The following is a 243337-nucleotide window of genomic DNA, read 5'->3' on the forward strand; positions in this document are numbered from 1 at the left end:
GATGAAAAGCAAATACAATTGGTATTGAACCTGTAACCCGACCCAGTTGATAACAACATGCTGCTGCCCTCCTTACACACACACACACACACACACACACACACACACTCACTCTAATAATTGCGTGATCATGTCCAAGCTCTTTAACGCTCCTCTTCCTGTCAAGTTGCAGCTGTGAGACGGTTTGTTTTGAGGGTTTAAGAGATTCTTCTTTTGCTTGTCGACACTGGCTTCCCACGCGGCGGCGCAGTTCGCTCTCACCTTGTTGTACAAACGGGGAAGCGTCCGGAAGCCCCGACGAGAGATGTTCAGCCTGAGTGTTGTGTGTGTCTGTCTCATTGTTCTGCGTCATGATGGCGTTTCAGAATGCCCTTCTGGGTGAAACTATCAATCATCTCGTATTGTGGGTGGTGAGCAAATTCCATCCCCCTTTTGATCGTTTTCTGATGGTTTTAACATGTGCTCATGGTGTCTTTGCAGTCTGTGCGTTTCCTTACATCCTGGCCTTCACAACGGACTCCATTGAGATCCGGCTGGTCGTTAATGGTAACCTTGTGTACACTGCAGTGGTCCCAGAGCTACAGTTGGCTGCCTCACGGGTCAGTATGATTGAGAGCTAACTCAATATCATGTCCCCGTCCTGCTGTTGTGCACTGCCACTTTGTAAATGATATATTTCATTCATACTTCATTCTTTTATGTATGAAAGTAGAACTACACGTGTACCTACAACACACTGGGTTTCACTTTAGCAGGAGTCCTTCTGAGATTATGAGTGCTAGAAGGCCTCACTCTGTGTTATAGAAGTAGCTGTCTCAGCTTTCTCGTTTCAAACCATCTTTATTACCCTGGTGGGAAATATGACTAGCAATCTGCATGGTTACAAATCAATAATACACATTATTCATACACATAGATCATTTAAAAAAGACCACAGTGCACACATAGTTATTCCTTCTTTTTCCCCATGTTTCACCGTTATCCTTTCTGTCCCATTTTCCTCCTTTAGTGTCTCCCGACATGTTCGTCATGTCTCTGAATTGACCTCTTTTGCTCTCTGTCACCGACAGTCGGACATATATTTTGTTTCCTCGGCCCCGGTGAGCTCAGCCTCCAACTGCAGTTCGAGAGACACCAGTTCCCAGAGTTCCCCGCAGACGCCCACCGGCTATGAGATGCCTGTGTTCCCATCACCGCTCGGCGATGGTAAGCCCCCCCCCCCCCCTCCGCTCAGCGAAAGCACCAGAGGATGTTGATAGTAGTAACTTCAGTTTTTAATTTCAGCTTTGCCTGCAGCTCTGTTTGCCTTTGGATGCTGCCATGTTAGCCTAGAGACCCATTTACATAAACCTGTCTCAGCAGAATGGTGAATTGAAGCTGCAGCCTTTCTCCTCCAGAGTTGTTTCTTTCTCACAGTCGAATCATGTGTAGTTTTCTAGGCCAAGACATTCAGTTGCATTCATCTTTCCCCTCATTACTACGTCATCCTTTCTCAAGGTGCAATACCGACATAGTTTCATAACGAACATGAAAATGTCTTTCCATAGCTTCTTTTTTAACTAACATATACAACCCTGCTGATAGTTTTAAATACGTTAGCACATTACTTACAAATCTTGTTAACTTCACATTATAGCTGACTATTTTCCACATATTTCAAATGAAATCATTTGCCTTCATTTATTTCAGTACAATATGAAATTCAACTTGCATCTATACTTTACAGCAGCTGAAAACATGGCTTATAACTATATTATATAAGTATTTCTCAATGAAGTTAAGCATCCAGTAAGAAAACTTTGGCAGAAAAGTTTGTGTTCGTAAGTTTGAGCAAGAAGCTGAATGAGAAAATGTTTAATTTGTTGTTGCGAGTCTGGATCTTTTTTTTGAAAACGTAACTCAACCCAGTGGCGTGTTCAAGGACCTTCTAACATTCAAGAGTGTAATGCTGATGAGTAGGATAATGTGAAATTAGTTTTGTGCATTTAAAGAATAGGGCTGGTTTCATTCTGTATTTTTTTTAAATGTCAGAAATCACTTCAAAAGACCAAAACCAATAATGTAATAATCTGTCTCTCAATATTTACAGCGTCTATAATAAGTTATATCAGGCTTTGGTCTTACTGGCAATTTTTGGTCTCTTCATGAGATTTGTTGATAATAAGAAATATATAGAATATCTTTACGTTATTCTTTGAAGTAATGCCAACTCTCAGAGTTTGGAGCTTCCATGAACACACCAATTTTCAAAACAGTGATCCATATCACATAACTTTAATGCAATGATTACACAACGTTGACACACATCAAGGCAACACAGTGTACTGTGATCGGTTCTCTTGCAAACTGACTTTAACAAAATAGTTAAATAAAAGGAGATCCGTGGTTGCAACATACGTAAGTAATTCCATCTATACATTCCATCTATGGCACCTATGTAGATGTAATGAGTTAAAAATATATCCTTTCAATTCCTATAAGACGTGACGAACGGACTAATCATCCACATACCTCCCACCATTCAAGGCACACAATAAGTGTCCTCCGAGGCGGAGAATGCTTTCAAGGATGATTGAGGATCAATACGAGCCCCTACCTTGCACCCTGCATCCCACTATTCTCTCCCACTATATTGTGTTTGACCATTCGGAGTCTTCCCGACCCTCACAGTGGACCTGCGGGATGCACAGCTGTGGTTAACGACACACAGGTTTGTCGTTCAGCACAACAGACTGATGGACCGTGGCAATGACTTTCTAGCTGTTAACAGGGACACAAAGTCGTCCTGCAATTCTGACGGCTGCGGGGAAGGACGAGGCCTGGGGAGAACAATTATTGAAATGTTCTGCTTGTGTGCACCATCAAAGTGGGGAGCGGGTATTTACAGGTCCCATTAAGGCTAACGGGGAGGAGGGTTTGACTGTCGCTGCTGCAATTAGCCGAGGACAGGCGTTATGCTTTTAGGCCGGTTCGAGTAATCGTTTCTCTCAAATGGATTCTCATTTGCTTTCCTGTTTTAGCTGGTTATTCGTATGATTCTGCATCACTGGGAGTCGTACACCTAACGGAGAACCGTGTGTGTATCTGTGTGTTTGGTTTGTGTAACCCTCTTCTTCATCCCTGGTTCAGATTCTATACGGATCCCCTATGGTACCAAGCTTTCCCTGTACATGTCTAAGGATGCCGAAGGTACTGCAGGATTCTCCCACAACTCGTCCTCAGTTGATGAAAATGATGCTCATAATGCTGCCCCACTACCATGCACATGCTCTCAGAGCGTACCACCCTGTCTGCTCCAAGGCGGCATGTTGACTTGAATGCTAAGTGAACATTATGTCTTCCCCATCCCCCCTTCTGTCTTAACTGATAAAAAAGCATTAGTGCGAGGGCAGAGTGAGCGAGAGGGGGGAAAGGTGATAGAGTGCAAAGTAAAAAAGTGAAGCAGAGGAGATAATGTTGATCAAAGGGGGAGGGGGGTTCAAATGACAGGGGGAGGAGAGGAGGTGCAGAAAAGGTATGAATGAGTGCAAGAGAGAAGGGAGGGGTTGGTGTATCAGCATGAGGTTGGGAGAGAAGGGGGGAGAAAAGGGAACGAGGGAAGGAGAAGACGCGTCTGCCGCAGCATGATTTACAGATTGCACTGTCGCCATGGAGACTTTTGTCAGCCCTCTCTTCGATCCAAAGTGCTCGTCCAAATAGCAGTGCCACAATCGGGGGGCGGGGGTGATTCAGATGGGGAAGAGAGGTTAGAAGGTGTGCTGACAAAAATCCCATCCTCTAACTGCCTGTGCGCCTGCCGTATCTGCTCCTTGGGGAGGGTTTCATCTGATGCAATCGCACCAGTAATGTGAACAAGATGCTGTTACTGATGCGGCTGCTAGCCGCCACCTCCCTCCACTGGCTTAAAGATGCGCCAACGACCTGCAGCAAAACATCTCTCTGCTGTGGAGAATTTGACTTCAATTAGTGCTGAAAACACCCCCTATATTTATATGTAATTATTCGCCAGTGTGATGCGGTGCGACACTTCCCCTGGTCCAGAAACGCATGTGGAATATATTGATCTCTGTGATTATATATTCTAAAATAACTGCATGCTTTCCCTCCACATTTTGGTTGATTGCCATTCTTTGCTGCTACAAGAGAAAACCGATCTGTAACAACAGTAACACAGTGTACCTGTCAGACGTCGGCAGTGGCCCTATATTTTTCTCCGCGGCGCTTTGCTCACCTCTCACCCGTTGACATTTCAGATGAGAGCTCTTTGTGCGGCGTAGCCTCCACATTGATTCACTCGCATCCATGTTACTTACTGTCAGCCTGCCTCATGGAGAAGAGCTGCTGAACTGCAATACTGCTCCCCGATGGCACGATTGGTCACTGCAGGATGACACACTGCAGATTGTGCCATTTGAAAAACTCCCAAACATCCAGCTGATGCGTCCCAAGCAGACTTTAAGCGTTTATAGTCTCTGCTGAATAATATATGGTCTGCTATAAATGATTACAACTATCACATTAGCTCTCTGTAGTAAGGATGATTCATTTTAAGATCACGTGCTGTTTCAGGAAATAGGACTATTAATCACTTTAGACCCGAAGTCACAAAAAGGTCATTTTGCATATTTTTAGATTGATTTCTTATATTCTAGGCAGCCGTTGTTTACCTTTCATGTGCTATGAAAATAGACTCTCAGAGGCTTGATACTTGCTTGAGGTTCATTATCTATTGCAATAAACACTTATTTTTATTTGATGCTGTTGCAATCAGTGTCTGTTTCGAAAACCCTCTCTAATGATGCATTCAATTACTCTTTAACTACATAAAATCACCAGTTCACATCATACTTTCAACTGCATCTACAGTATGTTTGCTTGCTATTTCTGTTGTGAGCTTAATTTTCCATCGATGCAGCACATGAGAGCAATGGCGACTGTTAAGAGGGTCCTTGAATGCACCACCAAAGAGGGCTTCAAAGGAATAGGATTACATGATGGTTGATGCCACTCTCATGTCCGTCCGGTAAACATGAAGATACTTCATATGCCTCTCATGTATGAGCATTAGCTACATTAGAGTCACGGATGTAAGCAACTGTTTCTGTGAAAAATAAATACTCATTGCATGGACAGAAGTCGGACCATGACATGAGAGTGGTATCCATCTTCTCCTCTAATGTTGTGCAAGAAACCAAATAAACGTATTTTCCCAAAACTTTTTCAAATAGTCACATCTTCCAAGTGCATTGTCGTGCAACAGCAATGTAATTTTGGCAAAAAAATGAAATACATTAACAATGTTCAGTGGCTGCGTAGAAAGTCGAAAAAGGACATGGTATGCTTCAGAAAGAACTACATTTCCGTAGCTAATGAGGTAATGCATGCAGAAACCGTGCTTCAGGCCAGGAGTTTCATGCATTTCTCATTAACTGCCACGTGTTTCTCACGCTTTATATGCGTCTCTTTTTATCTCATGTCACGTGGCTCCTTCCTTCTTTCTGACTTTATCTACTGCGCTTTCCTTTTTCCATCCTTCTCGTCCTCTGGGTTTCTTCCTCCCAGGTGAATTGGCGTGTAAGCACATGTTCAAGATCCCTCTGTGTAACTTGGTGGGCCGCAGCATCGAAAGGCCCCTCAACTCCCCTCTGGTCAACAAGGTGCTGACGACGCCGGCCCCCCCCATGGTGCCCCCAACTACCCTCATCTCCGCCACGCACTCGCTGTCCCTGTCCCGCATGGAAATCAAAGAGATCGCCAGCCGCACACGCAAGGAGCTGCTTGGTAAGAACTAAATAAACACCAAATAACAAATGTATTTTAGGTTGGCAACGGCATACTGCAAGGGGATAATTCTTGTTTACAGATTAAACAACTAAGAAATACTGTTAATTATTAAGGTTTAGAGATGTTAGTGGGCAAGCTGTTTTCTCCAGACTTTATGCTAAGCTAAGCTGCTAGCTGTAGACGTATACTGGAGAGACATGAGTGGTATCGATCTTCTGATGTAACTGTTGTCAAGAAAGCAAATAAGCATATTTCCCAAACATAGAACTATCCCTTTAACTCCTTTTTACATTTTATTTTCACACAAACAAAGGCTTGACAGAGGAACCAAGTGGAAAGTCTGACAGTGGAACAGTGAAACAGAGGAAGATGAGCAAGAAGAACACGGAGGAAGCACTGACGTCCACAAACAGCGACAGGTATCAGATTCATCAGCAGCAACGTCGCACATTTAACACTTGCATAATGTGACGCGAGCTGGAGTCATACGGTTCTAATCACAGGTTAGCCTCGGAGTCTGCCGAGACGGACCTGGACGTCCAGCTGCATCGTTCGCCCAGTTCGGAGGCCGAGCCAGAGAAGGCGGTGCGGCGAGAGGAGAGCCCGCCTCTCGCCAGCGCGTTTGCCCTGTCCACATCCTTCGAAGACGATGTCCTGGACCTAAAGTGAAGACAATCCCACCGTGCACGTCTCTGCCCACCCACTCCTGTACTGTCACCATTATTTTATTGTTTTAGTTGGTTTGTTTTTAAATTTGTTTGTTGAATTATTTTTTCTGAACTTTTTTTTTGTTGTTGTTGTTGTTGTTATCCCTGTATCTTGGGTCTCCCCCATTCATCGGACGAGATGAGTGCAGCGGGAGTTGGATGCGTCTGTGTGCGTTTGTTTTTCGCGAGCCTACCCTCAGCCACTGTGTGTTGGGTGTCTGTGTTGCCCCGCGGAAAATAACCCAAAGAGGCGGTGAGGTTATGTAAGATGCCGTGGTTTATTCAGAGCTCTGCAACAGCCTTGAGATAATGTTACCAAACCACCAACTGAATGTAAATCTGCGCACCGAGGCACGACAACAATCTCCGCGTTCACAATGCCCTCTGAAGTTGCTCGCGCTTAATGTGTTGTATATTATGTGATTATTTCCGATCCACTTTCAAATGTTGTATGATATGCATATGTGTACATCTGTTTATACATGAAAATGCATACACAGTGACAGGCATGTATGCCTGTCATGCCTGTGATGCATATTTATAGATATATTATAAAAATCCATTTTATTCCCATATTTAGTGAAAGTATGATGTTTTATGCTCTCTGCATATCTTACGCCTTATTATTCTCCCTATTCACAGTACAGACAGGGCTGGAGGCAAAGTCTCCCACAAGTGCCATTTCCCAGCATCCTCCACTGAACTACATCTCTAACAGCCACCATATTCTGGTGTCTGAGAGTAGCAGCCATGATTGTAGTCCTCATTCGATTACTATATGGTGTTCCACAACTCCATTCAGTTTGGATGAATTCACTTATCGGAGGCCCTCTCTCATGAGGATGAGACATACTTAAAACTGCATGACCTGACTTTGCGACATGTATTGTGACTTCTGCTCCAAAAGAAATTGCTTCTGTGGAAACCATAACATCTGCGACATCATACCAAACATAGCCTCATAAAGCAAACCACAAGCTGAGACGACAGAAGTGTGGATGTTTTACGAGACTAGGTACGAGGTACGATGGCACAGCGAAGAGCAAAACTACAAGTAATACGTGAAAACTAAAGTTAAAACGCAGCATATTGCCTAACTACACTGAAATAGTATGAATTGTTTTAAGTGTCTTTTTTTTTTGTATGTCTAAGGTGCAGAGAAGTAATGAATTTGGAAGTGATCCCAATATTGAAACAATGTAGAAATAAATTCAAAATATATTGATTATATTACACAGAAACCCATTTCAACTGCACGCAGAAAGCATAGATCGTTTAGATAGTTGTATTCATCGTATTCTTCCTCATTTTTTTGGCACGACTACTTCAATACAGTTAAACTTCCTTCAAACTTAAACATGTTTAACCCTTTGAGGACATTGTCAGAATGCTTGTAGTATTCGTATCTTTCATACATTCCAAAATACAAGTTTTTCTTGGTTTTTTTTCCCAAATTCAAATGAAGGGATGCAATGTTCAGAGGTAGAGTGGGTGACATCACAAGCAGAGTGGGGTTGAGCTGTTAAACTCTTCAACTTCCTCTTCCTCCCATAGTTTTCACTGTTCATACACCATTCTTTTTCACCAAAACGTAGAAAAATGTCATCTCTCAAACAATTGAAATATCGAAGAGAACTGGCTCACACAGTTTGCGCAATGAGCCACGGGACCTCCATCCAATTGCCCCCATTGACTCCAATATTAACCGAGACAAGAAATTTCAGGAACAAAAACAGAAAACAGCAGTCTACAGTATTTCCACATTTTCGACAATCTTTGAGTTGAAGTATTGACTCTTCTTAATTTCAATTTACTGAACTTTCTGACCCAGTTTCTGCAGTTACCAACACACAGCTGATTGAGATTGTCTGATGAGACTTGTGCTTTTCTGATCTATGTAGTGTCGCAGTAGACAAGGATGTCGTATAACATTTTAACACAACTTCTAATTCAACTCCCTTTCAACTGCAGCTATTGTATTCTGAACTGGCACACATGCACACAAAGCAAGTCATGGCCCTTCAAACAAGGAATTAATGGTACAAATTCACACACGCATGTCCACATAAACTATGGAAAAACACATGCATCCATTTTTTCGAATGTATAAAACACTCATTTCCACACCTTTCACTGCTTACACTATACCGTAAATTCCGGCATATAAGCCGCAACTTTTTTTCACACGCTTTGAGACTGCGGCTTTTACAACGATGCGGCTAATGTATGGATTTTCATAGGCTAACTAGCTTTGCGCCGACAAAGTTGGATACGGATGTGTGTTAGAAAACATGAGCCCACACCCGTGCTCGCAACTGGATTGGTCATTACCAGCCATGACGTCTCCGTCCCTGATTCGTCACACTCACTATCAGTGACCCGTACCCGGAAAAAAACAAACTAATTTCAAGCGTTGCTGCTAGCACAACAGCTAACAGCTGTTGTGCTAGCAGCAACTGACGCCACTGATGACGCCGCTGGTCACGGGTCTCGCTAATCGCTCCAATAACAGCTGATTCCTCCACAGAAATGCAGACTTTTACTGTACTGTAAAAGGCTGCAGAGGAATCAGCTGTTATTGGAGCGATTAGCGAGCGCCGTGACCAGCGGCGTCACCAGCCCTATTAAGCGGCCAAGCCAGTTAGCTGTAAATGCTATTCAGAGCTACGAGTTACAACAACAGTTATTGCCTCGTTGCTTTTAGATTCTAATGAGAAGACACGCTGCTTCGTTTTACTTCTTCCGTTTGGTAGCCTTGAGAGACCTTAGTCTGTCAGTATGTCTGCATGAAGCATGAAAAGATGTACGAAGATATATTACATTCGCTAATGCTAATCGCGGTTAGCATTTCCCCATTGGCGGTAATGTTAAAATTAGCTTAGAAGCTAGCGAGTCGGACATGTTATGATGTTCAGAGAAGAAGACAACTTTAGTACTGTTAAAAGCATCTTGCCGTTCAACGGGGACACCTGCGGCTTATAGCCCAGTGCGGCTTATCTATGTACACATTATTTTTTTCTTTTAGAATTGGCAGGTGCGGCCTATATACAGGTGCACTCTGTAGTCTGGAAAGTACTGTATTTGCAGCCGTTTCTACTATTGCAACTCTTCATACTTCATTCATATGGTCCTTCATTTAAAGTTAAACCAGCAATGCTTTTTAGCTCCCAGCCATCCGTCAAGCATTACAGTCCGGCCGCCAGCTTTTCAGGCAATGCTGTCCAGCTCCCAGCAATTTGTGAAGCAATACAGTTTAGCGTCTGCTTTTCAGCAGCCAGCACTCAATCCCACTGCAATTTCTTCCGAAATTCTCAAGTATAAATGCACTTTTCATTCAAACTGAGCGCTGAGGAACTTGCATCACACCTGTGTGTCGGTGTGAACCCTTGAATCTAACATGAAACAGGGAAAATGTCCGTGAGGCAGTCAGTAAAGCCCAAAGACAAAGCTTTGGGGATCCACTGGTACTATAGATGGGTCAACAAACTGGGAGCAGTGGTCCCAACTATGCTAATGTGGGAATATGCGACCCCCTCTGTGGTGGTTTCACAACGCGGCAGCCTTCAGATCTTGCATGAGCCTCCTTCTCTTTACCGCTCACTCCTTCCCTCTGTTCTCCGGCCTGTCTCAGTGTGAACACTATAACGCAACTCAGTAACACTAAAAAGGGAAGCAGAAGAAGAATAGGATGGGGGGAGGGGGGTATTTTTAAAAAGGTACTCTAGTGTTTATTACTCTGGGTGACTGGGGGACGCCTGTCAGTTACAGTTTGTGACACTGCTTTTCCCACGTACGATGTTCCTATTTCGCTTGTATTTCTGTCAAGTACTCTTTGTTCCTACCTCCCCTTGGCATTTTCACTGTTTTTGTTTGTTTGTTTTTGTATTTTTAATCTATATTTACTGTTTAGACTGTTGCTGAACCTCTCTGTGATATCAAAATGAAAGAAAATGAACAAAAAAAACACCAAGTGTCTTAAAATATTGTATCGCCATCGTTTTTAATGCCAAGTACTACTTGTAAATGTTTGTGTATCAAATGTGGCCTCAAATGAAACTAAACTATATTATTATTGATATTATTATGATTATTATTTGAGCAATTATTTTAAACAAGTGCTGTAGACCACTGCTGTGAAAGTAGTCGATTCTGTTCATTGATATGTAATAAATATTTATGAAATTTGAACTCAATTTCTTGTTTGTTTGTTTTGACTTTCTATTTCGCGAATCATATATCTGACCCAGTAAATGTCTGACACTGTGGGACTACCAACAGAGTTGTTTATTCATTTTGAAATAATCCGTTTCCTACTGTGCACCAGGAGCAACGACGCGCAGAGTTGAGGTGTAGGTGTGAGCGGCTCATGCAGGCTGATGTTTTGAACACATGTTTAACAGCCAAACAGTGTGTCTGAGGTGTCTGAGGAGGTGTTTGGTGCAATCAGGCACCAAATACAGCGTATGAAAGGGAGCCTGACATGGGAACGCTGACAGTTAAAAAGCATCAACTGCGTCGTTGATTGGCTGCAGTCTTAGTTTAGACGTGCACATTAAATCAGTAGTTCAGATTTGCTTTTAAAAATGTCTTTCCTGTTTGCTGCTTGTTCAAAATTCTGCTGCCAGGATTTCAAAAACAAGATTAAGAACATTTTACTTCACCACGTCAATACGTTTTAAAGCTGTGATGGGCCTTAAACCCATGCTGTGTTCTCTTTGTCATTCCAAGGTGAACAATAAACTCAAAAAGGAGGTCTACAAAGAGACAGAACAACAGAAAAAAGAGACTTTCACAACTATAAACGTTGTGTGTCTGCTTGTGTGGGAAAGGTGGTGGGGTCCTTTTGCATTGTCAGTGCCCAGGGGCCCATTATTTCATAATACGCCCGTGCATTTGTTACGTTATCATAAACATATCAATTATAGTATATTGTTCAGTAAAGACTCTGAATTCTTCATATGCTATTAGAGCTGATTGTGACCACAAGGTGGAGATAAATAATTATGTAACTGCACTTTGATGAAATCACCAAAAAAAAAAAAGGATTTGTACTTGTTGGACTCTCTCTCTCTCTCTCTCTCTCTCGCTCTCTCTCTCTCTCTCTCTCTCTCTCTCTCTTCCCCCCCCCCCCCCCCCCCAAAGGCTACACCCATGAAACGATAGACCATCCCAGCCAATAAAAACTAAACAGCCAGACACAACGAAAACAGCGCTTTAGTAAGAGCCATCTCCTGATCTGGCATGAAAAAGAAAAAGAAAACCTTAATATTTGTGTATGTAGCCATAACTTTGCATCACTCAGCAACTCTGTGTGTGTGTGTGTGTGTGTGTGTGTGTGTGTGTGTGTGTGTGTGTGTGAGTCAGGCCTCACAACTCATTCACCCAGTGAGTTCATCGGCTGAAAAGGAGAGCGGCAAAGAGAGGAAAAGTGAGGCGTGTAGGAAAGAGGCCTTATTTCCTTTTACCCTGAAGCTATCGGCAAGTTGAGACGACCCCACCGCTGACGCATACCGGATATAGCCACACCGCTTTGTCCCTGACATGTCATTGGCTTTATGTTTCACCCAGATCATATGTGTTGTTAAAGCTCATTCGCCCACTCAAAGCAAAGAATTAGGCTTTTCCACTCCTCCCACGTTCTCAGGGTTTGATATTTTTCTTTTGTTTGGAATAAAAACTCCGTAATCACGAAACATTACAGCTCTGTAATTTTAAGTTTAGTCATCACTGGATATGGGATCACTGGAAATACATTATCTTAGGGCTGGGAAATGAATGGTTGGAACAAAAGATGATGGAGCAGGTGATTCGAGCAGGTTAACATGAAGTTCACACATGCTGTAATCGCTGTGAACACTGTCAGTACGTCTGTAAGGCTACCCAGATCCCTCCTGGCCCCTCAGGATACGACAGTGAACACAGCACAGAGCCAAAGGTCTTACATAATAGGTGGAGGAATGCTGGAGCTTTGCCACAGACTTTTGGATCATCTCACTTTCCCACAAAAGCGCACACACAAAGTGGGGCCCGGTTCCCTGAAAACAAGAACACTCTACTGTCCCTCCACGGCTATATAGGCAAAGTCAACACAATAGCTCCGTTTCATGCGTCAATTGTTTTATTGCCTACAAAAATGCATCTGTATACATTAAATTGAATAATAAATTATTACAAAAGCCTCAAACTGCGTTTTCACAGATGAAAATGATTTCACCATTTTTGTTTTCTGCAGGTTGTTGAGATATTTATTTCGAGGCCGTTAGCATTCCTTTCTTCTTCCTTAAAATGTACTTAAGTAGAGAGAAGTTTACATCACAGTAAAAGCATCAAACTGTATTTCACTGAGTGGTATTGTCAGTCATGTTAGGATCCATTACGCTTCTGCTAAACACACTACGCAAACAAACATAATAAAAACAGATGGAAACAGATGAGGCCATGGAGGATACAACACCATGGCGGTCTGTGTTGTGTGTGTGAACACAAAAGGGGGGCAGGGGTGAACGTACAGTGCAGTGCTGGAAAATATTCCAATGTCGCTTAAACTAAATGTCTACAACTCTTCGTCAGTTTGTTTCCATCAGTTCATAACAACAGAACCTGGTTAAAACAGACAAAAGCGGGCAACAACCTTCATTTCCATTTCAAATAGTACAGTACAGGATGTCAACTTCAAAGAACTTTTAGGACATTCTCACATTTCAACATTGTAAATAAAACAATAAAAATACTGACAAAATCTCACGAAACCCATCTGCGGCATAATCGCACACCTTATATTGCACTCTCACTGACATTCTTGTCTTTTAAGTTTTCCCCCCACAGGAGGCCTCTCCGGTATCCTCCTTGTGCCTTTTCTATAAATGATCGTAACCGATCTTTGCAGCTAGAACAGCACCTCTAGTTCAGTCCCTCGTTTCTGGTATTTAGGCATACTGCCAGACTGCCATTAGGATCTGCAGAGCCATAGAGATGCAAGGTATCTGTGCAACGATGTAGGCCAGAGAGCGGGTTGGCGCTTGCAGGGCAAACAGGTAGGCAACGCTGTGCAGCACACGAGCTAAGAAGAAGACCAGGAAGTGAAGGCGGGCCACAGCCAGGCCAGGTCCAGTCATGGAGTAGATAGCACCCAGGAAGAGGAAGGGGAGGATGTTCTCTATGTCGTTGATGTGAGCTCTGAAGGAGAGGAAAGGCGATTTAGTCACACGTGTTTTCAATTACCTGTAATGTTGTGATTCAGCTACCTATGACGTAGTGAAGGCATTCATCATTCCTCACTGGAATATTTCAGTGACTCATTCAAGTTCTGGATTGTGTTGTAGCTTCTTTTGCAATTTTCCTGAAAAATTGGTAAACTGAAAGGTGACGAATCCTTGCTCATCTAACACTGTGGATGATTTCCCACAGTAGCACGTTTGGGACGTCTGTCAGACTACCTATGAGCCGCAAAATGTTCCTGCTTCCCCTCCAACCTCTGGGATCAACTTTTTCATTATACTGTTCTAGGAAACCTGCTTTTTAATGTGCTGTTTCTTGCAGAAACAGCACATTAAAAAGCAGACAAAGCCGAACACATCGAGTTGTAGCAACTGTCATACAATCATGAATTAATAACCAAGCCAGATTTTTGGAAATAAATCAGGATGAGCCTAGAGTCGTTTCCCCAATCACAAATTCATGGAAGGGCAGGGATAGACAGAGGGGAGAGTTTTTACAAGTATATAACATGTGCTGCTGTCACAGGTCATTTCCTGACAATCAAAAACAAAGCAATAAAAGCACATCTCCTGCAGGCTGCCAGCTCTTGTTGAAAACCAAAATGGAGGAGATCACATGATCCCATTGAAGATTGATCACAGAAACCCCAGAAGCTTCTGTAAAGCCTGTTAACGCCTCACATTTTAACATATACTAATCAGATACGCAGTGGCTGAATGCAGCATCCTCATGATACTGTGGTCGAAAGTACTGTACTCAGATACTGTACTTAAGTACACATTTGAGGTACTATGTTTTTTTCCTTTCATGCCCCTTCGTACTGAACTTCTACTCTACAAGAGGCAGATACTCCACTATATTTATTTGAAAGCTTACTTTACACATTTGGATTTTAGGTATACGAGTTTATAAAATATGTGGATAGTAATATATAATAAGCTACCAAACTGTATACAATACTTCCGATAAGTAACTGATAAAAACGGTAATTGCAATAATCAATAGGCCTAAAATATAACCCTTCCATTTTCTTATACTTTATACATGTATGTACATTTAGCTGACACACTTTTTCAAGTATCTCTTACTTGTATTGGGATATTTTTACATTGTGGTACTTTATACCCAAGTAAAGGCTCTGAATACTTCCTGGATAATCAAATAAAAAAAAACTAAAGGATTGTAGCAGCAGTATATTAACTTTGAAAGTAAATAATTAGTGTACTTCCACAAATTAAAAGCATGTCGTGACAGTGTCAAACTCTCTTACCTCCGGCATCTTTCCACATATGGATCCTCTCTGTGATACTGTAACCCTCCGTGTCTCAGCGTGTCCTCGGGGTTGGCAAAAGCCTTTCAAGGTAGAAGTAAAAAGAAAAGAAAATAAGTTATCAGTGAAAGTTTCCCGGTGCTGAACTCATGCTGCTTTCTCCGCAATGGTTCTTCTTTCTAAATCATAGTCACTCACCTTTTTGCGCAGCCTCATTTGTCCCGTAATTATTGCTATAATGTACATTTTCATCACCAAAAGCACGCCGTAGAAAACAAAACAGGAGAAAACTTGGTTTTTCATCAAGGCTGCCATGATTTCTGCATCAATTATCCGAACCATTTGTTGGAATGGAAGAAGAGCTCTGAGATTGGTGCGTGCGTGCGTAAAGCTGCTAAAAGTGAGAGTGAGCCCGAGCAGGAGTCATTTATGTACCGTCGGTGATGCCTCCACCCACTCACTCACATCACGATGGCAGATTCAACAGACGACACGGAATGTGTCATTCATAATTCCGTGAATCCCAGAATGAAACATCTTGGCACGAAAAAATTGGTTCCCCGAGGCTACAGCTGTAAAGTCACTCAGAAAGAAAGAAAAGAAAAAGAAAAATAATGTAATTGTGTCGAGTGTGTGCGAGCATGTGCATGTGAGAGTAAGCATGGGCTTGTGTTTGAGATTGCAGTTTAATTTAAAAGTTTGAAGGTGAGTTTTTTTAATAAGCTATAATTCACTGATTTCTGTGCTTTAATGTGTGTTTTTGTGGCTGCAGCTAATGTGGAGATGATGTGAGAAGTGATGTTTTTATTCTGTTGACTCCATAAGAAGTGGCAGGTTATTTCATTCATGTGGCTAAATTATGCTTGTTGCATCTTCTATTTTATCCTAACTTTATATTTATTGTTGGCACGTTCTGTGTAATTGCCTGAGTCTCTTTTCTGGTTTATTCAAGTAGTTGTGTAATTGATAATCAGTTGTGTGCACTGGCTGCAGAGTGCCATCAAAAGAGATATGTCGTTAGTTTGGACATAAGGTTTCTGTACATGTCAATGCACTTTATTTATTATGTCTATCATCATCATCATATAAGCTACACTCCTCTTTTAAAAAAACGTTTACTTAGAGTACATTTTTACATAAGTTATCTTACTTGTACTTGAGGAGAACATTCTACTCTTCCCTGTTATTATGCAAGCAGCATTTTACTGTTGTAGCTGAGTGGGATCATATTTAACTACTTTGTATTGGCTATTGCAGGATAGTTCCTGCAACTAAATCCTTAGCAATACATACTGTTAAAAACTCAAAGGTTTCATAATTTGATATAAATATAATGAAGTAAAAAGTACAATATTTGCATCTGAATTATAGTGGACTAGAAGAATATAGAAGCTAGAAGCCTAAGATTGTAATACTGAAGTAAAGTAGACTCAAAATGTTCTGTAAATCTGCTAATAACCGCGAATACAGCTGTCAAATAAGTAAGTAAAATAAAACATTTCCTGCTTAAATGTAATGGAGTTGAAGTACAAAGTAGCATAACATGGAAATACACAAGTAAAGTACATGTACCCTCAGAATGTTCTTAAGTACACCACTTAAGAACATTCCACCACTGCACCTGTATAAGAGAGGAAGGGTCATTACCTTCAGGTGAAAGCAGACCTTTGTGAGCCTGCATGTCCTCTGCGTAGTGTGGTGGTCATGCTGAGAAAATTATTCCATGTAAGACATGAATATGGGTTGAGCAGTTGGTTGCAAAACAAGGAAAATTTCCCCCGCTGCCATCATCCGGAACTTTAGTTGCGCAACATCCGAATCAGTCACAATTTCTTTGCAGTTTTATTGATGACAGCAGTGATGGAAAATAACTAAGTACATTTACTTAAGTACAATTTTCAGGTATTTGCACTAGAGTTGAGTATTGCACTTATATTAAACTGAATAACTTTGTTTTTTGGACTGACAAAACAAGACATGTTAAGACATCACCTTGGACTTGGCAACCCCGAAACTGGATGACAGGATGTCAGGGTAGTAAAATATGCAAACTCAGCTGAAAAATCAAATAGATTCATCTAATAAAGAGGGTATTGTAAAAAAATAATAAAAAAGAACATATCTCCTCTCAATTTTCTCGCAAATACAGCACACCACGCGTGTTTTTTATCATGTTTATTTACATCTATGGTCGAGTGTCAGCCGTCGGTGCCCTGTGTCTGCCAGTCCAACGTGAGAGAGCTGCCTGAGCTGCTGCCATCACAGCAGTCCTCGGCTTCAGAGAAGGAGGACACGTAGTGGAGGCCGGTCACTCGGTGGTAACCTTCCTGGAGCGTCTGTGGGTAGGCGGTGAGCTCCATGGCCCTGCGGCCAGCCCTGCTCACCCTCACAGTCCACTTGTCAACCAGCTGGGAACACATGGCACAGCCCATAGTGTGTGTGTGTGTGTGTGTGCAAACAGGTCAGGAGACAGACTATACAGGTGTAAACAGTTAATCTACACACAGGCGTCATGCATACTCATCCCTACTAATTCATCTTTAATATATTTTCCAGGAGAGAAAAACGTTTATTATATATTTGCATGTACTGATATCAATATTTTGACATTCATAATATCTGTGCATTCGTAATGTAGAATATACTAAATAATATACTTTCAAACTACTGCACTATGTGTCGATTATTGCTGTTTCATATGAGTGAACAAAAAAAAGAAAAAGACAAGCAGGGAATTTAAAGGTGCAGCAAAAGGTACCGCAAAACAAGGAGCACAACTACTGAATGAGGTCTCTCCTGTTTTCTGCAACCACAAAAAAACACAAGTCTCACATCCAGCCCTGCCTGCAGGGCCAAACGAGGTGCACCATGAGTTAAAAGGTCTGGGAGTCATATAATCTCACGGTGTTCTCCCTCTCTAAGAGCTGCCAGACACGGCATGTAAATATTTACAGCAGTTGCTTTTTGCAAAAGCCACAGAGAGAGAGAGAGTTCCCAGAGCGAGGAGCTGGAGCAGTGTGCTACAGTCTATCCAGCATGGCTTCTTTCAGGATGACTTTCTGGTGACTCGCTCCTCTGACGATACTGCGGCACTTTGATTTTTGCTTGATCTGGGTGCAGGATCACCACAGGGCCTGGAACTTTGACAAATGTATGGCCTTCTGTGTCTTGTTAGTCATCCTCTCTTCAGCCTGATGAAGCATGGCTGTGAAATAAGATGTAACATATACAAGTTACAGGTGTAGACAAGAACATCAGGCTCGTCAAAAGCCAGACTGAAGATTTGGAGCAGAATGTTTTAACGGCTCGCAACATAAAACCAAAAGCTGCCTCACTAAAAGTTTTTGCATGCACACTTTTACACAACTTAAAGCTTCGTCCCAGATCATACATTGCAAACAAGTCAAGTAAGCTGGTGCAAGACCATTAAGAGAGTCAACGACTAGCGAAATCATTAAAAAAATGTAAAGAATTTAGAATGGGTTTAATGCATCCCCCCCCCTCCCTCCCCCTCCCTTGTGAGCCTCGTGACCACTGATTCATGACTTGTAGCAAACATCCAGGAGTGCTGTGAGCACAGTAGGAGAGGGGTAACCAGTGCATGCTCGAAGGTAAAATGGGGGAACCACTCAAGTGCTTATAATCTGGAATATTAATAATGTATATATAACCCTTGCAGAATCCAGTTTCTTCTGACAGCTGTAGCAACAAGCAGTTATTTCAGCTGTGTATGCTTTATACATTTAGTCAACAAAACCGTTACAGAGAAGAGAAGCCATGCAGCTCATTGTCCCTTTCACATTGGCTCAGATATGTTAATGCATTATTGGTAATTATTCCACTTCATTATTGCAGATCTCAACATTCTCTCCTAAATCTATCACCTGACCTTTATCATGCAAAGCTGGCTGGTGCATAAAGAGACATGAGCAAGAGTGCAAATTACATTGACGATGAGGATGGAAAGCAAAGTGGGCTGCTGCTACTCGCCACACCCATCCCGTCCCAGGGACTGGACACAGCAGGGGGCCCTTAAAGCCTCCCCTGCTGTCCTGGATTCTCACTGTATTGCTATGTTATTCATCAATATACCTGGTGTGCCACCAAATGCATCCCGTACAGCCTATGAGTAAGTATCCCAGCTCCGATGAGACATGCAGCGCAGGAAACATGCCAATGTTTGAGGGAATGTGGTGTGGACGGATGATGCGGTTGCATTTGTGTCCTCTAAGCCAGTTTTTTGTTTTTGTCTCTTACCTGAACAGCAGGTCGGCTCTCCTGTCTTCCAGAAGGCTCTCGGTGTGTGCATCGTATCCTCTCGTCAGCCCGGTGTGTTTTCCTCTCGGTCTGGCTCGGTCTGGGCTGGATGCAGCTCAGCATGCGTATGGGACTTGAGATGACATCACAGCTGCTCACTTGAGAGTTGCCCCCTCTTTCTCAAATCCAAACAGGTGAACCCTCTGACTCTGCCTCTTACACTTAACGACATGCTCTCAGTAGACGACACATAAAACGTATTCACCTCATCTTTACCTCCTCATTAAAGCTTTACTCTAGATGAGGAGTGATGAAACCAAAATGGACACAATCCAAGTCAATGTGTAAAGTATACATATAATAGTACTACATTTATATATGCATATTCAGATTTACGTTTTTATACTGAAGTTTTTACAAAATGAAATATAACTTGTTAATTAGTGAGCTTCAGAGGTGCTGGTAGGCGGATTTTCTTACCTTTTGAACAGAACCAGGCGAGCTGTTTCCCCCTGTGTACAGTCTTTATGCTAAGCTAACGGCCTCCTGGCGTTGGCTTCAGCCTTCTTTTTTTTAACACACAAATATGATGATCTATCTTCTCATCCGACTCTCAGCAAGAAAGCACATTTCCCAAAATATCAAACTGTTCCTCCAACTAAACCCCATGACCCTGGGTTGCAAGCTTTACTGAGTTAACCCGGATGATATCACCATGACATCACCGGGGTTATTTTCTCAGACTTGACGAAGCTCCACCGAGTGCCCCAAAGAGATGATATACATCAGTTTTCACAGGTTGAGAAGTGAAGCATAAAATGTCCTCTTAAAAACAATTGTCTGTGTGGTTTCAAAGTATTTATCCAAAAAACAAAAGTTCCTGTTTTTCCATTTTGCCTGCTGGCTATTCTCATATTTATATCACAGCAAATAAAAACACACTTCTAATCAAAGACGAGGCAATTTTAATCATTTAACCGTCATGGGTAATTGCATCAGTTATACAGACATGAAGACATCCCATTGAACTGAGGTCAACCGCTGAAGTCCCATTTCATCAAAGCATCACCGGCTATTATAATATCCACAACAGCCACACACTGTAAAATTTGGGCAACACGTGAGTCAGTAAATCCCTGTTGTGCTGCTTCCAGGCTGTCATGATGAACTCTGTCTAACCACAGTAATGCTTATAATGTGGAGTGTGTTGTCTTGTGAAATGGAAATCTCACACGCATAGCTACAGAACGTGTTGTAACACAAGCAAACTAACTCATGGGTGGGGATGATGAAGTAATTACCACTCAACGTTTCTTAACACTGCAATATAATAAGCTGCACTGCCTCCGTCGCTACTGCCAGCTGTTCACACTGCTCCGTGTTTGATGGCTGTCCAGCATCTGTTTGATGATAGGATTGCACAAAGATTTGTCATCTTTTTCTCATTGCACTTACTCCCCAGAAACTATCTAAACACAGCACACACACACACACACACACACACACACACACACACACACACACACACACACACACACACACACACACACACACACACACACACACACACACACACACACACACACACACACACACACACACATCCCCATATTACCAGTATCCTCTCTGGTAGATACAGACCGGACGTGTGTAAAAAAAGAAAAGAAAAACATGATAAAACTGTTTTCTTAAAAGAAAACGACATTTCTGTGTTAAAACTGCTGAATTGAAATAAAACAGGGAGACATGGATTACTGTAGGCCGTAGTCTGGAATAAACGTAACGTTGATGTGTGATCTGTAAGAGCGGGAACATTTCAAGTGAAATGAATGGCGGTCAGAATGGCTGCCTTTGTATTTCGTTTTAAATGGTTTTGGTCGCAGGATATTCAGGGCGGCTATCTGAGCCTCAACCGCAGATTTAGGTTTGATGATCTCCACGTATTCATCCGAGAGGGCAGGGGCGCTGTAAGAATCACCTGAATCTATTCCAGGGTAGGATGACTCTATTGCAGATCATGTGTTACTACACTGTCATATTTTGTACATGTCAGCTTATAATTTGATTGACTATATTTCAGATCTCGTTGCCCGAATGCTGCTACAAAAATAAAAAAAGAAGAAAAAAATCAGAAGGTAAGAACTACAGAATTTCTTTCATATTTACGTAAATTCATTTGGCATTGAAAATTGTAAAAAAAAAAGGTAAATTCGGGCTTCTTTTCCATTCACAAATAGGCTTTGAGATGCTGTCGCTCTAATACGTCTTGTTGCCGTTTAGACTGGTACGTGGAGCATTTATCCAACTGGAACTCTGACTTATGGAGGTTTTTCAATGCATGTCTAATAAGTATAATTACTACTTTAATTCAATTAATTTAAATTAATTTAGACATAACTAATAATACATTCATTTAAAAGAAGAATATAAATGTAGTTTTGGCTTTCTAAATTGGTATTTCTTATTAATATAACAGAAAAGCACAGTTACACTTGACATTCTTGTTGTCTTGTGTTTCCCATGTGTTGCTCAATCTTACCACAATGCTTGAATTGCTCAAACTTGGAGGCAGATATTGTCCATGCAGAACTGTACAGTTTAAAACAAAAGGCAAGCATGTGACTTATCTTAAATGAGATGGAGGATGATGTGGTTTATTTAGCTAAGCTTAGACCGTGTCCACCATTTGTGAAAGATTTTACCCTTGCACAAATCTACACAATATATAATGTTGCTGTTGATATTTCAGATGAAAACTTAATTACAGTGAACAATTATTCGATAAAAAAAAAAGAAGCTCTGATCAACTGCATATTGGCTGCTTCAACTGGAAGCCAGAGTTTTATATTTGGAGGCGTTAGTGGTTTTGTTAAATTGCACAAGACTCTTGTTTACCACTGATAACGGATACAAAACCCCCAAAAAGACGAGTGCAGCACAAGATCTCGATCTAATTTTCAAGTGTCAACGGAAGTAAAAGTTGTTCAAAATTTACAGCAGAATATAATTTGAGTAAACGAGCTACGGTGTCTCAATTAACGAAGATTGAATATTTTTACATACAATTTTAAAATGCATCTTTAACAAAAAAGCAATTTGCAGATGCACAAATATTTGTAAGCAAATAGCTCATTGTGTGACATCACTACCACAGCTTCACCTTTCTGATGACGAAACATAACACACAATTAAGATACTATGCGGAAATAGGAAAATATACTTGATCAATGAAATAGTCATAAATGACCTGTACTTTCGTCTGGATTTGTGCATGTTGTGCTCATTATTTGTGATTTAGTCAGATTATGTCTTCTAAACGATTACATGGTGAAAATATGGCCCTCTCTTGGTTTAAACAGGTACTGCACCAGTTCCAATAGTTTGTTGCACAAGATTCCCCTTCAGGCAAATGTACCGCTGTTGCACCAGATATGTTCTTCTCTTCTTACTTAATTAAAGGGTAACTTTGGTATTTTTCAACCTTGACCTTATTTCCCCATATTTTTTGTATAAGTGACGAATAAGGACAAGTTTTGAAAAAATACTAAAGTTACCCTTTAACTCCGGCACGATTGCCAAATGTTACTTAAATGAATTTGTCTTTTTAGAAGCTTGCTGTTTCTTGACTCCGTTTACAATAATCGCCATATATCTACATTAACGCCTGCGTGCCCATTTATAGACAGTGCTGGACAGGAGCGACTCAATATTTCATTTTAAACCCAGAAAAAAGACGTTATTGTGCATTTTGAGCGCACAAACTCGACGCCTCATCCCGTCAGCGAAATGTCCATACAGGTCCAAATAACGGAGTAGCAGTCACATGCATTTTGAAGCTTCTCAAACACACCCTGAAAGTGGTCTTTTGGGACACATGCATGTTTTGTGGTTTGACACAAACCAGCTGTGGTATTTTCGTAAAAGTTCCATAATCTGATCATTTCACTGGCTCAACCAAAACAAAAGACTTCCATTCCTGAGGGCTCAGTTATACTGTGTAGTTAAGGTTGTAGGTGCAAGAGTACGACTCATGCACTATCTCTGACTCGATGTCTGAACGTGTTGCTGTGTAACATGTAAACAACAGAACGTTTGGTTGTAGCTTCCAATGCAGAAGAAAAGCTCTGAACCAAACATCACACCGGCTCTGTTCTCCTCCTCAGCCGACTGATTCCCGACGCCAGCAGCTGTCTGCCGCTGAAACACCATAGCTACCAAGAACAGCTCCAGAGATGTGACACAACGTTTTATTTATTTTTTACACCTTAACATTAAGGATCAGAGTCATTCAATAAATAAACTACGTGATATTTAAGTACCGCTTCGCCCTCTTGCGACACGGCTTCAGAATAGTGCCTTGCTACATTTACAAAGTGCTCACGACGAGGCTTCTTCACCAAGGTGCAAATTCCTCAGGTTCCTGCGAGGGCAGGAGTGGAAAAGGGGAATCAGAAGACCTGCAAATGAAAAACATGTTGAGAACAAATGGACCGCTTATGGGGCCTACAGCTCAAACTGGCTGGATTGGATTTACAGCGGTTTATGCGCTGCATGTACTGCCTCTATTATTGTTGGCCACATGTGCGGCTATCTTGCGGTCTGCTGACCAGAAGGAATTTATGAGCTCATGTGGTTGACAGAGTGGGTGGACCAGCTGCACGACCACGGCTTCCAGTAAAGAGCTACACATTACCCGAAAGTATATGCAAACATGTGATTGTATGCAGGTCTGTGCATGGGAATGTGAGATCTTATATTTTTACAGTGTTTCCCAATAATTATACATTCCAACCTCTGTTTTTTCTCAAAGTGCTCTGGTTTCTGCCTCGATCTTCCTCTCTCCATGAAGGCTGTCCGGGTCAGCCGGTGCCACGGTCTGTCTCACTGCGATCTCAGGGCCTCCGCCATAAATACCCAACAAGTACTGCCACGTCTCCTCCGAGATCTGACCATAGTCTGCCCCTGAGGGGAGGACCGCACATAAAAAAAAGATGGTTTATTGACTGCCTGTTTTTATCACTTCCACCTTTTACAGCCAGTGCTGAGGTTTACCTTGCTTGAGTTGTATGTGCCCTCCTTTCATAACACAGATTTTACTGTTGTCGATGGGACCAGGTGGCTCTGAGAACACAAATCGTGAAAAATATCTCGTAAAGACGGAAAGATGAAGACGTTTTAACGCACTACTGTGTTTGTCTTCCTGCAGGGTCGTACCATTGTCTTTGCCCTTCACAAAGCTCTCCCACTCTCTGAACCACTGCATGCTGATGCACAGGATCACCGTCGGAGCCTCTTCAGCCTGAAACTCTTTGTTCAGCTACGGACAAGAGAAACCTGCTCATTCAACATCCAACACCAAGCGTAACGACGTATTTACGCACAGGTAAAGCAGCATTCAGCCGTTTACCTTGATGAAGGTGTCTATTTCTGTTTTCCTGCGTTTAGCCAGAGCTTCAATCTCCACCTGGCAGATGGCGCACATATAGAGGTGGTTGACGGCGGGGCCGCCTCCAAAACTGAGGACAGAAACGCCAACATTTAGTATAAAAGGCACTTGAAAGATACAGTGACAGATTGACACAAATGATGACGACAGCGTCGAGCTGAGGGGAACTTCAGTGTGATCGTTCTCTGTAGGTTTGTCACTGAGAGTGACCCCGTGCACATTTGATCCATATTTCAAATGGAAATATTAGCGAGACAAACACGTTGCATATTTACCTGTTGTAAAGGTACTCCCACACGTTCTGGGGAACAATCACAACCAGGTCGTCGATGTAGTGGTATTTATTCGGTGGGATCCCTGTACGGAGATAGAAATGTACCGACGATAAAGGACGAAATCAATGACTTTTTCAGGCCCGTACTGGAGACCAGAAAGAATCCCAACAACAAAATCCCCACCGTGGACTATGATGGTCTGTACCTCACAAAAGCATTGAAGACATGTTTTTCCAAGTAAACAAGCCAACTGTCGTAAAAATAAGAAAACATCCAGTTTAACAAGAACGCAAATTATTTGTTTTAAGAGCTGAAATGTCTCGAGAGGCCAGAAAACCCCCTCAAAAATCTGTCTTCCATCATAGAACAGCTAAATAATATGGCAAAACAAAGAAATAAAAAAAGGAACACTGGATCCTATATTTCCCAATATGCAAATCAACAGAATCTCTTCATTAAAATCTCAATAATCGTAAACTGTTTTGACGCCCTTTTAAGGCAGGGTTGTTGTTTTACGTCACTCGTTAAACGTCATCAGGATTTGACCACACACCTCCGTGCTGACAGAGAAACGTGTGGTTGCTGATGGCTCCTGGTTCGGCAAAGGTGTTGAACTTGTTCAGCCATTCTCTGGAGATGTAGAACTGCAGCAGGCTGGGCTCCTTCATGTTGGCCAGAGCCACAACCTTCTGCCGCTCTCTCACAGACTCCTCACTACTTTTCCTGCACGAGTCCAGGGGAAAAAAGTACAGCCATTAACGTTTTGGGATAAATAGATTTGGGGTATTACAGGTGTCTTCAAACGCTTACCTATAGAACAACACGTAGGCCTCTGCATTCTGCACCACCGTCTCATGGACCTCCGTCACATACTGGTCATCGAACTCATACCACTGGCCATTGATCACATTCTGACAGTAAGCTATGTAGTGCCCGCCTGCAGCACCAGAAAAGTGTAAAGAAAGCAATGTGATTACCCTGCATGAAGTCGATTTCGATATATTTAAACCTTTGCTGATTCTCTGAAATGTGTTAGTCATGTTTGAAATGCACATATGATGTTATCTCATACTTCCTGCAGTGCCATGGTGACATATGACCGACAGCAGATCGTAAGTGGTGACTTGGGACGGACTGTCCTTGGCCAGGAAAGGCCGCATGTCGAGGCCCTCCAACGGGAAGGATACGTGACTGCTAATCTTGAACGAATACATGACCTCGTGCCGGAAGCGCTTCAGGTGAATGCACAGAATCTACGCAAACAAATGAAACTGTATGAAGCCAACCGCGAGCAAAACCAAACTGGTTATCTGCAGCAAGCAAAAAAAATAGTGTACCTCAGGAAGTCTAAGTACTTTGCAATATTTGACACCATTTCTCAACCTGTAGAAAACAAAATACTGTGTAAAAAAAGTCGAAATGAAAAACGTCCTTAAATTGATGTTTTAATTCTCATTCATGTCTCCATCTGGATTTACTAAACATACTCACTTTTTACATCTCTCACAGCTGTACATGTTGTCCCCTGTGAAAAGAAATAAATTGGACATTTTCAACTCTGCGCTCGACAATTTAAAACGCAAGAGCATTAAAGCAGAATAGCACAGTGTAGCATTGTTTAACCTTTGAGTTCATCTGCAGCAAAGAAGGCGGCGAGGCAGTCCTCCAGCGTCACCATGGGCCCCCAGAACCATGTGGGGATACACGAGACCACGAACCTGTTTCAGAGGCGGAACACAAAGAGACATGCCAGTTACAGCCTCTTCTAGCCTGTCCCCTCACAGAGATCATACTGACAAAAATGACCTTTGTGTGGCTCGGCAACTTTTAACAATTAAGTGACCCCAAAAGAAGTGCTGCCGAGAGCGATGTTAGCTCCTGACAGGGTCGTCGATGCCAGTAAATTGGAAGGGCAGCAGGATGAGCACGGTAGTCACTGTTAAGTTGGAAACGTCGTCACCGGCACTGTTATGATGGTGCTTTTGAAATCTGAGAGCTGCTGGAAGACGAGCAAATAGCATGCCAAGGCCCGTCTCTGCATCTCTGTCCCAATATGTGAGATGATAAACTCGGGTAACATAGTCCAGGCATGTGCAGATGCAGTGATTTCTACTTTTATGTCATCAGTACGTAGCAGTTAACAGAAAACACTGTTTTGCTGGCATGAACAACAACCACACGTTCTGCTGCACAGTCAAAAAAAAAAACACCTCTACAGTCTTTGAAAATACAACATCACTCCTGTTGACTCAGCACTCGCATCTTGTCCTGGAGCACTGGATCAGGCATTTCAGAGCCCTCCTCAGTCTACATAATCTCCTCCCACCCATCAGTCCTGGACTGACTGCCAGAAGTCCTCAAGAGACCCTCGGCCAGCATGAACCACACGCACATTTTCATCAGGTTTGAGGCGTGAAACATAAACTTTTTCCCTGAAGGAATTCCTGAATTTTGTCAGAGCAGAAGTCGAACCAGGGGCCTTCATCAGCTCATGGTGCAGGTCTTGTAACTGGAAACACCCAGCTGATTGTCACTTAAAAGACAGTTCAGCTGTGGTATCTTTCCACTTCTTGCGACTAGCAACGTGCTAGCATGCGTTGTGCTGATCCACCTCACAACGCAACTAAAGGAAGTGCAGCAAACAAAACAAGGACACAAACATTGCCTTGACAGATCTAGCAAAACCCCTCTTGATGCCTACATGCCCTCACCTGCATCATCTGTGGCCGCTGCTGTGGGGAAGTAGGGGCGTGGAAGATAATTATTTGTTGACGGCTTCTGTGGAAACCAAAACCACACAGGGCGGCATTTACTCTGAAGACACTTCACAGGAGCCCACACTTTTCTTGGCAGCCTCATGGTGCTTGATTTAGATTTTCAAAGCCATAAGTGTTAAGTACTGAGTTAACTAGTGCGCATGCGTGTGACGCGGTTGGTTCTAGAGGAACGGAAGATGTGTAACAGTTGTTCGTGGATACGTATTAAAGTAGTCTGAAACATGTACAGTTGTCGCTTGACTTATTGAATTGACAATAAGTAATTCAATTGGGATTCCACTTGCTTTCTTTCTCTGTAAGGCGCTCCCTCAATAAATCATAACCTGATGAGCAAGTCTCAAGTTGCATCCAAGCGCAAAGTAAAAACTAAAACGCACTCTCATGCTTTCAAACATGCGGACTTCTCCCTTTCCTCTGGGGGCTAAACGTGGTCCACTGACCGGCGTATGGAGTCCATGAAGAAGGAGATCCAGCCCTGCGAGCCATAAATGTCGGGATTCAAGCCCGTCTTGACTGGAAGGTTCTGGTGTATGGATGCGTGGAGCTTGGCCAAGTCCTCTTTCCCAGGAATAGGCAGGGACAAGTCTTGGAAGGTTTCCACTGTCGTAGAGACCTGTCACACATTCAGAGAGACGAGGTTCACACAGCAGGCCTCCATCAGTACGAGTAGAGCTTTGAACAATACATGTTTATAGAACAATGGATGCTTATCCAGTGTGGTGGATGAGTGATTTTAGATTCAAATAAATCATTTAACATCTACGTTTTCAAAAAAGGGCGTGAGTGAATTATACAAATAACAGACAAACCAAATAACCTCAGCTGATGAAAGTTTAAAATGTGAATTGTTCAATTAAGATTTTCACATTTTTTATTTATTTTTTCATTCTAATCACAAAAAAATACTGAAATGACTCGATTACACAGGACATGCTTTCACCTAAACTCCCCTTCCTGACTAAACACGGAGCTCCCCCTGGTGTTTGAATGAAGCACAGCTCACCCGGTCACAGGTTAAACACTGGACCAGACTGAGGATGGAGCCGTCGAAGATGTCCGAGATCACGCTGCGATAGAGACACTGTTTCTTCTTCCTGGCACTGAGCTGCAGCTGAGCTGAAGGATTGATGACGGAGGGGAGGATATTAGAGGAACAACTTAATATCGATGATGTTGTTTGACTTGACTACCACCGTCTGCTTCATTAACACCAAAAATAGACCTGACATCTTAAAAACGCAGCAACCTTATGGACTGCAGACCTGAAGAAGAGGCCTGCTGTATATGAAGAACTTTAGAAACCCTCACTGGATTCACATAAAAATCAAAAGGCACCCTGCATTTGCCGCCTTGACTTCTGAATTCATGTGGCTCTAACAAGTCTCTAATGCGAACTACTCTCACATGACTTTGTGGTGCAAATGTACATATCCGAGGCAGAGGGTTGAATAACGGGAACTCCCCAGGAGTCCGTAGGGTCCGCAGCAGTCTACTGAACTCTGGGATGTTTCCTCACCTTTTTTGAAGGCGTAGACCGGTCCGGCGGAGCGGAGGGGGCTGGAGCGAGGTGGACTGGACGCCAGTTTGGGATGCAGCTCCTGAATGGTTCGCACAGGACTGCGGGGGGTGGACTGGGGCTGGTTCATTGACGCTTCATTGTCTGGCTCTGGAAAAAAATAAGAAGCATGTTGGACGCGCAGTATACACAGTTTAGAGGCAAATGAGTCACATGATGCCGGGGATGTTAGATTGAAGAATCCACTTTCTTGACCCTGCTGGCTTACCTGAGGGGTTGCTGCTGTGGTCTTGCCCTTGCCCAGTATCAGATAACTGGTTGTTCTCTTGGCTTTGGACCTCAGGGTTTGCGGTTGGCGTTGACTCCTCTTCCTCTCCCCTCTCAGGAACCCTGTCCGCCGCTGCCGTATCTACATCGGCGTCCTCATCCATCTCTTGCGATCCTCCATGGAGGGGTGAGCCAGATACCCTCCTTTCCTTCAGCTTCTCCTTTTCTGAGATCACCCCGCCGGTGCCGATGCCCACTATCCCTCCCGCCAGTGACCTGACCCCGTCACACACATCCTGCAGGAGCAGCTCGCCGTCACCCGCTGCCCCTCCCTCCCCACGGTCACTGCTGGAGCCAGAGTCACAGGACAGGAAATCATCCTCAGACGGCGAGCGCTCGCCGTCTCTCATCTCCTCGCCGTCACTTCCCTCCCTGCTCATGCTGCACTCTGTCAGAGGCTCCTTCAGCTCTTCGTGTAACTGGTCCATCAGACAGCGCAGGAACTCCTGGGTGTCCTGTAGCGACAAAAGCACATCGCGTTCACTCAAAAGGACGCATGAGTGCGGCTACATACACACAGACAGGAGCTATGCAGAGACATTTCAAAACAGGAAGATAGAAAGACAAGTGTGTGAGTAATGACATCTTGTTTGCAACAAAAAGGCATTTTGTATATCGGTCAGAAGTGGTACAAGGAGAACCTTATCACACCCAGTACGAACAGGAAAACTCATTCATATTTCAGAGGCTTTCAGAGACTTTTCTATGGCAATCCCCAACCAACAGAATCAGACAGTTCACACAATCAAACGTGCACTGAACCGCAATCAAACATGAAGACATTTTAAACTGGATTACACCGATGATTCATCGTCTTACAAAGAATCAGATACGGTTTTGATTTGAGTTGTTTGTGTATTTAAAGAAATTATTATTTTTTTCTTTCTCCCACAGAGTCAGACAAAGGTGACATATGCTTTTTTTAAAAACATTTCTGCAAGCAGTATGACTGTATGTTGAGATATTCTATTCTGTAGTACTGGATGTCTATTGGATCACGTAGTCCCTCTAACTTAAAGGAACAGCTCGACATTTTGGAAAATACGCTTGTTTGCTTTCTTGTCGAGAGTTAGAGGAGGAGATCGATACCACTCCTGTGTCAGTGTGCAACATATAAGGCTGCAGCCAGGAGACGGTTGTCTTAGTTTAGCAGGTTGTCGCTAGCTGTGTCCCCCTGCTTCCAGTCTTCAAGCTAAGCTAAGCTAAGCTAAGCTAACTGTTTCTGTGCATGAAAGTAACAAAGCACACTTCCCAAAATGTCAACTATTCTTTTAAAAAATACACTATTACGCCTCTCTAAGAGGTTTGGCTGGACTAACTTAAGTACACATTGTAGTTTATGCAATTATAAAATCTCATTATTACAAAAAAAATGGGATTGTATCTGTACTCTCCTGCAGTTACTCTCCACTGTTTTCTACATAGAGAGTTATTAAAGCATGTATGACTTTGTCTGGTCCTGAGGATGTGAGAAAAATACAAAAATCCCCCCAAAAAACTGAAGTACAATGAAACTCAAACCAAGCTTTTGGTTATTAATGACAAATGTAATTGTTAATAGCAAAAATACAAGACATTTTTAGGGAATGTGCGAAGAATATACACAGGGGTTTACGAACAAAGAACAACACTGTGTCAAGCTGTTGAGTGATGCCAGGTGTAGTTACCTGCTGGCTGCTTGCCCCTACCTGCTGAGCGTAACCACGAAACATGGGGTTTACTAGTTTGATGCCATGAGACAGACTGGTAGGCACGACATAGCTGGGCCTGGGAGGGTAGCCGCCATGAGAGTTAGTTCAATATACTGTAAATGATCCATTAGTACAGAAAAGTCTCGTATTGCTGCATTCTGTCACTCGTCTCGTGTCATTCTACGTCACGTTTTACGTGTTTATTACCGTTTTTTATGCCAGAGTTCTGAGACGAGTTTCTGGTAGCTCTTACAGAGAGCAGGCTTTTTATCGGTGCGGACCAATCCACTGCAGTCCAGGAAGAACTGAGTGAGAGGAGGACTGGTGAGGAAAGGGAGGAAAACAATGACGTCAACACAACTGTTTAACTGAAGGAAAACGAATCAACAAACATAGAAGCTAATGGGCCAGATGCAATGAGAGGAAGTGACCTCACCAGTTGGACAGGGCTTGAAGAGCCGCATTCATGTAGCAGGAGTTTCCAATATTTTTCATTCCTGTCAAGCCTTCAAACAAGAAAAAACAAGAGCCATACTGTTATTTTAAACTGCCAGAGAATACAAAGGCGTACAAACTAAGATACTTTTTTTTATAACAGAGCAGATAGGTCACCACCAAGGGTTAATTATCAATGCTAGTCTGGATTAAAACGAAACGGGCCAAGGCAGTTAGATCTATTAAAGATGGCCGCAATGATCCAACAGCATGATTCTTAAAACCATTTTTGTCTGTTTTAATAACTTAACCACAACCCATTTGAGAAACCCATGTGTTCTGTTGTTTAGGAGAGGAAATGTTGACAGTGGACTTGTTGTACCTCTGGGTTTAAGGTCATCATCCTCTGACTCTGAACCTTCTTCTTCTGCCACAGCAATTGGCACTGCTTTTAGTGGGTGACTTACTGGCTGAGGAGCTGCTTCCTAGGAAAAAGATGAATAGATGCTCTAAATAAGAAGGTGAGTAAGGAACAAGCTGTGTTACAGACAGATTGGGAGGTGAAGTCGTACCTGCTCCGTGGCGTTACAGTGGTGGGGAGCTGCAGGCACAGGCAGCAGAGCAGGCCTGTGCTCCAAAAACACCTCCCGCTCACACACATAACACCAGATCCTGAACGTCGTCAGGTTCACAGTCAGGTTGTGCTTCTCAGCCTAAAGGGAACACACCCGCAAATCAGTCCAGGGGGATCTGTCTGACACGTTTTCTCTTATCACACCAAGGAGGTAAAGGGACATGCATGTCTTGCGCGAGAGGGTTTTTACCTGTGCATGCAGCGTGCTGTGATCGGAGAAGGACTCTCCACAACCAACATATGGGCAGTCACTCTACAGAGCAGAGACACTGTGTTAGACGGGCTTCTGAATCCTCTCTTCTGTCTTGCAAAGACATTACATCTAAGTATCTACCTTTCTATCTGTTTGAATCGGCTTAATCTCTAAATTAATGTCATGCAAGACGATAAAATGTCAGAGTATCAAATCTGCAACTGCTATATTGCGTACTTGCTTGCATTCCTGAGTTTAAGCGCGACTGCATTTATAATAATACTTATGCCCCACATCATCATTTATTATTAATCAGTCACCTGGCCGTCTTATCTGAAATGCAGAGGTAGTTGCGCTTTCAGGAGTCAACATTTAAGTGACAAGGTGCACAAGCTAAAGCAGCAATTACCCTTGTAAGGACAAAGATTCAAAACATTTTAAAATTGATTTTAAAAGACCCTACCTGCAGACAGGCCCACAGGTTTGGGCCCCCAGCTCCGCAAGACTGGCAAGTTCCCTGCAGCATGAATTGAATAGAAAGGATCAGAACAAAATGCACTAACTCATGCGGTTATTATTACAGTGGTGCAAGGCTGCTATAACAACCTTAAAATATGTGTAGGCCATGGCACACAGCCAAAGACTTGGAATGTGGATCTTTTGACATTTCCAGTAAATTAACGAAAACCCACCTTGGATTTCTGGAGGAGGTCCTCCTTGGTTACCTCTCCTATGGAATCCAGATGAGGACAAACGTCTTGTTCGGCCATAGCTACTAACTCTCATCGGGGGGGGGGGACGTGTGCTAATTTAACATGGCAGTGTAACAAAATTGTAGCGATACAGATGTCAAGCTGTTGTTGCTGAAGCTAGCTTTAACATCTCAACACAAGCACACGATGTGCACCAAGAGAACCCACATGCGCCTTGTCTCTGGCTGATAACGGACGCATGAGTTAAGATGTCTATTGTCGTGTTTAGATCATCCTTTCACAATAACCCCCACATAAACCCGTGGAACCGATCAACTGACAGGCCTTATGTTTACCAAGAAAAGCTCAGGAAAAAAATCTCCTCACTGCAGCGATGACAACAGCAGTTATGAATCCCACCTACCAACGTAAGAAGTTGTCGCTATTTTTTCATTCTTCTTGGCAACAATCGATACTAGATGCGGGCGGGTGACAGTATGCTAACAGGATGTCCAGGAGCCGAGTCGAGAGACGCGATACCCCAGCCCACCATCCCCAAACAACTCGCCTCCCACCCACCTCACATTCACAGCACGGCCCCGGCCGGCACGGCACGACGCAGGGCTGGAAGAGGATGAGGAGGCAACGCGGAGACGTCAACCTGACAAACCCAGACTACAGCAACGCGCGATTAAAAAATAAAACCCCACTTTCCTTGTTTTTATCTCGCGTATCTTTTTATCGTGTACATGCTGCGTGTAATTTATACAAGTAGAAACCAATTAAATAGCTAGATGCTAAATATCCCTGTTTACGGAAGTGACGTAATATTGTACGTCGTTTAAATTGGCCCCCGATTGTACTGTGGGAACAACAGTTGAGCGTAGCATAAAACGAATATGTCCGATAATGGGACAGTTGTATAGTCACAGTGCATTTACAATACATATATCATGACTTGTGAAGGAAATTCATTTAGAGTAGCAGTTCTTCAACGATAGATCGACATTTTGGTTTTTGAAGTTGTCAATGTTGCGCTCGAAGCAGATAGTCAAATCCAGAGCCGTTTAATGAGAGTCACGTCATCTCTGTTATTTTTGTTACAGCAATGGCGGCTCGTGGAGCCTCTCAAGTAGCTCCCGGAAGTTAGCAGCGTATACTACCAGCGACAACAAACAACAATATCTGTCTCCTTATCAATGGAAATGCCTACTGAAATATACAAATATGAGATAATGTCTTAGTTCATTTTATTTGTAGAAACAAATGTCATTATTTAAAAAAAGATATTAACAGGTGGCCAGGAAGTCCTACGTTTTGAAACGTGAAATCATACTTTTGAAAATAAAATGGTTATCTAATTTAATTAAAGTCAAAATAGTTAAACTACGAAAAGTACTCATTGAAAAGAATGACCCATTTCAGTATAATATTATTTTTAATTACTTTATATACTGCTAGGTATTTCATGCTTAAAATATATCCTTTATAAGTTGATCATATTTCATGTTTATTTAAATCTTTAAAGTAATTTAAGATGTCGTAAATTGTTGCAAAGTTGGAAATACAGTACAAGTACCCCGAAATGATACAGTACTTTTGTAAATGTACTTCCACTACTGAGTTACTACAGACCGTGTACTATACACAACCAATGTCCCATTGAGTATGACGTTCAAAGACGTTATTGTATCACTGATCCTGAGTCAGAATAGGACTTTTAAAACTACAAAGCTGTAGCATGCGAGCAGCTGTAACATCTGGCTCCAGGTCGGTGCATTAGAAGCCACGTAACCACGGTGCAAAGCCTCGCGCTATTTAGGTTACCCAGAATCCCTCGGTCTTCCTTTCAGCCTGAACCGACATGGTGGGTACATAGCCGATCCTTCTGAGGAATAAATCTTTCCGTTGTATCTGTCTGCATCGCTTGATGTATGCGTTGTGTTACTCTTTAAAATATATTTATGACTTACGTGAAGCCTGCCAGTATCTATAGTGTCGGTATTTCGCGTCGATGTTTTTGTTTTTAGGGTAAAACTTGGTGAAGTTAAGCATTGTGTTGCCGGTACGATTTGCACCGTAGCTAAAGCTAATGTCGGTGCACACGCTATATTTCGGGACCACTGTCTCGCTTTCATTCTGTATTTTTAATTTAATTTGAGTTTGTGAATAATTGAAGTAAAACGTGACTTGTAATGTACAGTGATACGAGTGTGTATCCGGGTGTTAAACCCAATAGAGTTGATAGGCCCGAGCATTGCGTCTTCCTGCTAAGATGGTAACGTGCTGTTGGCTTCCATACCTCAAACCCACGTTATTCAGGACTTTGTCAGCTTGGTGTTCGTCTAATCGGCGAATATCAACATTTTAAAAGTATAACCAGTCAGTAGTAACGTCAGCAGTCAAGCTAGTGCTATTGGTCTTGATTCTGTGTAGCATGCTAACAGTGTAGCCTGCAACATGGAGTAGTCTAGCTCCATCCAATGTATTGCTCTGGAACTTAATTGCGTGTTATTGGCTTAAACTACTGGTCTTCAAACACTGCTTGTGTTAAATGGTCTTGGGTGAGCTAATGTGTGTTGAACAAGGCCAGCTTCCATGCTGAGCAATGGATGTTAAAACTCATGCATGCTGGTTTGGGCAGTGCAAGTAGTATTAATGTTAAATTTAGATGTTAACTTAAATTGTTCTGTGGCTTACTTGGGCAACACATTTAACATTGTGTTAGTGTTTACAAGTGTTGTGCTGTATGTTGAGTCATGGCTGTCGATGCATGTTTAGGTTTCAAACTTTCTTCTGTTTTCAGTAGATTGTGTATTGTGTGTACCTTTTCATTAATGCTTCTCAACATTGCTTTGACAGCCTAAGGGAAAGAAGGCTAAGGGGAAGAAGGTGGCGCCGGCCCCTAATGTGGCCAGGAAACATGAGGCAAAGAAAGTAGTCAACCCCCTGTTCGAGAAGAGGCCAAAGAACTACGGCATCGGTGAGTATCCTCGGCGTGGATTTTTGGGAAAACTCAACATTGTAACGGTGCAGATGATGATACTAATATTTGCTATCTTAACATCATTGACGACAACTTTAATCACCAAGATCGCTGATGCACTTATGATGAGAAAATCAAAAGGTCTAAGTTTGGTACTAGATACTAATTTATTATATTTCCCCCACAGGCCAGGATATTCAGCCCAAGCGTGATTTGACACGCTTCGTGAAATGGCCTCGGTACATCCGCCTGCAGAGGCAGCGTGCCATCCTCTACAAGCGTCTGAAGGTTCCCCCTGCAATCAACCAGTTCACCCAGGCTCTGGACCGCCAGACCGGTGAGTGAGGGACGCTTTAGTACTCTAGGCTGTTAAAGTCCTTACTAGTGCCGTGATGACATTGCAGATGATGTGAAAGAATATTTGCTAACTGAACAGCTGTGCTGACACCCACCAAGATCACTGATGCCTCTTCTAGATATATATTGTCCACTTGTCGTGCTGTAGTATAATCAATGCATGTAGCCCCTGTTGGGTGGTTGACTTCATATTTGTATGGTCTCCTCAGCCACACAGCTGTTCAAGCTGGCCCACAAGTACAGGCCAGAGACCAAGCAGGAGAAGAAGCAGAGGCTGCTGGCCCGCGCTGAGCAGAAGGCCGCTGGAAAGGGAGATACTCCCACCAAGAGGCCTCCTGTGGTCCGTGCAGGTGAGGTTTACTAACGAACAAAGTAGAGTTGATGGGTAACATATCGTATAACTTGGAAAGCCCTTTAAGTCTGGCTGGGTTGAACATCCGATGTGAATCGTGTGACCCGTCTCTAACTTGGCCTTAATGCAGTGATGACTCGAATATATTCACCTGAACCCTGATGCTTTTAAGCTTTTTAACCCTGAGCATTGGCCAAAATATAAAATAAGATGTTTCCAGGGTGTTTTTTGGGTAGACGGTGATTTTTTTTTTTTTTTCCCACTTCCCTGCAGGTGTGAACACAGTCACCTCTCTGGTGGAGAGCAAGAAAGCCCAGCTGGTCATCATTGCCCACGATGTAGATCCAATTGAGGTAAGATTGTCACGCGTTATTTTAGTAGCAGTGCAATTTTCCGTATTGGCAAAGTTCAAGTATAGGAAGTGGTCTCTGGCAATGATGTATGAATTTCTTCGACTGAATCCTCCATGTGGATCAAACTTTTTAACCCTGAGCAGAGACCACAAACCAAGAATAAATCAGATTAATCCTTTTCTTTGGCTTTACTTGAAGCTAATACTTCATTAAATATTAATATTTTCTCCTGTGGTTCCCTGACTTCTCTAGCTCGTCGTCTTCCTGCCAGCTTTGTGCCGTAAGATGGGCGTCCCGTACTGCATCGTCAAGGGCAAGGCTAGACTGGGCAGACTGGTGCACAGAAAGACGTGCACTTCAGTTGCCTTCACACAGACGAACCCGTAAGTATGCCCACAAACTGAGCTGTGGTGTCTTTTTGAGTATAGAAAGTGGTCTCTAGCAATGATGTATGAATTTCTTCGACTGAATCCTCCATGTGGATCAAACTTATGAGCTTTTTAACCCTGAGCAGAGACCACAAACCAAGAATACATGTTTTACCATATTTATTGTGACAGTTAGTCTGATCAGATTCATCCTTTCAAAGAGTGCAATAGAGTGGTGCGTGTGTGCCGCTAGGGTCATAAAACCAAATTTGAGATTGACTGAAGATCTGGTATTTTTGAAACCAACATGTAAATGATTGATCGACATTATCCTGTTAAAAGTAGACCTGATCATTGAATCAATAATTCCTTGTTGCGCCGCCTCGTAATGTCTGCACTCTAATAAATGGCTTTCTTCTCTCCTAGTGAGGATAAAGGTGCACTTGCCAAGCTTGTGGAAGCCATCAAGACCAACTACAATGACAGATATGAGGAGGTGAGCTTTCATTTGAGTTGACTGCAAATATCGGCCGCATTAGTAAAATGTGAATATAATATAAAGGAAGTGCACAATTTTAATCTCTTTAAATTTGTTTTCCAGATCCGTCGTCACTGGGGAGGTGGTATCATGGGCCCAAAATCTACGGCCCGCATCACTAAGCTTGAGAAGGCAAAGGCCAAGGAACTGGCAACCAAGCTTGGTTAAAATGTTTGGAATAAAAAATGTATGTCTTAAAAGAGACTTGTTTGGTTTTATTGTATTGTATTTTGAAAGAATTCAATTTAAGATAAATCTAAAACATTAATGTCTGGGAAACAATGCATTTGGCTGTCTAATTCGATCAACACAGTATTCTTCCTGCAGTTAATGATGAAAATATGTAGCAGATCCTTAATTTTATTGGGTGAAAGTGTACCCACGGCACTCAAGGCCCCAACACATTACCGCCACTTAGATGGTTAGGCGAGTGCATGGTGTCACATTTTACATAGTGAGGCTCTGGCAGTTTAATTTTCAATTGTTTGAAAATTAACTGACTTTTCTACAGATGCATTTTGGGGCTGATCTATAAACAATTTTCTGAGACCTGGAAAACTGAGACTGTAGACTATTTTACTGTGAGGCCTCAAGTGTTTAAAGACACCAGTGTAGAAGTTGTCACTGCAGTTCATGGGGCAGTAGTTTCCTTTTAATACAAATCTGCAGAAAACTTCAATTTTAGGGAGTATCTTTCCAGTGTCCCCCGTCAGTTAATGGAGCAGTAGTTGAGATGTGTAGAAATACAGACTGGCGCTAAATGCAGTCATACATTTATTTTCTTAAACTTTTTCAGTAGAAAAATCCACAACAATATCGGCAATATTTCATATGTAATAAAAGGTCACTCATTTAATCATCTTGATGAACTTTGCGTACCACATGTAGGCGGTTGCTGCACACAAGCCGTACCTTTGGAGAAAAGAGGACTTAATAAATCAATTCAGTAAAACTAGTTACAGGACCGTTATTTACAGTGCAGCAGCACATGGGCCGAGTTCTTTGTTTCTCAGGTGTGTTTAATCTACTTACCATGTTACTACATACTGCATGTGTTCGTTCCTCAGGGTGATTCTGGTTTGTCCACCTATTGGTCCGCCAGGAGTCGTGCTCCCTGTTTAATCAAAGACACTTTAATTTACTCATGAATCCATAACTAACATCGTTAATACCAGTGGTTTAACTGTTCCTTTCTGCTCACCTGTAGAGTAATGAAAGTGTATGAGCCAGTTGTATATTTGATATTCACTATGATGTAGTTGAGTCAAAGAGCATGGTGGCCTTTGTAGTCCACGAGAACATACCAAAGTCTGCATCAATGAAGACGGGCTCAGCTCCAGTGACGCTGCCCATGGCCTCCAGGTCCCGGAAATGCCAGCGGTTTTTCTCCACATCATTGTTCGGCACAAAGGGTTTGCGGATCTCGGTCAGTCGAACGACCCCAACAATCTCCACCTCACCTTCCACCTGAAGAGAAGCGCCATTACATTTGGTCAGACAAGTCTAAATAGGCTGCGAGGAAATAAAAATGGAAAGTACGACGGGGAAGCTTTGGTGCCGCCATTTCCTTGAATATAAAATGTGATGTTAATGGTTTTGTGTGGTTGGTTATAGCTGAGGCCAAATAGAAATCCCAGAGCCACTAATACCATCAGATGAGTACTGTAAATCAGATACAATCAAGTTCATCAAATGTCTTTGTGTCCACAAAAAGGTTGTCTGGAAGGATGATATTTGACATGCGTGGAATAAAGATCTCTAGTTCTGTTGCATTGATTTTGATTCTCTCTATTCTTTTTTTGTACGTTCCATCGTGAGTTGGACAATGTTAAACCGGTAGAGTCGTCTGAATAAAGAGGCCGTGACGCGTCACATCCTCTGAAGTACCAACCTGTCCCTTCACCCTGGTCTCTGGTCTGATCTTCTTCCTTGGGACGTATCCTCTGTTCACCAGGATTGTGATGCTGCAGGTGAAGGTAGCAACCATCAGCGGGTGTTGGATGCAAGAGATGACACGTGTGCAGTAAGAATGTTTTATCTGTTGTCCTACCCGAGGTCAGTGCAGTGGAACGGAGTGATGACATTTGCGCCGGTCTCTCCGCTTGAAGCCAGCCTGCCCGCCTCCCTGGCCTCTTTCTCCGGGTCGACTGGAGAGCGTGGCAGAATGTACAGCTCCTGTGAGTGGTCGTACTGTCCGCGCACCATCACCCTCCTGTACTCCAGGCTTTTCAGCTCATTAGGACTGAGACCCGCAATTTATCAAGGAAAGATAATCAACGCTATTATATATATAGTATTATATTATTATATAGTAAATTCAAAGTCTGTTTTACACACGTAGGTGCCCTTTTTAAATTAGTAAAACATGTGAGTCATGCAAATGTTTTTTTTTTTTTTTTGTAAAGGGTATTTGTGGCAATATACAGACAAAAAAGAAAAGATTTAAAGACAAATTGTGGACCTGATATTCAGCCACGCCACTGGAGTTCTTATAAAGCAACTTGCATATTTGTATTTCTAAAATCCCAGACTTCTTAAGCAGGAGGGGGCACAGCTGCATTTAGTGTGTGAGAATACAAAGAAACGTTTCTCACAAGTACTTACTCGCGAGGAAGAGGAATGGGTTCTGCAGCAGTGAGTGTCTTCAGATCATTGATCAGCTGCATTTTCCACTTACGCCGTTTCAGCTTCACAGAAACAAAATGTATCACGAGTCCATCAAACAAGAACAAACCATCAGCATCCATTTTTTATGTGAAAACACAAAGTAAACATGCTGTACCTGCCAAGTACCGAGGCCCAAGGTGGTGACAGGGATGAGCAGCAGGAACCATTTGAAGAAAGAGTCTTCTGATTTTTCCGCTTCGGCTGCTGTGGAGCTCGACTGTCGCCCAAAGGTGACGAACTTACCTGGAAATTCACAATACACAAGACAGGAAGTGAAGACACTGGACGTGTTAAATGGGTCGACGAGGAACGTAATATGTGGCCTTTTCAGTTGTAGATCACGGAACCGGGTCACAAAGCTTTCGTGCAGGTTTTCAATCAGTGTTGCACATCTGGCTCTTTGCTTATTCAGGGCGGCACTGGTGACTTGCCCGCTGGCTTTTAGCAGAGTGGGAAAATGCGTTAAATCTCCACATGGACGTCTGATACCATTCGTTTTAGTTTGTCGTTTTCAGGAGACAAGATTTCAACAACGTCACAGGCATTTTGTAACGAACTCCCCTTCATTGTATGGCTTTTTAGCCCGTGCAATGTTCCAAGCCAGTTGATACGATGCAAGCGTTACATCGTATCAACTGGCTTGGAACATTGCACAAATATAAACTCTCCCACTCTGTTAAAAACGTCCTGTGTTCATCTTCATATTTTCGTTTTGCTGTGCATTTTTTCCCTGCCATTTTGAGAGCGAACTGGACACAAATTGTTCACTCAAATGATCTTGCCCCTACAGCAGGGGTCTTCAATTAAAATTCCAAAAGGTCCTGCTTGAGAAAATCTCCTCGGGCAAAGGACCGGAACATTACAATAATATCTAACTTGCGCTATTTAGTGCCATATATATATATATATATATATATATATATATATAAAAAATATATATAAAAGAGCCGCGGGTTGGCCAGGCCTGACATAGATGAACATTCTCTGCCTTCTTAAAGGAATTGAAAGCTTAACCAGGGGACTATAATCCCATACAAGGGCTGGGTAACTGCATTGAACAAATCAACAACTGGATGTGCCAGAATTTTCTTCAATTAAACAAAGATAAAACAGAAGTAATTGTTTTTGGTACCAATGACGAACAATTGAAAATCACCGCTCAGCTTCAGTCACTGATGTTAAAACCCACAAACCAAGCCAGAAATCTAGGTGTAGTTATGGATTCAGACCTCAACCTGAACAGCCATATCAAGACAATTACAAAATCAGCCTCCTATCACCTGAAGAATATATCAAGGATTAGAGGACTTATGTCTCAACAGGATTTGGAAAAACTTGTCCACGCATTTATCTTCAGCAGACTGGACGACTGTAACGGTGTGTTTACAGGTCTCTGTAAAAAGTCCGTCAGAAAGCTGCAGCTGATTCAGAACGCTGCAGCTCGAGTCCTCACTAAGACCAGGAGGGTGGACCACATCACCCCAGTTCGGAGGTCTTTGCACTGGCTTCCTGTCCAACAAAGAATTGACTTGAAAATCCTGCTGTTGGTTTACAAAGCACTGAATGGTTTGGGACCAAAATACATCTCCGATCTGCTGCTACCTTATGAACCATCCCGACCCCTCAGGTCGTCTGGGACCGGTCTACTTTCTGTTCCCAGAGTCAGAACTAAACATGGAGAAGCAGCGTTCAGTTTTTCTGCTCCACATATCTGGAACAAAGTCCCAGAAAGCTGCAGGTCTGCTGAGACCCTCAGCTCATTTAAATCAAGATTGAAGACCTTTCTGTTTGCTGCTGCCTTTAATTGAACCACATTCAATTAATATATGAATCAATTTCCTGCATTTCTGCATTTTACTACTGCATTTTTTTTTCTTACACTGTTTTTTAATTGTTTTTGAAATCTCCTTTTCTTTTGCCTTGTGTTTTTATGCTTTTAATGGTTTTATGTGAAGCACTTTGAATTACCTTGTTGTTGAAATGTGCTATACAAATAAACTTGCCTTGCCTTGCCTAATCTGTTTGTAACTCATAATGTTTTCTTAAATTTGTTTAAATCAACAATCCTGGATATTTGTTTATTCATAATATTATGAATTACTGTGGATTGTTTGCTTTTAATAAGTTTTCCTGCGCATTTTTTAATGGTGGAAAACAAAAGTACAGTGTCATCGTTATGTTTATTGACAGTTACCTTCTGCATGTTTGAAGAGTGGCAGTCTGGGCAGCACGAGAGTCCTCTTGATGTAAATGACATGCGACTGCAATGACAGAAAATCAGCTCAGCAATCTCAAAACCACTGAAAAGTGACATTCACATGACTCGGTGAAGACGAAAAAAAACCGAGATGTGAAACATGTTACCTTTTGTTTGAGCGTCTTTAGCACCCTGCTGGAATAAGCCAGCACTAATTTTAAAGACATGTCAGGTCAAAACATCAGAAAACACGGAGGAGACATCCGTCATAACAGATACATCAGTTATCAGGAGGGGGACTTCTTTTGGTGTTACTACTTCCGGTGTAATGACGCTCCGCCCCGGGACGTTACCCACGTGTGTTCATAGAAATGTGTTGATATGTTTCTATCGGTAAGCTCGTGTTTTGAGAGCTTGTTTTAGCTGCTTTAGAGGCTATGTTCATTTAGTCGACATGGATCTCGTCTCTAAGGATTCATACATTCAAAAGTTCGCCAGCAAAGCGTTTTCTCAACAAGACCAGGAGCCGAAGAAGAGACCGTTTGGTAATGTTAGCTCACCGGTTTAGCTAATTTTCACCCTAGAATGTGCTGTAACTGCTAAACAGCGTGTCTATGGGAGTTGTTTATGTGTTGATGGTTGTAGAAAAGTACTAAAAGTCAAAAGGTGTCATCCAACGTGGTTATTATTTCCGCTGTTGACCAAAGGAGGCGCTGTACTGTTTAAAAGCAGTTTTTTTTGTCGACTGTATTCTAGACAAATATCAGAAATAGGCAAGAGCAGCAGATCTACAAAAACTTAATTTATTAAGCAAAAATACCTCACATTCTCCATTTACAGCTTTTTAAATGTGATGATGTGCTGGTTTTATTTTAGTAAATTAGATATCGTTGGGTTTTGGTATTATTTGTGATGCAGAATTTAGGTCAATGTACTCCAGGGAGTTGTGACATTTTTCACTATTTTCTGACATTTTTACAAATAAAAAAGTTAATTGATCAATTCCGTGCTTCCCAACCTTGTTTGTAACAGTAATACAGTGGGTCTTAAGATGACTGCCTTGTGTTTAACAAAAGAAAAATCTAAATTCCAATATACGAAATTGTGTTCATTTGTGAAATATTTAAATGTTAATAATATATATGATCGTTAATACATGTGTTTTTCTGTGTGTAGCATATTTTAAGGGTAAAAATGACACTGGTCCTCCAAAGAAGAAGAAGAAAAAGTGCAAGAAGAAAAATTTCAAAGAAAAGAGCACTGATGAGAAGACACCGGCTCCTAAACCCCAACTAAAGGCTTCACCCTCCCCTGCAGCACAGAAAGGCCCGGCCACAGCTAAACTGAATGGGTCCACAGCTCAGAGCATAAATGCATCAACACCGATGCCTAAAGGTACAGTACGTGTATCCATTACTCAGGCTGTTCCTGGTTGTTATTAAAAATGGTTCCTTCAGTCACTTTTTATTCTTTTTATTTGTAGAGTCCAACTTCTCCACCGTAGATGTACTACGCAAGAGACTTCATGAGAAGATCGAAGAGTCCAGAGGGCAGGTATGCAGTTTGTAAAGATGGAGCAGACGAGGTTTTAATTATGCTCTCTGTTAGTGACAATGTATCCAACATTGTTTGAGTTGTGCTGAGACGGTAAACTCCATTTGGAGCTCAACATTTATGTTTAAGTTGAATGACCAGGATCATTTATTTCATAGTTATTTGCATCATTTTACATCATGTTGGCCCGTTATTATTAGGGATGCATCAATAGCACTCCTCAGATGAAGTACAAGTACTCACATTTGGGTACTTGCTGATACCAAGTACTGGTATGAGTATTTGAAAATACCATTACAGTTAACAGTGAATATTTAAATTTTTTTATTTTCGTCAGATGTTTTTCACTTGGTCGCCGTGTGCTTAATTTCCATTGCAGTTAAACAATAGGCTTACAGGAAACAGAGGGATGCTGTTATACAGTTAAAATATTTGATTTTCAGTAAGGGTGTAGTCAGAGATGTCCTGAACACGTATGCAGAGTCCATACCAAAGTATATGCATGTTGTGGAACTGTAAAACAGAAACATAAGTCTCATCACACACTGCGCAGTAGTTAAACTCAAAGTGAAGTGTCTGTTCGTCTAACACGCTGCACTCATCTGTTATCAGGGAGCCCCAAAGGATTCAGCATCAGAGGCCGTCCAGGCTAAGCGAGCAAAAAGAAAGGTGGAGCGGGAGCGCAAGAAGAGGAAGAGGAAAGAGTTTCGGCTGAAGAAATTGGCTGAAGAAAGTGGCAAAGAGCAGCAGCCGGCAATAAAGCAGGAGATAAAACAGGAAGAGCGCACCCCGGCCGTGAACAAGAGAAGCGAAACTGCAATTGTGTTCAATAAGGTGGAGATGGTGGAAGAGAGGTATGTAGACAAAATGCAGAAAAAGAAGAACAAGAAGCAGAGTATGAAGGGCCAGTTGACGCCGCTGACGGGGAAGAACTACAAGCAGCTGCTCGGTCGCGTCGAGGCTCGCAAAGCCAAGCTAGAAGAGCTGAGGGAGAAGGACGAGGGGAAGGCCCGCGAGATGGAGGAGAAGATGAAGTGGACCAACGTGCTCTACAAGGCGGAGGGCCTCAAGATCAAAGACAACGAGGTCATGCTGCGCTGCTCGTTGAAGCAGAAGGAGAAGAGGGGCGACCAGAGGAAGAAGCAGTGGAGCGGGCGGAGCGAGAACATCATCGAGAAGATGCAGCACCGCCAGGACAAGAGGCGGAAGAACATCCAGAAACAGAAGCACGCCAAGGCCGAGAAGAATAAGGACAGGGCGAGGAAGAGAGGCCGAGTGCTGCCAGAGGACTTGAAGAAAGCAACATTGTAGAGGAGGACTGTGTTATGTCGCGTTTTACAGCAAAAAAAAAAAATCAGACAATGTTTTAATGTTGAAAGTAAATCTGTCTCTTTTTATGGCAGCATGATTCATTTACATGATATTAAAGCGCTGCTGCACGTATTGTACCTTTTATTCCTGTCGAGGAGTAATATGATGTGTGTAATGGTCAATAAAATGTGATCCTTATGATGAACTTGAATGACTATTGTAGAATTTGTTTGTTTATTTTACCGAATACCATGTGTCGTTTAAGGGAATCGCTCGACATTATGGGAAATACGCTTATTTGCATCCCTGTTTCCCTCACTTGGGTCCTTTCCTTGCGTCTTAGTCCCTCCCACCAAGGATGCATGGAGAGAGGAAAGGAGGAAATATTTTTTTAAGAGATATGAGACGTCTTTTCCTCAGTTGCGTCATGTGAAGCGACGTCTGTTTCTGATGATGGTGGCCGCTGATGCTGATCTCAGAAAAAAAGTTAAATAATCTTTTTTATTTTGTGTACAAAAATCTTTATTATATAGTATAATATATATATATTTATATAGTCTATGTATTTAACTGTTATTATAATTGAGGATATACGATTGGGCATATGTTAGTTATTGGATGTCATATTTATTTGAACATTTATATCAATAAATGTATGTGAAGATAGCGTTATTTCTAAAGCATACAAGCGTAAATTTAAGAAATTTAAAAACCGAACCAACAGTCCAAACATCACAGCTACATAAATAGGCTACACATGGAGGAAAAGCAACGCTGCAAGTTTCCATCAGTGACAATTGTGCTCTTCTTTTAATATGTTTTGTGACGCTTCACAACCATTAATCGATGGACACATTCAGAGTGCTCTGACTGAAAAAAATGTTGACATCAAGTAGGATGCAGGCTTTCTCAATACATATCTTTATTTACAGATGCTAAATAAATAACCTGATATATTGTTATTATCAGCCACATCATTGCACGAAATGAGACTATTGGCCAACAATCTAGCTTTAAGTATTACAATTAATTACACAGAAAATTTGGATTTTCTACTGAACGTGTTTGTTGTCAAATATAAGCCAATCAGCTCTTTGATCCGATGCAGTCGGTGGAGAGCAACTGCAGCGCATGGCTCTAAAATCTGCGGCCGCCTCGCTCTCGTGAGGTTATCGTTGAACCACGAGTTCATGACGTCAGCGCAAATCGGGATCAAGTCGGACGCAAATTTAACCGGCATGCATTGTGCGATTCTGCGCACGCCTGGCTTATGTCGCACGAGGCTAACGCGAGAACTTCGGCTCGCTTGTCAGGTACTGGAGCGTGAACGGGTCCTGCTCCGTGTCTAAGCGGGGGAGTCTTACGCACCTAACGCGGTGTTACTCCGTCCGGCTGTCCCACCTGCGAGGATATCCGGTCCTCTTGGAGGTGTCGCAACAATGCCTTCGGGCTTCTGTCTCACCCCGGAGCTGAATCGTTAGGATTTTGGAATTATTGTCTTTCTGGAAGTATTTTACGGTTAATGCCCTCGGCGATGTAACCCGAACACAGTACGAATATTTATGTACATCGTCTATAATTTACTATTTCCTATCATGAACATTCTCACCATTTATGACTAACACTGCCAAGTCTCTAGAATCATGCACTGATTTGCTGAAGGGGTAAAGTCCAGCTTCTATCCTGCTGTGTTCAGTCCTCTCTCTCGCTCTCTCTCTCTCTCTCTCTCTCTGCAAGATATGTGATTGATGAAGGGAGGGAATAATCAGAAGTCTGACTGCTAATTTGAGAACTCCTCAATAAGAAACATCAGTAGAGTGAGTACAGCTGCAGTTAATTGATACATAAAGCGACACATTACGTTCTTACAAATGTGCTTTTTATTTCAGGCAATCATGTCACGACAACTTCAAGCACACAGAACTGTCGGTGTCTGTAAGAACCTGTGGTACGTAATACAGTTTGACACGAGGAAGGAATCATATATCAACATTTATACATTTGTATAAAAGATTATTTCCTCACTGATCCATTGCAGAAATCGGAGATGAATATCTCAAAACCTGGACAAGTGAAGCCAAAAATATCTGCAAGACTAGAAAGATATGTCGTGAAACTACATAATTATTTCTTGCATTAAACTTTCTAAACAAATAATTCATTCTAAAGCATTTATAATTGTAATATATGTATTTTTGTTGCTTACTTGTAAGTAATTGTTCAATAATATGACTGTCGCAGGATGGGATTTGTGGTCATATAACTGTTTTTTTCATTTAAAATTGTAATTCATGGAGCAGCACTGCAGTGTGTGATCTGTTTTGCACCAACAGGGTTGAATTCACACAACTGGCAGCAGACTACAAAGCGGTGAATCTTGGACAGGGATTTCCTGACTTCTCTCCTCCCAAATTTGTCCAAGAAGCTTTTTGTAAAGCTGTGAGTGGAGGACACCAAATGCACCAGTATACCCGAGCTTTTGTAAGTGGAGAGACAGACACTTGAGGAAACTTTTTATCGTTCAATGTGATTGATTGAAAAGTCTGCTTAAGTTGCAGAACAAACGGTGAGAGTCACCTTATGATTAAGTATTCTTTCTTTCCTCAGGGCCATCCTCCTCTTGTAAACATTCTGGCTAAGTTCTTCAGTAAGATCGTGGGACATGAGATTGATCCTTTTGAAGACGTGCTGGTCACAGTTGGAGCTTATCAGGCTCTCTTCTGTACTTTTCAAGCTCTGATTGATGAAGGGGATGAGGTATGAAAATCAACTCAAGTCAAAGTAATTTACTCAACTGTTTTATCAAACTTCAACAAATCATGTACGTATTAATACTTTATAACAGAAGGTTTATTGTTGTAACCCTCTTGTTTATTGGCAGAAGAGGGATAAAAGACTATTAACATTTGGTAACACTTTGAACTCTTCCTATTTAGCATGATTTATATGATTATAACTGTCTTTTCTTTCAGGTCATAATTGTTGAACCGTTCTTCGACTGCTACCAGCCAATGGTGAAGATGGCCGGAGGAAAGGCAGTTTATGTACCTCTGAGGCCGGTGAGTTATAAAGCATCTCTTGGCAGTCGTTTGTTTTTAAAGTATACATCAACCTTTCAGGATTATTTCTGTTGTTAAATTCAAGAAAGTTGAGGGAAGCACCGTCCCGTCAAGTGGAGACTGGGTTCTTTCTGCTGAGGAGCTGGCCAGTAAATTCACTCCACGCACAAAAGCCATCGTCATCAACACTCCCAACAACCCACTGGGCAAAGTAAGACATTTACCAGACTAGTGTCTCCTTGTAAAGCCAGCTGAATACAATGTGGTCACACATTTATGTCCATTACAGGTTTACAAGACAGAAGAGCTCCAAATGATTGCTGATCTGTGTATCAAACACGATGTGCTGTGCATCAGTGATGAGGTGTACGAGTGGCTGACATATGATGGAAACAAGCACGTGAAGATCGGTGAGATGCAGCCCGAGTTCAACAGAATGCACACAAAGTGTGAAGCTGCATGATGTTCATTATGTTCATGTGTTGACAGCCAGCCTTCCTGGCATGTGGGAACGAACCATCACCATCGGCAGCGCAGGGAAGACCTTCAGTGCTACCGGCTGGAAGGTAATGCACAAACTGTCTTGAGTATTTCAGTCATATATTCTTCTTTACTCAACATTGTTATGATCACCTTTTATTCTTTCCAGGTTGGCTGGGTCATCAGCTCTGGGCATATCATTCAACACATGAAAACAATCCATCAGAACTGTGTGTACCACTGTCCTACAGCTGCTCAGGTAAATACACAACACCTGAGCATTTTAGATTCATCTGTCGAAATAAAACATGTTTTCTTTCAAGGATAGTTTTTCTTCTGCTTGAACAAATCAATCTGCAAATGTCACAGTTGTCATTTTAACACAAGCCACGCCTCTGAAACGAATCCCATTTCCCATGTTGGTCTTTCCCTCCACTCCCGCCTTCAACAGGAGGCAGTAGCTCGTGGGTTTGAGAGAGAGTACGAGCTGTTTGGGACTCCAGAGAGCTACTTCCAGCAGCTGCCTGCGATGTTGCACCAGAAGAGAGAGAAGCTGGCCTCGTGTCTGGAGAGTGTGGGTCTGCGGCCCATCGTGCCGGAGGGAGGCTATTTCATGATCGCTGACATCTCGTCTGTCAGTGAGTGAAGAACAAAAACGCCTGAATCCGTCTTAGCTAAAAAAATAAAACTGCTTTTCAGTCATTCTTTTATTCGTGTTGTCTAATTAATGTTCATTTTTTGACAGAGGTGGACGTGAATGACCAGAGCACTGAGGATGAACCCACTGACTTCAGATTTGTTAAGTGGCTGACTAAGGAGAAGGTAAATATTCATAATTCAATGAATTCTCTGTTGGATTTTATTAAGGCCCGAGTAACAAATTCCTTTTGAAGCAGCAGCACAAGTGTTGCAGTTTGTTTTCATGGAAATACAAAGTGATTGGATCGGTGTTTTTGTGCAACATTTAATTTTGGCGTATAATTAACTTCTCTGACTTTTTACTATGTGATTTATTTTCCTTCAGGGTTTAGCAACAATCCCCGTCTCAGCATTCTACAGTCCAGAGCACAGCAAGGAGTTCGACAAATACATTCGGTTCTGTTTCATCAAGGTGAATTCAACGTAATGGACTGAAATGAATCTGTTCCCAGCCTTCTCCTGCCTCGCTCTCTGACTCACACTCACTCTCTTTGTCTAACAGGAGGACTCCACCCTGAATGCAGCAGTGGACATCTTAAGGGAGTGGAGTCAGACACAGTAAAAACAAATCACCCACCACAAGAAGCATCACCCGTCCGCCCGGAGCTCACCTGGCTTTATAAACCGGCTTCGGTTGCTTCCTCAGTTGAAATGAGCCATATTCAGTGCTCGTGTGTCCTAATGGCACAGTTGAGTACTTAAAGACAATGTTGTCCATTAGGGGTGTAACTGTACACGTTTTTTGTTTTGAACCGTTCGGTACGAGGCGTTCGGTTCGGTACGCATTACAAACCATTTGTTTGAAAAACACGACTCCTTCACGAGCCCATTTCTCCAGACCATAAGTCCTGCTTTGTAAAAGAAAACACAATCCCAAACAGAATCAAATGTCCGAAGCTCCTCTGACAACAGAAGTCCGGACGTCACAGACTAGTCAAAGCTACCTGACTGTAACGACACATTACCTCACTGCCGAATGGGAGATGAAGAGCCATCTTCTTTAGACACGCCCCCTCGAGAGTCTCACCAGCGAGGTTCTGGCATTTCTGCTTTTTTTTTTTTGCTGTATTGAAAACGTACCGAACCGTGGCACCACTGTATCGTATTGAACCGAACCGAGAATTTTGTGAACCGTTACACTCCTATTGTCCATATGTTAATACTGTCGAGAATCGTTGCGCTCACAGAGAAATCCGCCTTGGATACATGCATACACGTTCAGGGGAAGGTCAGGATATAAAAAGCATATACTCAGAAATCAATAGTTAAAGTGTAATCGAAAGATAAAGTGTATGATCGTTACATAACGAATGTTTAATACATAGAGTGATTTAACAAATGTAAACCTGATAATAATAATATGTGTATCTGAGTATAGTGCAGTCTGAGTGCAGAAAGTACGGAGAAAGAGGAAGTAAGCAGGGTGTTAGCTTCAAGGGATGGGGAAATAACGGTGGTTGAGAAGAAAAGACACAAAGCACAATCATGATGAAGGATGAGATCAATAATCATTTTATAAGCAAATGGGTACGAAGTAAAGTGATTAACAACTGTAACTGATGATAACAACTGTAACTGTGATTATGATAACTAATTTGTGTTAGAAATGTGCGAGTGTAGGAAAAGGGGAAGTACAACAGATGTTGAACACCCAGACACGCGCAGAGCTTGATTAAGTAAGCGCCCAGACAGGGAAGTTGGGGTGATTTCCTCATGCACACACACACAAAAGTTAGGTACTTTTCGAAGCACATTCACCAAATCAATGATGTCATGTTAATCATGGGCTGAGGGAGGCCGTGTTGAGGAAGAGGGAGAGACGCGAGAGGCAGCCCAAAAGTGTTATAAAAGAAGTAACTTGCAAACAGCAAGACGGGAATTCACGATGGGACGCCGACCGAGCCATCCGTGGAGAAACACTGGACCTCGTTCGACAGCCGCGTCGGAGGACTTCGTCTCTGTTCACGGAAAGAAGACCGCCGTTCGTGGACAAAAATTGAAAGACGGAGAATCACCTCTCCCCCCTGCTTGACTTTAACAACTGGACAACGGATGGACACAGCCGCCTTAAAGACTTTGAACTGAGCCTTGAGGATCGCTGAACGGACTTCGTTTGCCGTGCAGGAGGAGCCTGGGGGGTCTGGCCGAACCTTCGCTCCTAAAAACCCCAAAAGGATCTTTTATTGTATCGACAATCCAGCTCCACCGAACCGTCTCGGCATCTAAAACTAATGAGTATAATCTAAGAAGAAAATTAAAGTAACGAATCAAGTGTAGTAATATTTTATGTGAGCTGTAGCTTAACCCTTGCTAACTAACTAAATATAACCTGCAATAAATATCGAATCTGCATTTAAAGTAAAATTCTCAAGTGCATTTATTTGCTTAGGTAGTAAAAGTTCCTCGTGGCAGTAAAAAGTTAAGCTCGACAATCTTTTAATAGAGAGCTGAGTCAGTAAGTAGCCCCGTATCGGGCCAGAAGTACCCCAGGATCTAACAATACACATTGTGTAAAAACTCAGGTTTCAACAAAAAAATCCATGTGAATCTTCCTGTGCAATAATGTCAAGCAGAACATATTTTAGAAAGCCTTTTAATGAATCCACTCTGTTTTAGTGTTTATCTTCTGTTGTAGCTTCAGAGGCTCATGCCGGGTTAAAATGTATATTGCAATATTTGGTTGTCCATGTGAACAGTGTGAAACAACAACCTGATAGCAATTTAGATAAACAGTTGATATGAGTCATATATTTCAGCTAAAGTTGAGGCTTAAAATCACTGCAGCAACTGTCTTCATGTTTTAATCACAATAAATAGATTTTCATCACAACATATTGACTAAACTGTAAGTAATTTATTGTGGAGTTGTTTGACTCCTGGTGTCTCTGCTTTTCTTGAACATATTAACGATGTGAGTTGGCAGCCAACCTGAGTTCAGAGTATGTAACTCATTCATAGTGGGCAGTGTACTGACTGTGTTTCTCATGAAATTATCTACTCAGATTGTTGGATTGAAGGTTGAGATGTTAAAAGGAGTATCACCACCACATACAAATGTTTTCTGTTGCTACATTATTGTCTTTTGCACCTTGTGTGTTATTTTTAAGTCTCTCTCTCTCTCTCTCTCTCTCTCTCTCTCTCTCTCTCTCTCTCTCTCTCTCTCTCTCTCTCTCTCTCTCTCTCACTGCTTTGCACTGTTTCCATGAAGCGGTCCATTCATCACCCAGCCCAGTAGAGGTCTTACTGCATATGGTCCCTCTCCTCGGCTGTTGATCACTTCCCGCGGTTCCGTTAACTTTGAGGCGTTTGTGCCAATCAGCGTTAATACGGGGAATATGTACATCCTTCAGGTAAGTCCACTTAGACAACTCTTCTTCAGGAATGATATTGTTTGTCGACACAGGCATTTCCTTCTGAGTGAACATACTAGGAAGCTCAAAAAACTGCATGTCAGCAAATTCAGAAATTTCCAAACCTTTGACAATACAACTTTGAACAGTAGTACTGTGACCCATTGGACGTAGATCAATCTTCATCTTTCTTCCTTTGATGTTCAGCCTTTCCATTAGACTTTCAGAACAGAAAGTGTCAGTACTTCCTGGATCCAGAAATGCATAAGTTTGTACGATTTTGTTTCCCTTTGTACACTTAACATTGACAGGTAAGATTGAAAGGATGCCATTACTGCCCCCGGCCCCTGTATGACCACAAGTAGAGACAGCCGTGCCACTCACCGACAGTTCCTTTGGCTGATCTTCGCCTTTGCTTCTTTCCTTTTTCTCAATGCTCAGAATGCTGGGATGACTTTGGTTGCAAACTCTGCAAGATATGCGTTTATTGCAATCCTTGCTCATGTGTCCTATGTGCAGGCAATCAAAGCAACTCTTTTTTGCAATTGTGGACAATGCTCCAATGCGTGTCCATGCATACAATACAAACAGGAAACAAGATTTTAACTTGTAGGTGACATACTTTGTGTTTGAGTCTGAATGCTTTTCTTGTTTGCATTCACAGCTGCTTCAGTAGACATGAGGACAGTGGTTGCAAAGCTGTTTCTCTTGAACTGCGACTTTTGCTCTAACTTGGCCTTGTTGCCTCCTTTAGTTACACCCCCTTGAGTGTCTTGAATGTTGCCAAAGATTGGATCCGAAACAATCTTGACTTGGTACTCGATGAACTTGATAATGTCTTCAAAGCCAGATCTGCGACCTTCGGTTTCAGAGATGTCACACGCTGTCACTCTCCATTTCTCTCTGAGCTTGTAAGGAAGTTTCTGCATTATTGCTTTCATGTTTGCTGGCATATTGAGTAGGGGTATAACGATACGCGTATTCGTATTGAACCGTTCGGTACGAGGCTCACGGTTCGGTACGTATGACGAACCGAATACGTTTGAATCAAAAAAAAACTTTATTTAACCAGGTAGTCCAATTGAGATGAAAAATCTCTTTTGCAAGATGTAAGTAACAATACAAGATGTAAGTAACAATACTACATCACATTAAGGAGCAGTTTTTGTTTTTTATGCTTATGTGTTGCTAAGAAGACACCCCAGAAGATGGGTCACTCAGGTATAGTTCCATTATTGTTCAAAGTCAAAGAATAACTTCATGATTTTAGTTGTAATGAATAAATATATTTTAAAATAAAGTACATTTCTCTGGCATTTATCGTTTTCTACTGTACCGAAACGTACCGAACCGTGGCTCCACTGTATCGTACCGAACCCAACCGTGAATTTTGTGAACCGTTACACCCCTAATATTGAGTTAATCTAAATATTGCAATTCCTTCATAGCATTGCAACACTCTCGTAAACACAATGCATATGCCTGCAGCCCTTTAACATCTTCTGCCGCTCTCGCTCTCTCTCGCTCTCTCTCGCTCTCTCTCGCTCTCTCTCGCTCTCTCGCGCTCTCGCTCTCTCTCGCTCTCTCTCTCTCTCTCTCTCTCTCTCGCTCTCGCTCTCGCTCGCTCTCTCTCTCGCTCGCTCTCTCTCTCTCTCTCTCGCTCTCGCTCTCTCTCGCTCTCTCTCTCTCTCTCTCGCTCTCGCTCTCGCTCTCTCGCTCTCTCGCTCTCTCTCTCTCTCTCTCTCTCTCTCTCTCTCTCGCTCTCGCTCTCTCGCTCTCGCTCTCGCTCTCTCTCTCTCGCTCTCGCTCTCTCTCTCTCGCTCTCTCTCGCTCTCTCTCGCTCTCGCTCTCGCTCTCTCTCTCTCTCGCTCTCTCTCGCTCTCTCTCTGCAAGATATGTGATTGATGAAGGGAGGGAATAATCAGGAGTCTGACTGCTAATTTGAGAACTCCTCAATAAGAAACATCAATAGAGTGAGTACAGCTGCAGTTAATTGATACATAAAGCGACACATGACGTTCTTACAAATGTGCTTTTTATTTCAGGCAATCATGTCACGACAACTTCAAGCACACAGAACTGTCGGTGTCTGTAAGAACCTGTGGTACGTAATACAGTTTGACACGAGGAAGGAATCATATATCAACATTTATACATTTGTATAAAAGATTATTTCCTCACTGATCCATTGCAGAAATCGGAGATGAATATCTCAAAACCTGGACAAGTGAAGCCAAAAATATCTGCAAGACTAGAAAGATATGTCGTGAAACTACATAATTATTTCTTGCATTAAACTTTCTAAACAAATAATTCATTCTAAAGCATTTATAATTGTAATATATGTATTTTTGTTGCTTACTTGTAAGTAATTGTTCAATAATATGACTGTCGCAGGATGGGATTTGTGGTCATATAACTGTTTTTTTCATTTAAAATTGTAATTCATGGAGCAGCACTGCAGTGTGTGATCTGTTTTGCACCAACAGGGTTGAATTCACACAACTGGCAGCAGACTACAAAGCGGTGAATCTTGGACAGGGATTTCCTGACTTCTCTCCTCCCAAATTTGTCCAAGAAGCTTTTTGTAAATCTGTGAGTGGAGGACACCAAATGCACCAGTATACCCGAGCTTTTGTATCACAATAAATTGATTTTCATCACACTATATTGACTAAACTGTAAGTAATTTATTGTAGAGTTGTTTGACTCCTGGTGTCTCTGCTTTTCTTGAACATATTAACGATGTGAGTTGGCAGCCAACCTGAGTTCAGAGTATGTAACTCATTCATAGTGGGCAGTGTACTGACTGTGTTTCTAATGAAATTATCTACTCAGATTGTTGGATTGAAGGTCGAGATGTTAAAAGGAGTATCACCACCACATACAAATGTTTTCTGTTGCTACATTATTGTCTTCTGCACCTTGTGTGTTATCTTTAAGATGTCAGGACTCTGTTTTTGCTCAATAAGGAGCCATTGAAGGGAAACAACAGCGCTGTCGTATAAAGGTACAAAAGGTTGAAAGATCGGGGGAAGGCGGGGTGGAGGCGACTTAATGTTGCAGGAAGTTTCACTGAAGTTTGTCAGAGTTCAATTACAAACCATTAACAGGTGAGTTCAGCAGCAGCACTGAAGAGCATTTGTATGATTGGAAAATTTCAACTGTGCTTTGCTTTTCAGATAATCATGTCAGGACGCTTTCATGCGCACAGTACAGACCGTGCGGACAAAAATGTATGGTAAGTGATGATGACACTGGTGGACTTTTGACACCTGAGCTGTGCGAGAGTTTTATAGTCGCCAGTAAAGTTCAATCAGCCTGTCGGCAAACTGCTCCCTGTGGTGGAGAATAAACTGTTTCCATCATCCAGAAAGAGAAAAGAGTTTCTCTCCCAGAGGAACAACTTTGGTGTTTGTTAAAACTTTAGGATGTTGGTACCCCAAGTTGAGCCTGTCAGGTGTTTCATTTTGTAATTGATAGTTGGCCATGTTTATAAGAGCATGCGAGAGAAGTGACTGGCAGATGTATGAGAAATAAACATAGGCGTGCAACGGTATCGTCTTCCCCACTGAACTTAGCTTCATTTGGCTCAAAACGCGGGAAACGTTACGACTCACGTGGTTCTTGTTAAACATTTGTTTATGTTGTTACTTTTCTGATACTGTTAATCTTTACAGATATTTGTGATAATGTCATTTTAGTGCTTGACAAGCAGTTTTACACCAACAGGATACAATTTGCACAACTGGCAGCAGACTACAAAGCGGTGAATCTTGGACAGGGATGTCCTGACTTCTCTCCTCCCAAATTTGTCCAAGAGGCTTTTTGTAAAGCTGTGAGTGGAGGACACCAAATGCACCAGTATACCCGAGCTTTTGTAAGTGGAGAGACACACTTAGTCACAGTTTAATCGTTCTTTGCATGTCAGAGAAGCACTCAGAGGAACTTGCTTTTTTCCTCGGGATTGTATCCTGTGTTTCATTTAAAGTTTGATTTTTTATTTCTTTCCTCAGGGCCATCCTCCTCTTGTAAACATTCTGGCTAAGTTCTTCAGTAAGATCGTGGGACATGAGATTGATCCTTTTGAAGACGTGCTGGTCACAGTTGGAGCTTATCAGGCTCTCTTCTGTACTTTTCAAGCTCTGATTGATGAAGGGGATGAGGTATGAAAATCAACTCAAGTCAAAGTAATTTACTCAACTGTTTTATCAAACTTCAACAAATCATGTACGTATCAATACTTTATAACAGAAGGTTTATTGTTGTAACCCTCTTGTTTATTGGCAGAAGAGGGATAAAAGACTATTAACATTTGGTAACACTTTGAACTCTTCCTATTTCGCATGATTTATATGATTATAACTGTCTTTTCTTTCAGGTCATAATTGTTGAACCGTTCTTCGACTGCTACCAGCCAATGGTGAAGATGGCCGGAGGAAAGGCAGTTTATGTACCTCTGAGGCCGGTGAGTTATAAAGCATCTCTTGGCAGTCGTTTGTTTTTAAAGTATACATCAACCTTTCAGGATTATTTTTGTTGTTAAATTCAAGAAAGTTGAGGGAAGCACCGTCCCGTCAAGTGGAGACTGGGTTCTTTCTGCTGAGGAGCTGGCCAGTAAATTCACTCCACGCACAAAAGCCATCGTCATCAACACTCCCAACAACCCACTGGGCAAAGTAAGACATTTACCAGACTAGTGTCTCCTTGTAAAGCCAGCTGAATACAATGTGGTCACACATTTATGTCCATTACAGGTTTACAAGACAGAAGAGCTCCAAATGATTGCTGATCTGTGTATCAAACACGATGTGCTGTGCATCAGTGATGAGGTGTACGAGTGGCTGACCTATGATGGAAACAAGCACGTGAAGATCGGTGAGATGCAGCCCGAGTTCAACAGAATGCACACAAAGTGTGAAGCTGCATGATGTTCATTATGTTCATGTGTTGACAGCCAGCCTTCCTGGCATGTGGGAACGAACCATCACCATCGGCAGCGCAGGGAAGACCTTCAGTGCTACCGGCTGGAAGGTAATGCAATGAGTTATATTATTTGGTTCACTACAACTTGTTATGATGCTGTGTGTTCTTTTGTTTATTCAGGTTGGCTGGGCTATTAGCTCTGAGCAAATCATCAAACGTCTGAAAACAGTGCATCAGATGTCTGTTTTTGATTGTGCAACCGCTGCTCAGGTAAACACACAATTCCTTTATCAATATAAATATTGTTGCAATAAAATATTATTTCATTCGTTCTAAGATTCTTCAGCTTTTTATCTTGATTCTTGAAACCAAATGCTCTCCCTGCTGTTTTGTATCATAAATGCATTAGACATATGTTTAAAGTCTGTTCAGCTCTTCTTCTGAAAAATAAAAATGTGTCCTTCAATTCTGACATATTAATTGTTTGAACCTTCTCTTACATTGATTGGTCCATCGTTACCAACACACATATTGCACAGACAAACAGAGTTCATCATCAAATAAGAATATTGTACACAGTATGCATGTAAGCATGATGTTGTTTTTGTTCAACGTTGAAAGAAGCAGATACAGAATACTGTATCGTGATTGTATGTTGAATGGGCAGCGGTTGTTGTTGTTTTTTAACAAATGTGAATATATATCGTAATTGTCATATCTGTTTCTGCATATAATAATTCCCTGCACAGGAGGCAGTAGCTCGTGGGTTTGAGAGAGAGTACGAGCTGTTTGGGACTCCAGAGAGCTACTTCCAGCAGCTGCCTGCGATGTTGCACCAGAAGAGAGAGAAGCTGGCCTCGTGTCTGGAGAGTGTGGGTCTGCGGCCCATCGTGCCGGAGGGAGGCTATTTCATGATCGCTGACATCTCGTCTGTCAGTGAGTGTCATTCGTATGGATCTGTGTCCTGTGATATTAAATGCAAAATAGATCAAAATGTTCTCACATCTTTTCAAAATGTTGAATTTTTCAACAGGTTAATTCAAAGACTAGAAGATAAAAAAGACACTTCTGAATTGATTGCATTTGTCTTCATTCAGAAGTTCAGTTTGTTGACTAATACTGATGTTACCTTTTAAATACGTTTAAGATGACAGGCAACAGTACAATAAGAACTCCGCAAAAATAATTGAATAAAACGTTTTTTGTAGCTGAGTACACATCAGAGCCTTTTGCACCACAAATAACTTTTCGGAATATTGTGACGAAATAAATCAAACCACTTCATGTTTATTTGTGTATGTTGTGTGTCAATGACTAACTTTAACTTACTTCTTTGACAGAGGCGGACTTCAATGACTCCATGAGCGCTGAGGATGAACCCCATGACTTCAGATTTGCCAAATGGCTCATTAAAGAGAAGGTAAACAATTAAAATGTCATAAAAACTGTATTTGATTTGATTTAAAATGACTACCTAAAGCAATAACACAAGTTTTATTTGATCATATATTTCGATGTAGTTCTCAACTTCTTTCTATGTTATTTGTCTGTTATTTTTCTGCAGGGTTTAGCAACAATCCCTGTCTCTGTATTCTACAGCCCAGAGCACAGAAAGGACTTTGACAAATATATCCGATTCTGTTTCATCAAGGTTAACAAAATCTTAATTTGATTCAAGTCCTCTCTTATTTTCATCGTGTTTCTCGTTGTCAGTATCCTTCAGTCACTCAAACTCGCCTTTTTTTGTCTAAAAGGAGGACTCCACTCTGGATGCAGCTGAGGACATCTTGAGAAAATGGAGTCAAAGACAGTAAATCACACAGTTACGCATCACTTGTCCACTTACTTAACTTTTATTTTTCAAGCAAAAAACTGTACAACATATTTCTCATTACTCTATTTCTCAGTAACTGCAGAGACATTTGTCTTGTATCCAAGTATCCAAAAGGTTAAATAAAGCTTTCAATGAATCCACATCTTCTGTATTATTGTCTTCCTCTGTCCTCTAGTATTGATCACAATAAACTGGCGCATGACACCCTGATCAAAAAGCAAGCCAACTTGTAATGTGATGTTTGAAAAATTAGCAAATGTATGGGAGGTCCTTTTGGAAGTAGAGGTGTCATATATTCATTTTAGTTTTAGAAGATACCCACGCCAGGCCAAATGTAGATGTAGGGAAAATGTCTAAAGATCGAATTATTTGAAATTATTTGGAAATTGATATTTCCTTCAGTTGAAACTTATATTCTGGGGTCCTAATAGAAGTAAATGAGGAGGAAACTGTTTAAAGGACAATGCCTTTATGACGTCCCAGTTGTGTGTTAGGAAATCCCAGCCGTCGGTATTCATCAGCCAGTACGGGGTGTCAACCAGGGTAGCATCAGACTTTTATTTTGAAACGCGAATCGCGACCCGGAAGTAAATACACTTCACGTGTTGGTGTGTGTAAAAATGTCTACCGACGTTGCAGCGAAAAGACCCCAAAGTGTGCCCTCTCAGGTAGCGTAACACTATTGTTTTACATCAAAATGATATTGTACTTTTCTTTATATCACCTGTAATGTGTTTGTTGATTTTAACAGCCCGCGGAGAAGGTGGACTGGAAGAAAAGGAAAACAGAAAGTGAGTAAACAGCTAACGTTAGCTACATTTAGGTCAGTTACAGCACGCTCTTTTATTACGTTTTAACAAGCCACGGTGTTATAAAGTGTCTTTGTTCTAAAAGAAACTTGTGGGGTTTGTTTGTTTTACAAAACGTTCCAGTTAAGTTACATATGAACATTTCATATGATGTTTTAGCTCATATTTAGCCACAGCATTAATGTTTGTATTAATGTGTGATCATTTATACTTCTTGGGGTAGTTTCAGGTGATTATCACTGCGCTGCACTATACTGTGTATACTGCAAAGTTTAAATTTTCAATCTGTACAACTGACATTTGTATTTGTAGACCTCTGGTTCTCAACCTGGGTGTCATGAACCATCAATGTGGATCCTTCCATTCTGTCTCCATATATCTAATGTGCTTACCAATGCCATTGATTCTTCCTTGATGACAGTAAAAGAGGCTCGGAAGCAAACAAAAGAGGCCAAGCTGATCAAACAGTTGGACAAGCAGAAAGAGAAAACAGAGTCCGCAGAGAGAGCAAAACATGATCAGAGCCAAAACACAAAAGGTAACCCGTGTTATCATTTCACGGATTGTCATGATATCTCTGAACAGCATGCAGCGGTGTGTGATCCGTTCGTGTTTCTCTCTAGGCCGGGCTTACACGGTCAGCGTGGCTCTGCCGGGTTCTGTCCTGGATAACGCTCAGTCCACTGAGCTTCGTACATACCTGGCTGGGCAGATCGCCCGAGCCTGTGTCGTGTTCTGTGTCGATGAGATCATCGTGTTTGATGAATATGGGGAAGATGTCAAGTAAGTTAACCATTAAGATGCATGTCATGGGAGGAAAAACACACCCTAAACCACCGGAAAGCTCGTAGAAAATATGTGTTCTTTGTCCAACAGGAGCGTTGAAGGAGAATTTAAAGGTGTTGGGAAGAAAGGACATGCTTGTATTCAGCTTGCCAGAATCCTTCAGTACCTGGAATGTCCCCAGTAAGTGGGTTTGTTTTAGAATCAGATTGTCAGTGTCAGCCTGTTTTATGAGATTGTGATTGCAGCATTTCGTCTCCACCAGGTATCTGCGCAAGTGGTTTTTCCCAAAACATCAAGACTTACAGTACGCAGGTAATAATCCAATTTCCCCTTTCATGCATTCATTAACGGCGTTGTTTTTCAAAGTCTTTACACTGTGGGTCCGCCCTCAAACAAAAACTGAGACAACTGCATCCCCAAAAGGTATTTAACTGACATCATTAAACTATGGCAAATTAGCTTTTAGCAGCTAGCAAACACTCTCTCGCCTCCCACTAGTTATCGAGGCTTCTCACTGTGTTTGACAGAAGACATCACATCAGCCCAATCCTGCTTCTCTCATTGGCTTCCTGTTAGTTTAATGACGACTTTCAAAGCACATCTGGGTCTGGCCTCATGCTACATAACAGAAATGTTGACCCCGTATGAGTCAGCTGGCAGCCTTAGATGCTCAGGTGGGGGGGCCCTAAAAGTGTGTCGCTCAGATCAAGTTGTTATCCCGGAGGGTGCAATTGGTTATGAACTGAATACTTTTACCGATGTAGACCGATTGTATAAACGGGCCCCTAAAGGATGTGATTGGTCTTCTTTTCTACCAGGTTTGCTCAACCCTTTAGACAGTCCTCACCACATGAGGATCGATGATGAATCAGATTACCGGGAAGGAATCGTCCTTGACAGACCGATCAAACCAGGAAAAGGCTCATTGGTCAACTGTGGAATGAGAAAGGTGAGCATGTTTTAACAAAGGTCACTTTCGTCATCTGATGTGGACGCTATGATCGAAGGTGTTTGATGCAACTGATTATTGATCTGCCAGGTATTCTCTAGATTGATTGATTGTAAAATGTCTGAAAACAGTGAGAAATTACTTTTACAATTTCCCAGAATTAACTCTCTCCATCTGCTCCCAAAGGATGTCCGGATAGATAAACAGCTGCAGTCTGGACTTCGAGTCACAGTGAAGCTCAATAAGACACAAAATCAAGGTAACAGACCTTTTTTTTTTTTTTAAGAAACGTCCTCATTGCACATTCAATTCTGCACATCAGTTCAGTGTGTGTGTCCGTCTTCCTCAGAGAGCAAAATGTGTAAAGGTGTGGTGGTGGCTCCCCACCTGCCCAGGACTGAAGGAGGTGTTTACTGGGGTTACAGTGTCCGTCTGGCGTCGTGTCTCAGTAGGTTTCCTATCCTCGTGATACACTCAAACATATGCTCCACATTCATTTACAACATCTTGGATTTTTCATCCGCACCAACCCACTAACTTGTGCAAGAACCCAGTATGCGGCGTGGCCCTGCTGCGACTGCTTTATCCTCATTGCTGTCTGTTTGTTGATGCAGGTGCAGTCTTCACTGAGAGTCCATATGGAGAAGGATACGATCTGACTATTGGCACATCAGAGAAAGGCGGCAACATGGACCAAGCAGCACTGTCACCATTCAAGTATGTTCAGAGCCAATGAGATTAGGATCGGGTGTCTCTGAGACATTTTTTATTAGCCATGCACGCTAATGTTGGTCTGTCTGCTGGTCTGCTTTGGCCCAGACTGAAATATCTCAACATCAGATGGATTCTCATTATATTTAGTAAATACGGACTTTGGCGATCCCCCTTACTTTTCCTCTGGCGCCACCATGAGGTTAAATTGAATTTGTCCAGTATTTTGGTTTCCAATCAAATGCTTCTAAAACTAATGACATTCCCTTCAACCTCTGATGTACCAAAAGTACTTTATAACACAAGCTAAGGCATCACAAGCTCTGCCAATGATTTGTAATCCTGTGCACTTCCTGTCTCCTAAGTGGGCGTGGTCATTGCTTGTTGCTTGAAAGGGCTCAAAGTTAAATTCATCCAGAGGTTTTGGTCTGAAAAATGCAATTTTAGTGTCGGAATGCGCCGTCCGCTTTCTGTATTGTTGTCTTTTTTCCCCTTTTTAGGCATCTTTTGGTCGTCTTTGGAGGCCTTCAGGGATTGGAGGCCAGTGTAGATACAGACCAACACCTGGACGTGACTGACCCCAGTGTGTTATTTGACCTGTACCTCAACACATGCCCCGGTCAGGGCAGCAGGACCATTCGTACAGAGGTGAGGGCCTATCACATGACATCAGCAAATGCTTTACATTCTGCAAGTATTTTGGATTAAGCTTGCATGTTTCACTCACTGGTGTGATTATTTAGTTTTTCTCATTTTGTTTTCAACAGGAGGCCATCTTGGTTTCCATGGCCGGGCTTAGACAGAAGATCACCGCCGCCTTTTCAGATGTTTCCAATGGTTCATTAAAGAATTAGTGATCACAGAAAGTAAACAGAGACATGCTGGCAGATGTTTTATCATCTCGTATTCACCATGAAGTTGTTAATTTTCCTGAATTAGACCTTTGTAGCATTGCTTAGTTAAAACGGCTGTTAATACAAACATCCCAATCACTGCATTGTGTGCAGTCACACACTGTCACTAGATACCTGTCGCATCTCTCGTCATGTCTTCGTTCTGTATGTCTGTGTTTGTAAATGGCTAAACAAATTGTACATATTTAAATACAAGTACTTTCCACAAGCTTGCACCGACTCGTATTGTATTTTTTCAAAGCACAACACGCACAAACAAATGGCACTGACTATTTTCATCAATAAACACCATTTTCTTCTGAGAGTAGGTCAAACACACGCCCGCGTAAAGAGAAAGTCACCCGTCTGCGTTTAGTACTTATACAACAGTCCTGCAATAATTAATACTTCCATGAAGTTAATGTTACATTTTTGTTGAACTGTTTTAGAGAGGTGATGGCATTTTGGAGCCTGTAGTTTGTGCTTTTCTTGAATTGTATTTAGTTTTGTTCACGTTTCCAATACTTCGTCTACCGTCATTTGATTATAAAATGTGTGTTTGTGTAGTTGTTATAGATACTGACTGCATTATATATAAAACCCATGTTATTTTAGGCTTCATCACAACAATCGGTGATGACGGCCTCTCCTTGACGATAAATATTCCGACGACACGTTCACCGATAAACAACTTGCAAAAGGCAACGCAGTGAAAGACATTGAACCCTTCTCGTGTTTAGTTTTATGACAATTTCACTTTTAATTGAATCGTGCGGTCCTCAGGGTAACATACTGATACACAACACGACCATGATGCATTCTGTGGACTTTAAACACAAGCTGCATGCACTGGAATGCCACTGAGGTATATAAAAAAAAAAGGTTTTAGATCAGTAATCAGTAGTTCAGTAAGAAATGAATGTCATAACAACTCTGAGATTTCAAATCTTTATAATGTGGCAATCGGTATCTCTAGAATAAATGTGGTGCCACGTAGTTTCAGCAATCTCAATGTGTCTTAATTATTACAGGCAAGATAGCTGATGCACAAACTGCAGTGTAATAGTTTGTCACTGTTGAATCAACAGAGTATCTGTAGCACCAAGTATACTAAGCTGGCAGTCGTCTTTACATGTGAAATCAGAATTTTCCTCATTAAAATCCTGTTGGCCAAATTGAAGATGTTCTTTAGTTGTTTATGAATCAAAATGTATGTTGAAATGCTTGTATTATTTAAGCTAAGAGAACAAAAGTATGGTTTTGGCATCTGTTCAGGAACTGTTGTTCCCAGCTGTATTGCTCACACACGCTGCACCAATGTACATGTAGAATGAATTAGTGGTCTGCTGAATCAGACTGCAATTACTGTAGAGAATAGTCTCCTCTCGAGCTGACATAGTGTTTTGTAGGCCACTTAGTCTTATCCAATGAGAATGCCTGCTGATATAATTCCCTCTTCCCATGGGAAACATAATGCCTTTTTAGTACATAACAACAAAAATACTACAAACATGTACAAATTCAATTTACGAAAACACCCGTCTGCTGGCCACCACAAGTCCATGTGGAATATACACAATATAGTAATTCCTCTCCAAACTCAGATCCTGCACTCTTCTCCTCAGTCAATCGGTCCAATAATAGTTTTGTCCAAAACATGTTTCATCCTTGTGGCTGTTCCTGATAACAGCAGTATTTCATCGTGTTCTTTCTTTGAAGCCTCATTCCAGGCCTCTCTCGGCACTGATGGATCTCTGTGGTTTTCACAAAAGTCTAGAACCATTTGGGATGAGTGAAGGTGATGTTGTACTGCTTTGCCCAGCGTGCAAACACTTGTTTCTCTGTGATAAAGCGATGGTGGTTCCCTCTCCGGCTGCCCTCATTCTGCAAGTATGTCACACATTCATCAGGACCCCTGGGCTTGTAGTAGTGGTAGGGCATCTTCTTGGATCCAGCTTTGGATTTCCTAGAACAATAAGAGGTTTAATCTTCTAATTCACACCCAGCCTATCTGTGATTTGTGATAATGAGTCGACTGATGGCTTTATAGTGTTTTAATGAGTCTACATAGGCTGACGAGTGCCATCATTACTCACCCGCAGTGATTTGGTGGAACCATCCCGTATACTTTGATGCTATCACACATCTCGATGGCTATGACCATGGTGAACCACCCTGTGCTCAACCACGAGTGAGATTTTTGTCTGAGCAGAGAAAAACAAAATATATTGGAAAAAGAAAAGTGACTTTTACCCAAATAAATATGATTCGCTCGCTCCCTAAATACTCACCTGTCTCGTCCAGTCTCCCTGTGAAACAGGCTGTCAAATCTGCGCATCTTGTTGGCTGTGATACTGAAACAAGACAAGTTGTTGTAGGTCATGCCGACTCTCTGGATCAACCTGTACAGTGTTCCTTTGCCCTCCTTGCCGATCTTGCTCGGGGGTCCCCAGAAGATGATCACAGGGCTGCTGTCTGGCCTCTGTAGGAACTCATTAGGCTTCCGGATCACCCTGAACACACTGGAGTGGGCCACGACCCTCAGAGAGGTCTGGTTCCCTACATCAGTCTCGTAGCCCAACGTGGGAGCGTCGTTCATACGAATCACGCACTCCGTGCGGTCGATGTCTTCTCCTGCTCGACTGCCCAGGACGTGGCTGGAGCTCGTCACCAGCGCACATTTCTGACAGCGTAGGTTCATACTCTGAAATGAAAAACATTTAAGGTGTAAATACAGTCCATCATTAGTGTAGCTGAGGAGTTCCCCTTCCCCAATCGTGTATTTGTTTTCTAAAAACAAAATGTGGATGCGATATTGACATCGCTGAATTTGGAAGTTGAGTTAACAGCGCTGTGACGCTTCACACGCTGTCTCTGAACATATGAGACATACTGGTTTTCAACTGCCTCTCGGAAGAATGAAGATATATGAGTCTGTGTATTCTCGGTTAAAGACTCTGGTCTCTCTGGTCCACATTTCTCTTCTTAGGGAACGCTGTGTGAAATAACTTCTCTGACTCACGGACTTGTCCGACTGTTGGGTCTCTCTCTCTTGTGTGTGTGCAAATGTCATATATGATTTACAACACATGGAATTGGTCATTGTGCTTCCTGGACCTCTGACCGAGTGCTGTAAAGGCTGGAAAAGATGTGCCGGTAAAAATAGAAGCAAACGAACGAGGTGGAGGTCCATGCGTTTAGTTTCTATTGGTGTACAACTTCCTTTTGCTATCATGTGTTTTTTTACTCCTGTTAAGAGTACTGAAGTTAACAAAAACATTCAGTCAGTGCAACAGTAACTTTTCCCTTCTGCTGCATCCTTCACTGATGATAGTAGCCAATCAAATGACATGTCCACTGGTGTTCAAAGCAGTCCTTCAGTGACAGAAACACATCGTCTCAGTCACAATGACATAGAAATCTAAACATATGTGGATTTTCACGTCATAAAAACACCTTTTTTTTTGTGTTCGAGCTGTTAAATACCTTGTTCCCGTGAAATGGCACATAACCGTCTTTCCCGGACCACTTCTTCAGATCTGTGGCCTTGATGGCATAATTTGTAGCCACGTGGAAGGGAGCGTATACAGACTCGTTGACATTGTTGGAGCCGTACAGGATGAGGAGTGTCATCAGGACGAAGATGGCTGCGAAGATCACCAGCCTGTGGCTCTGTTCTCCCTGCAGTGGAAAACAACAGCGCTGAACGAAGCACAAGAATTACAATTTTGTGCCACTTTATACGGTCTGCTATACCATATATATCCACTCCACTACATTTCAGAGGGAATTCTTGTACTTTTCACTCCACAACTTTATCTAACAGCAGTAGTTACTTTACAAATTCAGATTTTACATGAAAAACCCATGAAGAGCTCATAAAATATGATGCATTTTTGCATATTTAACTACCCAATGGTATATACTTTATATAGTATAGATATATACTTTTATATATTTTAGCTTTTCATGCAGAAATGTCAACCACAGCTTTTTCAGCTTTGTCATGAATTATCCATCCATGCATTAGCTATAACCACTTAGCCACCCCTCTGAATCATTTTGGGCTTTGGACTTTTTGTCAGACAAAACAAGTAATTGATATTTTTGGGCTCTGAGTCATGGACATAGAAACCAAACAATTGAGAAGCTAATCAACCAATTAATAATGAAAATAATCATTGGTTGCAGCTCCACATAAGATATTTTAAAAACTCCAACTCAACGAAAGATGCAGTTTATACATTAAGGCATGCATACTAATAATATAATGTTATATATAATAGCAACAGATCATTTTCCTGATGATAAATACTTGTATCTAAATAATATGTTCAATGCAAGAGTGGTGTTTTTAAGTGTGATATTAGTAGTTTTACTTAGTAAAGGATCTAAATACTTCATCCACCACTTGTAAACAATAACGACAATGATATACCTGCATGGATGTAATCATACTAATAACGATAATACTGGCGATGAAGGTCAAGAGGTCTGAGCGCCACACCCTACAGTTGTTTGCTCATTTCTAGTTCGGTAAAGTTGTAAAGATATTCACAGATTCGGACTTCCGCGGATCAATAAATCGTCAGCAAAAAGTTGTTGAAAGACAAACGATGCCTCTCTGTAACCGTATCAAGTAGACGACGAGCTACAACCTCAGTTTAATCTAACCGGACTGTCCTCCGAACTGCACGAATAACATCGGTCTCAATGTGTTGTGAGACGAGTGCGCGGGGACCGTCCCCAAAGCGCAATGGCGAAAAGACATACTACCAATATATTCAATAGCTTCTTTGTTATGAAGTGTCGTCTGACCAAAGTCACTTCATACATCAGTGGGCTCCTCCTTGTTATACCACGACAGCTATTATAGACAAATGTGCTTTTGACGAATTATGGTGAATTTTTATTGGGAAAGATATTGAATAACTTATGAAGTAGTGTGACAAAGATCACTTCATACATTAATGGGCTCCTCCTTATACTACAACAGCTATTATAGAAAAATGTGCCTTTGACTTAAAAAAAACACGTTTCTAACGAGTTATTGATCCGGGAAGTCCAAGTCTGTGAATATCTTTCCAACTTTAGCGAACTGTGTTGTCTTTTCTTACCTTGCTGATCTTCAGCCCCATGCTGTCTGGTCAGGATGTGCACCAACACACTGCCGGAGGCCGTCTGTCCTCATATCTGTCCGGGACGAGACAAATAAACTGCAGATTGGAATCATGTAATGCAAATGTTATGGCTCGGTTGATATCAAATATTGTGTTCAAATAAATGATTTTTACGCATCAGCATCACACCGATGCTATAACAATAAAACGTGCACAGCTATTTCCTCACTCGGCTGCATAGGACATTATGAAATCGGCTCATAGCAGTCTCGCGATCGTTATCTTTATTTAAGCTTATATTTACCAAACGCTATATACATAAAAGGCAATAAATGTTATTACGTTCACCAAAATAAAAAAACAACATCCTACGCATCCATTGTTCCTCCGGTGTTGACGTACATCTACTGATTCTTTTTTTTAACAACAACAACAGATATGATTGAGATATTAACTAACATGACATGTTCGCACCACTGTTAATCCGGTGTTTGCCGTTTCATGGCCTTCTGCGGTCTCGATGTCTGCTCTCGTTGTCATCTTCCTGTCGTACCCCATCGTCCTGCGCCACTAGCTGACGTCATCATCACGTCTCCCACTGCAGCACGGTGATGTGCGCGTGGGTGGGGGTTTGTGCATTTCAAAGTTCCCTTTAAAATTGTACGATAATAAAAAGATACATGAGCTAGATATCCAAGAGAAGCATTACAAATCATTTATATTTACGTCTCCTTAATTCATTTGAGGTATTTGAGAAACTAATAGCAATTTGAATTGTTATTCGGGTTGAGATTTTGCTTTACATTGGCGATCTGAAATATTTGTCAGGTACACATCCATGATATTATTGTTAGTCAGAAAATGAGTTTATCCTGATTGAAGGTGGATTTTAGTGGATTATATAATGAGGTTGTTATGGGATTTTCTGGGTAAACTTACATGTGTTTAAAGTGTACAACATATCTTCATTTGTAGCTTAAAAGGGCCTTATATTTCCATCAGGTTGCAAATTCACAGGTTCACACTAAATCTGGGTTTATTTGTATATGAAGAGGTTCAAGAAATCCTTAGAATTTACAAAATAGCATGACAGGCACCGCTCAATTTGACTTTTCAGTTAAGGTGGAAACTCAGGTGTTCACTACAAATTGAAATCTGCAGTTATTTAATTGTTACCTGGGTGGATTATAATATATCAATGTGTTTTAATGGGCTTTCTGCCTGGATTAAGGGAGATTCAAGCGGCAAATGCAGGGGGCTCACTTCAAATTTTGGGTTATTTGTATATGAAGGGGTTAAATAGAATGCCCTTTCAATATACAGCAGGACAATAGCAGGTACAGGAATTTGGAAATAAAAATGAAGCGCAGTCCCTGTTAGAGCGTGTGAAACTGTTTGTACACGCCCACACTGTCCTGCCAAGAAGTCTTATCAGTGACAACACCTGTGAGGGTGGACCACGTGTGCGAAGAGCCTTTCACTGCGTTCCCATGTGTAGACACAGTTCAAACATGACAGACATTAATACCATTTTAGTCTCATTCAAAGTCGAGCTCACACACATGCAGACTGTCAGCAGATTTATTCATGTTTGCACCGCTCTGCAGTAACCAGTGGTCAAGTTTACATTCAAGTTTGTACTTTGCACAGTTCACAACATAAATCTGTGCGTACCAAAAAAGTCAATAATCACATGAATTCAAATACTTCCGGTCTGAAATGTAAATTACAGTGAAATACTTTGACAGTTTGCTCAGTAGCGCAAATAATATTACAGTCTTTGGAATTCGTCACGAAATAAGGATTACGTGACTGAAAAAGGCAGCGCTATGTTTTTCATTGTAAACCAGCAGAAGAAATCCGAAGGGAAAGTCCCATATGTTTAAAACAAAACACCAAACTGCATTTGTCCCGTCAGCCACAAAGAACTGCTCGTATTCTCCCATCATGCTCGTTGTTTTTAATACTGTGTTTGTTGGCCACTGAAGCTGTGGGCTGTATGTCAGAGGACTGTGGTCTGTCGACTTCTCTGCAGTTACATTTGAATTACATTTGAATACTTCTCTGTGGTTCGTATACGTGCCATCACGTTTACATAATGCAAACTCCATCCCCACATTCTCCACAACACACTGCATGTTCTCTCATCGAGTTAAATGGCACTCAGCTCCCAAATGGAAACATGTGGACACGGTTAACATTAAAAGAAAAATGTTTTGATGAAATCAGAAGCTAACTACTACAACTACTACTACTTCAAGCATTACAACACTGTAACTGGTTGCAGTCAGGGAAAGTAAACTGAAACGATTACTCAATTAATCAATCAGCTGATTGATTTTTCTGCAAAAATGCACACAAAAAAATATCCTGGATCCAGCTTCTCAAATGGGATGATTTGCTGGTTTTCTGAGTCTTCTAAGACTGTCAATTTAATAACTTTGGGTTTTGGACAAATGGTTGAACAAAACAAGTAATTTAAATACATCAAATTCAGTTCTGGGATACTGCAATGGGCTTTTTTTTTTTTTTACTACTCTCTGACAATTTGTAGAACAAATGATGAACTGACTCATTGAGAAAATAAATGCCAGTTAGTCGTCGTTAGTTGCAGCCTTAAACAAAGGTGCATATTGTAGCTGCACGACTGGTTGCAGCATCAAATCGCAAAATAAGACTGAAAGTCAAGGCACGGGTATAAAGAAAAGCTTTGGTATAAACTGGTTTTACGCTCTAGTTTAGTGGCTTAATGCTTTGTCAGTATACTGATGTATGGCTCTAAATAACGGTAAGTGTTCAGTGATACTGACAGTGGTACCAGCTGACTTTTACATCTGGTACATCTAAAGCATTATTTTATATCCATGGCTGCGGATTATTTTATCCACTATGCCAGCATCAAATGGAATTTTTTTTTCTATTTAAAAACGGTCAAAATCTTTAGCAAAGAAGACTATAAAAGCCAGAAAAAAACAGTAATACAACTGTACATTCAACATCTTCTGAGTTTAAACATCTCCTTCTTTAGAGGCTCCAAGAGGGGTGTTTGAACTCCATCTTGTGGCGTGTTGCCCATTTGGCATATATGGCCTTCTCAGTGATGAAGCGATGACCCCCGCGTTGTGTGTGCTCGTGGAACCTGTACATCTTGCACTCGTCGATCCGGTTCCTCTCGTAGTAATGGTAAGGAACGACGCTGTGATTGGCTCGACTGTCAGGGGCAGAAAAGTACCGGAGTTCGGTCACGGTTATTTACGAAACTTAAAAAGAAGATGGAGCTCGAGTTCGGATAAAATGTGTCATTATGTAAAATGTCTCACCTGCAGTAGTTGTCGTCGATCATTCCATAAACATGGATGCTGTCACATATATCTATAGCCAGAATCATTGCGAAGAATCCAGTACTGAGAAACGCCCCCGTCTTCATTCTGAGTGAGACAGCAGACACTTGTTCAGGCTCATTTAAAACTCTAACAGGACCAAAATAAAAGCCTGGTTCCAGTCATTAACTGCACATTACATCATCAGTTTGTATATTACTTTAGTCATACTAATTTAGTGAGATCTTTATAAAAAATCGTTTGTAAGTGTATTTTGTTCCATGGCTTTATTTTGTTATTTCCTGTACACATGGAAGCTTCTTATTTTGAAAGGAGCTGTGACAAACAGAAATTGACAGTTAAAACAGCTAATTAGCATATTGATAGAAAAATGAATTGGCAACTCACAGAGGACATTTCTCTTCATTGTGCACTTCTAATAATAAAGTACATTTAAGTATACTTTTAGCTCAGTAACATTTTCAATGCAGGACTTTTACTTGTATTTTTACAGTATGGTAAAATTACTTTTACTTAATTCTTCCTCCACAACTGGCTGTAACTTTGGTTTATTAAAATACATGGAAAACAAACAAACAGTGCTTCACTCATAGCTTTCATTTATTAGATTAGGACTCTAAACTCATACTGTACCTGTTTTTCCCAGTTTCATTCTGAAACACGCCATCACAGTACCGAATCTTCTCTGTGGTCACAGCGTAGATTCTGACTTTTGGGTACTTCTCTGCTATTTTCAGGAGAGTATTAAAGACGTGTCCTTTCCCGTCTTGCCTCATGTTCCTATCGGGACCCCAGAACACATATGTGGTGTCTTCTGATTGCTGGAAATAGTAGTGCTCATTTCTTACCAGCAAGGGAACACTGGTGTGAGAGACAACCCGAACACTGGTGCGGTTCCCTACGTCTTTCTCATACCCCTGTGTGGGTGCATTGTTCATCCGGATCACGCATCCGACTTTGTCTATCTCTTCTCCAACTCCAGCTCCGAACATCTGACCTGAGCTGGAGACCAAGGCACACTGGCTGCAGTGCATGTAAAGGAGCTGTTGAGAAAGAGGGCAGAATGATAAAGGTGTTTTAGGTCATATAGGGAATTATATCTCACAGTAATGCTGCCAGAATTACATATGTATTGATGTACATATGTTTTGTCTGACTTTGAAGCCTGATCTGTTACTTTTTGTAGATCGAAAACGTCCCCCAAATAATATGATTTAAGTAACCAAAGTTGAATTTGTGGTAATTTTGTGTCTCTTTGCAGCTGCTTTGCATCTGTTTGTAGTTTTTTCATGTCTCTTTGTAGTCGTATTATGTTTCTTTGTGGTCATTTTTAGTCTTTCCCTGGTTGGTGCGTGTATCTTTGAGTGACATGTTGTGGGTAAAGGCCAGGGAGGACCCCGACACTTTGGGGCCTTGGGCCTGTGCCAGGTAGGCTGTTTTCTCAGTGTATCTAACAACAATACAACAGTTGGATTTTATACAGGTGATGGTGTCATGTGAAAGCATTTGTCGTGTGATTCTATATGACTGTGTATTTTTTGTAACACCAATTGTCTGATGAATGTGATTTGAAGTTAGCTGATGAATGAGATTTTGAAGGGCTTTAATTTTGAAATGCTACATCACAATGTCCTGGTTCTCTCTGAGTGACACCGTGAGGTGGTCTGCTATTAACCTGCAGTGAAATTATTTTGTAACTGTGCACCATTTCTTTTAAAATTTAGAAGTTGTCTCTCTCCCTCTCACCTGGTCCATCCTGCCAGGCGTGATCCTCCCATAGCCCCTGAGCCCGTTGCTTTGCAGAACGTGAGACAGACCGTCCCGTGTGATCACGTGTCCAAACCAAAACAACAGAGGGAGGCTCAGGCTGAGCAGACAGAGCCAGCACATCTGTATTGATCGGGGGGGGGGGGGGGGAGTTGCATGTTTATCCGTTGACGTACAGTACATCCATCTATTATTTTATCGATTATTTTATACTTTAAATAACCGGCTCGTACCTGATGTTTCATATCAAGACCCATGGGAAAGCCCTGCTGCAGGAAGCCCGGCGACGCTCATTTTTCCTGCCGTTTAACTCGAAGCAGAAGCGGCGAGACTGAGACAAGCCCAGACATGGAGGAGTCATATTCATGGTGATTCATATTCACAGATATGAATGGCTGCTCTCGGTAAATTCCGATGAGTGCTCTTAAATCCAGGATCCGTTTCTTTTCCGTTTAACGTCCATCACCTTGCGGTCTGTTCCGCTATTCTAGTCGGCATGTTTGAATTAACTATCACCTGAAATCCGTCTAGTTCTTTACTGTTATCTGAGCCGTTGTGTTGATGCAGTACTTCAAGGCCCCGCCTAATAATAGACTATAATGTGTTCCTCTATATCCAGACCGTGGCTTCCGATCCGCCTTTTTCAAAATAAACGTGTCATCTGAACGATCTGAACACACAACACAAACATACGCGCATACATTTATGCAAAAACGTGGCCTTACATCTTAGCGTACAGTAAATAGAATATGACCTGAGAAGTACCGCGTAAGACATACGCGGTACTAGGTAAACCTATGTGATTTTCGCACTTTTATTCTGAAAGGCATATGCCAAAACCGGAAACAATGTCTTTATATCGCTGTGATTCAAAAGCATTTTCACCAGGGCAATTTTGCAATGCCGCCTTCAGGGACCACTCGTAAATGTACGGTCCTTTGCGAAGGCCGAGCGCGAACGTCTTTACTTGTTCTTAAAACATTACCATGACAAAGGCAAGTCCTTGCACCAGAAAAAAAAGTACTAATATTAGCAAAATACTGGGCAACATGTAATTGTATGTACCACGGGAACCTTTCTGACAGTTTTTACCTTCTATTTTTTAAAGGGCGATGTATGACGGACTTTAAACTGCGACCTGATTTTTTCCCTCTTTACGTCCATCCGATTGGTCAAGAAAAAAAGCAAACCTCTGTACTCCTCGTCCCATTGGTTGGGTGCCCGCGTCAGTATACATACGTTTTTAAAGCCCCGCCTCCGAGCAGAAAAGCAAGTGTGCGGCTTTCACTGACTGTGACACAGGAATGCCCTTCCTTGGCGCCCTGGGTGACTACGGTATGTACCGATGTGACGGATTATGTTATTAGTCGTACCGCTGGTTAGCTGTACACAGAGCCGCTGAAGCCTCTGAGGTGTTAAAATCAAAGCCCCACACAGCCAGTGTGTGGTTGACCGGATGATGCTACGCTGTCAACTGACAGATGAGGCTGAGCTAGGTTAGCTAAGTGTGCTAGCTAACGTTAGCATACTGGCCTGTGGGTGCTCATGCCTGCTTGCTAGTGCAACAACATTTATAAAAACAGAGCTTAGACTTGTTTAAAATAAAAAGTGGTCTCAGCTGCCTGGACGGGCTAACTCTGCTTAGCTTGCTATTCACCTAGAGTCAAGTCTCTTTAAGCTAGCAGTACCATTATCAGTAATGTGTAATTGTTTACACAGTTTATTGTATTAGTCAGTTTGGCGCCAAAGAAAGAGGAGAAGTCATGTAGAATCCTCACCTGCTGTTTGTCACGTACAGTATGTGTGTGAACTGGCTGCATACTAGCCAGTGTATGTAGGTAAGTAGCTGGCAGCATGTCAAGTTGCTCTGCTGCTGAACAGTGGATGTGAGCTTGATTTTTCCCAGCTTAAACCATGGACCTTTGCAAGTTGATTTTGTGTCTCGAGACATGTTGTTCTGGAGCCAACAGCACTGTCTCAGTGATCCAATAACGGTGTGATGTCTTTATCTGTTACAAGAGCTGTGCAATATAATGTTGCTTTGCAGGAGGAGGCCGCCACACTGATAACTTTCTCATGTCTTATTTATTATAGGGTAATAAATCTACAGTCAGCCATTGGACGAGCGTGGAGCACAAGCTTCGGGAGTGGATGACGATAGGCGGTTCGTCAGCAAGCCCTGAGCTGGCTGATCTCAGAGCAGAGACGACACCTTGTACAGGGGGAACGTGAAGGCGTTTACATTTCTGAGATGTCACTCAAACGAGCAGACGGGATGTCCATCGCCCAGGCTTTGGCCATGACTGTAGCAGAGATACCAGTGTTTCTGTATTCCACATTTGGGCAGGTAAACCGCTTTGCATACAGTTAAAGTTTTACAGCTCTAAACACAAGCGCTATTCACTATCGACGATGGATAAGTTCATGTTTAGTAGATCCCTTTATGTCAGCTTACATTTGGCTCTCCTTCAGTCCATATTTTCTCAGCTGAAGCTTACCCCGAACTTGAAGAAGGTGCTGTTTGCCACAGCGCTGGGCAGTGTCGCCCTGGCTCTCACCGCTCATCAGCTGAAAAGGCGGGGGAGGAAAAGGAAGCAGGTGACACAAGGGAAGGAGGGCCAGAAGACAGTGGGAATACCTGATGCGCTGATGAAGACGGGAAGACCCTCGTCATTTAAGAGAGGTGTGCGTGACTTTACGCCCGGAGGAAAAGTCCCAATGATACGTTTCCTTTGTATCATCTATTGAGAAATATGCATATAAGGAAATCTTTTTCTCTCCACAGGCCCGTTTACTGGCCGACAGATGATGAGTCCCAGCAATCGGAGCAATGACACCATGAGTGGAATTTCTTCCCTGGCCCCCAGTAAACACTCAAGTTCCTCACACAGCCTGGCATCTGTTAGTTTGACAATTTACAACTAATTCCATATCATTTTGGCTGCCGTTTTCTTTTTCCCACATTCCCTAATGTGTCAGTTTGTGTTTCTGGCATAGATACGGGTCCCAAACTCTCCAAATCAGTCAGCTAATCCATCCACCCCCTGGGAGGCGGAGCCCGTGGTGGAAGAGTCAGGGGCGATGGAGGATGCAAATGCAGAGAATCTCTATATATTGGGTAGGTATTTACTATTACTCCTGGTTTTTATAAAAAAGGTAATACAGAGGCTGTATGTCAGATATTTTGCTGTGTTGCCTTAGATATAGTGTTCTAGTTCTACTTTACCACTTAGTATTTGTTTAGTCAGTAATAACAATTTATTATGAAACAAAATCATCTGTTATTGGTGACTAATTAAAAAAACAAATGCTGCATGACTTGTATCTTGAGTATCCTGTATATGTAGAAGTTATTGTGTGTGTTTTTACCATGTTTTGGTGGCCATGCTTATAATACGGCGTTTCCCACATTGTGGGAAGTCGGCATTCATTTTCTGCTGTTGGTAATTTGGAGATAATCTAGGCTATTATCAGGTAATGTTGGACTATTGGACCCAGGGTGCTGTTGGTGAATATTTGGATTATCCTGCATGAACTATTTGAATTCTGCTTCATATTCCCCCCTTTTAGAACTGTAGAGACTCGGCCCACTTAATGCTAATGCTGCATTTAGCAATATATAGGAAACGTAAGAAATAACACCTGCAGCTGGGTGCCACTTGCAGTCACTCTTCGCTCAAAGTTCTGATTTTCCCGTTCACAACGTGACATCTTATCGCTCTCTTCCTGCTAGGCATGGAGCTCTTTGAGGAAGCTCTCCGGAAGTGGGAACAGGCCCTGAATATTCGCCATCACACCCCCTCGACCTCCAGCAGCAACAACAGCCTCGCTCTGCAGGGGGCGACGTGTGAGGACTTTCCAATGGTAACTATCAAACAATAATTACCAATACAGACGGCATGATGTTCCTGAACATGGTTGGATTACTTTCCACTTAAGCACAGTACAGATTTCACCTTCTGTACATGTGATGTTGGTGACACAGCACCAATGCAGTACAATTGTTTTCTGCTTCATTATAGGCTGAAACCCGTAATAAAGTGTTTGCTGAGAAGTTGGAGACACTACTGCACAGGGCGTACCACCTACAAGAGGACTTTGGCAGCAGTATCCCAACAGACAGCGTGCTGGCAGATTTTGGTAAGAGCTTATGTGTGACCTTAAAAGAACGAGAGGAATGATATTAATCAAAGAGAACAAAATTACAGAACAGACTCTGAGTTTGAGGTGTAACGAGCTGCCAAAGATATTTTTTTATGGTTTATTATTGATATATGATTGATACAGTGTTTGTGCGCTTCAGTAGTAATACAGTTCCTGATTTTTGAAGTTGGTTTCCCACGTTTTATTTTTCTGTTAAGTGCATGTGTTCTGGTTCTTGCCCTGTCAGTCAGAGTTTGTGGTGTTCCTTTGGCAGAGAGTGAAGGAACTCTGATCTTGCCTCAAGTTGAGAGTTTCCACAGACTGCGAGATGATGATGATGCGACCACTGTTACCTCTGACGAGTCCTTTTTCTCGGCTGCAGAGGTTAGTTCCTTTCCTCTGCTCTCTAAAGACAGAAACCTAAATATACAGTAGTCCCTAAATTCCAAGTAGCTCCCTAGTATTTGTATCAAATACACATACAAGTACTCTTCTGTCTGCTGTTTTTCTATGTAAAACAGCTTATGTGTACTGAGGTGTGTGTGTTTTGTCTGTGCAGCTGTTCGATGCCTTGTCTTTCGAAGACGTCTACCAGCCACATAAACCAGCAGCTCTCTATGGAGAAGCCTTGTCTCTGGTCCGGGAGGGCAAAGTGTGCTGTAGGTCTCTGAGGTAACTGAAGTGTACCGTCTGTACCTAAATATTAAAAGCTGTATGAATCAATATTTTAAAACTTACAGTGTATTACATTATTATTTGTAATAGCAAAGGAGTTGATCGTAGTAAGGAACCCAGGATCTCCAATTAACCTCGGCTCTATGGAGCATTTAGTGTCTGTTGTTTTTGGTTCACCCTCGCTGCTGTGTATCAACGGCACAAGACGATAACATGTCCATGTTTCACGGAGCTTTATACCTTTTCTCTCTCTTCTTCACCAGGACTGAATTACTTGAATGTTTTGGTGACCAAGACTTCCTTGCCAAGCTTCAATGTGTGAGACAAGCATTCCAGGTCTGTTCCAGCTCCTAAGACTTGCCCATGTTGTCTACGAGATCATTCTCTTTGTTTGGATGATTGCAATTATTGATAACAACTGCACAGCGGGAAGTGAAGCTGTGTTTTTAGTTTGTGTGTAGCTCTGACAGTTTATTTCATTTTGGTGCATGAGAGTGATCCCTCCCTGGTCCACCCGAGGAAGATGATTCACGTTCAGGTTAACTGTGGAGGTTAAACGTGGTTTTGAACCAAATGATTCTATAAATGACTGTTTGTGTTCCAGGTCCTGTTGTTAGATGAAACTCATCGCACGTTTTTCATGGAGACGGGGAAACAAATGATTGTAGGGTTAATGGTGAAGGCAAATAAGGTAAACACTGTTCGTTTGGATCCTCACTTATCAACTCGTCCTGTTTGGATAAGCAAGACGAGCTTCTGCTTCTGTGGACATGTTTGCGCAGCTGAAACTAATTAGTTCCTGTGTTGCGTTAACGCAGAGTCCCAAAGCCTTCCTGGAGAGCTACGAGGACATGCTGCTTTACACCAAGAGGGAAGAAACGTGGCCCGTCACAAAGATGGAGCTCGAGGGTCGAGGGGTGAGTAATCCCGTCCTTCGTCTCATGTGTAGTTTTCTTTGCCAACAATATTGTTCAACCTGCAAGCCTGCGGCCTGCTTGGTTCATTCATGGGAACAGGCTTTGAGCACAGGGTATCTCAAGTTCATGCTAACCTGCATTCAACTTTAACTGAAATACAGGCAACAGTCGGGTCGCTCTGCACTTTACTCGGTGTAACACTGTTGGCGGTTGTGTAACTGGCAAACCATCCCTCTTCATTTAAGTGCCACATTTGTTTACAGTCAGTTACTTTGCAATATGCCTCACAGAGGAAGTACAAATACTGTGCATAAGACACCATAGGTTTTCCTCAGAAGTTAAAGGTACAAACTTATGTAAAGAATGTACTCAACGGCGCTTTATAAATCCAGGGTGAGACAGCGAAACAGTCAGGATGAAAATAGCAGGGCAATTGAAACAGACTGTGTACATGTATCTACAGTATGTGTGTATTTATGTACATGACAACTGTGTATATATAGTATAAAGTTTTAGAGAACCTAATCCCTTTCGTATGTAGTACAATGAACTGTGGGGGTTCTCGTGTCTCTGCAGGTGGTGTGTATGAACTTTTTCGACATCGTTTTGGACTTCATCCTGATGGACTCCTTTGAAGACCTGGAGAACCCTCCGTCCTCTGTGGTGGCTGTGTTGAGGAACCGCTGGCTCTCTGACAGCTTTAAAGAGACGGTAGATTTTCACACACACACACACACACACACACACACACACACACACACACACACTCCTTGATTATTCCACCGACGTGTTCGCTACAAATTACTCTAATAACAGAGGTGTTTTGTCTGTTAGGCTCTAGCAACTGCTTGCTGGTCTGTCCTAAAAGCAAAAAGGCGTCTTCTTATGGTGAGTTTGAGCTCATTTAAAGATTGAGAGCTGTTTATTGCACCCTGTATGTCTTTGATTCTGACAGCTGAGTTTCTCTTGCTGCTCTCCATAGGTTCCTGATGGTTTTATCTCCCACTTCTATGCCATATCAGAACATGTGAGCCCGGTTTTAGCTTTTGGGTTTTTGGGACCCAGGCAGCACCTAAGTGAAGTGTGCACCATTTTCAAGGTGAGAGCACAACTAAGATGCTGTGATTTTAACACAATTTTGGAAAGCCAAGTACCGTTACTGGTGCAACACATACTTTACACATGACGTTCAGTTTGCTCGTCATGAGGACTACAGTTGTATAATGTCTTCTGTGCCTCTGGTAAGGAGACTTTTTTTCAACTCTCCAGCATCATAAAGAGCCGTATCGTAACCTCCATGAAGATTGGAGGCTTGAGACTTGACACAGAATAGTGAAAATGTAAACCGCAGAGGCCGATATATCCTGACTTTTAATGGGTCAAGCTCCAAAAATACTGCATCCTACATTTCCCATAATGCAACTCACTAGCATCTTTTCTAAGACTCCATGCTCCCAGTTAGTAACGGAGTCACGAGCAACCTCAACAGTCAAAGCTTCTTTTCAGGTTTTTGAAAGACTCTTCGAATGTGAAACTCAATTTCAATAAATTGGTTCATCAAAATTAGTCTTTGATCTTTCTACGAGCTTAATGCGGGTACATAATATGATTTGTTTTTTATTTGATACAGCCCTGGTGGACTCACCGTGTCACGTGTATGTCATTCATTTCTCTCCTTTCGTCTGCAGCAACAAATCCTGCAGTACCTGAAGGACATGTTTGACCATGACAAGGTCCGCTTCACCTCGGCTCAGTGCCTGGCCGAGGACATCCTGAACCTTTCCCACCGCCGGAGTGACATTTTACTGGGGTATCTGGGAATCAGCAGCCTCCTGGAGCTCAACGGGGCCCTGCCGAGAGACACAGAGGGCCCTTCAGGGCCCAACTAAGACTACTAGGGTCACTAAGGGCTTCCGACTTGTGAGGACTTGTCTCTGCCTTGTTTGGTGACGTGGACACTTTCTAAACACACCTGCATAAAGTGCTCCCAACACAGGAAGACCAGGCCTTCCACACTATTACTCCACAGGGATCGAGTCTATCTGAGAACCAGTGGTTGCATTGTAACCTTCCATTCATCTGACTTGTGGAGTATCATAGTGTTCATAATTATGTGAAATTATGCGCAAGCTTAGATGTCAAATATCCAAGAGACTGTGTGAATTGCAAAAAGTTCTCAAATGTAAAGATTGACATTTTCTGCGTCGCAGTGATCCCTTCAGATTTTCTCCGCCAATGACATGAATATTATTCATTTTAAGTGCCACAGAGGGTCAGAAATAACGGTGCACACAGTCATCTAATACTTTGTGTTATGATTGTTTGGAAACACACGTGGATATTTTCCATCTCGAGCCACGTTTTTAAAATTGACCCAACCTCCAAATGAAACTGCCATTCTAGTCGTCTTAGTAAGGATATTGTAGTTCTGTTTCATGAAGAACCGGGCATTGTACAGTCGGACTACATAAGTGCACTGATGAAGACTGAGCATAGAGATGACGAAGATGCCAAGTTAAACGAAGTCTGGTTCCTCCACCAATGTGAAAGCAGATGTGTGTCATGCAGACTGTAGGTTGTTTGTTGAAAACTGTCAAATACTAAATTATCTTAATGAAATGCGACGAGATTATTTGAGCGGCAGTGTGTGTGATTACGGTTCCCCGTGTGATTGAGAAAAGAAGACGTTTCTGTCAAATAATTTTTGGGGTCTCACTAGTTTTATCATACAAATCAGCAGCCATTTGTTTTTCATAATCATACAAGTGTGTGTTTTGTGGTTTTGATCAATTCAAAATCCTGCTCTCGTTGCAACACCTCTGAAATTCAGAAATGTTACATGTCCCAATACAATACTGCTCAGAGTCGGCACTGTGGGACTATTTCTGTTTCTGTCCAGCATTTACATCCTTCTGTAAATTAAGCTTTTACTGTTCAAGAAGACGTTTTGTTTTGCGAATGTGCAGCTTTGTGTTTTTAAGCATTTTGCACTTTATCAGAAAAGCAGAAAGATATACAGGAATGTCCAACAACCCTTGTTGTAAAAGCAGTTTGAGAGTTTATCTGTACAAATATATTGAATTATTTATTGCATCGTAGAACTGACATGCTATGGATAACAGCGCTTACGTGCTGTACAGTATGGAAACTATCGTTCCCGGAAAAATATTTTCTGACAATTATTTATTCTGGTTTTGTTTTAGTCTCCATCTTTGAAATGTTCAAATTCTCCAATTTTTACTTTTCACTGCATATCCTGTCCAATCCATTCTCCCAAGTTTCAGCCCTGTTAATAGACTATCAAGTATGAATCATGCAGGTAAATGCAACGAAGGAAAGATGCTGAAGTTTAGTCTTGTGTTCGCGTGACGGTCTGCTTTTTCTCTGTCCTGAGATGGTCAGAGATTCATCCCTCTGCATGTGAACATTCTCTGAAATGCATTAATCAGTGTATGTTTGCAACTTTTAGATCTAGGCTCCAATCGTTAGTTTTGAAAATCCAAGTTACAAAGGAGCTCACTCATAACAACTTGAATGTCAAAATTCGGGAATGAACTGTAATACTTTGCGTATATTCTATAGATTAAAGAGTTTTATGAGGATTTCAGATGGCCAAAATGTAGAAAACTATTTTTTTTCACTGCTGTACGTTACAAGTGTCCTATTCATGCCTTTTGTCTTTTCTATTGTTAAATAAAAATGCCAGCATAAACTGTAAATTGATTTTGATTCTCCATATTAACTGTTATTTTTGTTATTAAACCATACGTTTATTACGCCTTTTCCCAACTGACAACGGCTCATTGCATTTCATGTCTCGCCAGGAATCCGACTTTCCTAAAACACAAAATTATTTTGTGAGTGTGGTAGAGGGTTATGTTTTAAGAATGAATGAATGAATAAGCACTGGCTTTATATATATATATACATATATATACATATACATACAGATATATACATATATACATATGCATATACATATATATAAATACACATATATATACATACACACATATATATATAGATACATACCTACATATATACACACATACATATATAAATACATACATACATATATACATATAAATATAGATACATATAGTGTATACACATATAGGCGTGTATATATATGCGTGTATATATACGCGCGTATATATATGCGTGTATATATGTGTGTGTGTATATATATGCATGTATATATGCGTGTGTATATATATATATATATATGTGTGTATATATGTGTGTGTATATATATATGCGTGTATATATATTAGGGGTGGGGGAAAAATCGACACAGCATAGTATCGCGATATTTTACGTGGCGATATTATATCGATACATGGACGCCAAGTATCGATTTTTCATTTTATAAACTATTTAAAAAAAAAACATTCTTTTTTTTAGAAAAATCAAATCAATTACTTTTTCAGTCCACTAGATGGTGCTGAGTTATTTTCTAGTGAGGTCAGCATCTTTACCATTAGTCTCTGCTTCCTCTTTTATTTTTCTTTCCAGTTGGAGATACTCTGTTTGTTTATAGGGTCTGTTTGTTCAGGTTTTTGCTGTTTACTTTGTGTGTCCTGTTATTCGTGGCTGAATTTATGTGAGTTGGAGAAAGCCTGAGTTTGTCTGCTGTGTGTGTGGGTGAGTACGTGTTATCCATCTTCTACTGCGAGATGAGCAATGTCAACATTTAGGTCTAACCCTCTAATGCTGTGAGATATTGTGCAATTTTGACAATGGCACAATATTTGTTTTTTCCCTGAGTGAATACTAGACACCTATAGGCAGTGTAAGGTATGATTAGTGTTTGCTTTGCAGGTGAGCTACACCCAGTGTATTTGGTACACCTATACCTAAAAACGAATGAGGTTTAATACAATAGTCATGCAATACAGAGGAGAAATGTGGTTCTCTTATACCTCATGAAGGTTATAATGTTCAGCTTTGTTGAACATATTTTAAAGATGTATTGGTTCAAATTTCCCACTGATGTTGAAAGGCTACGCTGTGTTTAAATACTGCATTACACAGAGAGTTGTTTTTGTTACTTCTTCATTGATATAAATAGGGTGGCCAAAATAATAGAAACACCAGTCAGTACAAAATATCTTGTCAAAACCATAACAGACATTTTTAAGAGTTCACATTAGGCAAAGGGAAATTAAAAGGTATGTTTTTCATTTTCATTTATATGTTGTATAGACTAAATGATTAATCGTTTAATGGAGATGAAATGTGTCTTGGCAAATACCGAGGCAATATCACGGCACGATACATGGTATGCCATTTTAATTAATGTACAGCCTGAATTAATTCAGCAGCCTAATTATGAACTTTATTTTTTTGAATGAGTGCAGTGGAGAGCTGGACTTTCGTGTTTTTTGTTCATTCAATAATTCTTCTCTATGGGGACGATATATCTCATCTTCAGTGTGCGGCTGGCATTGGACGGCGTCTCCGCTGCGGGGCCCGCTTGAACACAGCGCTCCGTTCACCATTGGTTAGACACGTGTCTGGGGCGTTTCACTGGGACTGCCCGGTTGTGTCCGGGGTAAGATGGCGTTGGAAGAGCAGTGCTCGGCACCATCTCGATGGCGGTCCATATCTCTGACACACGTAGAGTTCCCGGAGGGTATGTAAAACTCAACGTCTTTGTCTAACGACCGAAGGTGCTAACCGCTAGCGTGATTTTCGAAGATGCGCGTGTGTGGGTGCGCTCGTAACTGAATAGACACGGCCGTCGGCGCTGCTGCCAAATAGTGAGACTCTGCGAAACGTCGGAGCGCAGCGGGGAATGCAACCCGGACTGCTAAATAGTGAGACAGAGCCGCATGCGCAGTTTCCGCTAATGTCCACAATGAAGGCTAGCTAGCCTGTTAGCTGCCTTGATATCAGCTTTAATATCTCTTCTCAGGAGTTAGCAAATACGGCGCGTCCTGTAGTAATTATTCAACACAATTAAAGCGTCGTGAACAGCAAAATCTTATTCATAACTATGGCGGAAACAGCCATATATTTCACCTTATAGCATTGTAGCCAGGACTGCGGCTAACGTAGTAGCTAGCTCCTTGGCCTCATACTGATTAGTATAACTAGCATAAACCACATTGCACCGAGCTGTGCGTCAACAAAATAAAACAATGTGGATCGTTAGTTAGATGAAGGCGTGGCTACGTCACCGCAGCAGCTTCCTGCTTGTATTCAGTCAAATGTTTCAGCAATCCGGGTTCACAAAGTGTCCCTCCCACCGGTGCTGGATGACTTTAATATTTGTGTGGTTTTTTTATGGTCTCATATTCATGACAGTGTCTCTGTGTTTTTAGGCGACCTGACGGGACACATGCTGGCCTACATCAGTCTCCTACCCACAGCAATCCTCGTGGGTTTTGTTACACTCATCGTGTTTAAACGGGAGCTGCACACGGTGAGTTCTGCACACTTCAATTTCAGAGAGTATCACTTTTCAAGTCAATTTAAGGGGGGCTGAGCATCTGTGTCAGGCAGGCAAGAAGTTTGCAAGCTTCATGTGTTTACCTTATTGTTCTGTTCTATATTATATATTATGTTTACAGATTTCCTTCTTCGGTGGACTCATCCTGAATGAAGGGGTGAACTGGCTGCTGAAGCACATTCTCAGAGAGCCGCGCCCATGTGCAGGTGAGAGAACAAACTGTTGACATGATGCAATCACGTTATTTGTTCAAGTAACGGGACATCCCCAGCTCAGTCGTCTAGTTTCTCTACATCACATTGGATTGTATATCGATGTTGCCCTTCTCAATCCTCAAAATAATGGCTGATTGATTTTCTAGAGACTGACTCACGGCTTAATTGCCGGCTCTATTTTAAGTTAAATTCCTGACAAATCAAGGTACTTCATCACCTGATGCAAAAATCATGTACACTGATGCAAGAGAGATATATTAATTACAGGCATTTCCTCGGTATAAACAATAAAGTGACATTTAGTGAATCAGCTCTAGGTCTTCTGTCAGTCCCACGCACACGATTTAAGAACCGAGCCTTTGAGGCAGTGGCCCCGAGGCTCTGGAATGCTCTGCCTGCAACTCTACGCCTCGCAGATACTGTGGATACTTTTAAAAACCAGCTCAAAACCCACCTTTTTAGGCTGGCGTTTGTGTAAAAAGTAAACCCATGTCCTAGACCTGCTCGTAAAATATGTTTTACATTTTTATTTAATTTTCTATTTAATTTTAAATGTTTTACTTTTCTCTGTGTATATAATTTATTGACCCTAGGGTCACATTGTGTTTTTTATGCTTTTAAATGTCTGTTCTGTTAAGCACTTTGTGATATTATTGTCTGTGAAAAGCGCTATATAAATTCAATTCATTTATTTAGATGTGTAGTTTCAGTGAGATTAAGATATATTTTTCAGCAGTCAGGAAAGAAAACATACAGAGTAAAAGCATAGACACACAAATGTCATACACAATAGAGACATTTATGTTATGCAAGTGGTATTCAAAACAATTACAATGTAAATAAATATGCAAATATTCTTCAAATTGATTATATTTAGCTCCGCCCAACCCCAGCCAGATAAGTAATGAGACGCTCACTTTACTTTTCAACTTTGGTGCTTGACGTGACCAACATAATCGTATGTTTGTATGGATATGTACTCCATATTGACTGTGTATTTATATCCGGTTATGTCGTCTCTCTGCAGGAACTCACACAACCCTGCACACAGACTATGGGATGCCCTCCAGTCACTCCCAGCTGATGTGGTTCTTTGTTGTTTACTTCTTTCTTTTCCTTTATTTAAGGTGAGCTCGTCTTTTCTTGGTGTTTGTGAACGTTCATGGGTGGAAATAAGTAGCTGTGTTATTTGTGAGAGGCGTAGACCCAAGCTGAAGTTTAACGTCTACAAACTAATCAAATATATTTTTCATTTCTAATATCTGTTATTTACGTTTTTGACTGCCACTCGTTAGACGCTTTCACTTCACCTTTCCTCGAGGTAGACGTCATGATGTGAACTCACGCCGATCTGTCTTTTCAGAATGCATCAAACGAACAATGCTCGATGTGTGGACCTGCTGTGGAGACACATACTGTCCATCATCCTGTTGGGCGTGGCCTTAGCGGTCTCATACAGCAGGTAAGGCTGCAACCATTACTTTCACTATTTTTATTTAGTTGACTATAAAATGTCCTCATGGTTGCTTGTTCTGTCTGACTAAATATCCAGAACCCAAAGATATTCACTTTTTCTTGAACATTGTGTTGTCGCTCTCTCTCTCAGGGTCTACCTGTTGTATCACACCTGGAGCCAGGTTTTCTATGGCGGAGTGGTCGGTAGTACGATTGGCATACTCTGGTTCTTTTTCACACAAGAGATGCTGACACCATTATTCCCCAAAATAGCAGCGTGGTAAGTCATGCTCTCATTTCTTCGCCGCCTCCTTGTGTCACAGGGGAAGACGAGTCGTCCTTAGCCTGAATAAGTGGATACAACTAGTCTTTCATGGCCACTCTTAATAATTTGTTCTTTTTAATGTTTTCTTAATTTATAGGCCAATATCGGAGTACTTCCTGGTGCGAGACACAAGTCTGATTCCCAACATCTTATGGTTTGAGTATACAGTGACCAGATCAGAGGCGAGGTAAGTTTCTGACACTATTCTTCATTTAGTGCATAAAATCCAGACACTGAAAAAGTAAGACATGTTTTCAGAGAGATCAAGAAGCAACGGGCTTATACAACGGACCTCAACTTAAAGAGAAATACAACAACAAAAAATCTAAGCTAATATAATTTCGAAAAATATCATGAAAAAATGAGCAGAAAAACGAAACGATCAGTACAGTAATCTAGTCTGCTTGCGCTCAGTTAGCAAGTTCGTTAGCTCATTTGCTATAGTATTTCACCACTGACTCCTCTCTTCTGTCTACATACCATGTCTCTGTTATTGAGCAGTTTAAATAAAAGTGAATAGTGCAACACAATTAATGTACAATAGCCTTCTTCCATTTTGGACTCTAGCTGTCAAGATAGTTTTCTAAGTAAAATTGCACTTTTGGCTAAAGATTTGGGTGCATTTACTTCGTCCTCGCTACAGAATCCGCTGTATTCTGCGATTCCATTGAAATGAACAGAATTTCTGTCTCTTGCATTAGTTTTGTGATTCAATTATTTTGTTTTTGTTTTTCTTCTAGGAACAGACAACGAAAGCTTGGAACAAAACTTCAGTGATCTACACAGTTCTTCTGTGAAACAGAGTTTAGGACCGCACGCACGCACACACACACACACACACACGCATGCGTACACACAAAACAAATGCTCACTCCACAAAAACACACTGGAGAAGCATCTTTTGAACTGACGTGGTTGCAAGGAGAGTAAAGGGCAGAAACCGTTTACAGGTGGTTGTGAAAGAGTGCCTGGACCCGGCCCGGAGCCCACAGCCTGAGCAAGTCCGTCCACACGCCTCTCCTCCTTGTACAGCTTGCCCCCAAATGCTCTTCAATGCATGCAAGACTGTGCAAGAGGCATACTATTTAATGATAGATTAATATATATATTTTAACTATAAACGCACGCTGACGGTAACAACGTACTATAAGAGATTCAAGGAGCCGAAAGCAGTTTCAAACAAATTGGTGGGCGCATTGCAGCATGTATTTAGTGATTCCTTTTTTTAAATATTCGGATGGATAGCCGATGTGGAGGGGGGTTGGTTATGTGGGATTAACCATTTTTCATTGTTGTATAATAGAAAATGAACAATTTCTGAAATTGGTAATGATGAAAAATTTGCACTTTGTGAAATTTACAAGTAAAAACAGACCACCAGTTACATGTTAAGACCCACCCCCTCTTTTCCCTCATCAGTCTTTTCTTTATCTCTATGACTGTCGGTCCTAATATACAAGACTCCAAAGCTTATCTGCAGTGTAAATTGAATCTGTACTGTTGAGCATAGAGGTTGTGCTTTCTGTTCATATCCACGTTTTAGGATAATAAGACTGAATCACGGCGGCAGGTTTCAGTTATTTTTGTCGTCGAACACACTTTGGACTGAGGTGGTGTTTTCTCAACGCCGCGCACACGCACACACACACACACATACAGTAGCAGCTTGCGAACAGGATTCTGGGAATCGGTTTTCTTTTTTTCTTATTCATTCAGTTTCTTATCTTGTTTTCTGCTGTTGCAGAGAACAGTTTGCTTTTTACCTGCATTTCCAAGATAACATTCCATATTATTTAGTGAGAAAACGTACATAAAGACTGCTGAGGGGATACGTTTTCTTTTTGTATTCTTTTGAAGAAAGGTAAAAAAAAAAATCCTCGGGTCAGTCGTAGCATGTGATTATGCTTAATTCCTCACATCTCACGGCAGCTACCGGTAATGTTGACGGCTGTCTTGTGGGGATATAAGCTGATTTATAACTGTCATATCATTAGCTCCACAAAGGGAAGTAGTTCTCTTAGAATTTTATCTAGTTTTTTCCCCATGTGTAACCTATATCAGGCTAAATAAAAATGTGTTTATGTACAGGACATGGTTCAAGTGTCGTCCTTTGAAATACAGTGGCATGTTTATGTTACAAAAATGAAATGTGGTTAAATTGGTAGTTTGCTATTTGGCACTTAATAATCGTGTCGGGCCTTTTCCTCAAGAAACATCTGCCCTATTTAAACGACCCATTCTATTTTTGATTCACTTCTCAGGCCTAAACTCAGGCTATCCCAAAACACCCGTCGGGAACGGGCATAGCCTAGATTAAAAAGAAAATGCTGAAGACCTCAACCTATTTCCGTTTCTGTTCGGATGAGCAGCGAGCACTGCTGGTGAAACTTTTTTTTTTTTTTGGAAGTGATGGCTTAGACTTGGTGGTCAGCTCCCTCCACAGATGTTTTTCCTGAGCAGATGTTTAATTCCTGCGTCAAGTTTCTGAAAGGTTATGACCACACAGACAGCATACCTGTAGATATATTACATTTCCAACAGAGGTGCCAAGCTGTCCCTACTGGTACACTGAGATTTTAAACATTGGAGGACTGACATCCACTGGATGAAGATTGCTATTGCAATGTAATGATAGTCATAAAATAAGTGAAATATCTTTGTGAGATGGTATTTTACACAGTTGAACAGGAGCGCATCGCAGTTACTCATGGGAAGTAATGATGCATTTAATCAAGTACTACACTTTAGTACTTTTGCTTCACTGATGCAGCCACTACAATTGAAAAGGAAGTCTTGTACTTTTTACTGCTCTGGTGAGCTCGTACATACTGCAGGATGAATAGTAATCGCTTCAATTACCGCCGTGTTGATAATGCTGCGTACCCATTATTGCATCATTCACTTAAGAGCCTTGAAAACACATTCCCAATCAACAGAATTCTATATAATCACATCATTTCCTACCAAAGTGAGAGCAATTTAATTATTTTAGATGAGAGATTTATTTGATGAGACAACCTACTGTAGCAGGAACTACCACAGAGGTGATTTCAGTACTTTGCCAAATGTTTATATTTCTGTCTGTGGACAGATTTTGTGACTGTGATAGCGTCGCAACCGTGCAAGAGGCAGTCGCACATCTTTACAGGTGTGTAGTTGACATTGAAATAAAGATCACGTTTGAAGATGGGTGTGGTCCAAGTAAGGGCGCCAGAAGTAGGGGGGCCCCTTTCGGTGTCTCCGGCTGGTGTGATCCCTCAACGAGATGGTCTAGTTTTGTTTTGTTCTGATCTTAGTTGGGAGAAGGTGATGTCATGTAGTCCCATGTGTTTATCCTTATTTTGGAACATTTGAATCTGGGTAGGGTTGTTTGCTTCTGTTGCCTCTGTCAGTCAAATCTGATCAACCCACACAGTCTCGATGAAAGCTGAGTCAGAGAGACGCACCTGAGGGACTTTAAAGGCACCGTCTAATGAAATAGCACCACCCACCAGTCAAATCCAAAACAGGACAAGGACATCAATTCCATCAGTGCAGAATAACACCAGCCTCATTCTTTAAGTTTATAAGTACATCTTTCATTCAAGATGAACCTTTTTTTCTCGACTGAATGATGTTCACTTTCATTTTCTCCCTGCGGAACAAATTAAACATTGGCCCCGGTTTCATTAACAAGCTGCTCTTCCACAGCGGACTTGTTTATTTGCATCCTGAAACATGTTAATCGCTTGATAGTTGGCTGAGATATATAAATCTTACAAAACTGCTGGCATCTTTTTAGGTACGCTCCGCGTTTTAGCATTTTAGATTTGCATTTGTTTTGTAATGACAGAGAAAGACAGGCCAGTGTTCAGGTTAACCACACAATTTAAGATGCAACTACAAGAAAATAAACAAAGAAATTGCATTTTTGTTCAAATGAGAAGCATTGTTGCAGCAACAGTCTAGTGACACGTTAAATGGTGGAATATTCTGTTGCTTTCTGCTATCTGAACATGAATCAATGGATTTGAATTAAAGGTGTTTAACAGGCATTTTGGATGAAAAGTACACACACCAAGTTCTTAAGGGGATTTATTTGAATAAGTAACACACTTGTAATTTGTATTTGTTGAGTCCCCTGGTTTGGTTCGGCTTTCTTATAAAGCTCTGCCAAACCCGCTTCAAATCCTGGATTCCAGACCTGAAAATGTGATTTTGAGGACATTTATTACCACACACACTGAAGCGGTCTGTCTGATTTAGACTGACTGGCAAAGTCACATTTCTGCCAGCAGACGTTGGCAAGAATTGCATAATCTCACAGGAGCGATCGGCAGCAGCTCTGAGTGTGTTCATGCTTAGAAATGGAAGCTGCTCAACATCTCTGATCTAATTGAATGTCAGGAAATTTACTGTGTGAGGCTTAAAAACCCTGTTTTACTGTACGTACATGTGCAGCAGCATACTGTCCACATAGCACATACAATGATTATAAGACAAGTAAGGTTTTGCTGGATGCACAGGTCATTTTTACTCTTCAGACTCTTCGTTATAACTGAATTAATAATACCTGCGAACGAATATAACAATGGAATAATTGAATCGCATTGTATTAGCTCAAATCTTTACTCTCCATGCTGCTCAATGTCAAAAATACAAGTCAAGTCAAACTGACCAAGTACTGAAATGTTTTAGTGTCTACTTGTGAGCCACTAGATGGCGCCCATCGTACATAGTGGGACTGTAGTGGGATCATAGTGAGACAAGCACACGTTTGTTCAGTTCCTATCACACAGTCATACACTGCAGGCTTACTGTAACTGATAACACCAAACACAGCTCTCTGTGAGCTACAACTGCTTTTAAGTTGGAATATCTTATCTGAACCCCTTAAAAACTACCCAGGGTGCACTGTGCTTTTTTAGAACTACCCCTTTAGAGAATGGGTGTTAGCATGTGGCATGTTTTTGATGGAGTTTTAGGTCATCGTGTTATTTTCTGTTGTTTTTTTACTGGACAGACTGATGTTAAGTAATGACCCTCTCTCAGTATGATACAACTAATGCTGCTGTTGCCCATAAAAATTGAGTTTTGTATTTCACTATAACGGAAAAAAAAATAACGCTGATTGTTGAAAGTGCACTTTTACTGTAAACGGAAACCTCAACTGTTTGGCAGAGGGTCATTATTTAAAAACAGTTTGCTCAGTTGAAAAAAAAGTAGTCTGCAATGGATGGAGGGAGGGAGGGATGTATGGAGGGATGGATGGAGGGAGGGATGTATGGATGGAGGGATGGATGGAGGGAGGGATGTATGGATGGAGGGATGGATGTATGGATGGAGGGATGGATGGAGGGAGGGATGTATGGATGGAGGGATGGATGTATGGAGGGATGGATGGATGGATGGAGGGATGGATGGAGGGAGGGATGTATGGATGGAGGGATGGATGGATGTATGGAGGGATGGATGAATGGAGGGAGGGATGTATGGATGGAGGGATGGATGGATGGAGGGATGGATAGAAAGTACTGCCAGGAAAGTGAACTGACCACAAGACAGAATTTTAAGAAGCAATGTTGGTGTTGACGTTTAAGATAAATTACTACATATACTGTATATACCAACTTATCTTGAAGCATTGAATAGTCTGTGATAGTTAGTGTCTGAAAGAGCCACAATCTCCTCTTCTGAAACATGCAAGCAACATGCCAACTCTATTGTTTGAACAAATGTATGAGCGTTTGGCACGAGGCGCGTTCAAACTGCCACCCTCATATTTCTTCTTTTTCTCTTGGATCGAACCTAAAACACCACAAACAACCGGCCTGATCTTAAATTGAACGACAACAGTGTTTAAACAATGGCAGCACATTTATTGCATTTTGGCTTCATGGACACATTTGAATCTTCTGGGAGTAGGATGAGTATTGTTCATGAGCCAAATGATTGTTTTGATCTGATCCAAAATCTCAAAGCAGCTCACGGAGCCTGTTGCTTCACTCAGAATTCCAAGAAAATGTGACAAAAAAAACATTTGTCGAGTTCACTTTTCTTTATTTCAACCCAACATTGATTTAATTGGCATATCTGTGGCTGAGAAGATAGACAGTTATCCTGCAGATATCTTTGTTTGTCAGTTGGTGGACCCTCCACTCAGATGTCTGTAAGTTGTACATTTCGAGGAAACGTCTTCTGCATATGATTAGATTCCTGCTGAACTCAACAGATTCAGAAGCTGCAGGCAGCAACAACACGAGCAGACTGACTGGAGCGCATGAAACAGGAAGAAACAAATGCACAAAAACAAAATAGTAATTTTAAGCTGCGTTTGTTGGCGAAAAGCAAATCAGATGATATTAAACAATTCTCTTTTTATTTCAGCCATGCCAGTGGAGTGGCTCTAAAGATGACAACGTCAGTCTGTTGTTGGTCTACTAACTGAAATATCGAATGAATGAATTAATTCATGAACTCAGATGGTGTGGAATAGAGGTATAAAGTAAAATATAATTGAAATATTCAAATAAAGTACTTAGTTGCACCAATGAATGCACCAATGAAAGTTACCACGTTTAATATGATTTATAGATATACATTATTTACACTTTAACATACACCATTTTCTGGAAGATGTCTGAAGCCTTTGTTGCCTCCACATCACTGTTGTCTCTCTCTTTGTTTTTCCACAGTCTCTCCACTTGGGGGCAACATACACTGACCTGAAGTCAGCTTCACAGAAGCAGTTCCCTTGTGACATGGGATATTTAGAGGACAAACAGCTAAAGTCATACCTTTTAATAATTATTCTTGTCCTAACAGCTGACATGTGGGCTGGTTTGAGTTAGTACGAACATGTGTTCATTGGTTCCTGCGGTACATTTTGTTACAGTCTATAAATATATATATCAGGTAAATTACTTTGCCTAAAATTGGAAGATGTTTTAAAAGCTTTGATTGCTGTGATTTTTGTTTTGTTCTTGCATCTCACCTCCAGTATTTTAGTCTTTATTTAGACACTGAGAGAAGCACGAGGGAAGCAGAAGACAGAGTCTCTGCTAGGTCCTGATCCTTGGCCAGCTGGAGAACACGTGGTTCTATTTTTACACAATATGGAGCTCATGTTGCACTGATTTTGATATTGCAGATGATAAAACAAACAGCCACGTCAACAACAGCTCTGAAGCGGTGGCCTGGCACTATTTATATCAAATATTGTGCCCATGAACCACAACATCTGCTTCGGTTCACCTGCTTTTGTGAAATCCCTTCGTAGTTTACAATACACTATAATGGACTTGTGAGCAGCAGATTTAAGTGTTTTTAATGTATTGGCCAACAACTATAATTGTGTACTAATACTATACATAGATATACACTTAAAGTGTCTTTATAGCTGCGTAATATAGTGTGTTGTAAACAAGTTTCGTGAGTGTTTGTATATGATTTGTATAAATGCCAAATAGCTTTACAATATTTATAACCAGGCAGTTTGAGTTGCCTTTTTTCAGATCTCAGATACAGCAGGCGAAGTGTCTGAAGTAGGAGTAGGACCAATTTAATTTAAGCTTTTTGGATTTTTGGATCATATTTTAAAGCTATTATTTCAGTTATTTAAGTTTCAACATTAAGGAGTATTGAGTGATGGGTACATTTCACAATTATGTGTTCAGATGCTTTTGAGATTCAAATGAATACATCTGTTATTTACTTCCATAAGAGTCTCAACTTTCCATCCGCTGCCAAAGCATCAAACCAAAGTTAAAGTTATGATCTTTAGTATTTGCTTTGGTGACGCCACATGAAGTGCAGTTTAAAGCAAAAATCACTCGTCAAGCAGTTACTTTCTCAGAAATAGCAGAGTGACGTGTGTCAGTGTGTGTTTACAGAGCAGCCAAAAAATGTGATGTTGGTTTATGATAATATTTGCAAACACACTCTAATTTCATGCGGAACACGACACTATCAGTTTGGTTAGTAATGTTGAATTCAGTGTGGAAATGGCGGACCCCGCCACACACAATGTCAACTCCAACATTAGGAAGTAATTACGGAATGTAAATGCGTGTAATGGCTATTAAAAACATGCATAAAAAACATAAATCATAAAGAAAACGCTGAGTGTAGATGATATCAAAAGCAGGCTTTGGGTTCATGAAAATCTTTTGACATTAATGTGAGAGAGGTCGCTTTGCTAAAATGTCACAGTGAACAGTGATTTAATCTGTGGATAATTCTCCTCTGAAATCTGAGGCTGGCGGTTATGCCGTCCTGCCAATCTTTTTATGACAGTCTCTCCATTTCGTGTACTTTTTCAGTCTTGTCCTCTCTCCGTCCTCCCCCCCTTTTCAAATTCTTTTCTGCTGTTTTCTCCAACACACACTTACCTCCCAGCAGCCCCAGGCTGTCACTTTCCTTCACCGCCTCACCATTTATTTCCTCAGTGTCTCTCAGCTTTCTCTCTCTCCTCTCTCCATTGATGCTTTTCCCACATCACGAGGTCATGAGTTTCGAGTAAGGAAACCCTTACTGTTGCCACAGGGCAGGAAAGAGGTGTAGCCACAACGAAAATGTCTGCAATGAAATGTTACATCGCATCCCATAAAGAGCAGAGTAGGATAGCAGAGTTTGCACCTCAAATAATATCATATAACATATCAATTATTCAATACGTGCTTGACATAAGGGGACTGGACTGAGTCACTCTGACTTTGTGAGGTGTAGCAACATATGAGCAGCACAGTGAAAGAAGATACGAGCACATGCTCAGTGAGCGTTTCTCTGTGTTTGTGGTTTCAGCTGTGCTTTTGCGTCCTCTGATCATATTCATAATGTGAAAAGATATTAACACCCACATTCTCATTTCCTGCACTTGCTGTCTTTCATCAATTTTCTATCAGGTCGAGGATCACATTTGTGGAATTATTACACTCACGCTGCAGAATACAGTAAAATCCCTCAATAAATATAAACACAGACTTCAGACTTTTTTTGTGATGAACAAAGCTGAATGAACACTCCCACACACATGCACATGTTTTCCTTGTGTTACTGACTCAACTCAACTCAACTCGGTTTCAGGATGACTGCCAGGAGGCGTTATGGGACTCCCTTATCTTTATAATCCTCACCGTCTGAATGAAAAGCTTGTGATCCTCCATAATGTTCTTGTGTGATGTCATCTGTTTATACTTCTGCTCTGTCTTAAGTGGGGATCTTGATGACTCCCCTTATATGGCTTCTCATCATTGCACGAGTTTTGTAAGGACTGATCGCTATGATGCTCCACTTGGGGAGTGATGCTGATTCCTGTTTTACACTAAAAAATATCAGTTTGCATTGTGGTCGAAGTCTTCAGTGTTCATTTTAATCAGACCACAGTCTTTTGCGTCACGCTCTTAGAATCTTTCGCTGCTTTCTGCAAACTCCAGGCTGCTGTCTTCTGCCATCTGGCCACTCTCCCACACAGTCCAGATTTGTGAAGTGCTGCACTGACTGTTGTCTTTCCAGAAAATTCCCTTGTAGCAGCCGAGGAAGGCTGTAGTTTAGTCCGACAGGTCCTTGGGTCTTCGTCACCTCGGCAACTGGGGTCCATTGTCGCCTGTTGCTTGATTTTATTAAGGTCGGCCGTCCAGCTCTGGGACAGAAGCTTTACTCGGGCCACTTCGACGGGCTCTGTGTTCACGTGAATAGACTTTCAATTCGACAAAGTGAAATGAAGAACATGCAGGTGATGCACAATGCAGACGTAGTACATGTTACTGCGGAGGATTGGACTGGCGTGGGACGCAGCAGTCTCTCATTGTCTGCTGCACATCTGAATACTGCACCGAGTTAAACAGTTGAAGTTATTCATGTGGAGCTCCTTGTCATGCTTTTGTGTTTAACTGATGGAACGCATCATCAAGTGTGCGGTGATGGACAGCGGGGATCCATTGGAGAGCTGCGGGGAGCTTAGTCCACATTTTCCTGATTTTCCTGAGCATTCTGACAGCATCATGAATATTTCGACATCCTGCACTGCATGGACATTTGTTTTTCATGTTTAGTGTTCCATGAGTGTCATTGAATTCTAAAAACCCCACAGGGTGTGTAGCTTTTAATATGCAAGATATTTGACTAACAGTAGGCCAGCAATTAATATTTTCCAATAATAATCAAAGCAGCATTTTGCGCTTATGGTCTCATCTTTGTTAAACATCGGTTGTATCAAGGCTCGTTCATTGAATTCCCTGTTCGAGGACAAACACAAGGCTCCACATGAGGTCGCTAGCTAGGTTAACTCAGAAAGGATTTTCTAATGCACCAGTAAAAACATAAATATGGCGGTCCGATGTTTCTATTACAGAACAGTTCAGATCAAATTGCACATCACAGCTGTAAAACATATCTGCAGTAATAACAGACCATGTGAAACCAGCACTAAGCATGGCTCTGTTCCATTGAGCAGTAAGAACTGGCTCAGCTAAATGACATGCAGCCACTGTGATTACTTTCACTTGTGTTTGACAAGTCACTGTGTCAGCTGTAAAAAGGTTTCGTACAAACAAAGCTTTACATGTTTTTAAGGTAAGGGCCAATTTGTGTATTCTTTTTGTTTTTGTGCTTTTATCCATTGATCTATCGATCTCTTTCATCTGTTTATCGATAACACCCTTTATTGGTGTAAAAAGTTATTTTTACTGTTCACACATGTCTTGCTTCTTGCACACTGCATTGCAGGTCTAATACCATTGGCAGAGCTTTAGCTCTCCTGTCCTCTGGGAGCCTCCTGGCACTGCCTCATCAATACTATCGCCTGGTGGGGGATTTAACAACAACAGCAACAAATGAGATGTGCTCAGTAAGTGGTGCACATCATTGATCTTTGAAAATTCACGATTTTTACCATCTTCTCTCGCTCTCAATGTCAAAGGTTCAGCCCAAGTGTCATTACAGCACAATACAGGATTGCACAATGAAATGCAGCTGGAGAACCCTTTCCCACTACACATACAGAACCTGCATAGACAGGTCACATGTTTTCAATTAGGATAGACCGGGGCATTAAGAAGAAGATGCAAAAGCTCCTCTGTGAGCACTTTTATTCCTCATTAATCATAAAACCATACTCTGTGCTTTAGGTAATGTCCTTGCCAATATTACTACAAAATTGCATTACATAGGGAGAAAATACACAAATTATCTGCAGATTATCACACGACAAAATTAGAGGATGCATCCCATCACAGTATATCAAAGGAATATTATTTTTCAATTTGGGAAATACACTTGTCTGCTGTCCTAAACAGATTCACAAGAGAGGATCAATAACAATTTCATCTCCGCACATCCAGTACGGATGTGTTTTGTCTGGCTCTGCTTTGTACGAAAGCTGTTAGCGGGCAGGACGTGTTAGCTTTGCTCTGTCAAAATGTGTCGTATCTGTGGTGAATAACATGTTTTTCTTTGTAATTATGATTTCAGAACTATGTCAAGAAAAACAAACAAGGACCCCGCTTCCTGTTGGCTCCTCTCCGCTGCTCCCCGGCAGTGAAAGCAGTACAGACATGTGCTTCAACACGACCTCATCATCAGTGGCAGTGGTACAGGGTATGATGGCATGGCAGACCTGGTCACAGATGGTACACTTAGAGGCTGCCTGCTGACAGGACACACACGTTACACATGAAACACTGTTATCTTCTGCTTCCGCTTCAGACACTCTGACCAAACGCCTTCGTCAGGTTTTCCTCCGTACACATATGACTGCTACACTCTTTAGGTATCTGGCACACTTCTCCATATACCTGAACAGTCTTCTTTGTCTTCTTTTGTACGGAACAAACGAAAGATTACTTGTCTGTCTTTTTTTTGGGGGGGGGGGGGTTGTGGATGCATTTTTATAGCAGTTATAAAGGAATTGTCACTGCAGGAAAATGTTTTGCCCATTTTCTGAGGTTCTGTAAATATAGAAAATCTGAATTTGTGCAAAATGCAAAGATGCCCATAACCTTTTGTGCAACAGATAATTGCATTCTGCGGCGTAACTTCTTTCTTGCTCTTTCTAAATTGACCTTATTGACTTCATCTCTGTCTCTTTCTTGTGATAGAGTGCTTTTGGCAGATCTCATTAAAGCTAGACGTTACATCTAAAAGAGGCTTATAGCGGATCTCCCCTGGGCTTCGCATCTCTTTAGCAACATCGAAAAGTTTCTTGAATCAATCAGAAATTTGAAAAGCCCCCGCTGTTCTCCTGCCAGTCTTTAGACAGCTTTAGTGTTGGCGGATGGAGAGTGTAACGATCATATGACCTCCTGAAAGCCAAATATAAAACTCTAAAAACAAAACTCATAAGGAAATTGTATGAATTTAAATAATGGCACTGCTTGTTTAGTTTTACTTATAGGGCCACGGCTATATAGATGACTATGTCAGCTGGTCCACCATTTAGATTCACACTGAAATATATCAACAAATATTGGATGGATTGCCATGAAATTGTCATGACATTCATGGTGCCCAGAGGATGAATCGTAATGATTTGGCGATAGTGTATTTATCCTCGATTCATAGTCTTGTTTCCTTATCAATCATATTGTCCTGCTCATGTCTGTAGACTGTAATGCTGCATTTTACAGGACCTGATGACTTTAATGTCTAATTTGAATAGCTGATGGTATCCCCGCACAGTCGTGAGGGTTCTGAAAACTGACAACCTTTCGGGAAGGTACTTTACTATTGTTGCCTTACTTCAGAAAATTGTTTCTTTTTCTCATCGGTATACAGTAAATACATAACTGAAGCCCTCACTTGAACGTTGAGACGTGTGACAGCAGCTGACACAACAGTCTGCCATCCGTGAAAGGAAATGCAGGAATGGAATAGCTGTGAGAGGGGTGTTTGAGAGAGACAGAGGCCGTAAAAGAGGTGGAAATATACTTCATACTACATGACAGAGTGTACAAAAAGAGAGCAACCCAGAGAGGCTTTTTGAAAAATAAAAAAAAATAGAGAACATCCACAGAATTTTCAAGTTATGGCAAAGGGGGAAAGTTGAATCTGTTCGGGGAGAAATGGTGCAAGAGCTGCTAAATATAAAACCTCCCACAAAAAGAAAGAATTGAGTGACAGAAGCCAAACCAGAGAGCACACATAGAAATCCATCATAATTGCTCTACATCCTCTACTTATAGCACGGTTGCCGATACTGTTAAAGGAATACTTTACCCACAAAATAATCATATTTATATCAATTGACCTGTGTTACCTTGAATTCTTGTTGTACACCTATCCAGACCGAGACAATTGATATGCAAATGGTCATTTTGTGTGTGAAGTATCCCTTTAAAATCCTAACACCAAAACAATGTAACCATACACTGTATATCACTGTATATAATACGCATGCAGCTTCCTTTTACTGCCTTTTTGTATCCATTCCCCAAATAGAAGACTGTTTCTCAGTTTGTGTCAGTTTCTTTTGAAAAGGATGTTGAGACTGAGCTGTGCCGGCTTTCAAACGAAACTCTCTGTCTTCAGGTAACTTAAACGCCATGTCACTGCTGGAGCCGGTGTTTACTCTGCAGTCACACATTTCTTAAATGTCAGTGCTCCTTTGCAGATGAACCCAGCTTCCTTCGTTGTCAAGTGTTCTTTTGTGTCTGTTTTTGTGTCTGTTTTTTTAAATTTGTTTTTTTAAATCGACGATTTCTCTCGCTCCAATTTCTCTTGACCTCCATATTGCTGAGTGGTGCGTTTCTCTCAGATCTCATTTTTAATCAGCTCAGTTGGACAGGCTGAAATCAGAGAAGTAGGTTTGTGAATTCCCTCCTGCTGCTTGAATTGAATAACTCACTGTGTTTACCCAAATTCCTGTCATCGTGGTGCCATGTGTTTGGGACAATTTCATACAAATATTCTCTGCTAAGGTGGTTCTTCAAAAAACTTCAGTTGCTTCTCCGCCCAAAGTGTTTTCTTTCAGCCTGTCTTCATGACAGGTACTACTTTACACCCACATTATGTTTCAGACAAAGCCATCTGGAGGTACGTGGACTCTGCTGTTTCCTATCACTGTGAGGAATGACGGTCAGCTCCCTGGTGTCCTTATGGCTAAAGTTTTGAATAAAAGTCTCCAACCTGCAGATGAATGCACCGGTGTCACCTGTGGTTCTGGCTTATCATTGCCAAAAAACACACCAGGTGAGCATGCAAAAATATGCACCCATCTCTCCACACAAAGGCCGATATCAATACATGTCATTTGGAGGAGTTATCTTGTCATCACACTGCAGAGTTCCAAACGACATCCTAACTTCTACCCATTATGTTTTATTTTGGGATACATACATTTTGTTGATAATAATTGATTCAAACATTTGACTTGCCTTATAATGAATTACTATTTGTTTCCCAAAACAATGACAATAAAGTCATATATATTGAATTGTGTAAACAGTTTATAATGCAGTCACAAAATAATGCCTAAATAGGGTTGCATTAGAGGCTTTTCAGCGGATATAACATGATAAGGTGAATGGAGTATATGGGAGAGGATCATCAACAGTCTACGTCTCTGCGTTTGCACCTGCGTGCTACAGAGAGGTGAACTGTTTCAAGTTTGAGTCCTCGAGGCTAATGAAGAGGAGCTTTGTCAATATCTGAACTAGGAGTCTGAGCCTCCAGTCACTGAAGCCCCTCTGGCACCATGCAGTCGAAAGTAGTAGAACGAGGATCGGTTCACATACACACACATACAGCTGGTAAGCTGAATACTTCCTGGAAGTGTTACAGCTGAAAAACAAAACTATAACATATGACAGTGAGTGAGTTGGTGTGTGGATGTCAACCTGTTTGTGCTTTGGTGGTCCTTTGGCAACAAGAGAGGCCAGTTCCCCTTTGGCAACAAGCCCCCTTCCCAGTGTTTTCTATTAAGAAGTAATCCTGGACTCCCTTACTGTGAAACTGTCATAGATTCCCTTGCCTAATTATCGTCATCTATCACTATGCAATAAACTAGATCCAAAACAGCCATATCTTTCATTCGTTTAACTTTGACACCTTTTATTCCGTTTGTTTCGTTGACCTTTTTGCTTTACCAGTATTTAATAAGTTTCTTCAAATGAGTGAAACAGCGCCTCCCCGCGTTCCAACGCTGGTCAGTGTCTCACAGTATGTGTGGCGAAAGGTGGTACTGCACCCGTAAAGTCGAGTCAGGACAGCGTGCAGGTGTCAAACTTTGATTACAGACAGGTGAGCACGTCGTCATGCTCTCTGAGGAGAAACCCTGAAGTGAATTGTTCAGCGCATAGTACTCTACCTCACAATAAATAGTAGAAAGCTGTAATTAAATGAATAAACTGAGCAGCACGTGGATATGGACCAGTTCCCCTCCATTGAAGAAAAGACTTAAATTAAGGTGAGTCAGAGACACTTTCTCTCAGTCTTTGTCTTGGGCTTGCTGTCTGGTTTGTTCTGGAGGTCAAACTGTGCCTTAATTGTTTGGACACTGAAGCTGTTGTGTTATTGCTGCTGTCCACATGTTCAGTAGGGAGCCCGCTGAGGCTCAGTACTGAGTTTGGACATTTTCCATTAATTAGCAGCTATTTTTTGCTTCCCTGTGATTGACCTTGATTAGTGATTGTGTGTGGCCTGTGCAGGAGGTCTGAAGCAATATGCCCCCACCGATGCAACCCTCCTGCATTGTTTTAACACAGGCTATAGGATGGACACTAATTCAAGCACTCTCATATAACTTGAGGACACTGAGTCTGAATCATATGATGCATGACTTGCACTCATTGTCCAACCTGGATACATGTTTGTTATGAAATTTGGTTAATTTACAGATCTCAGTGAAGCTCTTTGACGTCATTTTGATGTAAATACATGTGTGGTCCGACTATGTCTTAAGGCAAAAAGCCTGCCATCATAGAGAGGAATGAGATGTGATGAATCCCACGAATGGGAATAATGGTGCAGTGTCTCCACAGAGGCATTCATGGTGTTGCACTTGTCGAACACGTTAAAATAACCAAGTAGTTTTGTGAGGGAAATAAAAGAGAGCTTGAGAGAGGAGTTCAGACCTGTCCAATCACTGCATGACGTTGACGTGAATGCTGGATTGTCAGATTCGGGGAAAAAGTAAAATGCAGTGTCTGATATAGGGTAGAGATGTTGCCTTCATGTCTGCTCTTCATATCTGGGAAGCTTTGTCTGCTGAAATCTTCAGACGGATTAGTTGGCAGAGGTATACGACTCGGAAACAAACTAGAGTTGCCACCTGAAAGCATGCAGACGTTTTTAAAAGCACTGCAGAATTTACAAAAACATCAAATACGACGGAAAAAAACATCCTGCTCACGGCACACAAACTCCATCTGTGACAGTAGTCTTTAAAAATACAAAAATCTGACTGAGACGCTATTAAAGCGTGAAACAGAAAAACCCAACAAATGTTTAAACGGTGTTACTCGTCGGGTTCATGAGCTCCAAGCGACAGACATCTGATCTCACATCTTCACCGTTCTGTAATGCAGGAGCAGCGGCGAGGGCAGACATCCCGGCACTAAGTCGTACAACTGGCATTGTAGAGCTCTGATGTCAGCCCCACTGGTGCACTGAGGCTGACAGCTGAGTGGATTGACAAAGATTTCAATTTCTTTGCCTGGAGCAGAGGTGTTGTGAGGGTTACATACTGCACAGCGGCAGCCATCTTTATGCCAACGTGTTTGAGATGGGGCACACCGATGCTTCACAAGGGCATGCGTTGGTAAAGGACAGTGTTAGAAACAAGGCAATGCAGCACGACGCGCCGTCTGTTAACAGGCAGAAACATAATAATGACGCTGATGTCCTGAGAACAAATAGGAAGTTGTAGAAACTAATTCCAAAAATGATTTAGTCATAGAAATAAATTACAAAGTCAAATTTTCATCCCCTAAATCAATGATAAAACATTCTGCAGCCGACTTCGTGATAGGTAGACGGGAGTTCATGATTTTCTGCCCAATTTTAATATTTGTGAACAAATGAATCATTCAGATTCTGGGTCAAACCTGCGTCCGGGGGGGGCTTTGGTAAACTGCCATTTCCAATACTAATGGAAATAGATTAATTTAACTGATTTGCAGAGCCAGAGAAAAAAGAAAACAAGGAGCGAAGAGAGAGAGAATCACTGACACTGGATATCGGTCCAATACTTACTCAAATAGCTGGATCGGGTATCGGCGACGATGGCCAATCTGGTATCGTATATCATCATTCTGATGCATAACAATTCAGTTAATTTATGTAGTTATTTGTCTTATTTTGTTTCACATGTCAAGTCAAGCCTGATGTTTCCTTACATATAAAATAATGGTCCCGGGCTCTTCCACACAGTGATGCGTGCAGCTAGTTGATGAAACTCTGGTGTCGGATCGGTACTCGGCATCAACCGATACCCAAAGCCCAGGTATCTGTATTGGGACTGAAAAAGTCGGCTTGGCGCATCCCTAACATGGACAGAGAGAGATGTGAATCTGAAACTTTTCATTTGGTAATTATTTGGTGTTATTCAGTCGTCTGTCAGGGAAAGAGTATTGAGCTGCGCTGCAGTCTGGAGTCTGAGACGCACAATAAAACATGCAATAAAGTGAGAGTAGCAGAGCTCGCATAAACAGCATATTGTGTTGTCCACATGTTCAGTAGGGACAGAGCTGCGGGACCAATGAGCTGGCAGAGGCGACATGTTTTTCTATCAAGCCCGGCCTGTCTGCCTTCCACTGTGTCTGTGGTTAATGTGGTCTGATTTTCACTGTATTTCTGTTGGTAGATGTACTGCGGCGATGCTCATTTTTAGCAATATTCTATTTAAATCAAATAAATCTTTTCCACTGCGGAGTATATTATATTGTGAGATCAAGTTTCTTCATCTGCAGTTCTTGCTGTTCATGACAAAGATGCTGCCTTGCTCACACTTTCCATGGATTTAAACGTTTTCTTTGGGGAAGGGTGTGCTGGCGGCTTGTGCCCCTGTGCCTTATTTTTTTTAAATGTCTGGCAACGCCTCTGGGTGTCCTTGGGTCAGCCTCAGGCGAGACGTCTCAGGTAGACACCTCCATCAAGATGAATGACGGGAACTTGACCGACTAACGGGGACCAGAGTGGGACTAAAATCCGCTGACTTCAGGCAGAAAGTTGCAACATGCATATTGAATTCAATCACAATATGGGTTAAATTTCCATCTGTAAATAACAAATTTGTTATTGTAAGTCCTTGGGAGGAGCACCTCTATATATGTGTGTGTGTGTGTGTGCGCACAAGTCGAAGTCAAACCTTTAAGGCCAACTGTTGCATACGAGGTGATGGCATGGCGACGCATGAATTATTCATGCTAATTAATGCAGCTTTATTCAGTGATTTTCACGGGTACAACACTGCTGCCGCACCGCTTGGTGGTAACGGGTGGAGTTTTAAAGTTTCCTGTAAAAACAGTTACTCCAGTTGCACTCACTTCACCTTCCATATCTCTGCACTCTGCTTGTTTCCTTGTGATTACATGCAAACAGGTGGGATGCTGGGGGTGAATCTATTTCAGGAGTATTATTGTTATAGTTCTTGTTGTCTCCTGTTCAGAAATGGAAAAGAGCACAAAGAAATGATGTTGACTGTGCTTAAAGGATTTTCGTCAGAGTGACAGCTGACGGTATAAGCTCATACACTATCCACATTTTTAGCACCGATTCTTTCGGGAGGGTCTATTTTCAGGTAGGTGAAAATCTCGATTTGCATGATCGGTGAGCCAGGATACTTATTATTAGGAAAGAAAAATGGATGCTGTCCTGGAAGACTTTAGGTATCGGGAGAGGAAAAAGGTGGACTGGCACATCCCAAAGCAGAAGGGCGAGTCAGCCTGATCCGAGTTCTTGATACAAAGTATGTCGGGATGTCAGTGGACAAACAGGGAGGGGCTTCAGTTGTGAAACACACAAGGTTTTTGAGCCAAATCGCATCCATGTTACCCCCTTAAAAAAAAAAACACGAGGTGCTCAGTCAGGCTTCTTCCAGAGGGATCAGTCACGCACAAGCTCCCTGTACTTCTAACCCTTCATCTTCTTCCGAAAGATGATGAAACATGAGATCAGTCGAACCCCAGAGAAACGCATGACCCCAGCAGAGAAATCGGGTCGTGTACAAGTAAATGGTAGGGCTGTACAAAGTGACTGACGGAGACCCCTGGGCACACCACGGGGAAGGTGACTGGCATGTGTATCCTCAAAAACAAGGGGAATTTGTTTTAGGGCAGTCGAGACGTGGAAGCCTCAAGGACCCAAGTGAAATCCACAGCCTAAAATACTCCAAACACGAGGCAGTGGTCCAGCTGGGAACACAGTACAGAGATGACGGGGACAAATAGAGCCATTTTTCACCAAACTCTGAATCACATTCAGGAGACCAAAAACAAACGTCTTCATCTCCCCCGCACACACACACACACACACACACCAGCGTTGGCAGGTGCTACAGTTTCTAGATCAGATAAGTGTTGTGTTCATGGTATGGCTGTGGCAGCATATACTTGTTTCTGTATAAGCAGTATAGTCTATCTCTGTATGTTAATAAACATAACTGTGAAACCAGACCACATTGTAATGGATCTTTTACACTCATTATTCAGAGGTGAAATGAAAAAAGCAGCTTTCTGTTGTTCAGAGAGTTTACTCTCATTAATTCTTCATATGTCTCCGGGTTCATCTCAAAGCAGAGGCGTTGCTCCATTTTAATTTAGTTAGGTAGGTTCATCTGAATATTCATTTATTACCCTAATAAAACTCTAATGATAAAATTATTCACAGTTTTGTCTTGAACGGAGGAATCATTTGGCACCTCCAATCTCATTTGTTAGATTTCATTCATGAAAAAAAAGATAGCAGCAGGTTTTACCTTGATTAACAGCGTGTGAATATAATATTCCTGTTTTGTTAAACACGAGGGCCGCTCGGAGTCGAGAAGTCCAAAAGGCATTCATCATCCCCAGTCTGTCGCTGCTTATATCCACTACATTCCTCAGGGAAGTATATACTTTTACTTTTGGTACGTTAAGTACATTTTGGATCCTAATTTGAACTGTAATGCATGACTGATGACTTATACTTGAATCTATTTCCACTCTGTTGTGTTGCTACTTTTATTTAAAGTTACTGTGAGGAACTTTAACCCGGTTGTTAATTATACGCTGGGCGAACAGCCCACTGCAGACACACTCGGATCCAACTGTGTGTGCTGTATCTAAACATCATAATACAGTCAGTCAGGCGTTAATGTATACTGCAATACTGGCTACGAGCACTTCCTGCTCTTTGATCCACAATGGAATGTGTTCCTTTACATCACTTCTCAATGTTCGACATTCATAAACTATTCCCTCCCAAGCCTCGGTTCTTGACACCATGCCGACTCAAAGGGGATGAGCCCGACACACAGAATAGCTAATACAGGAACCACCAGCTCAGAAAACAGAGTAAAACAAGAATCCCTGTCTTGTCATTTCTCACAGGCTTCTTCTGGCTTTTATCTTTGATGTACACTGTATCCTGGTGTAATGCAGCATCTCTTTATCCACCGTGTACCTGGGCTGACTCAGCAATTGAACCCTTCTCAGTGAAATGTTACAGTTTTTTGCAGAGGAAAATAAATCTTTGCTAAACACAACCTGTCACTGGAACGGCCTTGCAGAGGAGAGTTAGAGATGAGAAAATCCGTCCTCGGGGTCAGTCGTGCTGGCTCTCAGTATCTCTCCACTGTTTGTACAATGGAAAATGTGTTTAATCAGCGCACCGCTTGTGTTGCATCTGAATCAGTGACATTTTCAGATATAAAGAGCTCTTTGCAACTTTAATCAGAATAAAATAATTTATATTATCTTGACATAAAGCAGCTCTTTGTGATTGTCAGACAGACTGCTGGAATAGCCTGTAATTAAGAGCGTTCAATACCGCGTCAAAAGTGAATGAAATGGCTCACATTAATGACTTTTTCTGTTATTTTTTCACCCCACTGTAAATAAAAAGATGTTAACAGCACACGTAACCACGGACACTTGATTGAATGACAAAAGTACAAGCAAGAAGGCAAATAACAGTCATGTTTACTGCAAGGTTTACACTCTGTGTAATAAAATGCTCATTTGGAATAGTTGTAAATGTCATTTTTTATAATTGTAACTCCAAACAAAAATAATTTCTACAAAAAATAATCAAATGTCATATAATATTGATACGTGGTCTATATCCTTTCTCTCTTTTAGACTTCTGATGAGTTAAATTCTGTTTAAATTCTGCTTCCTGAATACTGTGTGAAGATTAAATCTCGCTAAGTGTGGCAACAATCACTCATTCCTATAACAACCATAATAGTGACTATATTTTTATTATTCGTAACCCCCTGGATATTATATAATATGTATAATCTCAGCGACTGTTAGTGGGCACATTAGATACAATGACTCAAGATATAATTTTGAAAAAAAAAGAATGCAGCAGAAATAGAATAAATGTAAACTCAAGTATCATCTTTTGAGAAGAAATGAATCCTGGTTAATATACTATGTAGGCCTCAGCAGCAGGATCCAACGCACAGCTCTCCTTCTGACTCGTCCGCCGTGTCGTCGTGTCGCGTACTCTCACCGAGTCTGACCACACACACACACACACACACGTCGGCCGTCAGTCAAACGGAGGTGAGGTCCTTAACTCGACCAAGAATAAAGGAAGAAAATAAAAGGTCCTTGTGGGTACAACAGCCATTCCCTTTTGAAGTGAAACAGTGGTGATTTAAGTGTTTAGTTTATGCTTTTTTTGGTTTGATGCACATTGCTCCAGCTCAGGAATAAAGGGAACAGTGGTTGGTATGATTTCTTTTTTTTTTCCTTCCCCAGGCTGCATCTTTTTTTCTCTGAGGTCACTCCCCTTTCTTCTCTGTTTGTCCTTCTCACACCTGAGCACACACCCAGTATCATAACAGTCCTGTGAAGTGTGTGTGTGTGTGCGCGTATATGTGTGTTTTGTTAGGAGACTGGGGCTAGTTAGTGTTGTGTGAGCTTTTGCGAGTGCCAGGGTGTGTGGGTCCACGACTGGGGGCGGCCCTAACCATTCTGGGTCACCCCTCGCCTCGCGTATATACACACACAAACACACACACACACACTCTCCTTTGTCCGAGGGGCATTTCGTGGCTCAGTGTTGAGTTAACGTGGCCAGCAGGTGGGCTAGCAGAGTGCAGAGCAGCAGGGTGGCCGTGGTAAGGTGCAGGGAAGAGGCGGCGTTGCAGTCCTTGCCGGCCTCGCAGCGGGGGGATTGGCACAGTAACCCTTTAAACTCTGGAGGACAGATGCACTTCTGGTTCTGGAAACATGTTCCGCCGTTCTGGCACAGGAGCATCTCCTCGTCGCAAACGTTAACTGTGAGCGGAGACGAAAGGCAGGCAGACAGAGTAGCAAAGGGAGAAGTATAGGGAGGAGAGGGAAGGAATCACAGAGGTAAGGAGAATGAGAGAGAAGTCAGGAATAAAGAGGGCACGGCAAAGTGACAGATTGACAGGCAGTAAAAGGATAGAGGGGGAGTAAAGAGCATAAAGGAGAAAGAAAGATGTATGGCAAAGAGAGAGACAGGTGAGGGAAGATAAGGAGGGGCAATGTTAGAAAAAGCATGACGGAAAACAGAGACGCAGGGGTAGGATAAGAATTCAGGGCAGAAGGAACAAAGTAGAAAAGAAAGCAGGAGGAAGGAACGAGGCAAGATAAATTCTCCGGTCTTTGCCTCAGGGACAACAGGTAACACCTGCCTTCTTTTTTTCTCCTTTTTTTTTGCAATTATTTTCTCTGTCTGCTTTTCTTACGTCTGCACTTTCTCAGGGTCAAGTTCAAATCATTGTCTCAAACACAGCAGAAAATCCACTGCATTTGTGATATTTGTTCAATAATGATTGGAGGAACAAATGGCATCGTTAAAACACTATAAAAGGCATTAGGAAAACCACAGAGGTAGTTGCACTGCAAAAGATACTTAACCTAAAAATGTACTCGGAGAAAATAGAGGAGCGGATCAGGCTTCCATGACAGGAAATAATTACATTGAGCTAACATGTTTTATTACACCAACGATAATTGGCTCTGTTGCATTGGAAGATGTCAACTCTAAAGTGGAGTAATATGTCCCATATTGTAGTAAATAAACCCACAAAATACTCAAAATACATGTACGCATGTGGAGGTGTGTGTGTGTGTGTAGGGTCTATGTGAGACTGAGGCCCCTCACTATGGTAGATGGTAGAGGAAGGCGAATCCCTGTAATGGGGTTAAGGAGTGATCAGGTCATCAATTAAAGGAGCAGCTGATGCTGCTAATGAGCTACATGATCTATTCCCCCCCTGAGTAAAGATCACGTCGGGAGATGCACAAGCTACACAGTAAGTGGCACAGTGCACCCGCAAACGTCCTGGAAACCTACTACATTTGTTCATGGCTGGATTTACCAGAGAAGACTCAGCCTCCTACTCACAGTAACATCCTTGTTTCCAGTAGTATCCTGGCAGACAGTCGTCACACTTGGCCCCCGTGGCCCCGTCTTTACACTGGCAGAAGCCTGTGCTGTTACATCGGTCATGAACCGAACCCATCTGGTTGCAGTTACACTCTGGGGGGAAAAAAGAGATGGCGGCATTTAGAATAAAGATTTGACCAAGAGTTGAAATTAGTTCAGCCAAATATGTGCACATTTGTATTCAGACTTGATTTGTTTTTGGTGTTGATGCTTTTCAGAGCTGCAGCACTGTGTAAGGTGAAGTTTGTCCGAAGTACAGAGAAATCCCAAGATGCTGCAGAGATTCAGACCTGACATTTCCGGCCGTTTTCAGCCATCAACATTCTCGTTTTGCACACCATGCACCTCATGGTGAAAAGGATGCAAGTGATTTTTCTACAAAACTCACAGATAATGTGATACGTGTAATCGTGTCTTGACTAAAAAATGACTGTGATGTAGTAAAAGAAGTAACATTCTCAGGATTAGTCAGTTAAAACTTCACATGATTCAAATGGCCTATAAATCTCCACAAACCAATGTTTACTTTCAGAAACACCATGAGCTCTGCTCCCTACCAATCACAGGAGCTTGCACTGAAATGTTTACTGCTGACTGAGATTCATGTCAAATAGGTCTGAGACAGATTTACCTCTTGAAAGCGAGGGTTAGTAAACTTCACAAACTAGCAACAGTAAGCTAGATTTCAAAAATGACCCAACAGAAAGACCCAGCGCAGTGTTGCCAACAGCACGAGCTCCAAAAGTTTCTAAATCGAGCAAGAATGTTGCCAAGTTGGCAACAGACAGTGTGTCCCGTCAGGCCTCCTTTCAAAGCCTCTGCCCCAAAATGATCATTTTGAAAGTAAACGTTTCCTAATGAACAAAGACATTCATTTCTTCAGACTGACTGAAATGATATGGTCTCATTACAATGTGTGGTAGCGAGAGATGCAGGATATTTTGTTTTTATTTTCGCAGAGCATTTGATTTATTGATTACCAAACATAGCGTCAACACAAGATTACATTGGATTTGTTCCCTTTTTCATATAAATGACACTTATTTCTGCAAGTGGTTATCATTGCAAATGCATATATTTATAGAAGCTGATATCCAGGTCAGTGGTAGCAGATCAGAGATGGTAAAAAAAAAAGTGCACAGCTGCGTATTTGCTTTGCATCCGTCTGTACCAGAGTTTCTCTTATGATCTGATGTAAGCCAGTAGCTTAAGCTAAACCCACGATCAAATTAACTCGTTTATAATAAAATTATAAAATATTCATAGAAATGAAACGCATTGCACAACCAGCGCCATGCGGTTGGTATCCGTGTGTTTGTGGGTCGCGTGCATTGATATTGGGATTGTATGTGAGCCACTGAGGGAATGTGTCGCTGTGTAAAATGCTTGAGAGGGCATGGCTTCTTGCTCTGGAGATGCCTGGTGCAAACAAATTTCTGTTTCCATGCTCGGTGTGCCAGTGTGCTGCCAGACGAGCTAATGGAGCTTTCTCTGTGCCGACTCCAAGGCCTGTTTGCGCCCCAACCGCCACAAGTTTAACCCTCCGGCCCCCTGCGGTCCACCTGCAGATGGATTGCTTTAAGGGTGCTTGAGGGTGTTTGCATCAGTGTTAGTCGAACAATGTTGGACTTCTAAACCATTTTTACACATACTGTACAGTAGCACTACGCTGAACGATTATTACCTTTATAAAGTTGCTATTGAATATTTTAGCAAACTGGTGCCTTTTTTACAAATCCAGCAGAAATGGAGCAACATTAGAGAATCATGTTTCCTGCCACCTGACAAAAGGAAGTGTAATATTCACCCTCATTTAAGCTCCAGCTTAGTCACCAGCAACATGAAACATCAGTGTACAGTGGGTTTTTAGAGCTTGTTTTCTGAAAACAGCTGCCTGCTGCATCTGAAAACTATACTGATGAGAACGGTTGGAGTGAACCAAAAAAATTGAAAAACATTGTGGGCTGTAAAACCAAAACGATGTGAAGTTTTACTCACTTTTCAGCCGACGTGGACAAACACACACCTTGAATCTGACACATCTTTAAAGTCATAGTAGGTGTGTCTTTTAAAAGCCTGTGTAAAGAGAGCCAACGCAACACAATGTGTTTTTTTGAAAAGCAGCTGCATGGTTGAAAATATATTTGATAATATTTTATAGTTTTTACTGTATGCATCTATTTAAAATGTCACTACTAGACTACCTTGTTGTGGTAATATTTGCATTAAAAAAACGTGTCGTTGCTTGTATTTTAACAACGCCTTCTGTCAATCACACACTACACACACACACACGCGCACACACACACACGCCGTCCCCCGCCACGTACTCCTTCTTTCCCCCTGCACACTGACCGATGCAGACGCTCTCATCATCCAGTTCGGCAGAGGCGTTGCGGAAGTATCCCAGTCTGCAGTGTTGGCAGTTCTGGCCCCTGGTGTTGTGCTTGCAGCTGACGCACGTGACGATGTTCAGGTAGTCGATGTAGCTGCAGCGGTTGGAGTGGCCGTAGCACTCGCAGTCTGAAAGAAGGAGACATGTTTGAGTTCCTTTGCGAGAGGAAGATAATTATACATGTTCATGATGTCAAAGTCAATACTTGGGATGGGGTAGTATCCTCCTTGTAAGCATGCTCGTGGGATTCTTCAGTGGCCGGTGGAAGTGATAAATGACTTGCATTAACAGATGTGTCTGATGGATTTAGTTTTAGACGTCAGTGAACAAATTAATGGCTCCGAGTGTGTTTTATGACTTACCTTTCTGACTCTATATTGGTTCAATAAAGACAGACCACTCCCTCACCATTACTACACTCACAGGTTTGCTGAGTCTGCTTCGCTGGGCTGCACTGATTACTGATGGGAATTCCACTATCCTGTGTGTGTGTGTGTGTGTGTGTGTGTGTGTGCATGCTTGTTTGTGTATATGTGTGCAGGCGTCTGAGTACAGGTGTGTGAAATGTGTCTGGGAGTTTAATTGCGTTACCAGATGAGTAGATTATATGCTACAGAATCATAACCAAGGGAGTTTGAGGTGAGTGATACGGCACCGTAGTTGTTTTCAGACTGCACCCGACACCATGAAATCGGTCTGACACCACTTAACCTGATAGACAACCTCCACTGCGTCTCCTCTCTTTCACTGTTTGTTCTTCATTTCCACAGTCTTAAATTATCTTCTATAAGGCGCTGCACAATTAGAGCTCTTTATTCAATTTTCCCTTTGTGATTCATGAATTATCTGAGAGGATTTGATTAATCTTCATGCTGATACACTTGATAAATTAAGACTTCCATATTTCACACCCGAAAACCAAAGCAAAAAAAAAAAAGACGCTGCAGAGAATGGTGTAAGGCATTTTGTATAATTTTTCCACAGAGGGAGAAATGAAAGCCTGATATAATTTACTCTAGGATCTGCATTGTGCAGAGGGGTACAGCAAGTGTTGCTCTACATTCTCACTAGTATCTTGGCTGAGGCTGGTAGCTAATTAAGGTTTTATTAAGCTTCAGACGTTTCCTGCAATAGTGTGCTGCAAGGCATCACTGTCCTCTAAAGAGGCGTTTACCAGGCATGTTTATGCAAATACACATTTAAATGCACATTAAAAAGTCTGAGTTTAGCTGTTTAATCAGCCGTCACATTATTATTATTTTATTATTGTTTGGTTGATGATGCCGGCTGAAATATTAATGAGCTGGTTTAAAAGGAAACCTGCGAGTGCAGCCCCATAAAGTGCCTCTCTCAGCACTGAGGAAACCATGCTAGCGGTGGGGGGAGAACTGCCTGATTAAATATAAATGCCCAATTACGCCACAGACTAGAGCTGCAATGGGACATTGTTCCACAAATTACCGTGAGGAGTCAAGATGCTGCTTGATTTCTGTTTATCAATTGTGAATTGTTCACGGTGAGAGATGGTTACATTGACAGAAATGAAGAGAGCTGCCTGCATCAAAGAGTCTTTAAGGGTGAAGGAACAATGGCACATTTTGCTAACAAGCATACTTTCTAAAATCAATGAACAGGAATATCAATGTCTATTTGTTTGATGGTGTAATATGAATTTAAGGTCTAAATACTTACCTTGATCATGCACATAAAGCAAAAACACGACCAAGAGGGAGTTGCATAGGGAAGAGAGTGAGCAAAATGAAAAACACAAGACAAGACATGCAATGAAAGGAATTTTCCCACATGTTGCTGCTTGAAAAACAGCATCCACACTTAAGTGAAATGAGGGTTTACAATCGCTGATCTGAACCAGAGGATTTAACCAAGCTTGAGTCTCCCGTCTGTATTTTCAGACCAGGTCTCTTACCGCTGAAATCATCGTATATGATCCCATACAAGTGTCTGGCCTGGGGCTCTCCAGAGTTCAAGAGTTTCAGGAGCCCTTGAGGGATGAAGGAGTCTTTGTTTAAGATTTATCTCCACGTCATTTACAGTGCTCTACAGCTCTATACCTTCACACAGCTGGGGCAGGTATAGGTGGGCATCAGTACTTCAGAGAGGTGCTATGGATTAGGTGGATGGGATTCCCACTAGACTCTACCCTAAAGAAGGGGGTTGCTTTGTTCTATAAAGCTGACATAATCTTCACCTAGTGCAGTGTTTCTTAACTGGAGGCACAGAACCCAAAAGTCATCCTCAAGGTTTTCTTAGAGTTTGTCTTCACATGATCCAGAGCTTTCAAGTCAAGTCCTATTTGTCAGCTCAATATTTGACTGTTAATATCTGGGGTGGACTGGAAGCTGATGTTTTAAAGGGAGTCATTTTCAAAATGCTCCAAAAAGATGAACTTGTAAGTTCTGTCCTGACCTTGGAAACTCCCCAACACAAACTTTTGTGGTGAGATAAGTAGCTGTTCGCGGGCTTTTGATTGATTCACACAAACGTTTGTCGTCAGATTGTTTCCCCAACCCCTGTTTCCAAGGTCAACAATGACCTCTTGAACTCAACTTTTACCAAGATATGGACTACAAGTCCTTAAAGTGCTCTAAAAACAGTTTGAACGTAAGTGGGTTCGATTTTCTTAAACATTTTTTGGGGAAAATCATATAGACCCATTAAACTTTACAGCCTTAAGTGAATAAGATTGATACAAATGTCAGTTTGTAGATTAAACCAAGAAAAGGATGATTAACTCTGGGCTCAAATGATTCAAATCACCACATTTAATGGAGCTATAACTGCAATAATGTGTCGCCTATTAATCTCATCAGGATACATTTTGGGTCCCAATTAGCAAACGGTTATGAATCACTGTTATCGCAACACATGTTCAAATTCTACCTTTCCGTTTCTCTCTTTCTCTCTCTTCATCTTCTCTCCCAGGAGTGTGTTTGTGGGTCTCGTGACTCCTTCTTTCCCACTCAGGTTTGTGGTGCACTACAAAGGAGCAACAACTTGCAAATCAATCTCTCTTGACGTAGCGCAGATCATCGCAGTCTGTTTTACCAAACGACGACAACAACATCCAATGATTTGTGAGAAACCGTTGATAATATAGATCCTATTCACATATAATGTAATCGACTAACGATTATTCTGGGTATTTAGCACAATCAAAAGTTCTCTATTCTTTTAAAAGTATCATACAATTGCTCTTACTATCTATGCAAAAACAACATTCTGTCTTTCAAGAGCATTTTCCATGTGAAGTTCATTTCCTTCCTGCTACAGTTGGTACCAAATTAAGATTTTGCCTTATAGCGCATGTTGACTGACAGGGTGTCAGTTAGAGACAAATTTTGATACATTTGTTGTTCCCAGTTTCTGTTTTCACTGTGAGCTACCAAGTTGAATTCACAATGAGAGATTATGCATACTTGCTGCACCACAAACAATCTACAGGAGCATTGCCACCACTACAAATAAGAGATGCCACTCTTTTCACATTTTCTTTCTTTGTGCTTGTGCTGATATTGTGGGGAAAGTGTGTCTACTGCATACTGTCTTCTTCACTAAAGATACACTGCAGTATATAAAACTACAAGACCATTGCTACCACTACATATCAACGATACCTTGCCCGTGCCCAGATGAGGTTGTTGATTTGTGGCCATGGATCTCATGTCCGTGTCCTTCAGACATGTGGGAAACTGTCAAACCATAATTAACATAAACATTACAAGTAAAATTATCATATGAAGAAGATTGTATATGCTCTTTTTCTCAGTAAGTAAGCAATGTATATTTGTTCTTTTTTTACGAGGTTCTACTGTATGCACAAAAGATTCAACTTATCGTTCAGCTTTTTTCCCCTCCCCGTGCCCAGATGAAGTTGTTATTTTGTGGCCGTGAGTGTCATGTTCGTGTCCATGAGTGGCCAAGTTTAACTCGTAGTAAAGGTGTATCCACTGCATATTTATAGATACCACTACAGGTCAACAACAGTATATATAAGGATATACCTTCATGCTTGTCCTCCCTTTTTATCCCGTGCCCAGATGAAGTTGTTGTTTTGTGGCCATTGGTCTCACGAACGTGGCCATTGGTCTCACGAACGTGGCCATTGGTCTCACGAACGTAGCTATGAGTCTCTTGTACGTGGCCGTGATTCTCTTGAACGTGGCCGTGATTCTCTTGTACGTGGCCGTGATTCTCTTGAACGTGGCCGTGAGTCTCTTGTACGTGAGTCTCTTGTACGTGAGTCTCTTGTACGTGAGTCTCTTGTACGTGAGTCTCTTGTACGTGAGTCTCTTGTACGTGAGTCTCTTGTACGTGGCCACGAGTCTCTTGTACGTGGCCACGAGTCTCTTGTACGTGGCCACGAGTCTCTTGTACGTGGCCGTGGGTCTCTTGTACGTGAGTCTCTTGTACGTGGCCGTGATTCTCTTGTACGTGGCCGTGAGTCTCTTGTACATGAGTCTCTTGTACATGAGTCTCTTGTACGTGGCCACGAGTCTCTTGTACGTGGCCACGAGTCTCTTGTACGTGGCCGTGGGTCTCTTGTACTTGAGTCTCTTGTACGTGGCCGTGAGTCTCTTGTGCATGAGTCTTTTGTACATGAGTCTCTTGTACGTGGCCGTGAGTCTCTTGTACGTGGCCGTGAGTCTCTTGTTCGTGGCCGTGGGTCTCTTGTACGTGGCCGTGAGTCTCTTGTACGTGGCCGTGAGTCTCTTGTACATGAGTCTCTTCTCCGTGGCCGTGATTCTCTTGTACGTGGCCGAGGGTCTCTTGTACGTGGCCGTGGGTCTCTTGTACGTGGCCGTGAGTCTCTTGTACGTGGCCGAGAGTCTCTTGTACATGGCCGTGGGTCTGTTGGACGTGGCCGTGAGTCTCTTGTACATGAGTCTCTTGTACGTGGCCGTGAGTCTCTTGGACGTGGCCGTGAGTCTCTTGTACATGAGTCTCTTGTACGTGGCCGTGAGTCTCTTGGACGTGGCCGAGGGTCTCTTGTACGTGGCCGTGGGTCTGTTGGACGTGGCCGTGGGTCTCTTGTACATGAGTCTCTTGTACGTGGCCGAGGGTCTCTTGTACGTGGCCGTGAGTCTCTTGTACGTGGCCGTGAGTCTCTTGGACGTGGCCGTGAGTCTCTTGTACGTGGCCGTGAGTCTCTTGTACATGAGTCTCTTGTACGTGGCCGTGAGTCTCTTGTACGTGGCCGTGAGTCTCTTGTACGTGGCCGAGGGTCTCTTGTACGTGGCCGAGGGTCTCTTGTACGTGGCCGTGGGTCTCTTGTACGTGGCCGTGGGTCTCTTGTACGTGGCCGTGGGTCTCTTGTACGTGGCCGTGAGTCTCTTGTACGTGGCCGAGGGTCTCTTGTACGTGGCCGAGGGTCTCTTGTACGTGGCCGTGGGTCTCTTGTACGTGGCCGTGAGTCTCTTGTACGTGGCCGTGAGTCTCTTGTACGTGAGTCTCTTGTACATGGCCGTGAGTCTCTTGTACATGAGTCTCTTGTACGTGGCCGTGAGTCTCTTGTACGTGGCCGTGAGTCTCTTGGACGTGGCCGTGAGTCTCTTGTACGTGAGTCTCTTGTACGTGGCCGTGAGTCTCTTGTACGTGGCCGTGGGTCTGTTGGACGTGGCCGTGGGTCACCTCTACGGTGCCATGTGTCTCATGTCTGTGTCCCTCAGATGTGTGGGAAACTGAAACACCACAATTGCGATTGATAACAAGCAAAAACACATAAGGTACATTTTAAATGCTGTTTTCTTTGTATCTTAAACAACCAATAAACCATATCTGTCTTTGAACATATTTCTCTTGATACCAAATAGATTTAGCAGTATAACTATCATGTCACTGAAAAGACAAATTTCGATTCTTGTTTTTGCGTTGCTTTTCCAGTGCCAAAAATTTGTGAAAGTTTATCTACTGTAAATTTTCACTTCTACACTTTTCTACAGTTAGTTAAAACCACTACAGTACATACAAAAACATACCTTCACCGTGTCCAGATGAGGTTGTTTTGCGACCTTGAGTCTCATATACGTGTCCCTCTGAATTGTGGGAGACTGAAACACGACAATTGTCATTGAAATAAGAAGCAAAAATCTAGATCCACTTTGCTGTTTCTGGTTTTGCTGCAAGTAGCCAAGTCTTAATTGTGGTTGTTTGTCTACTGCATATTTCCATAACTACAAGCGAACTACAATATACTTGCTATCTCTACATAGAAAATACCTGTTGTTTCAGCTTCTCTGGCCTTATGCTCCTGCGCCTCCCTTTCTTCCCCGTGTCCAGATGAGGTGGTTGTTTTGTGGCCATGAGTCTCATGTGCGTGTCCCTCAGACATGTGGGGGACTGACACACCGCAATCATCACTGACATAACAAGCAAAAATATGAGGTGTATTTTACGAGAAGACTGCCACCGCTACATATAAAAACTATACCTTTCCTTTCAGCTTTTCTTTCCTCATGCTCCTTTTTCTCTCCGAGCCCAGATGAGGTTGTGGTTTTGTGGCTGTGAGCCTCATGTATGTGTCCCTCGGACTTGTGCTGAACTGAAACACCACAATCATCATTAGAATGAAGCAAATGCCAGCAAACAAGCCAAAATGTAGATGCTTTTCTGCTATTTCTAATTCAATGTTTTGCTGTCAGTTGCCAACGTGGGGAAGGATTATCTACTGCATTTTCCTCTCCACTACAGGTTGAGTTCAGTTGGCTACAGCTGACTTTACAGTACATAAAAGGATCTACCTTTATGCTCTTACTCACTTTCATCCCCGTGCCCAAATAAGGTTGTTGTTTTTTGGCCATGAGTCTCTTGCACGTGGCCGCGAGGCTCTTGTATGTGGCCGCGAGTCCCATGGTCATCAGACTTGAGGGGGACTGACACGCAACAATCGTCAGTGACATAACGAGCAAAAACATCCGGTGTTATACATTTGATATGCTCTTTTCTCAGCAACACACCTTGAACAAGAAATACATTCTGTATCCATTTCTGCTTCATCCTGTCAGCCAGATAACTAATATGACACCACTATTGGTGCCAAAATTATGATTCAGCTGTATCGCTGATGTTGAGTGACAGACTATCATGTCAGTGAAGAGATGAATTTGCTGTTTTCAATTTTTAGTGCCCCAGTTGTTGTTCACCGTGAGCTGTCAAGTTTAACGCATGATAAAAGTGTATTTACTGCGCCAAAAGTAAACTACGGTATATAAATCTACAGGAACATTGCCACTACTACATATAAAAGAGTAATACCTGTCATCTCAGTTATGCTGTCTGTCTCCTCCTTCCCTTCCTCCCTGTGCTCGGATGAGGATGTCGTTTTGTGGCCATGACTCTCATGTACGTGTCCCTCAGACTTGTGGTAGACTGACACACCACAATCATTATTAAGACAACAAGAACAGGCAACGTATGAGGTCATTTACATGCTCTTTCCAAAGCAACCCAAACAATAAGAACTGTATAATTAGGCCGATACTGCAGTGGGTAAAGATTACTGATATCGTCTGCCTTTCTCTCCCTTCTCTTCTTTCTCTCTCTCTCTCTCTCTCTCTCTCTCTCTCTCTCTCTCTCTCTCTCTCTCTCTCTCTCTCTCTCTCTCTCTCTCTCTATAGACTATCTGTTTTGTTCTTATTTCTGCTCCTTTATTTGATATGAATATTCATAGGATGCTATATACGGTAACATCTTCTCATGGGTGCAGGTCCTTATGTTGAGATTTAATGTTCTCTGTGGTGCACTCACACATTATCTCAAATCAATACGAGAGACAACCTAGAACACACATTGCGTTTTTACTGCATTTTTAATTGTCTCTTGCTCAAGTTTTTCTCCGTTTCATTTTCCCAGAGGGCTTTATGCTATTCCCAAGATCCTTTGCTTCAAGATTTTAGGGCTACAAATGAAAGAATAGACATGTGAAACTAGTTTAGTTTATGGATCAAGCCCTCTCTTCATTTCACCTTTCCATTTACTGCAACACAGGCACAATTCAGGAAATCACCAAAGTCCCCCTCACATGAGTGATTAAGACAAAAATATAAAATAACCGATCGCATGAAGCAACCACACCATGCACGTCATTTAGGGACTAATGATCTCCAGACCACCAGAGAATACAATGCTGCATGCATCCGTCTGTGTTTCCCCTTGAGGGTTTTTTGTACAGGCGATGTACTTCTCCAGTTGTTCTTCTTCAGAGGGGAGGGCGGGGGGGCATCCTGCAAGCATCCTGCTCCCCTGCGGAGCGTCCCCCTTCAGGCTATCTCCCGCCCACTCTCTCCCCTTCATCCCTCCCCGTCCCTGGGGCACCAGTGAGACAGGACGCCAGCAGCTGTTCTCACAGCACCCTGGACCATATCACACAACTAGCATCACGCCATCACCACCTCGCATCAAAGTAACCCCTGCCTTCCTCCGCTCATGTCCGACTCCGGCCCCACTGGACCTACTCTCTCACACATCTGTCACAGCTGCATACACGCAAAATTAATGAAAGAAATACTCTCTTGTGGGAGAGCAGGATTCTGAGTCCCGGTTGTTTCAAAAGGCAGACGTAGCACAGCAGTGGGCATAAATGCATTTACTCTCGGTAACCTACGCTGCCTTGGGGGTAGGAGTGATTTGAACTGTTGTTGGCATTCATCTCAATCAGCTCAGCCCGAACCGTCTGACTGGCAGGTTCATGCAGGGTTCCCGCTTTCTCTACACTGACTGACAGAAGGGACCTCAAACACCATGTGATTGTTTTCTTGTTTTCTTTATATTTATATTTTGCCATCTACTGCGGTAAATTGAGGTTAATGTCAAGGGGGGTATTTTGGGCTTAGTCCTGATTCTGTCTCTCCTGTTACCTCTTCATATCTATCTGTCACTCTGATCCTGCGGCTGATGCTCAATGCGTCTGAGTGAGGCACATACAATGTCAACTGAACTCAGACTTTTTGCAAACCTTCCACCGCCAGTGCTCGTACGGCCTCTCACTCACTCACTCACTCACTCACTCATCCATGTTAACAAGATTTCACTGCCACTACCTAAATTGAATAAGCGTTTCTGACATGCGATATGATGCTGAACATAATGATTATGGAAGCTTGTGTATACGAGCATGTTCGGGACTTTCACCTCGTGAAAATTGCCAATTTCAGCAAGGTTCCACACCGAAAGAAACATCACGTTGGCTGTAAATAAAATGATCTCCTGATTCTAAATGAGATTATTCTATTTTCTGGCAGCCTGTACTCTACTCTATATCGACTGTCAACTAGAGCTATGGGTGTGCCTTACCTCCTCTCTCACTATGCCGTGAGTGTTTTTCCTCGGTGTCATGCAGGCTTGTTTGATGGTGAAGATGAGACAGGACAGACCCTATTGTTAATGGATGGTGGTGTAGATGATGATTAACAGCCGAATGATGCGTGGACTCCTTTGGGACTGGGTGAGACAGATGTGAATGTTCGGGGATTCTCTCCGAAGGTGTGAACACCTCTGGTGTCAAGGAAACCCGGTGCTCCTCAGAAGGAAGGCTAACCCCTCCCGCAACAGGAAGTGCGTCAAATTCTCCGATGGGCACCAGTGGAGGCTCAGACAAATGCCTGGTGTGTAACACATTGTCTGTTACCGGGGCTGAGCTGTCTGTAACTCTGGTTTCTGCTGGTGCAGCTCTCGTGTCTGTTGCATCGGTTGCATGAGGACAGAGAATGGAAATGCAATGAGGAACGAGCGGGCTAACACATTAGCATAAGAGATGCAGCATCAGATTGTTTATCCAAAGAAAGCCTAGCTTTCCCTTTTTCCTCCTCAAACTTGCGCGCACACACACATGCGAGCGTGCACGTTCAAACACACAGAAGTGCGAACACACAATGATAGTGTGATTTCACACTGCTGAGATAGGCTAAACTCAAAAGCTGTTCCACAACCCTTTCAGTGCTGGAGATTGTGTTGTTGTTTTTTTTAGCAAAGCACAGTGACTGTTAAAGGTGTGACTGTTGTTAATACGGCTGTAAAATGAAAACACACGCTGTTTGTCAAAGTGTATTGCTCTGTCTTACACGTACAGTGTTGTGTACGGATGTGTGCATATGTTTTGTCATCTCTAAATTTGAGAGACGTTAATCGCTCACCTTCACAACATTAATTAATGAATTACTGATCTATAAATACAGTGCTGTAGTGGTACAATATATTAGCTATGACATAATATGATTGCATAAAACTACTGGTACAAGTTGCCGTGTTTAAACTGTTCCGATGTCCTGACTGATCGCAAGTTTATTCAACGGTTACTTAGCGAGAGAGAGCATAATTGTGATGCTAGATTTTCAGATTTATGGCTGCACACAACACTGTTACACCATTAATACATGGTATGTATTAATATGATGTGAACAACACCAAGTACATCATTGTACGCTCTATATCATCAATGAAAGCAAGAGTTGACATGACGTTTAACCATCGCACTTTTACAGTTCTCTATTCCAGTATAATCCCACTACAATCATGACTAGTCTCGTACTACCTAGTTTGCAAGTGCCTACCTCCACCTGGATCAGAATGATGAGGGTTTAGAGAGCTGAAATGTGAGTTTCCAACCCCAGAAACGGAGCCGCTGGAGGCAATGGACTCTGAATGTAAAAGCACAAGGTAAAAAGAAAAGCAGGGCCAAGGTCTTAGTGTAATTTTCAGCCATGCAACAGCGCCATCACTCTCTCACGCAATGCAGCAATAATCTAAGCTGATTCATTACATCATCATGTAACATGTGCCTGTCTGTCTGTACAGATGGACTCACTAACGGTCCTACGACACACGCATGCACACACACACACACACACACACACACACACACACACACACACACACACACACACACACACACACACACTTCAGCGAGTGTCCAGTCCCTGCTCGCCTGCTCGGACACGTTTTTAGGCGTCTCCCACACAAATGTATTTGCATATAATGAGATCGTTTGTCACTTGTATTAATGTAGCCAGAGAAATTACAACAATAATGTTTAATGCCACTTGTCAGTCTCGGCATTCTCATCATTTATTACCGGAGTGCTGGACATTGATTTAGTTCCACACTAATGAAGCCGTTGTTATTCAGGACCAGTTAACGTGTTTTTTTTTCCAGAACACCTAATGGTGGCAGGAGGAGTGAGAGCATGGATCTTATTAATATGTCACATGATCTTCCAGACATGATCCAATCCCTCTCAGTCGAAGGGCAAGTTCAATCTTTATTAGAAAAATGAAAGGATTTGAATCGACGGGCGTGAGATGAGGATGGTGGACAGATAGGACTGCGGTTGATCGAGTGCAGTACGTCCCCAGTGCCTGTGAGTTTGCATACACTTGTCTGTCCGCATGTGTCTGCTCGTCCTTTTATTGAGGCTATTCTACAGCTCTGGGAAGATGACGTCATGCGGGGTCATGCTGGCTGGATAGGTGGCTGTATGACCGGGTTTTAGGATTTGGTTTGCGTGACCTCCCCTCCCCCTTCGCCAAACGCCCATCTGTCAGCCGGCCAATGGGCTGCGGGCTCTGTGGATCAGAATCTCTTGCCAATAGATCGCTAATCCTCATCTGAGCATGCTCAGTGATTTAACTGGGACAGGGACATGACAAAGGGTGCAACTACTATGACATGCTGTCCAACCCATACGTCCTGCTGTAACGTGCACAAGGATGCATCTGATCCGGCAGCACAGACTACAGTCAACATCTTATTATTGACCTTACTGTAAAATACACAATACACACATAAACCAGGATTTGCATTTTCAGATTCCTGGGAACAGTAATAATCCTGAAAATATGATTCATATAACTCACTTTTATGTGGAGGAAAATTTTGAAAATAAACTCCCAGGCTGCTTAAAAACCTTTCTCGTCATGTGATCTAGTTTTTAAAGTTACAGGACCTTCAGCCTCACAATAAGACAAAGCCTGTGTGTGTGTATCAGTGTGTACATGAACAAACAGTAATGGCGGCCGCTCTGTGAGAATAGAACCTAAGACCTCAGATCCCCGGGAGGAGAAGGAGGGGATGAAGATGATTTATGTGTTTCACTGAACTGCACCATACGCCCGCCAGAACTCCACAGCGCGCACACACACACACACACACACGCACACACACACACACGCACACACGCACACACACACACACACACACACGCACACACGCACACACGCACACACACACACACACACACACACCTACACACACACACACACACACACACACACACACACACACATATAACAAGGCTTTGCTCACATCAGGGTCAGGTTCAAGCCAAAAACACTTCTCTAAACCTGGGATAAAAAAAGAAGACGGTAATACTCAATACAATAGTATGATCTTCCTTTATGGTGTCCCAGAAGTGCAAATGAGTATTTAAGTTTAAAATTGTATATATTGGAAATTATGTTAATTCATTATATATATTTAGTGCATTCATCATTTTGAAGGAAGTGATTTTATTGTTTAAATGTAATTAATAGTTTTGTCAAAAAAAGATACAGATTATATTTGAATGCCAATTATTTAAACAGATTAAAGCTGCAATGATTATTTGATTAATAATCAATCAGAAAATAAATAATACATATTATGCAAAAATGGCAAAAATTCACTTGTTTCAGCTCCTCGAATGTTGTTTTTTCTGGTTTTCTTAGTTTTCTATGATAGTTCATTGAATAGCTTTTGACTTTAGGACTTTTGGTCAAACAAAACCAAAAATGGTGATTGTTTGACAATGAAAATAATTGTTAGCTAAATGTTATGGAAGTAAAACATAGTTCAGAGAATCACATCATGACTGTAAATGTAAAGCAAAAGTCTACATGTGATGCTTGTCCTTCATAGCAGGCTTCAAAAAGCGTACAAAGGACTGCAACTGTCTGTACAACGTCAAAGCTTCTGTCCGCCCCTTCTAAATCACAGCTCATCAGTGAATTCTTTGACTTCCCCACCGATGTCAGCCAAGCAACAAAAGTGCTGTGCTGTTCAATAAACGCTCCTGATGGATCTCCTTCAGACAAAAAAAAGAAAAGCAGAAAGTCTGACGACATCACAGCTCCTCCCAGCTCCCCCCACGTCCTAAGTGCTTTTCTGGTGGAACATGAGCGGTCCGCTGCCGACCAAGATGGCAGGTTTCAATTCAGCATGACGAGGGCGAGCCGGGCTTTGAGGTCCACTTTACTGTACATTCAAGCGGCTGACAGATTCTGTTCACGTCCACCCTGGGCTGCTTGAAATCAGTCAGTCAGAACAAATAAAGTCTAAATGTCCATACAGTTTGATGCCCACGCTCTCAGGACGGGAGAAGTCTGGCATTAACGTCAGAGATATAGCCGACCAGGGAAATGCACAGCTCTATACCTCCAGTAGGTTGCAGGGTGAATTATGTACATATACACAGACACAAAGACACTGCTTGTTGGCGTCTATAAGTACAACCACAGGCACACACATTTGCTTTGTCACAAGTGAACAGTGTCCAATACGCAGCTGCTGTATCATCTGACCAGCTGTGGCCAGTGGTGGAAGAAGTATTCAGCTCTGTACTGCACTGTACAAATACACCAGCACAAGTAAAGGTTTACTCTTAAAAAAAAATCAACTTGTTTGAATTAATAGTTTTTGTACATTTTAGGAAATAGGCTTTCTGGTTTAGAGCTAAATGTAACAGTGAGGATTGGTGCTACTTTCATATCTGTCCGTCAAATAAGAAGTTTCCAGTTGTTGTGCTAAGCTAGCTTCATATTTGACCCACAGACAGGAGAGTGGTATCGATCTTCTTATCAAACTCTAAGCAGCAAAGAGGCATTTCCTGCATTGTCAAACAGTTTGTTGAAGACGTGTGAGAATCTTGAAGGAAGACAGAATAAGGGCAAAATGACGCCTTCTTCTCGAAATTCCATGAAACGAATTGACTTCCATTGAAATGATGTCTCTGCAATGGCAGATGTCTTCACTTGTTTTTATAAAATAAGTCTCAGTAATAAACAAAGATGACGATTTCTGCAGTGTGTGCAGTTATGGCATGTTTATCTACAAAGTAACTAGTAGCTAGCTATATCAAGTACCTCTGGCTATGGCTAATGTACTTTTCCGCACCTTCCCGAGAGGCTCCAAAGGGCTCATGGGTAATAGCTGGAGACCAACTCTTTGTTTCAGCTTCCACTTCACCTTCACTTTCACCCCCCCGCTTCAGTTTCAGCTTCACCCTCTGTCTCGTCTTCACCTTCAGTGGCAGTAAATGTTCAGCAACACAGGTAAAAAAACCGTGGATTGACAAACAAAACGTGAATCCGTGGGAACCTGAAACTGAACCACTAAACTCATTATCGGCCCATTAGCAAGCATCATTTGTCTCTTTGATAAATCCTACCCATTATTTTTGCCTCTAATTGTGAGAGGAGACCTTTTAAAAGCAGACTTCTGCAGTGCAGTCCAATTGCTCAGTCTATCCATGCATCAGCCTTTTACTGTCCGGCCATGTGGAGAACAGCCCAGTGCTGTCAGGGTTGATGTTGCCACTTTGCCGATCGTTTCTGTCTAACAGCTCGGAGGCTGAGAGCCTCTCCAAAGAGAGAATCCCTAATCAAATTCCCTTTTATTCCTGCCTCCCAGAGCTCCTCACCCGGATTCACACTGCATTACAACACTATATGCCCACATCCTTCTCTCGCATTTCTCTGTCTGTCTTTTCTCTCTCAGTTCCTTTTGCTGCTCCATCCAACACCCATCCCCCCCCCCCTCTTCTTCAATCCATCCGTGTCTTTAGTCTAAATAAGAAAAGCAGAGCTGTGGAAGAATTCCTCCTGTACAGGTTAGTGTGATGTGCTGTGATGAAAGGACATGGCCACAGAGAGGCCTATTAATAATAAAGGACACGGGGCTCAAGCTGCAGCACTGCGAGAGGAGATGCAGGAAAAGACAAGTGACTGGAGAGCCAGCTGAACATCACAGGAGAGAGGGAGACGTGCAGGAAAAGCGATGTACGGGGTTTCAAAAACGATGCAACAAAAAAGGGGGAGGAAGAGACCGAGAGAGAGAGTGTGGCATTCCACCTCCTCTGCTTCGCATTATTACTTACTGGAACCGGAGGGGGAACCAGCAATTGTACCTGAAAGAGAATAAGAAGAGGGAGAGGAGACTTGTTTATTTATGCATTCAATTTGCCTAAAGACTTGACTGTGCCTCGTTCATCAGACTCAGGTGGCAGAGAGAGCTTAAGAGCTGTTCTGCAAAATAACGGTTTGTTGGAGACCACCTCTCAATGTCCCGGAGTAATTACTGGGCTTGCACCGCCTCCCGCATCCTCCCTAATTTGCCCCGTTACTCTTCCCCCAAAATCCTCACATTCAGAGGGTCCTCATCATATATGTATGTTTTAAGAGAGCGCTCAAAAACGTTACGCCTTCCCTGCATGTTTACCACGATTGTATTTGTAGTTAGGTTAGCTTGGCACGCACAATGCAGTCCGTGGAGACCAAACTGTTTCGTGAGCCATGGCCATTTTGTGTACGATTTACAACTGAGCAAGTTTTTCATTTTTTAATTCCTCTAATGGGATTTAGGAGTTTAAAAGGCTGGTGATGTGCGCTGAAGTTGTGTGTCGGCATTAGAACTGGCTTGGAAGCAACAGCATGATTTACAAAAAGAGGGCTGACAATAGAGCTATTCTTTACAGTGTGTGTGTGTGTGTGTGTGTGTTGTGTGTGTTGTGTGTGCAGGTACAGGTGTATGTGAGTGTGTATCTGCCTGTGTTTCTCTCTGTGTACATGCGAGTGTGTCAGTGTTTGTTTGAAAGGAGAAAACTAGGGAGGGGCTGCCCTAGATTATTTTATCGGAGCTAGCTACTGTAGCTGGCTACAGTCTGCGAGAGGATTTCCCCCCACGCACTCCCACGTTGTAGCACAGCTCTGATCTGCTCTCTGCATCGAAGAGACGACAACTCGGAGAACTCAGTCTCTCCATCGACTTCTCTCAACTTGTACCCTTGATCCTGCCTTTCATTCAGGACCTCACGACAAAACCCACACAACATCAATCCAGTATACTGGAAATCACTGCATGTATATTTGTTTTGAAATAGAAAATATCATTTTATGATCGGTCAACTCTGATTAGAAAGATTGAAATTAATTGCTATGATGCCACAGATTCGCAATAATGTAAGTAAAATAATACAACAACATAAAATACACAAAATACTTCACAATGAAATCAATAATATTTTGTTATTGTGAGAGGCTAAAGTCGAATGTATTCCCATTCTTTGCTCTCTAAAAGACACGAGACAATGTTTCAAATGTTTTCTGCACAGGAGCTAAATGTGACCGACTATCAGCTAATGGGACACAAAGCTAGCATTAGCATAAGCATCAGCGGGGCTAAACTACCAGCAATAACCGCTAACGGAGCACTAAGGTAACATAAACTAAGCTGGGCTTAAGTCTGCAACGTCAGCCCTGCAACCCGTAAATGGAGCAGCGGCGTTTCTCTTCAGTGAGAATGATTAGTCGCTTTCATTCCAATAGATAGAGATTGATATCACCCTCATGTTTGTACGGTAAATAAGAAGCTACAGTGAGCAGCCGGGTAGCTTAGCTTAGCATAAAGACGGGCTCTTTTCCATGACAACAAAAGCTCATGAATTAATACGTTTTGTCTCATTTGTATAATTTGTACAAAAACCAAAGTGTAAAGAGGACAATTCACGTTTTACATTTTTAATTGTTGCAACTTCGATCAATTAATTAATAGTCCTATCCATACAGTAAAGCCAGCTGACAAAAAAAGCCAAGGCAAATGTAAAGAGGAGTATTTTTATCTAGCTGTGTGTCAGATTGATGAGTTGATCAACAGAATAGCATGTTTTAGGTATACGTACAGGTGTTGGGGGTTCCATTGGGTGTTGGCAGGTAGGAACCAGCCTTCCAGGACTTGGCTTTGAAGCCCTTCTTGCAGCGCTGGCAGTCCTGGCCCGTGGTGTTGTGTTCACACTGGCACTGGAGGTTCCCATCCTGCAGCAGGCACTGGGAGGCATGGAGGTTACACTTACACCTTTAACAAAAAAAGAAGAAAAAAAGCAGAGTACACAGATGAGATGAGAGAGGCAGAAAGCGAAAGTTGTGATCACACGCTGGTTGTAAGTGTTAATGAGGTTAGAAATTAGTGTATTTGTACAACAAGGAGACAAAAAAAGACAAGTGCAAATAGTGAGTGTTAAAGGTCTGGTGCAGAGATGGAACACAAGTCTATTGTGGGTGAATTGCATTGTAAAACACGATTAAACAAGATTATGATTATAGGATTAAGGTACGTAAGGTTCTAAGTAGTTTGTTGTTTACTGAGCAGCGAGGTAAACTACACTGCACACCCGACAAAGAGAGTAAAAATAAGACGTGTGTGAGCATTTGTACTGTATGGGTGCTGTTATGGGTGTAGTGTACACTTATAAATGCACCAGTAAAATGTTGCCGAAATGAGGATTGAAATACTGAGAAATATAAATATTCAATGCCATCAAGATTAATTGGTGTAAATACATTCATACAAAGGAAACGATGATTTCTTTTGGTCTCAATTTCAGAAGTTTGAACAGTTGCCAGTCTATCTGATTGTCTGTAATTTGATTTCACCAACAGCTCCTCTGTATCTACACCTAAACTGAGTCAAGCATCAAAAAGGAATCAAACTCTTTTTACTAAAGTTCTTCTGAAAGTCAAAAGTCCAGATTGACTGAACGTCGACCTGCAACTTTTAATTGATTCATCGAGTAGTATGAGCGCAACCTCGGCTGGTTCCTGTATGTTTTGTGTCCGTTGTTGTTTTTTGATATGTTTTTATTGTGATGTTATCCTTCCCCATTTGTACTCTTATATGCCATTTTTTACTTGCTGCCCATCTTGACCAGGACTCCCTGGCAGAAGACATATTGTATCTCAATGGGTTAATTAAATAAAGGACAGATAAATAATGAATAAAATAAAGCTTGTTGCTTCTCCTCAACATATCTGGAGCACAGGGACACAAAGCATGATGTAAAGTGAAAAAATAATACACTTTCAAAAGTTGAATGCAAAACACTGTTGGTCCAAGATTGTTGGCAATCTATTTTCCAGGTCATTTTGGAACAAATTGTTGTTGACAAATGCTGCCTGTGAAATTCAAATATCTGAGTGTGTGTGTGTGTGTGTGTGCGCACGAGTGTGCGTGCACGCATGAACATAATGTGTGCACAGTGCGGCAGAGGGCAGGGCCCAGGTGGGCAATGAGGATCTTAAGGACATTCGGCAGCTACGACTTTAAATTACAGCCTTTTCCAGATGAGCGACTGGACTCCAATCCAGTTTGTTCCACAGGAGTGAACAGCTATCCGTCTGCATCAAATATTCAAAGAATGGCCCCTGTATTCTGGCAGGATGACTGCTTCAATCTTCCTTCCTCACACTAATCTGCGCTTTCTCATCAATTTCTTTTCTTTTTTTTTGTGGTTTATCCTGTCGGCCTACCCAACCTCAATCCTAGTTTCGCCACATTACTTTACATACAGGATAACGATGACTGAAATGACTGAAACTTAGAAAACGCGAAGTAAACTTCACAGGAAACGAAATGGAGGCAGTCGATCGTGGCGCGTTGTCTCGCATCACATTGTTGCTTGCCGTCCTATGTTTCTCTCTGATCACCTGGACGAGCTGACAGGACGTGCCAGGGAAAATCCATCCGTCGACGAGGCCTTGTTTCCTGCATGCCTTCTGAAGGACACGAGCTGTCCACTTAGCGGAGAGGGAAATTGAACATCTCTTTTTCATGGAGGAAATAGAGAGTGAGCGAGTGTGTGTGAAATGGGACAGGTGTGTGTGTGCGCGAGTGTTTCTGGCTCCAGTGATTGTGATGCGTTTAACCAAGAGCGGCGATGACAGCCAACAGATCTGAGAAGCAGAGGCGCGGTGACTAACGTCTGGATTGAGTGACTGACAGCGCCGAACATATCACCGCTTCTCATCGCCCGCGTCTTCGGTGATAAATCTCATCTGTCCCATCTTAAGAGAGGAAGCGCCACTGAGTGCAGCACCTAGAAGTTATAGTTAAAAATCAATACTAAAGACCAAAGTGATTTTCTACGTATATGTTGCTGTGCAGTTTGTGTCTTGCAGGCCTAATGGCTGCAGCCTACGAGAGGAAATGTCCTCTTGTCAGTTATCTGGACAGCCGAGATATAGAGGTTAAAGCTCGCATGAGCAGATGAGTCTGGATGCATAGATTTACCTTCACGAAATGCCATTGGAGCTCTAATAACTAAACCCTCTGCGATTTTATTATATCATTAAAGCAAAATTGGCAGTCTTGCAGGTTGAAACTTTGCGCGTCCCCTTGACCTGCTTTTGTGACTCCTGCCACATAGTACAGCCAAGGAAGACCAGGAGTGCTTCTAGCCTTGCACTCCTTCCGCATCAATGATGCGACGCTCCAACTTTTCAAGTGCCGCGTCTCTTTAGCCCTCTCTCTTTCGGATGACAGCTTGCACTGGGATTTCTCCCGATCCTCCCCCCCCCCCCCCCCACAAATAATACATGGGCACAATCGCATGTTAATGCACAAGATGTCTGCCTTCACTGCAAAGTCATCAAAGTGGGAGTAGCAGCTCTGAGCTGGAGGAAGTTAAGACAGGACAGCTGGATCCATCACAAGCCTATTTACTCAGAGAGCGAGAGAGAGGAGAGATGAAATTAGAGAAGGTGAGGGGAGGAAAAGACAAAGGACAAGAAGAGAAAGCTGGGTGAGAAAGGGAGTCTAGGAGCAGAAGGAAGTAAGTGATTCAAATGTATTCCAGTCTGCATTAGAAACCACACGCACAAGGTGGTGGTTTAATTAGCTGGTGTAATTATGGGTCAATACTTCTGTATCAGTCTGTTGGAGACTCTCCTCCTCGTTTCAGCAAATGGGCAAAAACAACTTGTATTTACGTTTTAAGGGACAAAGCCTCCAGCAGCGGTTGGAATTATGCGTCTTGTCCGTTGGGAGCAAAGGAGGAAGTCGGCTGAGGTTACTGTAGAGCCACAAAGTCTGCAGAGGAAGGAGGTCGTGGTGGATGGATGGCTCAACAGAACATCAGACTCAAACGCTGGAGACTGCAGTTTGTTTCCTACAGACATTCAACACTGACTTCTTTTAACAATGGCCGCGGCGGTCCCCTGCATTAACCAACACAACACATGATCTTTCCCCAAAAACGATTGCAAAAAAGGGAAAAATGCCGGCCAGAAATGAATGTTAAAAAATTGTGGTCTCTGTAAGTTTTTCAGAAACGGTGTACGTTTTTCCGATATTTAACCACAACCATTATCTTTCTCTGACAAAAGTGTTTCTGAAACCCAAACGTTGTTGTGTCAAAGTTGTGTACTGCGTAGCTCAGACCACTCCACTGTGGTGTCTGTGTGGCACAAAGATCAGAAATGTTGCCAGAGTAAATAATTCAGACGGCAATTAGGTTTCCTCCAAAACATGTACGGCAAAACCATTTCGTAGGCTACAGTAGGAGACAGAATTGGTGCATGTGTATCGTATGATCTATATCTACATGCCCACGCTATGTTTTGCATTGATCAATGATCTGTATTTCATATCCAATAGACCGATTAGTTGTCAGCTTATCTGTGTTTCTCTGTGAAGTCATGTCAGCGCCGTGCATTTAATGGCGCGAGGACTGCCTGTTTTAGACAGCAGAGACGCAGCAATTAGGAGAATAAATAATAAGAAAGATAAACAAACATCAAGGGGGAGTCATGTGGTGGCAGAGCCTGAGAAAGCAGCTGGAAGCAGCAGTTAATGGGGCTTTATCAGTCTCTTTACTGTAGTCCATGCCTATTCCTCTATTTCCCTCCGGGGACGTTGCTATCACTCCCGCTTTCTTATTTTCGGTTTTGCACTCTCCTCCCACTATTTTTTGAAAAGTTTTTATTTCAACTTTTGCTCAAATTCCATCTACTGTAACCGTTCCAGTCCTCCAGTCTTTGCTCACGCTCTTCCTCCTTCTTCATCCATTTGATCCCCCATCTCTTTCTTTCTTTTCCCCTTCTGTCCGTCTATGCAGCCCTGACTCCTTTTAGATACACTTTTTTTACTCCTGCCCGTAGCACCAGTGCACTCTGTGGACCGCACTGAGTAAATTGGGTTGTGGACTTGTGTCTGAGCGGAGTAGGTGGAGGAGAAAATAGGCGGGTATAGACGATGCGGGGAGGGGGGCTGAGCAGTCAGTTCAGCAGGGAGTAGAGCAGCTGTGTCAGAGCGTTGACAGCCTGCCTGCCTCCCCGACCACAGCGGTGAGACTCGGAGGACCAGGAGGAGGGTCCGCATTGACGTGCTCTAACCTGCGATGACAGACCACATCGATGCGGCTCTGACCCAGCAAGAGACCTCCTCTTCTACTCTGTGTTCGATCAGCCGTCACTGAGAAGGCCCACTCGCTATTTGCAGCAACTCCCTCCCCTGATACCGCAACCGGCTACGCTACCTGCTGGAGTCGCAGTAGAGTGAGAGCCTAATGGGCAATGAGTGTCAGGGCTTTTGTTGGAGACTTAACATCCAAACCAGGGCTGACTCATGACATGGAGGTCCATGTGCAAATGCAAGGCGATGAATGAAATAGCAGGAAAATGGACAGGAAATGAGAATACAACACAATAACCCTACACTTAGTAAACCTTTGTAAAGTGTATAATATCAGATTTTTGTTGAACAGAGGACATGAAGTCTCCCATTTTGGTGGACTAAAAATGTCTTATTCAGCGTTCGGTGGTACTTAGCTCTCCCCTCTCGTGTCACATCTTGTTGCAATTAACCAAGATGGCAACGGCCAAAAACCAAGATGGCGAAAAATAATTAAAAGTTAGACTTGAAAATAAAAGTGTCCCCAAGGTCGAAATTATGAGATAGAAAGTTGAAATTATGAGATAGCATGTTGTCTGTGTACCGACATTAAAACGATCACAACAGGTGGACAGGAGAGGCAACAGCCTGAAAAGATGTTTTCCAACGATTGAAAAAGATCCACAAATGATCCCAAAATGTCCACGAAGAGAAAAATTGATGCAGAGGGAAGAAAATGTAATGAAAGATGGGAAAGCGAATACATGTTTGTGCTTCAAGGAGAACAACGGGTCTGTCGTCTGTGTTATGAGGCGTGTCGGTGATGAAGGATATAATTCACGTCGGCATTTTGACACCAAACACGGAGCTAAATTTAGGCTCCAAGAAAAACATCAAACTGTCCAAGAATTAAAAGGCAGACTGCAATCACAGCAGAATATATTCACACAGCTACAGCCCAGTGCATGCTGAAGGTATGTGAGCAGAGCTCCGACCAGATACAGACTTTTACAAATGTCAGTTTGTGAAGAAACACCATCGCAGACCGAGTTCATGAACTAGCAGCAATCTAACAACACAGCTAGCTAAGAGACGAGCAGGTACTTGTGTTTCTAATGAACTGTTGATGAAAGCACAGACAACACGGATACATCATCTATCCATGTTCATCAGACCTGACTCTCAGTGAGCAGCTCTTGGATGTAGCTGCCATGCACAGGACGACGACAGGGAGGAACATTAGTGATGCAGAGAGGTGACACAAACAGCTTTGAACAAAGTTATTGTAATAACTTGTGTTTGATATTTGTCTTTGTTATTTTCTTTAATAGTTTGATCTTTGATAGAGTCATGTGGGTTTCTTAACCCTCAATTAAAATGATTGATGTTATAATAATGGAAATGTGCTTCAATATATGTTTACATTTATATAACTGCATGTACAATATTTTTACACTTGAATAAACAATAATCAAATGCAGAGAGAGTTATTTAACAATATGTTAGGAGAAGTTACAGTTATACAGTCTTACAGTTACAACCGGCCCTTTGAGGGCGACCGTGATGCTGATGTGGCCCAGAGTGGAAATGAGTTTGACACTCCTGCTCTATGAGGAGGAGACATCGTGTCCGAGGAATTTGAAGAGAAAACAACAATATTTACATGTTCATAGATTCTGTATTCTTCATTGAGGGAGGAGGAGTAGACGGGGATTGGTCTTATTCATTGATAAGTCATGATCATGGACTTTTGTTGTTTTAATTGTGTCTGTATTATCTTTATAGTTCACTGTGCTGTACCACAAATTGCCCCTTTGGGGACATTCAAATGTTTTAGGTCTAAGACGTCATTTTAACGAGGCAATTTCACTTTTTTAGGGAAGAAACATATCAGAAATAAATCATGCCTGGAGGTGATATTTAAGTGTGTCCATAAATTCAAATCTGATTGGTCTGAAATCTGATTGGTAGAAGGCGGCCTGCAGGAAAGCCGAGCCCTCCAACATGGCGTATCCCGAGCTCAACGGCAAGCGGCCGAGCGAGGAGTGGGTGCTGCGTGAAGCTTGGATCATTGATCAGCAGCACGCCTTATTGGCTTCTGCTGAGGTCTTTATCACCACGTCCCCTCCCACTTCCTCCCTCGCCTTGCCTCGTAAATTCAGAGCAGCTAATTGGACATGACTGCGTTTATGTTCCAGCTTCATAAATTTCTTTCTCTGAAGGGAGAGGATCGATTTTCCTCGAGTGCAACCTCCCGTAGCAGGAGAGCAGCATGAGTGTCTTCAAACGTTCCCTCTCCTCCTCACCCCCGCCCTCTCCACAATCCATCCTTTCTCTCACATGCTCGCTCTCTCGCTCTCGCTCTCTAGGCTAAACAGGGAATCTATAACTGACCTCCCCTGCAATCATGTGGTGAGCAGGGATTACACTGTGCCTCTGTTCAGAACCACAATAATTCTTTCACACGTCTATCAACCCGTCACCCGTCATTCATTAAAAACCGAACTTGTGGTTTTATTCTCAACAAATCATTCCACTCAAGCTCATTATCTGTCATTATCTAATGAAAGCTGTCAACTGCAAAAGACCACAAATGTTTTAGATCCATTTCCTCCCTTTCGTATTTTCCTAGTTTCTCTGGGTTTCAAAAAGTACATATCTTTGCGGGGCGTCTGAGGGAGAAAAGACTTTCTACTGAAGCATCTTAGGCAGCCGAAGTGACTGTGTGTTTGGCGTCTCGTTACACACTCACTGTATATGTTGAAAGGTCACTGGATGTTTTTGGGCCTCTGAAGGAAGAAGCTGAGTGAAATTGTCAGCAAAAATACTTCTTAAATCATTCAAAATGCAGGAATGACCTTGATTGTCTTTGCAATCCACACCCTGTGTGTGTGTGTGTGTGTGTGTGTGTGTGTGTGTGTGTGTGTGTGTGTGTGTGTGTGTGTGTGTGTGTGTGTGTGTGTGTGTGTGTGTGTGTGTGTGTGTGTGTGTGTGTGTGTGTGTGTGTGTGTGTGTGTGTGTGTGTGTGTGTGTGTGTGTGTGTGTACTATGCAGAGTGCGGGGATGTGTGACCTCCCTGGTGTGTACGTGGGATGATTCATTATATTAGTGCAGTTTGCTCTGAGTAAAGTCTTTTAGTTTGTGATGCACTAGATAGAGGGATGGATGGAGAGAGAGAGAGAGAGATATTGTGTGTGACTAAGCGTACGAGTAAATTATTTACGCAGGATACAGTAACTGACTATTGCGTGCGTGCACATTCCTGAGAGCATCGCTCTGATTGGTCAGTTCGAGTCATGCAAAGAGCAGCAGGCAGAGTTAGGGCCACTTTGAGCTACCTGCTCTCTGAAGTATGGACCGTATGCACAGCACCAAATAACGACATAATGGAGCCTGGGCACATCCTGTTCTCCTGTCCAGACCTCAGAGGACCGTTCTCATGAGCACAGCAGAGGCTGTGTGTGTTAGAGAGAGAGAGAGAGAGAGAGAGACTGGAAGAGCTCAGGTGTGGGTTACATGCCAGCTGTTTGAAATGTACTGTTTTTGCTGGCCTTTCAAACTGCAGGGGTAATTAATATGTAGCTATCAAAGGATTTTGTCACCCTGGCTGTTTCCAGTGAGGCTTTGTGTAGGATGAGACTCAATTTGTAAATAACTTTCTTGGTCACTTAAAGAGTAAGTAAACTCTTGTTTTAAGAAGTGGCTCAGTGATATGAATTCATTCAGATTTGTGGTCCCTTTATTGCTATCAGTAAGCACATTGACTCTGTAGTGTATGTTGATTTATGTGCCTCGCTTGCCTGTTTTAGTGTCCAGTTTATTTGTACTCTCTTTTTAAATCATATACTCATTGCATGTCCCCTGACTGTGACAATGTAGAGTACACATAATTCCAGACTGTGAACATCTCGATCATTGCAGCGATGGACACCGGGGATTATCATGGATACATTTTTGCTACTTTTGCCATCTTTTTTGTTTTTAGTTTCGGGCCTTATTTAGTTTGTGTTTTTGAATATTCTTGCCCTGAAAGTTCATAAAATAAAATCAGAAAACAAACAAACATAAAGACGGTGGACCACGTTCAGACCAAATTTAGCAGTGGATGAGAAACGCAGACCGCTCATTCCCTGCAACAAAAAAAAAAAACGCAAGGTCATCCAGCAGAAGAGTTGAACCTGTTCAACTTGCCGCAAAGCACAGTTACATCATCCAGCAAGACGCTGGCCCATGAAATACTGCAAGCTCTCACACGAGGTAGATATTTCTACTGTTTACGCTTTGACTATCGCAACAAAAGTTAAAATGATTGCTGTGATGATGACTTTCTACATTCTGTCTGAGTATTATAAGTGTGCAATGTTTTGGTGTCTGATAAGCTTCAAATCTCATGGATCTGTTACTCAAACTGAACTTCCTGGATCATATTTCATCGTCTCGTCTTTTGCCCGAATAAACAATCCCCCACCAACTTAACCCACATGTTTTTTTGAGCAGAGCTGTTTTTGATCTGAACACCCATTCAATCATTCAAATGTTTCGATCAGAACTAACTCTGAGAACTAAAAAACTAAATTATCAAGTGGCCATATCTACTGATCACCACTCAAAATATTAATATCGAGACAGCCAAAAGTCAAACTTTTCTTTTACTGGTTAAAAACACACACAAAGACGCGAGTAACGTTTTGTTTTTTTAGTCTCCTTGGGATCTCTTTTTGCTTTTTATTGGTCAAAACATTTTTCCTACTGAATATAATCCACGATTTAAATAAAATGTTCTGTTTGATTATGTGTCCAAAAAACCGACTGCCATTCTTTCCAGTAATGAAGAATACGTCTGTGCTTAGCATGCAGACATAAATGAAATACTGTGTGAAAGCCCCACGTCAGCAATTTCACCCATAGTTTTCTCTGCTTGTCTCTGCATGACACCAATAAAAAGTTATTGTCCTATCAATAACAAATACTGAATGTTATCACCTATGAATACATGCACCCTCACTGACCACTGTGGTGGGCGACCCTTATTAATTCGTCCACAGAAGACATGCTTTACTGCCATTTGGCGGGTGGTAATTTAAGACTCTGCACGCCGGCATTGTAATATTCATGCAGCATGATGCAGCATGAATGATGCAGAATGGCTGACGCCGCTCTTCCTCAAGCAGCCATGTCACCGCATCGTAAGGTGCCTCCCACTGAAGAGAGATCGGTCTCACCCCGTCCGGCCCGCATCGCCCTCAGATCACGGTGTTAACAGTGCTGCATATTAGCGCGTGACCTCCCTGCAGAGTCCTTACTGCTGCTGAATGTGTTTTAATGAACACTACAGCAATGAGTAACACCTGGGGAGGGAGGAAATTGGGTGCGAGTTGGAGGAGGGAGGGGGTGTTATTATACATCCTCATTTTATTTAAGATACGAATGAGGAAGAAGAAGTAAAGGGAGTTGGGAGGCAATGGGGGGAATGAAAATGTGATGATGAGACAGAAACTCTGGGACGACATGGGGTTTGGTGGGAGGTTCTTCCTGTTGTGCAGCCCCCCACAGAGTCTTCGGAACCCCAGGGGCGAAAAGGATCTTTGTAGGATCTTTGTGTGTGTGTGTGTGTATATCAGAAAGAAAAACTTTGGAAGTGGAGAACACAATACTCTCAGGGCCTTCTCTCCGAGACGGAATGCCCGCCACACGAACTTTAGAGACACACTGTTGAACCTCTGATGTGTAAAGGCATGCTGTTGTAAATAAGCCCACCAACGCACACAAACCCCTAATCCCCAGTCCTTCACCCAAATATATTTCCACACAATAACACACTTTCGCCCTTTTTCTTAGCTTTAATTTATCCTAAAAGTCATCAAAGCACGCACGCACACACAGCTGCAGACACGCACCCAAGCCAATACAGAACACACCCGTAGTGTACGCTCCTGTACAGCCATGTGTACGTTGCTGTCTAATTCCGGTGGGACCGTGGAAGGGAGGATGCCTGGGGAAGACGAGCTGTGCTGCGATCAGCCAGAGGACAGGGGTTAATATAATTATCCCGCTAAAACCTTGAGACTGAGAGAAGATCATTAGTCATAGAGAGGAGAGAGTTGCCCAAGCCGCGAGGCAGAGGAGGTGAAGAGTGAGCGGAAGGAGAGTTTCAAAACACACCAGTGCGGTTAGCAAGGCAATTAGTGCTAAAACATGGGGGGTCTTTGTGCATGAAACCCAGAGAGGACAGTGTTTACTTGTGCTCCGAGCTGTAGCAAAAAAAAAAAAAGAAACTGCTTAGCTTATTCAGCAATTATGATATTTTGCGTAATAATCTCGATATAAATGAATTACTTGTGGTGGTTTTGAAATTAGATTATCCAAAGACCACATAAATGTACTGTTCTGAACACTATATGGAGCCATCTTTGTCTCTTCACTCTGTACCAGATGTCAAGTTTGGGGGAACTTTGGTTTCTGTGTACGACAAGAATACGAGTGACGAACAGAGAATCAGAACAGAGAGTCAAATTGACCCCGTGCTTGAAAATCAAACAGTCGCTGCAACTACAACTGATTATTTTCATCGTCTAATAATCTGGCATTTGTTTTCTCACTTCACAACAATTATTGATCGACTAATGAACTAATCGACTCATCGTTTCAGTTGTTAATCAAACACAAAACAGTGGCTGTCTCTCCCAGTCTTTATCCAATTGTAGTTCAAATGTATGTTATTTAATCAAATATTTAGCACATTTTGACACTTTTTCAGCATTTTTTGCTTTTAGTTTCCTGCCAACTATACAATCTGTTGTGGAAGGTTGAAATCTAATTCACTGCATCCAACTTTATTGACTTTTTTATATTTGATATTTAGTATCAGATTGCTGCTTAATTTAAGAAATACAATAAGGTATACAAAGTAGCAAAACTGAGATTACCATGAATGATGATGCATGTTTTCTGCGTATACTGGACCACTTCAGCGAACAGAAAATAATACCTAAAATGTGCATCATGAGGAAGTATTGACGACTTATTGGTTAAGTGCAATTTAGCAGCTGATTAAGAGTAAATCATGATTAATTGAGAAAATGTTCAGCAAGTAGATTCACAGAAACTACAAATATCCTTCTATGATTTCATTCTTGACCTTGGAAACAGTAGCTGACGAAACAGTCTCACCCCAAGCTCACCTTGCTCGCTTATTACAGAGCTTTTGACCAAACAGCATGGTCTTCTTCAGCGGATGAAACGGCTCAGGCTCAGCTTTCTTCAACGAGCAAACTCCACCTACAGATTTTTTGCGTCTCATTTGAAAGTGTTTTCCAAACTGAACAATGTTCTCCGTCACCTGCTGTCTTGTTCGGCTGGACTGAAAACTTGCAGACTCTCGTCCCTCCAAAGCTCCGGCTGGGACAACACCGTGGTGAAAGTAAAAGTCTCTGACATCAAAACCTGACTGATCACAGTGCATGAGCTGGTGTGTGTCTCATTGACAAACACACAGGCTTGTTTTTCTGTCTCTCGCATTGATGAGCTGTTTATCCGTGCCCGTCGACATGCTTGTGGTGACAGTTTAAAGGCCCTGTGTGTTTTTGAACACGCCATGCCTGTAATAATGCTATGCTAATTAATGTGGCTGACTGAGAACAAACCATCTTTCCAAGGACACCCTCCCTCTACCGCATGTTCTCCCACTTACAATTCCCAGCATGCCTTTCAGCGTTAAAGCACACTCGCGGTATCAAGAGATTCCCCTTTCACCAGATGCTGGGTAAGGCACAGTGCAGGCGCTAGTGGGGAGAATTCTTTGTTGTATTTGTGAATTTAAAAGGGATATTTATGGGACGACGAAGACGAGGGGTGGGAAGGTGGAGGAAGAAAAGAGAAGAGGGAGGGGATGAAGAAAGGGACATTCATCTGTGAAACAAAAGAAGGGGAATGAAAGGAAAACAGGCAAAATTGCTGACTTTAACTTTCCTTCCCTTCTGAAGGGAAATAAACTGTGATTATGAAATCAGCTACAACCATTGTGTCATAAATCATGGCATATGAGAGGAACAATGACACATTCCTCATTGCGGTCCCTCAGCTTTCTGCATGCCTTTCTTTTCTGGGGAGTGCTCATGAATGATTTAAAAAGTGATCTGTTTCCGAGCCTCGGCTGCCTCGGAGGAAGAGCAGCTCAGAGGGGAGGAGTCTGAACGGGGTGGGAGGGACCACGCGTGAAGGTTCCCCGGCTTCGGCGAGAACACACACACACACACTCACACACACACACACACACACATCAAGCATGCAGCGTATATTTCATTCATGAGCGAGAAGCTGGCAGTATTCAAGTGCAAAGCGGTTTCCTCTTGAAACGGAACAGACGGGGAAAGTTTTCAACCGAGGCTGGAAAATAGGGAGAATATGTGGGGGAGACTGTTACTCTGCTCTGTGGTGGCTGTGTGAACTGGAGAATAATATTTACAGAGCATCACACCTCACATCATTCATCACAAAATCACACACCCCAGCTAGTCCCATGGAACTAGGAGTTAATCCATCATCTGCCTCCCTCTTTTCTTCCTCTCCCTCTCCCCCTGATCCAGGCTTATACCTTCCATCCGCTCACCTTCACTCTGTAAAGGACACGAAAGAAAACTTTTGGTGTAATTAAAAAAAAAAATAGTGGTGACAGTCTCCAAAGTCAAAGTCACCCTACATGGAAAACCAAGCACACAAAAAGACTGGAGGCTCCATAAAGGGAGCAGAGGAGAGGCATCCGTTCTTCCTTGTTCTCCGGTGGAGATGATGGACAAGCCTCGTGGCCACAGAGATTAATGCTTCCAGAACCACAATAAACCTTTGCAACAGGCCACCATGCAGTCTAATTAGTCCATCCTTCAGGAGGCAGCGTGACTGCAAAAGTACAGATCAGGGTTACTGAAGGTTTCTCATTCAAAACTTTAAATGAGTACGTTGTGCTGTTACAATTTGAATTGTGTTGATTTTCAGCATATGATCAGTTCGAGTGTTTAGTTTTATATATCAACTGGTCTGATTTGTTTTTTCTTCTTCCCTATTTTGTTACAAGAGTACTCATTGCACTTCACAGTTATACAGAGATATCGTCTGATTTTATTCCACACGGTCTTCTTACTTGTCAAAACCCGGCGCCTACATTACCCACAATGCAACTCTAAGTGGGGATTCAAACAGTGTTGAAAACAGAGCAGTGGGCTGCGTTGGTGGGAGCGTGTTTAAGATCCTTGAAGTCCAGCCGGAGTAACTGATTAATGTGTTTAAAGGCTTAACGGCAAAACACAAACAGTTTGTACTACTCAGGACTCAGTGACAGGATTTTAGGACGATGTCTAAAATCAATGGATTTCCCTTTTAATTATCTTGTAACCCCTCAGATTTACTTTACGGTCCGTTGAGGTCCTGGCCAGCACGTTGGGAACCACTGTTCCGTTCACAATCAAGACATTTGCCTCGTAGGTTACGGTTAAAGTTTGAATTAATCTCAATAAACCTGATCCAGATGTGGCTCCACCCTTTCATCGTGTTCACATCTGTTTCTGGAGATCCTATCTTGATAAGGAAAAAAAACATTTTAATGCAAAGTGTAAATGCATACAGAACGCGTTGGGATCGGACTGCTGTTGGATTGGCCAGACCACATCTGAATTTGCATAATCATATCCGATCCCAATACGTGCAGAATCAAGATAACTTTTATGAATTTAAGGTCTAAATGCCAAGGCCTGTGGATCAGCATCCACATAATGTATCCAGATAAAGCTAGCATGCTAATACCAGGGGTAAATGTGGCCTGATCTCGTCATCTTCTAGTCACTCCGAAATAATATTCTCAAAATCAAAAATCGGAGTTTTCAAGCTTATATTAAAATCCGATTTCTAGATATTCTGTACACGTGCAAGCAACACAAGCAGTGGAATGAAAAATAGCCAATCTGATGATAGATGTGTTGAGCATTTGTGGCCCAGACGCACGGTGATGTATTCACTTAAAACAGAATTCTCTCATGACACATTCCCAAGATAAACAACTCTTCCTCAAGCCCAGTAAAAGCTGCATGCAGCAGCAGCAGCTCTAGTCATTCCTCGCCAAAAGTGATTTAAATGAAGCGTTGCATTGCTTGACTTGACCTGAGACATAAGAACACCTAAAAGGTCATGAAAACTGCTTTGACTGTCCTTTCTCTGCTCTCTGCAACATGCTTATCAGCAGCAGTAAAGTTTCCTGTGCCAGTCTGAAGGAAAGTCTTAAACCTCTCAGCACATTAGCTCTGTCAGTGGGGGTGTTACAACACGACCATGTAAAAACACCCTGAATACCATTAGTGTTTATACGGCTCGCTTTCTGGCAGGTCTGCTCTCAAGCAAATTTTCACGACTGGAAGATAATTAGTTGTTGATTAAAGGCGAGGCCTTCAGACGAGACGGGGCCTCTCAAACGTAATTAGGTGTGAAAGCCCACAAAACTAAATCCCTGTTTCTTTGTACTGCTAGTGGCAGTATTAGTAGGGGTGGTATTCATATTTGTAATACACTGTGACTCGGCTTTGCTCCTCCATAGTTTGTTCAGTAGTTTAAGCCAATTAGGAAAAGCCAATTTTCAAAAAATCAATACTTGCGTTGATATTTGAAAAACATTGATTGCCTCAATTGCTAATAGTGGGTTTTCTAATAAAATGTGACAAGATCTAACACACTTTAAATTCTGTGTGCACAATTATTTCTGAAAGCCAATTGAAAAATGATAATTTGTTGGTGACATCAACCTCAACAGTACTGTGTTACATGTGCTGCTAACAATACATTTCCTTGCTCAGCCGACTGACGTAGGGGAGTAAGACGCTCCGCACACTTGGCTTCTCTTACATGTCATTCCTACTCCGTCAGACAATCAAATCAAACTGAGAAGTCGGGGAGAAGAAGGCCTGATGCTGCAGCGATTACCAGCCGGGAGAGAAAAACGATGCAGACTTCGTCTTCCGCCTCACTCTGAATGAATGAATGAATTTTATTTATACAGACAGTAGTATCACAAAGTGCTTAACAGAGCAGACATTTAAAAGCATAAAAAACAAAATGTGACCCAAGGGTCAATAAATTATCTACACAGAGAAAATAAAAAAATAAAAAATTAAATAATGAAAAATTAAATATAAATGTCTAGGACATGGGTTTACTTTTACACAAACGCCAGCCTAAACAGGTGGGTTTTGAGCTGGCTTTTAAAAGTATCCACAGTATCTGCGAGGCGCAGAGTTGCAGGCAGAGCATTCCAGAGCCTCGGGGCCACTGTGTGCGTGGGACAGAAGACCTAGAGCGTTTGACCTGAGAGTGCGGGCGGGTGAATAGGGGCGAAGTAGATCAGCTACATAAGCCGGAGCCTGACCGTGAAGTGCTCTGTAAGTGATGGTGAGAATTTTAAAGTGTATCCTAGATGCTACAGGGAGCCAGTGGAGAGATCGGAGTACGGGGGTGATGTGAGACCGTCGATTTGTCCTGGTGAGTAATCTGGCGGCAGCATTTTGGATGACCTGCAGACGGTTAAGAGCAGATACACTGAGTGATGTGAAAAGTGAGTTGCAGTAGTCAATGCGTGAAGAGATAAATGTGTGTATGATCATCTCTAATTCAGGTGTTGATACTACAGATCTCAGTTGACTGATATTTCTGAGATGGAAGAAACATGACCTGGACAGCTGCTTAACATGAGGGTCAAAGGACATGGATCGATCACAGAAAATCCCAAGATTGCGCAGGTTGCAATGGGCAGCAGAGGAGAGTGGACTAATAATCTGCCTGATCATGGGGACAAACTCCTCTGGAGCAATAACTAGGACCTCCGTCTTAGAGTCGTTGAGTTGTAAGCAGTTCTGCTCCATCTCCTTCTCCCCGTCTTGGCCCTAATCCACTTAGTTGGCTCTTCCTGAGCTTACAGCCTTTCCTTTATTCCATTATGAAGACTCACCGTACGACCTGCTGCTTATTTCATTAAAAAGGCCCAAACCATGACCCCACAGCGAATCCATAATGCAGACTACAGACAGGCCTATAGCCCACTCCACAGTCCAGCAGGGCGGCTGACAGATGGGACAGAGGGAACAGGGATGGGGAGATGGAGGGCCAATGAATGAGGGGGAATTTGAGAGCTCCGCTTACGAGTGAAGCTTCCCGGTGAATAGGATTTCACTGATGTAAATGATGATAGAGCGGAGGCTTTGCTACTCTACCTTTGATTGCTGGAGATGGCTTTCCCATGGCCCATCTGTCCGCGAGATGGAAATAGCCACATCTAAGGGTTGAATGCAGCCTGTAAAATGAGCATGAAGCCAGAGGCTTTGAAAACCCAAAACACCTTTGCTTAGAGGTGATATTGTAGTCAGTACTGTAGCTCATTACAGTCAACCCCGGGAGAACTTAGCAACACAAAGCGAGCGAGGCTGAATCGTATAATAACGTTCTATCGACTCTATCCAATTTGACTTTCCCTCTGTTTGCCCTTCTCTGCTCCACCGATGGCTGCCCTTTTACCCTAAATGCCCCCTCACAACTGGCTCAAGATCCAGTTTGCTGAGTGTTTCCATGGCGTCCACAAATCTAAATTTACAACCTCCCTCCTATCAAACCTGCGTTTGCACTTAACGGCCTATCGGGTTACGTTTTTATTGATAAAGCAGCACGATTTAACCCGGAGCACCTGGCTTCCCGCATACCTGCGCCAGCTCTTTAGAGCCCGGCAAGTCACTCGGCGACGATGCAGCGTCGGACAAAAGAGACCCGTCCCACAGAGGTAACGTCTTACACTGGTTGATGAGAAAAAGGCTATTTTTTCACTTTTTTGCTGTCTCTGTCCAGGCTCAACGCAGGTCATTACGAATAGTTAACTAATCATAATTACTTTTAACTGGGTTCAGCAAGAGAGCCACAGCTAGAGGCCTGGGGACATACAATACGGCCAGGAAGTGACTACAACCCTCTCTCCATCGATAACGCCAGCATATCTCATTACCGGGGCGACCTGCGGTACACTGCCATTCGGTCTTGATCATATAAAACCCATTTCAGCGTGCCGTCCCCGCCGGAGCACCAGCGGAGTGGAATATTCATTATTCAAATTTTAAGCATTGGAAATCCCAATATGTTACTAAGGCCAGATGAGATGAGATGAAATAGCTTAGCCTTTTGTCCAGGGAACATTGACTAATCGTCTCGCTCCCCAAAATCAATTTCCCAGCCGTAAGCATCAGACACTCTTGATTGTACTGTACTGTTGAAGACCCCCCTCCACTATCACCTAATACTCCTGCTGGCTGCCCAGAATAACTTATTGATTCGCGATTATGTTACGGGAGGTGTGGGTGGCCAGGGCGGAAGACGGACTGGCCTCAGTCATCTCCACAGGGCTAAATTTGGGTCCTCTGTTACCAGATCCAGCACAAACTGACACTATCTCCAGCTGCCACCGGCCATTAGTCCTGCTCTCTGGGTGAGGAGAGGAATCAAGAAAGTGTCCTGGAAGTACAAATATGAAGAGAAATGTTTTGGGAGCTCAACGGTGTTTCAAGCAAAGCGGCGCAGCAGGGAATTGGAGACGGAAGATGAATTCTTATAGATGTGGTGCACTTGTGGACTACTGAATAAAGAAATAAGCACAAATATTTCTATGCAGGCATGGTTGATTGTGGAATGTGCTGGTTACGGTGGAGGTTGTGACGTGGTGATGGACTGGCCCCCCCCCCCCCCCCCCCCCCCCTCCGGGGTATTGGGCAGGGCTCTCCTGCTCTCTGATTCTGTGCTGAGCCTGAAAAGTGGCTGTGATCAATACCTGCAGGCCCTTTTCACAGTGCTAGAGGGCTGTGTGTGTGTGTGTGTGTGTGCTGTGTCAGCATCCACTCAGGACTTCATCAAACAACCCCCATACCTCGTCTCCACACACAACACACAACAAGACGCCCACATAAGCCAACGCCCCTCAAAAAAGTCACTCATCTTCACTTTCCCTCTGCTCACCCACCATCCCTATCTCACACACACACACACACACACACACACACACACACATTCACACCTCCTTCCTTCTGTTCCAGGCCGTCCCAACACCGATGTTAAATACCATTCAAATGTCAGCTTCCCGTATTGATTGGAATGATAATTCTTAAAGGTAGGAGAGATGGCTTGTTGATGCTAAGCAGGCTCGTGACGGCCTCGAGCATCCTTCACTGTCACAAAGTTGCCATGTAAGGGTTCCCGGGCTCCGCTGGCAGAATGTGGATGGCGGTTTACGTTAGACCACCGAGGACATATGTTTCTGTCATTAATCATTGTCCTCTCGGGCCGGTGACGGGCGGACCAGGATTCATGTTGAGAGAGAGATGGGGTCGCTTTTAACGCCCTCGGATCAGAGAAGGTGTGCGCGAGTGTCGGCGCGGACGGTTTGTTCATCACCAGTTAATTTTCCTTTTTTACGTCACGTTTGAGTGTGAAAAAGGTTGTGCAATCCGCTATTTTTTTGTTGTTTAGTATTGTCTGGTGTCGTTTCAGCAGATACACATGAATAATGCTTTGCATTTTGAACTGGTATGATTTGGTCTTGTATGTGTAATTGAGCATTGTTTTAGGGATTATATTCAAGTGGTCAGTCCACCCAATCTATAAAAAGACATACCGGTACTTTCGACATGCAGTTACTGGTACAGTACCAACTGTAGCCATGCAGGGTTTCACTCATCTGTTCTCAGATAGCCAGCTGAGATTTCTGCTGCTGCACTGGAGGAGCCAGGCACTTCCATTGTAGCAGCAGAAATCCTGTTAGTGGCTCTCAAAGCTCTGGAAATTGACACCTGAAAACTGTAAATAGTTTTCATTGAATCTACTTCCTGCTGAAGAAATAGTCCCCGTGAAATCACTTTAACTTGTGGACCAGAATAAGCCTTGAGGTGGGCAACGTTTTATTTTCCTGACACTGTGTACATTTATATCATGTCACACTGCGCGAGATGGGTCGAATAAGATTTTGGTCGCGGTCTGTGTCGGATTGTGTGAGATAAATTCGAGGAATGTATAACAGATGTATGAAAATGTAAACACAAATGACCCTCACCTGGCCGGTACCTCGATGTTGGAGATGGCGTAGAAGTACTTAAGCAGGTTGTCTCTCTGGACGTAGGTGCCTCCGAGGGCGGGCCTGAGAAGCCTCATCCTCAGGTTGGTGAAGGTGAAGAAGTCCCTCAATCCCTTCATACTTTCCATGCGAGTGAACAGGCTGTCCATGTTCTGCAGCCGCGGCCCTGCGAACACAGAAAAGCGCGCCCGCACCTCGAATTTCACATTCTTGTCGTTCTTGGAGCCGACCCAGCGCGAGTACTGCTCGGTGCAGATGACCCGCGTGATGTTGGCGGGCGAGAGGTCGCTCACGCGTTTGGGCTGCATGTTGAAGGAGTCCATGCAGTCGTCGGTGTAGAACTGGTAGGGCTGCCATGAGCGTCCGTGGTCCATGGACTTATCCAGCACCATGATAGACGGACGGCCGTACTCGAAGGTGATCTGGATGTCGTCTGTGAGCTCCAGACTCTTGTTCCAGGACATTGAGATGTTGGCCAGCAGGGGCTCTGGGTGCCGTCTCCATGTGACTGTCTGCCAGTAGGTGAGTAGGCTGTTGCGTTCTTTGTCCTGCATCAGCTGAGGAGGGTGGGCCAAGTCCGGGTTGGAGGCATCGCACTCATCACTGCACAGATATGGGTTCTCCTAAAAGAGATGATGACAGAGCAGGAATACATCCGTCAGGGTTTGAGTATTAATATAATATTGTCGTGTAATATGATGTATTGGTCTATTTCTCAGAGGCCATCACAGACTCGGGGACAGATTGAATTATTAATAGGCCCTTGGACAAGGTTAAGCTTTGGGTCGCAACTCTCAGTTCCCCCTACTCTTTGAGCATTGTGTGTGTGTCCTGTTGCGTTTAAGTACCCATCAGGTACGGAGAACACAGAAGACTACACGGGGCAGTTTTATTCCATTTTGCCCACAACTCCAGAAGCCAGCAAGTTCTACAATGCCGGAATATTAACCGTCCCCAATTTTGCTCGTTGTTAGTTCGTGGTAATTTTAGTAAAAATAATATAAAAATAATATGAACTGACATAATGAAAGTTGTAATGCCATTATTTCAGTTTATAATGTCCTTTGATGGTGCATATTCCCCCACCAAATAATTACATTGTTCTTTTTATGTATGCCTTTTATTAGATAGTCATAGTGATGGTCAGTAAAGGGGGAGAGAGAAAAGAGAGAGTAAAGGGGGAGAGAGAAGGGACGACATGAAGCAAAGGGCCGCAGGTTGGATTCCAACCCGGGAATGCGGCTCTAGTCGAGCAGGCATCCCGAAAAAACTCCGAAATAATTAGCACAAAGTGAACATGGGGCCTTTGCGGTCCATGGGGCAGTTGCTTGCTTTGCCCATTTGCTAATCCATCTTCAAACAATCTTTGTCTGAATGTAATTGCAGCTAAACATCTCTTAATTTGTGAGAAAACAAAAGGTCTTGCCACAAAATTGTATTAATGTTACAATTTATCTTCCCAGTCTTCCAAAAGTATAGATCTTCCCCTTTTATGGGAGCAATTATCATACATCAGTACCAATTCAAAAGATGTTCTTTCTGCTGCGTCCATGACTCCCCACAAAAAAACGTCCATATTGTTCCGACAGAGGATGCTGTGTATCTAAACGAGGAGCGCCTTTAACTCCCCGCCAAGGCACCGAGGGACAGAGCGCTTAAAAGTAAACTTGGCAAACACCACAACAGGAAGTGTGAAGGTCAAGAGCATCGTGCATCGTCACTGTCTTTGCATAGACGGCAGAGTGCTGCTGCACTTTTAACTCCAGAGAATTGATCCTCCTCTTCCAGTGATGCCAGGACGTTTAAGCCCCTCCTCGGAACGCAGAAGTCAACGGGATCGTTCGCACTCCTCACACAGAACCTCCTTCTAGCTGCACTGAGAATTGTCTTTCACTCTCTGTCAGGACATCTCAGGACTAATTTCATTATTACACAAAGAAATCCCCGGAGATCCTCACAATCATCTCTCCTGGCGCTTAGTTTGCTCTGACGCTGTTTAGATTGTAATCACATTCAGAAGGCTCATCCTGCCCTCAGGATGTACTAATTACACTGATGAGGAGTTATTTAATCAGTCATTCATTGCATCGAAGGGATCACTATTTGTATTATTTGTTCAATTGTATTCACGTTATAACACGCAGCCTCTGGCTTATTTCATACACTTTACATTTGTGGCATCACTCGAAAAAATCCAAACTCCAAAACTGTCATTTCCATCTTTGCTATGACGCAGTGTGACTGACTGATTTACAAAGAAAGAATCTGACACTGTTGTCTGCTCTGAATACAATACATACATTTGATTTTAGGTTCAGAATTAGATGCTGATGCCTGTGCAGTTCCCACTCTCCTGTGCTTCAGACCCCCTCTCCTCTTCTTGCTACACCAACATGGTCACATTTTACAGCTGAAGTTATCCGTCTTTTATTTATTGGGAATCCAATATTCTTTCTAAATGTTGCTGCAATCGTAACAAGCTCTTGACGGAGTGCAGAGTGCGTCTTAAAATATCCTTCTTTTTTCCTCCACCTCCAACCTCTTCCTCTCTTTCTTCTCTGTTTTGTTCCTTTTATTATTTATCTTAGTTTTATTACTGCTTCTAATTGTGCTGTCACTGACTGTGTCGAGCACTGAGCCCTTATTTATCAAACCTTTAAGAATTACACTCAAGAATGCTCAAAACAACTTGGGAGTAAAAAAAGTGGATTATAAGACATTTCTTACACGACGCACTCTTTACAGCAAAGAGTAATGGTAACCTTTAAGAGCAGCCCTCGAGTGATCACATGATTGATCACTCGGAGCAGGAATAGCCAATCAGAGACAAGGATTTACTTTACATCTGCCCCTTGCATTTTAGTCATTGTTCGCTATATTATTCTCCAAAAATATATGATTTTGTTCTTTTTATTTGTGTGAAATCCTTAATGTCTCCAGTAGCAATTAACGACAATCTAATATTTTTGTGAAATATAAATAAAGATGTGTGAATGGAAACAAACAGCAGGTAAGACATTTGCAGACTGTTAAGAAGCATTAAAAGTGAATTCCGAATTACACATGTTGCTTCAGTTCCTGACTGATTTAAAAGACCTCTGGAGCTCTCTTGAATTCAACAGCATTTTAATGACCCAAGTTTGATGAAAAGCTTTTATTTTAAAAGTACACAGAGTCCCTTTTATCTTTCTCTTAATTCCCAGGTTTGATATTTAGCCGTGAAAGATAAATACGGGCCTTGATGATAATACACTTGATTAATGTGCCTTTTCTTTAACGATGTCTGAAGATTTCGAAACATTAAACTCAAGGAACGTTCACAGACAGACACGTCTTAGTGGGCGAAAATCCTGGCACTGAAGAATGAAATATTAAACACAGATTTGTGCTTCCTCGGATTAGAGAGATGCAGAACATTCAATCACCTACTTTGCCATTTATCAAATGATGGCTATGACTGAAGATACTGGAGTTACACTGAGAACATGAATTACACAAATTGATGGAACACTAATAGAACGTAATGCTGCATCTGCTTTAAGCACTCTTAGATCGCATAATGACTGTTTCGTGACATTTCCCCCGAAATCAATCTCTTGAGTAGAGTCACCCCTTAAAGGCTTTAAAGGCTGTAAATGTTTGGTTTCATCCTTGATTGAACATTTGTGGAAAAGAGTCGTTCATGAGGGTTGAGATTGTGTATTTAGCCTCATTTGGGAGGAGACAGTGTTTGTGACATATGGAGCATACAGATGGAGAGTGGATAATGAAGTGATTTGAGAATTTTCAATGGCTGTCTTCATGCTTTTCCATTCGAGTCCATCGTAACGAACATGAATTCAAGCTCACCTAACTTTCTACAGCAACCTTTCGAGCCTACGAAGGCTTATTGTTCAATACTCAAAAGATTTTGGGATGAAGTATCGCTTTAAACCGCATTTTCTCCTGTAAGATGTAAGCTCTACCGTGAAAGCAATACTGCATAATATCGACTGTGCACTGTGCAAGCACGGATCACGTGTCGCCGCTTCAGACGTGCGCTTTCTCTCGTCTATTGCCAAGAAGCAGCCGACGGTGCAGTCAGTCAAAAGTGAGCAGTCGGTCAAAGCCACTCTCGTGGTCGAACAACAAAAGCAAAAGTTACAATCCTGCGGGGCTGAGATTATAAATCATCTGATTTATGGTGACCGTGCAGAGTGGGAAAACTCCAAACATAAGCAAACGCTGAGCCGGCGCCGAGGGAAGCTGTACACGGAAGACACTGTACAGGATCATAATGCGTGTGAAAAAACAGCAGCGAAAGTACAGGATCCCTACACCGAAACCTGCAGATAATCTATCTCTCTCCTCACCGCAACGACAGAACATTGTCCTCTATCTGATAACCCTATTATCTCCGTTGCACTGACTCAGATAGAGATCACTGTCGGCACAAACGCATTTAGGATGACAATCTACAATGCTCATAAACGACTGCAACCGGAAAAAAGACATACGATTTCCACGAAGGGTGCTTTTACGTGCTACTGTTAGCCGAAAGCTACTCTGTAGCGGCCTTCGCTGTTTTTGTATCCTCCACTAGTGCGTCCCCTGACCTCCGTCCAGACACACGTTTACACACACGGGACTGGATTAGTAGGTTGTTGTTCTGGGGATGACCCTCGACCTACAAATCCTATTGAAAGCGATCGCACTGTCACGCTGTCCCAGATACGACACAAACTCCATGTACGTTGGCTGCTTAAGTGTGGTGTCGCAGCGTGTGTGTTTCGGAGAGAAAGTGTGTTTGTGTCCAGGCAAAAACAAAGAACTAGACAGGAAGCAAAGATCAATGCTATATATATATATATATATATTTATTTATAACCTCTCCGACTCTCCCATAAGGATAAGCTACAATAGAGGTGATATGACTGTACTATAGGCTAGAAGATTTTTATCCCATGAGAAACTTGCGCGTGAGGTTATGTTTAAGCCCTTTGTGTGCCCTGTCCTCCTTACTCGACCCCGGCCCACTACATCTATGCCAGGACACACACACACACACACACACACACACACACACACACACACACACACACACACACACACACACACACACACAGACAGATCCCGGCCAACTGCTGCGGCAGGTGGCCCGCACTGCTAAGCCCCTCCAGCAATTATCCTCACTGGGATCCTGTCTCCACGACAACAGCCGCCGCGATGCCTCGGCGATGAGTGACTTCCTTGTTTTCACTTGCGGATCAACAATGCGATTCTGAACGCTCATTAACGAGTCCTCAAGTGCAAAAGTTTGCATCGGTGAGTGCGCTCTTTGACCTACTGACCACATCAGTTTATAAAGGGAGTTATGAACACAACAGCTGTAATAAAACATTTCCGATTGCATACAGGAATAGCAAGCTGCCGTTATGCATTTACACGGAAATAAAGCATGAAGAAAATAGTGCTCTGCATGCCCTTCCTCGTCTCTTCCATGGCTTTTATGACCATTTCTGTCCCCCCATCCCCCAAAATATTTTCTGTCACCGCCTGCCCTCTCTCTCCTCTTTATTTCTTCCTCCACTTTTCGGAGTTTCTAAGTTATATTGCTAGCAAGGGGAATAAAAGTAGGGACACGCTCAGAGAACACAATTTATTTTGTTTTGGAGAAACATCGAATGAAATGACCCTCCCATTAAAAAGGCCACAGAGGCAAAGAGAAAGGGATATTGCTTTTTCACTTATAACGTTAATCTTTTATTTTGTTGGAGGTTTTTCCATCATACTGGTTCTTGTTACCCTGAGAGAAGATGCTGTGTGTGTGTGTGTGTGTGTGTGTGTGTGCTGCCTCAAAAAATGTGTACATCCATGTGTTCCGTACATGTATGCAATTACAAATCCTTTTAATTTGATTACTTGAAATGGTGATCATTCGCTTGCTGTTAAACGTCTAACGGCAGTGTAAATGTGTCTTAGGTGTGTGTGTGTTCATGTGGGTGAGTGTTGTTTGTGTGTGTGTGTGCAAGCAAAAGTAAATGTTTGCCATAGGCATGTGTTACTGTGCTAGAGGAGGAGAGAAGGACAGAGTGGGGACACCATGCTGCTCCAAAGCAGCAGCACAGCTTGACCCGCTCAGATCACCACAGTCTGACCCGGACGAGTTATATTAGGAACCTGTCTTAGAATTAGGTAATGCTTACAGCCGATACAGTGCACTGAACAACAAAATATGAAGGAGAATTGCTTTTTTTTCCTTTTCTTTGAGTGCACTGATGAGGTGAATTCAGGTAAAAGCTATTATCTTTTATTGAATGTCGGTTATTAAATCACAAAGCAGGAGATGTAGATAAAGGGAGGCAGACGGGCTGGAAAAGGATTTAAAGCTTTGAGATCAAATGACGTGGATTGTGCAACAGAGATCTTTATATTAGACCTTTTGTGTTTCTTAAAAAGTACTGCTGTAGATTTCCAGAACGTTCAAATCAACAGAAATCATGTCAAACAGCTGCCTATGACTCTGATTGGAAGTTTCTCCTGAGATACTCATCGTCCTTGCCCTGACTAAGGTTCTTCTTGATACATTTCCACTTTTCCACTTTTTGGGGACTAGAGTGGCAAATTGTGCGAGTCTCCTACAGCTCTTCAAACATTTCAGATCGACAGAAATCTTCTCAAATACGCGTCTCCAGGCATTTCCAGGGGACTTCTTTCTGTCTGTATTTCTGAGACGGATTCTGCTGCACTGACGTTTTGTTGGAGAGCTAAGAGGCTCACGCTCACTCGCACTCGTCTGTATTTCCCAAATGTCTATGGAGGTGGTAAGTACAATTTTATCATGAAGAATAGTCATAAGGGACACACATATGATAAAACATCCAGGTACAAATTTCCCTTTGAATTATCACTCAAATCCTTTGGCCAGTCTATTTCTCACACATGTCCAAACACTGGCTCTGTAGCTGATATACTTATGGCCTCTCCTCTCCAAACAGCCATCAGTCCTTAGATCCTGATGGCGAAACAAGGCGGTTTGCTAAGTTCACCTCAGGCTGTCTAAGCCCCTGCGGCCAATCCTTCTTAGTCTCACCTGAGTCAGGGATAAATCTCACTTATAACTATCCTTCCATTCTGCCAACGCATCTAAACACACTCTGATCACTTTCAACTGTGTCCTAATGGGGAGGCAAGCCATGCCGTTACATCACTACACCCTCCCCCACCTCCCTTGTTCGTACAGTCACTCTCTCTGTCGCTCTCTCTCTAGCTGCCTGTTTCTTTCTCTCTGTTCCCTTCGTTAATTATGCCCTGCACTGTCAAACCTGCTCAAGCTGCGCCCGAATTCCCCTCCGAGGGTTTATTATTAGGACACTGGCCACCTGGGCTGGCTTTAACCCCAGGGAGGTGCATCAGGGATGGCCCATTGCTGGGTGTGGGTGGCCCGTCCGCGTGGCCTCAATGGCCCACTGCAGGGCAGGGCAGCCGGGCCTGGCAGGGCTACACTGGGCAGGGAGTATGAGGTATGGCCATAGGCCCAGTCTGGGAAGCACTGATCCACGCTACCAGCTGCCATCTTCCTCCCCTTCCTGCATGCTCCCCTTCCGCTGCTGCGCAGCTTCTCTCTCTTCTCATGTCTATTTTTAGAGCTGGCAGATTTCTACCTTCTAAAACGGGCAAATGTGTTGTGGAACGGGAAGGTGTGTCTTTCTTAGACATACTACCGTGCGCAGTCGGCCAACTCGTGCACACGTTTCACACACCCCTGCTGGCCCCCCCGCGAACGTGAGGCACACTGTACATTCCCGTACACATGCACGCATCCCATTTGCATTCGGCTGCTCTCGGGACACAAGGGAGGTGGTTGATTGAAGGTTTCGGTTCAAAACCAAAAAGCGAAATAACAAACAACTGTACGACGAGAGCTTTTTGAATGCAACGTTTTTATATGTCGACACTGTGTGTACTGTGTGGAACTGTGGTCTGATTTCATCTTTCTGCTTAGCTAAGCTCGGATCTTCCTCACCTCTCCCTCATCATTAACTATCCCCCCCCCCCCCCTCATGCCTCCTGACTCCATCATCCTCAACCGCAAGCTACGACTCGAGCTATCATCCAGGGGACCTACAAAGAAACTACTGAAGCTCCTAACGCTGCACTAGTGACAGTAGCATCTTTGTCAAAGTGCTGGAAGCCCGTCCTGTTGGAAGAAGCCAAAATGCTGGCCTTTTTGGCTGAGGAGGAAGGATGCGGCATTCCCAGGGAACAAGAGAGATAAATAGAGTGGGGAAAAAAAGCATGGAGGGACCAAAAACTACTGTAAACCTATGCAAGCAGAGAAAGCGACAGAGTTCCTCAATATCAAAACCCCCTAAAGGTGAATTTTCCCATCGTTTTTTTGGAGCACACTGTAGCACTCGTAGGGTGATGGGAGCAGAGGGAAATATTATTTAGCATCCTCCGCAGTATGTCTCAAGTCTTATTAAGGATGAGCAGCTCTGCGCATTGGGTGATGCAGTCTCATTTATTTTTTAACTTTCAGTGCCCCGACATTCCCTTGACTTGTGGGATTGCTGAGTGAGTGAATGTAAATGTACACCAATTAGATAAGCAACCGGCTTTTCTGTAAAGCTGCCAAATCCGGGGGCAGTTGGAAGAGGGGAAAAAAATGCTGCTTGCATGAAAAGAAATGATCTGTATGCTAATAACCCTTAACTGATACTCCGTCAGTGTGTCCGAAAGAAAGATGGAGCAGATGTAATAACCTTGATTAAAGTGTCTCCAAGTGATATGCAGTGATTCCTCACCCAAAGTGATTAGATTGTCATTTGAAAAATTGCAAAAATATGGATTATTACATGCCAGATAAGTCATTTTTTGCGCAATAGCATCTTACATCGCCAAAGATTAGTCAAATAATGATCTAGTGACAGTGTTAAACCTGCTCGGCTCTCTCATTATGTCGGCATTTGAGTCTGACATCCGTCATTTCTTAAGTAAACTTTCATCTCACAGCTTCTTCATTCTCTAAATCCCCAGTCAGCGCAGTAGGGGGCCTGGTTCAATCCCCCCACAGTCGCAGATGACTTGAGAAGAACCACAACTTTCCACTGTAACGACCCCGTCTGAAGTGAAAGTGCTGACTAAGATCAAACTCGTCCCTCTTTCTCTCTCTCGCCGGCCGATCAGGGCACTCTGGATCCTCAGAATGGAGCGACGCTGGCCAAGCCTTGTAAGGAAGCCCATTAAGGAAGCCATCAATATTTCATCATTGCTCACTCAGAAACATAGTTATAGAAGTTTCCAGGCCAGGGCCATTAGGGGGCAGACGTCAATACGTTATGCAGCGAGCATCTCTCTTCAATTCTCCCCCCTTCTCCCCCTTGTCTCTGTCCGTCTCCTGTCTCAGGAGAAAGTCATCGGAGAGGCTTTCTCAAGACAAGGTTTCCGCTACCTCTACATTAAACAAATCATTAACCGTTAGGTATCCAAGGAGCGCAAGATCCTTTCCTGCTCCTGTCAAATGACCCCAAGTACTGTTATTAGTCTCCCTGCAAGGCAGGCAGGCAGGAAGGAAGGGAGGAAAACTGGGGGCAGAGGGTTGTTTGTTAAATCTGTTCTCAGGTAACAAATCTCCAGTCATACAGGATGCAAATACCTAATTAACAGCATGACATGATGTGATGCAGACGAGCTTAAACACTCCAGAAACACTTGTTGTGAGATCCTGACTCATGGCTGTTTAGACAAGTCTGGCACCTTCAATACTGGCCAACAGTGAGTGGACAGTCTGTGACAGCGGGGCGATCATCAAGAGGATGAACTTGCAGACACACACACACACACACACACACACACACACACACAGTGAGTCAAACCTCAAAGTTTAAAGGGAAGTTTAATTGCAGTCTTCTTAGTATTGCAATGATTTTATAACCCGTATTTCAAATGATTACACTTGCATTAGCTGGGATGGGAAAGTAGCCTGCAGGCTAAAGTGTGTTAAATATTGCTGAAGCAGACATTTTCACGAGTTTTCCCGCAGCTCACCCTTCAGTGTCCTTGGAACTAAAAAGGTCCCGCGATATGCATTTTACCAGAGGAAATGTGAGGTCCTCTAATCAAACCGGATCCCAGGCTGCCAAGTCCATACTAATGTAAACAACACCTCCGGACCTCTCTGAGGGAGGTCCAGTCCTGCCAAGTCATTGCACTTATGTCATCCCTTTCAGCTCCCTATAGCCCTTACAGTGTGAATTCTGCTGTGTGAATAGCTGTCATTACTCTTCACTGTTGTCACTATTCAGCTTAATTGCATAACCCTGTGACCTTGTTGATTTTCAAAATAATAGTTTTCAACTTTTTACACTTCTATGCATCTTACAAGTGACTTAAACCGTATTAAAATGAAGACCAACCAATGTGTTCTGCATGTGTGGAGCACCTGTTTGCATTGTTCACACTCTTTACGCTTAAAAACAATATACATAATATGTACATTTTATATGGATTTAGAAGTAATTCATGAAGGTGTAAAAGATGCAGTACGAGTCCTGAGGTGAACTCACCAGAGTGCAGAACCTCTCGGGCGGGTTTCCGCAGGTGATTCCGGGTGGATCCACCTTGATCCGCATGTATTCCCGCATGGACGCGGTTTTCGGCTGGCACGCGTACTGCTCCCACAGAGGGCCCTCATCCGTGCTCACCAGGGACTTGCACAGTTCGTACTGGCCCAGAGTGGAGGCTAAGCAGTGCAGCAGCAGCAGACACACGGCCTGGAGGAGCATGGCAGGCTGGGGGTGGGGGGGGGGGTTTTGGAGCGGGGTCCGGCACAAGGTGAGGGGGCCACGGAGCTCAGAGGAGAGGTGAGGCGCATGGAGTGGTAATCATAAGGAAGTGGTGGACATCCCTACCGCCATACTGCTGTACTGTGAATGGAGAGGTGCAGGTAGATTGGCACAGCTCGCCTCCGGGCTTACAGATGCCCCAAATGACAAGAGGACGCTGTATCGGGAACTTTGGCTCAGTGTCTCTTCACAGATATCGACGGACTCCACGGAGCCGAGAGGGGGACGCTGTCTTGTTTCAACGCCTGACTTCCTGGTGAAGATGAGCAGTGGGTGGAGAGGCGGATAATGTTACAGAGATGAATCTCGGCATACACTTTAACCATAGTGTTGTTGGGTGAGAGAGGTTCACGCGGGTCCATGTCTCAGAGAGCGGTGTCCTGCTGGGAAACAGTGGAGCTGGTCGGAGAGGACGCTGCGTCTTCAGATATATCCATCGGACGTTTTGCACTGGCCGAGCTCCTCTGATTGTCCTGTGGCGAAATGAGGACAAATGTGAGAGAAGTAGGGAGTGAGTGATGAGCAACGTATCCTCATTCATTCAGCACATCCTTAATCTCACTGTAAATGCAAAGATACACTTTGTCAGAGCACAGATTGAGATTTGGTATTTCTCACTTGCATGAATAAACGTCTAATGTAAGTCTCCGAAATATAGGCTGCATGCGGGTGGGTGGGTGGGTTGTGGTCTCATTTAGTTGCATAACTCCTTAATTATTATAGGCCTAGTAATGGGCGGTAATTTAGCTTGGAAATAAATAAAAAAAACACCACATTCGTCTTCAGACTATATGAGGAGAACTTTTAAGTGGATGTGTGGCACAATAACTTGGTTACAAGCAGGGCAAGTTTGGTTAAACCCGCCTCTAATTTAATATTTAATATGAAAAGTTGTAAATGAAAACACGCAGCTTTGTTTGGATAACATTGGCACGCACACCGGTGGCACCCGGCAGCAGCACGTGTTTTTACGCACAGAGTTGTATAGGCTCTCCAATGCTGGATATAGAGGATAGGCTACAGATGTTTGTTTTTAAAATAACTGCACTGCAAGAAATATCAATCTGAGGAGGCATTTAATTGCCTATATCGCCTATTTTATTAAATTACGAGACTATATGCAAATGACAGAGTTATACGCACACACAATCTTCATTTTCTTGAATCAAGTGCCATTTTTCTTGAGATTTTCTTGAGATTATTGGCCTAATCATATTCTTCTGCATATTCTCATGAATCTAATAAACGTCAAGATAAACGAACTGCACAGGAAGTAGTTCGTACCGGATTTATTCACTTTTTAAAATTATAATTCGATTTTAAACCGCTTTTAATACATGAAGAAATATATATTTATTCACAGGAATAAATATATATTTATGCATGGTCGACACTTTTTGCAGCGTGCCCTCGTTGATCTTAATCCGACTGTCACCCCACACTGACAGAAGCCAGGTCCTCGCGCAAGCTGTCCCGCACAGCCCCGTAAACTCGGACTTACTTCGGCTGACAAGTGAAGTCGTCAAAGCTATTTCCCGGCACTGACAGTGTTGTACGGGTGTGTCGGTTTCTACAGTAGTGCCCCCCCGCCGCGCAGCATCGCTCGCACTACATGTGTGTTGCACATTCCGAGACCAATGCGTTTTAACGCATGAAATAGTGCGAATGAAGCCGAAAGTCCACCTCACCACTCCGATTCGGATGTTGCTGCAGCTTCTCGGTGCAGACTTCGAAGCGCTTTGGCAAAAATGCAGCGTGTTGCAAGATGTTTTGTCAAATCAGATAAAGCACTTACTTCTAACATGCATCCGCGAGAGAGGTCCGGGAACATCCACGTTCCCGTCTTTGGGCAAAAAAAAGGATGCCCTCCACCCCCCCCCCACCCCCACCCCCCGATCATCCACTGAACTCGTTCCACGCCGCGGTCCTCGCTGTACTCCCGTTATCTGGCTGCCCCGTCTCGCTGTTTGTTTTTGCTCTTCTCCCGGATACTTTTTTTTTTATATCGCACCGTGGATGGCTGCGCACGATAGATCGGTGTCCTAGATCTGGGAAAAGAGGAGTGAAATCCAGCGTCAAGGAGTATCAAAAAGTATAAAATATTGACTTTGAGGAAAGGCTTGTGCCCGCCCTTCTTCCCCCCTCTCCTCCTCCTCTTCCTACTTTACAAGCTTGGGTTTACCCGGGATGCTCAAGGGCAGAAAGAAAGCGAGAAAAAAGGCTTCATGGAAAATATCACCCTCCCTCCTTCTCCTCCCTCTCTCTTGCTCTCTCTCTCTCTTTCTCTCTCTCTCTCTCCCTCTCTCTCTGTTAATGCCCAGGCTGAATCCTTTTACCATCACTTTCAATCACTATCTGAGCTTTTATCTGCTCCTGCCCTGCTGGCTGAACTGGGGCGGTGCTCCTGCTCCAAACAGTCCCCCATCAGGACCGGTCCGCATTCTGCACCCTGCTCGGCTTGAAGGACCAATGGGGCCGGTGTTCCTGTACTCTCGCCCTTAATCTGTCCAGATGTGTAAAAGAAAAAAACACACACGCTCTGTTCATGTGGAGAGTGAACTCACAGCTGTCCCTACGTTAAAAAAAAAAAAATTGTTTTAACTGATGAGACTTGTCGTGTGTCTGCAGCTGTACTGATTGTACATGTATGCAACCTTATTGTACTTTATTATGTTATTTATAACATTCCCCATAACATCAACTGGATATTAACTTTTGCTGTGTATGCTTATTCAGCCAGCAGTACATGTACTGTTAGTCAGTGGATCTGAACCTAGTTCAAATGTACACAGGTCAGGTATATGCTGTGGAACGGTCCCATCCTGCAGCAGCTGTGGTGCGCTGCCCGTGGTGCTGATATGGAGTGGTACCCAACTTGGGGGTGCAGCTACAGCAGTGATGTCACGGTGGACTGACGCATCCTGGAGTACACTTCTGTGTCACTAGAGGATGGCGAGAAGCATCTTTGTTTGTATTTGTTTCTTAAAAAGGACAGTGACATCACTGTTGGGTGAGGTTACGGGTGCAACAAAGCACTTTGAAACCCACCCAGAGGTGAAACGAGCTCGACGCTTTCAAGCTTTTAGAGCCTGACGTTGATGATGTGAGGGACCTGCTGCAGCATCCGCAAGAACCCTATCAAGGTCCCTGCACCTCATTTTGGAAACCACTGAAGTAACTAACACCTTTGTACTGAAAATGCCGGAACAGATGTGCATAATCAGTTCATAGTGAGCCAGGACAGTGCAATTCACACTTCAGAGGTGAATCGCCGGGGCTCACATTTTTCACACATCTGGTCACATTTTAGGGCAACGGAAGAGGCCAAAATACGAGGGGGGCAGAGGGAGAACGAGATGTATGATTCAGTGGAAATTATGGACTTCTGTATGAAACACTGGCAGTTCACCAATGAGAGGATCGATAGCTTGTCCTTGCAGGGCCTTCCCTCTCTTTTTGTATCTTTGCGATGAGCCTGAACCCTTTTTTGTACTGCTGAGGTGTTTTTAGAGGAGAGGACCCCCCACCCTCTCCACTGCACTGTGAACAGTGGCAGACTGAAAGACAAATTCCCCCCTCGGGGATCAATAGAGCATCACAAATACGGCATTCGCTGCTATAACAGGCTCTTGATATAGAATGGCACAGGTCTTTAATGGGGGCACGAGGGCAAAGAGGGGAAAAGAGGCCTGCTGAATTTGTCAAACGGCCTCTGAGTCAAAGATGAAACACCATATATGTGCAATTTGTTTGAGAAAAAAGTAAAAAGCCTATATTTCACTTTCAGTATTAGACTTTCAAAGGTTTTCAGATATTCTTATGTGCAACAAACATTTGCTTTCTTCTCCTCGCTTGCCTGGTGTGAGCGATTTAAAGCAGAGGGTCATCACTGATTCAGCGCTGGTCAGAGAGCGTCAGCTGTGCTGGAAACGTGACTTAGCATGATTAAGCTCCCAACATTTATTTCAACGGATTAGGATTACATGTGTAGGCAGAGAAGCTGGTTGCATTTTGTTGCAGCCTCTGTGATTAACCCCTCTGTGCTTCTCACAAAAATCCTGATCATATTTCGCCAACTGCACATTTTCTACATCTGGATGCGTTTTAAAACTTCGCTAAATTCACTCGAACGTGCATCAGTAACTTAATAGAAAATGTCAACCCTCAACATGATGAACGAGTGATTTAGTGTTTTGGAATTCAATTATGTCTAACTAAACAAGAGCATCAATAACAATAGAACAGCCTGTCCTGGCTAATAGACATGTACACGCCACTGTAGCACAACAGGGCATTGCAGTATTCATTTCCTGCAACAATGTTAGCGACCATGCTGTGTTGAAAGTGTAAAATTAGACATCCTTCTTGAAAACGGGCTTAATTGTGATTTGGCTGCATGTGAACATTATGTCATTTCTGTGATTTATTGAACATGATATAGAAATGTGCTCCGTGAATCATTCGGCTCCCCGGAGTGGGCTCACCAAATCTGAAAAGTTGTGTCAAACGCTGAGTGTCAGTAAGTGGGGGGAAAAGAAAAAAATCAGATGACGGGACTAGTTTAAATCGGATGACGGGACTGGTTTAAATCAGATGACGGGACTAGTTTAAATCAGATGACGGGACTAGTTTAAATCAGATGACGGGACTGGTTTAAATCAGATGACGGGACTAGTTTAAATCAGATGACGGGACTGGTTTAAATCAGATGACGGGACTGGTTTAAATCAGATGACGGGACTGGTTTAAATCAGATGACGGGACTAGTTTAAATCAGATGACGGGACTAGTTTAAATCAGATGACGGGACTGGTTTAAATCAGATGACGGCACTAGTTTAAATCAGATGACGGGACTAGTTTAAATCAGATGACGGGACTGGTTTAAATCAGATGACGGGACTAGTTTAAATCAGATGACGGGACTGGTTTAAATCAGATGACGGGACTGGTTTAAATCAGATGACGGAACTGGTTTAAATCAGATGACGGCACTAGTTTAAATCAGATGACGGGACTGGTTTAAATCAGATGACGGGACTGGTTTAAATCAGATGACGGGACTGGTTTAAATCAGATGACGGGACTGGTTTAAATCAGATGACGGGACTGGTTTAAATCAGATGACGGGACTGGTTTAAATCAGATGACGGGACTGGTTTAAATCAGATGACGGGACGGGTTTAAATCAGATGACGGGACTAGTTAAAATCAGATGACGGGACTAGTTTAAATCAGATGACGGGACTGGTTTAAATCAGATGACGGGACTGGTTTAAATCAGATGACGGGACTGGTTTAAATCAGATGACGGGACTAGTTTAAATCAGATGACGGGACTGGTTTAAATCAGATGACGGGACTAGTTTAAATCAGATGACAGCACTAGTTTAAATCAGATGACGGGACTGGTTTAAATCAGATGACAGCACTAGTTTAAATCAGATGACGGGACTGGTTTAAATCAGATGACGGGACTAGTTTAAATCAGATGACGGGACTGGTTTAAATCAGATGACGGGACTAGTTTAAATCAGATGACGGGACTAGTTGGCTTGTTTGTTTTTGTTCTTCTTTTTTTGTCACTCTCCATCTTTCTCTATACTCTCCCTCTGTTTCACTCTCACTCTCTTGGCTGGCAGACCTTGATAAAAAATATACCCTTCATCGTGGCAGCCTGCAGAGTTTGGACAAGGTTCAGGACGAGCCTCATCACTCCCCCTATCTCTCGCTATTTGCCGAAAAAGGATGACGCAAAAGTCAACTTGTGCGGGTGTCACGCTCTCACATAAATCAGTTTGGAACTTTGGGAAGGCCACCAAACAAGTTGGGCATGATCAGAAATAATTTATCTATCCATCATGAAATGCTTTGACCAGATGGCCAGGCTGTAATCAAACACACACACACACACACAGACGCATACACACCTTTCTGTTTGCACACACAGGCTGATGTCTTTAAAGACTCTTGAGACATCCATGAGACCATATAAAGGGAAACTCCACTGATTGTACACATCAAAGCCTGTACGTCTCTTTGGGAGTACTCCAGCATATGTGGAAAAAAAGTGTATAAAATTGTTTGTGGCTACAAAGGCAGCCACGCATAATCTGATAAAAGAAAATGCCTCAAGTGATGTCACATAAGTCCGTGAAAAATCCTCACTCTTCATCTAGTGGCACAAGACTACATTAGCCGCTATACGAGGAGGCCGCACTCGAATCATTGACTCAACTTTTGCCAATTACCGGCATTGTGGGTAATGAAGGCACCAGATTCTGATACGGAAAAAGAAAAACATTTGTATCCTTTTTATTTATTTTTTAAACTGTTCATTGTTATTCAAACAATGTCAGTGTAAATTGATGGAGCTCTCTTTCAAGATGAATCCCTCTCTAGTGTGTTTTCCTGAACGATGTCTCATTTTCCTGAGGAAAATTCGATTCAATTTTTATTTTATTGTTATGATATTATTTTTTAGGTTTATATTCTAAAAGTTTAGATTGGTTTTATATTTAACATTTCATGGCCCTTTTCCCCCTTTTGGTCAGTAAACCTTTTTTTAACCTCCCAGACAACACAACACCTGTCACTATGGACATATGAAGCCAAATGGGTCCTCCAGAAAAGGAATAGAGATGCACACACAGAGAGACAGAGAGAGAGAGAGAGAGACGAACATGCACACATACACCAATCATGGTCTCCTAGCAACTCCTAGTTAGTGGTCCTGCCTTGGGGGTGATGCTCTTTTCACTTACATCAGGTGTTTGCCCACAAGGGAAAGCAGAAAGATCCTTGGAGTGACCCTGAAACGCAGGCACATTTCACCTCATTTCCCACAAACCACATCCAACCCTTTTATCACCCCAACATATAATAACACCACAAGCAGTTTTTATACATTTTTATATTTCTGAGTTTACCTTTTTTTCTTTTGTCAACCCCTTCTGCTGCTACGTTAATAGAGCTTTAGGCTGACCTCTCCATGAGTTTTGTCCTGAGAAGCCGATTGGTTGAAAGCGGATGCAGTGGTTAAGTATCCAAAAGAAGTGAGCTGTAATGAGCTGGGATAACACCTGAGGGCTCATCCTTCTACATCGCAGTCACTTTATAAGAAGGGATGACAAGCCGTCGACTCTGAGATTTAGCTGCATCTGAGGAGGGCCCCAGTCGGTGTCCTGTCCCACACTGGGCCAGCAGCAGAAACACGGTGTGTGTGTGTGTGTGTGTGTGTGTGTGTGCGAGCAGGTGCAGTGTTTGTGTGTCGCGGCTTATTTTCTGCTTGTCGGTCCGCAGCACGACTGAACCGCCTCAGTGTCCCCGTGTGATCCAGTGATCGATGCAAACCTCTGGAGGTGCCTTTCTCACCCCCCCCCCTCTCTCTCTCTCCCCCCCTCTCTCTCCCCCCCTCTCTCTCACCCCCCCCCCCCTCTCTCCCCCCCCCCCCTCTCTCCCTCTCTCTTTCTTTCTAAGACACGCACACTTCTCTCCGCTCCTCAACACCGCAGAGTGTCTGTCTCCACTGAAGGTTACGGGAACAAACCCGGCGTCTCGCTCACCCTCTTACTCAATGGATCAATCAATAAGTCATCCACTTCCTCATTCCTCTTCACTCATCTATCCACGTCACCAAATGCTAAGTTGCACTCGTCGTGTGACATGACTGATGCGGTCACTCAGACGGACACACTGCTCACTCACTCATTCATGTGTTGTGTGAATGAGTGAGCTCATTGATCACAGACTCACTCGGGTCTGGTTTACATATGTGGACGATTTATCGAAGTGGATTTTACTGTTTGTTGTTGTCATGTTTGTTGTCTGCAAGGAGTTTCTGAATGGATCTCGTTATGAAGCTGAAATTGTACAGTGATACGGTGAAGGTGTGTGTGTGAACATGGTGGAGGTGCGAAATTATTTATTGTTATATGTTATTTATATGTAAGTTTTGTTTTACAATATAAAATCCCCTTTGTTCTACAACAGTGTTTTGCAGTTAGTCTACCCTTTACTTGTTTTATTCTTTCTTTTGTTGTGTTCCTGGAGTGATTTTGCTATAATCCACAATTTGTTTGATTTGGTTTCCAGCTGTGAGCTGCTCCTGCATTTGCTAATAAATTAAACAAAACATCACTCCATTTTTTTTTTTTTTGGTATACACTCAAGCTTATACATAGTAGTACGCCTCTACTCTCTGTCTAGCTCTCTGACACTTCAGTAGAAAGGTAAATTGTCAAATTAAAATGGAAAAGTTAGAAGATGATGCAAAAAAAAGATGGTCTGGGTAGAGGCCAATATATCTTGACTGCTGGCCTCGTATGGAATCATGATTAACCACATCATAGGTCTTTTTTAACTTAAAAAAAGCCTCTCTAGAGCCACAATAGACAGGATGAGACTGTTTTCAGAAGTCAGTGTTTCCCATGAGCACTAAGTTGACTTTGACAAATGAAATGAGTGCTGCTTTAATGACTCCTTTCTTTTGATATGCTGGCTAGGTCATGGGAGATCTCAAATTGGGATTTCAGACGAGAGAGGGTTGAGAAATCCTGATTTAACACTTTCAACTTTCATTGACTCGTTCCTTTTTATGGTGGTGTTTATTGATTCATTGTAGCAATCATTGCATCAGCATGAAATTAAGTGCTTTTGCTCTAACCGTAGTGTCTGTTCAACACTGCCTCGGAAATATTGAATCTGATGATCATGTAACCAAAGATGAACACATAATTTGCCATGTGCCAGCACGACCACTTATATATGCCATTTCAGATTTATAACTCGGGCTAAGCAGCAAATTAAAGTCGGGTCTCGAAGAGGATAAAAGATTTACAGTCTATTTACCAGAATGGTCTGCTAACAGTCGCTCAGCCACCATTATATCTTTCATTAAATGAGCTGTAGAGGAGAGGGTGAGATTTATCTCGCTGCTCTCGGGCCAAACAGGGCACAGCCTCTTCTTCAGACTGATGCTCCGTGTTGACATTGGGGGGGGGGGGGTAAATCCAGCAGGATCAATACCAGCTTTTCATCTCATTGATTTGCTCATTCAACCTCGCCCTCGTCCCACCCAGAGGTTCTTCCGCCACGCTGACCCCTCTCCGTAACCTGTGGACGCCGTTCATTCATCTATATCTACATATAGCGCCTATCCATTTCACCGGCTGGAGGCAGTGACATTGTACAGTGACAGCAGCTCTTGGAGGTCTCATGATGTCACGTTTTAAAAAGGCAGATGAAGGAACAGACGCAATAAAATGGGGAAATAGTGTCCAGGTGGAAAAATCCAAAAGTTGCCCTTTAAACGTAAACTTTAGTTAGCTTTTGCTGAAATGTCTGCTGTCGTTTTTCTTGGGAGAACATTCTCACAAAATCAGTTTCATACACTTTGAATTTGAGACTTCATGACTGCTAAAATGTGTGTTGTCTAATCTATCATCCTCTGGCACATATTCACAGCTGGAAATGTTCGAAGGTCTACATTTTGCCAAACTGTGCTCGTTGATGGCAGACTGTCTATAAACTGTCAGTAATACCAATCTCAGACTGATAAGTTAAGCATGAAATAATTGACATTTATGAAGCTGTGACTTTCCTTTCAATGCTGAGACAATATCACAAATGTGCATCACTAAGTTTTTTTTATGATTGAAAGCCAGTGGGCACTGAACAAGAAGACGGCCACTCTGACCTTTCACTGCAGCGGTGTTTTGTTTCCATCACTCGATCAGCGGTGGACTTTGTTTATTTCTGTCCTTCCTCCGGGGTAAATAAGACCCCGCTCTGCCAGAGAGGAGCCTGGGTAATGAGGCTTGTGTCTTTGGAAGCTCTACATCCAACAGTTCATGGGTCAACTTGGGGGATACAGGGGAAATGGATATGAAATTGGAGGAATCTATTTATATTATATTATATTTCTCTATGCGTGCGTGGGCGTGTTTTTTGCATTATGTCCTGTAATGGCATCCATGCACGTCATTGTTGTCATGAATGCACAAAACACTTCATAAAACAAAATTTAAAAAAGCATCACAACACGAACAAATTCAAGGAACTTTATTTGCATGACCAAAATGAAATAGTGTTCCACAAACCCGTGTGCAGAACATTTCCTAAATGTTCTGTTTCCGGCTAATTTTAACATCAATTACAGTTTTAATGTAAGCACTTAAAGCTTAAAGTAACTGCTTTAAAAAAATATATCTTTTTCTAAACTAATTGACTTTAGATTTATTTAAGTTAATGCCACTATTCCTTAATACAAGCCCATTTAAACCATTGAGCTCCTATTGGTGAAAATAGGTTGTAGTATTTATACTTTAAAAAGTGTGTATTATACATCAAAAGGGAAGACTACAACCGTCCCTCTGATTTTAGACGCAGATGAACACCATGCAGGGTTTCGTGGCCTTTTCTTTTCCCTCCTGCGTCAACAAGCCTTTAAACGTCCCTGTGAACATCAACAGCAGCTCATCGGGACCAGTGCAACCAGTGACGGTCTGTGGTGGAACCTCTGCCAATTACCATCACACGCAGCACCCTATGACCGTACACTCCTGGGGTTCCATGTATGACTTCAGTGCAGACCAACGGTTTGCAGGATTCAACAGCTTTTCTTCTGCCACTCTCTGATATCTCCCTTATTAGACCCGGACAAAGAACATTCATTCTCATTATTTTTTTCTTCTCCACCACAACTGGATGGTTTCTTTCATGCTTTTTAACTCTGTCTGCTGTGGTCATTGCTTGTGTGTGTGTGTGTGTGTGTGTGTGTGTGTGTGTGTGTGTGTGTGTGTGTGTGTATCCTTCCTTCACGTGTGAAGGAAGGATACACACACACACACACACACACACACACACACACACACACACACACACACACACACACACACACACACACACACACACAGTATCTTCACTTTTAATGTCTTACCTCTTCTGTGCTGTTTCTATAGAAGTACACTCTGTATCCGTCGGAGGCTTATTTTGTTCCAGTATTGGAGCATTTTCCCACCGCATGCAGAATTGGGGTGATGGGGGCAAAGATGGTGGGTGTTAGGAGGAGTACGTCTCCTGTCCACGCAGGGTGGGAATGAAGCAGGTAGTGGGTGGAGGTCTGGCCAAGAGATTAGCCCCCCTCTGTCTGAGTGATCCCAGGACTGCAGCAAAGGCAGGGCGGGCCTCTCCTCTGCAGCTCCTCACGTACCCATTAATGTAAACACGATCAATAGGTTCGTTGTGAGACCTGCACAACTAAAAGCACCGAGTGAATCTACAGAACGGTGAGGTGGGAATCTGGTCTCATTCTCACTGTCTTTCTATAACCCCATGTCCCATGTCCTTTTCCTTTTGAATGAACTTACTGTACCTAATTGTATATTTATATTATAATAATTGAAATTATTCAGTTTAAACACGTTTTAAGTGCCTGCCTGGCTCCCAAGCAGCAACCAATACAGCTGCATTTTGAAGCACCGCAGAAGTACATGAAGTCCAGTTCCCCTTATGGCTGCTTATACTGGAGACAGCAGTAAAGAAAAAGAAAACGTCTTTGACGACAATCAAAACGTTTTTTTTCTTATATATTTATCTTCTAATGTATGGAATATTATATAATTCCTATATGCTTAAAAAGGGAGCATATCTATGTTCCCAGGTTCCTGTTTCCAAGGGCCTATGTTTCCCAGGTCAATATTCTGTTAACACGCATGCAGTACACTTTTCAAAAGGTCCAACCCCTTGCTATTGTTCCCATTGACGAGATTTCATTTTTTTAATTAAACAGCTGGGGAATATCTGTTTTCCATTGTTCTCTTTCCCGTTTCATTTTCTCTGAGAACATAAAAAACTACACCTCCCTTGAAAATGTACTTAGCGGGGCCGGCACCGTGGTACTTTTGTCATCGTAACTCGGTTCCGATCCAAGTTGAAGAAGGGGGTACACTCTGGACATATCTCCAGACAATCAAAGGGCTGACACACAGAGACAGACAGTATGATACCCTCTGAAAAGTTCCTCATTTTTAATGCATTTTACTTTCTACGAAAGCAAGCAACACATTTCTGCTAATTTCATGCATACGGTCTTTTCAAAATAAACTTCCGTATTCACAGGAAACTCAGTTAGGTTTAGGCAACAGAAAACTCAGAGTTAGGTTTAGGAAAATATCGTTGTTTGGGTTAAGAGAACCACATGTCTTCAGGGAAACCAGAGAACCCAGAAGAAATCCAGGTAGAATTTGGTTAAATCCTCTTTTCCTCAAGTTATTTTCCAGCTTTCTATGCCTTGGCGACAACTGTGTCCGGAGCCGATATGTTTTCAAATTGTCCGTCCGTTCGTCAGGAACGCCTGGAGTGAATTTCATCACATCTGACTGACTAGATTTTGGTTTTCAAAGGTCAAGCTCACAAAATAAATTTTTTGGGGCCGTAACTCAAGAATTTATGTGCTAATTATAAAAAAAAAATAAAAAAAATCCCACAGAAATTCTAATAGGAAAAATTGATGAAGTGATGACATTTTGGGGGTAAACTGCAGCTTGATGGGTTGGTTGGTGGGGGCATACAACCGCAAGGCGATAATTCTAGTTTGTCAGCTATCTCTGCTTTCTAAGAATGTCTCTCTTCCTCTACGTCCTGTCTGACACGTCTGATCCGACAGGAGGGGACAGCTGCTGTGCTCTCCTTTTCTGCACTCCTGATGACCTTTCACCCGGAGTTTTTTGTTAATGCATAGTTTTTGGTCGTCAAGGGAGATGGCAATTCACATGTCCATAACCACTTCATTGCTGTGTGTCGCTTCGGTGGCTCTGTGCTCAAGTTCACAGGATTTCTACGCGCTTTTGAAGGTTAGGAGCATGTTTGAACCTTTAATTCTCAGCAAGGTCAGGTTGGTTATTATTCATCCAGTGTGCCCGTTTCTGTACGTGAGTATTAACATTCTGTCTGTTCTTGAAATGAAAAAGAAGCTGACAACTCTTCATCTTTTTTTATCGGTTGGTGACCCCTGTGAGCGTTTGTACAGTTGTTTTTTTGAAGAATACATTAGTTGGGCACAGCTATTGCTTGTTCCACAGCAACAACATCTTGATTAAGCTGAAATGATTCAGTCCTTTTGTTTGATTTGGTCTGACAAAGCATAGTCAGAACCGTGAGTTGAATGAGTGGCCTCCATATGATTGTCACGGTCACAGCTGCTCTGTCCTCTCTCGACTTCTCGGCCGTTCCTCACCTGTCCACCAGATGCCCTCGGTGTGCTCCCCTGTCCCTCACACCTGTGACTCGTCCCTAATCGGCTGTGATCCGCCGCCTGCCTCCCCAGCTGCTCCTCATCTCCAATTAGTGCTCCTGTTGCCTCGTCCACACGGCCTGGGATCTGTTTCCTGACGTGTGCTACCTGTTGTCTTCCTGCTGCCTTTACTTGTGTGTGCATACAGTGACTAAAGTAAAAGAACACTATCGTGTGAATCCGCTGAATGCTGTGCGCACTAAATTCTGTAGAAACGGTCTCTGCTTGGCATCTGTGTGCTTTTGTGTTTGAACATGTTTCCTGTGATGGATTACTATTCCAGAGCAAGTAGTTTCAACAGCACACTGCAGTAATTAAGTATAATAACTACTTTATTACCTTGCTTTCCATTTAGTTTGGACCGTTTCAAGGCCCTTCATGCTGGCTCATTGGCTTACTAGAACAGTTCAAATGTCTCCTTCCTGCAAATTTCAGTCAGATCTCGCTGAGTGTCCCAGCGTCCCTCCACAACTTCTGAACGTTGGCACGAGGAACATTTTCTAAAGGTTGAGCTGCTCGTCCTCGCTCGTCCTCGCGCCGTCTTGTGGGGATTGTGCTCTAACAATAGAAGCTCAGAGGAATCTGATGGAGCTGTGGCACGGTCCGATCTTTGTTATGTGACTTGTGGGCCCGGGAACATTTGTTCTCCTTCATCCCTCGATATGTGTGGGATGAACAGATCCTTCCCAGGAGAGTCCAAACTGTTTGCGTGCTTCAACGCTCTCCAGCTATTCTGCTTCATCTTTCTTGCCATCCCTTTCACTCTCTTGCCAACCTTCTTAATCTTTCTGTATCTGGGAAATCTCTATAATCTTTGTCTATTTCAATTTTGTTAATAGCTTCCCCCCCCCCCCCCCCCCCCTTTCCTTCCACCTCCTGTTAATACAGTTTGTGTTTGTGTGTAACCATGTGAGTGGGGGGGGGGGGCATACAGAAACACACCTACACCAGGAAAGTAATGAGCATGGACAGACTCACACACCTCACACAGATGCTTTTATGAAGGAGTGTTGGAATACGTGTTATTACATGGCTGCCATCTAGGTAACTTGCAGGAGGTTGAAACCTGAGGATGAAATTCTGTATTCTAGTAGATCTTTACTTGTTGTACATACATTCTTTTTGTGTTTATTTCACACTTGCTTTGGCAATGTTAACGAATGTTTCCCTTGTCAATATAGCCGCTTTAAATTGAATAGAACTGAAAATTGAATCGTTCGAGTCGTTGATCCGTCCACCACTTTGGTGCAGACTGAAATATCTCAACAAATATTCAATGGACTTTACCTGCTGAACATCAGCATGTTAACGCCGTCACTGTGAGCATGTTAGCATTTAGCTAAAACCACCGCGGTGCCCAAGTTCAACACAGAGCTGCCAGTCTGGTGGTGAACTCGTAGTCTCATTAATTAACATATATTTACTCTGATCGTACCATAACATAACTCCAATAAGGATCCATTTTAACTGCAGTGAAACTTAATTAACTTCACACCTTTTTTTGTTCTTATTGAGGAAATCTGTCCCCATTCAACTGGTCTCAAGTCAAAAAAATAGTCCCCAGTTGCAATCTAAGACAGGAACACACGGCCCCCCCCCCCCCCCCCCCCCTCTCGCTCAGTAAGCCAGTGACATTCCTCTGTGCACGGGGTTTCTCTCCAGAGTCACTAGATCACTGTCGGATTAGCCCCCCATTTCCCTCCAGGCATTTAGGGTGCCCCAAGTGTGTCTGTGTTTTTCATTGTGTGTGTGTGTGTGTGTGTGTGTGTGCACACAGGCTTGCTTGTGAGTTGAATGGCAGCGAACACGGTGATTAACACTGGATGTGTGGTTGCTCCCGGCGCTGGCACAGTCGTAGGGAAGTGCTGAGCCGTGTAAGCACCTGCTTTATTCCCCCCAGTGAGACGACAGAATAAAGACATCAAGCACACACTCCTGCGCCCCGACACCCATCCGCCTCTCCCCCTTCTCCTTCACACATATACAAATACACACACACGCCGAGGTCTATGTATAAACGGTGTGTATTCAAGCTGAATCTCTGCCTATAAAGCACCGTATTGGACCCGAGTCTGCACCATCTTTCCCAACATGACCCCCACTGCTGGCCGAGTTGTGCTGGAACGGAACTGCCGTGTCACCTTAAATGCACCGTCATTCAGATCTATGGTCGACTCTGTTCCGGCTCTGTGTGTGCCACTGGTCCTTGGACCCAACCAGCAGACTTCAGATCACAGTGCCTGAATCCTTGGCTTGTCTTGTAGAGTCTGCAGTGTGTTTTAAGGAATGAGAGTTTGAAACAAACAAAACAAGCCGAGATGAAAACACCGAAATCCTGTAGGGATGCCTCATACCGAGTAACAAGAAAGAGCTTGAGTAAGAAGCAGGGGGAGCTAGTTGGGGGGGAGAGAGGTGCAATAGCATGTTATTCAGCGCCGATGTTGGTGCTGACTGGCAGCTTGTTTTTATTTTTCCCTTTTAAGCCGACCGGGAGAGTTTTCTGAAAATGGGGAATATGAAAGTTTAAGTCGAGGCGAAGGGAGCCACTAGACCAGAAGCCCATCCAAATGGACCCGACTGTGTTGAAAGACATGTCATCCAAGCCCAAAACTTCTGAATTCTTCTGTCTGAATGACTATCACTCATTGAGAATCATTGCTAAAGTCATGTGTGTATCTTTTTTTGATCAGTTAGCTCAAATACATCTGTTGTTTACGGACTAAAGTTCTCCTTTTAGCCCAAGTATTCCTGTAAAACCGGTATTTATAGGAAAATGTTGGTGTATTTCAACCTGCCTTTAACCTGAGGTCTCTTGGTTTTGATGCTTCTTTTTCATAACTGCATTTCCTCATACTGACTTAAAGTTCGTAGTGGCACATGCACTTTTGCGAACACCTTCCCATTCACTGACAATGACATTTTGCCGGTAAAACTGCGTCAAATAACAACCTTAAACTGTTCAGTTTACATCCCAATCTAGTTTGTCCAGACCGTGACCGGTGTAGACCGGATCATCATACAGCACAGATGACTGTAAAGACCGCACACTGCACTCCCATCTCACCATAGACCGGCTTCATCTACGATTGCTGGCAAAGGAAGTATTGTCAGCCAGGACACCCACAATGCACTTTTTTTTATTCTGCAGGCTGTTTGGATGCTATTTGTTAAATATGGTTTTACATTATTTCCATAATCACTCCTATTGTGCACGCTTATATATTTGATTTTTTTACATTCACTTCCACTCCAGTTACTTTCGTCCATATTTTTTGTATCTACATTGATTCATTTTTTAAATTGAATATCGTCGGGATTGTTTGAACCACAAGGCACTTGTTCACTTATAAATGATATCATCCTCCCATTCAGTCAGCTTCTACTCCTCAGGCAGCAGCCCTGAGACCCTCAGCTTTGGCCTTTTTGTCTTCCAAGGCCAGTGAGGCTTTGGTAGCATCTGATGATTGTGATTGTGGGCTTGCAAAAAATAGATTGTGGAAACTTGTTCTGTGGCTTTACCTGAGTCTTACTACAGAGAGACAAAATATTTGAAACATAAATCATCATGTATTGTATGATCACTGACAAGGAATTTCCTTTAATTTATAGGAGTCAACAAGTACCCGAGCTAACATTGTAAATGATGGTGCTTAAAAGAATATCGTTCAACATTTTGGAAAATATGCTTGTTATTTTTTGTTCATATTTGTACCTTAACTACTATAGTTATTACTGTAGCGCTGTTCTGCTTTACCTTATAATGTTGATGGTGCTATGACTAAGGTTTTAAACACAATAATACCAAATGTGCAGGGGAAAACACTGGCTATATCATATCTGGTTTTAATAAATAAAGAAGTGTTACGTCTTATATTGCTTTAGCTTTTCTTCGACTTCTGTACACCCATCCACCCGTCTCTATTTGTTTTTGGTGCGCAGATGTGTGAGACTGCAAAAACAAAATTGGTGAACTGCAGGTTGTGTGTCATGCTGAGCAGACCTCTGTGCAGAAGCGCTGACGGTGACGGGGTCTAGCGGTGATACTCGGGCACTGGAGGTCTCTCAAGTGTCGCTTGGAGCTATCGCCACATAATTTGATATAGCTGCAGTGGTTAGAATCAAGAAAGAAAGAAAAAATAACAGCAACCTTTAATTATGCTGCCCCAGCTCATCTCAAACAGTGGAGTCTCGAGGTCTGTAAATATCTTCCAGAGCTTCCAGAAGCTCATTTATCAGGTTAATTCTACGGGGAACTAGACGCAGAGTTTTCGAGCAACCCTCTCCCGTGTGCATCCTCTCGCTTTAATCAAACGGAAGATCTTTCTTCACCTCAGATCTCTCCTCGTGACATTCCTTCAATGGTTAATTTGCCAACAGCCATCAGCAGAAGTGTCAGTCTGTGGTCAAATGCACAGATCCCTTGCACAGAAACGGTGCTTAAAATTCACTCCGTCCCTGTTGTCAATCACCGATGGCTGCATCAGATCAGAGGTTTGTCTGAGCCGAGGCTGAACTTGGTGGAGATCAGTGGTGTCAGAGAATTCCCCTGGCCTCCCTCCATCCCCAGAAGGTCACTTTGCCGCAGGCTCTCTTTTCCTTTCTTTGACTTTCTTTGAGTTGCAGGAAAGCTAATGTGCCTGACTAATGAGAGAGCGAGAGAAACAGGGAGAGGGCAAAGGGGAAGAAAGCAGCCAGCAGATTAGCTTCACATTTCGATTATAAATGTTAATCTGTTGTCTAAAGTTGAACTCGGTGTTGTACGGCAGTGATCTTCCCGTATTACTGAGCAGCACAACATGTTCTGCCACTGTTGCTGCCTTTCTTTTTTTTTTCTTTTTTTTTTTACGACCAGCTTTCTCCTGAAAGCTGATCAAAAGCTGTTTATTCGCCTGTGTGTGTTGGGGCACCGCTGTGCAGATTCTATCTTCATCTTTTGTGTGTGTGCGCGCTCACTCGTATGTTTTTTTTCCCTGCGTTTGTACACACACACACACACACACACACACACACACACATGTTTCTCTCTGTCACCACTGGCTTTAATCATCTGTAGAGCGAGGCCATGGGTAGAAGTCAGTGTTGACTCACCCACGCTTATTCATTCTGTGTGTGTTTCTCTTTATGCCGGTCCCTTGTGCTGCAGTCCTGTTCCACTGCTAATGACCCAGCAAAGCACCTTAATGACGAGGGGCACGTACTCCCTGCTGTTCTGTGAGCCACAACTAATAAGTTTGGTCGCTCAAACACGAAAAGTATTGTAACCACTTTCAAAAAACAGAAAAAGAAATCAAGGTGAACCTCGGAAAAAGCGAACGCTGCAACGAGCCAAAAAGATTTCACAGCTCTGGCGATGAAGAAATCTCCCATCACTCAGATCTGCTCGGGTCTTTGATGGGCGGGGGAAGGGGGGGGGGGGGGGGGAGAGGATCACGGCGGAGCTCTGCAACACGAGAGTGAATTGTAAAATCAGAATTAGTTTGTTTGTCTTTTACTGCTAATTCCTCATTAAAACCGTTCAGAGGCAGCAGACGCAGCACAGTGTTTGCTTTACTTCTCTAAGCGATGGCATCTGGTAAGCCCACTGTGGGAGTTGGCTGCAGACATCGGGAGATTGTGTTGATTTACCTTATTCATTCAAAATGTATCGGTGTCTTACCGCCGTTATTTTGTGCGTTGTTTAACTCTGTTGTAATCTGGTGAGTCGGAGTGCTCCGAGCTGCGTCTCAAGCGAAGACTTTGTCATTGAGCAGCACCCTGTCCTTTTCCATCCCTTTCATGAAATACTGTTCACATAATTGCTCCGAGGCTTGGCTTGTGCATGTGTGTTGCGCAGCCCACACTCCAACTCTACATGTGTGTAACAAGGGCTGTGTTGTGTTCAAAGACGAGGCTGAATTTCATAGGTCATATCCCTCCTTTCCTCCAGAGCACAGTACACCCGCACCGCGTCCATCCAAAGCCGAGATTGAGTTCAGCTCATTTTTCAACTCTGCCTCATGTCCAGGTTTTAATAAAGCCAGTCGAAGTGCTGGGAGAATTAGGGGGCTGTTGGGTGGATGGGGGGGGGGGGGGGGCGGAGGGGGTGGCAGTGTGAATGGCACTAATTCCAGCGTCGCTTGGTGCTGGTCTGGGATCTCATTAGTGCCGTGTTGTACTGTCACACATACGCGTCCACTTGCTCAATCATAGCCGGCAAAGACGTGTTTAAATCCAAAATGAGTTTCTGGCTACCAAGTCTGATTTATGGGGGGGTGCAACCTAAGAAATACCACAGACCTCCATCTCGTCACCCCCATTCTTTATGTTTGGAGATTGTTGTTGGTTGTTTTTTATGCTTCTGCGTCGGTGACGGCCGTGGCCAAAGGCTTTATGTTTTCGGGTTGTCCGTCCGTCCCATTCTCTAAATGCGAACATCATATCTGACACAAACTGTCACTGTCACTACAATGTTTCAGCCTTGACTCAAGAATTCATAAGCCAATTATGACACAATTTCACACAAATATCTAATACGGTAAAATGAAGTGGTGACATTTCATATCCAAAAGGTCAAAGGTCAACTTCACCGTGACATTATTATGTTCTGCAACCACACCTCCATTATTCAACGGCATAACTCAAGAACAGAAGGGGAGATTGTGTCCATATTTCACATTCGGTCAGATATCGAATTGGTGACACTGATCTTGGGTGTCAGGGGAACAAAAATGTTTAGATTGAAACTGGATGAGAAAATTTGTCTTATCTTGTAATTTAAAGGTTGATTGCAGTTACGTGTGCAGTTACTTGTACCAGTAACCAGGACACTTTGTCTGGAAAGAGATAAGCTGCTAAGTTCTTACATGCAAACATAAAAGGAACAAACTTCACATGACAGACCATCCCACAGGAATACCCCACCCTTTTGTTCATGCAAAGAGGTATCAGAGTGCGTATACGTATACATAACTGCTATACAGTAGCTTAATGGTCATGATCAAAAGAAAATAAAAAAAATGCTGAGAACACCATACCATAAAATGTGGTGCGGATCCAAATTGGACAATATCATGCAAGTGCAAAAGTGGTCCCATGACGTCACACAAACTCCACCAAGGAATTCCTCATGATACCTTTAATACTGAAAGTGCTTGCGCAACACATACAGCCTCTTAAATAAAACAGAAAGCTGGGAGATGCAGTCGACATTCCACTGCAAGCTTGTCAAATTCATACTAATAAGACGAGCTGGGTTCTTCCTCTCTCACTGCGAACATGATCTGAAGTTGAAACCATGAAACGGCCTCTCATTCAGCCCTCTCTACTGTAACAGTGTATGCACCTTCAGTATCTTGTTTCCCTGTACATCAGTGTCCTCCACACGAAGGGGCCTGACTATCCTCTCAATCCGCCAGGGTTTGATCATTAGGACGTACAGGAGGAATCAATGCGGTGAGCGGACTCACATCACATGCGCCTCCAGCCCTCACCAGATAACCGCCGGCATCGCTTGGTTTTTGATGAGAGGCTAAGTATGATGGTGAGATGTGTGATGTGCAGATGAAGTATGGTATCGCACATTAGCGGGGCTCCAAAAAGAGGTAAATTCAAGCGGGCTGATGAATGTGCCACGCTGACTAATTTAAAGTTCAGCTCCCACGTAAAGGTAATGAGAGTTTGAGGATGGACATCTGCAGTGAGCAGTGTGAGATGAGCGTGGGGCAGGTTGTCTCAGAGCTCTTCACTTAACGGTGTAGTTCACCGCGCTCGGGGTTCTGACGGTGATTACTCCGTTGGCGTGACACATGCCTGGTCTCCTGTGTCAGCAGAAGGCCTCACCCCCCCCAGACGTGGAATTACAAAGAGGCGCCGCTTTGCACTTGTGCTGTCACCTCACTGAATGCACACATAGACACTAAAGCACGCTGTCACAGTGCGACGCTGCAGATCTCTGCTCCTGCCGGCGTGTAGCCTACTGTACTACACTACCCCCCCCCCCCCCTATCCATATGCAGCACATCCCGCTAACGCTGTATAACCAGGGTCACCTGCGTGCGACTGAGATATTTTTGAAGGTGAAGGTGGGACATCCAAAGCCAGCAGTTCTGAGGATCCAGGTGGTTTCAGAGGGGGGAGATGAATGTGCTTCAGACTGGGGCAAATGTCGCCGTTACACAACTGAAGAGTAATAACCGCGACCAGGGCCAACTCGTTGTTTTTTTCCTCCCTCCTCTGCTGCTCTGTGCAGGAGACTGGGCAGAGTTTCAAAGCCTCCTCTTTTCTCACTCTGACTCAGTCGGAAGGAGAGAAAAGAGAGGGGAGGGGGGGGGGGGAAGTGTCCTTCTCCCACATTCACACAGGAAATTCATCATCCTGTTTTCTGGCGGTGGACTAAAAGATTCCAGGAGTGAAAGACTATTGTCACTGTTCGGCACAGTGTCCCTCCATGCATGTCATGGTCATCATCCCGATACCTTTTTCACTATTCGCTCACACTCACTCACACCAGCACTGTTTGACATCCCCCCCCCTGAGACTCTGATGCCTTGCATGCATCAGTGCCAGTGTGACTGATGTGCTCGTCGTATTCAAAGGAGGCTACTTGTTTATCAATGCATGTACTCTTCTTATTTATTCACCTTGTAATTTATTTATCCGCACATTTAGTTTTTTGGGTATACGATCCGCGGTTCTGGAGCCGGGAACCTGCATGCTGCAGCAAGATGCCGGGTTCTTTTTAACTCGGCTCATTAGCTGCAGAAGGCGGCACCGGTTAATTAAAATAATTCCTTGTTATCGCGGCTGCTTTGGTCAGCCAAACGATACCGGGGGACTGCTGTGCAGCAACAGACTGCTGTCGCTCGGCGAAACGGCGCTCCTCGACCACAGCTAGCACCTAATTAGCGCCGGAGGAGGAATATTTTCCCGCGAATTAACATGCCTCGCTTCGGCCTGTGCTCCAATTGACGAGCCTCATCTGAGGGCCGGCGGAAGACTGCGGCTGTAGAGCGTCGCAACTCAAGAGCAGGAGAGAGAAACGCGCATAGAATGTTTAACCATTTCATAATTAGAGAGAATCAAAAAGCTGCTTGTTTAGTGGCGGATTTAAGTTGATTTTTATGGTTGTTGCATGCTCGGCGAGAGGAGGGCCTCCCTGTGTTCTCCCATGACCTCCACGGATCCCATTCCGGCATGAAAGCAGGTGCGGATGTTACACAGGTTAGAGGCCAACAGAGGTAAATGTCCTATAATCCATGTTTATATCAGACCTCAAAGGTCCACTCTAATGAGAGCATTTGGACGGGCCATAATCCAAAGTAATAGGAAGGGATCCGACAAAGCACTCATCAAGTCACTCTGTTGAATAACATTAAAACTCAAACAACCTTCAAAGTATATATTTAAAACCCCGGGGTAAGCTTTAGCACATGGTTATGCCGACAGGCAGCGTTTTGAAATAAAATGTAATTTCACACTAATATGTGACTGGAGTTTCTTGCTCGGCAGTGGGGTGGTAGCAGTTGCAGGTTGTTTATATGTGGAGATCAAACGTAAAGAACATCATGATACAATTCCAATGGAAAAGATGGCTGAAAACGTCCGTATACGTCAGGCTTCGCTCGTCAATCAAACCAAGGGAAGATCTTTGACTTTGAATGAAATTCCCCTTTTTGTGTCACTATCCCTCCACTGCAGATCACCGCTGTCCAGGAAAACACACGAAAATGAATAACTTAACGTGATTTGATTATTCAGACTGTTGAAGCCTCATAGTAGCTTCAGCTGAATTTAGGAATGTGTTTTTGCACAGTGCGACGACTGTGGATTTTGTCCTCCATCCTTTAGGAGGTTCTTCTCACAGCCGATATGGAGGAGTCATCGTGGAGGAACGACGACGCCAACCAATAACTCCTTCAACATGCATACAGTACAGGCATGTGAACTTCAATTGTTTAAAACAGAAACCCATGAATCCCTCACTAAGTGCTAAAAAAACAACCTTTGTGTCGTGTATATCCTCTGGCATAACTCTTCTTTTTACATTTTGTTTATCGCATGTATTGTGTATTGCAGTTCCATAAAGTTGGGCAACTCGCAAGAGACAGATTTCAGGCAATGGTCAAAATCGAAGCATCAGAGTCCAATAAATATTGTTACTCCCTAATATTTATCAAGCACCAAAAAACTCTGGATCCTACAAGGATTTAATTTACAGTGCAGTTTATGCAGCACAAACACATTTCACTGTGTGTATTATCAGGTCTTTAGATTAGTATGCTACAATAATCAGTTGATAAAACTTGAAACATTTGTCTAAGATTCCCTCTGATGATATTTGTGGTATGTATCTGAGATGACTACTGTGACTCGTGCATTGCTCTTTCCAGCAGGAAAGATGTCTCTCTTTCGCTCCTTTTGTCTCTCTGTGCAGAGCTGTAACAACATTGTCACATTATAACATATTGGTTGTGAGGAGAGTGGGTGGGAGTGCCGACTCTTCTTAAAAAACGTTTTTTTTGTTGTTGTTTTTTATCCGTCTATTTGTATGGCGATGTTTGTTCTCCGCATGCTAATCTCGCAGTCAACAGTGGTAAAGCCTGAGTTGTGTATTTCAGAGACCCGAGAATCTTTTGATCAGACCAGCGCTGCCTGCTGAGTTCCGCTCGCTACCCAACCGAGGCTTGTTTTCAGCGGCACGCACTGTACGCACAGGCTGCAGCTGCTGCTGGAGTAGCAGGGGTTTGTACTGTATGCTCTCACGCTCGCTCACATACACACACACACACACCTGGGCATTAACGCTTCTCACACAGGAACAGAAAAGAAAAAAGTCTTTGTCCGCCGCCTGACAATGAAAGCAGAAGCATGAAAGTAGGCCTGGCCTGCAAACCCACATGCATCCATTCATCGTGGCTTGGAAAAACATACTACCATTCAACTTTGACATGCACTCTGTGGGGTTGACACACGCACACACACACACACACACACACACTTTGAGCACACTCACTGACACATGAAAGCAGACACAGAGACGAGTAGCCTCCGCGGGCCTCAGGGAGCTCTAATGGCCTTGTAGAGTGCAGTCAGGGAGAGTGAGGGTGAAGAGCAGCGCAAGGTGAAGGCGCCCAGCTCCACTTCCAGTTAAACACACGCACACACACACACACACACACACACACACACACACGAGCATCTGTGTCCTTTGACACGTTGTACACTAGGACGGTGAAAAGTACAACCACAGAGAAAGCACACAACTAACAAACGTGCCACTACAAGCAGAATATATTGCAACACACACTTTCTCCCTCTCACACACACTCTCTCACACACACTGCATTGCTACAGTCGAGCGGCCCCTGTCCTGATGAAGCTGCTGTTTCTAAAAGGAGCAGAACATGAATTATGCAGGTTCGTCTTCACATGAGGGGGTTTTTCTGCTTCTTCGCTGCATTCCTCTAAGCCAGCTGTTTTCTTTTTCCTCCTGACTTTCCTTCACTCTTTTAAACTCATCTTCTCATCTCAAACACTTCTATCTTTTTCACTTTAAATCATGTCTCCCCAAAAAAAACTAAAAAAAACTGCCCCCCCCCCCCCCCGGGCTCCCCACACTTCTCCTTCTCTGCTCTCTGTTGCACCCACTAACCCTTTTTCCATCTCTTTATCTTAAATTGCGTGGGCACACCCCCCCCCCCCCTCTCTCTCTCTCTCTCACACTCACTCACTCTCTCACCGTCTCTCTGTATTTCTGCTCACTTATCCACATGGATGGAGTGCTGAGCAGAGGCAGGGAAGAGGGCCAGTGCTGCTCCGGTCGTATCGTATTCTCGTAAGTGTGTGAAAGAAGAGAAGCGGAAGTCTTACAGTTTGACATCAACCCCCCGGGGGCTCAGGTTTCCCCATTATAGAGACCTGTGACAAATGTCCAGCGTGACCATCGAATTGTGCAATGTTTGTTTGTTTGTGAAAAAAGGTGGTGTTGGTGTCTGTGTGGTGACAGAGAGGGTGAGAAAATTTGATTTTTACACCTTATCTAACAGCTTTGTTTCTATATGTGCACGTGTGCGTGTTATAAAGGGTTGATTATTAACATTAGCATTTGAGAAACACAATTTTTAAAACCCAAACCGATATATCTTCTGGAAACTATGTCCCTGTTACCAGAGTAACATCTACTCTGTGAACAAGTGTCACTGAAACTAGACCCTGAGAGAAACGGTTCAGTTGTCATGTAGAATAACAGGGACACTGTTTCTGGAGAGTATAAGGCGGTCAATATCTTATGTTCTATATCCTCGTATTGTCAACAAATCCCATGAAAAGACCAACCCTGAGCATGCATTGGCATGCCCTCAGTAGAGATCCACCACTTTCCATGGGACTTCCATGAAAAGCCTCATTCAGAATCACATTTGTAATAATGCCTAATCCAGCCTGGGAACATATGTTGTGCAGTTTATCGAGACAGGGATGGTCACTTAAGATAAAAAAAATAAAAACACAATCCAATATCGTTCATGAACCAGGTCAATTCAAACTGTTTATGTAGCCAAAGCTTCAGACCTTTGGGGGTTAAACGTCACCAGAGGCCAGTCGTGATATGGTTTGTCCAGACTTTTAAAGAGCAGGGATGAGCAGAGGGGGCTGAATGGCTCTATGGATTGCGATGTCCAGAATATCTTCAACAACTATTAAATTGATTGCCATAAAATGTGTTACACACATTCATGTGCCCCTCAGGATGAATTCTAATAACTGCGGCGATCCCCTGACTTTTCATCTTGTACCATCATCAGGTCTAAATTTAAGTTTGTCCAATACTTTTGATTTATGACGATGTACTTGCAAAACTAATAACTTTGCTTTCAGTCTCAGTTGTACTTCAAGTGATAATAAGCAAATTCAAACTAAGATGGTGAATCAGAAGTTATGATGACGTACTTGGCGCACCCCATTTGGTGCTCTGAGAGTATTTAAAGCAGCAGTGTGGTGTATGTCCATGTTCATCACAATAAAGAAACATGGCACTGGTGTCACTCTTATGTGTTTTATGGAATCCATACTTCGTTGTTAGCAGACTTATTTGGAGACGATAAGAAATCACCAGCCTTGTCTCTTAATTGTATTTGTTTTAAGCCTTGAAGAGAATCCATTCACCTCCATTGTGTTTGGTTGGAGTCAGACATCCAGAGCCAGAAAGGTCACCGCTCTCTCTCCCCAGTAGTGTGGCGAGAAGTCACCAGTCAACCATTTTCATCTTTCTCTCTCTCAAAGCAGCGGCTTTGTCCTTGCGGGATCGATCCACAGAGGCATTGTCGGGTCGGTTCTGCTGTGCCGCCGTCAGCAGGGAATCCAGGCGTTCTCTAAGAGGACCACGGCACATGGCGCCGGCTCCCCATCGGGGTCCAGATCCATCCAGCTTCAGAACACATGTGGTGTGGCCCACTGCCATCTCCGCAGCACACACACAGCATGACCACAGTGTGTGTGTGTGTGTGTGTGTGTGTGTGTGTGTGTGTGTGTGTGTGTGTGTGTGTGTGTGTGTGTGTGTGTGTGTGTGTGTGTGTGTGTGTGTGTGTGTGTGTGAAGAGGTTACTCAGGCCCTCTGTCTAAGCTGTGAGTGTGTACAGTACGAATGTGGTGAGAGTGCAGCTGAAGTTCATGACCTTGTTTGTACCTGTGGGATGACAGAAGGCCCTCACGTTGGGGAGCTTTAGTGTCACAACTTGCAACAAAAAGTTTCCCGCTTTTAATTCTTCAAGGATGATATTTGTTTTTACAACACAGAGGTCTTTTATCCAAAGAATGATGAAGATGTTAAACAGAGAGTGTCACGATGAACTGAAGCTGTCTCTTTAAGCTGGGAGGAGGGTTAAAGGGATAGAGAGATGAAAGACGAGTGAGTGACGGTGAAGATCTCTGCATTGTTAGCCTTAAGGCACCCTGTTCTCCTCCGCTGGAATACAGACGCGTTGCTTCTCACTCAAAGCCATTACCTCAGCTGACCTTCTTTTACCCCAATACTAATATAATCATATCGTCTCCAATTATGGGGAAACAAGCAGCGGTAAAGTGTTTACACGCAGGTTAGAGCAGCTGCACTGATGTACAGCTTTTGGAATTAACACAACCAGATGAAAGCTTGTTCTGTTTTGTTACCTTCCTCCCCTCTTCCTCACCCCTTCACTCTCCTCCCAAAGCAACCGCGGAGACTGTTGCGCAACGGGTCGTCATGTTTGCCAGCTCTTGTTCGGACATCTTTTTGTGTTTAATCGGGGGAGATTGAGAGGATTAAACGGGAGATTACGTATGGCGGGATTACACTGACCCCGATATCAGGAGGCCTCTGGGACGGGATGAGGGGAAAGAGGTGCAGCAAAGGGAGGTGGAGGAGGGAGAGAACCATGGGACCTGTCGGGGTGGATGAGGGTGGATAAATGACGAGACATAGCGATGGAAGGGAAGAGGAGAGAAGACGGGGTTGTTGGGAAGGGATTTGGGAGATAATTGTGTGGGATCAGATATGTGTGAGGAATAGAAAAGATGGTGGAGTAAAAGATTATACTGGGTGGAGGCATGGGAAAGGGAAGTATCGATGAAAGGACAGAAATTGTTTTTCAGGGGTGTAGCACGCACAGAAGGTTCAAAAATAATTCTTATGTATTCCAACTTATTTGATAGGTTCCAATCTGTAGTTAAAATAGCAAAAAGAAAAGTCAAAAGAGACGAGAAACACGAGCAGTCAGATGATCAAACAGGTTTTGAATAAATCCCCAGGTTAGCAAATTTATTTGGAAGACTTTTTCCTGTGCGATGAGGGATTATTGCCAAAGTTTTAGGAGCACAGAGCAAAAATGTGAAGAATAAATTAAATGTTAGCATCAAATGTTAGCATGTCCGACGAACTAGATTAGGCCTACTGCAGGTCCTACTTAGGTTTACCTACAAAGACAAGAGTGAACATTTAATGAGCTCACTGCGCTATTTTGGTGGTGTTCAGTTCTGATATGTCTCCACTGTGTTGGACGGTTTGATATCAGAGTCGGGTAACATTAGCGGCTCTGTCCTGCTCTTTATTGGATTTTGGGAAGTTTAAACTCATGCGGCCCCAGAAAAACTCACCAGTTATGCATTCCTTGTCTTCTACATGGTTTGTCAACACGATGGAAGCCATTATTACGATTCATATCAAACGTTGCGGTGCAGCTGGTGAAGTTGCCCTCGTCACCGACACGTGGCAAAAACGCATTCACACTTTCACGTTCTCACGTAAGCAGTAATACATGCACAGACACTTGCATGCACACACAAACACATACGCCCATACAGAGTGGCTTATTACGAACCCACATCCCATGTTGAGGGATTTATTCATCACATTCGGTGTCATCGCTGCTTATCCATGTTTCATTCATTTAGAGCTGCCAGTGTTGGTTTAACTGAGGCTCGGAACACATTTCTCGGCGCTATGGAGGAGAGCCGTTGCAATGTGTCTGGACGGCAAGAGGGGGAAAGTGAGAGGCAAATGGAGAGACACAACAGTGGCAGTTGATGGAGACCATGAGTCTGGAGCATTCACAAATGCCGCATCATGCCACGGTCATTGTATTCTCCATGAGTAAGAGTCTATTCATGAAGTGGCTTCTAAAAGCTATCCGGTGTTTCTGTTGTTGATGATATACGTCAAGTTCAGGTTGTCATAAAACACTTTGTCGGAGCAATTTTTAAGCATAAAAAAATGTCTTCCTGCAAATGTAAAATGGAGTCAAGACGATGTGAATGTAGTGTACAGAGTGAAGGCAGACTGACAGGCACTTCTTCTGCATCCACATCCTGTGCTCTTTGTTTACTCCGGAGGCTCTCTTTTGCATTGGCTACAATACCTTGATGTCACCCATCGATTGTCAGCAGTTAGAGAGACGCGCGCAATGCCCTGATTAGCATACAATTAGGATTGACCCGCTGCCCCTGGGACCGGACGGAGCGAGGGATGGATGGAGGGCTTTAGAGGGAGGGAGGGAGCAGCAGCCTGACACAGTGGCTTCTGTTTCTGCTGACACGTGCAGGACACTGGTCGGGTCTCAGAGGGCACCGTGGGCCAAGGTGTGCCAAACCCGTATTGACGTCTGGGAGAGGTGTCTCGGCCGCACTGACGGACGCCGCGGTGAGGGCTTGATGACCGTCCCAGCCAGGGAAACGCTGTATACATGTGTGTGTGTCAGTGTGAGGTAGAGTGGTGCATGTTAAGAGAGTTAAAAACAACACTTTGTCCAGTAAATATAGATACCTGCGTGAAACCACATTTTCCATTATTTGCTGAAATATATTCAGTTTACAGTGATGTAAATCAGGGGCTGTTAACAGCAAATGTTTGCCTTTTTTGCTATAAAAATGGCATTTAACCAGTCATGAACATTGACTTGTAGAGTAACTCTGTCATTGTTTCAGCATTAGGTGATTAAAATGTTTAGTTTTGTCCAGACTGACATATCTGGGCAATTATTGGATGGATTGCCATGAAATTAGGTTCAAACATTCAGACAGTGTATCATCATGACTTTGGTGATCGTCTCGCGTTTCCTCTCGCGCCACCATGGAGTTGACATTTGTGGCTTTGATTGAAATGTCTCAAGAATATCATTAGGTCTGATACTTTGGTTTATGACCAAATATCTGCAAATAAATGGCATTCTCATCAGTCTCAGCTTAGACTCGCAAATCAGTCTCTCAACACTTTGCTCCACTAGAGACGAGCTCCCTGGTTTTATTGCTAGTACTGCATGGATACAATTATAAAGTTAAAAAAAAAAACCCTGCATAGCAGAACCAATCCATTGGTTAGCGCCGCAACGCTTCATATTCATTGGCGCCACTATTCCTGCTTCCACACATATCCGGTACCTTGGTATCATTTTTGATCAAACCCTCTCCTCTGAACGCCACGTAAATCGCTTTCATTCATCTCAAAAAACATCGCCCGTCTACGCCGTTCCATCTCCTCCTCGCCCGCTGTAACACTCATCCACGCCTTCGTCCCCTCTCGACTGGACTCCTGCAACAGCATCCGGTACGGCTCATCCACCAAAATCACCATCAAACTACGATACATCCAGAACTCAGCTGCCCGTCTGCTGTCCCACTCCCGCACCAGAGATCACATCACCCTAGTCCCTAGTAACCTCCAGTGGCTCCCCATACAGCAAAGAATCCAGTTCAAGATTCTCCTCATTAGATACAACGCCCTTCACAACCTATCCCCTTCTGACTTCCTGCACCGGACCTGGGGGCGACGGGGCCTTCTCCGTTGCTCACATCCTCTTAAATATATACTTGAAATTGAGCTCTTGACCGAGGTTCTAAGCAGGGATATGTTTTAGTGTCAAAGCTAAAATAATTCTGGAAACTTCATCTCAGAAGACACAGAAATATTGTCAGAGTAAATTGTTTGAATTGAGATGGTTGCAGGTGACTCACTGCAGTGAATACATGCATCCATGAATTCATAGAAGCAGAGCTGAAATATAAAAACGTTCCACTCGGATGAAGCATTGCTTTGGGAAGCTGTTGTAATTCTCTCTGACCTCGTGATGACCTCACATGCTTGTACTGTAATGGAGATTCATACGTTTGAGGGTTTGACCTTTCTATTATCTCCTCTTGGTGTGATCGGTTGTAATCTCACTCTTCCCACTCTCTCCTCCTGACACGCCTATAGTGGCTACCTCTGCAGCTGCAGCAGTGAAGCCTTAATCAGAAGTGTGTATCAATAATATCGAGTCCAGAAATCCCCTTGTGTCCCGTGGCGTTTGTTCTGATGCATTGATGTACTATTGACGGAAACAGGACGGCCAACGGTGACAAATTAAAATGTCAGCCGTGGCAAAGGTGAGCCTCGCCTCGCCGCGTCCTTAAGCTGGGGTGACGGGCCATCAGCTGAACGATTCCTGATCAAATGCTGACGCCTCACTCACGCACGAGCAAGGACATCGGTGAGTTGCATATTGAAAGGAAGTGATTCAGGTGAGAGGACAAGTAAGGGGATAGGCTGTGACATAACGGTTTAATAATTGTATTCTGGTTAGTGATTTTAGTCGTAATGGAGCTTAAACTGTCCGAGTATCTTATTTTTTAAAAGCAGCTCCCTATTCACTTATTACAGATCGGTTATTTAGCCACTTCTTTACATCCCACTAAAATATGATTATAGAGTACAGATGAACGCTGCAATTACACAAATGAGAGCGTTTTTTCCAAGAATTAAATGACACAAATCATGATGCTGGTTGTGTCATTTAGCATGAGTAGGCCTGGTGCACGTTGATTTCATGCAGCGTGTTCGGAGGAGTGAAATGAAACGAAGGCACAGTGACGGAGGACACGAGTGCCAGGCATGCTGTCAACATTTAAATATCATGAGGCCTCGTTCGTGCACTCCCACCCGTCAACCAACACACACGACGCACAGATGGAGTATATGATGACTGCAAAATCACTGATCAAGCTTTGCAAGAACTCCAGCCTCCTCGTTGCTTCTGACTGTTTTGACAGTTCATCTGGATGCAATTGCGGCTACTTACGAATGCACTCCTCCTTACAGTGATCCGTCAATGTCATTGTCCTGATGTTCCAGCTGTTCTGTGATTGTAACGGAGCCGCATTGTTAATGAGCGTAACTCTTGACAGCCAACTGTCCAACCGGCCCGGGGACGACGACGGTAGCCTCAGGAGAACCCTCGTCAGCTGACCGAGGTCAAGGACTGCCACTGATTGACAGCTCCGTTTAAGTTAGATCTACATTAAGTCGCTGCGTTTACACGACATGCATCCTAACTTCTGGGGACTAACGAGTGGCTCAACTGTAAGGGTGTCCGGTTTCCCAAGCCAGAGGACCGCTCTGGTGTCCTGCTGTTGTAAGTAATGGATGGAGGGAGTGGTGCTGTCGGTATCAGGTTTGTTTTATTCATGTTCTCTGTTGCAATATTAAGCCCGCTATCGAGCCATCCTTGACTGACCTGTACTGACGGGAGCCTCTGCAGTATGAACGAGACCAACTCTTCGCCTCGCTCCTGTGTAGCCCAGATTCAGCCTCATCAACATGAGCCGTGGTCTAATTTATGCACCAGCATGCGATTTTACAGAACAACTATTAGCATAGCATCTGTCGACACACAGTCCGATACATCTCGGGGTGAAATGGTTTTGTACGAGGATACATCTGCATCATCCTGCCCGTTACTTAGAACAGAGATGAAACATTGTTTTGCAAATGGCATTGTGATTTGATGCTCATGCATTTAAAAATAGAAGTATGGGCAATAAAAGGCGACCAGGTCAGCTACTCCTGTCGCCTCACTGCTGCTCCAAACCCCTCACTCGTTTCCTGATAAACAAACCACAATGTTTTCTGTTTTCTACTAAAACTCACCCGTCATTGAAAGTTTGGCATCATCCACAGGAATCAATAACGTATATATATATATATCTCACCACCTTATGCTCGTTAAATCTAGGGCTGCCCTTGACCGAATATATTCTTGGTTGACTGTCACTCATACTGTTTTGTCAACTAATTGGTTTGTTGATTTAATCGACAGATCTGTGGAACTTTTCTGCACAAAGAATCACACAAAGCACCAGTTTATATACAGAGATGTGCTCAAAGGTTTCTTGAAAATAAGTAATTCAGTTTGAAAAAGCACAAAAAAATACCAATCGACGAAAGAAACAAAGACCAAAATGACTAATTAGTTGACTATTCGATGAAGAGGGGACAGACCAAGTAAAATCCACACACGTTTGTGCAACATTGAAATATTTTTGGTGTGCGTCAGACGATAAACATTGAAGCAACAGTTAATTTTATGTTCACAGCCATCCTAAATAAGTTTGAGGTTGAGCTCAACTTTGACAATGTAATTATTAAAGTAATGGAGCAATAATTCTGTTCTCGCATTGTTAGTCCTTATTCCAGAGCTAAACAGTTCCCTAACAATGTCAAGTCCTCCAATGAGAACAAGGGGCAACTGTTCTTGGATGTGTATTGAAAATTCACTTCTGTAAAACTGCAACAAAAGCACAAATCAGAAGCAAACCGAGTTCAGCTGTTTGTCCCTGTGCAGTCTTTGTGCTAAGCTAAGCTTCATATTTACCGTATAGACATAACAGAGGTATCAATCTTCTCATCTGTCTCTCAAGAAAAAAAGCAAACAAGCACATTTCCTTCAAGTGTTGCTTTAAAGCTTAACAAAGGGCATCCGATTTCTCTAAACAGCTTGTGCCACACAACCCGAGACCCAACAGCACTAAGCAGGCCCAATCTGAAAACGCTGTTTACGTGCAGAAACATTAGGTTACATTAGGTTTCGCGTCCTTTTTTTCTAAAAAATCTCCATCCATCCGCAAATAAAGAAATAAGGGAAAAAATACCATCGAACAAGAAGCGAGTGCATGTCGTCGTTTTCCAAATGACTTTTTCTCGTCCAGATTAATATGTGTGGGCGGGTTCTTGCATTTGTACACACCGCAGAACGTTTGAAACATTTGTTGGGGTGTGAAAACTGTCAGTTTACGACACGTTCAGCGAAGGTGTCTTTCAGACATATTTGCATGACTCTTTCCTTTATATTTGTACAGCCATGAAACCGTTTTTTTTCCCTAATTATGGTGCAATGCATCAAAATATAGGACTCTGTGCTATGAAGTAAGCTCTCCTCGTCGCCAACAGATTCTGTATCGGCCAGAGTTTTGTGTGCAGAGACAGTCAACAGATCGCTGGCTCAGTTTTGACAGAAGTCACAGCTGAGATAGGGACACTTCTATTCCTGTCTTTGTTCTTCGCTCAGTTTCTGTCTTTCTCCCGTCAGTGTGACAAATGGACACCACACAAGTCCATGAGTAATTTTTCAATGATTAATTTACTCTGCATAGTTTCTGCAGTAATACTTTGTGTGGCAGCAAGTCATTTTAGCATTTCATAGTGTTGACCAGTGTGTTCTTCATCTTATTTTCGGCAGCTTGTACACACACGCGCACACACACACTCACTCTCTCTCTCTGACAGACACAGCGCTGTAATGTCTCTCTGGGAAGCTTTTCAATCTCATTGTGATTTGATGTTTGTTGTTGTTTTTACACGGAGGAGAAATGAAAGCGATTTAACTGAGCTCCAATAAACAACCTGTCAAAACTAGAAAAATGTATGAGTAGTTTTTGATTTTGGGCTGTCATGATGTCAGATTTTCACTGAATGATTATCATGGCCAAAATAATGAATAATAACGATGTTATTGCGATATCTGTAGAAATGTTGAAAAATGATACGAAGAAAAGACGATGCCATCAGTGGAATTCATCTTTGACATTGTGTAATTGTGTGTTTTCTCTATTATTTGGCAAATTAATTACACTCAAAATACAAGTTTCGGAAGGGGAAAGAGTCTGTAATCATAAAGCGTACAAAAAGAACAATAAAGCGAATGGATAGTGAAACCATGATGGAGTGAAACATCTGCCATCATGGGAAACAAAATCTCAGAGATTACGTGTATAATTAACATGATAGCAATATTTCATTTTTTCAAATCCCGGATAACCGCTGCATCGCGACACCCCCTGGTTCCAGAGTTTAGCTCTTTAAAGATGCTTTGAATGTCTGAAACTGCAGATAGTATGACAACTTACCACTAAGTGCTGCAGTAGTAGCTCGCTGTTAAATTATCTGTGACTGTGTGTGTGTTTATGTTTTGGAGTCACTTTGGAGAGTCATTTCTTCAAGTCAAAATTTCTTCTTTTTTTTAAAGAAAGCTGCATACTAAAATCTGCATTGACTGATGTTTTAGCAACTTGGGGTCAGGGGAACGATCTGTAAACTCAACATTGACATGTTATTTTCATTTACACATGCAGCAGTCAGGGAGCAACGTAACTATTCATTTGGAGCCACTTGATGACTGTAAGTCCAACATTTTCTCTCCTTTTTGCTCCGTCCTGTCACCTGCCTCATGGGGCTGATATTTATTGGATCATTTTGCAGTTTAAATTGAGTCAATTTAAATTGCTACAGTTGTGGCTTTTGCTCATTTTGCTGCTTTTACTACACAATAAAATACAAAATGATCTACAAAAATTCACAATAAAGCAGGAGAACAGCTGTTACGGTAAAAGCAGTGGCCGCTCAAGAAAGACCACCACTTGCCTCTACCACCACATTCTTATGACGCCCTTGAATTCATCAATGGACATGAATGTTTCTAATTTGAATGTCCATCTTTGTGCTGCACTTTATTGGCTTACGAGGTTTATGGGTTTGGTAGCATCTAGTTCCCTTCAACATGTCAAAAACGTTGTCAGGAACAAAGAAAGGCACAACATTAACTGACATGGCTTAAAATAACTTTACAATATACATTATCCAAGAGAGGTTCTGTGTTATGTTGAGGTTGTTGTTAAATGTTTTATCTGCACACTGCAACACTTCAGATCGTATACGCTGTATGTCTCCTCTCGGTTGTTCTTGGAGATAGGAAGATTAGCATTAAATGATGGAGAACTAAATGGTGAGCCACATAGAATCCCACTTGAAATAGTTTGTGGTGCTGAGTCAAAGACCATCTCCTTCATGTCACAACAAGGTCTACTCTCAGCCTTGTTACAGCAAGTTGTTCCTTCCTTTATTTCCCTTCATCTCCATCATTTCTCATCTATTACCGTCTTTCTCTCTCACTTTCCTCTCTGCCTCATCTTCATTATCCCCCTCCCTCCTCTCCTCTCCGCCTCTCTCTCTCTCTCTCTCTCTCTCTCATCTGCATCTTTTCCTCTCTGCCTACGTTCCCTTGCCACCTTCCCGGTGGTGTAGCCGCGGCCCAGTGGTCGTGGGGTTTCCAGATGGTCTGGCTGGCAGAAGGTTCACAACTGACCCCTCGGCAGCTGAACCTGTCCTACCTCAAACCCCAGGGGCTCCATGAGGGAGCATGTATCTCAAGCAAGATGAGAGGCAGAGGACAGGAGAGGGACCGGGGGCTGAGGGAGGATTGCGTAACAGCCGAACCTGTCATTTACCGCATCTCACACTCAAACAATCTGAGGCTGTTTCTTTGAAAGTGCCTGCACTTCGGAGTTGTTTGAACACACACTTTGCTATCACTCAAGGGCTGCGTAACGGGCAGTAGAAAAAAGAAACTTGAACAGTAGAGGGAGGGAGTTGGGAGAAGAAAAGGCAGACTGATCATATTACAGATATAAATGTAAGACAATGAGGGAGGGAGAATGAAAAGGAAGACTCAGCGAGGCATGGATGACAGCTTGTGATGCCACATTATTCATTGTGGAAGAAGACAGAGGTGTCTACACTGTCTCTTTAGCGCTGTCTCCTCTAATAGCTGAGTGTGTGTGTGTGTGTGTGTGCCTAGCCTATGGAGCGTCCCGCCAATGCCTGCGTTTAGACAGCGGCTGCAGCAGTGTTGATGGAAACACACGGGGGAGGGAGGAGGGGAGTGTGTGTGTGTGTGTGGGAGGGAGGGAGGGAGGAGGGGAGTGTGTGTGTGTGTGTGTGTGTGTGTGGGAGGGAGGAGGGGAGTGTGTGTGTGTGTGTGTGTGGGAGGGAGGAGGGGAGTGTGTGTGTGTGTGTGGGAGGGAGGAGGGGAGTGTGTGTGTGTGTGTGGGAGGGAGGAGGGGAGTGTGTGTGTGTGTGTGGGGGAGGGAGGAGGGGAGTGTGTGTGTGTGTGTGGGAGGGAGGGAGGAGGGGAGTGTGTGTGTGTGTGTGGGAGGGAGGAGGGGAGTGTGTGTGTGTGTGTGTGGGGGAGGGAGGAGGGGAGTGTGTGTGTGTGTGGGGGGGAGGGAGGAGGGGAGCAGGGCAGTGCTAATTGGGACAGAAGATCGGGGTCAGGGAGAGAGGAAAGGAGAGGAGTGACAGGGAGTCCTCAAGCCCTCAGGTGGCTCACTCTGCTTAATGATGCGTCTCTCTCGTAATTAGCAGACGGTAATGAACGCTCGGATCACCTGGGCCTCTGTGGGTCACATCCTCTCTCTCTCTCTCGCCGCCACTCCACATCCACGCCTCGCTACAAACAAGCGGCCTATCACATCCCCGTGGTCCTGCTCCGCAGACCTCCCAGCAGCCCCTGTGGCTCAGACTCGGAGCAAATAAAGCGCTCCTCCCATATGGGACGCTTATTTTATAGATGTATCTATGGCTCTGTTTAAACCAGCTTGTGTTTATTTTCTCGCGTATGTGTTTGTCTGTTTGCTTCAGCACCGCTCTGCCGCACACATGTGTGCGCGCGGAACGAGTATGGGAGGCAGCCAGTGTTTTGTACACATGGTCTGTCAAGCTGCGTTATAGTGGGCCTCACCTCCAGGCTGGTTTAAATATTAAGACTGAGTGGTGGCTCAACATGCATATTTTAATGCAGCCATTGTGTGGATGCATGAAGTGGCACATGTATGGTTGTCCGGCGCAGCGAAAACTCCACGCTCCGACTTAATTATCGCTTAATTGTGGTCGAAGCAGTCAGATTACACGCACCTGCCTGACCTGAATGAGCCGAACACCGCGCATGACAGAATAGGCCCTCGCGCGCTTAAACACACATTTGGTTGCACACAAACACACGGAAAGAAAAATACACACAGATGGTGGCGCAAGACACAATATGCCTTTGCTGGCTTGCTTCACGCCCGTTAATAAAACATGGAGTTCGTGAGACATTCATTGCAGACAAACCCGTCTCCAAACGGCTTTGTGCTCCATAATAACGCCATGAATTTATCAACATCTCTTCTTCACTTGGGTGCCATGGGATTGGGTCATGTTGGGTTTTGCCCCCCGAGGGTGGCGAGGGCTCGTGGGATGTTGACTTTTATATTAATTGCATTTTAAAGTGACCTTGCAGTGATATTGATCTGCATTTGATGCAACACACACTTGCACACAGGGAGACACACGCACGCACGCACGCACGCACACGCGCGCGCGCGCATCCATCCTGCCTTGTGCATCCTTCACGAGCTCAAGGTTAGCGTAGTAGCAAAGTAAGCAGCGTGTTAGAGTGCTTCGTGGTGGAGAATATTTGTCAGAGTTCTCTGACGGCTGAAGTTTGAGAGTTGTGCTGAGCCGTGCAATAATGGCGCGAGGGGCCGGTGAGGGGAGACAAGAGGAGGAGAAGGTGGAGGAAGGGGGGAGGGAAAGAAGGGGAGTGTGAGCGAGAGAAGGGAGGGAGGAGGGACGGGTGGAGCAGCACGTCCAAAGTGCTTGGTGAAGGGATGGCGTGGCGGAGGGTAAAGAGGGAAAAGAGAAAGCTGTGAGTGCTAATATGTCACTGGATTTAAAAGGAAGTGAAGAGGAAGCGAGCGCCGCGAACAGCCAGGTGTGAGGGAGAGGAAGACTTCTCTGACCTATTTTAAAGAGCTTGGATGCCGCGTGGCCCCCACTAGCAGCTCCCTCTTCTGGCGCAAAATGAGTAATGCACGAGACCGGCTCCGTTAAGTGTTTTCATTCCTCATTAGTTGCAATGAAAGTCCGCTTTCCGCAAATTGCTTGCGTCTGAACATGCTCATGTATCACTTTGCCTGCTAACAACAGCTGTCAGAGTGAATTCTGGTCCTCAGCCCCAAAACAGACGAGCTGCTGATGACCGTGATTGCAGGAAAACGGTTCAGAGATGCACCGAACGTCTCTTATCCGTGGAAAAGATCTCACTCTCCCCTACCTAAGTAGCGATTATTTCACCGTCGACGCCTTGATTCTGCAGAACTGCATGTGCAAATATGGGGCTGGCGTGTTTCATGCGGCTGTGTCACACCCACGAGTGTGAGAAGGGTTGAGCAACTGTGTGTGTGTGTGTGTGTGTGTGTGCGTGTCCGTGTGTGGGCGTGTGCTCGCGTGCCTGTATGGGAGTGTGAGCGTGTGGAGGAAGAAACAGTGGAAACTGCAGTATCTCAAATTATGTTCCTATTTCTTTATGTCTCCTTCCAAATGAACTTACTTCATATTTGTCTCTCTGTGGAACTCTGTCCAGTCATCTCTGTTTGTCTCCCCTTTAATCAGAAAATAAGTCAGACCGCATGTGAACAATGTGCGGAAACACACTCAACAAGCGACTTTTTTTATACTTGGGGAGAGAGTTTGACTCAATGTGTGTTATGTGCTGGTCAGGCCAGACATGGGAGTAGGGTTAAACACAGTGAATCACAGATCTAAGCTTTCTGATTGGTGGCATTTCCAGAGACAGAAGGATGTTAAGGAGCCTCCTATAATTCCTGGCGTTGGTCACGCACATTGACGCTGATTGCCCGCTTAACTGGTACATGCAGGGGTTAATGGCAATTGATTGATTGCTGTTAATCGCCGCGTTTTTTTGATTATCTGATAGGGTGTCATCGATTGATCAGTGCATCGCCGCCACTTCTTCCACTGTGTCTGCGAGCTCGCTGTCATTTAGCACTGCGCTGGTGCAATATTGTCATTATGACACCCCAGGCGTTGGTGTTGCTCAATGACTCCCTGGTGGCAAATGTCTGCTGCGTTACGGTGGCACCGGTCGGTCAGCCAAACGTTGGATTCACATGCGCGCAGAGAGGAAATCTAAACTGGAGAGAATATGTATGAGCTGTAGAGTTTGTGTTCATCTGTGAAATACCTGGTGGCAATCACACACTCAACATGCAATGTAGAAGATTTTATGGTTTGAACACACATCACTCAGGCGAGTACATTTAACAAGGCCACTCACACAACGCACTGCAACAGAACACACACAGCACACTCGCCTCTCTCTCGCTAACTGAACACACGTGCACTCGCTCGAACCCGACACACAGAACTTGGCTCGGCATCTTCTTGTTGCCGTCCTGGTACCCAAGAAGAGGAGAGACAATGTCCTGCTTTAATCCAGACCAAAATCCACAAAAAGCACTGGTTGAAATGTGTCCAATGGGGATTTTTGCTGTTGGGCTTTCAGGGCTCTGAAGTGGGAATATCGGGGTCTTGGACCCCCGAGACCCCCCATATTTCGCACACTGCCTTCAGGCTCTCCTTAGCCAGCTTGCTTATGTTACGTGGTTTGTTTCTTCACTTCCTCACCTGAATCTGGTCTGTGGTCAAGTAGGGTGAGGGGGGTGGTGCCACTTAAAAATAAAAGTTTACTCTCACCGCTCTCTCTCTCTCTCTCTCTCTCTCTCTCTCTCTCTCTCTCTCTCTGTCTCTCTGTGTCTCCATCGCATTCATTTCTGTGCCTTGGTGTGGCCGGCTCGAGCCTCCATTAAAAACCTTGTCTAAAGTAATGAGTTTAAAGTCAGGGTACCCGTCTCTGCTTTGGGAATAGAAACAGAGTGTGTGTGCGTGTGTGTTTGTGTGTGTGTGTGCGTCTGTGTGTAGGTGTGTGTGTGTGTTCTTCTACCTTGTGTGAGCGTGTTACTGCACACCCAGGATTTTGAGAATAATTGCATGTGCTCGTGTGTGTACACGCTAAGGCTTTGAGGTACGCTTTGACAGCTGCAAATTTAATAAGCAAACGTTAAAGGTAGGAGGGAGGGGGGGGGAGGGGAGGGGGGGGGTTGATATGCAAAGGGCTCCGCTTATGAAATATGAATGACTGTTTCTGCATCATCTTCAGCGGGCTTGATATCGTCTCTGGTTGGCAATTCCCCTGCTCCGCTGTGAACAGGAGGCACAGTCCAGCGGTCTTGTGAGAGGGGATGCTTGTGCTGTGTATGGATATCGTTCTTCAACTTGTCAAACTGAGCTGCTCAGAGTTTTAATAGGCTGTGTCATGTCTCAACCTACAGCGATATTTCTCTTTGGTGGAAGACTTTTTACATTTTAGCATGCATACCCCTGAATGGCTGCATGAGCAGTCAGTCACCAATACTAAGTGACTCCGCTCTTTAAATTGGTATCACACACTTTGTCTCAGTTCGGTAGCCAACAAACTACGGCAAAGTGAGTCAGAAGCTGTGGGTGTAACTTGCACTGCACCACAAGTTTCTGGTTGATTATTAATCAGTCAAATATGGAGACGTATGGAGAGAATGACTTCTGCTAAATCTACAGCTTGATACATCTTTGCATCCATTACTGTAGGAACTGGCACATATTTCAATAAGTATGGTAAAAATCAAAAACAGCCGAGGTCGAGATAGTCTGACCTATAAAGCAGTATTCTTCAGGCTAAGTGCTCGTGAGTGATTGTCCCCCTCTACTGTGAGACGTGAGAATCGGGGACTGCATCCGAAAGATGTTGTCATTTTTTTTAACCGACAATTAACCCCACATGACGCAGCAGTTGGCCAGGTGTGAGGATCTCAAGCTCTCTTTGTTTTCCTTCGTCACACAAATACTTCAGTCGTATTTCACATGCACTATCAAGTGCAAGACCATACATTCATTTGGAGTGATCTGTAACAAAACCCAACTTTAAATTGTACCGTGTATGTTGTCAATGCTCCGTTTTTCCAATCCTCACGAGACCAACTCTGTAATCACACACCCATGTTGATGACATTAGCATGTCATTAGCATGGGGGTCTTGTGTTTACTCAGACTCTACAAAACCAGAGCCGCAGAAGACATTCAGCCTTTCACAGAAGACATTGCTCCACATGACAAACAAGCATTAATGTGTCAATTTAAGTCTTATTCCTGGTCCAGCTGGAAACATCTGCTAATGAAAAAGTTTGAAACCAATGTTTAGCATTAGCCTTTTCCAAAATAGTTGTGTGAATCCTCATTTAGATGCAGAATACATTCCTATAATCTGCTCATTTTAGGATATGATAATCGGGCTTGTAGTGTTTCTTCCTGACTGTGTTTCTAAATGGATCCTGATCCAAAAATAGATACGGTTTTTGATTGCAATGCTACAAGATGATGCCTCTGTTTCCCACACTGAACTGTAATATCTTATCACCTCTTTTTCGCTCTCTCTAAACCCCACCACTGCTCTTCGGTGTTCAGTTTCTTCTAGTTTCGTCAGACAACAAGCTTTAGTTGTTCTGTGCATACTGTAGACAACAACAACAACAACGGTCCTGCATAATGTCTCACTGTCCTGCTAACAGCTTGGTTCTTTTCACTTAAATCTTTTTCTGACTGAATATTTATTAAAAAGTTCAGAAATACACCAAAGGAGGCCTCTCTTTTTCCAGTGGAGCTGGCAAACTACAGAGAAACATTAATACAAGACAACAAGTGTCGGAAATATTTTCAGGAGGCTCATGCAGTTCACAAACCACAAAAGTAAAAACAGGTGTTTCACAGCTACAAATACGAATTATAATTTAGGATCCAGTCTAAAGACTACAGTACGTTTTAGAGCAAAGTTACCACGCCGAGTGTGTCTTTCAGCACTTTCTCCACTTAAGTGAAATAAAGGCAAACAAGGTCATCAGACAATTGGCTCTCATTGTTTTCCTCCTCTATTCCGCATTTCTAATGTATATTAACAATTCCACCCCCTCGATCTTAACATGAGGTTCCTTTAGTCCCAACAGAGGGGCCGCCCCCCTCCCTCCACGGTCTGCAACACGAAAAGGATGATGAAATGCGAAAGAAAGCCGTAAAAAAAAAAAAAAAAGAGTTCAGCTTCTGCGCTGCAGTGTGCAATAGAGATGAGCATTCCTTCATCTGTTCCCCCAGATGCCGCGGTTCTCCATCGTGTTCAGTTTAACCCCTCCATCCCTCTTCTTCAACCCTAATTACACACGGTGCACACGCATCTTTCAGTGGCAGAGAACTGGCTGCATGCTCAGACTGGGCTCAATAGGATGAAACTGATGGTTTTACAGGCGACACACAGCGGCTCTCATTAGCAGTCTCACACCGATAATGTGGAGATGGAAAGATGCTTTACCCCTGTGTGTGCCGTGCTGTTTTCTGTGAGCTTACAATATGCATTACTGCACAGCTGAAGCCTTCTGAGACACACACAGCAGATCTTATGGCATTGTTTTAACTTGCTTTGTGGAGGGGAGAGAGCATTTACAGCCCAGCCAGGGGAGAAGACCTTTCTTTCCTTTAGAACGGTGTACGACGAGTGAGTGGCTGAATTCATAGATGTTGTGTAAGTCTGTGTGACTGATTATATTATTGCTATTAACTAATCTACATATATCTTTTTTTATTTGAGATTTACATATCTCGTCTGTGAGTCCTGGGTGAAGAAACGTTGCAGGGCTGCAAAGATCATTTTCTCGCTGAAAGAATCAATTGTATGGTGTATGAAATGTGACCAAAATTACAATTTCAAAGTCCAGTGTTTTCTTGACCCACGCATCCACACCGACCTCTTCCCTCTGCAGACTTTGTTGCTCTATAATTACGTCGCCCAACTTCCTCCTCTGCTCCCGGTTGACTACAGTCATAATTCCTACAGCAGAGGCATTTGTCCTGTCGGGTATTTGTTGAAACAAGGATGACGGTCTAACACGACCCGTAAAATGGCCGCAAAAGGCCGACCGCCCACCAACTTGAGACGGTTTAAACAGCTTAACACCTTAACACCATGTGCTGTGACTGAGAGTCCCAGAAAACTAGTTAGCAAGTTTGTAGAGAGGACGAAACAGGTCGCTGAAAAGTGACGGATAAATTGATGACACGTCCAGCTACTGCCACTCCAAGCCTTCTTGCATGAGAGAAACAATATTGTAACCATATCCACTTAATGTGTTTATGAGTGTTGAATAACTTCCTGTTTATTATCCATCCAGAAGAACACATTGAAAGATGTTGGTCGGTGCTGATGTAGGGATACTTGAGCTCATCTGATGGGGCAGATAAAAGAAGGTTGTGAAACACTGAACATGGTCTGCCCTCTTCAACATATTTCTTTCCTCACTTTCTTCTCCTTGGAGAATTAGTGGAGAAGTGCTAAAAGCCACAGTGGTGTTGAGGGCTTGCACTCCCAATGTGGTAGAGAGTAGAGTCGACTTCCATCATGACCAGCTGGTGCAGGCGTTTGTGCGTTTTTTAAGTTTTAAGATGTGGTTATGATTCTTTGCATTGAATATTTGTGTTTGAATGTGTTAATTAATGTGCGTGTGTGACATGCATGTATTGAATATGTGTACAGTGGTGTATTTCTTCACCTTTCTTTTTAACCAAACTAATCAATGCCAGAACTGACAAAAGAAATCTAAATATAGAAATCTCATAACCTCAAACAGGGTTTAAGTGAGTGGCGCTCTAATCACTGATATATATACAGTGCATTTTATCATTCGCGTCCCTTGTCAAAGCCTGGGTGGACGTGGGTGGAAGGCGCTTGATCTTCAAATGTTCACATCAAACAAGTCAGATTCCAGCCCCCACCTCAAAAACCTATACTCACATTTACACTTGGGCTTATTGGATGTGAATATGCGCCTGTGTGTACTTTCCTTTCAGTTCAGGCCAGTGACTTTGAGTCCTTTTGAACAAGCGGTAACATAAGGCAACTACGACAGGCAGGACAACCCTTGATCACTGTTAATTATCTAAGTGAGGCTCCCAAACCAACAGAGCGATGCAGCTACAGCACTCCACATCAGGGCGGGTCTGTGCATACGTGCTTTCAAACCGATGTGACACCCTTTGAGTGGGCGCACTCTTTGCCTTGTTTGTGTGTTGCCATCGTCATCGCCCTTCAAGTGCATGTCACGCTTGCAGGAAGGCCTCGTTTCCTTGAACATCATTCAAAAGCAGAGCAGGGTTTGACAGAAAGAAATTTGACATTTTAACGAAAAAGAAAGAGTGTCCTCAGTCCGGTGTACATTTACATAATGAGTCAATGTTGTGTGTTAGTGAGTCGTGACAGTCTCGTCAGTGTATAGTGCCCACTGGAAAATCCAGAGATTAGAACATAGATGGTCAAAGTGTCCTTGGAAGTATCGACTGGATTACAACGTATCGCTGGTAGACAGCCGATCTAATCCTGCTGTTTCTCACTGGAGGGAGTCTGCCACTAACACAAGAAGCAATAATGGCCTGTTTAGCACATGACACCAGCAACCTGTGGGCGGTTTCATTTGTACGATAAATATATCACGCTGGCTTTGAGAAATGCTTTTGTGGATGTCTTCTTTCAGTCGCCTTCATTTGAGGCAAAAACAGCTGTTGTCCGTAATTCTTTGCCTTATGCCGAAGAGCTGCTTTCTAACCACACGTTCACAGAGCGTACTGCTGCGTTGTGGAAGGAATTGTTCAAACACTTGCTTGTGTATGGAACTAGTATTGTGAGTATAGAACTTCCGGAGCATATTTGTCACTGTGCATGGAATTATGCATCGTACAGATGCGTATAATTGCAGAGACAGAAGTTGCCCTTTAAATAGCAGCAAGAAAGAAACAACAGAAACATACTTCAAAGTTGACATCGGAAGGTAAAGTATTGTATAAAGTGATCAGTGTGTTTTTATTAAACCTCATACCAATGTTCCCGGGCTCCTCTGGGCCTGTTTCAGAGAATAGACAGTTGATTTTACCGGCTATATGCTGAACAAAATTCTCCCTTCAGTTGTTCAGCTCATACATAATGCTTTTTTCTTCCTCTCGTTTGTTGCAAGTAAAAATCTTGCTTTTTCTCTGTCAGCCCTAAACCAAACAACAGCCATTTAACAAGTGGGCGTTTGTTGTCAGTTTTCCTAAGCAGATACGTCCTCGCATTAGCTGTCAGACTGTCTGATATAGAGAGAGAGAAATAACTTCCGAGTGCCTTTACCCCCAAGATGTACTGAGAACCAGAGTAAACAGAAATGCTCCGTGACAGCTTATATTTGCGCACAAGGATGGCGAAGACTTCGGGAACATTACATCATGCTCATGGACTTTCCATCTGTCATTCTTTGGGGAAAGAGGGAGCACGCTATGCTTCAGGCCCAGAGTTTGAATTACAGCAGTGCTGAAATCCTCATGCTGGCTGGTGGATCAAAACCAGATCCTTGTCTAAAGACTAAGGGGAGTGGTGTACCTCTTTTATTGTGATATGAAATACATAAATCCAAGCAAGAAAGTTTTAAGGACCCCCTCCCCTTTTTCCTTCAACATGCTCCTGTCCATCTCGAGCTGGTCTCGTGTATCACTGGATATAAGTGTTATAGTATGCGTGTGTAATCCCACCACTGTGCAGATTAATGTTTGCAAGCTACATTGTGTGTAGAAAGAAGGGAAAAGCGAGGGAGAGAGATGCAGGGGGAGCACAAAAAAACAACACGATCAAAGGAGGGCTTCAAAGACTATCAGCTGCGTCTCATGGGTAATTTGGGATCCTGCATTCTTTCGACTTCAAAGGGCCGCTGTGTGTTGGAATACTGCAAGTGGGAGAGTGAGAGGGGGGGGCGGAGAATCTGATTCCTCTAATAAATGCTGACACTCGGCCTGTTTGATATTAGATTCAGGGAACAGTTTGATTTGTTATCGCCTTTGAAACTCTCCGGACGTCCTTCAGAGAGGCAGGCCGACTATCACCACACCCCGAGTGCAGGAGAGGAGACCAGGGAGCGCCAGGCTGATGGGACAATTGTCCAGCTATAAAGACGAGCATTAAGGAGCTATTGATTAGGAGTCTCTCTGTCTGACTCTTTGTCTGTCTCTCTGTTGAGACCCATTCGGCACACACCGAATGTCTACACAACATCTCAAAACATTTACCAGCAGCCGATAAATTTCATTAGAGGCTGATGTTGAAGCGGAAGCAACGTGGTTCAATACAGTGTGACTCAGCAGTTCTAATTCACTTCTCTCATAGTTATGGCTTGAAAGACATATCTGTGAACTTATAGTTGAGATAAAACTTCAAAAACAGGTTGGTGGGAAAGAAATTGAGTTAAAATACGAAATATTCAGTGGACTCGGGAGGTTTTACTGACCACGTAGAGCTGTTAGTGAACAGCAGGGAGGAACATTTTGATACCCACCGCAGACTGCAGGTGAAGGGAGGAAGAGGAAACTCTCAGGGGTTGTCAGAATATCAGGATAGTTCACAGCTGCAGCTTTGCATATTGGCATACTGTTAGGAAGTTTTACTCTGAGCGGATCTATGCTTGCAGTTTGAAGGTACTTTGGTGCAGTGGAAACTTACAGTCCATCATTCAGTATTCCTGACAAGACATTGAGTTGGGGAGGATGGGGGAATTTGTTTTTGTTTTCTTCGAGTAAGGGTTAAGACACATGACGTGCCCCAAGTGACCCGACATGAGCCCTTACTGGTTTGATGGCTGACTTAAGGAAATGGGTGGCTGTCCTCACAGGAAAAGATCATGCAGATATTGGCTTTTATCCGTCAGGTACAAAGGTGGATGAGGTCAGTAGTGCAGTCAAATCTGGAGGTTGGGGTGGAAGGATGGGGCAGCAAATTGTGTGAATCGGTTTCCTTAAACCACGACGATCGCACCCAAGATACCTTAACCAAGTCTTTTCTTTCAACCCAGACCCTGATGTTTTCCTAGTCTTAGTCATGTTCGTGCCAAGACCGAACCAAACTATAATGACCCGGACTCGTTGGCCAAGATCTCTTCAATGCAACAAGCTACCAACATCTTATCCTTTCCAAACCGTACCGTTTGGCTTTTGATTTTAAGAACTGCACAGCAATCCTTTAACAGCTTCCGTTACATCTGCTTTCCTATTTGCTGACAATGTCAAACTACAGCATGCGCTCTCTGGGTTTCCTGCTTGTGTCTTTACCAAGGGTACACACAAAAGGGCCTTTATATGGGCAGCTCCATCTGCTTGGACTGAACTATAAAAAAAATATATTTCAAACACAAAGTCACAGACATGTGAAAAATGTAAAAGTATGGTGTTTTACTTCTTTTCCTCCTCTCTTTTTCCTCCTCTAAATGTTAGTTTAGGTACGCCGGTTTGTCTTGATCGCTCTTGAAAAAGAGATTTTGATCCCATCAGACTAAATGTGAAATAAAAAAATGTATGTTTGCCATTCTTTTTGATATTCTGTTTTACTTCAATCATTCAGATTTGTGTCAGTGTGTGTGTGTGTGTGTGTGTGTGTCTGAGTTTACTTAAAGTCTGTCAGAGGAATAAGAGTATTGTTCTGGAAGCCAGTCTTTCCCTCGTTGAGAGTCGGCAGGAGGAACTTTAAAAACCAAGCTATCCTGTGAACTGGCTGTTAGCGTTGAACTCAACTAAGGACATCAAGGAAACTCTGCAACTTAGATATCATAGCCTTGTAAATGAAAAGACAGGTCTGTTGATGCCTTCTGGATTGTAGTGATGACCAGCAAACCTAAAATCCCTCCCTCTAAAATTGTCCTGGTTTTCAACTGTGCAGCTTTAGAATGTAATAACATGACAAAAGAAAACTTCTTTACTTTCTTTGTTAACACTAAACTGGAACATCAGAATCTTGTATCTCGATTCAAGCGATGATTTTAAACAGCTTGCAAAACACATTTGGAATAAATCAACTGTGTATGTGAATTAATAGACGTGGTTACACAACACACATCCATACCTTTATTTCAGCCTGCACTTTTTCACATATCTTCAAACCACCCACTCCCCTCACACACACACACACACACACCATCAAAGTAGATGACACCTGCAGTGCCATCTACTTGGCTCATATCCGCAGCGTTCACTGACTCAGGGGAGGATTGCGGTATTTGATTATTCTGCAGGGTGATTGATGTATCGTACACCACCGTGGTTTGCGCGCATATGAAAGCATGCATCGCCATTGATCTGTTGATGCATGGGATCGTGTCATGAATACGTAAAACGACGGTGCACTGCCGTGCAGCCGAGCAATCGGCTCCGGATGAGATCTCCAAGTCGCAGGTGTTTTGGTTCCCGCTGTCCAGTCCGGACACTCGCGGATGTAAATGAGATGTAATGAGTACATCAGTACGAGCACTCCTGTATCTGAGCCAGCTGAGAAACACCCCAGCATGCCACCCCCAAATATTTTGCCCCTCCCCATCCTTTTCCGTCTCTCTATCCACTCATTAGTGCTGGGTTTGGAACAAACAGCCATCTGGAAATGGCTACCTGCCAGCTCAGGTGGACCTTTTCACAGAAAAGACTCTTCAACATCTGTCTATCCCAGGATCAAAGACATCTCTGTTTACCGCCTAAACTCCCCCTCTTCCTTCTCTCTCCTTCCCTACCTCTCACTTATTTCTACTGCCAAAACGTCCCATACATTAGACAGGAAGCATGCTAAATGCAGCACCCTCCTCCCCCGTCATGTCTCTCTCCGCCTCTTTGTCACTCCCCGGCTCTTCTCTTTGCCCTCGGGGGGTCATGCATTCTCCCAGACTGCTTTGTTTTTGTTTGGAGCTTTTTTAGATAATTGTTTCCCTGTATGTATAATGAGGGCGACATGAGTTCTGGAATTTATCCGTGCTTTGCATCTCAACAGTCACTTGACGAATATATTCAACTCCTTTGTTTAATTAGTGTCTTCTCCTCCTGGCCTTGAGTTGCAGGTGCAAACACGTAGAGGAGAAACAATCTCTTCTGGATGCTCATAGAAAGTTTTCACATCAGCAGCTAAAAGTAGTGCTGGCATTTTTTATGGGTGTTTGTACAAGGTACCACAATGTCCACTAAGATCAATAAACATGCTGAGCTATATGTGCAGACTGTAAAAAAAGAAAGAAAAAAAAGGGGTCCGGTAGATTTACAGCTTGTAATCAGATGCAGATGGGTCCCCAGTCCCTCTGTGAGGACAGCTCATGGAAAGTATTGATGTATTTTTTTTTTTTGTGTCATCCACTTTCAGAGAAATGATGCCGGCTGCTCTCGCCGTAGGTAGCCCCCTCCGTGGTTATGGGATGGTGTATTCAGCTGGCCTGGCCCTGTAGATACAGGGGATCGGGGGAAGTGTTATCCTTTAAGCCAGGTGCCGCTGTTCAACACAGCCGCTTCCTGCTGACTGAAACACTTCTCTTGCACGCTTCTGTCTGAATGTGTTCTCGCAGGCTCAATGTGTGTGTGTGTGTGTGGGTGTGTGTGTGAAGAGGTTACTCAGGCCCTCTGTCTAAGCTGTGAGTGTGTACAGTACGAATGTGGTGAGAGTGTTTGAGCAGACTTTCTGGAAGCCAGTTGAAAAACTGTGTGTTGCTGCGTTTCCGTTTGAAGCCCTTTGCACTCAGAACTAATAAAGATTGATCAGTCTTCCGTTCGAGATCAATGGCGACGCTATTTTGGTTATGCCTGTTTGCAAGGAGGCATTCTGATCAATGACGGAGCTATTTTTTCTGTCGAGGGCAGGGCCCACTTTACTTCAGGCAGAATGCTGGAAAAAAAAAAAAAAAAAAGGGTTGGCTGATGGAGCGTTCAAGGCCACAGAAGCTTCAGCAGCTCGGCTCGACTCCTCCCCTCCTCTCCCCCGAATAGTCTCCTAGTGTTGATGGTGAATTCATTTTGAGAGATTTCGCATGCTCTCTGTCACATTACCAGCAGGGACAATTACATCACTGTCAGATTACAACGTGCCACCCGCTGTACTGTGTTATAAAAACACTTCCAGGAAACCCTAAGTGTTACATGCGGCCCCTCTCCCTCCCTTTCTCTTCTCTTTCTTCTTCACCTCTCCCTACCCCTCACCCCCCAACAGCAGAGCTTTTTCTCCTGCATGGACTTAGAGCTGGATGAGGGGGAGGGTGGTGGTCATTGTCCATTTTTCAAGCATCATGTTCAGCCCACTGGGGCGTAAAACAAGGCTGTAGACTGCAGGTAGCCACCGGCTGAGCTCACCCGACGATAAATCCACTCTGACAGGTGAGTTCACAGGTGAGTTCACAGGTGAGTGCACAGGTGAGTGCACAGGTGAGTTCACAGGTGAGTTCACAGGTGAGTTCACAGGTGAGTGCACAGGTGAGTTCACAGGTGAGTTCACAGCCTCGTGGCGGGGCACGGCACCCAGCAGGGAGGCAAGGCAAGAGGCGCGTGGGTGCAGCAGCTCAACTTTGTATAGGAACTACTTCTGCACTGCAGCCCGGTGGAGCAAGATGATTAATGACAAAACATCTCATGGGTTATACGGTGAGTCTTTCTGCCGGATAGAAATGAGAAGATGCGACCACCACGCTCAGCTGGGCAAGCTGCAAGGGCCAGATAGTCACCGGAGCCACGATTAAAAGAGAGCTAATTTTGTTTTAATAATGACTCGCATTAAAGGTATGCCTTCATATAACACAAGAATGAACTGAAGAAGTGGGAGTCATTTAATGAGTTTGAACCATCCTGTGTGGGACAGTCATTCAGAGCATATTAGAATTCTTAATCTAGCATGTTTTTTTTTTTTATTGACAGATCTACATGCTCATTTTAACTGATGTTTCTCTGCGTGCTGTAACTTCAATACAAGACATCGCGCATGAGGTACAAGCTGCTTTTACCAGTGTAAATATTATTTTGTCAGTTTAATTCGTACAGAAGGGGTCTTCAATCATTCATGACCCAGGGGAAGCCGAGGCCTTCTGGTCCTAACAAGCTAAGGGTAGTACTGAAAGTAGGCTGGATTGTAGGGTCACGTTAACATGTGTTTGCCAGCAGGAGCCCTGCAGTACAGTGGCCGAGTTTCAGCTCATCGACGGAGCAGAAGAGTCACGGCATCTCCCATCCTAGTTTTATCATCCTCTTTCCCCAGTGACAGTTGGGTGTTTCTCTGTTTTTTTTACGGGATAGGATGCCTGAAATGAAACAGGAGTCAAGTCAAAAATGGCTTCCATTTAAACTTTGCAGGAATCCAATAGTGCTCTGCAGAACGTGTGTGTGTGTGTGTGTGTGTGTGTGTGTGTGTGTGTGCGTGTTTGTTTGTCACGTTTTCCACCTCCAGAGTGCTTTTATTTGTTCCACTCGGGTGCAAAACACACCATGGGGAAACCACACCCCTACATGCACACACACACACACACACCTCCCCACTCCAACTCATCCCAGCTCCACCGCTGCAACTCAGCAAGTGTGGCGGGCAGGGTTTAATTTTCTGGCCCCCCCCGCCGCCTCAGCCCCGGCCCCAGCCTCATGCATTTTTCATCACCGCCATCCTGTTCCCACCCAGCCACTGCTGCTGCACAATAGTATTGATTGGCGATTAAGCCATCAAACTGTTATAAAGAGGTTACTATTTTAAAGCTGTTACGCTTCTCCACCGGCCTTACATTAATGCCTACCCTCTCGTACAGTTTCAGGGTTTTTTAAGAGTTTCCACTCTTATGCCAGGTCAGGTTATGAATGTTTGATGTAATGCAGACTGTGTTACCCCCCACCCGCACCCAGCTCCTATACAACGCGTACTCTGAGGTGGTGTGTTCGATCAGCTGACTGCCAAAGGTCGAGAGGGAACAGTTTCAGTCCGCAGGGAGACTTGCTAGGGTCACACTCTGCTTACCCCACATATGGGATATGTCTCGTAAAAATTGTTGTTGACCAATTTGCTTATGGTAATTCTAATAGATCTCTGGAGGCCGCCTGGCAATATTGAGGGTTCAGCGTTAATTGTGACCACTGGGCAAAGAATCTGCAGTCTCATCCTATTCTAGCAACTGATGAGCATCTTGAGTTATTTTTAGGTGTTGCATGTACATATCCCTAATACCTCTGGTATACCAGCATTATCATTTTTTGAGTTTGACTATATACCAATGTATATATATGTATATATGTATATTTATGTATATGTATATGTACATATATATATGTATATATATGTATATGTATATATATATGTATACGTATATGTATATATATACGTATATGTATATATCTACATATATATATATGTGTGTATATATATATGTGTATATATATATATGTGTATATATATATGTGTATATGTATATATATATATGTGTATATATATATATATGTGTATATATATATATATGTCTATATATATATATGTATATGTGTGTATATATATATATACACACATATATACATATATACATATATATATATATATGTATGTATGTATATTGAATTGATGAGTGTCCTCAATGGTAGCTATGGCCCTGGATACTTGCGTGCGGTAGTATAAACACAAGCTACAACCCAAGATAAGCACAGTGAAGAGAATAATGCATATTTTAGTATTTTTACACATCATAGTTACAGTTCAACAGCTTACTCTGACGTCTTGGATGTTCGGAGCATCCTTGAACACACCAACAGGAAGATGTGTTAAAACATGGTGCTGCATTGCCACAGGGCGATAAAACAATCTGGTTTATGATGATAGAGTACATTGTTTTACAAGACGGGAACACGCAGAACCACCCGCACATGTGGTTCTGCTGAGGGAGTGAAACAGAGGGTCTTGAGGGGGGACGTGAACAATGACAAGGGTTGAACGAGGTGAGAATGGACGCGGGATGGATTTCTTTTGTGAGATTGTGCTTGAATTGACGGAGGTGGTGGAGAAACAGGAGGCGTCATGGGTGTTAGCCAGTCCAGCAGGATTCACACCCGCAGGTCTCAGGACGAGAGGGTAAGAATGTCAGCAAGGCAGGGACTAGGCTGTAGGGGAGTGTTGAAAGAAAGCAACTCTACTATTGTGCAGACAAAATGCTCAGAGCACATGCTTTAACTTTGACTTAAAGCCAAGGTTGTGCACTGAAAGGCACAGATTTCACCTGTTGCATGTCCCGGACTGACACAACTACTCAATGTCCACAAGCCCGACTCCAGTCAGTTACAGATATGCTTTTGCTCCGCACATCAATCATTTACTCGCTCCGCTTGACGGTGCAGACAAGTGACTCCTTTCATAAGAGTGGTCCTCTCCATTACTGCCAGTCAGTTTGCTCTGTTTAAGTCCTTATGGCGCTCTCCTCCAGGGCAGAGCTGGATAACGCGCTTGAGCAGTGGCCCAATCACTGTGATCACCTGTGACAAACCGCACCGAGGCCCAATCGATACACAGCTCTCCCGGGGGCCGAGGATTTTATGTAACTCTGCAGCCCTGCATGCCTGTGTGTGTGTGTGCGTGTGAGAGAGAGTGTTTGTCGCAGCACCAATACAGCTCTAGTTAAACGTTTGAAGCTCACAATATTAAAAAGGTGAAAATCTGGCTGCTTATATGTGATGAGGAGGAGGAATATCACCCCTTACCTGTAAGACCAGAGGAAGAGAGGAAGAAAGAAAAATGATAGAATGAATGTGAAACAATGACTGAAGCAAAAAAAAAAAAAAAGAAGTCTGGTAGAGAAAGTTAGAGAGGCACAAATGAAGGCAGTGTGTGGGAGATACAGGCAGTGTGGGGGAGGGGGGGGGGCGCAGAGCTCAGTCGGTGTCTCCTAAGGGAGAGTGTTCACAGCTATATTAATAAAACACAGAGGGGGTAGTTAGAGAAGCTTTGTTTGTCTTGGGCTCAATTCACACCCCCTTACCATCATAATAGTCATGTCATTGTAGGAGGATTGTAGAAGTGCCTGAAGAGTGTTTATGTCATTGTTTCTCCTCCCACTTAATGAGCCGGGTTCACTCCCTGCAAATAAATGAGCGGATGAGACTATGGAGTCGTTAGTGAGGTACAGAGTTTGAGGTTTCACTGTCAATCCTTTGGTATAAAAGTAAGTTACAGGCACAAATAACCACACACACACACACACGCACGTATAAATTGTACCAGCTGTTCCGTGTCTCCATTAATCAGTTGTGAGCTGTGTTTTTTCTTTGACTCGTCGGCTGCATTTTGTTGCAGGTCTTTGTTCCCTTCTTTCTCTGCGTCTCCTCTTCCTCCACCTCCCTCCCGGCTCTTCTTCAACCTCCTGCTGCGGTTGCCTCCAAAACACCATCCACCCACCGCCACCACCCCGATGCCTGCAAGAGTTCGTCCCTCATTATCGGTTCGTACCGCACCCCAACCAACCTTCCCACTCAACGTGGTGTCATGGCTTCAGTACAGCATTGTCTCATTATCTCCGTTGACACCAGAGAGGCAGGGCATTATGAGACTTCAGACACTTCCCCTCGGTTTGAGGGCCGAGGGCTACGGTTGATTAAGACGGGCCAAAGGATTCCTCTGGCCATATCAATGCAGCCAAACTACACACTCTTTTCTGTTTTGTTCATACGTTTGTCATGAACCCTCATCTGCAACTTAGTATTAGTATAAAAAGAGTGAGCAGTCAAGATTAACAAACTCTTAGCGGCAACCTCCGGTTCTGCCGAGTAAAGCCAGTGCGGAATCCAAGATGGCGACGGTGAAATAGTCAAACTCAAGGCTTCAAAACGGCAGTCCACAAACCAATTGGTGATGTCACGATGACTACTTCTACTTCTTATGTACATGCATCTCATATCGGAAAGTCCATTAACAGCGTCACCAGCAGAATTCAGTGACCTACTCAAGCCAAGCAATGGGAAAAATAACGAGGGCCTTGTCACCTTATGGTTGTATTGTCACCGAAATACAGAAGAAATATGAAAAATGTCAGTTATTCGTCTATAATTCGAAATTGTAGAGTCAAACAGGATAATATCAACATAATTATGAAGTTTAATTCATATCGGGGTTTCAAACTCAAAATTGCTTTAAAGTAATGAAATTTACAATCCATGAGTGAAAAACTTAGGCTTGGATAACAGCAGACTAAGCACATGACCCATTTCTCACTTCTGAACTATTCGTGAATCGTGTTTGTATAAGAGGAAATTCTAAATACCAAGAAATTGGTGAATGCGACGAGGTCTCCTAAATCTGTCGTACGAGCCACTTAAGAATGAATCTGTTCGTACGGGTGGTTCTTGCATGAGGCCCATCGTCTGAAAGTCCTTTGACTAAATACACAAAGGACTCAAACAAGGACAATTAAACAAGAGGTAGAAGAAAGTCTCAATAGACATACATAGAAATAGATTAGAGGCTTGAGTGGTTGCATTGTTTTTACAAGAACTCCTAGTTGGCAATTTGCAAGCACTTTGCCACCATGTCATTTCTGTTTGTTTCAAAGCTCCAGTCTCTACATGAATGGTTTTGCTTCAACTTTATATTCACATTGGAAAAAATGTTCAAACAAAAAAGATCTCAAATATTCCAGGTTAACATGAGGTAACACTGGCTTGATTCGCCCTGTGTTGTCAAAAGAAGCCCTGGGTTTTAAACTGAACAAATTAAAAAAATCATCTTGCTTGCATCAGATGACATCTGTGACACTGAATGAATTCATTCATATTAACAGATTGTGCTTTGGTGACACCAAGAAGCAACAGTGAGGTGTGCTGGACACAAATCTGGAATTAAATCATCCATATTATGAAATCATATTTTGTAATAGCCTCTGGTTATTGATCAGGAAAAGTGTTTTTCCCCAGAATACTTTAACTTGTTTAAATTCTTGTCTTCCCATCTCCTGTGCAAGCTCTCTGAAAGATGCTGCGTGACCAAATGATCCAAAGATAATTGCGTGGAAGCAGGTTTGTCATAAATAAATCATCTCTCCATCTCCTTGATGTATGGGTTTAAATGCACTTGGCTCTCCATCTCCTCCTTGAGTCATCTCTCCAAATTGCTTCTGTTTTCCCGGAGCTCCAAAAAGCAACACGTAACGTCCGTGTAACTGTCGGCTCTGTGTTCTTGCTTTTATGATGGGGGTGGCGTGGCGGAGGAGCGGGCCTGGCGAGGACGCAGCGCTGAGAAGGAGGAGGAAGGAGGGGGGTTGTCTGTCCTAGGAGACAGCTGGTCCATGATGGGCTGGTGCTGGACGGGCTCCATGTGCTGTAGTGGGTAACTGGGGCCCAGGGTGGAACGTAGGCGGCACTCTGATCCTTAGCGCCACAGTAGTCCTCAGGCACAGGAGTCCACTTCCCCCGCCCATCTGTTCCTTCCATCGCAGCTATGGCAAGCGTTCCTGTACACACAAAAATACACGCAGGCGAACATACACATGCATTCGCATGCACACACTTACATCAGACGCTGCCCCAGTGCACAGCCAGCTCCCCCCGCCCCCCCCCCCCCAACATTCCTCCTCCCCCTCTTGTAAAATTTGCCCCACGGTGTGAGTGGATCCCACCAGCCTGCGCTCCCATTTCATGTCACACCAAATCTGTAGAACTCTCCCGCCTGACCGTTTGTGTAATCCTACATACTATTAGAATACTCCCACACATACTTGTGGATGGCAGCAGCCTTTGCTAATCCTTGCACCGGGGATTTAATTGCTGCGCTGTCACCTGTGGAGGGGGTGTAAGGGTGGAGGAGAGCAGGTAGATCCGCAGACTGGGAGACAGAAGCCAGAAGGTGAAGAAAGAAGAAAAAAAAATTGCCGACGTTGTAAACAGCAGAACAACATGTTGCCATAAGGTCTGTAATGTATGCCGCAGGATGATGCGTTCCTGTGACTAACGCATGTCCCCGGAGATTATTTATTTTCTCAAATCATAAATGTTTTCACAATCAGTCTGGTTATAAACGTGCCAACACACGTGCAGCACCCGGAGCGATAATGACTTGAATGGGAAGGTGAGATCAGAGTCACGGTCAAAAGGCTGTTGATGAGTCGAGGTCAGATGGAGGCAGATTTCAAGATGCTTTTCTTTCCTGTTTTTCTTTTTGAATGCTTGTGATCATCAAATGATGGCCCACGCTTTTAAACGTTGTGCTCTGTCCTCTGAGGGGGAAATGTGCAATGATAGTAGATGTGAGAAGTGTTTTTTTATTTTTGTTAATTGCCTTCCTCTGGTTCTTCCTGTTCCAGATTACACTGATTGGACGGCAGGGAAATCCCCCTGAACAGGTTTTCGCACTATACAGGTTCAACAAAAACACAATCACGTTCATTACAGTCCATGTGGCTTGTTTGTCTCAAACTCCAAATAGAAGGGGCCAAGAAACATTTTGCTGTGAAGTGACACGGGTTTCACTGCTAATGCAACTATTGCAAGGTCCATATCTGAGCTCTCATACAAACCTTAACTCCATCTATATCACCAGTTACCACCCGTCTGTACACAATCGGCTTCACCTGTCTCCTCCCTTGTCTCTTTTCTCCTTTAGGGCAAATAGAAGCTGAGATTTTAAATTGAGACGATGTAAGTTTTGCTAAACAGCAGCAGCGGTAGCTACAAGTGGGGCATACATGATAATGGCACTTTGGACTTTTTAATTTCTCATGGTTACCGTGGGTCAGTCGCTTCAAAGACCTGACTGAGAACGAGTGGAATGAGACGACAAGCAGGAAACAACAAACACGTTTCTTGATGATCTACTGGTGTTTAAACATAGACATATATCGATTACCTATCTATCTATGATGATTTCATGCGTTACAGTCTCCTCTTCGCTCCACACAGATTTTTCATCGCTTCAGTGGAGTGCAAGCTAAAGCAACGTTAGTGTCACATGCATCATGCACACCGTGTATTGTTAAATGCATCTGCTTCCATTGCACTTTGTCGCAATTTTACTTTTATTGATACACCAACTTTTTCACAGATGGCTGAAAGTTAGAATCAACTCGTAACACATTTTGTGCCAGTTTCAGTTCAGTTCAAGCATAAACAACCACCAAGACGCATTGTGATCCGATCACTCAAACCTCTCTGTTGAGGTGGTCTGGACCACATATCCTTTGCAGCGTAAACATTATTGTACATCATGATGTGTCCCTGATACGGACGTAACAGGAAAATATGCCATTGATCTCTTTTTGTTTCTTTTTGCTTATCTCAAGCCCATAGAGATATATTACACCAAACGTCTTGGGCGTATTGGTTTGCCTGGAACAAGACATTGGATAAACCCAAAAAGTAGTGTTTTGATTTCTTCTTCTTCTTTTATTTTCCGGCAGAGTAGGAGTGCATTGCTGCCTCCCGCCGATCCGATCACAAGTGGTCGCTCGAGACGCATTCTAATGCCGAGTGTGAACTGACGTACTTAGAGCTGTCCACTCTTGATCGGATCACCCAAGACGCATGTTGATGCCCAGAGTAAACAGGGCATATGAAATTCCACTGAGCGCCGGGCTTGACATGCTTTTAGTGAGAGCCCCTTAGCTAGCTGTCTGAATGGCAGTTAGGGAAACATTAGACCTTAAATATTAATGCAGTAATATGACATTGTTGGAATGCTTACTGAGCTGTGGGCTCCAGGCCTGCTGGGTTATTTGTCTCGCTCCAGAAAGCTCACAGAGCTCACACAGTGCAGAGTGTAGCCTCTTCAGCCGATAATGTAGAGGAAAATCAACATTAGAACTGAATGTTACGTAATGCGTTATTCTCTGTTAGTTTTTGGAAATGATTCTCTAGGACAGATAAAGAGTGACCAAAACAACCCCTTACATGGAGTTGTTTTCTGTGAGAACAAATAGAAACCACCCAGATTAGAAGTCCAGATGTGTCCTGTATTGATTGAACAGACAGGTTTGACACAGGTCAAACAGACCTGTGTCAAGCAGGTCTGACACGGCTAAAAAGGCGTACATGTAGACTATAAAAATGTTCCTCGGACAGTTAGATTTTGAATCTGTTTCCATATGCCACGTCGCATGTTCGAATGTGCATTAAACAATTCCCGCTGGATTGCAAACTCCGATTCGTCCTGTCTCCATCCTCATTTACGCTTCCACATAATTGGCGCCTCAACGTGGGTTGAGTTGAGGCCGGGACACCTCCTCTACGCCAGCCAACCGACAACCACGCTAAGAGGCCAACAGGTAGGAGATGTTCATATCTCACCATAGATTTATTTCTGTATGGCGTGATTCTCGCTTGTGTGATAGAGAGGGAGTGTCTGGGGTCCCCTCGACGGAATCCACGCTGTTTAGCGGAGGAGGAGAGGGGCGGATTGGTGTGTGCTGGAATAAAAAATGCTAAAAGATGTTGATATGATTCAATTTGATCTCCAGCTGTAAAAAGAGAGCTCTCTCGTGTGGAACAGCGTACGCAGCATTCTGTTGGCGTGACGTCTGGTTGTGGCAAAGTTAAGCTCAAATGCGGAGCGCTCCGTGATCTCTCAAGCTCAAGAGACTTTTGTACGCTAATGACAGAGCGACTGTGTGCTATTGATAAAGCAATTTCTGCAAATAAGTGTAAGGAACTCCAGTGTGAGTTCCAGTGTGAGATACGTAGGTCTTGATACGACTCTTTACTCGAGAGGGAAGAAACGAAAAGACTGGCTTAGATTTAAATAAGTATCCTATAAAATGAATCTGTCAGGAGTGGTTTCTGTTTAAGGCAGGACACTACGCTGACGAGACTCAGAAATTTTGTGCAGAAATCTAAGTGAGCAGGAAAAGTAATATCTAACTAGACAATAAGATGAATAGTACGGTTTGAAAAGGTGTGCACACGACTGTAACTTATTGACATTACTGATGAAGTAATATTATAAAGGAGAGATCCTTATGTGACAAAGAGAAGATAACAAAAAGAGACCTGGACAAGAAACTGACTGACAGACTGAGACCGCTGACTTTTGATGTGATATACATCCGGATGGCTTTGCATGAGTATGAGCTATTGGCATGTTTTTGGTTGTTTACCCAGTGGTAATGCTTTTGCAAACAAATATAGTTTGTTTCAATCCGTCTGCATATATCCAGGCTATATTGTGTCCAGATCCTATTCTGTCTGCAGGAGGAGAAAAAATAGTGAAAAAATAGAACGTTCATGCTCCGAGTACTTGATGATGGCTGATTGCCCAGATGTGTGTGCGCCAAAATAAACCCTTGCGCATGATTGGCTGTACGCCCAGATTTTGGGGCCTGACAGGCTCACTCACTCCTAACAGAGAGGAGTAGAGTTGTCATACATATAGACATTGATCATACATAGTCCTAAATAATCAGAGGAAGAGTGTTGATGGAAAGGTGTTGTGGAGATCACAGGAAGGATTGTTGGTTGCACTTGGTGCATTGCTGACCATCTCAGAATCGCACAGTGAAAAACACTGTGCGAGGGGGGAATAGGTTAAAAGGTTAAAGAGACAAATTGGTTAAAGTTACAAGACATGGTTAAAATATTTATCAGATAATACTATTTCAAGTATAATAAGAACTATCCAATAATGGATTAGTAAGAGTGTTGGACAGACGTGTCCTGGTTAACGTGTAGTATTTAAAGAAGGTTTGGTGTTTCCATTCAAGTTGAACTAAGTCTCGACACGAGTGTTTTGAAGATACTGTCAACGACCAATTAGGTAAAATGGGTAAAAGTCAAAGTGAGTCTGAGCAACTTGATGCCAAGGTTTTACCTTCAATAATAAAATATATGCGAGACAAAGATAATCTGACTGCCAAACAATGGAAAGAATGGATCAAATGGGTTCCCTGAAAAAGGCAGTTTCAGCCTACAAAATGTTAATAACTCAAAACTTTTTTAAAGCAAAAGGAGAAAGAGGAAGCAGAAATGTATGGAATAATGTCTAAGGGAGAAAGAGAGAGATTAAGAAATAAAGGTCAGAAAGACAAATTAGAAAAAAACAGGGCGCAATAACAGTTAAAATTGAGTAAATAAAAAGGAAAATATACTGCCGAGCTCTGTTCTGTTTGTTCTATTTCTGTCCGAGGGACACGGTCAAGTGGACCCCAGAGAGGGAACCACTGACGCACAAACATTAACACAGAGGGTGAGTTAACTTTAGATTCTGACTGTTTAGTGTAGTTTAGACTATGACAAACTAGACAAATACATACCAGATGTACGCAAATTAAGGTTTTAGAAAGTTACCACAAGACAAACACTATTAAAGGAAGAATGTTCAGAATGTCACATGCAGGCGGATTAAATGGATTAGATAAAATGTTTGAGGAAGTAGTATTTAGAGAAGGGAAATAAGTGGTGAAGTTACGTATAATGGACAGAAAATACTGCTGCTGTATCTGTTTTTCTGTCTCCCAAGCAGTACGAGTGTGTAAGGGGGAAATCACATGTGTGTCCTTGGCATGAGGCCCAGGAATGGAGAGGATGTCTGACTGGCTGCACAGTCAGACCCACACTCACTGACTTCAGAAACAGAGGATCCTGGTAAACTCTACAGTGATAAGGGTGACGTATACAAAACAAGAAGTACATCAATATCAAAGAAACAACTTAACTTATGTTTGATGAGAAAACACACACCATGGGTCCAAATGTGTGATGTAAGACAGGTGAGGGGTGCTAGTGTTCACCCAAAATCGTGATCTGCCCAAGTTCAAAATTTGATTTCCACTCATGCAAGAAGCAATATCTACTAAATCGAGATATTAATGATAATACACCCGTTCTTGAGTCTTTAATGAAGGTTGGTATAATAATCTAATGTGATGATACACCGGTGCACACACTAAAATTTTTCCTGTAAAGAAAATTCGAGACTTGAGGGAATCACCTGAGTGATGATTGTCTAAGATTTACAAGCAGTTAATGTATCGGTGCATCCACGAGCACCTCAAACTTTGGCTGCATAAGGTCACAAGGCTAACTGTCTAAATTGCAATTGCTCTCGAAAAAGTTTCATATCTGGGACATGTGATCACAGCAGAGGGCAGAACCCTCCCTCCCAAGAGAACACAGGCAATTAAACTGTGCCGAAACCACAAACTGAGAAACAAATGATGAGCTTTTTAGGAATGACGTCACAGAATGACAAACCACTCAGAAACAGAGGCTTTCCTCTATCCATGATTCATGGTAAAGATCTTTATGCGCATGACAAACTGACCTTCACCGACCGCTCGACTGATGCCTTTAATGACAACGATTCTAATCCTGCTACTCTTTTTCCTACTGCAGCAGATGGAGAGCCACATAACTGTTGTTTCTCCTGAACAGGTCTGCACACCGAGACCTGACCTCACAGACACGCCCACCGAAGCTGATTTACAGATGTTAGTGGACGGTTTGGCATCCCGCTCGCCGGACACGGGAGAAGGGCTGGTTGGTTTGCTGTAGTCTCATCACATCACATGACACACTTTTCTGCTCAAGCTGCAGATCATGTGGCTCTCACAGGAGCCGGTAAGCTTTCTGCCAACAAAATAGTTAACTTCTACACAGACAGTTGCTATGCCTTTGGTGTAGTGCACCACTGTGGCACCTTGTGGAAACACAGGAGCTTTTGGAAATCATCCGGCAAAACCATTTCTCACCACCGTCTCGTGGCCGACTTGCTAGAAGCCATATTGCTCCTTAAAGATTGTTTGTGTTATGAAATGAGATGCTCACACTAACGCTTCTGATCCCATCTCAACAGGAAATGCTGCAGCTGATGCTGCGACTGAGAAAGCAGATGTTTCAGGCTACTTTTTATTTATTTATTTATCAACAGAAATATCGATATTGAAATATCCCTCACTTATGATGTTCAAGTATTGCAGACATTAGCGACCCCTGCAGAGAAAGTGTTGGGCCTAATCTGGTGCAATTTAAACGTTATTAATGGATAATGGATTATTATTAAAATGTATTGTGAGCCCAGACAACTTCCACATGAATTATTCTATTGTTCAGCTAAATTAGCCCACAGCAGTGATAACTTGGCAAAAGGGAGAATATGTGATATATTGTAAAGGTAGATCCACATTTTGTAGAGTTTTTAAAGTTAAAAAGGTAATTTAATAAGATATAAAATCTTATACTTTCTTTAGCTGGTCATATCAATCTTGATGTATCATCAAAGCAAATAATAACACCACGTAAATACAATTAGTATCGATATTTTGAACATTTTTATCTCTTTTACACAAAAATTAATTCTTGTGACAAAATGATGATGTAACGAACTGGCCCTCGATATTAGATAATTTAAATACAGTATTTGAATTAGTTTTTAACTGACATTAGGGAATGTAGGAACTGCAACAACAAATATTATTTATATTTTGTTTGGTTATAATTTTAGAAAGCACGACCACAGTCCATGCTTGTACCAATGACACACATCAGCAGAGTGCCAAAGATCCAAAACATCTTCGACATCACACTATGCCACTGTTTAATGTGGTACACCAACTTGTCCGACACTAAGGTGTTCAAAGATTACATTTCTTGTAAAAATGCCTTGTACCATAAATATATATGTATATATATATATAAGTACGCCAGACGTCATCCCTATGACAGACCTTGACGTTCCAAAGAACCTCACTTTCACTGACTGCTTTGGTGTTTCCACCAAAATCACAAGGCACCCGGCACAATGCATGTTGTTCTTCTAAAAAGCCGATCCTGCACATCAGACTTGTTTGTCTGACTGTTTTCCTCCCGTAGAACTACGAAAGTGACATTTCTGTGTAATACTTGTGTTTATTATTACAGCTTGCTATCTGAGAAACATGATCTCATAAAAAAAGCCTGTGCTTTCTTTTATTATTTTACTTGATAAAGGAATCAGTTGAATTGACAGTTGATTCTGAAAGAATATAATAGGAATATAAATACTTGGATGATAGTATTATAGCATATAGTTAAAATTGTTGTGTGTTATGAGCCCCACTGATATGTTGTCTCTCTATAACAGTTCAACAGAGATGAAGGTCCGACGTCTGTGTTTCGCCTCATCTCAGGAGATTTATTTTGTCATGTTGAGGTTAACATTCTCAAGCTAGCTACAACATGGAGTTGCTTCAAACTCACAAAAACAGCTCAGGTTTTGACCTCATCGATTATGTGATCATATGTTGTGCATATGTAAACCATTTTTTCCATTTCGATAAATTGTAAACACTTTAGTGGCCATGGGAATGGCCAGAGGGGGGAGTTGGCAATTGGCAATTTATCATGTTCTGTTAGATATAACTTCTATCGCAGACGAGGACATCCGAACCCATCCAATGTAACAACTACCAGGACTCCAACCTTGAGAGCCGTGAAAGCCCAGACGGTGGTTCAGCCGTCCTGGAGGAGAGCCAGAAGCCATGAATCAAGATGAGTGCGATGCAACCACACATATTCCAACCCATGTTAGACCAGGACCTATGCCAGCATTGCCATTTAAGTTCAAACCAGCCTATCCAGTGTTCAGACAGCTGCACGTTAATACACGTAGAAAGAGACGACTTCACACATGTGGAAAGGGGAAACTAGCACACAGCTGAGGCTGATGACAGAATGAGCCGAATGTGGAATCCAAATCATCTTTATGATGCACATGTGAAATAAAAACATTGGCACTTCCTACATGAGAAGTTCAAGTGGACTCTTGTATGGATCTCAAAAGAAACACGACTATTGAGATCAGTATCCTGAATATCAAGTGTGGAACGCATGTGCAGAAATTATGATTTGCACATCGCAAAATAAGCCTCCCACTAATCATAAAGCAGATCAATTGGAAAAGTATGAATGTTTTGCCAGTGGTGGATTTGCGTCAGACAAAAGAAGGGTTGACGTAGGCAATACTACTGTGTACTGTAAAGTAACCCGAGGGTCCTGGTTCCACAGGCTAACATTACTCCTTCGTTCATTAGGAGACCAGTATGATATGAAAACCCAATACCACAAGACCAAAGTTGTGAAAACACAACTATGACCATTCCCACTCTTCATTTGTTAAGCAAACAAACATCAGACATAGCCGACATGTATGGAATGTGTTGTGAAATGCTTTACTGAATATACTGTTGAAAGGGAGAAGAATTCGGGGTTTGAGGCAAGAGCTTGAGGAGAGTGCTGGCAGGGGGGTGGTTAGGGGATTGGTTAGACTAAATTTTGGGAAAATAAGGGGTCTGTATTGCTAAAAACAGACATTAGCGCATTAATAGTTTTAATTGTGGCTTTTCTATTGGCATGTTGCATCGTACCCATCCTGAGGAGACAGTGCCAGAAGAGCATGGACAAACAGATGGGTGTCATGTCAAATCTCCAACTGGCTCAGATGATGAACATGATGACGATGGAGCAAGGGACAAAGGCCCAGTTCACTCAAATGGTGGTTGGACGACCGGACCTGTTTCCGGACCTGTTTCCCATTTCGGACTATCTGGAGGACTCAGAGGACATGGGGGGAACAGGACTTGGGGGCAACTCACCATAAGAACGAGAGCCCGAACTTTGTTGAAAGTACACACGTCCAAAAAACACCACGTCACATGTTTTATCATCTGTCCAAACTGTTTCAATATAAATTTGAATGTATAGTAATCAGATATTTCTACATTCACGTATATTCATAGTCATGATCTATAATAATCAGTGCACAAGTATTATAGCATATAGGTATATCACAGACATTGCATCTAATGAATACTGATATGTTGTTCAATATTTTGCAGGCATTAAATGTGTGATGTATCAGTTAATACATGTTTGTAAGCAAGAACAGATTCACTTCATACCACAAAGGTGGTCGCTTGGCGGGAAAGGACCATAAGGGAGTTTTTCCTGCACTGCAATCTGTGGGTTTTTTCGCCCTTATATGAAGGTGAATCTGAGCAGTGAATGATGTTATTTGAATTATCTTACGAACTCAAATGTTCTGTATTGTATTGTTACTGTATTGGTATATAATCAATCACATATAATTTACATAAATCACTTGTGTTGTTGCAATGCAGGCAGGGATCAAAATTTTAGGTTCCAGTTTCGCCAATTGACAAAAGTTATAAAAAGTTAGGATGAGGGTTAAGAAACCCTCAGAGGAGGGATGTGTAGAGGAAAATCAACATTAGAACTGAATGTTACGTAATGCGTTATTCTCTGTTAGTTTTTGGAAATGATTCTCTAGGACAGATAAAGAGTGACCAAAACAACCCCTTACATGGAGTTGTTTTCTGTGAGAACAAATAGAAACCACCCAGATTAGAAGTCCAGATGTGTCCTGTATTGATTGAACAGACAGGTTTGACACAGGTCAAACAGACCTGTGTCAAGCAGGTCTGACACGGCTAAAAAGGCGTACATGTAGACTATAAAAATGTTCCTCGGACAGTTAGATTTTGAATCTGTTTCCATATGCCACGTCGCATGTTCGAATGTGCATTAAACAATTCCCGCTGGATTGCAAACTCCGATTCGTCCTGTCTCCATCCTCATTTACGCTTCCACAATAAGAAGGAAAAAGCGCCACCTTTTATAACTTGGAAATGGGATCATGATGCTGGTGTATCCTTTTCTTTACCCCAAGATAAGTCTCTCATGTTCTCTTTCTTCTGCAAACAACTTGTGTGGACTTCCAGCACATTATCTAGTTTTCTTTTGTCAGTGCTAAATTCTACCAAAACCCAAATGAAATGTGGCTATTTTCTCAGAATCCAATTGAGATTTGTACAATTAGAAACAGGTGCGAAATGCATGAAGCTGAGTGGTCAAAGCGGCCCTCCCCCTCCTCTTTCTCTCTCTGTGTGAATCTTCCAGCAACAGATGGCCGATGGAGAAATCAGCAACACATTTATTTTCTCTGTCCTTTATTTTAACAAAACTGTGTCATAATTGGATGGCTACCCGAGCACACATATTTTAGTATATATTGATTCTGTTCCAGCGGAGATATTTTCATCATGCATCTCTCGGTGAACTGAATGTACGTGCCTTTGGGAATAAGTCGCTTTTCGCCAGCAACAGTTTTTTTTTAAGATTTCGTTTTTGTGCAACCAAAAGTAATATGCAAATGTACATAAAATGCAAACACGAACACACAAAACTTACAGATACACACGCAGCCTCTCAGTGCTCTGTGCTTTACTGCTTGTAATGTATTAAGTTGAACTTGGAGACGCCCTGTGGCGCTTTAGCTCGAGCTGGCAATGACGGCTGAAGCTCTGCAGGGAATAAGAAAATGAGAAGACGGAAGGAAAAACTAAACGATATGCTGACAACTTGAAGTATAACTTCACAGTTATAGTCAAATAAGTGTGTGTGTGTGTGTGTGTGTGTGTGTGCGTGTGCGTGTGTGTGTGTGTGTTGGAGCTCTACATTAAGACTGCCTGTGAAGAAATATAAATCTAAAATTGGTGATGGAACGCTGGCGCAGGCTCACAATCGAGAAAGAGCTCCTGTGGTACAGAGTGGAAAGGTCAGGGACACAGGGGGGGGGGGGCGAGGGTGGGGTTAGGGGGCGCATGCAGCGAGAGGGGGTCAATGATGTGAATTCCATCGATCGCAGGCTTCCTGACAAGTGTTCAGTGATTTCCTGTCCCTGGCAGAATTATTATGCTTGTTAATCCATTTGAGTCAGGGCAGCAAGGGGGGGCTCAGTCAAAGAGGCAGAGAGAGTGTGTGTGTTTGCCTGAGTGTGTGTGTGTTTGCCTGAGTGTGTGTGTGTGTGGGGGGGGGGGCGTGTGTGTGCTGCTGCTTGGAAATGGAGAGGGGGGGTCAATGCAAACAGGATGCTAATGAGCCTGCGCTAATCAATGTGTGCTTAATCAGCTATTCAGCTCTTCGTGGCCACGGGAAGGATGGAGGGGGGGAGCAGAGGGAGCGCTGAGAGAGTGTTGGGAGGAGTTCATGAGAAAGTGCAAGCCCAACCTCTGATTCACTCCCTTTCTTGAGAACATTGGTTCTCAGGAATTCCTTGGTGAATGCAGATTTACTTTCCTTCCGACAGTAGAGCAGCCAGTGTGATGTTGGTTGTTGGTTGCTCCGATGCTTCACTCCTTCGGAAGGTAGCTTCATGATATTCAGCGTAAAAGATGGTGACGTCATGATTTGTGACCGCTAACCGTACATATTATCGAATATATGTTTTTTTTGTAGGAATGGTTACAGTCAACAGTCATTCTCGAGACAAATGGAGTGCTAGAGGGATGAGATGGAATGTGGTTTTGTTGGCCAATCCGGAAATTAGCATCACACTCGTCCCTCGACAAAATGCGAATGTTTTTTTTTTTACCACTGGATTTTAGATTATTGCAGCTCTGTGGTGAACACAAGTTAAAAATAATTACAAATTTTCTTCAGCAAGATCATCTTCACAAATGAACACAACTCTCATACCCACTTGTAATCCTGGAAGCTAGAAAACATTTGGGGCGTTGGTGCCCTTTTAATGATCACACTATGATCTCTAGTATCTATGTTCTTATTGTACATCCATGGTCTAGTTACAGTTGCAAAGCTATGATTTGGCAATCACTGTTCAGGGGAGGGGTTTAGTGGCAATTGTTGTTTTGTGCTATTAAGCACTTATTCATTAAAAGAAAAATCATTGTAATGATCAATCATTCATTTTGAAAGGTTGTTCTACACCTGCATGACTTGTCAAAAGCCTGTTACGAACAGATCACACTTTCCTTTCATAAAGAATCAATGACATAGTACATAATGCTCGAGTTCATCAACTTTCATTATTTAATCCGCTCCCTTAGGACATTTTCTCACTTTCTTTTTTTTCTTTTTTCCAGCGTGTTGGTTTCGAGAGTTATGCATTAATCCTGTTCTTTACCCACTCAGAAAAAGGCCACAACTCAATCAGTCTCCCGACCTCGAGAGCAGCGGCCTTTAAAAAATGACTCCATACCCTGAGTTGACAGCCCAAAGATGGGAAGAGAGGAATTAATCTCACAGAAAGACCCAGAATAAAAAATGGGAGGCGGGGGGAGGGGGGGGGGGGGATAAACTAGAAAAGAAGGTTGGGTAGGGTGCGTAAACAAGCTGTGCGTTTGGCGAATGTGGGGGCAGCCGCTCACAAATGCTACAGCACGGGGTCCGCACACACATTCGCACACCCACACATCCGGTATGTGTGAAGATGAGGGGGGGGGGGGGGGGGAGCAGGGATCAATACATATTACGGTCTAATCTGTATCGCCTTGGGCTGCCGCAGCTGCAGGGTTTTTTGGGGACCTTATGAAGTGTCAACAAGTTGTGATTTCAACTGGAGCTGGCCCCGGGAAATGGGGCCGCTGCATTTGGTTGTTAACATTCTATAAGGTCAGTGCAGACACTGTGGCGTCTACTTCCAAACAGTTAACAGAGGGACACATTATTCGGCTACTTTTACTGGCTGACACGAATAGGATGGGCCCTGAGGGCAGCAAACAGCTGGAGGGCGGGGAGATCCGTTGGAGTAGTGCGAATCGGGGAAGCAAAGAGAGAAAGAGAAAAGTGTTAATTCCTGGGAGAGGTCCATATCGATGCGCCGATGGAGTGTGTTAGTGCGTTTGCGTCGGTGTGTGCGAACTGTATCGGAATTTGGAAGAAGAAGAGAAGCGGAGAGGGAGGCAGATTGAGGATAAATAAAAAGGAGAGACGTGTGGATCGCAAAGGAGACCTATCTCTGAGGCCGTCCAGTGTGAATCGCAACTGCCAGTAAATTCATCACATCACAGCGCACAACGCTCCTTGATTTACGTCATTGCTCCTCTTGATCATTCCCACCATTCATCCTGTGAGACAGCAGCATGTAAATGGTGAGGCCCAATTGATTTACTGTTCATTAACATGCCTTACAGTTGTCACATACCACATCCGTGACTGTAATTTAAATGGCTCAAGTCTGATGTCGGGTCATTTGGCTTGTGTTGGAGAATGTTTGATGAGGCTACATCATTGCCCCCCCCCCCCCCCCCCTATCTACGGATGTATTCGGGTAAATGAGCAATGGCTCTCGTTTGAGCCGGAAAGCCGAGCTGTTATTAGTCCGTCTTTAAATACACCCACAAGCTCTAATGATGCAAAAACATGCCTGGCTATGCCTGAGCACGAGCCGTTTGAAGAGTATGAAGAAGAAAAAAATGAAATAGAAAAGATTTGAAGAAAGATGGCTACAGCCGTGTGCATGTCTTAGGGTGGAAGTAGTATTTCACCACTGACAGATGGGGAAGGATGATGAGATCGTTCCGTGGGGTGGTGATAAGCACGTCGGTGTGTGTGTGTGTGTGTGTGTGTGTGTGTGTGTGTGTGTGTGTGTGTGTGTGTGTGTGTGTGTGTGTGTGTGTGTGTGTGTTTATTTTCATGTTAAAGAGGAATGGGCTTTTAACATGCAACTCAGAGTCTGTCTGTCTGTCATCCACGCTTTGATGTCCTGCTGCTTCTGTAGCCTTTGAGAGGGCTTGGGTATCATTCAGCACTTCCAATGAGTCCCACGTAGAAAGATGACTGGATCCCAAAAGTGTTTCAACATCAATAAAAAGGAGTCTGCCTCTCCTTCAACTGGGGACTTCAATCAGCGTTAATTCATTTGTTTGTCCATAAATAACCTGCCGGTGATTAGCAACATGATATTCTTTCAGCATTGTTCGAAAACTGATCGCTGGCCTCTCCTGTTCTTCGGAGCTGCTTCACCACAGCACTGTCTGGTCGATAATGATGCGCACGTATTCGTCGTATGCGAGTGATACGAGGCTAATATGCGGAGAGCTAATCTGTGCCTGTCACAAAGGAGAGCATGAGCATTCCAGAGTGCACCGCGTGCTGAATTTTGAACGAGGGGGGAAGACATTAAATATTCTTTTTGATTGCATATCCAGCTGCATATTCTCAGAGAGGGGTTTTGCTTTGAACTGAATGTGCTGTACACAAGCACTTTGCAGTTTAACAAATATTTTTCCCCTGGCAATGTCTCAGCCCAATGGTGGTTTAGTACTTAATCCTTCCCAACAAATTCAACTTCTGGATTCACCCATGGGTGGGCGGGGGTCTGCCACATCTACAAAGGGAATTATTGACATTGTTAAGCTGTTTACAGTAGAAAAGGCTTTTTGTATCATAAACAAATGTATGGTTTTCAATCCCTTTAAGCCCTCTGTCGGCTATAACTTAGCACATAATGATGAAAGTGACCTTCCTCCGGAGAGTTGGCTGGGCAGGTTTTACAAATGTAGCTGGGAATACTTAGGGGAATACTAATGTTCGTTGAGGCAACATCTTAGCCCTTCTTATAGCAGTTCTTACCCCCACGTCTGCCCCAGAATCAAGGGTCTTTTTTGAAAAGGCCCATCTTCTCATCTCTGGCTGTGTTCTGAAAGCTCATTAGGACCAGATATCAAAGAGCGGGGCAGCCGGCCTGTGATCTGGACACTGTGGGCTATTTCCATCTATTTATCACTCGTACACGGCCGCTTTGGCTCTCACTGGAGGTGATCGGCATCCAGATCGCACCACAACTTTCCTCTGTAATCCTGCCCGTTTGGTGACATCCATCAGCAGCCGTGCACTACGAGTTCTCCGAACTGAATCCCTGTTTCCAACAAATGCTGGCCTGCACATGAAAGAAGCTCACAGGTTTGTGTGAAACAAACAGCTTTAACCTTGTCAGACTAAAATGCAGTTGAATCAGCACTTCTCTAAACCAGTTTGTTTGTTGTTTGTAGATTGCATTCGTTTTAGCTCAGGGTACCGAATAAACAGGCAACTATATGTATACGTGTATGTGCATACGGTGTAAAATCCACACCACCAGTTTCCTAATTTGCAGTCTTTATCCAAGACAAGATAATATAACCCTCAAGACATCATCAGTTATTTTTTGTCAGACCTGACAAAGCACCTCCATAAGACGTAATGCAAGTGTTTTCACAGGCTCATAACTGGTAAACTCAATTTGATGTGTAAGATCAATGCAGACGGCGTGGCTGTGTTTCCTGTCTGCGTTTTCACCTGGAGCAGCTTTGCGGACGCTCGTTCCCTCGGCCTCGGACAAGATGCCCGGGTGGGAACTTGATCGGCTGAGGGCAAAGACAGCAGGACAAACAACACGCTTCCCGTCTAAACCTTTTCCCTGCTTTTGTAGTCGACAGACAAACACACCTGCGTGGGTTCAAACACAAATGTTAATTCACTTGCATACAAAGGTTGACCTCAGAGAGCCCTGAGCGGGCGATGAGCGGGATGAGCAGGTGATCCATCTGTCCGCTTTCACAGGAGTTTAACGATGACATTGTCGAACAATAAGACGACTGTGGATCCAAATCTCTTGGTGCAACTCTGTTCCTCCTCAATGCACAGGCTGGCGAACACATGCAGCATTTATAACCGTTAAAACCTTTCTACTCCTTGGGCTGATCGTGTCCATCTCACACAGGACACGAGTAGGAGACAAGTGTGAGAACATGCATGAAGCGGACGTCTACAGGGAGCGAGTCTGTGATGGATGAGCCATAAGGGACATTGTGTGACAGACAGCGTCACACTGTAGTGACCTCTCGACACATTATACATTATACATGACACACCTGCACTCCGCGTGCAGCCTTTTCACCCGTACATTCGTGTCATAAACATACCAGAACAGCGCAGTGACCCGTTCCCTGGAGCAAGCGTTTTTTCCGCTCTCGCAAGCTGTCCGAACATTTCTGCCTCAGCCTTTCCTTGCCTTCGCTTGGTACCAGGCTTCTGTTGAAAGCATCACTCTAACCACTGATTTATACTTCAGAGACACTGAGTGGGAGAGGAAACAGCAGTGAGTATGTGTCTGTCTTATTCTGGTGTGTTATCGTGGGCATTGGCCGCCTGTGCGCTTTGCTGCAGGAGAGTGGGATGTTCCATTGAAGGTTGCAGGTTTTTTTGCCAATTAAACCGACACTAATATCTGCCACAACGCCTGAGCTGAGCGGCTCAGGGGTTCCAGGTTGCTATCTCCGCAGTGTGCAGAGCAAACTAGGTTACTCCGTCTACATAGAAGAAGTTGACTGCAGCGCATCAGAGCAGAGGCACCCCGGAACACCCCAATAGCTGTCGTTGGAGCTCAACAGATGGAGCTCCCTTCGCTAAATCAGCTCCTGGAAAGTTGTCAACACGGCTCTGCCAGAACTGCTGCTTCTCTTCCTCTTGTTGCCTTTTTCCCTCTTCGCTTCGGTGTTTAGTGTTTGCTGACTGACTGTGGGGGAGATAATGAGGAGGGTGTTCTTTCTTCATAATAATATTCACAATTTTGCATGAAGAAACTCTTTTTCATCTACTTTTAAGGACCCTGTTGAGATGGTTTGTTTCAAGGGAATTATTTATAAAATTGTAATTAAAAAAAGATATCCTAATCTCAACACTGTTTGAAGTTTAAACACTTTCTTAAAACAGTATTCATAGTTGTTGTTTTTTTTGGTAGCAGCAGAACAAGCTGTACTTTTTAAAGCTGATACGATTAACATGTTTGTAAACTGTTGCTTATTTTCTCATCCAGCTGACACAGAACAACACAAGCAGTCATTTGAAGTCGTGTTTCTGTCGGACCAATGTATGATCACTATTTACTCCTTTGGCTCCGTTCTGTCCACCAGCTCTACAGTAGAATATCTGTCCCTCTACATGCTAAAAATAACGCTTCACTAGCTGGCCGCTGACTTTGTCTGCCTGGCGTTGGGTGCTGGGTGGACGGCGCACGCTGGGTTTGTCACAGTTTTTTCAATGAACATGAGCTGCATGTTGTTCATGGTTTTGGTTGCGGGCCGTAAACCAAAAGAATGAGCTGAAAGACTCTAAAAAGCTCAATGGAGCTGCAGGGAACTGAGTGATCATGGTTAGTTTAACTAACTTGATCAAATAAGAGCACTTTATTCAACATGATATCAATATACTACAGATACATGAATGAAATATACACACAGAGAATTAAGTCAAAGTCTAAAAATAGTAATAAGACAAATAATGTTGCTGATGAGCATGGAGATATGAAGTATGACTGAAATATAAAAATAAAAACACTATTCTCTTGAGAAAATAATGAGCTTCTTCCTTTGGTATGGTGTTGCAAACCTTTGAGTGTTCTTCTCATATCACCTAGCTTTTCTAATTACACATACATCTTATGTTAACATGTCCTTAATGGGTCGCATGTCAAAAAAGATGCATTTAAAGTATATATTGAAGGTCAGATTGACCCGGTTGAGTTTAAGAGGTGTTGTGAAAAGGAGATTTAACCTCGAGGAATCAATGACAGACTGTGACACTATCTAAGTCCCAGCTCCAAGGTTTGATCCGCAGTGCTTCCCGTTTGTTCTCCCTCTGTACATTTGGGTTTCTTCCAGATACCCTGGCTTCTTCCCACAGCCCACAGACATACAATCAGGTGGATTAGAGATTCTAAATTACCCACAGGAACGAATGGGAGTGTGCGTGTTTATCTGTCAATCTGTGTTAGCTCTGTGATAGACTGGCAACGTGTCCAGGGCTTTCCCTGCCTTCTGCAGAGTGTGTGCTGGTTTTCGGGTTCCACCCCTTCCTCATTTTTATTAGCCTGCAAAGAAATAGGCTAAGTTAGAGGAGACGGCACTCCTTTTATTTCCTCAGGAGCGAAAATTTATGTCAAAGTAGTTAAGTGAAATGTTAAATTTGCCTGTGAGTCGTTCACTGCAAGCAATAAGTGTGTGTGTTTGCGTGTGTGTGTGTGTGTGTGTGTGTCGGTAAGTAGGGCAGTTCTACATTAATAATGGGCTGTCACGTTGTATTTTTTTAGGCAGTGCGAGCAACAGGACCTGATTTAAACTGTGTCCTACTTCCGCCCTGTATACGAATACAATTTTCACTCCGTATTAAACTTCATACTCTACTGTTTTGGCAGTTAATGCTCAAGGAATTCATGCACTTTACTGTTTTGTGTTAACATTGATACAGAACCTGTGCAATCAAACAATGATTTTGGAACATTGCTGCCAATTTACATTTTGGAAACTAACAAAGAGAAAGCAAAATGTTTTTTTACACACAAATACACTGTTTAATATTCATGGAGCCTTCTCACCACCATCCAGACTTTCAGTTTTTCCAGCCGATACTCGACAATGAAGCGTGTTTAGCATTCATACTGACGTCTTTGAGAATAATGATGTCCTCTTACTGGTGTGAACGCACCGCAAACTGAATCCCGGTTAGAAATAATATGAAGCGTGGAATTGGGGCACAGCTTTGCTCTCAGCATGCGACAGGCTGGGCTAGACCTGAAAAATGCAAAGAAAAAGTCCTGCTTTCATTTTCCATTGTAGCACCTCATGTATTTATGAATGAGCACACTCTCTGGACCACATTGTACATATACACTGACAAATTCAAGCAGCAATGCACATTACAGACACATACATTTGACTTTCAGTGCAACGCTTTTTTTAAAGTTTCCAAAACTTAATGGTGCGTCACAGTTTGATTCATCTGTAATCATAAGTTATGGGTAAAATGACGCGTGGGCTTGTGTCACCTCTTTGACTTTTACCACAAACTTCCTCATCTTCTTTTGGCCAAGTCGCTGTCAGGCAGCTTTAGCTTTGGGCCGCACGATCCTAATTCAATTACTCACGGCCTTAATCACTGATCCTGTTAAACGGCCCTGGTGTGGATTGTATGTTGGAGCGCGAGGCAGCCGACTGCAGCACTTGTTAGGCCAGCAGTACAGTAACCCCCCTCACCCAGGAGCTGGCATGAACTGAAGTGTGACACCCACGGACCAGACCAGTTCATGACATGCTGCTGTCAAAACTGGGCAGGACGAGTGTGAATAGACGATGACGCAGCCTGGTCAGCTTCCATATCCACTGATAACACCTACCAGTACAACTGACCAGCAAAACACACTGAGGTAGTGCGATGAGTTGTGTGAAGAGGAAGTCACCCAGAGGGCAGATTTCACAGAGTGGGATTTGAAACACACACACAAAAAAAAGGTGCGTTGATGAAAATTGAAATGTCACTACAACATTAAAACCGAACCATGAAGCACGCACAGGGAAGTTCCTGAAGAAGAATCAACACAAGAGTGATGTTAGACGAGATGTGTGCAAGAGGGGAAAAAACAATTCGGTGTCACTGAAGCCTCAAACACTCCTTAAATGCCTCAGACCTGCTGAGCAGAATAAAGGAAAGGATGAACACTGACATTTAGTCCTCTGAAAAGGGAGCTGAGGCTTACTGCTGAAATGATAATCGAAAGAAGTGTAATTGTTCTCGGTGTCACTCCATCACAGGGTTGGCCTATACACCCCCGTGCTCTTTGTTACACCCAGAGCCTTGAGCTCACCTCTGCGACTGAGGGCGCCTGCAGACCTCATGGGACTCCGGCGGCTAATGGCGGTGGAGTTGCGAGATGGGGAGTGGTCGGGCCTCACTGTGCACCCCTGTGGCCAGTCTCATCTCATGCTCTTTGGCCCTCTTTAGCCTGGCACCGGAGTTAAATGTCAGTCGGGAGCACTGGGAAGGACTGGCACAGTGGAGCGGAGAGGGTCCCACCACGAAGAGTGGCTGACCCCGCCGTTTGAAAAGCGCCGCGAGGAACAGAGAGGAGGGAGAAAGACGGAGTTTAGAGAGTGAGACCTTCACTGTCATGGTGATAGGACGGAGCGTTCTTGAAAGGCAAGCAGCTGTGCTGTCCTAAAAGCCAGGGCCGCCGCCCTGTAGCGCTCCAAAGAGCAGCACGACAATGCCTGTCTCAGCACATAAATAATTCCTACTGTATGTGTATGCATGCACAAATGTGTGCAGTAAGAGTGTGTGCGCCCTCATACATAAAACATACCTTATCTATATATTTATATATATATATATGATGGTTTATATGTTTAAGATTTGTGTTTGTTTGTATGCCTTTTATTTCCTGTGTATATTGGGAAGAGCGTGCAGCTCTGTTTGTTTTTCCACAGCTCCTGTCAACGACCCCCTTGTCTAATTTCCCCCACCTTGTCAACACGTGTCTCCACGTGTTTGTTTGTGGCAGTGACAGAGTGCTCTCTTCTCCTGCAGCATTGAGTAGGTTATGACCGAGACATCTTGTCCTCTTCGTCCAACGCCCATCTTCAATCCACACTGACGTGCGTCCAACCCCCGTGTTGATACCTCCGGCCGTCCATCTTAATTCCACCAAGAAAAAAGCTCGCTTGAAAAATCCCTCAATTGTAATGTTAACAAAAGGGGGCAAAGATAGAGGACCCCGATTGTTGTGGAGGTATTTTTTTCCCCCTCCTTCTCAGATAAATGTATTCAGTCGTTTAAGCCTTGCTGATCTTCTCCCTCTTTCCCCAACTCTCAGATGTGAGACCGACAGAGGGGCCTGACCGCTGGCCAAGGTTAAAAGAGCCTTAAACTGTGTTTGAGCTCTGCATCACACGCCCACCACCGCCGAGATCAAACGCCGCTCTTCTCCCAGCTCCCACTGACAACTCTCGGCTAACAAAACTGCTTCTCCTCTCTCTCTGCCCTCTCTACGCCGTGAACCGTACCCGGCCTCAGCAGACCAGACTCTAAGCCCAGACTCTAAGCCCAGTGTGAAACGTCCCAGTCCAAACCAGTATGAGGCTTCCCACATAAATTAAACATTTCTATCCTGACTATTTGAGCCTGGTGATTGATTGGAGCTTGTTTCAAATGATCCCTATCACTTTAGAATAGTTACCACAGCAGTGTGAAATTGTAAGACAACTTATTAATCATATAATGTAGTTCTTCTTCTTATTGACTGTCCTTGAAGGCCTTGCCTCTGATCTAAATCCCTGCTCTCAGCTCAACTTTATTGCTTCAGTGAATGTCATCAAGAAAAAGAGCAATGACATTACATTGGGCTCAAATTACATTTGATCAGCACTCCCTCCATCCGCCCATACGTTTCAGCAATAACCCACCACAGGGTGCATAAAGCCGAGCAGCAGGATACAAAAAAGCCGAGAAGTAGCTCATGAGCACCACTCTGTGGCATAAAGTATAATGGCAGCGGTTGCTCTGTGCTTTTCTATGCAGCCATTAGACTGCAGCATCGAGCTTCCATACATGACCATGATACCTGTGTGACCTGAATGACGCAATTTGATTAGCAAAAGTCAATCTTTTATTTTTTTTTACAATTTGTGTCAGTGACCTTTGAGTCAGTCGTCTGCTGTAGGCTCATTCACATTGCAATGTGCTGAATGTTGCCCATGGAGGAATGCTAAGACACTCAAAACAGAGCTGCGAGACTAATCCTGTCCTGACAAGTCTGCCGCTGCTCAGGAGCTCATTGTCTTCCCTGTGTGACTTTATCATAGCCTCAAGGAAGGTATTTCCACTCCTTCCCCTCCACCACTCACGCCCACACATGCTCACCCACACACACACATACAGAGACATAGAGAAGGCACTTCGCACTTGTTATATGGGTGTGGTTTCTACTGTGCAAGCACAAGGGAGCAGGCATAATGACAGCCAGTGCAAATATGAACCCTTGACTCCTGAGGCCTCGGTTTGATATCACTGATTAAATATGGTGGATGATGAGGCAAGCTGCACCAGGCTCCAAAGACGTATTCAACAACATGCCATGAACCCCTTATCTCAGTATTTTGTTGATACGTGCCTCTGCTTTCGCGAGCCCATCTCAAGCGTACAAGCTGAAGCAGATCACTCAGAGAATGTAGATCAGTCAGATCAATTATTCATAAAAAGATGACAGAGCAGGCTTGCTTCGTCTTGATATGCCTGAGACATAATCTAGACGGTTGCTCCTTAATGGCCCAGGATAATGTGCAGCACTAAACAGGGAAAATGCGTAGTCAGCAGTTTATCGAAACCGGGGTTAAACCTGAAGTCCCCCCCCCCCCCCACCCACGCTCCTCTGCTCCACTCCTTTCATTTTCGTGTCCTAAGAACAAGTTGTAGAAGTAGAGGGCTGATGAATAGGTGAATAACTAAAAGATGGATGTAGCCAAGGGCTCAGTATGTCCAACAGGGGGCTCTGTGCCTCCATTTAAACATGGGCAAAGTCAAACTAAACTTAGAAATGAATATTTCCTGATGAGATAATTTTTCATTGTAATATCCGTATTTGCAACCAACCTTTTTTGTGTCACAATGTTTAAGGTGTCCATAAGTTACAATAAGTGAAAGATGCACACCTCATTGGTCTGTCTGTAGCAGATTATATGTTGATGAACTTTTTCAGTTGATTTGTTAAGATCAGGTGAAGGAAACATGAATAGAAGAAACACTGAGTTCTGCTTTCAATCACAACAGTTGGAGCTAATATGGCCAATGATGATGCATCAAACACACACCAGGGGTTTCCTGCAGTGCTTTAGGAGGTGGTGGCTGTAGCTCTGTAGGTATAGAGCCTTTAACCACAAGGTTGGCAGTTTGATCTCCGGCGCCTACTGTTTATATGTCAAAGTGTTCTTGAGCGAGACATTAAACTCTGAGTTGCTCCCACAAAACCCTCTTTGAGTGAAGACATTTATGTGAAAAGTGCAGAGGTTTGCCTCTTGTTCATGCATCTACTCACTAAACTGATCACTGACCACATCGGCTGAACACTTTCCTCAGGGAAACCCTGCACATACTGAGGATTACATTCATGCTGTTTTATCAGGGTAAGCACTGAATGAGGAAATACCTTGACCTGACCTGACAAAGGAATACATGTGCACAAAAGTAGACTAGCCTTGATGCTAGCACGTGAAAGGCAGCCATGAAGGACAAGAACAACTGTTCGGATCAAAATAACATTCTTAGAAAGAAGAAGAGCACTTAATGTTGCCAGGAAAATGTTGCACAGACATCAGGCATTTTCTGTGGAAAGATGATGTTAGAAAGGAATATATACACCAACAGTACTGTCAGAGGAACAACCAAAGATACAGTGTGATTACAAACAAAAACCACATTCTTTATTTCATCAGGCAGTCTCATAGACTGATAAAAAATGAGTTTACTGTGAAGGATATTAAAGCTTTAATTGCTGAAGTCACCTTTTCCAACCAGTATTGCTGAGCATCCATTTAATTAAAATATATTTAGAGCAGCCAACAGTTTCTGTCATTTCAGTGTAGCCTCGTGCTGCTGAGATCGATGACGAGGTCAGAAATGGTCGTGTGATGTCATGGACTACAGCTTGGGTCATACTATAACAGCCTCTCAAGCTTTCCTACAGTAGTTTCTGCTTGTTTCTCTTTTTTTTCTCCAAATATATGTAACTATCATCTGACAGTAGCTTAAGCACTCAAAATACTTTGATTTTGCTTACTGGTGCCTTCTCTGCACCAATATATGTCAACATAGATAAATCAAGTCAGTTTAGATAGATTAATGCTACCACACGTTTTATTCCTAACTTGTCTAATGTATTTTATTATTATTGTTTTGTATCTTATTTTAGGCCAGGATTTTTACCCTTTTTATTTATTCATTATTATTTTATTGTCTGATTTTATTGCCTGAACTGGTTTAATGCCGGTTCTAC

General features: G+C 43.0%; 14 protein-coding genes across 24 annotated transcripts in view; 8 read left to right on the forward strand and 6 right to left on the reverse strand.

The window, feature by feature from the left end:
• Positions 1-9019, forward strand: part of garnl3 (GTPase activating Rap/RanGAP domain like 3) — a 45285-nt gene extending 36266 nt beyond the window's left edge. The window contains exons 20-25 of the mRNA XM_079289363.1: positions 481-599; positions 1071-1206; positions 3130-3189; positions 5563-5781; positions 6098-6203; positions 6288-9019. Coding sequence (XP_079145489.1) covers positions 481-599; positions 1071-1206; positions 3130-3189; positions 5563-5781; positions 6098-6203; positions 6288-6453 — 806 coding nt within the window. The 3' untranslated portion in view covers positions 6454-9019. The remainder of the gene's footprint in view (positions 1-480; positions 600-1070; positions 1207-3129; positions 3190-5562; positions 5782-6097; positions 6204-6287) is intronic.
• A 3584-nt stretch (positions 9020-12603) lies between these two features.
• ptges (prostaglandin E synthase) lies at positions 12604-15430 on the reverse strand. Its single transcript, XM_079290041.1, has 3 exons — positions 15178-15430; positions 14980-15062; positions 12604-13667 (listed from the first exon to the last, which is right to left on the reverse strand). The coding sequence occupies exons 1-3, from the start codon at positions 15319-15321 to the stop codon at positions 13418-13420; spliced, it is 477 nt and encodes a 158-aa protein (XP_079146167.1). The 5' UTR covers positions 15322-15430; the 3' UTR covers positions 12604-13417.
• An 8039-nt stretch (positions 15431-23469) lies between these two features.
• usp20 (ubiquitin specific peptidase 20) lies at positions 23470-33703 on the reverse strand. Its single transcript, XM_079290156.1, has 24 exons — positions 33223-33703; positions 32994-33047; positions 32528-32590; positions 32276-32416; positions 32086-32188; positions 31705-31774; positions 31476-31589; positions 31245-31344; positions 29519-30032; positions 29251-29400; positions 28738-28850; positions 28175-28347; positions 26581-26675; positions 26449-26482; positions 26295-26340; positions 26030-26210; positions 25768-25894; positions 25511-25680; positions 24958-25039; positions 24644-24752; positions 24451-24553; positions 24289-24357; positions 24029-24198; positions 23470-23693 (listed from the first exon to the last, which is right to left on the reverse strand). The coding sequence occupies exons 1-23, from the start codon at positions 33298-33300 to the stop codon at positions 24041-24043; spliced, it is 2847 nt and encodes a 948-aa protein (XP_079146282.1). The 5' UTR covers positions 33301-33703; the 3' UTR covers positions 23470-23693; positions 24029-24040.
• Positions 33704-35065: 1362 nt separating this feature from the next.
• On the forward strand, positions 35066-38380 carry rpl7a (ribosomal protein L7a). The gene is made up of 8 exons (XM_079288954.1): positions 35066-35089; positions 36085-36205; positions 36396-36545; positions 36775-36915; positions 37191-37270; positions 37523-37653; positions 38065-38134; positions 38240-38380. The coding sequence occupies exons 1-8, from the start codon at positions 35087-35089 to the stop codon at positions 38342-38344; spliced, it is 801 nt and encodes a 266-aa protein (XP_079145080.1). The 5' UTR covers positions 35066-35086; the 3' UTR covers positions 38345-38380.
• A 617-nt stretch (positions 38381-38997) lies between these two features.
• Positions 38998-43347, reverse strand: surf1 (SURF1 cytochrome c oxidase assembly factor). The gene is made up of 9 exons (XM_079288953.1): positions 43208-43347; positions 43038-43104; positions 40959-41086; positions 40781-40863; positions 40227-40418; positions 40068-40140; positions 39481-39643; positions 39209-39290; positions 38998-39088 (listed from the first exon to the last, which is right to left on the reverse strand). The coding sequence occupies exons 1-9, from the start codon at positions 43265-43267 to the stop codon at positions 39025-39027; spliced, it is 912 nt and encodes a 303-aa protein (XP_079145079.1). The 5' UTR covers positions 43268-43347; the 3' UTR covers positions 38998-39024.
• A 41-nt stretch (positions 43348-43388) lies between these two features.
• surf6 (surfeit 6) lies at positions 43389-46105 on the forward strand. Its single transcript, XM_079289049.1, has 4 exons — positions 43389-43585; positions 44217-44435; positions 44524-44594; positions 45207-46105. Exons 1-4 carry the CDS (start codon positions 43495-43497, stop codon positions 45903-45905), a joined length of 1080 nt encoding a protein of 359 aa, XP_079145175.1. The 5' UTR covers positions 43389-43494; the 3' UTR covers positions 45906-46105.
• Positions 46106-47150: 1045 nt separating this feature from the next.
• Positions 47151-52791, forward strand: kyat1 (kynurenine aminotransferase 1). 3 transcript variants are annotated; one of them, XM_079290145.1, is made up of 14 exons: positions 47151-47218; positions 47643-47722; positions 47795-47853; positions 48239-48386; positions 48513-48662; positions 48878-48964; positions 49050-49175; positions 49254-49374; positions 49454-49530; positions 49614-49703; positions 49896-50082; positions 50190-50266; positions 50469-50555; positions 50646-52791. In XM_079290145.1, exons 3-14 carry the CDS (start codon positions 47801-47803, stop codon positions 50703-50705), a joined length of 1263 nt encoding a protein of 420 aa, XP_079146271.1. In that variant the 5' UTR covers positions 47151-47218; positions 47643-47722; positions 47795-47800; the 3' UTR covers positions 50706-52791. The 3 variants fall into 3 exon arrangements, with proteins under 3 accessions (XP_079146271.1, XP_079146269.1, XP_079146270.1); XM_079290143.1 differs by having other exon boundaries at positions 47163-47455; XM_079290144.1 differs by having other exon boundaries at positions 47163-47722.
• A 575-nt stretch (positions 52792-53366) lies between these two features.
• LOC306792811 (kynurenine--oxoglutarate transaminase 1-like) lies at positions 53367-60296 on the forward strand. 3 transcript variants are annotated; one of them, XM_079290141.1, is made up of 16 exons: positions 53367-53493; positions 55387-55466; positions 55539-55597; positions 55983-56088; positions 56676-56734; positions 57226-57373; positions 57510-57659; positions 57875-57961; positions 58047-58172; positions 58251-58371; positions 58451-58527; positions 58600-58689; positions 59169-59355; positions 59760-59839; positions 59984-60070; positions 60174-60296. In XM_079290141.1, the coding sequence occupies exons 3-16, from the start codon at positions 55545-55547 to the stop codon at positions 60231-60233; spliced, it is 1431 nt and encodes a 476-aa protein (XP_079146267.1). In that variant the 5' UTR covers positions 53367-53493; positions 55387-55466; positions 55539-55544; the 3' UTR covers positions 60234-60296. The 3 variants fall into 3 exon arrangements, with proteins under 3 accessions (XP_079146267.1, XP_079146266.1, XP_079146268.1); XM_079290140.1 differs by lacking the exon at positions 55387-55466 and having other exon boundaries at positions 53372-53493; XM_079290142.1 differs by lacking the exons at positions 55387-55466; positions 58600-58689 and having other exon boundaries at positions 53372-53493.
• Positions 60297-60850: 554 nt separating this feature from the next.
• spout1 (SPOUT domain containing methyltransferase 1) lies at positions 60851-64628 on the forward strand. Its single transcript, XM_079290146.1, has 12 exons — positions 60851-60921; positions 61005-61044; positions 61484-61600; positions 61686-61845; positions 61939-62028; positions 62111-62160; positions 62667-62797; positions 62984-63056; positions 63147-63245; positions 63412-63514; positions 64009-64156; positions 64276-64628. Exons 1-12 carry the CDS (start codon positions 60874-60876, stop codon positions 64360-64362), a joined length of 1146 nt encoding a protein of 381 aa, XP_079146272.1. The 5' UTR covers positions 60851-60873; the 3' UTR covers positions 64363-64628.
• A 549-nt stretch (positions 64629-65177) lies between these two features.
• On the reverse strand, positions 65178-70089 carry st6galnac6 (ST6 (alpha-N-acetyl-neuraminyl-2,3-beta-galactosyl-1,3)-N-acetylgalactosaminide alpha-2,6-sialyltransferase 6). 3 transcript variants are annotated; one of them, XM_079289270.1, is made up of 6 exons: positions 69996-70089; positions 69519-69594; positions 67888-68082; positions 66693-67105; positions 66498-66605; positions 65178-66367 (listed from the first exon to the last, which is right to left on the reverse strand). In XM_079289270.1, the coding sequence occupies exons 2-6, from the start codon at positions 69537-69539 to the stop codon at positions 66175-66177; spliced, it is 930 nt and encodes a 309-aa protein (XP_079145396.1). In that variant the 5' UTR covers positions 69540-69594; positions 69996-70089; the 3' UTR covers positions 65178-66174. The 3 variants fall into 3 exon arrangements, with proteins under 3 accessions (XP_079145396.1, XP_079145397.1, XP_079145395.1); XM_079289271.1 differs by having other exon boundaries at positions 69519-69568; positions 69996-70071; XM_079289269.1 differs by having other exon boundaries at positions 67888-68103; positions 69981-70004.
• A 1005-nt stretch (positions 70090-71094) lies between these two features.
• On the reverse strand, positions 71095-75199 carry st6galnac4 (ST6 (alpha-N-acetyl-neuraminyl-2,3-beta-galactosyl-1,3)-N-acetylgalactosaminide alpha-2,6-sialyltransferase 4). Its single transcript, XM_079289065.1, has 5 exons — positions 74863-75199; positions 74609-74752; positions 73496-73905; positions 72842-72949; positions 71095-72732 (listed from the first exon to the last, which is right to left on the reverse strand). The coding sequence occupies exons 1-5, from the start codon at positions 74884-74886 to the stop codon at positions 72546-72548; spliced, it is 873 nt and encodes a 290-aa protein (XP_079145191.1). The 5' UTR covers positions 74887-75199; the 3' UTR covers positions 71095-72545.
• A 709-nt stretch (positions 75200-75908) lies between these two features.
• Positions 75909-84118, forward strand: miga2 (mitoguardin 2). The gene is made up of 16 exons (XM_079288789.1): positions 75909-75964; positions 76724-76976; positions 77102-77312; positions 77415-77530; positions 77627-77747; positions 78363-78493; positions 78652-78769; positions 79020-79156; positions 79332-79444; positions 79711-79783; positions 80052-80138; positions 80266-80364; positions 80941-81075; positions 81199-81252; positions 81347-81463; positions 82053-84118. Exons 2-16 carry the CDS (start codon positions 76881-76883, stop codon positions 82251-82253), a joined length of 1809 nt encoding a protein of 602 aa, XP_079144915.1. The 5' UTR covers positions 75909-75964; positions 76724-76880; the 3' UTR covers positions 82254-84118.
• Positions 84119-85907: 1789 nt separating this feature from the next.
• dolpp1 (dolichyldiphosphatase 1) lies at positions 85908-90896 on the forward strand. The gene is made up of 8 exons (XM_079289765.1): positions 85908-85999; positions 86691-86791; positions 86940-87024; positions 88061-88160; positions 88397-88495; positions 88640-88768; positions 88911-89000; positions 89554-90896. The coding sequence occupies exons 1-8, from the start codon at positions 85924-85926 to the stop codon at positions 89588-89590; spliced, it is 717 nt and encodes a 238-aa protein (XP_079145891.1). The 5' UTR covers positions 85908-85923; the 3' UTR covers positions 89591-90896.
• A 9021-nt stretch (positions 90897-99917) lies between these two features.
• ntng2b (netrin g2b) lies at positions 99918-164238 on the reverse strand. Of its 5 annotated transcripts, none has more exons than XM_079289974.1 (8): positions 163936-164238; positions 161862-162613; positions 151294-151937; positions 131695-131867; positions 129895-129924; positions 114713-114880; positions 112316-112450; positions 99918-100406 (listed from the first exon to the last, which is right to left on the reverse strand). In XM_079289974.1, exons 2-8 carry the CDS (start codon positions 162078-162080, stop codon positions 100369-100371), a joined length of 1407 nt encoding a protein of 468 aa, XP_079146100.1. In that variant the 5' UTR covers positions 162081-162613; positions 163936-164238; the 3' UTR covers positions 99918-100368. The 5 variants fall into 5 exon arrangements, with proteins under 5 accessions (XP_079146100.1, XP_079146101.1, XP_079146099.1 ...); XM_079289975.1 differs by having other exon boundaries at positions 99918-100436; XM_079289973.1 differs by lacking the exon at positions 99918-100406 and adding an exon at positions 109746-110448.
• Positions 164239-243337: the final 79099 nt, after the last annotated feature.

Source organism: Melanostigma gelatinosum, assembly GCF_949748355.1.
Source record: "Melanostigma gelatinosum genome assembly, chromosome: 18".
Classification (NCBI taxonomy): domain Eukaryota; kingdom Metazoa; phylum Chordata; class Actinopteri; order Perciformes; family Zoarcidae; genus Melanostigma; species Melanostigma gelatinosum.

Coding starts and splice junctions, on each gene's coding strand:
- surf6 (XM_079289049.1), top strand. CDS start 43,495: ATGGATCTCGTCTCTAAGGATTCATACATTCAAAAGTTCGCCAGCAAA. Junction 44,436..44,523: donor ATCAACACCGATGCCTAAAG/GTACAGTACGTG, acceptor TTTTATTTGTAG/AGTCCAACTTCTCCACCGTA. Junction 44,595..45,206: donor TCGAAGAGTCCAGAGGGCAG/GTATGCAGTTTG, acceptor ATCTGTTATCAG/GGAGCCCCAAAGGATTCAGC.
- usp20 (XM_079290156.1), bottom strand. CDS start 33,300: ATGGCCGAACAAGACGTTTGTCCTCATCTGGATTCCATAGGAGAGGTA. Junction 31,775..32,085: donor TGATGACCTTAAACCCAGAG/GTACAACAAGTC, acceptor TCTTGTTTGAAG/GCTTGACAGGAATGAAAAAT. Junction 26,676..28,174: donor TTCATGGACTCCATACGCCG/GTCAGTGGACCA, acceptor CCTCTGAAACAG/GTTCGTGGTCTCGTGTATCC.
- st6galnac4 (XM_079289065.1), bottom strand. CDS start 74,886: ATGGGTCTTGATATGAAACATCAG. Junction 72,950..73,495: donor AATGAAACTGGGAAAAACAG/GTACAGTATGAG, acceptor TGTCTCACTCAG/AATGAAGACGGGGGCGTTTC. Junction 72,733..72,841: donor ATCGACGACAACTACTGCAG/GTGAGACATTTT, acceptor TGCCCCTGACAG/TCGAGCCAATCACAGCGTCG.
- rpl7a (XM_079288954.1), top strand. Junction 36,206..36,395: donor GCCAAAGAACTACGGCATCG/GTGAGTATCCTC, acceptor TTTCCCCCACAG/GCCAGGATATTCAGCCCAAG. Junction 37,271..37,522: donor ACGATGTAGATCCAATTGAG/GTAAGATTGTCA, acceptor TGACTTCTCTAG/CTCGTCGTCTTCCTGCCAGC.
- miga2 (XM_079288789.1), top strand. CDS start 76,881: ATGTCACTCAAACGAGCAGACGGGATGTCCATCGCCCAGGCTTTGGCC. Junction 77,748..78,362: donor AGAGAATCTCTATATATTGG/GTAGGTATTTAC, acceptor TCTTCCTGCTAG/GCATGGAGCTCTTTGAGGAA. Junction 79,445..79,710: donor GTGTGCTGTAGGTCTCTGAG/GTAACTGAAGTG, acceptor CTTCTTCACCAG/GACTGAATTACTTGAATGTT.
- kyat1 (XM_079290145.1), top strand. CDS start 47,801: ATGTCACGACAACTTCAAGCACACAGAACTGTCGGTGTCTGTAAGAAC. Junction 48,965..49,049: donor TTTATGTACCTCTGAGGCCG/GTGAGTTATAAA, acceptor GTTAAATTCAAG/AAAGTTGAGGGAAGCACCGT. Junction 49,531..49,613: donor TCAGTGCTACCGGCTGGAAG/GTAATGCACAAA, acceptor TATTCTTTCCAG/GTTGGCTGGGTCATCAGCTC.
- dolpp1 (XM_079289765.1), top strand. CDS start 85,924: ATGGCGTTGGAAGAGCAGTGCTCGGCACCATCTCGATGGCGGTCCATA. Junction 86,000..86,690: donor ACACGTAGAGTTCCCGGAGG/GTATGTAAAACT, acceptor CTGTGTTTTTAG/GCGACCTGACGGGACACATG. Junction 89,001..89,553: donor GTGACCAGATCAGAGGCGAG/GTAAGTTTCTGA, acceptor TTTTTCTTCTAG/GAACAGACAACGAAAGCTTG.
- LOC306792811 (XM_079290140.1), top strand. Junction 55,598..55,982: donor GGTGTCTGTAAGAACCTGTG/GTACGTAATACA, acceptor TTGCACCAACAG/GGTTGAATTCACACAACTGG. Junction 57,374..57,509: donor ACCAGTATACCCGAGCTTTT/GTAAGTGGAGAG, acceptor TTCTTTCCTCAG/GGCCATCCTCCTCTTGTAAA.
- spout1 (XM_079290146.1), top strand. CDS start 60,874: ATGTCTACCGACGTTGCAGCGAAAAGACCCCAAAGTGTGCCCTCTCAG. Junction 62,798..62,983: donor TCAACTGTGGAATGAGAAAG/GTGAGCATGTTT, acceptor CTGCTCCCAAAG/GATGTCCGGATAGATAAACA. Junction 64,157..64,275: donor GCAGGACCATTCGTACAGAG/GTGAGGGCCTAT, acceptor TGTTTTCAACAG/GAGGCCATCTTGGTTTCCAT.
- ntng2b (XM_079289971.1), bottom strand. CDS start 162,080: ATGCTCCTCCAGGCCGTGTGTCTGCTGCTGCTGCACTGCTTAGCCTCC. Junction 129,925..131,694: donor CAATGGAACCCCCAACACCT/GTACGTATACCT, acceptor ATTCTCTTTCAG/GTACAATTGCTGGTTCCCCC. Junction 114,881..129,894: donor TGGTTCCCCCTCCGGTTCCA/GTAAGTAATAAT, acceptor TCCTTCTTTCAG/ACTGCGAGTGCTACGGCCAC.
- ptges (XM_079290041.1), bottom strand. CDS start 15,321: ATGGTTCGGATAATTGATGCAGAAATCATGGCAGCCTTGATGAAAAAC. Junction 15,063..15,177: donor AAATGAGGCTGCGCAAAAAG/GTGAGTGACTAT, acceptor CTACCTTGAAAG/GCTTTTGCCAACCCCGAGGA. Junction 13,668..14,979: donor TATGTGGAAAGATGCCGGAG/GTAAGAGAGTTT, acceptor CCTCTCCTTCAG/AGCTCACATCAACGACATAG.
- st6galnac6 (XM_079289269.1), bottom strand. CDS start 69,539: ATGGGGCTGAAGATCAGCAAG. Junction 66,606..66,692: donor AGGGAGACTGGACGAGACAG/GTGAGTATTTAG, acceptor TTCTCTGCTCAG/ACAAAAATCTCACTCGTGGT. Junction 66,368..66,497: donor GTTCCACCAAATCACTGCGG/GTGAGTAATGAT, acceptor TTATTGTTCTAG/GAAATCCAAAGCTGGATCCA.
- surf1 (XM_079288953.1), bottom strand. CDS start 43,267: ATGTCTTTAAAATTAGTGCTGGCTTATTCCAGCAGGGTGCTAAAGACG. Junction 40,419..40,780: donor CCCATTCCTCTTCCTCGCGA/GTAAGTACTTGT, acceptor TGCGGGTCTCAG/TCCTAATGAGCTGAAAAGCC. Junction 39,291..39,480: donor CTTCATTGATGCAGACTTTG/GTATGTTCTCGT, acceptor TTGATTAAACAG/GGAGCACGACTCCTGGCGGA.